Here is a 255,970-nt window from a genome sequence, read left to right as displayed (position 1 = left end):
GGACTTCAAGAGGTTTACAGGTAATAATAACAAACATTAAAGCCACAGGTAGCACTAACATCAAAATAAACAGGGCCCATCATATTTTTCCCATCTGTTTTTAGTTTTCAGGCTTTCCGCTGCTTGCCAGGAGCCTGATTTGTTTAAACGTTGGGTCATTGCACTCATAACATTGCATTACTCACGCTTGTTCTGTTTCCCGTTTTAATCGAAGGCATAAACAGTTTTTAATTCCTCCTCGTGACGCCATCCTGGAATTTGGTTGCAAGGCTCTCCCCGGGGTCCCCCTCCCCCCCACGAGCCAGCCAACACTTCCTTGACTGGGATGGTTAGTCACCGCTCCCTGCTAACCAAACCCAAGCATCCTCATGGCGAGTCCCATTTTCCATGGTGGATTTTACACCTTGAAGAAGGCATAAGTTCTGTTTGTAAGTGTGCACGCTCCATTTATGAGATGTGCGCTGGCTTAACGGATGCTTGCTATTGGAGTGCTCGTGCAGGTCCCAAGCCGTGGCCGTTTTCTCTTCTCCAAATTAGATAATTGGCAAACCTTTGGAAGCCACCTCATTGTTCCAACATCCTGCAAACTTCAGAACGGGCTGGTTGAGATTTACGACGGTGGTCTAACGTGGACATTTGGGCTTCAGGGGTCTTTAGAAAACCCCCTATTTTATTTATTTATTTATTTATTTTTTGTCAATCATGTATTTTTTAACAGATATAAGTGTAAACATAATTATAAATACATGAAAAGGATACGAATAAAATAAAACATTAGGACAGGGACGGAAGGAACGCTGGTGTGCTTATGCACACCCCTTACATACCTCTTAGGAATGGGGTGAGGACTACAGTAGACAGTCTAAGGTTAACGTTTTGGGGATTTGGGGAAGAAACCACAGAGTCAGGTAGTGCGTTCCAGGCATTGACCACTCTGTTACTGAAGTTGTATTTTCTGCAATCAAATTTGCATCGGTTTACCATGAGTTTGTATCTATTGTGTGCTCTTGTGTTGTTGAGGTTGAAGCTGAAGTAGGACATTGTAGCAGATGATTTTATGTACTACGTTTAGGTCATACCGAATGAGGCTAAGTACACCTAGTTACTGGTTACCAGTTCTTAGTCACATACTCCCCCCGCACTTACGACGACAAGAAGCTCTCATTCGGGAGTATAGTAAGATCCTGTTAAATTCCTCTCTACCCATACATGGATACATTCCTGATCTCTTAAAATGCCGATTAAAGTCAAGAAACCCACCAATCTTGACAGCGCGTAAGTTGATGGCCGATCATCAGAACACCACACAAAAGTGGATGGAGGCGTGGAATAGCTGCTCCCCCCAAGATGTCTCCGAGCATATCAGTCCTAGTAGTATACCTCCAGGATTTAGCCTACCCCGACACATATGGGTGACATATAATAGAATTAGAACAACTCATGGGGTGTGTGCTGACTCCCTGTATAAATGGGGAAAGACACCTTCAGCACAATGTGATTGTGGGGCCCCTCGACAGACTATCCAGCACATAGTGAGGGAATGCCCTAACAGAAGGTATCCAGGAGATTCTAGGGATTTCCTCTGTATAACAATGGCAGCTACTGACTGGATCTCCAAACTCGACATTAAACTTTGAAATGTTATTTCTGTTTTCCTTTTAGGTTTTCTTACTGCTTTTTTTATTGTTTATATTGTTTTTAACCTGTAAAAATGAAGTGTTTTAATACTGTGTGTGACCAACCATACGCTAAATAAATAAATAAATAAGGTCATACCGAAGATGGCAAAGTTCTAAGTTGTCTAAACCCAAAATTTCGAGTCTGGTGGCATAAGGGATTTTGTTGCGAGCAGAGGAGTGGAGGACTCTTTTTGTGAAATATCTCTGGATTTGTTCGATTGTATTAATGTCCGATATGCGGTGCGGGTTCCAGACAGATGAGCTGTATTCGAGAATTGGTCTGGCAAATGTTTTGTATGCCCTAGTTTGCAGTTCAAGATTACCGGAGAAGAAGCTACACAAGATTAGGTTAACATCTATCTATCCTTCCTTTTATATTCTGGGAGTTTTGCCGTGGATTGAAATGGAGTTTTACGCAGTCAAATCCTGTTATGAATTCTGACAGGCCCGAAGAGAAGGCATCCGTATTCCGGAGCTTTGATGTTAAAACATGTTTCAAGGAACTGATGTTTCCTCCCACCTCCCTGTTTCTCCCTCCCTCCCCGCTTTGCATTGTAAGGATAGTTTAACAAAGGGCTGTGACTTTCTGGTGGGATGACACATGACAAAGGGGTTGTGGGTTGGGATGGAGAGCAGATTGACTTGGAAAGGTTCTTGATCTTCTTAGGTGGCAGCTTATGAATAACAGAAGAACAAAGAGCTGGCTAGTTTACTCCTAAAGTCCTAAGCTGTCCATGAAAGCTCAGTTATTTCTTTTTTAACTCTCAGTACTTCTGAGCCAGAATCTTGCCCTTGGGAAAAGTTGGGAAATTCTCTTTCTCTTGTAAAAAATCCATCGCATCCATCATAACTCCATAAAGCTACCTGGAGACGCTTGGGATAATGAGATGAATGGGATGTAAATTTAGTAACTAACTAACTAACTAACTAACTAACTAACTAACTAACTAACTAACTAACTAACTAACCAACCAACCATTTGTAGGGTTCTTGGTGCTCTGCGAGCTTGGCTTTTCACTACCCAACTAGGTAACAGCTTCAGTGCTAGCTAATGCATCGTCAGTGTTATGATGTTACCAGGGGTGGGTTTTACTTACCATTATTACTGGTTCGCAACGGGAGCGTGCACACTTCTGCACATGCACAGAAGCTTCTTGGCCAATAAAGAATTCTATCTATCTATCGTCTATCTATCGTCTATCTATCTATCAATCATCTATCTATCTATCATCTATCTATCTATCTATCTATCTATCTATCTATCTATCTATCTATCTATCTATCTATCTATCTATCTCTATCATCTATCTATATCTCTATCTATCTATCTATCTATCTATCTATCTATCTATCTATCTATCTATCATCTATCTATCATCTATCAATCAATCATCTATCTATCTATCTATTTATCTATCTATCTATCATCTATCAATCAATCATCTATCTATCTATCTATCTATCATCTATCTATCTATCTATCTATCTATCTATCTATCTATCTATCAATCAATCATCTACCTATCTATCATCTATCTATCTATCTATTTATCTATCTATCTATCATCTATCTATCATCTATCAATCAATCATCTATCTATCTATCTATCTATCTATCTATCTATCTATCATCTATCTATCTATCTATCTATCTATCTCTATCATCTATCTATCTCTATCTATCTCTATCTATCTATCTATCTATCTATCTATCTATCTATCTATCATCTATCTATCATCTATCAATCAATCATCTATCAATCAATCATCTATCTATCTATCTATCTATCTATCTATCTATCAATCTATCTATCTATCATCTATCAATCAATCATCTATCTATCTATCTATCTATCTATCTATCTATCTATCTATCTATCATCTATCTATCAATCATCTATCTCTATCATCTATCTATCTATCTATCTATCTATCTATCTATCTATCTATCTATCTATCTATCTATCTATCATCATCTATCTATCTCAGTGGAGCCTCCACTCCTTCCATCTATGAAGTTTGCTGCAGCTTATGAAAATATTTATAATAAAATTTGTTAGTTGGAGATGCTCTCCGTTCTGTTGGTGGCTCTGTGCTGGGCTTCAGACTTCACTTCTGGAGAAGACATTCTGGGAGGTTTTTTTTGGAGCCGTATTGTGTCCTGAACTCTCTTCCAGTTTCCTTCTCTTCCGCCAAAGCTCTTAACAATCTGATAATCCCTGTGAATGACTTTGGATAAAAAAGATTGAGTTTTTTTTTAATGTGGTCTAATTAATTTACAGCATTCCTTGGTGAGGGACACTGGCTTAGTCAGTTTTAGGAAAGGATTAGTTGACGCTACGGTGAATAAGTTTTATATTAGTGGTTCTTAGGGACTGCGGTGGGACGTGGTGGCTCAGTGGCTAAGACACTGAGCTTGTTGATCAAAAGGTCGGCAGTTCAGCAGTTTGAATCCCTAGTGCCGCGTAATGGAGTGAGCTCCCATTATTTGCCCCAGCTTCTGCCAATTAAAAATGCAAGTAGAAAAATAAGGACCACCTTTGGTGGGAAGGTAACAGTGTTCCGTGTGCCTTTGGCGCACTTTCCCGACTCTATGGGGAGGTGCTGATCTCTGTTTCAAAGCCGAAGAGGCAGCTCTATCCGAAGACGTCTCCGTGGTCATGTGGCCGGCATGACTAAACGCCAAAGGTGCACAGAACGCCGTTCCCTTCCCACCAAAGGTGGTCCCTATTTTTCTACTTGCATTTTTTACCTGCTTTCGAACTGCTAGGTTGGCAGAAGCTGGGGCAAGTCACGGGAGCTCACCCCGTTACGCGGCACTAGGGATTCGAACCCCTGAACTGCCGACCTTTCGATCGACAAGCTCAGGGTCTTAGCCACTGAGCCACTGCATCTGTTTTTACTAGTCTAGACATATCCATTCTTTGTTATATTTTAGCTTCCAGCCTCCTAATCATCTTCGTCACTCTTCTCTGCACTCTTTCCAGAGTCTCAACATCCTTTTCTTTTTATATGGCGGTGACCAGAATTGGAGGCGGTATTCCAAGTGTAGCCTTGGATCAGGATGCTTGAGAATCTCCACAGACTTACGGTGGAGAAAAACCAACTTGGTGGTGCAGTGGACTAAGTGCTGTTAAGTAGCACTTAGCTGCCAGCTGCCTGCAATTAGTGCAAGTTCAAATCTCACCAGGCTCAAGGTTGACTCAGCCTTCCATCCTTCGAGGTAGGTAAATTGAGGACCCGGATTGTGGGGGCAATAAGCTGACTTTGTAGAAACACCGCTTATGGGGGGGGCCCCAAAAGCCCTAATAAGCAGGTATATACAAAAGAATGAAGGCTATTGCTATAAGTGCATTGTAAGCCACCCTGAGTCTTCGGAAGAGGGCGGCATATAAATTGAACTAATAAATAAATAAACTTCTTGTATCGGGACCTCCTTAAAATGGATAGGAAGCCAAGCAGCCTCAGCCAGCCGTAAAACAAACAAGCCAGAGATTTAAAGACAAAACCTCGATTGACTCTTTTGTTTCAGGACATTGCATTGTGCAACTACAGACAGTCGGTGATGGTTTAGTGCGCTGAGCTAGCAAATTGTAAATAAAGGCTGTGGGTTTTTGGTCACCTTATTATAGGCATTCTGCATTTGGAGAACGCAAGTGGCCCAGCGCTAAAGTCTTTTTTTTTTTTTGACACGATGCAATTTTTTTTTCTGCAAATGTTCGCTGTGTCAGATCGTTCTATCTTACCCTTCTACCTCTCCCCCCCCCCCCACACACAATTGAGTCTCTGGAGTCCTTTTGGAATAGCTAAAGCACATAAGGCATCAGCTAAATGATTTTTAAAAAGATGACTACGCTAATTCATGCAAACGGGGTCGTTAGCAGTTAAGAGGCTTGGCGAGATGAACATTTAAAATAGGTCCCCATTTAGCTGGAAAATACAGCGGATAATGATGACCCAATCATTCTGTCCTAACCTCGGGGTTTGTTCATAAAATTAATTGAGGGGAGGCGGGAAGAAACTCCTGAATGCTTATATATATATATATATATATATATATATATATATATATATATATATATTTTCTTACTTCTTCGTAGGGTTTATGTGTGTTTTTCTTCTAGCCAGGTTTTCCCTACGTAACCAAGGTTTTTTTGTAGCTCCAGCTCAGTAGAATCACATCTCAAAGCCCAGAACCGAGTAGATGTGAATATATATATTTCTTACTTCTTCATAGAGTTTATGTCTAGACACATGAAATACAAACACAGGTAGCCCTCCACTTATGACCACAATTGAGCCCTCCACTTATGACCACAATTTCGGTTGTTAAGTGAGACAGTTGTTAAGTGAAGTCTGCCTCCTTTTACAACCTTTCTTGTTAAGTGAATTCTCTGCCGTTGTCAAGTCCGTCACACGGTTGTTAAGTGAATCTGGCTTCCCCGTTGACTTGGCTTCTCAGAAGGTCGCAAAAGGGGATCACGTGACTCTGGGGGGGGGGTGAGGGGGAAACGGACGATGCTGCAACCATCATAAGTACGAGTCAGTTGCCGGGCATCCGAATTTTGATCACGTGACCACGGGGATGCTGCGACGGGTTGTAAGTAAGTGTGAAAAAGGTCATAAGAGCCGAAGTGGCGCAGTGGTTAGAGTGCAGTACCGCAGCTACTTCAGCTGACTGCTAGTTCAGCAGATCAGCGGATCAAATCTCACCGGCTCAAGGTTGACTCAGCCTTCCATCCTTCCGAGGTGGGTAAAATGAGGACCCAGATTGTTGTGGGGGGCAATATGCTATTTAGTATACTGTCTTTGGTGTAAGCCGCCCAGAATCCTCGGAGAGTGGGCGGCATAGAAATACGACTAATAATAAATAATAATAAGTGACGTTGTAACTTTGAACGGTCCCTAAACGAACCGTTGTAAGTCGAGGACTACCTGTAATCTTTAACACGATGCGTCAGAGGCGGTAATTACACAGGAATGGAAGAAGAAGAAGGAGGAGAAGAAGAAAAAAAAAGATCACAGCCGTTTGAAAGCGGTATTTTTTTTTTCCGTTTTTCATTTTAATACGTTGACAATTGTCCAGAAAGAAAGAACATACAACAGCTAAAACTTCCAAACACAATCGTTATTTATTTATTTTATTTTATTTTATTTTTTTAAGGCCACGTTTAAAAAAAAAAACCAAACCAACCAACAATCACCACAATGGAGGACCTTAAGGCTTCTTTTTTAAAAAAGGAGCAACTCATTGGATGCCATGGCATGAAATACTGAGTTGGAAATAAGGATTCCCATAGGGAAATCTGTTCAACCCACAGCCTCCCAAGATCTCACAAACTTTTGAAAAACAAGCTTTTCCGCTGTTCTTAATGGCAACTGACGGACCAATGGAGCACGTATCCAGCATATCCAGCATACAGAATCTCTATATATTTTTTTTTGTGGTTTTCTTTTGTGTGTGTGTGTGTGTGTGTGTGTGTTTTAAACCCATCAAAGGTGATATATATATTTATATCTATATATATATTTCCTTAATCACAAACGGAATCAAAGAACGAGCCAGTATTATTATTATTATTTTTTATAATATACAAAGGCAGCACAACCAATTGCGCCAGATATGAAAGAGCTCTGCTATCAGAGACGACTGTACAGTATCTTGCTGTTTATTTGGCAAGGTTTTTTGTTGTTTTTTTTACAAATCTAATACTTAAGAGAAGTTTTTTCTTTCTTTCTTTCTTTCCCCACCTTCTACTTTTATTGATTACCAAAATAGAGAAAAAAGAGACGGAGAGAAAGACACAGAGAGAGAGAGAGAGAGAGAGAGAGAGAGACAGAGAGAGAGAAAGAGAGAGAATTTGCATAGATTGTACATTCAACTCAAAAGAGATTTTTTTTTTTAAAAAAACCCCGTTTTCCTCCCTCGTCCGGTTTTCTGTTTTTCCTCAAACGAACGTAATTTTTTTTAAAAAATTATCAGTGAGGTAGTACCTTTGGTAGCACCCGTGAGCAAAAGAAGAAGGCAAGAAACGATTAAAAACAAAACAAAAAAAACAGAAGGGACTGAAACGAGAGTTGGTCGGCATGGGAAATCGGCCTTCCTTTCTAAGATTGTACGTCCATAGTGGAAAGAACTATTCAAACCATTTGGAGGGGGGGGAGGGGTCTACAGGTAATCCTCGACTTACGACCACAACGGAGCCCCAAATTTCGGTGGTTAAGTGAGATGTTTAAGTGAGTTTCGCCCCATTTTGTGACCTTTCTTGCCGTGGTGGTTAAGTGAATCGCCGCGGCTGTTACGCTAGCAACCCACATCACCCCCGAGACACCCTAACCGTCATAAAGAGGAGACGGATGCCAAACGTCTGAATTTTGAATCACATGACCATGGGGGAATGCCCCGACGGTCGGAACTGTGAAAAAAAACAAACGGTCGTAAGTCACATTTTTCTGTGCCGCCGTAACTTTGAATGGTCGCTAAATGAACTGTTGTAAGTCAAGGACTGCCTGTAGTTGTCACTCCCCCACCCTTCCCGCCCCCTCCCCCCGCCCAATTCACAGCAACTGTTTTGGTCGAGAACTTTAGCTGCTCAAATTGCTTCCAATGGCTGGGTTTTTTTGGAGGAAAAAAATGCTTCTGAATCCCAGGATGAAAACAATGACTTCCTATTTCACGTGTCCTGCGATAATCGGATATTTTCCACTTGGCTGAATCTCAACCCTTTTGGCTCCCCTTGCGTTTGGGAACGGCAGGAAGTGAGATCAAAAGAGCTTCTGACTCGCAATTAAATGGGTCAAACTTTGGGTTTGTTCAGCCAAAGAAACCTTAAGGGACAAATAGCATCTGCCGGTGGGACTCCTGGCTTCTTGACAGGACCTTCACAAACCATCTAGGGCAGGGGCGCCCAAACTTAGTAATTTTGAGGACCTGTGGACTTCAACTCCCAGAATTCCTCAGCCAGCATGAAGTTGGAAGCCCCCCAAGTCTTAAAAATAATCAAAATTGAATATCCCGTATCTAGGGTTACTGGGTTTACACCATCAATTCCAAAAACCATGGAAGATAGGAAAGCAGAAAGTCAGCAGGAGCAAATCTGAAGGGATAGGTTCCTTTAAAATAAAATAAAATAAAATAAAAATAAAAGCTTGTGTAAGATGCAGAGGGGAAGCAGTTGGGGTGGGCTTCTGGGGGTTTGCAGGGATTCGGGAGAACCTCTAGCTAAGATTCTGTGCAGTTCGGAGAACCCCCCCAAATCCCACTCCTAGCTGGCCCTGCCCACCCCACCCCGCCCCTCCCGGGAGTCCCCACGCAGCCCGTTTTGGATGCAGGTTAAGTGCAGGGCGCACGCTGAGGTTTGGGGAGGGTGAAAAACGGGCCTACCGGAAGTTCGGGAAGGCTGGAAATGGAGCCTTTTCCGGCCTCCGGAGGGCCTACAGAGCCTGGGGAGGCTATTTTCGCCCTCCCAGAGACTCAAGAAAAGCCTTTGGAGCCCGGGGAGGGCAAAAACATGCCCCACCGCTGTGGTGCAAGAGGCTGACTAGGCCACGCCCACCATGGCCACGCCCACCCAGCAACCAGGCAGAGAACCCCTTGCTCAAATTTTGGAAGCCCACCCCCTGAAAGCAGTTTTGACCACTTGGTGTGTCCTCTGGATATTTAGGTCTGTGACCCCCCTCCCAGTTTTGACTGGAAGGCATATTTGGAAGGCACTGACTGGAGTAGAGTAGACCCATATTGTGTAGTAGAGTTTCTTAGATTTCAGGTCTGGAAAGGAATGTAAGATCCATGCAACCTTTCTTGGCTCATAATCTCAGGAGGAACCTTGTTGCAAGGCAGATTGTAGATGGTGGAGACACGAGGTGTACCTCTTCTTCACTGATTTCTGAAGCGGATCTTTCTTCTGAAAACAGTCCCAACAGCCCTACGCCACAGAACCTCCTGCACCCTCCAGATAGGTGGACGTCAACTCTCGTTCTCTTTCACCACACATGATGCGCCTCCTAAATTTGTGCTGCATTCAACTCGTTCTCCTGAGCTATCTCTCCGCCGCCGTATCACAAACAGGGTGCCTTTATCCTGAACTGTATATTTTGCTTCCTTCGACAAATACACCTTGCAACAGACCAAAATTGAAGATGATGGCATGATGGGAGTGTTGATCTGAAACTTATTGGTCCTTTAGAATGAGAACTTTGGGTCAGAAACAAAGGCCATCTGATCACCATCGTCTGATCTTCAGCAGAGACTTAGATGTTTCTCTGTTTGGGTCAGAGGAAAGTTCTCTATGGAAGAAACAAGGCAATGTCTCCTTGGACAGGTGTCTCCAACCTTAGCAACTTTAAGACTTGTGGACTTCAACTCCCAGCTGAGGGTTGAAGTCCACAAGTCTTAAAGTTGCTAAGGTTGGAGACACCTGTCCTAGGACACGTCTTGTGACAGATGTGGATGGCTGAATGGACAGATGGAGATACCACATGAAGGCCACAGAAAGCTCTTCATGATGGAGATGCCCGTATGGAATGATACTTTTGGTTGGATGGCTTGGGATGGAAGAGTTGTCTTCTCACTTGGAGCACCTTGAGTAAAATATCTCCCGGTCTTTAGGAGTCTCCCCCGAAGGCAAGGAGCGTAACTCCTAAAAGCTCCAACTGTACAGGTCCTCCTCGACTTACAACCCCAACCGAGCCCAACATTTCTGCGGCTAGGTGAAACAGTGGTTCAACGAGATTCGCCCCGTTTTACGACCTTGCTTTGCCACTGCCGTTAAATTGATCGCGGCAGTTGTGACGTTAGTATCGCGGTTGTTAAGTGAGTCTGGCTCGTGTGAAAAACGGCTCGTAAATCACATTTTCAAGTACCGTTGAAACTTTGAACGGTCCCTAAAGAAACTGTTGTAAATCGAGGACTACCTGTACATGCTTGGAGATGATGACATTCCTACATTGGGGGACCTCCGTTCTAGTGACTATTGTCAGTAATGGGGGGTGGGGAAGAAGTCGATCAAAAGCAAAAATGGAGGGAACGGAAAGGAGAGGAAATGAGTAAAAAACCCACCTATTTTTCTTTCGTTTTAAAGGCCTTTGCTGAACAGAGACAAGCACTAGTTCGCAAGGGAAGATCCCTCCCTTACACTGCGTGTAAGCAGTGCTCTAACCATTAGTCATTGACTTAAAAGAAGAAATAAACACGTAACATCCGTTGTCTCCTTTCTAACTCCGGCTAAATATTTAATGCTCTGCCTTTACGCCTCCCAGAGCTGACGCTGCCATTTCAAAAGTCCAAAAAGCAAACTCTCGTAGTTTTAAACGGGGGAGGAAAGGGGTAGAATTCATGAGCCGGTCTTCCCAATGTCAGGTTTAAATCTGAACTCGTTTTAAAAAGGGCAACCCGGTTTTGCTGTTGTTTGTTGTTCCTGGTTATCTTCTCAGCCCTTCTCGTGGTCTTTAAATGTGAGCTGGGTTCGAAATTAGAGGAAGGGTCCCCAAAAGGAGAAAGACCGCTTTTGTTAAAAAAACCGATCGATCGGATCCCAGAGGATCCCATCAGTGGATATATAAACTGAAGATCCAGAATAACAGAGTTGGAAGGGACCTTGGGAGGTCTTCTAGTCCAACCTCAAGTAGTGTATCTCCGCACAGAAACCTTCGTCGCTCTGTTGTCCGAGGGCAATTTAGGCTAAAGTAATTCACTAAAGATCAGTTAGGATGAGGTCATTTAATCAGGAATAAAATTTGGCTTTTTTTTTTGCACCCTTGACTTAATCTCAACAGCTCCCAAAGCTAAAATACGACTCGGACGGAGCCTGCAAAGAGTTAAAAAAATAAATAAATACAAAACTGGATTCAAACGGATACTCCTTGGTTTTAGCCTGAAAAAATGGCCTTTTCCATTTTTCTCCGTCAGATGGAATGCCGTGTTAAGAGGAGAAGGCAGCTAATTTCTTTCCAGCTAACCGTTCCCCGTCTGAACTTTTTTAAAAAGCGCTTTCTCCTTTCTTTACGAGGCACCGCACAACAGATAAAAAACGTAGCATTGGCGTTTGTGTGGGTATGTGTCTGTGGGTCAAAGGGATATATGTCTCTCCAGCCTGCCACTCTGCGGAGCATATGACAGCGTGAGTTTGGCTTATGCCGTCTCATCTAGCCTTGGTTTATCAGGGTTCACACAACAGAATTAACCTGCTTCTTGAATTGAGCCCTTTCTAGCTGTCGGCAAAAGATGGAACCACAAGCTAACGAAACAGATCGGACGCCTACCTACCATCCCTAAGCCACGATTAGCCAAGTTGAAAGCCGACAAGCTTAGCACGTTATTGAATTGAATCACTTGATCTAACCTGGTTAAAAAGATGCTGAACACAGCTCTTTGAACATGACCCATCACTCATGATTACTGGGACCGAGGGTGGGGGATAGTTATAGGTTGCTTTCTGAGCCGCCCCCCCCCGCCAAAAGAAAATACTGAGATTCAGATGATAACAGTCTAGTGTCTAACTAGACACACAGAAATCCCTAGACAAAAGGATTTTTTTTGGGGGGGGGCAGGGATTTCTGGAAAACTACTTTCCAATCTGAGCTGTGGATGTGAAAAATTCAACACTCCGGATTGACTTTCTCCTTTGAGCTGGCTCCCTCGGTAGCTGTATTTGGAAGAGCAGAAGTCTCCAAACCTGGCAACTTTTAAGACGTGTGGACTTCAACTCCCAGAATTCCTCAACCCGCTAAGGAATTCTGGGAGTTGAAGTCCACACGTCTTAAAAGTCGCCAAGTTTGGAGACCCCACCCCTTTAGTCTAGAGAAGATCTTGGGTGATCATTAGCTCCTCGGGAGGACCAAACTCTGAATCTCTGTTGGCAGGAGAGGGTGAGATTAACTCTCTATAATATTGTACCGTCTGTGGATTCAATATAATCAAACTTTGCAAGTTTGGCTATCTGGAGTCATGATGTCAATGCTTTTTGTGAGATGTCAAAGGGGGAGGTTTGAATAATGAGGACCACTGGGGGGGGGCGGGAAGAGGAATTTTAGCAAATGTGGCTAAGCTGCTTTGCTTTTGGGGAAATGAAAAAAAATAATAGGGGCCGGGATACAGCATATTAGTGTTTTGAGAAATAAATTAAGTCCGATCAGAGTTGAAAATATGTTGCCCCCACCTTTAGAAACTTCAGTCGTTTCCTACAATTGGTTTCGCCTTTCCTGCCTCTTCCCTGACTTCCAAAAACCTTTGAGATGGCAAAACTGGTCAGTAAGAGAGGCTGGGATTTTCAGCCCCGGCCGTCTTGAACATGGATTCGTAGGTTTTCTTAAAGACTCCCTCCATCAGCTCACCAGCAACCTGTACCAACCCCATCCGAAGGTGATCTCGAGAGCCAAACGCTCAGGTTCCTTTTTAAAGCCAGCGAAAGGGGTACCAGGTGCTACCTCAAGCGTCCATCCGGTCTCACGGGGCCCAACTCGGACTTTGGATCGGGGCTGAGGGAACTCCAGGATGTCTGGCTGCAGGCCTGCATGACAGGACAGGAAGTTGGGCCTGTAGTACAGATGTCAACCGCTGACCACACGCTTCCCACCAAACTGTCCACCCAGCTTTCCAGCTTGGTGCCCGTCAACATGGCGTTCTTCTTCAACTGTTCCAGTTGGCCAGTGCTGACTGGAATGTTGAGCACAGGATTCAGCCCTTGGAAGCTCTGCTCCATGTAGGAGTTCTTCGGAGGTCCACCATGCAGCTTTGTGGTTTCTTCTAAAGGCAAGAGAGAAGTATTTGGGTTAAAAAAATAAAATAAAAAAAAATCTACTTCCAGAATAACAATGCTAAGGAGTCGATTTAGACTGTCATCTGCACCTTCATAACTGTCTGGTTTGGTTCTGCAACCCAACAAGACAGACACAGACTTCAGAGGATAATTAGAACTGCAGAAAAAACAATGGCTACCAACCTGCCTTCCATGGAGGACCTGTCTACTGCACGAGTCAAAAAGAGGGCTGGGAAAATATCTACAGACCCCTCGCATCCTGGACATAAACTGTTTCAACTCCTACCCTCAAAATGACTCTATAGAGCACTGCACACCAGATCAATTAGACACAAGGACAGTTTTTTCCCGAACGCCATCACTCTCCTAAACAACTAATTCCCACAACACTATCAAATAATTTACTAAGACTAGTATTCTTCTCTTCCTTCCTAGTATCTATCTCTTCCCACTTATGAGTATAACCATGTTGCTTGTATCTTTCAATTTATATTGTTTTTGTTTCCTAATATGATTTGATATCTTATTAGTAACCTTGACTATCACTAAGTGTTGTATGTTTTTATTCTCGATGAATGTATTTTAGTCTCCTTATGTACCCTGAGAGCATATGCACCAAAGACAAATTCCTTGTGTGTCCAATCACACTTGGCCAATAAAGAATTCTATTCTATTCTATTCTATTCTATTCTATTCTATTCTATTCTATTCTATTCTATTCTATTCTATTCTATTCTATTCTATTCTATTCTATTCTATTCCTGATTGATCCCTTCCCAAGTTCCTAAACCAGAAGGAACCTCTTGGCAAAGAAGTCTACCTAGAGTTCGTGAAACCAGGTTAATTCTTGGCTTCAGCTCTTGAAAAAGTGCACTGAAGCTAAGTGAGATTCTGATTTAAGACGGGGCTCTCCAAATTTGGGAACTTGAAGGCTTGTGAAGTTCAAGGGCCAGCTATGAATTCTGGGAGTTGAAATCCACAGGTCTTCAAGTTGCCAAGTTTGGAGTTACCCTGACTTAAGACCTAGAGACCATCTCTAAGAGTAGAAGGCAGCTAATTTCTTTCCAGCTATCAGTTCCCCGTCTGAACGTTTTAAAAAAGCACTTTCTCCTTTCTTTATAGGACGCCACACAATAGATCAAAACTAAGTATTGGTATGTGTGCGTGAGTGTGAAAGGGATATTTCTCTTCAGCCTACCACTCTGTGGAGCATATGACGTGTTTTTCCTGTGCGCTGCAGAATGGAGAAACTGCTTGAGTTGACTTATGCCGTCTCATCTAGCCTTGGTTTGTCTAGGTTCACACACACAACAGAATTAACCTGCTTCTTGAATCAACCCCTTTCTAGCTGTTGGCAAAAGATGGAACCACAAGCTAACGGGACAGGTCGGATGCCCAACCATCCCTAAACCACGATTACCCAAGTTGGAAACCCACAAGCTTATTGCGTTATGAAGTTTGAAGAGATACCCTGACTTAAGACCTAGAGACCAGCTGTAGAAGAACATTCAAAGAAGCTTCCACTTCTGCTTTGAAAGCCAGGCTGTCATCCAGGGAAGGTTGCAGGCGAGGAATGACATCATGACTCGTCTACAATTCATGCCACGTTGCTTTTTTGACCCTCTAACAGCAAGCTCCAATTTTCCGGAAAGTCAACATTTCTGCATCCGCTGGAACTTACAAAGTCTCGCCTTGCTCAGCCTGTGAGCTCGTCCTGTTGAGCCGTCAAACTAAAGCTTGATTAAAGTTTCAAACACGGAGCACCCCCAATTATTTCAAGGTCATCATCTATTAAATATGTGCAGGGGGGGTGGTTTCTCCTCCCCTACCATTAATGACAGCTTCTGGCCTATAATTTGTCAAACCCTTCCTTGCTTGGCTTGAGGATAACTCTTCCCAGCGTGTCTCTCTATTTTTTATTTTTTATTTTTTTAAAAAAGGGCACTTGTTCTTGCGTGCAATTTCCTGTAAATTTTAACTTTGGTATGTAAGTCGTTTGTAAGCTCGAGTGGAAGTCCCAAGCCACAAGCTGAGCTGGAGAAACGGAGGTGGACAGTTTACTTGTCGGCTGAGCTTTTCTGAGTAGCAAAATCCGCTCCATTAATTCATAAAACCGAACCCAAAAAATAAGGGATCCTGCCGAGAAAAGATCACAACGGGGTCTGCAGGGGGAGGTCGAAAAAGTCAAGAAGTGCGACACACATCAAAAGTAAGTAGAACTTCAATCCCCGCCGCCACAGCTGCCTTCCTAACCTTTTGATCACACCCTGCAGACGCAGCTGGAAGAGCAAAAAAAGAGGGTTTTAAACGTGTGATTACAGGGGGAAAAAAAAAGAGATCTACCTTTCAGGTAAGTATATTAAAGGTAAAGGTTTCTCCTTTTCAGTTGGGTTTGACTCTAGGGAGCGATGCTCATCTCCATTTCTTAGCCGAGAGAGCCAGCGTTGTCCGAAGACGCTTCTGTGGTCATGTGACCATGTGATGAGCATTTATTTATTTATTTATTTATTTGATTTGATTTGATTTGATTTGTATACTGCCCTACTCCCGAAGGACTCAGGGCGGTGAATAGCCAACAATAAAATACATACATACAAAATTTAAAAAAAAACAGAAATAAAATCGAATTAAATAGTTTGGCCCAGACAGATTAAAACCCCAGTCAATTTAAAACAGATTTAAACTTTGAGGATTAAAAAATATTAAAAATATTAAAATATTAAAATTGTTTAAAAAGAGGGAGAAAGTTAGGCCAGGCCCGCCTGGTGAAATAAAAAGGTCTTTAGAGCGCAGCGGAAGGTGCGCAGATCTGGGATCCTCCATATCTCCGGGGGGAGCTCGTTCCAGATGGCGGGTGCCCCCACAGAGAAGGCTCTCCCCCTGGGGGCCACCAGTTGACATTGTTTGGCCGACGGCACCCGGAGGAGCCCCTCTCTATGAGAGCGTACTGGCCAGTGGGAGGCTATTGGTGGTAGTAGGCGGTCCCGCAAGTACCCAGGTCCTGAGCCATGGAGCGCTTTAAAGGTGGTAACCAAAACCTTGAAGTGCACCCGGAAGACCACCGGGAGCCAGTGCAGCTCGCGCAGGAGGGGTGTTACATGGGAGCGCCATGTCGCTCCCATTACCACCCGCGTGGCCACACTCTGCGCCAGTAGGAGCCTCCGGATGCCCTAATCACTTCCTGTCTCAACTATTGCAACGCGCTCTACATGGGGTTACCTTTGAAGAGCATCCAGGAGCTCCAGTGAGTGCAAAATGCAGCGGCCCGCATCATTTTGTGCAGATCCCGGTGTGCACGTGTATCACACCTCTTCTGCAGGAGCTGTGTTGGTTGCCGATTTGCTTCTGGGTGCAATTCAAGGTGCTGATTGCCACCTTTATGGCTTGGGACCAGGTTATCTGAGGGACCATCTCTTGCCGGTCACATCTGTCTGACCCATCAGAGCAGGGAGGCAAGGAATATTGCGGGTCCCTTCCTGAGGGAGATACACCTGGTGGGACCAGAAGAAGGGCCTTCTCTCTGGTGGCTCCCTCTCTCTCTGGAACATCATCCCCCCCAGAGATAAGATTGGCACCCACTCTAATACTCTTCTGGAAGGCACTGAAGACCTGGTTCTGCCAGCGGGCCTGGGGAACCCAGAGCGGGATGGAGCCCATTAAATGGCTTGTGTGAGGTGCTGTAGCCAGGACAGGGTGGGGTGGGGGGTTATTTTATTATATATGATTCTCTCTTTTATTAGTTTTATTGTTTTTATATGAGGTTTTATATTCTGTAAGGCGCCTTGAGTCGCCATGTGCGAACAGGCGGCAATATATATATCTCATAAATAAATAAATACTATAAGCCAAGGCACATGGAACGCTGTTACTTTTCCACCAAAGTGGTACCTATTTATCTACTCGCATTTGCATGCTTTCGAACTGCTTGGTAGGCAGGAGTTGGAGCAAGGAATGGGAGCTCACCCCGTCACATGGCGCTCGGGTCTTGAACCCAGTCTGTCAGCTTTCTGACTGATAAGCTCAGAAAGAAGAGTAAAACTAATGAGTCACGTCACTCATGTCTCTATCCAACCGCTGTTCTCCAAGCATCTCAAGCCAGAGAAAAGATTTCTGTTCTGAGACGCTGGAGAACAGTGGTTGGATAGAGAAGAATTCTCATGAGTTGTCTATTCTTTCTGAAAGCTGCAACATGGAACTTTCTAGGTGTCTTGGACTTTAACTTCCATAATGCCCCACTTATGCTGGAGGATTGATTTTATTGAAATGCCAGGGTGATTCTAGGAGGGGAGCTGTGTCAGTCTATGGTTTCTGAAGATGCAGCAGATGAAACTCAAGAACCATCTGCCCAGCCTTGAACAACAGCCCAACTGTCAAGCTTGCCAAACAGCTCCAAAGCCATTCCGTTGCTGGTTTTATCCATCCCGCTTGGCTATCATGTGGTCGGTTTTGGGTTTAGTCAGGGGCAGTCGGGAACCCAGCCAGGATGCTATGTTAAACCTCGATTGGTAGGCTTAGCAACTGACTTGGACCAAAGTCATCTCGTGGGTGAACTGCTCGGGAAGCGGGCACTGTCGTTGAAACAGTGAGTCCTCAAAGGACTGTTTCTACATTCAGAGTTGGAGACGCTCAAATTGAAGGCCAACAGTGTCAAATATCCTTGCCAGAATAACAAGAGTTGGGAGGGACCTTGGAAGTCTTCTAATCCAATTCCCTGATCAAACAGAAGACCCTATACGCCAGTGGTGGGTTACCCCCAGTTCGCACCGCTTCTATAGAACCGGTAGTAAAACTGGCAGGAGACTCCGCTCACTGACCCCGCCATCATCGAAACGCCCCAAATTTCTGTTGCTAAGTGAAACATTTGTCAAGTGAATTTTTCCCCCATCTTATGACCTTTCTTGGCACAGTTGTTAACTGCAGCTGTTCAGTTAGTAAAATGGTTGTTAAATTAATCTGGCTTCCCTGTTGATTTTGCTTGCCAGAAGGTCGCAAAGGAGGATCACGTGACTTGGGGGGACGCTGCATCCGTCATAAATGCGAGTCAGTTGCCAAGCGTCTGAATTCCGATCCTTTGACCATGGAGATGCTGCAATGGTCATAAGTGTGAAAAATCACTTTTCATAAGCCACTTCGAACAGTCACTAACATTTTTTTTTTTAATTTGATTTATATGCTGCCCTTCTCCGGAGACTCTGGACGGCTTACAATGCGTTAAGCAATAGCCTTCATACTTTTGTATATTTATACAAAGTTAGCTTATTGCCCCCACAAACTGGGTCCTCATTTCACCTACCTTAGAAAGGATGGAAGGCTGAGTCGACCTTGAGCCTTGGAGAGATTCGAACCAGCAGTAAATTGCAGGCAGCTGTGTTAATAACAGGGTGCGTAGACCACTGTACTATCAAGGCTTTTCTTTTAATGACCCCGTAATCCCTTACATCAGGGTGGAGTCAGGGCAACTGAATGGAGCTGAGTGTTTACTGATCGGATGTCCTTCCTGTCGCCAATGCAGAGTTTGGAGCAGATAATTACTCATTGTGCCCAGAGAAATATCCGCCGCTACCTAGGATCGAACTCACAGCCTCCTGGTTGTGAGGTGAGAGTTCCACCTCTAGGCCACTGCACCACTCCCGAACGGTCACTAAATGAACCGTTGTAATTCGAGGACTACCTGTATCTGTAAAGCTTTGCTTCATTGTTGTGACATGACCTCTGGAGATAAATAAACTGCTGTGATCATTATCCCAAGTCCTTGATATCTCCGCTCCTAAAGAGCGGAGAAGAAAATCCTACCTTTTCAAGTTGAGACAAAGTCAACTGAACTTCTGATTTTAGTAATATCTAGATTGAGTAGCCAAGAAGCAGATTCTGACAGAGATAGAGAGCCAAGAGAAGAATTTGGGAGCATTTTTTTTTTTTAAAAAAGCATAGCAATTAAAGTATTGAAACGGGCAAGAGATGATGGATAGATGATTTTTCTTTTCTGTTGTTGTTTTGATTTGCTTTTCCGTTTCTCTCTCTTATTATTATTATTTTTTTTAGGTAGGTGACATGACTAGAAGTTAGGTAGGATAGAAAGAAAATGGGTTTTTTTTAGTAAAAGGTGACATGATTAAATGTTAGAATAAGTGATAGAAATAAGAGAAGGGGGAATGTTAGTGTACACCCTTTTATATAATAAAACAAAAATAACAATAAGAGAAAACATGGAATAATTGAACAGTGACAGATTGCAACTTATTATAATTGTGTATCCTGATTAGAAATATATAAGTTGATTGAATTTTATAATTATGATTAATTTGACTAGTTTTATTTGTATTAGGATGTATGACACTCAGGTGCCACACTATTCACACACTGATTTGATATGTTTGTAAACAATAAAAAAAAAACTTATTTTTTTTAAAAAAGCAGTGGGTAGAATATACTTATTTTGCTCCGAACGGTTTCATTCGCTTTCTGATTTTGAAAAAAACAATAATAAAAGCTTACTTACCTTGTCGGATGGCTTGCTTGTTCAAAAATGTCAGAGGGGAGACCAGGAATTTGGTTTCTGCCACAGGGACCCAATGATGCAGGATTTTAATCGTCCAGACTCCGGGCCGGAGGGGTAAATTCAGAGGTGGCTTGTAATGGGTGAATTCGGCACTGGATTCGATCAGGATATCGTAGGTGGCAGCGATGACGTTGACGGGGTCCACCCAGATCACCGTCACGGTGACATTGGGACCTTTCGCCCATTTCTGCATGCCCACCGGCTCATCCGTTGGAGAAAGAAAGCCTCCAAAATTGCGGAATATTCTCTCTTTCGCATCCCAGTCTGTTCCAACCTAAAAGAACAGGAAGTGAAGGTGTCAGAAATAACTCTGTGATTTTATCTCTACCGTTTAGGAAAAGGTTGCATATCATGCATACCCTATGAGAAAATTTCAGCATTCATTGATACCTCCAGAATGTTTTTTAAAAAATTCTGGCTGGGAAATTCTGGGAGTTGAAGTCCATCCATCTTCCTGTTCTGACCTAGGCTTCGTGAGTCATTAAAACACACGCATAGTCCCAAAAACCTCTTTTATTGCAACAGCTGTGAATTCTGTTCATTCACAGATGAGTCCCAATTAGTTATAAAGAGTCCTTCAGGATAAGGCTGATAATTACCCACTTTTATCTCCCTTGACACACTGCCAAAGACCTAATTGGCAAAGCCACACGGAGTCCAGAATCAAACAGAGCTTCAGGCTTTAAACTGAACCGAATGAACAAACGTTTCTTCCTGCAAAGGCCCACATGCCTTTGCTCCTCTTTTAAGTCTTATGGGAGGGGCCAATCATCTCCCAGCCCTACTCCCGAGTCGTCCCTTTTGTTTTAACTGTTCTTGCTTTCTGGCAGTTTTGCACAGAACAGGCTCCCCCTGTTCCTCTGCCTCGCTAAGGTCCGACTCTGGAGGCTCCGGAGGCAGCACGTACCTCCCAGATGGCCCTTTCTCTGCCTCTGACGCAGAGCCCTCATCTGAGCCTTCCCCACACTCCAGGATTGGCCCACGATCCTCCCCAGCCTCCTCACTGTCCAACTCTGCTGTCAGTTCTGCAGGCTGTTGGCAGACCACAACACTTCCAGTTGTCAAGGTTGAGAAACACTGCGCTAGTGTGTAGCATATTGGGTTGATTTGAAAATAGTGTGATGACGACGACGAGGATGTTGTCATGGAAACTGTCACAAAAATAGCCCCAGAAGAAACTTACCATGTGGGATATTTGGTGCTCTCTGAGCTTAGTTGTTTTCTTGCAGACATTTCATGACCCAACTAGGTAATCACATCAAGTGATAGAAAGGAGACAGAGAACAAACCCTCACGCCCTCCTAGTTTTGAGGGCCTGAGCTTCCTGCACCACGGGTGGGTGGGTGGGGGAGTGGAGGTGTTTTTGCCCTCCCCAGAGTCCAGAGGTTTTCCTCAAGCCTCCAGGAGGGTGAAAATGGCCTCCCCCAGGCTCCGGAGGCCAGAAACGGGCCCGTTTTCGGATTTCTGGTACTTCTGGTATGCCCATTTTTTACCATCCCCAGGCTCCAAAGGCTTTCCTCGAGCCTCCGGGAGGGTGAAAATGGCCTCCTCCGGGCTCCGGAAACCCTCCGGAAGCCGGAAACGGGCCCATTTTTGTACTTCCAGTACTTCCAGTAGGCCCATTTTTTGCCCTCCCCAGGCTCCAAAGACTTTCCTTGAGCCTCTGGGAGGGTGAAAATGGCTTCCCCCAGGATCTGGAAATCCTCCAGAGGCCGAAAACGGGCCCATTTTCGGACTTCCTGTACTTCCAGTAGGCCCGTTTTTCGCCCTCCCAGAGCCGCCGTGTGGGCCCTGCACTTACCTGGCATTCAAAACAGGCCATGTGGAGACTCCTGGGAGGGGCAGGGCGGGGTGGGCGGGGTCAACTAGTCTTTGCAACAAGCGGTTTGGCGAACCAGACTAAAATTAACATCCGGTTACCCTGAACTGGTTTGGATTAAATATCCAAACTCAACAACAATAATGGCTGCTCATTCACCAACTGGTTGTTACAAAAATTCAAGGCAACATGCATAGAAATAGCTGTTTTCCCTACAACAGCTTTGTGAGGTTGTTGGGTTGTCCTAGAGTCGCCCAGGTAGAGCCCATGGGGGACTCTGGAACCTGGGGCTCCCCATTCCATAACTTCACAGCAACATAGTACCAGTTTAAATAACACATCAATAAATGATTTATTTATAGGTAGATGACAAATTATATATAAAAAGAGCAAATTCTACCCAAATTCATTAAACGTTGACCAGAGCTAAGTATTGATCTGGTTTAATCAACATGTATTAGATGACTTCAGCTCTCCTGAATATAAAAGCAAAGTGATATTTAAATATCGAACTTTCTAATACCAACTCCAGATTAATAATGCTGTTTCTTCTGGCCTTTTGCAATTGTTCCAGGAAGAAGCCAAACACTTTTTTCTTTTAATGGCTTCAATATACAATTTCAACCCTTTAAAGCATAATTCCAGAGGGGAAAAGGACAAATTTACTAATGCAGGAACTAAAGCACAGGCTTTCAAGATGCAAGTTAAGTGAAATGTTTCATGAATGATTACGGCTGTTACGCCTTGAGTTTTTAAAAGATCACCTTCAACTTTTGGACCACTCTAATACATTGCCTTCTCTTCTTTGCAATAGATGAATAATTTCCGTGATGCTATACACCCTAACAATACCATCTGAATTAATTAGCATCAAGCATTAGATGTTTCTTCCAATGACGGAGAGAGTTGAACAGGTCTCTTTGTTTCAACTAGCAAATATTAATCAGACAGAAGAAAAAGAACAGAATTTCTTTTTAGCTGAAGAAGGGAGGCGAAATAAGATTAATTTTGCCATCTCAAAATCATGTCTGGACAAAGGTCAAGAAAGTTAAGGTAGCTGTCAGGATTACATGATTAAAGCCCTGTCCTTGCATATTATGGGCACCATCTTACATATGATGGGTACCAGTGGTGAAATCTGAACTGGTTTGCTAGCTGTGCATGCTACCGGAGAACCGGTAGTAAAAATATGCTTTTAAAAAGTTTTAAAAAAGGTTCCCAAGCTCACACGCCACAGCTGTGAGCGTCACAACCTTTTTTTAAAAAACCTTTTTAAAGCATTTTTTACTACTGGTTCCGGCGAACCGGTAGTAAAAAATGCTTAAAAAAAAAAAGTCCCGAAGATCAGCTGAGTGACGCGTGACCATCGGAATTAAAAAAAAAAATACTTTTAAAGCATTTTTTTTAACTACCTTGTTTCCCAGAAAATAAGACATCCCCTGATAATAAGCCCAATTGGGCTTTTGAGCGCATGTGTTAAAATAAGCCTCCCTCCGAAAATAAGCCCTCCCCGAAAATCATCTGTAGAGAAAAATGTGTAGAGAATGTGTAATCAAAGAATGATGAATATCTGATTAAAGCCAAAACTTGGAAATTTTTCCAAAACTTAGGTAAAGGTTCCCCTCACACATATGTGTTAGTTGTTCCCGACTCTAGGGGGTGGTGCTCATCTCCGTTTCAAAGCCGAAGAGCCAGAACTGTCCGAAGACGTCTCCGTGGTCATGTGGCCAGCATGACTCAATGCCAAAGGCGCACGGAACACTGTTCCCTTCCCACCAAAGGTGGTCCCTATTTTTCTACTTGCATTTTTATGTGCTTTCGAACTGCTAGGTTGGCAGAAGCTGGGACAGGTAACGGGAGCTCACCCCATCACGTGGCACTAGGGATTCAAACCGCTGAACTGCCGACCTTTCAATCGACAAGCTCAGCGTCTTAGCCACTGATCCACTGTGTCCCTTTTCCAAAACCTAAGGATATATATATCTATTTTCAAATCCAACAACTCTCACAATCCAAAAACGTCGCTTAGCTGGGTCTTCAAAGCAAAAGATGGCTTCCTTTTAAAGCTAGAAAACTTTCTCCTACCCAACTGTGAGCTTTCTAATTGCAGGGAGTTATTTCTGGCTACGGACGCTAATTTTATCCCAAAAACATTTGGGAAGATGATCTTTCCCCCTATAATCTGGGCAAGGTTATTTTCCTGCTCCTTTTAAGAATACTCCCTCTGATTTCAATGAGAGAAAGTGCAAACCCATCCATCCCCCAAACAAACGCAACAACTTTTGCAAAAGAGACAAAGAGGCACTTTGCAAACGGGGCAAAAAGCTTTCAGCGGCCGCCCAGCTACCACAAGTTGCAACCTACCATCTAAACGGCCAACCCAAATTGCCGTTTAGCAAACACTCAAAGGACGTCAGGTTAGTAGAACAAGGGTGTCCATCCTACTTCGCCGACCTCAAGACCACAATGCATGGGATGACATGGGCCACCCCTGCCAAGGAGAGACCAATTTAGATGGCTTCTTTTTATATATCAAAAAGATGAGATACATTCAGAGGACCAGGAACTCAGTGGCTACTAATCTTGGTACTATTTTCTGCCTCCTAATCCACGGGGCAACCTATTTTAACTACCTGTTTGTTCTCGGGAATGTTTCACATTCTTTTTAGCTGGTCATCCTGGGACACAGTTTAGGCATTGGACAGGATGATGATTTAATACAACCAAGAGAATGTACTTATTCTACCCTGGTGGTTCTCTAGTATCATTATTTTTGTTTTAAAATTAATTGCAGGGCTGAGAAGGATTTTTCTCAACTGCAGGCAGCAGCAGCAGCCTGACCTCGGTTGATCTTGGAAAAGCTAAGCAGAGACAGGGTAGGTTAGTACTTAGCTGGGAGACATCCAAGGGCCATACCTTAGTCGGAGAAACTGAGAATATATCTTGGAAGAAAACTGTAGCTAAGTATTTTCATAGCGATGCCAAGAAAACAGCACGGGTGTATTCAGGAATTGGATCCTGGATACACGCCCTTGTATCCATCGAGACTTAAGTCTGTCTTCAAGGAGACCATGAAAAGGGACTAAATCAGAAATAACAGGAATAACAGAGTTGGAAGAGACCTTGGAGGTCCCTCGCACAGTACACAGCTACTCGTCAATGTGTACTGTGTACGTTTCCCTGTTTCGAATCGATAGGAATGCAAAACCAATTTGGTTTTGATTGATTTTGTGATTGTTCGTTGCCCAGGGTCACTTGTTGGAGATGGGCAGCCATATCAATTGAATAACAAACTAAGTAGCTAGCTAACTAAATAAAATGAAGGAAGGAAGGATGGACGGACGGACGGACGGACAGACGCAGGGCTACAGGTAGACTGATGTTCCTGCTGAAGTTCTTCATGTTACAGACGTTATTGTTATACCAACACAACTGAGAAATTCCTTTATTTGGGAAGGTTCAGCTTTCGCTTTGAGATCGATATCCCCCATTGCTATGGGGCTTGTTCCTCTTCTACAAACGATTCATATCTCAAATTGACGCTCAAGGAAATATTGGGATGGTTGCTTTTCAGGAGCGCATCACTTATGGAAATACGAAGTATCTTCAAAGGTGTTCAGGCCAATCATAGATATAGATATAGAATGAGACAGACAGAAAGAAAGACTGATAGGCAGCAATGTGTAGATATAGAATAAGATAGATAGACTATCACTGAAGATAGAGATTATACTGAAGATATAGAGATAGATAGATAAATAGATAAATAAATATAGATATAGATAGATAGATACATACAGATAGATAGATAGATAGATAGATAGATAGATAGATAGATAGATAGAGATAGAGATATACATACAGATAGATGATAGATAGATGATATAAATAGATGTAGATATAGATACATACATACAGATAGATAGATGATAGATAGATAGATAAATATAGATATAGATATATACTTACAGATTGATAGATGATAGATAAATAGATAAGACAGAAATAGATATAGATACATACAGATAGATAGATGATAGATAGATGATAATTACAGGTAGATAGATAGATGATAGATAGATGGTAGATACCAGTAGATAGATAGTTGATAGATACCGTACATAGACAGACAGACAGACAGACAGACAGGCAGGCAGGCAGGCAGGCAGGCAGGCAGGCAGGCAGGCAGGCAGGCAGGCAGGCAGACAGACAGACAGACATCCTTCCTGAGCAATCTGGTCTTCTCCTCAGTCCCATCTGCAGATCCCTTGGCTCCTGATTCAGTTTTTGCAGCTTGAAAACCCCATCTTTTTCGCTCCCCCTCCTAGGCTGATGCATCATTTGGCCAAGACAAATAATGTTTTGACTACTGGTTTGTCTCTAATTGTTCATCATAAACAGGGGCTGTTCAGTTCACACGGGGGAACACTAATTGCCTGCTGCCTAGTTAATTTTCCCCTCCATGATGAATGGCAACTGTTAAACAAGGCCAGAAACCAACTTTCTCCCTTCCCCTCCCCGGTTTTCCTGATTCGGTTTAGTGCAAAAGATTCTTGGACACTTTTAAGTTCAACCAAAGCCATCTTGTTTCCGCCTTCAAGAAGTGAGCAAGGAAGCCACTGGCTTCATTTAGGCAACATGCTGCTGAAGCAGACTGGATAAAGACTTGGAAACGTGTTCAAACAGCATGTTAACGTGTTGTGTGAACCAGCCAGCTTGGTTAATTAAGATTTCAATGTCTAAATGACTGGGCGTTTGGCCATGTTGAAGGCTCCTGTCAGCCAAGGAGTGTTGGCTGGTGGGAGCCAGATGTGCTTTCTCTGCCATAGCACCTGCCCTCCTGAATAGCAATATATACTGCTTCACAGTGCTTCACAGCCCTCTCTAAGCGGTTTACAGAGTCAGTGTCAACTTGCAAAGATCCCTGGCCTGCTCGCAAGTTGCCATAGGCAAGGGGGATGGGAAAGTGGCAAAGCAGCACGGCAAAAACAAAAGTACATTCCAAGCATATCTCTCTCAAGGCTATCTCCCAGGGTTACCCACATCGGCTGGAGGGGAGTGATCTCTACAACCCATGAAATTACTCCGTTGGTGAATGTGACTGATGACACACTGGGGGGAGGGGGAAACAGGGTCAAGCCAGGGCCATAAATTATGTGGGGTCAGAGTTGGCTTCACTTGGAACGTGAAGCTCAAGGCGTACATGAAGCTCCTAATAAATAACTGGATTTCTTTTGAAGCTTGACTCGAGGCTCATGATTTAATTAGGGCATCCATCGGAACTCTGACAGACAGTATATTGCCCCCAACAATCTGGGTCCTCATTTTACCCTCCTCGGAAGGACGGAAAGCTGAGTCAACCTTGAGCCTGGTGAGATTTGAACAGCCAAATTGCAGGCAGCTGGCAGCAGAAGTAGCCTGCAGTACTGCACTCTAACCACTGCACCACCGTGGCTCATAGTTTTCCTTTCAGTGATCAAGATGATTCCCAGTACCCTGTTGGTCATTTGTAATGCCAGGAAAATTTGGTTGTATGCCCATGCTTGGGGTGCCAAGTGGATGAAGGGTTCTGTTTCTTGGCTGTATTAGATCCATTGTAATAGTTTTACTTGGTGCCATATAATTTATTTTGTACCATTTTAATTGTTTTAATAGTTGTAATTGTTTTAAATTATATTTGTGTTCTATAATGTACGCTGCCAAGGATAATTTGTTTGGGCAGCTATAGAAATCAACGCAACCCAACCCAACCCAACTCAATTAAACTCATTCCAGCCCAACCCAACCCAACCCAACCCAACCCAACCCAACCCAACTCAACCAAACCCAACTCAACCCAACTCAACTCAACCAAACTCAATCCAACCTAACTCAATCCAACCCAACCCAACTATCAATAAAATCATCCATTTCAAAACTCCATTATGCCTCCAACCCACAACTAGCACTTCAACTAGGGATTCAAAGTATCTTCACTTCCAATTATATAGATGAGCAATGTGTACCTCCAAGAACTGTAGCCTTCCAAAATCACTCGGTGGGCTTGCAATCTTGAACACCTTCTTAGGTATAACCCATGTTTCTAAGGTCTCCAGTTTACTGGCAGCCAAATTGGTCGTGTGATGTTTGATGAGGAAGCCCTGAAAATGATCAGCAAGAAAGTAGAGGTGGACTGACACTGGATGCCCCATTGGGTAGTATCTGAAAAAAAACAAACAAAGGATCGAAGAAGAAAGAATAATGATATTCATTAAAACAATAATTGAGAAGCAAAGGATCAGCTGCAGAAAGAACTTTTAGAAGCAAAATTCCTGGGTTAATCTTTGGATTTAATGCAAGATAGAGAAGCAGAGGACACAGAAGATTGTTAGAGAGATGAAGGAGCAATAGAAGACCAGATATCTGGTGAACAAGAGAAACCAAGAATATCACAGATGATCATTAAATTTCAGGGAATCTCTCTTCTCTTCCTTTCAAAAGTTATTCTCTTTCATCTATCTGCCGGAGAATTGGGAAAGGAAACAAGTCCTCCAGCTGACCATTTTCTACCCAGCTCTAGCAAAAGCTACTCCCAATAAGTAGTTATGGAAAACATATATTCCTACAAATTGGGCCACAGACTTCAAAGGAGAGAAAAGTCAATGCCGCAAAAAAAATTCTACGCTGACACAAAATGTTGGAGTAGAATATAAGGACAGCTCAATTTTTATCTCTAGCACATTGGGCCATCTTCTAGAACAGGTCTGGCCTTCAAGAGTTGGTGAGGATCATGCTTATGAAGGAAGGATGTTAGGACTTGTAGTTCACCAACATCTAGAGATCCCCAGCTTCTCAATACTGTCTAAACAGAGATGCAACCTGTAGTTGGTGTGATGATTTGGAACTGCAGATGAAAGGAAGACTTGTTTGATCTTACCGGCAACTGTTGTCACCATCCGTATGGAAGGACGTTTCTGCTTTCTTCAGGCCCAAACGGGAAAAAGAGTGGTAGAGAGTCAATGCAACATCACTAATGCTGTGGATCCCATCTGGTTCATCGTAGACATTCTCCCAGTAGGATCGAAGGCCCGGGGGTACCAGAAGGATAGTTACCATAGAGGTAATAATCCAACTGAGAGATGACTTCCTGATTGACAACCGCCTCAAACTTGCGGGCAAAGAAGGTTGGTCTTGCCGTTTGCTGTGGGGGAGGAACAGGTTTCAGAAGGAAAAATTAGATCTGAGTGCTTGAATTCAAGGCTTTGATTTCTGAATGCAAATTCTTCACTGTTGGCCAAGCTTGCCTGGGAGCTGATGGAGACTAAAATCCCAAACATCTGGAGAACATCAAGTTGCTTAATCCTAAAATGTTCTTCCATGCTAGCAAATCAAGAAAGTTCTTAAAAACACTTCAGTGTTGGTATCTTATATGGCATCCATCCATCCATCCATCCATCCATCCATCCATCCATCCATCATCTATCTATCTGTATGTATATTAGAGGTGGAGACCCTTTGAGAGCTATATGCAACAAAATTTCATTTTAATGTAGCTGATTAGTGTACATTCAAAGTGACAATAAAGTTATTCTAAGTCTGGTCTATCTATATCTTTGTCTGTCTGTCTGTCTGTCTGTCTGTCTGTCTGTCTGTCTGTCACTCTCTCTCTCTCTCATCTATCTACCTATCATTTATCTTCTATCTATCTATCTATCTATCTATCTATCTATCTATCTATCTATCTATCTATCTATCTCTTATCTTCTATCTATCTACCTATCTACCTATCTATCTGTCTGTCTATCTACCTATCATTTATCTTCTGTCTGTCTGTCTGTCTGTCTGTCTGTCTGTCTGTCTGTCTATCTATCATTTATCATCTATCTATCTATCTATCTATCTATCTATCTATCTATCTATCTATCTATCTATCCTTATCTCTCTCTCTCTATCTATCCAGCTGTCTATCTCTGTCTGTCTCTGTGTCTGTGTCTGAATCTGTACAACTATTAAAACAATTAAAATTTACCAAAGAAAATTATTGACTCTTTCTAACCCTGGATTTCAAGGAGGGAGGGAGGGAAGGCAGGTAGGAAGGAAAGAAGGCAGGCAGGCAGGCAGATCTGGCCTTTTACTTCCGGGAAGAAGGACCCATTCAGGTCACAACTCACCTGGAACCGGTGAAAATCAGATGGCTTAAAATCATTGGGGGAACAGCCACACCAATCCACAATATTCTTGTACTGACATTTGCACCCCAGCTTTCTGTTCCAGTTTGTGATACGCAGGTTATTGTCCACCATGGTGTCACAATGAGGGCTGTTTTCCAAGACGGTGTGGAAGAAAGACTGCGGGGGAAAAACGACAAGAATTTAGACAGCGAGCAGGCATGGAAATTCAATAGGGAAGCCAGATTCACGTAACAACCATGCTACTAACTTCACAACTGCCGTGGTTCATTTAACTGTGGCAAGAAAGGTCGTAAAACAGGTCGAAACTCTTAACGACTGTCTTGTTTAGCAACAGAAAGCTTGTGGTTGTATGACGAGGATTACTCATAATACCCAAAGCACCTGAAGGCCAGATGAGGAATAATGGATGGAAACTGACCAAGGAGAGATTCAACCTGGAAATAAGGAGGAATTTTCCGACAGTGAGAACAATCAACCCATGGAACAGAAGTTGCCTTCAGAAGTTGTGGGAGCTTCATCACTGGAGGCTTTCAAGAAGAGACTGGATGGCCATTTGTCAGAAATGGTATAGGGTCTCCTGCTTGGGTGGGGGGTTGGACTAGATGACCTATAAGGTCCCTTCCAACTCTGTTCATCTGGTAATTGTGCAGGGAAGATGAGTAGCGAAGGCTAGACTAAGTTTTACAAACTTGTTTGGGTTTTAAAAACATTTGACTCCTCTCCAACGTTGTTTGTCTACTCCTCCGTCCCACCAGTCCTCACCTGGGGGTCCCCAACTCAAAAGATTGAGGACTCCTCTATTAAGGCTTTCACTGACGCAATGCCTTTGACAAAGAACTGGCTCTTGGATATCTCCCTTTCAGGGAGAAACTAAAGATTAAAAGGTTGTTGAGAAACTAAAGATTAAAAGGTTCTTCCTCTTCCCCTTCCCCTTCCCCTTCCTCCTCCTCCTCCTCCTCCTCCTCCTCCTCCTCCTCCTCCTCCTCCTCCTCCTCCTCTTCTTCTTCTTCTTCTTCTTCTTCTTCTTCTTCTTCTTCTTCTTTGTACACTGAGAGCGTATGCACTGAAGACAAATTCCTTGTGTGTACAATCACACTTGGCTAATAAAGAATTCTAATTCTATTCTATTCTATTCTATTCTATTCTATTCTATTCTATTCTATTCTATTCTATTCTATTCTATTCTAATTTTTTTTATTTCTTCTTCTTCTTCTTCTTCTTCTTCTTCTTCTTCCTCCTCCTCCTCCTCCTCCTCCTCCTCCTCCTCCTCCTCCTCCTCCTCCTCTTCTTTCTTCTTCTTCCACATCTGTCATCGGACATTGGCGATCATGTTGGCGATCCTATTTTTATCAACAGCCGCTCGAAAAAGTGCTGCTGAGTTTTGTCCAAACCAGATTTTGAAGCCATCATGTTCTTCTTCTTCTGCCTGGACTTCGTTTGCCTTCAATCTTTCCGGGTGTCGCATCACATGTCCAAAATAGTCTAACTTTGGCTTTTTTGTGGTTTAAAACCAAACATATTGAACCAAACTGTGGAACCCATATACTAAATAGAAAAAAAAATCCATTCTAGTTTAGGAGAGTTATGGCAGCGTTGAACTTTGAAGTGTGACATACGCTCTGCGACCTTAATAGAGGTAGTCCTCAACGTACGACCACAACGGAGCCCAAAATTTAGGTTGCTAAGTAAGAAATTTTGAGTTCTGTCCCATTTTACGACTTTCCTTGCGGCCTTTGTCAAGTGAATCATTGCCGTTCTTGAATTAGTAACACGGTTGTTAAGTGAATCTGGCTTCCCCGATGACTTGGCTTGTCAGAAGGTCGCAAAAGGGGATCCCGTGACCCCGGGAAACTGTGACCGTCATAAATATGAGTCTTTTGCCAACTTTGATCGCGTGATCGACCATGGGGACGCTGCAATTTATTTATTTATTTTATTGGATTTCTATACTGCCCTACTCCTGAAGGACTCAGGGCAGTGAACAGCCACAGAATAAAACACATAAATACAAAAATTTAAAATAGAATAAAAACGAATTAAATAATTTGGCTGAGACAAATTTAAAATACCCAATAATTTAAAAACAAATTAAAATTTACTTTTAAAAGGGGAGAAGATTTAGGCCAGGCCAGCTTGATGAAATAAGAAAGTCTTGAGCGCAATGGTGAAAAGTGTGAAAAAACGGTTCGTAAGCCGCATGTTTCAGCACCGTCGTAACTTTGAACCGTCAGTAAATGAACTGTTCGTAAGTGGAAGACTACTTGTATTAAAAAGGAGCAAAGGAAACAGAGGATGCGGCTTTGAACGCTTGGCTCATTTTCTCTCCACTCCAAGGTTTGTTTCTGGGGATAAATTTCCCAGGGCCTTCGCTGCAGGCCAGACGTGTGCGCGAACAAATCCATTTTCAAGAAATATTATCAAAACAAACCCCCGATTAAAAAAAAAAAAAAACCAACACCCTGAACTGCAAAATAAAACAAAATCAAAACATCGACAAACAACCTGGCTGCTTTACTTGGAAGCTCTAATATGTTTATAATGATCTCATGCTGAATTATGCCACTCGCCCCCTCCCCACACTTTCCAAGGACAAGCTGTCTCCTGCAATTATTTCCAAAACGCTTACGCCATGATTTGCTGTTTGAAGGCAGACCAGAACTCTGATCTAGAAGGGAAGCTGGGTTTTTTCCTCCCCCACCGCCTTTTCCTTTTCCTTTTTTTTAAAAAACAAAAAATCAGATCACTGCAATTTCAACGTTTAGAAGTCCCAGGCAATGAGACAGCCTCCCATTGGGTGGCCTTTGTACGTTGAGGAGAAGAGGGGAAGAGGAAAAGGAGGAGGAGGAGAGGAGAAGGAAGGAGAAAGGGAAAAGAAGAGGAGGAGGAGAAGGTAGAGAGGAGGAAGAGGAAAAGGAGGAGAAGAGGAGGAAGAGGAAAAGGAGGAGAAGAGGAAGAGAAAAAGAAGAGGAAGAGAAGGAGAAGAGGAGAAAAGGAGGAGGAGGAGAGGAGGAAGAAGAGAGGAAGAACAAGAGGCAGAGGATAAGCTAGAGAAGAAGAGGAAGAGGAGAAAGAAGAGGAAAAGGAAGAGAAGAAGAAGAGGAAGAGAAAAAGAAGAGGAAGAGAAGGAGAAGAGGAGAAGAGGAGGAGGAGGAAAAGGAGGAGAAGAGGATGAGAAAAAGAAGAGGAAGAGAAGGAGAAGAGGAGAAAAGGAGGAGGAGGAGGAGAGAAGGAGAAAGAAGAGGAAGAACAAGAGGCGGAGGAGAAGCTAAAGAGGAAGAGGAAGAGGAAGAGAAAAAGGAGATGAGAAGATAAAGAAGAGGAGGAGGAGGAGGAGGAAGAAAGAAGATGAGGAAGAAGAGGAAAAGGAGGAGGAAGAAGCACATCAGCACCCACTTTTCCAAAGACAAAGAGAACCATGGATTGTCAAAACAATAAAGGAGAAGATTTGTAGCTCAGGGTTGAATGGTGGGGTCCTTGGTGTTCTCTGAGCTTGGTAGTTTCCTCACAGACCTTTCATTACCCAAACTAGGTAACATCATCAGTACTAGCTGATGATGCTACCTAGTTTGGTCATGAAAGATCTGCTAGAAAACCATCAGGCTCAGAGAGCAACAAGGACCCCACAATTCAACCTCGAGCTACAAATATTCTCTTCTACGGATTGTTAACTCTATCATGTTTACAACATGTAAATGAAAGATCGGACAGCTTCAAAGAAGACTTAAAGCCACAATATCAGAAGACATGATTCAGGGTATGGAATCTCGCTTGGCTCTTCGAAGGTATTCTTGTTGAGAAGGCTATAGGTTGACTCCAGTGGTGGTATTCAGCTGGTTCTATCCGGTTCGGGCGAATCGGTAGCGGCGGCTGAGGGAGTCTCTGCCCACCCACTCAGACATCAGAACATTCCGTTTTTGACACTCTGCGCTTGCGTGGAAAGCCCTGTGCATGCGCAGAGGTGGTGTGTACGCCAGGGATGGGTTCTAATTTTTTTACTACTGGTTCTGTGATCATGGCTTACTTTGTGGGCGTGGTTTGATAGTCATATGACAAACAATTCTTTAGGATTTAGCAGAGGTACTGGTCTACCAGGCGTTTAACTGCTTGCAGAGCCGTACCGATTTACCCATTTGTTTTTGGAGCGCACTGGTCTACCACCACACTGCCTTTTACCGCTGATCAGCTGTAGGGCGGCCCTTTGAAGCACCAGGGCAAGAGTTTAAACAGTGTTTTGCCGCTTTGCCACCACCGAGAGCATCGGAAACCCCTTTCAGGCAGGTTGGCCTCAATTGCCAATCTACCACCACCGAGCGGTTTACAAGGAGCGGATCGGTTCTAGGTGATCAGTTGGGAGGCTTCTTGGCTTCTCAATTTAAAGCTACAGTATCGGATTTTTTTTCTCTTCTTTGTCAAGTGAGCCTGATTTTTTTCCTTCTAGCCGATCAGCTGGGACTCGGGAGGCAGTGAATAGATTGGGGGCAGGGCCAGGCAGAGGTGGTATTTATCGGTTCTCCGAACTACTCAAAATTTCCACTACCGGTTCGCAAGAACCGGGGAGAACCGGTAGCAACCCACCACTGGCGTGCGCTCACATTTGCGAACCGGTAGCGAAGGTAAGTGAATAACAGCCCTGGTTGACTCACCTCAGCAGGAAGCAGAGTAAAGGAATAGAACTGTTTCATCTTGGTCACCAGGTCATCCGTTGAAAATGTGATGTATTCGACAAACTTCCTGTTCAGTAGAAACCAATCGGAACCACCATCCACAGTGATTCCTTCTGGAATTTTCCGGTCTCCGAGTCTCCACATGTGGGTGTCACATTCCAGAAACAATCGATCAAGGCCTTGTTTTCTAATAAATCTGGACAACAGAAGGAGAATAGCAAAGGATTAAGAAGACGTTCCTTTTTGAGGTGTATCTTTACCATGAAAGGAAGATGAAGAAACTTGCAAAATAAGATAAATAGGGAATAAAGCCATCAGACCAAGGCCAACCAAAAACATTTTGCTTCCTTCAAAGGATAAGATGGCGCCCTTCCCATTTTTTTTTATTTTAAAAATATCTCATCTCCAAATGGTGCCAATCTCTGAGCAGTAGAATTTTGCTCTTATCTAGAGAATTATCTCTCTGCTTGAGAGCTATTGTGAATTAATTTTGTGCTGGTTAATGTTGGGTTAAGGCTTGTAACCTTCGTTTGTTAATTTGTTGCTATACAGTTGTGTTTTTTTAATGCGTGTACATCACCTGGACTCACCTTTGTGTGAGATAGGTGGCCGTGTAAATGGTTTAAATAAAAATAAATTGAAAAGACATGAATCAAAGAGTTCAACTAATGGAAAGTCTTCTAGCCTGCAGTTTCAATTCATTTTAAAACAGGTGGCAAACGAAGAGGATATAAGCTAGGAAAGATGGTTTACCAGCAACAAAAAGAAGAACATGAATGAATAGGCTGGGCTATGAAACAAAGATTTGATCAATAGTGAGATGGGTGGGATATAAGTTTAATAAACAATTTTAAAAAGAAAGGGCTACAGATTCATCTAATGTTCTCAATTCTTAAAAGCTTTAAGAAATAGAACGACTGTGGCAAAAGAAAGCAAAGATAGTACCAACTGGAATAGGCATCTTGACTTCAATCCCAAAACAACTGAAGCACCCCTTGAACCTTCCTGGCATTGACAAAATCCCCATCGGTCAATTGCAAAAAGTAGCTTTAAAACAGCTTACATCCTGCGATGATACCTTTAATGCCATCAAACAACAACATCTGTCCCGTGTCTGACCTAGGCTTCCTGAGTCAGTAAAACACACAAGAAGTCCCAAAAACCTCTTTTATTGCAACAGCTGTGAATTCTGTTCATTCACAGATGAGTCCCAAATAGTTGTAAAGAGTCCTTCGGGATAAGGCTGATAATCACCAACCTTTATCTCCCTTGACACACTGCCAAAGACCTAATTGGCAAAGCCACACGGAGTCCAGGATCAAACAGAGCTTCAGACTTTAAACTGCACAGAATTAACAAGGTTGCTTCCTGCAAAGGCCCACATGCCTTTGCTCCTCTTTTAAGTCTTATGGGAGGGGCCAATCATGTTCAAGCCCTACTCCCAAGTCGTCCCTTTTGTTTTAACTGTTATTGCCTTCTGGCAGCTCTGCGCATGCGCGCACTGGGAACAAGCTCATCCTGTTCCTCTGCCTTGCTGAGGTCCAACTCTTGAGGCTCCGGAGGCAACACGTACCTCCCAGATGGCCCTTTCTCCGCCTCCGATGCAGAGCCCTCGCCTGAGCCTTCCCCAGCCTCCAGGACTCCTCCCCAGCCTCCTCACTGTCCGACTCAGCTGCCAGCTCCGCAGGCTGCTGGTGGACCACAACATGCCCCTCCCAGATTCCTGGGAAGGATTGGACAGATTAAAAATGACAAATCCACTCTGAACATCTGGCTGAATGCGCCAACAAACAGTAATAATAATGCAGTATCGAACAACAGCATCTGCCTTGGGTAGGATTCGATGGGTTGATGAAAATGCCAGTTCCAGTCTAAACATCTGGCTGACTGCGCGATCATCCCTAGTAATAATTGTACAGATAGTAACAGAAGCCTTGGCGCATTCTCAAAACATCTGGAGCACCCTTTGGACATCATCAGCATTGACAAAATCATCATCGGTCAATTGCAAAAGGCAGCTTTACCCAGAACAGCTTACATCCTGTGACGAGACTTTTAACACCATCAGACAATACCTGAGATAGGATCTGCCTATCTCAGATCCTTGGAGCGGACTTAATAGGTGGATCAAAATGCCAAATCCAGTCTAAACATCTGGCTGACTGAGCGACGAATCACAATAATAACTTCTGAAACTCTGCCGTCGGAACAATTAACAACCTGATTGTTACGAACAGACTTTCTTTTACAACCAAAGCAAGTTAGATAATAAAAAGAACCACACCGTGGATCTAATTAAATCCAATTCAAGGTAGGCACTTCCAAATCTGTTGGCCCATTTTGAGGAGACAAAAGTGAGTTTAAAAGAGTGAGTTGTTTTTTTTTTAAAACAATCCATCAACAAGATTCTAATTTCCCTTTCAATGACAAAGGACGGTGAAAAAGCTTTGCAATTTTAATGCAAAGGTTCTAGATACATAATCGAGTCAATTCCACGCAGAATGAAATATTTATGGCGATGGGGGTTTATAGCATTGATTTTTATTTGAGGGTGGGGTGGGGTGGGAAGGAGGGAAAAAAAGGGAACCCATTAGGGGAGACGTTACTTTGAACACATTATGTCCATGCGTTATTTGAGAGAAATAGGACATTTCTGTAGCCCAAAAGAAAGAAAGGTTCACAGATTCACCGAATGTTCTCGTTCTTAAAATTAAAAGCTTTAGCAAAGTTTTAGGGTAAGAAGTGTTTAAAAATACATGGCATTGTGGATTCACACACAATTTAGAGAAACAGTTCAGTGATGTGAAAGGAAGGATCTTCTTATCTGATGCTTGCTTTAAGAGAGCCACAAAAAGAGTGGAGCCATTTCAGAAGGTTTGCTTGGTGTCCAATCATGGTGAATGAACTTCACCCAGATAGCCAATGACTTCTGATTGCAAAAAGGGGATGCGGGGGCTCGGTGGCTAAGACGCTGAGCTTGTTGATCAGAAGATTGGCAGTTCAGAGGTTTGAATCCCTAGCGCACCATAATGGAATGAGCTCCCGTTACTTGTTCCAGCTTCTGCCAACCTAGCAGTTCGAAAGCAGGTAAAAAATGCAAGTAGAAAACTAGGGACCACCTTTGGTGGGAAGGTAACAGCGTTCCGTGCGCCTTTGGCGTTGAGTCATGCCGGCCACATGACCACAGAGACGTCTTCGGACAGCGCTGGCTCTTTGGCTTTGAAACGGAGATGAGCACCGCCCCCTAGAGTCAGGAACGACTAGCACATATGTGCGACGGGAACCTTTACCTTTACTCTGATTGCAACTTGGAAAAAAAATCTGAAAAAGAATTTTTTTAAAAAAAAAGCTGAAGAAGAAAGAGATCTGCAGTAAGCAATTCAATCTGCAGTAAGCCCTTCTAGCAAAAGGAACAAAGAAATTACTGTCTCAGCTCTGACCACCAGCAATTAAAATATTCATCTTCTGACATTCATCAATAGAATTTGTTGCAATGACGTCTAAGCGACCGCGTTGCAAAGACTGAGTGACGGCTTCCTATCCTCTTCTTCGCTCTCCTTAACAACGAACAGATGCGATGGGAGCCTTTCCTAAACAAATGACTTGACACTGTTCCTTTTAACATATGTTTGCCGAGTCACCGGATCCACCCAGCAAAATTGTGCCAGGGCTACAAAATGTGCTGTTTTACTGTGGCTTTCCGAACTCTCTGATTTTCTTAAAAAAAAAAAAAAAAAAGAAGAAAAAGACGACGACTAGACCTCAATACCCAGATTTCTGCTCCCGGCCTAGGATGAAGGAATGGAAACTTCTGCTTCAGAATGGAGCCGATTGGCTTGTTCAAAAATTAGTCATCATTACTTAGCGTGTGTTGGAAGAAATGTCCATCTGTGGGAGGAAGACACTGGAAACTGCTGTGGCCCCACCCTCTGAGCCTATCTCATCGGAGGAAGAAAGCTCCGAACATGAGGAAGAGGAGTCAGCCAGGCCTCCCTCTCCAGGCCCCTCCCCTCTGGCACTGTCTCAGGTGCCGGCCGAGGGAGAGGAGATTAGCCAGGAGCCAGGTGTCTCGGATGAGAGCGAAGGAGAGCCGTCATTCCTGGATGCACGCCAACGAAGGCGTGATAAACGGTTGCAGCAGTTAAGGAGACGTGCTAGGGATTAGAACTGAGTCACTGGACCACACCCCAGAGACTATATAAGAGAGGGTGGTGGCTGGTAAAACTCCATGACGAACAAAAACGAACTTTGGCTAGTCACTTGAACGTCTGAAGCTGCCAAAAGGGATATTGTTTTGCTGGACTATTTGCAATGCGTATGTAATTTTATGTTATCTGTTGCAGTAAAAGCTCTTGGCAGACGGTGATTATATTGCTGCCAAGTTTGAGATAACGACCTGTGTGCGTGCCAAGTACTTTCTTAACCCTCGGTTGGCTGTGTTTGTGTGTGTGTGTGGACGGGGACAGATCAGACACATGGAGGCTGCTTGGAAAGATGGACAGGACCGCATGTGTTTTGAGGTCCTGGGCAGCTGAACACATGGAGTGGAGAGTGAGGGTTATTTATACCCTCTCTTGGGCCTTGCCCTTGAGCTTCCTGTTCCTGTGGCAAGGGCATGTATTTCTATTGGTTGCTGTAGTCAGACTCCCATGTGGTCCTGTGGGGTCAGTTTGAATCAAGTTTGAAGCCTGCTGGGTGATGCAATGAAGAGGCTTGTGTTCTGAAGGGGTGTTGGGCTATTCCTCTTGTGTCTGAATGGCTTTCCTGGTTTGGATCTTGAGTGAGGGCTGATCCTACCATTCTAACCTCACAACCTGGACATAAATTGTTTCAACTTCTACCCTCAAAACGACGCTATGGGGCTCTGCACACCAGAACAACAAGACACAAGGACAGTTTTTCCCCGAATGCCAGCACTCTGCTTAACAACTAATTCCCACAACACTGTCAAATTAACTACTAAGACTATATTACTATTCTTCTTCTTATCCTTACTAGTACTATCTATCTCTTCCCACTTATGGCTATATTCATGTTACTTGTATCTTTATAACTTATATAGTTTTTATTGTTTCCTAGTATGATTTGATTGCTTATTAGTATACTATGACTATCACTAAGTGTTGTATCTTAGGATTCTTGACGAATATATTTTATTTTTTCTTTATGTACACCGAGAGCATATGCACCAAAGACAAATTCATTGTGAGTCCAATCACACTTGGCCAATAAAGTATTCTATTCTATTCTATTCTATTCTATTCTATTCTATTCTATTCTATTCTATTCTATTCCATTCCATTCCATTCCATTCCATTCCATTCCATTCCATTCCATTCCATTCCATTCCATCCCATTCCATTCTGCTTTTGTTCAAAATATCTTGCCTTGAATGGATTACCAAATCTGCATTTCTGAAAGCTGGCCTGTGCTTAGTATTTTCTTGAGGGCAGGGAACTGTGGCTCTGAGTTTCTGTCTTCCTTAAGATTTCTATTTCTCTTTTAGGGGAAATATAATATTCTGCCTTTTTAAATATTTCCTAAAATATTTCACTAAAGTATTTTAGGAAATATTTCCTAAAATATTTCACTTCTTCTACTACTACTACTATTTCACTACTTCTTCTAGGAGAGGGGTGGGTGCTAACTTTCTACCGATGGAAGCAAGTCCTCTTTAAATACAGCTTCCAAAAAACCCTACCGACTATGAAAAATAAATAAAATTCCAGAATAGCATGGAGAGATCTCTTATTTAGCTTTAATTTTCCACCTACCAACAAGTTTCCAGTGGAGAATCATTTGTAAATTTCCAGATGTAAACACAACCACCCTTCTTTTCACAGAGCAATGAATTTTAAAACAGGTTCAGGGTGTCATGCCTTTCACAACAGATGTGTCATGTGTTTATTCAGAATATTTATAACTTCTCAAGTCAACATCAGGGCCCTTGAACCATTAAAAGTTGTTTTATCCTAAATGGATGCCAAGTTTAGAGTTCTACTATTCGGATAGGGGGTATTACTGGCAAACGGCAACCTGATTCAAAACCAGCTAACCAGGTTGGAGTCATACATCTCATTGAACTATAATATGACTTTACAGTTTGCATACTAGTGTAGTTTGTAAAATTGTAATTTTGGTTTAACATTTTGGGTTGGCTCAGCCAATGAAGACTTTAGTCAATACACAATAGAATAGAGTAGAATAACAGAGTTGGAAGGGACCTTGGGAGGTCTTCTAGTCCAACCCCCTGCCTAGGCAGGAAACCCTACACCACTTCAGACCAATGATTATCCAACCTCTTCTTTAAAACTTCCAGTGTTGGAGCATTCACAGCTTCTGGAGGCAAGTTGTTCCACTGATTAATTGTTCTAACTGTCAGGAAATTTCTCCTTAGTTCCAGGTTGCTTCTCTCCTTGATGAGTTTCCACCCATTGCTTCTTGTCCTGCCTTCAGGTGCTTTGGAGAATAGCTTGACTCCCTCTTCTTTGTGGAAGCCCCTGAGATATTGGAAGAACTGCTATCAATGATTTAGCATACTAGTTATATTTAGGTTTCAGAGAATATCCAGATAACAAAACAGGTAACATAATAACACAGTTGGAAGGGAACTTGGAGGTCTTCTAGTCCAACTCCCTGCTGGAGCAGGAGACACTATACCGTTTCTGACAAGTGGTTGTCCAGTCTCTTCTTAAAGCCTCCACTGATGATGCACCCACAACTTCTGGAGGCAGGCTGTTCCACAGATTGATTGTTCTCACTGTCAGGAAATTTCTCTTTAATTCTAGGTTGCTTCTCTCTTTGATTAGTTTCCATCCATTGTTTCTTGTCCTGCTTTCTGGTGTTTTGGAAAATAGGTTGAACCTTTTTGTGGCAACTCCTCAAATATTGGAACACTGTTATCATGTCTCCCCTAGTCCTTCTTTTCAGTAGATTAGCTATACCCAAATTCACATCAAGTCCATATCAAGGCATGTTGATTTTCATGACCAACATGTTTCCCATTAACAGTGGGTGGACAGCGCTAGCCAAAATGGGTCATGATTAGATATTCAAGGATGTGGTCTAAGGCAGGGGTCTCCAACCTTGGCAACTTTAAGACTTGTGGACTTCAACTCCCAGCTTTGCTGGCTGAGGAACTCTGGGAGTTGAAGTCCACAAGTCTTAAAGTTGCCAAGGTTGGAGACTCCTGGTCTAAGGTAGAAGCTTCATCTGGCATGGAAAGACCATAGTAAAACCGTATCTTAATATATGGCTGAAGCAGAACGTTGCAATTCTAACCCAGAATTCATTCAAAGGAGTCAAATGATAAATACATTCCATTATATCTAGAAGTTGGGGGAGGGTTCAAAGATGCTGAAACCAGCTCTTCTGTGAATTTTTCGGAATCTGAGTCCCTTCCAGATGTGGGGACTTCAACTCCCAGAATTCTCCAACCAGCTGAGGACACTCAATTGGAGAATGGCTGTTGTGACAGATCCAGACACGAGCTTCTGATCTTACATAAGACTCTTTTCCTGTGTTCCAAGAAGAACAATTTAGATTTTGAAACACAATACAACCTTGAATTGTTTTCCAAAAGGACAGCCAACGCATTCTGTTCCATTTTTCTTAGCAAGATCCCTTTTTTCCTCTTTTAACAGCAACTTCAAAAAACGCATTTGTTAAATTGTGTAGACTTTCAGAGAGCCAAGAAAGGCAGGGTGCAAAGTACAAGCAATAGAGGGGTTCATTGTTTCATTAATTTCAGGAGCCCTGGTGGCGCAGCAGACTAAAGCACTGTTATTAACATCAGCTGCCTGCAATTACTACAAGTTCAAATCCCGCCAGGCTCAAGGTTGACTCAGCCTTCCATCCTTTCTAAGGTAGGTAAAATGAGGACCCAGATTGTGGGGGCAATAAGCTGACTTTGTATAAATATACAAAAGTATGAAGGCTGTTGCTTAACGCATTGTAAGCCGCCCTGAGTCTCCGGAGAAGGGCGGCATATAAATCAAATTTAAAATAATAATAATAATAATAAAAAAAAAATAGAGCAAACCAGGTGCTTTTATACCAGGGAACTCAGGGTAATACAGAACACTCTCTGTAAAGTAGATACGTTTCTAAAGGCTGAAATAAGCACGAGGCCTACCACCAAATGCATCTCAAGGAACCACCGTACTCAATTCACTAAGACACGGGTAAGCAGGGTGACATTTCCAAGGTGGGAGAAGGTGTAATGCCAACAAACACACCCTGGAGACGATGTGAATGCTGGTAGGACCACACAAGGCTAAAAATACCAGGCGACAGAGATAATTGTGTCTGATGAAAACTTGCACATTGTAAGCCGCCCTGAGTCTTCGGAGAAGGGCGGCATATAAATCAAATTAAAAAAAAAAATTCCTGCTTATATGGAATTATAAAGGTAAAGGTTCCTCTCGCACATCTATGCTAGTCGTTCCCGACTCTAGGGGGCGGTGCTCATCTCCGTTTCAAAGCCAAAGAGCCAGTGCTGTCCGTAGACGTCTCCGTGGTCATGTGGCCGGCATGACTCAACACCAAAGGCGCACGGAACGCTGTTTCCTTCCCACCAAAGGTGGTCCCTATGTTTCTCCTTGCATTTTTTACCTGCTTTCGAACTGCTAGGTTGGCAGAAGCTGGGACAAGCTGGCTTACGGGAGCTCACGGGAGCTCACCCCATTACGTGGCTCTTAGGGATTTGAACCGCCGAACTGCCGACCTTTCGATCGACAAGCTCAGCGTCTTAGCCACTGAGCCACCGCGTCCCTTATATGGGATTATACATTTTGCCTATTGGCGCAGACTTCACGTTTTAGTTAAAGAAGACGGCTTGCTTGCGTGTTGGTTTGTCTTTTTCTTCGGCACATTTTTCTTTCACATATCCATTTCCCTTTCAAAAAAAAATAAATAGCAGGACGTGACACCTCCTGATACGGGTGAATATCTGGAGTTTCACAACTCCTGGTGGGCGCTTCTGCTTATAATGGCTCTGTTTCTGTTATTGCTTGCAATGAATCTTTTTTTTTAAAAAAACAACAACCCAAGAGTTCAAACCCCTTTAGGTCAAACATTTAAAGGCAAGAAAAAGTGATTCTGAATAATACATAAATCACTGCGGAAAGGCAGGGCAGGCTTCTATCTCAGCAACATCCCCAGGTGTAATTAACTCTTTATGTATTCTGGAGAGATCTATTAAAGCCACAAACGATCATTCTGCAAGAAGTGAGGCCAAATGGCGCATTAGTGCCTCTTATCACTAAATTAATCAGCAGATTTAATTCATCCCCATCGTTGTGGTCGCAAGCAGGGATAGCTTCGGAGGCCAAACTTTTATTTGCTGTTGCGATGTGGAATCTTCTTGTTATTCTTACATCGGTGGTAGAGATTGAGGCCAGAGATCAGATCTCTGTTGAAAACCTTTCGCATTCCCTTCCTAGAAGATTGGGTAATACAACGCAACTTCTTTGTGTGTATGTGTGTGTGTGTGTGTAGTTTCCTGAAGAATAAGGATAAAATTGTGTCCGACTCTAGGGAACGGTGCTCATCCCCATTTCTTGGCCAGTATTGAACAAAGACAATTTCTGTGGACTTGTAGTCAGCATGGCTATACGCATGGAATGCTGTTACCTTCCCACTGAAGTCATCATCCTCATTTCATGACCCTATAATCTCTTACAAGGTGGAATGTGGGCAACTGAATGGAGCTGAGTGTTTACTGGCTGGATGCCCTTCCTGTCACCAGTGCGGAGGTTTTTTTCCCCCAGCAGATATATTCCCAGTGTGCCCAGAGAGAGAGAAATATCTGCCTCTACCTAAGATCGAACTCACAGCCTCCTGATAGTGAGGTGAGAGCTCCGTCTCTAGGCTATGACACCACTCTGAAGTGGTACCTATTTATCTATTCGCATTTGCATGGTGGGCAGGAACTGAACCACATAAACCTGAAGAGTAACATCACTCTTATTTTCAATTATCTCATCAAAATGCAGAAGAGAGGTGCCATTTACCTTGCGTTGTCCCTCCCGTGGGATTTCAAGAAGTTCATGTTCCGGTATCTGGACAGGAATGCGACAAGCTGGTCGTTCGTCCTGTGAAACATTTGGGGTGGGGGAAAGAATATTTTTTTTAAAAAAGACCAACATTTGCCCTCATCATCACCAATGCATCAAAAGAAATGATGGTGTGGATTTGCCTATAACAAGGAGTCCTCGGCTTACAACCGTCTGTATAGTGCAGGGGTGTTGAACACAAGGCCTGCGGGCCGCATCCGGACCGCGATGTGATCAGATCTGGGCCGCAGGGCTGTCCTGGACAGGCTGTAAGGGGACGGCTTGTGTTGCTTCGGCCCAGTTTACCCAATGCGAAGAGGGAACATGCCAGCAGTTTGGGGGAGTGGCATCAAGCTGGCCATTCCCACTCAGTTGGCCACACCCACCCAGTCAGCCACGCCTGCCCGTTCCCCCGAGGTCAACCACAGCCCGATATCAGCACTTCAAGCTGCATTTACTCTAGTGCTGACATAAGAAGGAGAAGCGAAGACATCTGGAAAGGGACGATTGACTTTTTACCTACTTATTTTCCCTGGAGATAATATTCCCTAGGAGATGGGATGGGAGGGGGGAAATTCCTTTGAGCTGGAGTAGATTAGGGGTAGAATGACTTGGAAGATGGCTAATGAGTGCAGGGGAGCGGGGAACGGAAAGGGAGGGTTTTGGGGCTGGAAGTCAGTGTTGGCTTCGATGGAGTCATAGATAGAATGCCGTGCTTAATAAATAGGAGTTTTTCTTCAAAGACTTTGTGTGAAATGCAATTTATTTGAGACAACCTCGAAATTTGACACCCTGATGCGGCCCTCAATGAAATGGAGTTTGATACCTCTGGTATAACGGCACTGGAAAAAAGTGACTTTTGGTTGTTCTTCGCAGTGACAACCGTTGTGGGATCCTCACAGTCACGTAATCAAAATTCAGGCAGTGATTCACTCAACAATTATAGGAAAATAGGTCGTCAATTGGATGTGACTCACTCAACAACCGCCTTGCTTAGCCATGGAAATCCAGGTCTCTCAATTGTGGCTGTTAAGTCGAGGACTACCTATATCCATTAGCCCAGGGGTCTCCAAACTTGGTAAGTTTGTGAATTTCAAGTCCCAGAATTCCCCAACCATGGCTGGCTGAGGAATTCTGGGAGTTGAAGTCCACAAGTCTTAAAAGTTACCAAGTTTGGAGATCCTTGCATTAGCCTAATTACAAACTGCAAATAAAGATCATCCTAGGAGACCTTCACACTCTCACGGGACTGCTAAAATCATATTGATTTTAATATTCAATCCAATCTTTAAAAAACCACATCTTTTTGTCAAATGAAGGATTCCCGTGAATGAACTGGGAGAAATTCATTCAGGATTTAGACCAACAAATTTGCATATCATTTTTTCTATTTTTTTCCTCTTCGTGCCAACATTAATTTCGTATTTCAGATACGTTAAGGTAAAGGTAAAGGTTCCCCTCACACATATGTGCTAGTCGTTCCCAACTCTAGGGGGCGGTGCTCATCTCTGTTTCAAAGCCGAAGAGCCAGTGCTGTCCGAAGACGTCTCCGTGGTCATGTGGCCGGCATGACTCAACGCCAAAGGCTCACGGAAGGCTGTTACCTTCCCACCAAATGTGGTCCCTATTTTTCTACTTGCATTTTTTACATGCTTTCAAACTGCTAGGTTGGCAGAAGCTGGGACAAGGAACGGGAGCTCACCCCATTACGCGGTGCATAGGGATTTGAACTGCTGAACTGCCAACCTTTTGATCAACAAAAGGTCGATCTTAGTGTCTTAGCCACTGAGCCACCATGTCCATTAGGACAGCTTTATTATTTTCAGACACGAAACATTATTATTTTCAGACATGATTAGCCTCTGTCTAATCGGCCCCTGGCCTTTTTTTGCAAAGTTGAGAGACCCATGTGTGAAAGACACATCATGTGTGAAAGAAACCCATGTGTGAAATTCTTCCAGTTCCTTCTGAGCACTTGGAAGACGGGAGGAGGGGAAAAAAGCAGACTTTAAGGTTGTTTTAAACTCCGCGCACAAAGCAAATTCTTGGAGCTCATTACCAGGAGCGGATTTACTGTCACATCTCTGAAATTTTATGCCGTATAAATCTGTTACCCTTTAAGATGTCAGAAGCCTCCCCCTCTCTCCCCTTCTCCACCCACTGTTTGTGCTACCTTCTTAGAATTTCAAATCAAGTTTGCCTTTGCCCTGTCTTCATCAACCTTGCAAAGGGAGAAAAAACAACAGCGAAAAAGCTATAATGTCTTTCCTGCTAAAAGGGAGCTCATGTATATGCAGAAAGATGCCTTGCCAGGAAGGAGATTGCAAAATACTAAATTGGGGCGGTGGAAAGGTTTGGAGAAGTAACCTGCTTTATATATATATATATATATATAAAATTCTTTAGACAAGAAATATTTGTAGCTCAGGGTTGAGATTCTACCGGTTCGGACCACTTCGGGCGAACCGGTAGCTCCGACGATCAGCTGGGCCTGCCCACCCGCCCCTGTGCTTTACTTACCTATATCTTCGCAGCTGATTAGCATGGCAGAGCGGATTGCCATGCCTCAGCTGTTTTAATTCCCTAGCACGGGTGTCTGCAACCTGTGGCTCCGGAGCCACATGCGGCTCTTTTGTCTCCCTGTCGTGGCTCCCTCTCCGCTGAACCCACCACTGCCTGGCCATGCCCCTCGTCCTCCTCTCCCAGTCACTCCTCGCCTGGCCTGGGAAGGTAAGGGCGACGGCGGGGGATGGAGACTTGCTCCATATTCCAGAGCGGAAGCGAAGCACCCTTGTAATTGCCATATTTCACAGGCGCTTCTTCCGGCCCTTATTGGTGCTGCGCATACCTCAGTCACTCGGGGAGATGCGCGACTTGCTCTCTGCCTCGAGACACTGGCCCAGCCCGGCTGCGGCTGATGCTCTGCATCGTAATGGGCTCCAGGAAGAGGACGGGACATCGTCTCCCCCATTGTGAAGCACGCTAAATTTAACTGTGCTGCGCAAGGCGCTGTGAGAACAACGGGCAGGCTATGGAGGTGGCAACAGCAGCGGCATTGGCCGCAGCCAGACCGAGCCAGTGTCTCGGGGCAGACAGCAAGTTGCAGTTTCCCACAGAAAACACCAACAAAACCTGAGTAAGCGTGGCTGGGAGTGTGTGTCATGTGACTAGATGGGAGTGAGTGATGTCGAGTTGGCCACGCCCACCCAGGTTTTGTGACTCCTGGTGTTTTCTTTTCTGTGGGAAACGGGTCCAAATGGCTCTTTGAGTGTTTAAGGTTGCAGACCCCTGCCCTAGCACTAACACAGAAGGTGATTTTTCGTTCAATCGTGTACACGTGCGCAAAGCGCTCGATCACCGACCCGGTTGTTAAATCGGTAGGATCCCACCACTGGTTGAACTGTGGGATCCTCGGTGCTCTCTGAGCTTGGTTGTTTTCTTGGAGATGTTTCACGACCCAACTAGGTAACATTATCAGTGCTAGAAGGGTGTCGGGTTTGCAGAGTGGAGGAAGGAAAAGGGGACGAAGGGGAGGTGAAAGAGGAGAACAGTGAAGTCCTTGGTGGTCTCTGAGCTTGGTTCCTTTTTTGCAGATGTTTCATGGCTCAATCCAAGCCAACCAAGTAACATCAACAATGCACCCATGATGTTACCTAATCAGGTAATGAAACTTCCTCAAATCCACATAAACCGAACTCAAGACTCTATTACACCTGGTTGTGGTCCACCCACAGCCTGCAGAGCTGGCAGCGAAGTTGGACAGTGAGGAGGCTGGGGAGGACCATGTGCCAGTCCTGGAGTCTGGGAAAGGCCTGGATGAGGGCTCTGCATCCAAGGCAGAGATGGGGCCAGGGCCATCTGGGAGCGATGCACGGACTCTGGAGCTTCCAGAGGCGGACAGCAGAGAGGCAGAAGAACAGGAGGAGCCTGTTCCTAGTGCCCGCATGTGCAGAGCTGCCAGAAGGCAAGAGCAGCTAAAGCAAAAAGCTAAAGCAAAAAGGACGACTCAGGAGTAAGGCCAGAAGATGATTGGTCCCTCCCAGAAGGCTTAAAAGAGCAGCAAAAGCTCTTGGGCTCTTTGTAGGAAAGCAACGTTGTTACATTTGTTTATTGTTCGTGTCTCTTGTTTCTGAACTTTGTGGGGCTTTGCCAAGAAAAGCCTTTGGCAGGGTGCCAAAGAAGACAAAGGTTTGTGATAAGGCTGAAGGACTTTTTCTGAAGGACTTGTTTTGGAATTAATTTGGACTAAGATGAGAATGAAGTAACTGTTCTAATAAAATATGTTTGTTTAGGACTGATTGTGTCTGGAAATAACTACATGGGCCTAGGTCACAACCACCTGCTCCTCTCAGTGGCAGCCCCTCAAATATTGGAAGACTGCTATCATGTCTCCCCTGGTCCTTCTCTTCTCTTCACTAGACTACCCAGGCCCGTCACTCTTGGCCTCGCACTATTGTGACTTCATGTGTCCCCTGAAGTCAGAATTTGCATGTCCATTTGGCATTTTCAGTATAGACACACACCTACACGCACAGAGAGGCTCGCAAAGCCCTTGTTTGCCGCATGGTTGGCTCGCAGTCTTTGAGAGGACGAAGAGACGTTTAAGGAATTTACTTAGCGATCTTTCCACATGAAAAGCTCTCAATGCTCAACATCCGACGGTGCATTTCAAGACCAACACGAGCCTGGCTAAGAGAATCTTTTTTTGTTTTTCCCAGGTCTGATCTTGATGGGGTTTTTTTTTTCTGCTTCAGTTTGCTCGGAGAATCCATATAACATTTAACAAGTTTACTAGAGGGGAAAAAAGCAGATAGAGATAGAGATGACAGAGATAGAGACACAGAGATGGATGGATGGGATGGGATGGATGGACAGATATCATATAGAGATGACAGAGACACAGAGATGGGTGGGTGGATGGATGGATAGATGGACAGATACCATATAGAGATGACAGAGACCCAGAGATGAATGGATGGACAGATACCATATAGAGATAGAGATGACAGAGACAGAGATGGATGGATGGATGGATGGACAGATATCATATAGAGATGACAGAGATAGAGACACAGAGATGGATGGATGGACATATAGAGATAGAGGTGAATGGATGGATGGATGGACAGATAGATACAGTACATACAGGAGACAGAGGTGGATGGATGGATGGATGGATGGATGGACAGATAGATACATATAGGAGACAGAGGTGGATGGATGGATAGATGGATGGATGGATAGATACATATAGGAGATAGAGGTGGATAGATGGATGGGTGGATGGATGGATGGACGGATGGACAGATACATATAGACATGGATGGATGGATGGATGAATGGATAACATGGATGGGTGGATGGATTTCTTACTATGAGTCAAAAGAGAAGTTAGATGGTCTTCAAAGCCCTTTCCATGGATGGATTTTTTTTTACTGAGTGGAAAGATGAGCTGGATCGCCTTCAAAGTCCCTTCCATCTTCTGGACAGAAACAGAACTCAATGATGCAACCCCCTTTCCCAGAATGAATCTAACCACCATTCATATAGTTAGTCCCTTTTAGACTCTCTCTCCCACCGTTTTTGAATTCTGGAGTTGAGCTCCATACATCTTAAAGTATGGTAAAGTAAAGCTTCCAACTCAGGAAGCTCAAACTGCCCAAGGAGATGCTGATCCAGTTCTACAGAGGGATTATTGAGTCTGTCATCTGCACCTCCATAACTGTCTGGTTTGGCTCTGCAACCCAACAAGACAGAAACAGATTTCAGAGGATAATTAGAACTGCAGAAAAAACTATTGCTACCAACCTGCCTTCCATGGAGGACCTGTATACTGCACGAGTCAAAAAGAGGGCTCTGAAAATATTTACAGACCCCTCGCATCCTGGACATAAACTGTTTCAACTCCTCCCCTCAAAACGAGGCCATAGAGCACTGCACACCAGAACAACTAGACACAAGGACAGTTTTTTCCTGAATGCCATCACTCTGCTAAACAAATAATTCCCTCAACACTGTCAAACTATTTACTAAGTCTGCACTACTATTAATCTTCTCATCATTCCCATCACCAATCTCCTTCCACTTATAACTGTATGACTGTAATCTTATTGCTTGTATCCTTACAATTTATATTGTTTCCTAATATGATTTGATTGCTTATTTATACCCTATGACCATCATTAAGTGTTGCACCTTATGATTCTTGACGAATGTCTCTTTTCTTTTTATGTACACTGAGAGCTTATACACCAAAGACAAATACCTTGTGCGTCCAATCACACTTGGCCAATAAAGAATTCTGTTCTGTTCTGTTCTGTTCTGTTCTGTTCTGTTCTGTTCTGTTCGATTCGATTTGATTCGATTCTAAAGTAGCCAAGGTTGAAATACACTGCATGCAACGAATCAGGAGATTCTGGATTTCCGAGAAGAACCCAGAAAATAAGCAGGGAAGAGACGTTCAGCCGTTCCTCAGTTCTAAACCCCTTTGCAAAGTTTACACATTCCTACCGAGAGCTCGATAAACAAGACGTCCCAGCGGAACAAATTAAACGAAATCTGTGTTTTTCTAAACTTTTCATTTCTCAGATTGAGCCAATGGCAGCAGCTTTAAAAAAAATAAAATCAAAATAAAATAAAACTGGAAGCATTTTGAGAACGACATTAAGCAACATGAAAAGAACTAACAAGAAAAAAAGAAAAAGAAAAAGAAAAGAAGAAGCTGGAAGCATAAAATCCACAGCAGAGCCGAGAGATTTCCAGGAAAAGCAGAAAGAACAAAATGTGATTAAAACTATCTTCAATCTGGACTGGAGCCAAAAAGCTGCTAGCGATACTTGATAATCAAACACTCTTTTCCTTTTCTTTTTTTTTTCTTTTTTTAAAAAATGTGCGATATGCTACACAGAATAACGCAAATCCTACTTGGCAGATTTCTTCCCTTAATTAGAACAATTGGTTTTAGCCCAATTGGGAATTGCTTTTAAGTACGGGTTTAGAACTCCTCTTGCCCCCCCCTCTCCCCCGCAAACCTAACTCCCTTCTAGCACTGTTGATGTTCCCTAGTTGGGTCACAAAAAGAGCCTTGGTGGCGCAGCAGACTAAAGTGCTGTTAAGTAGCACTTAGCTGCCAGCTGCCTGCAATTACTGCAAGTTCAAATCTCACCAGGCTCAGGGTTGACTCAGCCTTCCATCCTTTTGAGGTAGATAAATTGAGGACCCGGATTGTGGGGGCAATAAGCTGAATTTGTATAAAAAAGAACACCGCTTAGGGGGGGCCCGAAAGCCCTACTAAGCAGGTATATACAAAAGTATGAAGGCTATTGCTTAACGCATTGTAAGCCGCCCTGAGTCTCCGGAGAAGGGTGGCATATAAATCGAACTAATAAATAAATAAATAAATAAATAAAACATCTGCAGGAAAACAACCAAGCTCAGAGAGCACCTAGGACCCCTCAGTCCTCCTCCTCCTCCTCCTCCTCCTCCTCCTCCTCCTCCTCCTCCTCCTCCTCCTCCTCCTCCTCCTCCTCCTCCTCCTCCTCCTCCTCCTCCTATTTCTTCTACTGCACCATCTTCCTTTCACAGCTTTGGTTGACATCCTTCCCCCACTCCCGGCTACCCACTTATCTCTCAACATCTTATTAAATAATGTCTGTCTCTCATCTCTCTCTTTTTTTAAAAAAAAAAAATGTTTTGCAAGGCATGGCAGTCCTTTGATGTAAATTACAGCCGCACACGACACTTTCCACCACCGATCAGCCAAGACAGAGAGTGGGAGGGCAATCTCTCCGTGACGGGTTCGAGAGACAAGGAGTTATTATGGAACTTCGGTTCTCCTTCTCAACATCAGCTTGATGTTGAGAATTCCGCGGCTGAATCCAAGCACGTTTTGAGAACACTCAGATCTGGAGGAGAGGTTCCCGGCAGAAGAGGCAGGCAAAACAGCGGGTTTTTTTGGTTTTCAATCAGCTGAACTGAAGAAGGTTCTTGGATGAGAAGTGAAATGTTTTCAAAGAAAAAAAAAACCCCTGAAGAAACTCCAGTTGTCTTTTGGGGTCTGGGGGAAGCACCTTTGGGACAACCATGACCTGGGAGATTGAGAATCTCTACAGAGGTGTAATGACATATTTACAAAAATGAACTGTGTAGCAGGAGATTAGGAGAACTCTTCCAATCTAGGAGACTCATCTACCATAGGTTTAAAAAGTAAAGGTAAAGGTTCCCCTTGCACATATGTGCTAGTTGTTCCCCACTCTAGGACGCGGTGCTCATCTCCTTTTCAAAGCCGGAGAGCCAGCGATGTCCGAAGACGTCTCCGTGGTCATGTGGCCGGCATGATTCAACGCCAAAGGCGCACGGAAACGCTGTTCCCTTCCCACCAAAGGTGGTCCCTATTTTTCTACTTGCATTTTTTTACCTGCTTTCGAACTGCTAGGTTGGCAGAAACTGGGACAAGGAACGTGGCATTAGGGATTCGAACCGCTGAACTGCCGACTTTTTGATTGACAAGCTCAGCGTCTTAGCTAATGAGCCACCGTGTCCCTTAATAGTTTAGTCGGTGCCAATTCTGGCATCTTTGCAAAAAAATGGTTGAAACAGGGTTCTTCTGTAGGACCTTTGGAAGTAGAATAACTCAATGGTTGGGTTGGCCCTCCTGACTTTGGCTTAAGTCTTCCTGATTTAATACAGGTAGTCCTCAAGTCACGATCACAATTGATAGGGCTCGCAACTTGGGTATCCTCCTGGATGCTCGGCTATCCCTAGAAGATCATCTAACGGCCGTGACCTGGGGGGCCTTCGCACAGGTTCGCCTGGTGCGCCAGTTGCGCCCTTTCCTGGACCGAGATGACCTTCGCACAGTCACTCATGCCCTGGTTACTTCCCACTTGGATTACTGCAATTCCCTCTACATGGGCCTGCCCCTGAGATGCACCCGGAGACTCCAGCTGATCCAGAATGCAGCTGCACGGGTTGTTATGGAAGCCCCTCGTTACTCCCATATAACACCCCTCCTGCGTGAGCTGCACTGGTTACCAGTGGTTCTCCGGGTCCGCTTCAAGGTGCTAGTCCTCACCTATAAGGCCCTTCATGACTTAGGTCCGGGATATTTGCATGACCTTCTCCTGCCTGCCTCTCACCGTCCTGTTCGCTCACATAGGGCCGCTCTCCTCAGGGTTCTGACGGCGAGCCAATGTCCCCTTGCTGTGCCCAGGGGTAGGGCGTTCTCTGTGGGCGCTCCCACCCTCTGGAATGAATTACTTACTGAGCTCCGGACGGCTCCTGATCTCCGCTCCTTCCGTCGGGACTTGAAGACTTGGCTTTTCAAACAAATAGGCTGAGACTGATTCCGGGCTTTATTATTTACTACTAATTAATTATTTGGATTAAATTATGATTTTATTGCACTTGTTTCTTAACTTGTGTTCGCCGCCCTGAGTCCTTCGGGAGAATGGCGGCATATAAATACGTGTAATAAATAAATAATAAATAAATAAATTGAGCCCAAAATCTTATGTTCCTAAGTGAAACGTTTGTTAAGTGAGTTTTACGACTTTCCTTGCCACAGTTTGTTAAGTGTGAATCGTTGTGTTTGTTAAGTGAGTAATGGGGTTGTTAAGTGAATCTGGCTTCCCCGTTGACTTGGCTTGTCGCAAAAGGGGATCGCAGGACCCTAGGACCGTCATAACTATGAACCAGTTGCCAAGCGGCTGAATTTTGACCGTGGGGGATGATGCAATGGCTGTCAGTGTGAAAAACGGTCGTTAAGGCGCTTTTTTTCAGTGCTGTTGTAACTTTGAACGGTCACTAAATGAACTGTCGTAAGTGGAGGACTACCTGTGTTTTTGATTCTTGCTTCGGACGGTGTTGCTTTTAATAGTGTGCTGTTTTCAATGGGTGTTTCATGAAAATAAATTACCAGGAGCTATATGTTGCTGGTGATAGTTCCATGAAATAATTAAAAAAATCGGCTTTATTATATTCTTGATTCCCCCCCCCCCTTATTTTGGGTTGGATAGCTTTGTTTTCCTTGTGTTTTGTTTCTTGTATGCCGACAAGATACAATTATTTAGAATTAAAAAGAAAAACAAGGCCCAGCATCAATATTGATGACATCAACTAACTCATTTGCACAATCCATTCAATCACTACTGACAGAACCCGTAGAAGATTCAGGATAAGAGGCCGTTTGTCTCGGCATACCTGTTGCTAGGAGACCAGAGAGGTTGCTAGGGAACCGTTGCTGAGGTTATCAAAGGATGGGCATCCTAAACTCCAGGTTGCTTGTGGCCCTTGAGAGTCCCATTTTTTTGCAACTGAATCCCCATCGGGGCAAGTTAATGGTAGAGCTAGCCAACATTTTGAGGCAGATGAACGTATGAAAACTCCAATTTAACTTCTAAAGATATTTTATATCATTAAATAGTGCCGATGTCCCAAACTTCTTTCAAATCCTTTTTGGGTTTTGGCCACCCTGGTCCCCTGAGGTCAAACACAACCCTGATGCGGTCCTCAATGACATCGAGTTTGATACCCCTGTTCTATAGGTATGGGGAGTGTAACTCAGTAGCATGTGAAGGACCAGAGATCGCCTACTACCCTGTTTCCCCGAAAATAAGACATCCCCTGATAATAAGCCCAATCAGGCTTTTGAGTGCATGTGCTAAAATAAGCCCCCCCTGAAAATAAGGGTCCCCCCCCAAAAATAAGCCCTCCCCGAAAGTATTTAAATGCATGTGCAGCCATTCCCCGCCATTTCCTCTGGTTAGGGTTAGGGTGACAGAGCTGGAAATCAGATAAGACGGCAAGAGGAGCCTCATCTTGCTCCACATGCCCCAAATTATTAAGACCTCCCCAAAAATAAGGCCAAGCACTTATTTCGGGGTGCAAAAAAATATAAGACAGGGTCTTATTTTCGGGGAAACATGGTAGGGAAATCAGAGAACTGCCCCGTGTCCTAGTTTTCCTATCCCAACAGGCAGCCTCATTCCTCCTTGCATCCTTGTTAGGTGGAGATGCTGAAGTTCAGCCAGCACTGGTCCCACGGACCTGAAGATGTCTCCATTTTTCTGCTTCTAAGGAAGCATTTCTCAGCGCCATCAGCTGAACACCTCCCTCTCTTCCTTCTTGTCTCCCCTCCTCCTTGTTTCGAGGGCATGGAAGAGCCGAAAGGATGAAAGCAACTTCGTTGACCTACATCTTAAGGACACTGTTGGGTCCTGTTTAAATTTCCTCCGGAACAAACAAGACGAATGGTCTTCCCGGCCAGCAGATTTACTGTGCCAAACAGAGAGCAGCCTGTTCTCTGGAGCATAACTAATACGTAGATGCATCTTATGATGGTCCTAAGCGACACCCATGACTTGCCTATTATGGGGCATGACCTTTCCTCGAAGATATACCATCCACAAGCTGGCCATCAGAGTCTATTAAGACCAAATGGAGGATGTCCAAGGTCTTCCTGTCCACCCCTCGGTAGTCTACGAACTGTTTTATGTCTCTGCTAGCTAATATGCTCTTGATGATCGTTAGATTGTGTTCTCTACACACCGCATTAAATAAGACGGTTTGTTCACCTAGCCCAAATGGTGGGGACAATCTGAGGGCATGCAGCTCCAGTTGGAAAGGGATACAAATAAGAAGCAAAATAGGTGACTTACCGTACTTTTTGGAGTATAAAACACACTTCCCCCTCCCCAAAAGAGGGTGGAAATGTTGGCGCACACTGGATAGCTCAACAGACTAAAAGCCTGTTATTAACATTCAGCTGTCTGCAATTATTGCATGTTCGAATCTCCCCAGGCTCAAGGTTGACTCAGCCTTCCATCCTTTCTAAGGTAGGTGAAATGAGGACCCAGTTTGTGGGGGCAATAAGCTGACTTTGTATAAAATATACAAAAGTATGAAGGCTATTGCTTAATGCATTGTAAGCCGCCCTGAGTCTCCGGAGAAGGGCGGCATATAAATCTATTTTTTTTTAAAAAAATACAGCCATTTTTGGCCTTCTGAAACCCTGCCCCGCGCATCCCGTTTTTGCCAAAAATGGGCCTGTTTTCTGCAAAAAACAGGATGCGCAGAGGGTTTGGGAGGCCTGCAGAGTGCTCCTGGGGGCTGGGGAGGGCAAAAAACGGACGTGCAAAGGCCAAAAACTATTTTTTTTCCTTGTTTTCCTCTTAGAAATCTTGGTGCATCTTATACTCCAGTGCGTCTTAAAGTCCGAAAAATACGGTAAGTCTCTGCCAAGTTTAAGATACCTAGTAGGCTCCCTCAATCTGAGAGCTTTCCTAATTGTTATTGTTTGAACCTGGTTTCCATGCCATTCTCACCAAAACCCATCTTGAGAGGCTTACGTTTCTTCATTCAAGTTACTACCGTGTTTCCTCCAAAATAAGACTGGGTCTTATATTAATTTTTGCTCCAAAAAACGCATTAGGGTTTATTTTCCAGTTAGGTCTTACTTTTGGGAAAATACGGTACTAAATGCGTCCATCTGGCTGATGATCTGAACTGGGGCTTATTTTTGGGGTAGGGCTTATATTACGAGCATCCTGAAAAATCATACTAGGGCTTATTTTCTGGTTGAGTCTTATTTTAGGGGAAACAGGGTATGTTAAACTGCATTTAAATTTACATTCTCAGTCAAGGATAAGGCAACCTCCTTATACGTTGATCATTCAATACTAAATCATCAGCTGGTGCGACATCTGTCCAAACTGTACAACATTCACCTATTTCCAATGTAGTCCAGAAAAGCCAAGCCTTAATTGATTTCTAACAGCAAAGTTGGGCCAGACTTTCTCTCCAATGAAAGGAGGGTGTACACCAAGGGTGAAATGCTCCTGGTTCGATCCGGTAGCAATGACGGCGGGTGGTTCGGAGAACCGGTAGCAAAAATTCCTGTCCCCCCCAGCCCATGTCCAGCTGAGCCGCGCGATCATCAGAGGCTTTTTTTTTTAAAAGCATTTTTTTCTACAACCTCTTCGGCCGAAAAAATGCTTTTAAAAGTAAAAAAAAAAAAAAAGCCTCTGATGATTGCGCGGCTTAGCTGGGATCGTCAGAGGCTTTTAAAAGTAAAAAAAAAAAAAAGAAAAGTTGGCCACGCCCACCCAGTCACATTACCCCCCCCCAAGCCACGCCCACAGAAACGGTAGTAACAAATTTTACATTTTACCACTGCCATAGTGTTGCACCAAATGGTTGCTTTGCTTATTTTGGATGTTCTCCAAAGGACCTGTTGCACAGAGCTTGAAGATCCAATTTCCTCTTCCTCTGCACACCCTAGCCCTTCACGGGTCGTCCTTGACTTACAACCATTTTTTTAGTGACCGGGTTTCACACATAAGACCGTTGTAGCATCCCCACAGCCACTTGATCAAAATTGGAGAGCTTGGCAGCCAACTTGTATTTATAACAGTTGTTTTTTTTTAATTTGATTTATATGCCGCCCTTCTCCGGAGACTCAGGGCGGCTTACAATGCGCTAAGCAATAGCCTTCATACTTTTGTATATTTTATACAAAGTCAGCTTATTGCCCCCACAAACTGGGTCCTCAATTTACCTACCTTAGAAAGGATGGAAGGCTGAGTCGACCTTGAGCCTTGGCGAGATTCGAACCTGCAGTAATTGCAGGCAGCTGGTCTTAATAACAGGGTGCTTTAGACCACTGTACTACCAAGGCTCTTGTGGTGTATTAAGGTCTTGCGATCACCACTTACAGTATAACCTTCCTGGCTGGCTTCTGACAAAGCAAGGCCAATGGGGGAAGCCGGATTCACTTAATGACCAGGTGATTCATTTAACAACTGCAGCAATTCGCTTAACAACGGTGGCAAAAAGGAGCAAAACTCCCTGAACGGCTTCCCTTGCTGAACAACAGAAATTTGGGGCTCAGTGGAAGTCGTAAGCCAAGGACAACCTGTATAGCTAAAAATCTGTAGAGATTCTCAGTCATCCAAGTCATGGTTGTCCCAAACCATGACTTGGATGACTGAGAATCTCTACAGACTTTTAAGTATACAATTTGGGATGAACACCCTTGGAATGGTGTGGAATTAGGAATGGATTTCTGGAGGAAAAAATTGCAGATTACAGTAACCAGGAGCACTAACTCAGTTGAGCCTGAGGACGCACACAAACCTCCAAGTGCTTCAACGACCCTCTAAAAAGGATGCAAATTGCAATGCTTCCTACATGGGGCTCCCCTTGAGGAGCACCCGGAGGCTTCAACTGGCGCAGAGTGCGGCCGCGCGGGTGGTAATGGGAGTGACATGGCGTTCCCATGTAACACCTCTCCTGTGCGAGCTGCACTGGCTCCCGGTGGTCTTCCGGGTGCGCTTCAAGGTTCTGGTTACCACCTTTAAAGCGCTCCATGGCTTAGGACCTGGGTACTTGCGGGACCACCTACTACCACCAAGAGCCTCCCACTGGCCGGTACGCTCCCATAGAGAGGGGCTCCTCCGGGTGCCGTTGGCCAAACAATGTCGACTGGCGGCCCCCAGGGGGAGAGCCTTCTCTGTGGGGGCACCTACGATCTGGAACGAGCTCCCCCCAGAGATACGGAGGATCCCGGATCTGCGCACCTTCCGCCGCGCTTTAAAGACCTTATTATTTCACCAGGCGGGCCTGGCCTAATTTTCTCCCTCTTTCATAAAAGATTTTTAATTTTTAAATATCTTTTAGTATTTTATACATTCAATTTTAAGATTGGTTTTAAATAGTTCGGGGTTTTAAATTTGTCGGAGCCAAAATTATTTAATTTGATTTTATTCTACTTTTCAATTTTGTATGGATGTGTTTTATTGTTTGGCTGTGCACCGCCCTGAGTCCTTCGGGAGTCGGGCGGTATAGAAACCGAATAAAATAAATAAATAAATAAATAAATAAATAAATAAATAAATAAATAAATAACCAGCTGTCTGCAAGGAATATCAACCCTTCCATTCCCCACCATCCTGTCAGAGCTGAAGAAGCTTCTTGGATGAGAAGCGAAACGTCTTCGAAAGAAAAAAACCCAGAAAATCCAGTTGCCTCCTGAAAAAAAAAAAAAGCACCTGTATTGTTTGCAATCGGTCTTGTTACCTGATAGGATAATCCGCAGCACTGAGGTTAATGAAGAAATCCCACGGCCAGTCCTTCATCTCCAAGAGATCCTGCATGCTCTGGAGGTAGGTGGACAGAAGACTGGCTCCGCCCCAGATGGTAGCCATGCGCCAGGAGGTGACTCTCACATTCGGATACTGGCTTGCGAACTGGAGCACTTGCCGGTGTAAATAGTTGGAACGCTGGAAGGGGACAAAAAAAACCAACCACAAACGTTCAGTGAGAGGCAGTGACATCTACACGCACGTAGCCCTGGCAGGGGTGGGGCAGCTTCTAGATCAGGGTGGCCCACAGCTTTCTTGCTTCAATTTTTATTTTATTCGAAAGATTAGAAAGAGCCTCGGTGGCGCAGTGGTTAGAATTCAGTACTGCAGGCTACTTCTGCTGCCTGCAATTTAGCAGTTCAAATCTCACCCGGTTCAAGGTTGGACTCAGCCTTCCATCCTTCCACAGTGGGTAAAATGAGGACCCAAATTGTTGGGGGCAATAGGTTGACTCTGAAAACTGCTTAGAGAGGGCTGTAAAGCACTGTAAAGCGGTATATAAATCTAAGTGCTATTGCTGTTTTCCTTCCTTCCTTCCTTCCTTCCTTCCTTCCTTCCTTCCTTCCTTCCTTCCTTCCTCTCTTATTCCCTTTCTCATTCTCTTTCCTGGTGGCGCAGTGGTTAGAGTGCAGTACTGCAGGCTATTTTTGCTGCCTGCCGGCTGCCTGTAATTTGGCAGTTCGAATCTCACCCAGTTCAAGGTTGGACTCAGCCTTCCATCCTTCCACGGTGGGTAAAATGAGGACTCAAATTGTTGGGGGCAATAGGTTGACTCTGAAAACTGCTTAGAGAGGGCTGTAAAGCACTGTAAAGCGGTATATAAATCTAAGTGCTATTGCTGTTGCCCTTCCTTCCTTCCTTCCTTCCTTCCTTCCTTCCTTCCTTCCTTCCTTCCTTCCTTCCTTCCTTCCTCTCTTATTCCCTTTCTCATTCTCTTTCCTGGTGGCGCAGTGGTTAGAGTGCAGTACTGCAGGCTCCTTCTGCTGACTGCCGGCTGCCTGCAATTTAGCAGTTCGAATCTCACCCTGTTCAAGGTTGGACTCAGCCTTCCATCCTTCCGAGGTGGGTAAAAATGAGGACCCAAATTGTTGGGGGAAAATAGGCTGACTCTGTAAACCACTTAGAGAGGGCTGTAAAAGCTCTGTGAAGCGGTATATAAGTCTAAGTGCTCCTGCTCTTGCTATTAAAACCCAAAAGGAAAAATAAAAGTTAACAGAGACAAAACTAGACCAGAACATTTTACAAAAATGTGAATTAATAAGGACAAAAAACAAAAACACACACATACTGATTGAACACTGACAAATCTATTGTAACCATCATACAGGTAGTCCTCGATTTACAACAGTTCGTTTCGAGACCGTTCGAAGCTACGACAGTGCTGAAAAAAGGGACGTATGAACAAATGTCTTGCTTAATAACGTCAATTTTGGGCTCAGTTGTGGTCATAAGTTGAGGACTACCTATAGCTGTCCCCCTCCACCTCCTGCAAAGCAGGTCCAGAGTTGGTCCTCAGCTTTCTGAACTGGAGATGGGACAATGAGACAGCCAGAATAAAAAAAAGCTGAGTCGTGAAAGAGAATCAGAGCTTAAGCCACTCTCTGTCCCTAGATATCTTGGGAGCGTAGACAGGGGTGGGCTGCTGGGGGTTTGGGAAAATCTCTAGCTAAGATTCTGTGCAGTTCGGAGACCCCCCCCAAATCCCACTCCTGGCTGGCCCCGCTCACCCCACCCACCCCTCCCAGGAGTCCCCACATCAGTGGTGGGTTGCCCCCGGTTCGGACCGGTTCGTACGAACCGGTAGTAAAACCGGCAGGAGGCCCCTCCCACCGCCCCAGATGTCGTCATCGGCGATCTGCACGATCCCGTTGCGAACCGGTGCTAGGTTACCTACCTTGTCAACGTGGATGTAATAAAAATGATCCTGATGATAGATAGCCTTGAACATGCGCATCAGCTGGCGAGAAGCTCTGCCATGGACGACCAAGACAAATGCGATCCTGACTGGGTCAGCTGGCATGTATTCTATAGAGTCCTCATCCCACTGGAGATTGTTATTGGCTTTCCCTGTTTGGAAAGAAAACATCATCAGGGCACACAGCATATCTTAAGGGAGGAGCGTAATCTACGTTTCGGCAGTTGGATAAGAGATGGAAGTTGGCGACAGGAGTTAGAACTTCTAAAACTACAAGGTAAATGTGAAGGTTCCCCTTGCACATATGTGCTAGTTGTTCCCGGCTCTAGGGGATGGTGCTCATCTCCCTTTCAAAGCCGAAGAGCCAGCGCTGTCCGAAGACGTCTCTGTGGTCATGTGGCTGGCATGACTCAACGCCAAAGGCTCACGGAACGCTGTTCCCTTCCCACCAAAGGTGGTCCCTATTTTTCTACCTGCATTTTTTACCTGCTTTCGAACTACTAGGTTGGCAGAAGCTGGGACAAGTAACGGGAGCTCACCCCGTTACGTGGCCCTAGGGATTCGAACCGCTGAACTGCCGACCTTTCAAACGACAAGCTCAGCGTCTTAGGCCCTGAGCCACCGCATCCCTTTAAAAAAAAAACTACAAGAGAAAGATTAATTTTATTATAAGGGTTGATTACTGTAACTTATTAATTTTGATTAATTCTGATTAGTGTTAACAATTAATATGCATTAATATTATGAGGGAAAAACGCTGTTATTATGATATTACTATTATTATCAGATATCATAGTATATTAGATATTATTAGATGTAATATTATTATTAGAGAACACTATTATTATTACTATGGTGAATATTACTCAAAAGAATTGTAAGCAGACTGTCTATATGGATTTTTGAGCATGTTGCTCTTTCTATTTATATTAATTTAAAAAAAAAAGGGGGGGAAGAGGTAGAAGTTGGTAGAAGAAGTGAGGTGCACCTAAAGCCCACATTTGGAGAACCCAACTCCCAGATTTTTTTTTTTACCCAATATGACTAAGAATGGGAAGTCTCAATTGATGGAAGATGCTAGAGAACCAATTCCAATTTAATTATCTTCCACTTATATCAGGTGTGGTGAGCTTGGTGGGTTTTCTTGCAGACGACAGTTTATTACCAAACTAGGTAACACCATCAGTGCTAGAAGGGAATGGGATGTGAGGAGTGGAAAGGAGGAGGAGGAGGAAGCAGCAGGACGACAACTATGGGGTCCTTGGTGCTCGCTGAGGTTGACTGTTTTCTTGCAGACAGTTTATTACCTAGCTGGGTAACCTCATCAATGCTAGAAGGGAGTGGAATTTATGGAGAGGAGTGTCAGCGTCCCAGCACTGACATATATAAGGAGAGGAGAAGCTTGAACTTTTGCCTACTTAATTCCTTTGAAGATTCTGTCTCCTCGGAGATGGGAGGAGGGAGACAGTCCTGTGATCTGACGGAAAAGGGATGAGGAAAGTGGCTTGGAAGATAGCCAATGAGATGCAGAGAATTGGGGATCGGAAAGGGAGGGATTGGGGGGCAAAGGTCAGTACTGACCGCGAAGGAGCCAGGGACAGATCACTATGCTCAATAAAGAGAAAATTTCCTCAAAGATCGGCAGTTTGGAAATTTATTTATTTTGAGATAGCATCGAAACCTGACAAGGAGGAGGAGAAGGAGGAGGAGAAGGAGGAGGAGAAGGAGGAGGAGGAAGAGGAAGAGGAGCAGTGGAGGGTTGCTCGCGGTTCAGTCCGGTTCTTGCGAACCGGTGGTAATGGCGGTGGGAGGCTCCGCGCACCCACCCCGATGTCATCACTGATGATCTGTGCATGCGCGCACACTCCCGTTACGAACTGGCAATAAAGTTAAGTGAAACCCACCCCTGAGGAGGAGGACAATGATGATGACTGTGGAGTCTCTGGTGCTCTCTTGAGTTTGGTGGGTTTTCTTGCAGACGTTTCATTAACCAAGTAGGTAACATCATCAGTGCCAGTAGGACGTGGGGTTTGCTGACAATGTTATCTAGTTGGGTAGTGAAACATCTGCAAGAAAACCCACCAAACTCAAGAGAGCACCAAAGACTCCACAGTTCAGTCCTGATCTACAAACATTCTCTTCTACAGATATATGGAGTCTCAACTCCCAGAGGTCATGCTGACCAAGAATTCTGAAAAGTAACTCTAGGACCCTGGAATGGGAAAGACCAAGCTCAATTGACCTTCTCAGGGGAAAAAAAAATATTTAGCTTAGAAGGACTGTACAAGATTTATCTGCAGAGGTTTCTTGACCTTGGATGCTTAAGAAAAATTAAATTGCGTAGAAGTGGAAGAATGGAGCAGAATGAACACGGGAAACCTAAAGTCCGGTGAAATTCTGCAGAGGCGAAAGACAGTTCTAGAAACAGAAAATAGAAAAAGGAAACGGGGCTGGGTCGAAATGCTAGCTTTCTGAGAAGGTAAATTATAAAATATTTTATATTAATGTCTACCACATACATACATATATACATACATACATACATACATACATACATACATACATACATACATATTCTTGCAATTTAGTCCTGTTGAAATCATGGAGTTATAATTTTTTTTAAAGCAAACACTGACCTCAGCCTTTTCTAACAAATAATTTATGACTCTGTATCTTTATAATTTAAGATTATACATGGAAAATTCCTTTCCCTCGAGTAACTCCTGCAGTTTCAGCAATGGCATATGGTGAAGGGGAAAAATATGTAATGAAAATGCCAGAGAATCTTAACTTCTGAAAGAGAAATACCGTATATATATTTACTGTAATGAATATTAAGTCCTATCATGGACAGCCATTCCAATTCTTCCATAAAAATTCATATCCCTGATTATCCCAATGCTGTTTTATTTTAATTTTTTTAAAGAAACCCAACGATACAATGACCTAAACGGATTTTTTTTCTTCCTAGCATTAAGCAATTCTTTGCTGATTTACTGTAAATAAATCAAGATCCTCGTCTCAAATCTACCTATCCACTGACCAACAGGATGTAAAGCTTTATGTCGAATGTTGACTCATGAGCCGATTAACTATGCGTTGATGATGGGAAGAAGTTAAAAATAGGAGGAACAAAATCAAAGAAATTGCTGCTTCTCTCTCATAAATTATTCTTTTGGCTTTACATTTTTCCCCCTAATGCTTTTATACCAAACTCCCTAGAGGTTTACTCATACAGAGAGAATAAAAATGAAGGCTAATTTTTTCCCTCCTGCTCTTGTATAACATGTTCTGCTATCAATCCCAGCGGAGCTGTGATTTCAAATGATGGGCAAAATAATTGTCATTTTGTGTTTTTCTGACACAGAAGCAATACTTGTGCTCTATTTTCAGCTGTGCATATTTCTATCCCATATTCTCTTTAGATTTTCAAACACGATCCTGAAACCAAATTCCAACATTTGGACAGTGGTGAAATCCAATTATTTTTTACTACCGGTTCTGTGGGCGTGGGTTGGTGGGCGTGGTGTGACTTGGTGGGCGTGGTAGGGGAAGGATACTGCAAAATCTCCATTCCCTCCCCACTCCAGGGGAAGGATATTGCAAAATCTCCATTCCCTCCCCACTCTAGGGGAAGGATACTGCAAAATCCCCATTCCCACCCCACTCGGGGGCCAGCCAGAGGTGGTATTTGCCAGTTTTCCAAACTACTTAAAATTTCCGCTACCGGTTCTCCAGAACCTGTCAGAACCTGCTGGATTTCACCCTTTGGGCTACCGGAGAAGTTTTAGGAAAGGGCTTCCCATGGACAAATGAAAGTCCTATTATTTAATTATAGGCGGTCCTCGACCTACGACCACAATTGAGCCCCAAATTTCTGTTGCAAAGTCAGACATGTGTTACCTGAGCGTTGCCGCAGTCATGTAAGTGAATCACTGCAGTTCTTAAGTTAGTTAACCCCCTTGTTATGCGAATCTGGCTTTCCTATTGGCTTGTCAGAAGGATGCAAAAGGGAATCACGTGACCCCGGGACTCTGCAACCGTCATAAATACATGCCAGTTGCCAAGCCTCTGAATTTGGATCACGTGACTATAGGGATGCTGCAATGGTCATGTGAAAAATGGTTGTAAGTCCCTTTTTTTCAGTGCCATTGTAACTTTGACTGGTCACTAAATGAGCTGTCGTACGTCAAGAACTACCTGTATAAGCAGACCCATGTAAAAGGATGAGAAGATATTCAAGTAACTTTGAACGAAACAGAAAGCATGAAAATTATTGGGTAATTTCTGTTTGGCTAATGACTCGTTTTTTCCCCTAAAACTGAAGCACATTACGGACTTGAAGCAATCCATCACTGTTTACAGTTCCAATATTAGCTTATTATTCTTAGCAATCTGTTCCAAGGGAAACACTGGGGGGAAAAAATGACAGAATATAATATTTTCACATTAAAACAGGAAGGGGAGAAAATAGCTGCATATCATTCTGTCTGATTAAATAACTCTGAAGCACTCATAAGAGGCGAAAGGGGAATTACAGTATATATGCAATACAGATTTGTTTATCTTAAGTAGCAGCCTCCATACAACATCAATATTCCATAAGATGCTGTGAAGCTTGAGAATTCCAACTCCACCGTGTATTTCATCATCGAAAATACCAAACAAGTTGAAAACATTATATCTATCTATATCTATATCTATCTATATCTATCTATATCTATCTATCTATCTATCTATCTATCTATCTATCTATCTATCTATCTATCTATCTATCTATCTTTAAAAAAGATTCTGAAATCCAAGGACTTTTGTTGTACCATGCTCTACTGCGTGCTAATTATTTATTTATTTATTTATTTATTTAATTTATTTTGTCAGATTTATATGCCGCCCTTCTCCCGTAGGACTCAGGGCGGCTCACAACAATAAAACAACCCGACAATAAATAAAAATTAAATAATATTAAAAGCCAATTAAAATCCCCAATCCCCAAGTTAAAATCCACGGCAGATCAGGGAAGTTGCTGAAAGACCCATGTCTTTAGGTCTGCGCGGAAGGTGAGGAGGTCACCTTCACACACAAATCACACAAAACCCACTAAATTATACACATTAAGATTTGTTCTGGGTGCAAGATTTCACCAAGACGTTTGACAACCAAAAACATTAGAGGAAATTTTGAGTAGTTTGGAGAACCGGCAAATACCACCTCTGGCTGGCCCCAGAGTAGGGTGGGAATGGAGGTTTCGCAGTATCCTTCCCCCAGGAGTGGGGAGGGAATGTGGATTTTGCAGTATCCTTCCCCTGCCACGCCCACCAAGCCACACCATACCTACCAAGCCATGCCCACAGAATCGGGAGTAAACAAATTTGGATTTCACCACTGCCCTGGATGACTGAGAATCTCCCAGAGACTGAATTGTCACTGAAATAAGTCAGCAAAAAAGCTTTGATAAGATAATGGGAAGAGATTTAATCAGCCTTAAAATATCCCAGCGTTATCAATGGCTGCAATTAGTTTACATCCACTAGCTCACCAATTCCCTACTCAAAACTTCTTCTTTTCATCTTCCTGATCTTCACCAATGCCCAGATCAATTCTGTCTTTATTCCCATCCAACATCGTAAGATTTCAGCGGACGGCAGCTGTCATGACCGGGATGGACTCCACATGTACAAAATAAAATGCATTTGCAAGCAAGAGGCAAGGACAGATCTTTTCAAAATGCTCGTTGGGTTAATTTAAGCTTGATGCAATTGACCGAAATAAATCAATCTACTTGAATGCAACAAGGGCTATCGATGTGACCTCTGTATTCCTACCCCCCTCCAAACAGGATGGAGAACTAACAATATAATCGCACAAGGTTGGTGAAAATCAGCAGGGAAAATGATGGATTTAAGTAGGGTTTAATTTATTAGCACGTAGAAGCCTGAGAAGGCAGCCTGAATGTCTTTAAGACTTGCCCCAGCCTGCAAATTTACAGATGTGCCACGATTAAGTCTGTTCCAACTCTGCATTGCAATTTTTCCTTCCTCGATGAAAGGTTTCTTTTCTTTTCTTTTTTTTTGAAAAAGTTTTATTTTAGATTAAAAATAAAATAAAAAAAAGAAAAAAAGAAAACACAATAACATAAAAATATCATCCTTACAAACGATTATAGACAGCATCTCAATCGGTTAAAATCATTTCGTGCTTACAATTCTCCAAATCTCCTCATATAACAGTTATTCTTTACTTAAACTAAAAATACATATTTAAACATTTCATATATGCTATCTCATCTCCATACTTTTTTATCAAACCATTGATAAAATATCTCCCATATCAAATAGTATTGTTTATCTTCCTGTTCTCTTATTTCAAATGTCAATCTACTCATTTCAGCACAGTCCAACATTTTCATAATAATTTCTTCATCGGTAATTATCTTCTTCCTTTCCAGCAAAAACTGGAAAGAGGTTTCTGTTCTTCTACCAATCCTCAGGGTGTTAAGAATGGCAAAGGAAGGAAAAGCAATCATCCCTGGAATCTTCAGGAAGATCACACGAGAACCGACTATTTAATGCGCAAAATGCACAGGTACAGTATAGGTGGTACCTTGCTCAATAGTAGTAACTGTGAGAGGGATTTTGGAGTCCTAGTGGACAACCATTTAAATATGAGCCAGCCATGCCCAGCAGCTGCCAAAATAGCCAACACAGTTCTAGGCTGCATCAACAAAGGGATAGAATCAAGATCATGTGAAGTGTTAAGACCACTTTATAATGCCTTGGTAAGGCCACATTTGGAATCCTGCATTCAATTTTGGTCGCTAAGATGTAAAAAAGATGTGGAGACTCTAGAAAAAGTGCAGAGAAGAGCAACAAAGAGGATTAGGGGACTGGAGGCTAAAATATATGAAGAACCGTTGCAGGAGCGGGGTATGTCTAGTTTAACGAAAAGAAGGACTAGGGGAGACATGATAGCATCTTCCAATATCTCAGGGGCTCCCACAAAGAAGAGGGAGTCAAGCTATTCTCCAAAGCCCCTGAGGGTAGGACTAGAAGCAATGGGTGGAAACTAATCAAGGAGAGGAGCAACTTAGAACTAAGGAGAAAATTCCTGTCAGTGAGAACAATTAATCAGTGGAACAACTTGCCTCCAGAAGTTGTAAATGCTCCAACACTGGAGGTTTTTAAGAAGAGGTTGGACAACCATTTGTCTGAAGTGGTGTAGGGTTTCCTGCCTAAGCAGGGGGTTGGACTAGAAGACCTCCAAGGTCCCTTCCAACTCTGTGATTCTATTCTATTCTATAACAAAGGCGGACATTCATATGCAACTGTAGTACAAACAAGTCATTAACTGCCATGCATCATCCTTGAGGAAATAGCCAACTTTTTCTCATCTTCTGAAAATAATATTTTGAGTCAGTTTTTTTTTCATCCATGCCCAACCGAGCCAGCTAACCAAAAGCTCTTGAGATCTCTCCATCCTCAAAGGACACAGACGATGCTCAGAACCTCTTAATCAGCCACGTAGTTTAAAAACAGGGTAGAAGGATCCTGGGAATGAGCATCTTTTGTGTCTCTATGTGGAAACGACCTTGAGGAACCAGGGGAAGAGATGCTGCCTAAGAAATATTCAGATAAGAGAGAGAGGAGCCCTCAGTGGCTTAAAGGATCAGAGGAAGAAATGTTAGGGTGGGCTTGCCCCAATTGACTGGGTGATTAAAAGTGGCGGAGAAACAGTGCAACGTTACAATGAAGTAGCTAGTTCATCTGATGTTAGGCAGAAAAGATCAGGTCTAGGGGTGGACTGCTGGGGGTTCGCAGGGGTTCGAGAGAACCTCGAGCTAAGATTCTGTGCAGTTCGGAGAATGCGCAAATCCGACTCCTGACTGGCCCCACCCACCCCACCCCGTCCCTCCCTGGAATACTCACGTGGCCCGTTTTCAATGCAGGGCACACGGAGGTTCAGGGAGGGTGAAAAACAGGCCTACTGGAAGTTTGGGAAGGGTGGAAACGGGCCCATTTCCAGCCTCCAGAGGGCCTCCAGAGCTTGGGAAGGCCGTTTTTTGCCCTCCCGGAGACTCAAGAAAAGCCTCCAGAGCTCGGGGAGGGCAAAAATGCCTATCCCGTCGTGGTGGAGAAGGCCGACTAGGCCACGCCCACCATGGCCACGCCCACCCAACAACCAGGCAGAGAACCCCTTGCTAAAATTTTTGAAGCCCACCCCTGATCAGGTCCACACCTGAGGATCCAATTACCTGGCTTTTTACTCAAATTACCTGATCTGGTTGGGTTTTTTAGTTAACTGTGGGATTTTAAATTGGACTTTTAATGCTATTTAGTGATATTGTTTTTATTGTTATTTTATACTTGTGAGCCGCCCCGAGTCCTTTGTGAGAAGGGCGGCATATAAATTTTAATAAAATAAATAAAATTAATTAATTAATTAAACAGATTTATTCAGGAATTTTCTCAACTAATGGTTAACACCTGCTAGGAATTAGAGAAGGGTCCACGGGATTCAAGGGAAGTTGGAGATTGCTTATGGCTATGTAGAGATTTTAGGCTGATGCCTCTTTTAACTCTGACTCCATCTTCTGCCATTTCTTCCCCTCCATCTAGTCATCTTACCTGTCTGCTTTACCTGGGAGAGTTGACATCATCTTTGAAAGTCTGAAGGTTGCAAACTTCCTGATACCACTTTTAAGTGCCTGATCAATCAGGGCAGGTCTTTAGTTTCTTTCTCTGACCGTTAAGCCACTGGGGGCTCCTCCTTCTCTTAACTGGTTGTTTCCTAGGCAACATCTCTTCCCCTTGTCCCTCAAGGTCATTCTCACATACCATTACATCCTCTTCTAGGAGTTGGAGAGAGGCTGTGCAGAAGAAACTGATCATTATGCTCTTCTAGATTCCACATTGCTCAAGGAGAAGTAAGCTACCATGAGGATAGCTTTGCTCCTACTTCAAATGAAGGTATTTCAAATCATGGAACGAACAGAGTTCGTATGGCACGTTCTCTCGATTTTAATTGTATGTTGGACTGGAATATCTAAAGACTGTTAAAAATCTACAGTACTTTTCGGAGTATAAGACACACACACACACACCCCTTAAAAGAGGATGAAAAATTTGGGTGCCTCTTATACACTGAATGTAGCCCCGCCATCCGCTGGCCCTCATTCGCCCGCTGTTTTTGGCCTCCGTGCGTTGTGTTTTCGGCCTCCGCACGCTATTTTAGACCTGTTCCAGGCTGCAGGGATTGCCACAGCACATCGTCACCTCCATGCATTGAGTTTTTGGCCTCCACATGTCACATTTCTGGCCTCCGAATGCTCCATTTTAGGCTGCAGGGATCACCACAGCACATTGCTGCCGATCTCCACCTCCACGCATTGCGTTTTCAGCCTCCACGCATCACATTTTCGGCCTCCGCACGCCCCATTTTTGGCCTCCATGCTTCGCATTTTCAGGTGGTTCCAGACTGTGGGGAGTGGTGGCGGTGGCAGATGCCAAAAACAGAGCATTCAGAGGCCAAAAACGCAAGACACAGAGGCCAAAAACACGAGGCATGGAAGTGGCAATAGTCTGTGGCAATCTCTGCAGCCTGGAACAGCTGATTGGGGGTATTCCGGGAGGCCAATCCACCCGTCAATCAGCTGCTCGTGCTGAATCAGGCTGCGATAATGTGCTGAAGCTGACTAGTCTGTTTGCTATTTGCTGCAAGGACTCTAGCCAGATGAATACCGATGGATGCTGGTAGGCAGAGGCAGAATATTTTTTTTTCTTGTTTTCCTCCCCAAAAACTAATGTGCGTCTTATACTCCGGAGCATCTTATACTCCAAAAAATATGGTATTTGGGACCCATCATGATAAAATTGTGATAGGCTGGTGTTGCTTTTAATTTACTTACAACACCCACTGCCATGCCTTTTTTATTTCTTTTCCTCCCTTTTACGGAGGCTCAGTTTTGGAAAATTACATTTTCGCACAACCTGCAAGCGACAAATGCCGAAACCACAGATCTGGCTGGTGTGATGGAATGTTGCCTGGATTCCCAAGAGGGAGGGGTTGCACATTCCAGAGGAGCAAAAGGCAACACTGTTCAGAGAGTTTGCGTGAGAGAAAGAGGATGAAGAGGGCTCCTCCTTAATAGTTCCTAGACTCTGTTCTTTATGGGGATGTTAGCCTGCTTTAGTTTGGCAAGATTCTGTCTAAAGGTGAGGAACAATGAAGAAATCTACTTGGAAACTTCGCAATGCGTCTTTCTTGGTTTTGGGAGCCTGACACTCCCAAAATCCACCATTCCTTATTCTCTGTATCGGTCTCTTACTGTTATCCTTGGGAGAGATGGGCAGTCTTGAGATATGAAAAAAGAGCCTTGCTAGTACAGTGGTCTAAGGCACCCTGTTATTAAGCTGGTTATTAAGACCAAATGCCTGCAATTACTGCAGGTTCGAATCTCGCCAAGGCTCAAGGTTGACTCAGCCTTCCATCCTTTCTAAGGTAGGTAAATTGAGGACCCAGTTTGTGGGGGCAATAAGCTGACTTTGTATAAATATACAAAAGAATGAAGGCTATTGCTTAGCGCATTGTAAGCCGCCCTGAGTCTCCGGAGAAGGGCGGCATATAAATCAAATTAAAAAAAAATAATTATATATATATGTGTTCGCCACCGAGCTGAGCCAGTAACCCAGTCTCTATTTCTGCTTTATTTGCAAAACGCCACAGCTACACCTGGCACATCAGTTATCCTAATAAACGGTTCTGCGGACAAGAGAAGAATGCAGCTCCGTGGAACATTTATTTTGACCGTGCCAATAAGTGAAATTAAAAACAAAGAGAGAAACATTACAAATCGTTAGAGTTTCATCGAACAAAGCTGTGGATCCAGGCTGTGTGGTTTTTTTCTTTTTTTTTTTTAAAAAAAAACTTTTGGGGCATGGGCAGTTGTCAGTATTTTGAATGACCCTCATTCTTGCTATTAGCATAATTGATTTCAACGGTACAAAGAATTACCGAGAAACCAGCTTGCCACTGTCTACCCAGTCACTCACTTTCAATCCTAGCTGTCAATCTCCCCGGCAGCATCTTCTGAAGCAAACGAATATTTTAATTTTTTTTTTTTGGCTGGATTCAGAGATAATGCTTTTTTGGCAATTTACGACTGGATACATTTGTCATATATTCTTCCTCTCTCCACTCCACTTATATGCCTGATTATTATTCCACTTCCTAACTGAATCCGAGCTTTCTCCCGAGTTGTGTTAGAGTCCCAGGAGTCGGCAACCTTAAACACTCCAAGAGCCACAAAGGTCCTAACCGGAACCCCCCGTTCAATTCTGGAGCCAACCGGAAGTCCAGTTCCCCTAACATAGAGTCTCCTCCTAGCGCGGCGTCCTTTTTCCTCTACCTGTCCTAACCAAAAGCCCTATCAATTGTGGAGCTGACTAGCAACAGGGAGCTGCAGCAGAGGGATGAAAGAGCCACATGCGGTCCAGAGTCACAGGTTATTAACCTCTGTGTTAGACACACATATCTGATCCTGGCTTTAAAATCAAAGGCAAAGCTTCCATTCCAAGATGCTCACATTCCGATTTTGGCCGAGGGCCTAGGAAACCTGCAGATATTTCCAAATCTTCTGTTTTAATGTAGCCAAAGGGGAAAACTATGATCGATGTGCTCGGGAGGATAACTAGATTCCTTACATTTCATTTTAATTCCATTTATCTGTCCAGGGAAATAAAAAGCTCGATTCCCTTGGCACGTCGGACTACTTTCTGGAGAAGCTTGTTGGAAAGAAGAAGGAAGTAACTTATTCTCCAAAGCACCAGAAGTAATGGATGGAAGCTTGTTAAAGAGAGATCCAACTTAGAAGTAAGGAGAAACTCCTTCTCCTCCCCTCACTTCTGCAAACCTAACTCTCTTCTAGCACTGATGATGTTATCTAGTTTGGTAATGAAACGTCTGCAGGAAAACAACCAAGCACAGAGAGCACCAAAGATCCAATTTGAACTGAGCCAGCTGTTTTCCCAACTCTTTCTCATAATGGCTGCTTAGCTCCAGCAATTGCTTCCTGTTGGGGCTCTAAAGAGCCCGGGCGGGCAGGTGAGGAGTAGCGAGTAGAGGCTGGCAAGGTGCCCCTCGACGTGAGTGACATTGAGTTAGCCATGCCCACCTAGTCACATGACCACCTTGCCACGCCCACCCAGCCAGTCATTAGTCAGATCATATTAGTGATCCGCGGGATTTAAAATTATGAATTTAGTGAGGTCTGAAAGGTTGGCAACCCCGTTCTAGAGGGTCTTCTTACAATGAATATGCAATCTGATCAAACCGCCAGTCCTGTGTATAAATTACAGTAAGGAGTGAAATGTTGCCTAACCACATCTGGACGAATACGAGGCGTATCTGTCCTCCCCAGGACCCTCGCGACAAGCTCTCAATTTCTGGCCTGCAGGGTTTCCTATTTGAAATTCTAGAGTCACTCGCAATTACTGGAACCGTTCTCATGTTTTACAAATCAATGCCTAATAACTAGGAGATTGGTACCCGCCAGAAACAAAAAAACAAAACAAAAAATAAAATAAGCCTGCATCTCGCTGACGACAAAAAACTATTTTGCCAGACCAATAATCTTAATAGCAAACTCACGTTTTGACATTTCTAATTACCAAAATGCCATCGTTCCTCAGAGACAAAAAAGGGGGAATAAAAAAAAAACAACAACCCCCAATTATTTCTGTGCTTTGCTGGAGCATTCAAGCTCGGCGTGGTTCTCCCCATTGGCTCGTAGGCATCAACGGATAGCAGTCAGAAGTCGTCGGATGTTCCTTAAGGCAGAACGAGAACTGATTCCCCATTAAGACGACACCTGTCTCTACCACTTAACAGTTAATTATTTCGGCGCAACTGATCTGCTCAGGATGCATCGGAATGAGAACAAAAGATACGGCTGCATGCAAGTATTCGGCCTACAGGTAGTTGTTCTAACCCAGCTCCCCAAACATGACAAGCTCTCCATAGTTGAAGCAATGATTCCTTTATTAGAAATGCCAGCAGCCCTGGCAAAAAGTTTCTCTCTCACCTCAGGCTAACAAGTCCGCCGGCTGGAAGATGAATAGTTTTTTTTTTTAATTTGATTTATATGCCGCCCTTCTCCGGAGACTCAGGGCGGCTTACAACGCGCTAAGCAATAGCCTTCATACTTTTGTATATTTATACAAAGTCAGCTTATTGCCCCCACAACTGGGTCCTCAATTTACCTACCTTAGAAAGGATGGAAGGCTGAGTCAACCTTGAGCCTGGCGAGATTCGAACCTGCAGTAATTGCAGGCAGCTGGTCTTAATAACAGGGTGCCTTAGACCACTGTACTACAAAGGCTCTGGTTGTCTGCTACATCTATTCATCTCTGCCCCCTGCCTTTTATCCCCAGAGCTAGGGTGGGACTTTGCTAGCAGTGGTGGCTCTTCCATCCCGAGGATCGGCCCATAGATTTCCACTGCTCTCCTCTCCTCTCAGCACGTCAGGCACTGGATGCAGCTATTCCTCATCAGCCATCTCCAGACCTGGGGGCTGTTGACTCTCCATCTGAGGGTTGATGGAGGGCCCAGTCTCCGCCTTTGTCTCCCTCTCTCTCTGACAGCTCCATCCCTTCTTCCCCCTCGGAGCTCTCAGGTTGCCTTGAAGCTGGCCCTGACTCTCACACCTCCTCCTCCTCCTCTGATTTGGCTGCTGGAGGGGCCGGTGGCTGACAGGCTACAACAGTACTCTTATGACAGCAATTGGGACCAGAATTTCTGTCACAAAGCAAAGCGTTTGTTTAAGTAAGCTCCACCTAATTTTATGACCTTCTTTCCCACGTTAAGCAAATAAATGGAGTTATTAAGCAAATCGTGGTGGTTAAGCAAATTGTTAAGGGACTGACACAGAGAAGAGGGTATGTGTGTGTGTGTGTGTGTGTGTGTCAATCTATTCTCCAAAGAACCAGAAGGCAGAACAAGAAGCAGTGGATGGAAACTGATCCAAGGAGAGATGAAATCTAGAACTAAGGAGAAATTTCCTCCGAGTCAGAACAATTAATCAGTGGAAGAAGTTATGGTTGCTTCAACACTGGAGGCTTTTAAGAAGAGACTGGGCAGCCTGTTATTAACATTCAGCTGCCTGCAATTACTGCAAGTTGGAATCTCCCCAGGCTCAAGGTTGACTCAGCCTTCCATCCTTTCTAAGGTAGGTAAATTGAGGACCCAGTTTGTGGGGGCAATAAGCTGACTCTGTATAAATATACAAAAGAATGAAGGCTATTGCTTAACGCATTGTAAGCCGCCCTGGGTCTCCGGAGAAGGGCGGCATATAAATCAAATTAAAAAAAAAAATAGCATAGGGTTTCCTGCTTGAGTAGGGGGTTGGACTAGAAGATCTCCCAGATCCCTTCCAACTATGTTATTCTGCTATTCTCAGTCACCCTTTTGTTGTAGTTTCCAGAGGTCACTTGGTTTGTCCTTCTAAATTTTGGAGGCACTACCATACACTGCTATACTATTCCAGACAAATGGATGCCCAATCTCTTCTTAAAAACCTCCACTATTGGAGCGCCCACAGCTTCTGGGGACAAGCCGTTCCACTGATGAATTGTTCTAACTGTCTCCTTAGTCCTGGATTGCTTCTCTCCTTGATGAACACAAGTTCTAATCAAGTTGTCTTCATTTGCTGAACGAACAACAAACCCGTTGAGAACTTGTGTTCATACCTACTGGGTTAAGTCTAGTGGTGACTTTCCAGACCAGGCGTCGGCAACCTTAAACACTCAAAGAGCTACAAAGGTCCTAACCAGAAGCCCCCATTCAGTTCTGGAGCCAACCGGAAGTCCGGTTCCCCCACCATAGAGTCTCCTCCTAGCACAGCGTCCTTTTTCCTCTGCCAACCGGAAGTCCGGTTCCCCCCACCATAGACTCTCCTCCTAGCATGGCATCCTTTTTCCTCTGCTGCCTGGAAGTCCGGTTCCCCCACCATAGAGTCTCCTCCTAGCACAGCGTCCTTTTTCCTCTGCCAACCGGAAGTCCGGTTCCCCCCACCATAGACTCTTCTCCTAGCACAGCGTCCTTTTTCCTCTGCCAACCGGAAGTCCGGTTCCCCCCACCATAGACTCTCCTCCTAGCGTGGCATCCTTTTTCCTCTACCTGTCCTAACCTAAGCCCTATCAATTGTGGAGCCGACCAGCAACAGGAAATCGCAGCAGAGGGATGAAAGAGCCACATGTGGCTCCAGAGCCACAGGTTGCTGACCCCTGTTCCATCTATTTTAATATTTCTACTGCAAGGAACAGAATTTTTTCCATTTTCTGGAGCAGAATTATGTCCCGTAAGATATGACCATCTAAAGAATGAAAGTGAGAACTCCTATACAGAAAGCTGAAAGCTCTACTAGTAGGCTACAATCTGGGTCAGAGTCTCATTTTGATGATCTTTCTCCAGCATCACAATCATGCTTTGTTCCTTCTCTAGGCAGAAAAAAGGACATCGTGACAACCTCTGAAGAATGGAGGCTTAGATAGGCCACTTCTACTCTGCTTCCCTCTTCTTCTTTTCATCTCCTCTAATCTATTTTGGGTTCTTATATCCTTCCAATTGAGAGCAACCACAAAGTGTTAATCATAGCTTATAAAACACCCAGAAACAAATAAAATTAACAGAGAAAGCAACAATATTGATGCAGCAGGGTAACAAACCTTGGTCGACAATAAGTTAAAAAAAAGAGAGAAGGCAAATTTATTAAGGCAAATGCTACAACTTAAGAGACAGAGGAATAATCAATGGCGATTCCATCTCTCATTTTGGCTTTGTTTCAAGAGAAGTAATAGCCTGAGCCATCAATAATTAGGTTTTTTCCTTCGTTTTATCTTTCCCTACCCTGATGTCCTTCAGCTAGGAGGGGAACTTCCGTTCTCAGAAATCCTGCAGGACTTTTGTCAAAAGTTTTTGAAGATTCAAATCCACATATTTGCAAGATCGCGATACAGGTGGGCCTTCACTTATAAAAGTTCATTTAGTGACCATTTGAAATTACAATGGCACCAGAGGTGGGTTTCACATATTGTAGCAATTGGTCCATCCAGCACCGGAAATGTGGGCATGTGTGTACGCACACTCGTTTCACATGCCATTCACACGTGTGCAACGTCAAACAACACGGCAATTCGCTCGTGTGTGCCATCCGTGCATGTGTGCAGTATCAAAAACACAGCGATATAGGACGGGATTGAGCCTGGGTCGCCACTACCGATTCATCTGAACCGGTCCAAACCAGCTGAATACCATTTCTGAAAGGCACTGAAAAAAAAAAAGACTTATGGCCATTTTCCACACTTATAACCATTGCAACTTCCCCAGGGTCAGGTGATCAAAATTCAGATGCTTGGAAATCGACTCCTATTTATGACGGTTGCAGTGTCCTGGGTCATGTGATCTTTTTTTTTTTTTTGGCGACCTTCTGACAAGCCTAGTCAGTGGAAAAGCTTAACAACCGTGTTACTCACTTAACAACTGTGTTCTGGTCTGCCAGCAGCCTGCGGAGCTGGCAACGGAGTCGGACAGCAAGGAGGCTGAGGAAGAACATGGGCCAGTCCTGGAGGCTGGGGAAGGCCCGGATGAGGGCTCTGCGTCGGAGGCAGAGATGGGGCCAGGGCCATTGGGGAGTGATGTGCGGACTCCGGAGCTTCCAGAGGCAGACAGTAGAGAGGAAGAGAAACAGGAGGAGCCTGTTCCTAGTGCACGTATGAGAAGAGCTGCCAGAAGGCAAAAGCAGCTAAAGCAAAAAGGACGACTCAAGAGTAGGGCCAAGAGATGATTGGCCCCTCCCAAAAGGCTTAAAAGACCAGCAACGGCTCTTGGGCTCTTTGCCGGAAAACAACGGTTGAGAGATTTGCTTCCTGTTTGGATGTATTTCTTTCTTGTCAGTGTCTTCTGTTCCTGAACTGTTGCCAAGAAAAGCCTTTGGCAGTTTGCCTAATTATCCCAAGGTCAGAGATAAACTAAAGACTGGTGTTTTGAGGACTTTGCTTTCATTTCATTTAGAATACGCTGAGAATGAGTTAATTCTCAGCTGTTTTAATAAAATCTGTTTGTTTTTTGGAACTGTTTTGCATTTAATATCAACTATGTGGGCCTGGGTCACAACAAACTGCCTTCATTCACTTAACGACTGTAGCAAGAAAGGGGCAGTATTCATTTCACAACTGCCTCGCTTAGCAAAATTTTGGGCTCCATTGTGGTTGTAAGTCGAGGACTTAACTGTATTAGGGCAAGTTCCTTTAAGGCAAGGAGACACTAACAGAATAGTATTTAGGAGGACTTGCAGGGAGTGGTGTCAACACAGCTCTTGAAAATCAAAGATGTTGTAGGTCAAGTTAGATTATTAGTCCGAGATCCTTATTAATGGTATTATCTGCCTGCAGCTTTTATGGGCTCTAAGAGTGTTTTTCAGGCCTCGGTGGAAATGGTGACAATTAGGATCAAAAGCACTATTAGAAAGATGGCGAGAAGTTGGAGGAGGCTTTTATATGTTCAAAAATGGAAAGGTTTGGCGCTAACCACCATGGAGAAACGGCTATGAAGATGACGGAACTTGCAGAGATGTCTAAACCGATTCCTTTGATGAGAGAAAAGACAACATCTACATTTATGGCTGAGTAGAAACCCGCTATAGTGTTTCTCATGAAACTGGGAAAAAAAGAAAAAAGAAAAGAACTTTAGATCTGTGGTTTTGATAATGAAACAAGACTAGATCCGTGATGGCGAAACTGTGGCTGCTGGGGGTTCGCAGGGGTTCGGGAGAACCTCTAGCTAAGATTCTGTGCAGTTCGGAGAACCCCCAAATGCCACTCCTGGATGGGCCCCTCACCCCTCCCCTCTCCTCCCAGGAGTCCCCACGTGGCCCGTTTTGGATGAGGTGAGTGCTGGGTGCATGTGCGGAGGCTCAGGGAGGGTGAAAAACAGGCCTAGCAGAAGTTCGGGAAGGCCGGAAACAGCCCTTCCAGAGGGCCTCCGGAGCCTAGGGAGGCCGTTTTCACCCTCCCGGAGGCTCAAGAAAAGCCTCTGGAGCCTGGGGAGGGCAAAAACACCCCCCCCACCATGGTGCAGCAGGCTGACTAGGCCACACCCACCATGGCCACGCCCACCCAGCAACTGGGCAGAGAACCCCTTGCTAAATTTTTTAAAAATTTTTATTGAAAATTATTAAAAAAAATACAAAAGAAAAAAATATAGCAATATAGATAGGATTGCAGAGAGTACCCCAATAAAAATAGAGTTTAGAACATCAGCTTTCACCTGATAATAGCACAAACCTCCATTAATGCAAAATCATCAAAATAGAAGGCATGTCCAGAAGAAAGAATTCCCAACTACCATACAATATTCCTATAAATATTTACCCACAATCATATTGAGATTATTATTTTACATTCTTCTTAAGATTTCTTTCTTGCAGCCAAGCATACCACCGGTCCCAACTCATATACAGCCCAGATTCTTGTCTATCTCTCAAGAGACCGGTAAGTTTGTCTGCCTCTGCACAGTCCATGATCTTTGCGATTAACCTAGCCTCCGATGGTATATTTTTGGATTTCCATTCTTGAGCGAACGAGATCCTGGCTGCAATAATGATGTGGAGAGCAAGATACCAATTAAATTTATTTAAATTATCTGGTTTCATGCCTAATAAAAACGTTTCTGGGTTCAATTTTATCCTACACCCTATGATTTTAAAAATCCAAAAGGGCCTGGTGGCTCAGCAGACTGATAGCATTGTGATTAACACCATCTGTCTGCAATTACTGTAAGTTCGAATCTCAGCAGGCTCAAAGATGACTCAGCCTTCCATCCTTTCTAAGGCAGGTAAAATGAGGACTCAGTTTGTAGGGGGAAATAAGATGACTTTGTATAAATATACAAAAGTATGAAGGCTATTGCTTAACGCATTGTAAGCCGCCCTGAGTCTCCGGAAAAGGGCGGCATATAAATCATTTTTTTTTAAAAAAAAAAAATTCTATCCCAATATTCTCCTGCTCGGGGACAGCTCCACCAAATATGAAAATAAGTTCCCATAGCTGCCCTTGCTAAAATTTTTGAAGCCCACCCCTGCATGGTAAGCCTATGCAAGTTGTCCTCCCCTCTCAAAAGAACTCGCAATGCCTCTAACGTCAGAACGGGGAGGGGAGCTAAGAAGAGAAGAAACAGGATCCATTTACTTTTGGCATATTACCTGTCAGAGGAAGAAATGAAATATAATTTACGGTGTGGCATTTCCAGCAGCAAATACATTCAAGCGTAAGCAATTAACGCTGGCTGGTTTTTTTGGCAGGCTTGAGAAGATTACTCAGAGGGTGTGAGGATGTGTCCTGAGTTACAATAACACATGATTCTTTCTTCCCTCCCCCCCATCCTGCCACGTTCGACTTGCATGCTGTCTCCAACCCCCCGCCCCCCATCCCCTGCCCTCAAGCAAAAGGTTTAGGATGACAAAAATATCTGATGGGTGAGAGGGCCACTTTGATGTCTCTTGAGTGACTTTTTGGTGTGCAAAACACAAGGCTAATTGTGCCAATTTACTGATAGAAGAGAATATTGGTAGCTCAGGGTTGAACAATGGGTCCTTGCTGTTCTCTGAGCTTGGTGGTATTCTGTCAGACATTTCATGACCAAACTAGGTAACATTATCAGTGCTAGAAGGAGTGGGGTTTGCAGAGAGGAAGAGGAGGAGGAAAAGGAGGAAGAAGAGGAGGAGGAGGAGGAGAACTATGGGATGCTTGGTGTTCTCTGAGTTGTTGGTATTCTGGCAGACATTTCTAGGTAACATTATCAGTGCTAGAAGGAGTGGGGTTTGGAGAGAGGAGGGGGAGGAGGAGGAAGAGGAGGAGGACTATGGGATCTTTGGTATTCTCTGACTTGGTGGTATTCTTGCAGGCATTTCATGACTGAACTACGTAACATCATCAGTGCTAGAAGGAGTGGGGTTTGCAGAGAGGAAGAGGAGGAGGGGGAGGAGGAGGAAGAGGAGGAGGAGGAGGGCAACTATGGGATCCTTGGTGTTCTCTGACTTGGTGGTATTCTTGCAGGCATTTCATGACCGAACTAGGTAACATTATCAAGGGAGTAGGGTTTGCAGGAGTAGTAGAAGGGAGTAGGGTTTGCAGGGAGTAGTAGTAGAAGGGGGTAGGGAGTAGTAGAAGGGAGTAGGGTTTACAGGGAGGAGGAGGAGGAGTTGGAAGAGTAGGAGGAGTTCTATGAGATCCTTGGTGCTCTCTGAGTTTGGTGGGTTTGTTTTCCAATCGAGGAACAAACAAACAAACAGTAAACAGCAACCTAATCAAGGGACCACCAAGAACATACTCAACAACCCCAACAGGGCAAACTCACTTAGAGAGCAAGCCCCATTCCCTTCTAGCACTTGATGATGTTACTTAGTTGGGTAATGAAACGTCTACAAGAAAACCACCAAGCTCAGAGAGCACCAAGGACCCCCACTGTGAAAATTTCACATAGGTGCTAAATTACACCCATTTTTTGGCATATTTGACTTTCCTCCTATCTGTGAGCTAATCCTGTTTAGGGAGAAAATCCAAGGCGCAAAGCAACTTTTGCTAATTGTTGGGCTATATGGACAAATATTTCCAGTAGATTACAATAGGATTAAACGACACCATTGTTTACCCTACGCTTCCCTTCTCGCAAACGAGCCCTCCAAGGAATTGCACTTGCTGTATTTCTGCATTGTATAAAATTCAGAGAAACCCTGATTACAAAAGGCCCACAGATAAACGGACCCAATGCCTTTTGTCCATGTTTATAACTAACCCAGTGAAAAGTACCTAGGAAAGCGACAAGAGAATGGAGTAAGAACAAAATTTAGGAAGGCAACAATGTTCCATGCTGAGTCTAAGAAGTGGATGGAAAGACATTGATTTTTCTTGCACGAAGCGCAGCATTGTCGTTCTAACAGCTACCAAAACGGGTAAGAATAAATTCGTTTTGTCTGGCTGGATAGTGATGGCCTGTTGCTGGAATTGTGGTCTCAACCAAAGGCTTCGTAGAATAATAACGGAATAGAATCACAGCGTTGGAAGGGACCTTGGGAGGTCTTCTAATCCAACCCTCTGGTCATGAAGGAAACTCTACACCCTTCCCAACAAATGGTTGTCCAACCTCTTCTTAAAAACCACCAGTGTTGGAGCGTCCACAACTTCTGGAGGCAAGTTGTTCCACTGATTAATTGTTCTAACTCTCAGGAAATTTCTCCTTATTTCTAGGTTGCTTCTCTCCTTGATTAGTTTCCATCCATTGTTTCTTGACTTGCCTTCTGGTGCTTTGGACAATAGGTTGTCTCCCTCTTCTCTGTGGCAGCCCCTTAAGTCTTAGAAGACTGTTATCATGTCACCCCTAGTCCAGTGGTGGGTTGCTACCGGTTCGCCCCGGATCGGGCGAAGCGGTAGTGGTGGCGGTGGGAGGCTCTGCCCACCTGCCCGGATGCTTCTGTGCATGCGCAGAAGTGTTGCGTACACGAGTGAACCGGTACCAAACTAAATTGAAACCCACTACTGCCCTGGTCCTTTTTATTACACTAGACCAGTGGTGGGTTCCTCCCGGTTCAGTCCGGTTCGGCTGAGCCGGTAGCGGTGACGATATGATGTCACCGAACCGGTTCTCCCCCCCGCCCTCCCCCCCCACCCCCCACGTTATTCTTACCTTTTATTTGGTCCCACCCCCAATCTATTGCTACCTCCTGAGTCCCAGCTGATGGCTAGAGGGAAAAAAACTGTTTAAACTCTTGCCGCGGGGCTTCAAAGGGCCGTCCTACAGCTGATCAGTGTTAAAAGCAAACAAATGAGTTGGGTTGTAAGTGCGAGGACTGGTTGTAAGTGTGAGGACCTTCCAGAAATGACTCTGACCAGCTAGCCACGCATGACCTCCAAGCCACACCCACAAAATAAGCCACGCCCACAGAACTGGTAGTAAAAAATTTTAGAACCCACCCCTGCACTAGACAGACCCAATTCTTGCAACCGTTCTTCATATATTTTATCTCCAGCTTTAATCATCTTTGCTGCTCTTCTCTGCACTCTTTCCAGAGTCTCAATATCCTTTTTTATATCAAGGTGATCAAAACCGGATGTTAAGATTCCAAAAGTGGTTTTACCAAGGCATTATGGACCGGCCCTACCCTCCACCAGCTGCCCACTTTTCTGAAAATCTGGAGGGAGATGCTAGTTTCCTTAAAGCGACACAAGAAACTACAAGTAGACCTTGATAGACAACCATAAGAAAGCTGGCCTATTGTAGTTACATGCCGTGACTGTTGTAAATTGGGTGGCTCATATGACTGACCCAATGTCAGGGTTCCAAGTAACACCCCCAACGAAAGAAGACTCCGAGGCTTGAAGTTCCTTAAAGTTCCATTTTGTTAGAGATGTCATATTGGCACCTCTGGGGAAACCCAAATCTGAAAGCTCCCAGGTTTTCCCCACCCAAAGAAAAGTCCAAATCCCTGCCCAGCACCCACATATCCATCGCATGGTCCAATCAAAACGCCATCCCATCTGGAGATGCCTCCCAGTAACACCCCTCCAGATGCAGGGCAAGATGTCCTTGACTCTCTGAGAAAGGAATGTTATTATGGCTACATATCAACCATGCTCCATACAATCCCCCCTCCCAATTTCTCACAGTAGTAAATGGGGCAGGCCTGAAGGCCCAATGCAAAAGATGGCTTCCAGGCCTGACACCCAATTTCATGACTTTTGCAAAAGTCATTAAGGGAATGCGGTGGTCATAGAATGAATGGCACAGGTGTTGAGCAAACCTGTTGTGGCCTGTTGGCCGCTGGCCCCTCCATCAACTGAATCAAATGAGGAGGCGGCATGGGAGTCAGGGTCAGCATCAAAGCAACCTGAGAGCTCCAAGAGAGAGAGACAGAGGTGGCGCCTGGGCTGTCCGTCAGCCCTCAGAGGAGTCAACAGCCCGCAAGTCTGGAGGTGGCTGATGAGGAAGAGGAGGAACAGCTGGGTCAAGTGCCTGATGCGTGAATGTGCAGAAGGCAGAGGAGAGGAGAGCAGTGGAAATCTATGGGCTGATCCTCGAGATGGAAAAGCCACTGCTGCTAGCGAAGCCCTACCCTAGCTCTGGGGATAAAAGGCAGGGGACGGAGATGAATAGATGTGGCAGACAACTATTCATCTCCCCTGCTGGACGGACTTGTTCGCCTGTGGTGAGAGAGGCTGCTGGTGCTCCTAATAAAGGAATCATTGCTTCAACTACGGAGGGTTTGTCGTATTTGGGGAGCTGGGCCAGAATAAAACCCTACAGTGAATTTTTGCCGAAAACTGGACATAACTTCCAGGGTTTGGGCAACATTGTCATAAAACCTCATCATGTGACCATGTAAATGCATCCATGTTGCCGAGTGCCCAAAGCGTGGTCACATGACCATATTGTGGGGACAACCAACGGAACCAGTTCAAAATTCTCTTTTCATAGGGAAGTTGCGTCTTCCTATGATTGCTAAATGTCTGACCTTAAGTTGAGGACTACCTGTATTTAATGTGAAGTCATTATTTGCAGAGGTGGCACCCTTGCCTCTCCCCTCCCAGGAGTCCCCATGTGGCCCGTTTTGGATGCAGGTAAGAGCAGGATGTGCACAGAGGCTCCGGGAGGGCAAAAAATGGGTCTGCTGGAAGTTCGGGAAACTCCAGAGGACCTCCAGAGCCTGGGAAAGCTGTTTCATCCTCCCGGAGGCTCGAGTAAAGCCTACAGAGCCCGGGGAGGGCAAAAACAATCCTCCCATCATGGTGCAGGAGGCCAACTAGGCCCCGCCCACCATGGCCACGCCCACCCAGCAACCGAGCAGAGAACCCCTTGCTAAAATTTTTGAGGCCCACCCCTGATTATTTGTCTCTTTAATCCAGAGATGAACCTTAAAACTACCCATCAATAATAATGGAACTTTAAGCCGTGATGAGAAGTTTTAGCTGTCATTTCAATTCCTTACAAGGCTTCAGAATCGTGGAATTTCACGAGGCCCCATCTGGCTTGGAAATCCTCAGGATGCCGTCCCAACAGATGGGGAGAACCTGTGATTGAAGGACGCCTGCTCTAACCTGTGTATTACGATTGCTAGATCTTGCTACGCCATAAGGCAGGCAGCGCCTGAAAAGACCACGCCGTGAACTCTGTCGAAGCTGCTGATATTCATATGCAAATGTATTCCGATTTCATTAACACACTCAACGCAGACTTGGGATTTCTTCAACCAGATGGCAAATCCTTTTAAGGAAACCTTTCAAGGAAGTTCTCGCGTTGATTTACAAGGCCTGTAGATCCATCAGGACCAAGGGGTTGCATTTCAGGTCTGTGCAACCATCTGTCTTCTAGAATGTGTCAGTCCTTTGAGGAAGTCCAGACAGGAAACCAAAACTTGGAGCGCTAACGCTAAATTTATTGCAAGGTTACCAGTTACAGGCTTTTGCAAGTCGAGAAAGCCCCTTCCCCCACTTCCTCACGTTTACTTTCTAGGGAATTAGGGAGGGTCCCTTTCTGAGATTCTCTTTCTATTCTCATTCTTTCTGAAATATCTCCTGTTTGACTATTGCCTTAGCTGCAGCTCTTCCTCCTTCTCCCAAGGTTATTCTCACAATCCGTTAGGGTAAAGATGGACAATTTTGGTCCTCCAGATCTTTTAGATTTACAATTACAATTTGTACAATTACAATTTGCAACACAATGCTTGGCAGGGATCAAGCTGACCCAGGCTCCCTTAAAAAGCAGAAAGCAGGAATTGGTCCCGGCAAAACCTCTTTTATTTACACGACTGTAAATAAAATAGAGCCTTGGTAGTACAGGGGTTTAAGGCACCCTGTTATTAAGCTGGTTATTAAGACCAGCTGCCTGCAATTACTGCAGGGTTCGAATCTCGCCAAGGCTCAAGGTTGACTCAGCCTTCCATCCTTTCTAAGGTAGGTGAAATGAGGACCCAGTTTGTGGGGGCAATAAGCTGACTTTGTATAAATATACAAAAGGATGAAGGCTATTGCTTAACGCATTGTAAGCCGCCCTGAGTCTTCGGAGAAGGGCGGCATATAAATCAAATTAAAAAAAAAAATTACTTTCATTCACAGTCAGCAAGAGTTGTCCAAACAGTTTTTCAAAGGAATATTTATCAACACAAACCTTATCTCGTTTGGCAAGCTGCCACGTAACTTGTTGCCAAACGCAGAGTGGGAGGGCTTATTTTCGGGGGGGGGAGGGCTTATTTTATTGCATGTTGGGCTTATTATCAGGGGATGTCTTATTTTCGGGGTAACAGGGTAACAGGAACAAAACTGACACATCACTCCAAAGCTAGGCCAGAATCTGTCTTCCTATTTGCCAACGGTTTCCTGTGACTATGAAGTTCTATTTCACCAAACCTCCGCATCCCCAAATTTATCATCGCTTACGAACGGGAGAAGAAAGAAGAACTCCAACTAGAATATTGAGCCTTGGTGGCGCAGCAGACTAAAGCACTGTTAAGTAACACCAGCTGCCTGCAATTACTGCAAGTTCAAATCTCACCAGGCTCAAGGTTGACTCAGCCTTCCATCCTTCCGAGGTAGGTAAAATGAGGACCTGGATTGTGGGGGCAATAAGCTGATTTTGTATAAAAAAAGAACATCGCTTACGGGGGCCGAAAGCCCTACTAAGCAGGTATATACAAAAGTATGAAGGCTATTGCTTAACGCATTGTAAGCTGCCCTGAGTCTCCGGAGAAGGGTGGCATATAAATCGAACCAATAAATAAATAAACAATAAATAAATAGAATGGGAAGCTTTCATCCTTTTTTCTTCTTTTAACGCTCAGTACGAAAAGAGTTAACTTTGCTTCAGATTAGAAAATCATTTAAAAAAAAAAAAAACCCTACACGTATTTAGCCTTGCCATAATTACATTGCCCTGGTCTGCGTTCCCAAAGGAACATATGGACTTTTTACAGCTGGAAAAGCTTTGTGCTACTGTGAACTCCGCGCACATTCCTTTTAATTACATATGTGCCTGCTGAGGACATATGATGAAGTCTGGCAAACTAATTTGCTACCAGCATGAGACCAGGAATAAATACTAAATATTACACCCCAGTTGGTTTTTTTCCTCTACGCTATCCATTATCCCAAGAGACGGGACTAAATGAAAATTGCCCCAGCCGTTTAAATACGCCAAGGGAAAGGAAAAGCAACAGTAACGGGAACAAGGCAGAAAATGATTTTAAAAAAAATAAAAATGAAGGTCTCCAATTCTACTTTGATTTTTTCTTTCTTCTACCGTTCGTAAGCGATGAGAAATTTAGGAATGGAGGTTTGGTGAGATGGAACTTTAGAGCTGCAGAAAATCATTGGCAAATAGGAAGACAGATTCTGGCGTACCTTGAGTCTACTTGAAAGACCCTGATTCTTCAAAGTCAAGATTAGCCGAGGTCCTAACATGGAATTAAATGGGAAAGTTTTAATCCCTGTCAATTCAAAGTCCCTCAAGTTCTTCTTTTTATTTTTTTTGGTCCCTTCGAGTCAGTCTTGAGGCTGCCTGGACAGCTCCCTGCAGTTTGTTTGACAAGATTTGAAAGTAGATAGAATAACAGAGTTGGAAGGGACCTTGGAGGTCTTCTAGTCCAACCCCCTGCCTAGGCAGGAAACCCTACACCACTTCAGACAAATGGTTATCCAACATCTTCTTAAAAACTTCCAGTGTTGGAGCATTTACAACTTCTGGAGGCAAGTTGTTCCACTGATGAATTGTTCTGTTAGGAAATTTCTCCTTAGTTCTAAGTTGCTTCTCTCCTTGATGAGTTTCCACCCATTGCTTCTTGTCCTGCCCTCAAGTGCTTTAGAGAATAGCTTGACTCCCTCTTCTTTGTGGCAGCCCCTGAGATATTGGAAGACTGCTATCATGTCTCCCCTGGTCCTTCCTTTCATTAAACTAGACAAAGTGGTTTGCCATTACTTCCTTTCTAGTTTAGTTTAGTTTACTTTATTGTCAGCGCACCTCGTACAACGAAATTAAATGCCATCTTCAATGTACATTATACATAAAAAATAAAACACAAGCACACCTCCTTTATATTCTACACAATTGAATTGAAAACCCCTGATATTGCATTAATATTGCACTAAACAGTAGAATCCAATATAGTTACTGCTCTGGGATAGAAGCTGTTTTTCAGCCTATTTGTCCTTGTTTTGATTGTCCTGTACCGGCTGCCAGAGGGTAACAGTTCAAAAAAAAAAAAAAAAAAAAAGGAGGTGCCCAGGATGAGATGGATCTTTAAGAATGTTTTGAACTTTCTTAAGGCAGCGGGAGCCATAAAGCTCTTCCAAGGAGGGGAGAGGGCAACCCATGATCCTCTGGGCAATGACGTTGACCCTCTGGAGCGCTGTCCTACCTGCCACTGTGCAATTGGCAAACCATACACAGACGCAGTAAGTTAAAATACTCTCTATCAGTGGTGAAGTGTAAAATTTGTTACTACCAGTTCTGTGGGCATGGCTTGGTGGGAAGGGGGTAATGTGATAGGGTGGGCGTGGCCAACTTTAAAAAAAAAACTTTTAAAAGCACAACAACCGAAGAGGTTGTAGAAAAAATGCTTTTAAAAGCCTCTGACGATCCCAGCTGAGCCACGCGATCATCAGAGGCTTTTTTTTTAACTTTTAAAAGCATTTTTCGGCCAAAGAGGTTGTAGAAAAAAATGTTTTTAAAAGTAAAAAAAAAAGCCTCTGATGATCGCGTGACTCAGCTGGGCATGAGGGGAGGGGCATGCAGGGATTTTTGCTACCGGTTCTCCGAACCACCCGCTGCCATTGCTACCGGATCAGGCGATCTGGTCCGAACTGGGAGCATTTCACCCCTGCTCTCTATGGTGCAGCGGTAGAAGGTCACCAGCAATTTTTCATCCATTTTCTTGAGAAGTCTCAGGTAGTATAATCTCTGCTGGGCCCTTTTGACCAGTGCTGCAATGTGAATGCCCCAGGTCAGGTCCTATTTTAGGATAACACCCAGAAACTTAAAACTAGCCACTTGTCCACTTGGTCTCAATTGATAACCAAGGGCTGGATGTCTGATCTATTCCTTCTATAGTCCACTATAAGCTCTTTGGCAGTGGTGAAATCCTCTGTGGATTGCCACCAGTTCATTGCCTGTGCATGCACGGTGCACGCCAAACGCACGTTTCACATGGAAAAAGGAGGGTTAAGAAGGTAAGTAGAACAGCGAGGGGGAGGAACAGCTGTGCCACGTGATTTAGATTTGCTAGAAAGCAGCATTTCCTGCTTTCTAGCTAATATAAATTGCGTGGCACAGCTGATCGTCAGAAATACCGGTTTGCCCAAACAGGTAGCTTTTATCACTACCGGTTCGCCTGAACTGGTGCGAACCAGTAGCATACGGTTTAGCCTCCAGTCCCTTTATCATCTTAATTACTCTTCTTTACATTCTTTCTGGGACCTTGGCATCTTTTTTGTATCGTGGAGACCAGAATTGGATTTGATCGCCACCCTTCTTCCTCCTTCAACAAGCATAACAATGTCAGGATGTAGTAACTCCTCTAAGCAACTCTAACTGCAATGATTTTTGTTCAAGGCACAAACCTAAGGTAGAAATAGCAATGGCACTTAAGACTTATATCCTGCTATCCCTCTCTAAGTGGTTTACAGAGTCAGTCTCTTGCCCCCAACAATCTGGGTCCTCATTTTACCGACCTCAGAAGGATGGAAGGCTGAGTCAACCTTGTGCCAGTCAGGATCGAACTACTGGCAGTCGGCAGAGTTAGTCTGCAATGCTGCATTCTGACCACTGTGCCACCTCCGGCCATGTGAGCACAGTATGGAAGGCTGAGTCAACCTTGAGCCGGTGAGAATCGAACTGCTGGCAGTCGGCAGAGTTAGTCTGCAATGCTGCATTCTGACCACTGTGCCACCTCCGGCCATATGAGCCCAGTATGGAAGACTGAGTCAACCTTGAGCCGGTGAGAATCTAACTGCTGGCAGTCGGCAGAGTTAGCCTGCAATACTGCATTCTAAGCACTGCGCCACCATGGCTCTTTATAGACATGCTGTTAGAGACCCTTCTCCCTTTTCTCCTCCAGCTTACCTTCCAGCGGGCAGAAACGAGTCACCTGCTCGGGCATGAGCTTCCCTTGCTTGTGTTGACAGTACGTCTTGGCAATTTCTTGACGACACTGCTTGGATTTGGCCCTGGATAAAGCCGAGAGGGCTTCCTTGCCTGAAATGTCACATTTTGGCAGTTGATCGTATCCAAGCTCAGGAGAGCCATTCCCATTCCGTTTCATATGAGGCTGTCCGAGGGACCTTGGGGTGTCCTTCAAAGAGTTGCCATTGTTGTTGGGTTTAGGGGCAGAATTGTCCAACGGCAGCCGCTCACTGAAATTTTTCCCAAGGACGGAGTTCTCCTTGGCTTTCTCTTCCTGTTCTAGCTTTCTCCGTAGGCGTTCCTTCTGTGCACTGATGGGTTTTTTCACCAGTTCTGGGTGATGCTTCTGCTTCTGGGACCGGGGAGCAAAATTGCTATTGTCAATGTTTTCAAAGTCCTTGGGGACAGAGTTCTCATTGTTGCTGTCTGTTCGTGTCTTCTCCTTTGGCCGGTGGGAAAAATAGCCATCCTATAAGTAGGGGAAAAAGAAAGATTAGGACATGTTGCTACACCAACTGTACAGGCATATAAGAATAAAGGTAAAAGGATCCTTGGTGCTCTCAGAACTTGGTTGTTTACATGTAGATGTTTCATCACCCAACTAGTCAATATCATCAGTGCTAGAGGCAAGAGGGGTTTGGGGATTGGAGGAAATGGAAAAGGGAAGGAAGAGGAAGAGGGATCTACACATGATCTACCATCTAGTGATCCCTGATTCAGAGCCTCACTGCTTGCCACAGCTACGCTACATTAGTTCCAAATTGGCTTATCTCCCCTGGAGAAAGCAGAATGAGGACATTCTATAGAACTAACACTTGTTTAAAGCTCGCATTCATTTCTCGTTTAGCTACAGTTCTTTCTGGGTAGCATCTGCTTATCACCCTGCTATCATTTGCTTTCTCTAAACTATAATGGCGTCTTGAAAAGCAGATGCTGCCGCTACAGTTCACTGGACTAACTAGAACCATTCCATTAAAAAAAAAAAACCAAAAAAACAACCCTTATGAAACTCTCCAACAAAACAGAAAGAAGAACCGAAAAGGGTGAACTTTTATAAAATCCAAATTCAACACAAGTTATCGTCGTTCCGCCAATGTAGCTGCTTGATTTGCACGAGTCGGTTTCTTCTGACATTGGCAGGAGACAAAACCATCTTATGTCGGGGGGAACTGGTGATCGGAGGGTATTCCAAGGCTTCCAGGATTGAGGTTAAAGGTAAAGGTAAAGGTTCCCCTTGCACATATGTGCTAGTTGTTCCCTGCTCTAGGGGGCGGTGCTCATCTCTGTTTCAAAGCCGAAGAGCCAGCGCTGTCCGAAGACGTCTCTGTGGTCATGTGGCCAGCATGACTCAATGCCAAAGGTGCACAGAACGCTGTTACCTTCCCACCAAAGGTGGTCCCTATTTTTCTACTTGCATTTTTTACCTGCTTTCGAACTGCTAGGTTGACAGAAGCTGGGACAAGGAACGGGAGCTCACCCCATTACGCGGCACTAGGGATTCGAACTGCTGAACTGCCGACCTTTCAATCGACAAGCTCAGCATCTTAGCCACTGAGCCAGTGTGTCCCTTGGATTTATTTATTTATTTATTTATTTATTATATTTCTATACCGCCTTTCTCCCGTAGGACTCAAGGCGGTGTACAGTCAAGAAAAATATAGACACATAAACATCATAAAATTGCTAATTAAAATTGTTACTTAGTTTGGTCAATTAAATAAAACCCAGAATTAGATAACATTTAAAAAATCATTTGCATGTTTGTATGTTTAGCCCTGCCTGTTGGAACATCAGGGTCTTGAGGGCACGGCGGAAAGCACGGAGATCAGGGATATTCCGTATCTCCGGGGGCAGTTCATTCCAAAGGGTTGGAGCCCCCACAGAGAAGGCCCTCCCCCTGGGAGTCGCCAGTCGACATAATTTGACTGACGGTACCCTGAGTAGTCCCTCCCTGTGAGAACGAACTGGTCGGTGGGAGGCTATTGGTGGCAAAAGACGGTCTCGTAGGTACCCAGGTCCTAAGCCATGGAGCGCTTTAAAGGTGATAACTAACACCTTGAATCGCACCCGGAAGACCACCGGGAGCCAGTGCAGCTCGCGTAGGAGAGGTGTTACATGGGCGTAATGAGCTGCGCCCATAATCACCCGCGCGGCTACGTTCTGGACCAGTTGGAGCCTCCGGGTGCTTTTCAAGGGGAGCCCCATGTAGAGAGCATTACAGTAGTCCATACGGGAGGTAACTAGGGCATGAGTGACCGCGCGCAAGGCGTCCCGATCCAGAAAGGGACGCAACTGGTGGATCAGGCGAACCTGATAAAAGGCACCCCTGGCCACGGCCGTCAAATGATCTTCTAAAGATAACCGTGAATCCAGGAAGACACCCAAGTTGCGGGCCCTCTCTGTGGGGAGCAAGATCTCATCCCCTATTGTCAGTGATGGTACCAGCTGACTATACCGGGACGCCGGAAGCCACAGCCACTCGGTCTTGGAGGGGTTGAGTCTGAGCTTGTTTCTCCCCATCCAGATCCGCACGGCCTCCAGGCAACGGGACATCACAGCAAGGGCATCATTGGGGTGGTCTGGGGTGGAGATGTATAGCTGTGTGTCATCAGCATACTGATGAACACTCACCCCAAAACCACGGATGATCTCACCTAGCGGTTTTACATAAATGTTGAACAGAAGGGGTGAGAGGACTGACCCTTGCGGCACCCCACAAATAAGGTGCCTCGAGGTCGACCTCTGCCCCCCTGCCAACACAAACTGCGAACGGTCAGAGAGGAAGGAGGAGAACCACCGAAGAACAGTGCCCCCTATTCCTAACCCCTCCAGCCGGTGCAGTAAGATACCATGGTCGATGGTATCAAAAGCCGCTGAGAGATCTAATAGGACCAGGATAGAGGAGCAACCTCTGTCCCGAGCCCTCCAGAGATCATCCACCAATGCGACCAATGCCGTTTCTGTGCTGTATCGTGACCTGAAGCCCGACTGGAACGGATCCAGATAGACAACTTCATCCAGGTATCGGGGTAGTTGTCGCGCCACCACATTCTCAACAACCTTCGCAACAAAGCGAAGATTGGAGACTGGACGATAATTTGATAATATAGCCGGGTCCAGGGAAGGCTTCTTGAGGAGGGGCTTCACAACCGCCTCTTTCAAGGTGGCGGGAAAGACACCCTCACTCAGGGAAGCATTTATAATCCCCTGGAGCCAGCCTCGTGTAACCTCCCGGGAGGCCAGTACCAACCAGGAGGGACACGGGTCCAATAAACATGTGGCAGCGTTAAGCTTGCCCAGAATCATGTCCACGTCCTCAGAAGCCACAGAGTCAAACTCTTCCCAGATAACGCTCTCAAGACCTGCCCCCGTCTCCCCCCCTGGATCTACCCAATCGGAGTCCAGGCCTTCCCGAATCTGAGCGACTTTATCATGCAGGAATTGTACAAAATCCTCAGCTCGACCCTTTAAGGGATCTTCCCGTACCCCCACCTGAAGTAGGGAGCGGGTCACCCTAAACAGCGCAGCTGGGCGGTTCTCTGCAGATGCAATAAGAGCGGAGAAGTAGCTAGACTTCGCCGCTCTTATCGCCACTAGGTAGATCTTAATATAAGATCTCACCTGTGTTCGGTCAGATTCAGATCGGCTTGTCCTCCAATCACTCTCCAGGCGTCTTTTCCGACGCTTCATCTCTCTCAGCTCCTCGGAAAACCAAGGAGCTAGACGAGATCGGCATCGGGTCAGAGGCCACAAAGGCACGACGCGGTCCAAGGCCCCAGTAGCCACCCTGTCCCAGGCGACCACCAGGTCCTCAGTCGAGTCGTGAGCCAGAGTCTCGGGAAATGGCCCAAGCTCCATCAGGAACCTTTCGGGGTCCATCAGGCGCCTGGGACGGAACCATTTGGTTGGTTCCGTCTCCCTGCGGTGGGTGGAAGTGACTTGAAAGTCCATGTGAAGGAGAGAATGATCAGACCATGACAAGGGCTTGATGTCTATATCCCCTATTCTTAGATCATTCAGCCACTGATCAGAGATAAAAATCAAGTCCAGAGTGTGATTCCCCAAGTGGGTGGGGCCTTGAACTACCTGGGTCAGGCCCATGGCCGTCATGGAAGCCATGAACTCCCGAGCCGTCTCCGACATCTCACCAGCAGATGGCAGGTTAAAATCCCCCATAACAATAAGTCTGGGGGTTTCCACCGCCACCCCGGCTATAATGTCGAGCAGCTCAGGCAGGACCGCTGTTACGTGGCAGGGAGCCAGGTACGCAATCAGTAGGCCCATCTGAATCCCCTGACCCCACTTCACAAGGAGGGACTCACATCCGGCTATCTGAGGAACAGTGGCCTCCCTCGGGCAAAGACTTTCTCTAAAGATTGCTGCCACTCCCCCACCCCTTCCCTGAGCCCTTGGCTGATGGAATGCACGGAAACCTGGCGGGCACATTTCCACAAGGGGAACTCCTCCCTCCTGGCCTAACCAGGTCTCCGTAATCCCTGCCAGGTCAGCACCCCCCTCTGAAATAAGATCATGAATGAGGGGGGCTTTATTTACCACTGACCTGGCATTACATAACATCAGCCGTAGACCCAGGGTCTGAGACTCTGAACAACCCGGGAAACGAGCAGTGCTTTGGGGGTCGGAGTGGGCAATCACTCGTAAACATCGAGTGCGCACTCCCGAAACATAATATGGCCCCCTGCAGCCATCATATCTGCCCCTCCCACTTACTATACTAATGCCCATTGCTTCATCCCCCTGCATCCTTGTCAGATTTCTGTCCCCATCCTCCCCACCATGATTATTGAGGTTACAGTCCTTATTTTTAACCAAGATTACTATCTGATTGTGATATATCTCCACCCTTCATCTGAACCTTTCTTGAAAGACCATTCTCCACCAAAAACACACAACCCATGGACACACTTGCTTCAAAAGAACATGAGATAAGAGTTGTGATTGAAAAAGATTCAGAGGTTTGCTTTCCATCCACAATATGCATTGTGCTTCACAGAGTAAGAGTTTGCAATCCAGTATCTACAAACATGAAACGGTCCATATACGTGTCCCGAAGGTGCTTTTTTCAAGAGGCAACTGGACTTTCTTGTTTTTTCTTTGAAGACATTTTGCTTCTCATCCAAGAAGCTTCTTCAGCTCTGACTGGATGGTGGGTTTCTTCGATGAGAAGCGAAACATCTTGGAAGCTTCTTGGATGAGAAGCGAAACATGTCTTCAAAGAAAAACCAGAAAGTCCAGTTGCTTCTTGAAAAAGCACCTTTGGGACAACCATGACCTGGATGACTGAGAATCTCTATAGACGCCCATACATATCTATCATGAGAATCCTAAATGAGCTGAGATTTCGAGTGGCTGCAGCAAAATCTCATGAGTGACAGGATTTGAGGATGGTTTTATTGATATTTTGCAACACTCTTATCATTTCACTTTAGCAGTAAAAGGAAACCAGGTCACCAAAGAACGCGGTGGCTGGACACCATCAAAGCTGACCCCAGCCAGAGCTTAGAAAAACTCAAAGTAGTAGTCCAAGATTGGACGATATGGAGACATCTGGCCCATAGAGTTGGACATGACTGAATGGACCACTTCTACTTCTACTTCTACTTCTACTTCTACTTCTACTTCTACTTCTACTTCTACTTCTACTTCTTAAAAAGTTTTTTATTTTTATTTCTCATAAACATACTTAAATGTACAGTCTTTTATCCATTGTTAATCATACATGTTATCTTTTGACTTTCGTATTAGTTCATTCTTCATCCTAAAAAAAAATAGAGTATATTCGGGGTTACTTTTCTACCATTCCCTCTCCCTTATTTTACAACAATCTTTCCTCTCCTTCTTCCCTTCCCTTCCTTCTTCTATCCCTTCCTTCTTCTATCCTTCCTACTTTCTTCTTTCCTCCTCTCCTTCCCCTCCTCTCCTTCCCCTTCCCCCACTCCTCCCCTCTTCCTCCCCTTCTTCCTCCCCTTCTTCTTCTTCTTCTTCTTCTTCTTCTTCTTCTTCTTCTTCTTCTTCTTCTTCTTCTTCCTTCTTCCTTCTTCTTCCTCCTCCTCCTCCTCCTCTTCTTTCCTTCTTCACCACCAGATTACAGCCATTGACTGATTGACCAGTTAGTGCCCAAGCCATCTTGCAAGAAGTAAAACAGGAGAACCAGAGAGTTCAAAATATTTAGACCAAAGGGGGTCTGATTTAGTTCTTTGAAAGTGAGGAACCCTAAAGCCCATCTATGTCCATAACCAGGGTCAGGAATGAACATCATCTGGGCTCCATCTCTGCTGGCAAAGCCCAAACCTGTAGCCAAGCCAAGATCTTCTCCTGCCCCCTTGCCTCGAGTCACTTGAATCAAAGATTATTCTACTCTTCATGCATGATTGCCGGTTAGTCACAGAAACAATATTTCTCCTGCAAACATATGAGCAAAATCCTGGAAAATCTACCAAAAAATGTAAAAGCCAAGCATAACAGTTCTTGAGAATCAAATCCCCAAAGGTTCATAAATACAATCCATTTATACTCTTAATCTACGACGAGTAGAAACCGCTGCTTTTACGAGATTTCTCCAGCAGATCACAGGCAGTCCTCGACGTACGACCACAATTGAGCCCCAAAATTTTTTGTTGCTAAGTGAGACAGTTGTTGAGTGAGTTTTGCTCCCTCTCACAACCTTCCTTGCCACAATCGCTAAGTGAATCCACTGCAGTTGTTAAGTTACTAACACGATTATAAAGCGAATCTGGCTTCCCCGTTGACTTTGCTTGCTAGAAGGTCGCAAAAGGGGATCACATGACCCCCGGGATGCTACGACCATCATAAATAGGAGTCAGTTGCCAATCGTCTGAATTTTGATCATGTGACCACAGGGAGTCTGCAATGCAGAGGTGGGTTTCAGCAGGTTCTGACCGGTTCTGGAGAACCGGTAGCAGAAATTTTGAGTAGTTCGGAGAACCGGTAAATACCACCTCTGACTGGCCCCGCCCTATCTATTCTCTGCCTCCCGAGTCCCAGCTGATTGGGAGGAAATGGGGATTTTGCAGTAACCTTCCCCTGGAGTGGGGAGGGAATGGAAATTTTACAGTATCCTCCTCCTGCCACGCCCACCAAGCCACACCCACCAAGCCACACCCACAGAACCGGTAGTAAAAAAATTTGAAACCCACAATGCAATGGTCGTGTGAAAAATAGTCATAAGTCACTTTTTTCAGTATCGTTGAAACTTTGAATGGTCACTAAACGAATGGTTGAAAATCAACCATTCAATCAACCAATGGAACAGCTCAATCAACCAATGAACAACTCAATCAACCAATGAACAACTCAATCAACCAATGGAACAACTCAATCAACTAATGGAACAGCTCAATCAACCAATGGAACAGCTCAATCAACCAATGGAACAGCTCAATCAACCATTGAACAGCTCAATCAACCAATGGAACAGCTCAATCAACTAATGGAACAGCTCAATCAACCAATGGAACAACTCAATCAATCAATGAACAACTCAATCAACCAATGGAACAGCTCAATCAACTAATGAACAACACAATCAACCAATGGAACAGCTCAATCAATCAATGGAACAGCTCAATCAACCAATGAACAACTCAATCAACCAATGGAACAGCTCAATCAATCAATGGAACAGCTCAATCAACCAATGAACAACTCAATCAAGCAATGGAACAGCTCAATCAACCAATGGAACAGAAGTTGCCATCAGAAGTTGTGGGAGCTTCCTCACTGGAAGCTTTCAAGAAGAGACTGGACTGCCATCTGTCAGAAATGGTGTAGGGTCTCCTGCTTGGCTAGGGGGTTGGGCTAGATGACCTACAAGGCTCCTTCCAACTCTTGTTATTCTATTATTCAAACAAGCCATCCTTCTCAGCTTGTGGGCAACATTTAAAGCAAACCGCAAAAGGGGGTTTGTGGTTAATTTAATCATCCCTGCTAGCAAGGGACGAAAAGATAATTTGTAAGCAGCCCAGAGTTAAGACGGATGGCGAATAAATTTGATAAATAGATAAATAAATAAATAAATAAAAAATAAAGGTACATAGTTCTTTCAAACGTTTTCTTTCTTTCTTTCAATTTGTTGGTTTTTGCCTAGGCTTTTCCATTTTCTCATCCTCCATACGATGAGCCACTGCCTTGCATTTCCAGAAAGCTGGGGCCTGACACATTAAAATGTTTATTTGCAACAGATTTAGAGATAAACAAAACAGGATGGCTTGGAGCAGCAAACCCCAGCTTTTTTTTATTATTATTTATTTTTTGGAGCTTGGGAGGCTGATGGCTTCCAAGTTCTCAAAAAGCCGTTCTGCATCAGAGAGAAACGAGCTTCGCCTTCTCCAGTTCAACCACGGCCAATAGAATAGCAGAATGAACTCTGATCATCGTGAACTTCTTTGAAAACCTCCCCATTTTGGCAGGAGAGGACGAGAGCCAAGCCAAAGGGAGCAGATGGGAGAAGACGACAGATGCTTATGAAATTGGCTTTATCCATATGCTTCCCCTCGTTTAACTCTTTATTATTTATTTATTCCTCTCCTTCCTTCCTTCCTTCCTTCCTTCCTTCCTTTCTTTCTTTCTTTCTTTCTTCCTTTTCCTTTCTTTCTTTCTTTCTTTCTTTCTTTCTTTCTTTCTTTCTTTCTTTCTTTCTTTCTTTCTTTCTTTCTTTCTTTCTTCCTTCCTTCCTTCCTTCCTTTCTTTCTTTCTTTTCTTTCTTTATTTCTTTCTTTTCCTTCCTTCCTTCTTTTCTTCCTTCCTTCCTTCCTTCCTTCCTTCCTTCCTTCCTTCCTTTCTTCCTCTTTCTTTCTTTCTTTCTTTCTTTCTTTCTTTCTTTCTTTCTTTCTTTCTTTCTTTTCTTCCTCCTTCCTTTCCTTTCCTTTCCTTTCCTTTCCTTTCCTTTCCTTTCCTTTCCTTTCCTTTCTTTTTGTTTCTTTTCTTTTTTTTCTTTTTTTTCTTTTCTTTTCTTTTCTTTTCTTTTCTTTTCTTTTCTTTTCTTTTCTTTTCTTTCTTTTTCTTTCTCTTTAAACACGGAAAGTCAAATGGCATTTTCATAACTAATCCGAAAATGCAGAGTTTGTAGACACACTCCGAAACCCTAGTTCCCAAAAACGAATCGCGATGGAATGGTAGGTTTCGACTTACGACTGCAATGGAGCCCGATGTATCTGTTGCTAAGCAAGACAGCGGTTAAGTGAGCTTTGTACCACTTTAGAATAGAATAGAATTCTTTATTGGTCAAGTGTGATTGGATGCACAAGGAATTTGTCTTTGGTGTGTATGCTCTCAGTGTACATAAGGAGAATAAAATACGTTCATCAAGAATATAAAGATACAACACTTAGTGATAGTCAAGGTTACTAATAAGCTATCAAATCGTACTAGGAAACAAGTAAAAACAATATACATTGAAAGATACAAGCAACATGGTTATAGTTATAAGTGGGAAGAGATAGTTACTAGGAAGGAAGAGAAGAAGAATAGTAATACAATCTTAGTAAATTATTTGACAGTGTTGTGGGAATTATTTGTTAAGCAGAGTGATGGCATTCGGGAAAAAACTGTCCTTGTGTCTAGTTGTTCTGGTGTGCAGTGCTCTTTAGCGTCGTTTTGAGGGTAGGAGTTGAAACAATTTATGTTCAGGATGTGAGGGGTCTGTAAATATTTTCACAGCCTTCTTTTTGACTTGTGCAGTATACAGGTCCTCCATGGAAGGCAGGTTGGTAGCCATTGTTTTTTCTGCAGTTCTACTTATCCTGTCTGTCTTGTTGGGTTGCAGAACCAAACTAGACAGTTATGGAGGTGCAGATGACAGACTCAATAATTCCTCTGTAGAACTGGATCAGCAGCTCTACCTTGCTTGTCACAGCGAATCACTGCGGTTGATCAGTTAGTAACTGAACAAGTTACTGGGTTCTGCCCCGGTTTACGACTTTTTTTGCCGCAGTTGCTAAGTGAATCACCGTGGTTGTTAAATTAATAACATGGTTGTTAAGTGAATCTGGCTTCCCCATTGACTTTGCTTGTCAGAAGGTCACCAAAGTTGCTAAGTGAGAAATTTGCTAAGTGCGTTTTGTCCCATTTTACGACTTTTCTTGCCACATTTGTTAAGTGAATCACTGCAATTCTTTAAATTAGTAGCACTGTTGTTAAGTGAATCTGGTTTCCCCATTGACTTTGGTCGCAAAAAGGGGATCACATGATCCCCCAGGACACTGCAACCATCATAAATATGTGTCAGTTGCCAAGTCTCCGAATTTTGATCACGTGACCATGGGGATGCTGTAACGGTCGTAAGTGTGAAAAACGGTCATAAGTCACTTTTTTTCAGTGCTGTTATAACTTTGAATGATCACTAAACAAGAATTGAGGACCACCTGTAGCACAGACTCTCAGGAGGGAGGGGCTGCATTCCAGAGAAGCAAGAGAAAACTCAGAGTTCAGAGAGTTTGTGTGAGAGCAAGAGGATGAAGACAGTTCCTCCTCAATGGTTCCCAATTAAACTAACATTCACTTCGGCAAGATTCTGTCTAAGGGTGAAGAATAATAAAGAAAACCTGGAAGAATCACAACGCATCTGTCTTGGTTTTTGGAGCTGACTTTTAGCTTAATCCAGGGGTCGGCAACCTTAAACACTCAAAGAGCCACAAAGGTCCTAACCAGAAGCGCCCCATTCAATTCTGGAGCCGACCGGAAGTCCAGTTCCCCCACCATAGAGTCTCCTCCTAGAGTGGCATCCTTTTTCCTCTACCTGAACTAACTGAAAGCCCTATCAATTGTGGAGCCGACTAGCGACAGGGAGCCGCAGCGGAGGGATGAAAGAGCCACATGCGGCTCCCGAGCCGCAGGTTGCTGACTCCTGGCTTAACCTATGGCTTGAATGCAAGAATAAAAATCTATTAAGTGAAACTAGAAGGGAAAAAGCCCTTTCAATTTTTCAGCAAGACTTGTTGGAACATATTTAAATCTGGCAGTTATTCACATAATAACTTTCAATATCCTTGCACCCCCCCCTTTTTTTTCCCCTGCAAGTTCTCCAGGTGTAAATTCAATAACATTGAAGGTAATAAACGGAACTAATTCAGTAATATATCCAAGCAGCACCTTTCTGAAACAGCTTCTCTTCCCCCCCCTTCCTAAACCACTTTTTAACAAATTAAAATATGTCATGTGTTCTGTGCATTCACAGGCAAGGGGGATGCAATAAATATCAGTTCCTTCCCTCCTTTGCCTTTTCTTCAAGAAGGACATAAAAAAAAATAATTAAATGCTAAAAAATGCACCTGCTTGAAAACATCTAATCAGATGAATTATAATCCTCTTTAGACTTTGTGGAATTCCTTTTTACTTCAAACGCAACACCTTAATTGCTCTGTTTGCAACTGTATTTCCACCTTCGTAACCTGCAAAGATTTACGCTGTTTTTTTTCCCCCAAATTTCATTAAAAACCATCTTACTAATTTGGGGAGGAAAAAAGACGTTCTCCTTTTAAATGAAGAAATCCGTTGATGTGTATCCAGATCTGTTTATTGACTTGGCAAGGAAGGAAGTTAAGAGTCTCAATTTCTGTTGCCAATTTTCTGATTTCTTTCTTGGAAATGTCTTTGCATTTTTTTTTCTTTCTTTCTCACCCCATGTCTGCTTTCTTAACCCTTTCTGCCAACCATTTATTCTCTTTGACTACATTTGCTTTCAAAGCTTTTTCAAAACCAAGCATTTCTTTCTAAAAAATTAAGCTGTGGGGTCTTTGGTGCTCTGGCTATTTTTTTGCAGATATAATAGCTAAGTAGCACTGATGATATTACCTAGCTGGATCATGAAAATGTTTGCAAAAAAAAGCAACCAAGCTCAGAGAGCCACAAGAACCTCACAGTTCGATCCTGAACTACAGGAAGTCCTCGATTTATGACCACAATTGAGCCCAACATTTCTGTTGCTAAGGAAGACAGTTGTTAAGTGTGTTTTGCCCCATTTTACGACCTTTCTTGCCACGACTGTTGAGTGAATCACTGCCGTTGTTTGGTTGTTAAGTGAATCTGGCTTCTCCGTTAACTTTGCTTGTCAGAAGGTTGCAACAGGGGACTGCAACTGTGTTGTGGCCCATCAGCGGCCTGTGTGGATTGTAGCTGATTCTGACAGCGAGGAGGCTGGTGTGGTGCTGCGCCAGCAGCCTGTGCAGCTGGCACTCGAGTCGGACAATGAGGAGGCTGGAGAAGATGTGGTGCCAGAGGCGGGGATTCAGCCAGGGCCTTCAGAACCTCCAGAAGCTCCTTCAAATGAAGAGGACGAAGAGGAGGAGCCTCTTCTCGATGCACGGGCGCGCAGAGCTGCCAAAAGGCAGGAGTGGCTCCTCAGGAGGAGGTCTCCTTGAGAGTAAGGCTTGGGGCTAATTGGCCACTCCCTTAGCCTATTTAAGGAGGAACACCGACTGAAGCAATTTGTAGGGAACAACTTTAGTTCACTCTCCTTCGCGTCTGGATTCTCTGCAAATTGCTTCTGGGCTTTCTGCCAACCTTAGTAAGATTATGATTTTTTTATCTTTGGTTTCTTGTAGGCTGTTAAGAAAGTTTATTAACAGCCTTTGTTTTGAAAAAGACTGAGTTATTTTAGTAAATTAAGTTTTGGACAAATTTTGTGTCTGTTGTGTTCTTTGGGGTCCGTAGCGGGAGCAGAACAGCCCCCCTGCGCATGCAGTATTGGCGCATCCATAACTTCTGAATCATTCCACTAATTAATTGTTCTAACTGTCAAGAAATTCCTCTTTAGTTCAGATCCCTATTTCCATCCATTGTTTCCATCCATTGCTTCTCATCTTGCCTTTTGGTGCTCTGGAAAATAGTTTGACCCCCCTAGTCTTTGTAGGAGCCCCTCGAATATTGGAACACTGATATCATGTCACCCCTAGTCCTTCTTTTCATTTTCAATCGCTGACCCATTAGTGGATCTACTTTCATACCGTCCAGCTGTTTCTTTTTTAAAAAACATATTCCAAAAAGCTATACCCATTTATCAAAAAAAAACCCAAGCCCCATAAAGTGGTTTTTAGTTTATTCCAAAGAAGCAGATATAAAGGTATAGGGCTGCAGATTAATTGTACGATCCATCTATTCACTATCTTAATTCTAATAAACTTACTGCAGCTTATTTATTGCCTGTGTTCATTAACTCGGTTTCAATACAAATCCATATAGCTTTCTTTAATTAATTTCATTCCAAATTCGATTTTAATTCCGTTGGCTAATAGCTTCTGTAAGACTACCCAACATGCTTCAACATCCTGCGGTAGCCGGCCAGTGCGAATTCCAATAAATTGAGTAAATCTAGTTCATTAAATCCAGGCAGTTCGTTATATCTAATTCAACATGGATCGATCGAGTTCCATTTGGTACATTTCATTCCAAGTTTTAAATTAGTTCAGTTTGTTAGCGCCTCCTAATAAATCTTATCTTCCATGTTTATCTCTTCAAAGTTCAGCCCCTAAACTTTTTCCAACTTTGCCATTTGAAATATTTCAGCTAATGAGATTCTAGGCATTCCTCTATCTTTAGATTCCCCTCCCCCCAGTTGATATTAACCTAATACATTGACAAGTTCATATTTTCTTCCTTGAAAATATCATGCAGTTGGATCCATTCTTTTTTTTTTTTAACTTTATGGGCTGGATCTAGCTCACTCTTGAATTTGGTTATTCCTTTGCTGGTTTCTGTCCACATGTCAAATTAGTTCTCTTCTGTATATGATTAGACTGGTGAAGAGATGAACAGAATAGCAACTGGATAGATAGAGGAGATAGGTAGGTAGGTAGGTAGGTAGGTAGGTAGGTAGATACATAGATGGATGGATGGATGGATGGATGGATGGATGATAGGGAGAGAGAGAGAGAAAGAGAGAGGGAGGGAGGGAGAGAGAGAGAATGATAGATCCTATAGGATTTAAAAATACATAAAATTCCAGTAGGACTGAAAAATATATAAAAATATATATATTTATATTATCTATCATCCATCCATCATCCATCATCCATCATCCATCCATCCATCCGTCCGTCCATCTATCCATCCATCTCCAGAGGATCAGCTCTTTTTGGATCATGCCAGATGTTAGCATTAATCCTATGGATGGATCATTTTTAAATGAGAAACCTTGGCGACCCTCATATTACCACATGTGGTGGATATGTGTAGAAGCAAAAAAAATATTGGGCAAAAATTCGTATGTGGTTGGAGAAGCTGACACAACAACATATGGATCGCAAACCTGAATTATTCTTGTTGGGGATTTTACCAGAAACTTATAGTAAAGAAAATGTATATTTGATTATTCATGTAATCACTGCAGCTAGAATTATATTTGCACAAAATTGGGAAAGTGAAGAGATCCCTACGGATGAAAATGTGATTAAGAAAATATTAGAATGTGCGGAAATGAATAGATTAACACTTGCAATTAAAGGAAAAGAAGAATTGGACTATTATAGTATATGTGAGTTATTTTATCAATGGTTAGAGAATAAATATTAATAAATATAAAGATATAACAAGAGCCTTGATGGTACAGTGGTTAATGAACCCTGTTATTAACACAGCTGCCTGCAATTTCTGCTGGTTCGAATCTCTCCAAGGCTCAAGGTTGACTCAGCCTTCCATCCTTTCTAAGGTAGGTGAAATGAGGACCCAGTTTGTGGGGGCAATAAGCTGACTTTGTATAAAAAATATACAAAAGAATGAAGGCTATTGCTTAACGCATTGTAAGCCGCCCTGAGTCTCCGGAGAAGGGCGGCATATAAATCAAATTTAAAAAAAAATTTAAAAAAAAAAAATGAAAACTAGAAATAAAAGCAGAGGAGTGAAATATTGAAAATGTATTACAAAGTCAAATAAGCTAAGAAGAGAAATGTTACAATAGTAGATATATTATGTATTAGTATTAATCCAGGAATGGATAAATAATGAGCATGGTTGATTTTTAATGGTTAAATCAATGTTAATGGTTATTGCACAAAACATTTGTACCCAGACTGCACACTGTTTAATGAAAGAGGAAATGTTTGTATTAAAAGAAAATTATATATATATATATGTGTCTTTGGTTATTCGGGTTTTCTCCCCATAAAATTGGAAGTGTCTAACCCGAGCACAACCAAGCCCCCACCCAAACAGAACATACCCCCATCCAATCAGAGCACAGCCAACCCCCCCATCCAATCAGAGCACAGCCAAGCCCCCAACCAATCAGAACACACCTCCACCCAATCAGAACACAGCCAAGCTCCCACCCAATCAGTTCACACCCCCACTGGCAGTTAAAAGGAAGAAACAGCTGCGATCACACATTGCTCCTAGAAGCACGAAGCCGAGAACACCAGCCTGAAGATGACGAATGAGACTTTGTCGAAACATTGCCAAGACATCTCCAATTTTACGCGGGAGAAAACCCGAATAACCAAAGACCTACATATATATATATATATATATATATATATATATATATATATATATATATTTAATTTAATTTAATTTAATTTAATTTAATTTAATTTAATTTCGAATTTATATACCGCCCTTCTCCCTGAGGACTCAGGGCGGTGTACAGCCAAGATAAAAAACATAGAATACAAATATTAAAACATTTAAAAGTATATATAAAATTTGGCCCAAAAAATTAAAAATCGCAGACTAATTAAAAGAATTTAAAAATTTTAAAAATTTCTTCTTAAGCCAACCCGGCTTGCTGAAAAAGATAGGTTTTCAGGGAACGACGGAAGGCATTGAGGTCCTGGATTCTTCTTATCTCCGGGGGCAACTGATTCCAGAGGGTGGGAGCCCCCACAGAGAAAGCCCTCCCCCTGGGGGTCACCAGCCTACATTGTTTGGCTGATGGCACCCTGAGGAGGCCCTCTCTGTGGGAGCGCACGGATCGATGGGAGGTCATCGGTAGCAGCAGGCGGTCTCGGAGATAGCTAGGCCCTATGCCATGGAGCGCTTTAAAGGTGATAACCAACACCTTGAAGCGCACCCGGAAGACCACCGGGAGCCAGTGCAGCTCGCGCAGGAGTGGTGTTACATGGGAGCGCCATGTTGCTCCCATCACTACCCGCGCTGCTGCATTCTGGACCAGCTGGAGCCTCCGGGTGCTCTTCAAGGGGAGCCCCATGTAGAGAGCGTTACAGTAGTCAAGGCGAGAGGTGACGAGGGCGTGAGTGACTGTGCACAGGGAATCCCGATCAAGAAAGGGCCGCAACTGGCGAATCAGGCGAACCTGATAAAAGGTCCCCCTGGTAACAGCCGTCAGATGTTCCTCCAAAGACAGCTGTCTATCCAGGAGGACTCCCAGATTGCGAGCCCTTTCAGTGGGGGCCAAAGACTCTATGAATGAGAAACCTTGGCGACCCTTTCTGAAAAGCCGTTCCCTGAAACACAACCTCTTCCTGATGATTTTTTTTCTCCTCCTCCTAAATTACATTTTCTCAAGGCAGAAGAGAGAGAGAGGGTGGTTTAGTCCAGGCGGTTCTAAATATCCCTTAAAATGCTTTGAGATGCCTTCTCTAAATATCCATTTTTTTTCTAACTCTGCAACGGTGCTTGTAGTCTTCTCTCTCTCTCTCTCTCTCTCTCTCTCTCTCTCTCTCTCTCTCTCTCTCCTCTCTTCCAATCAGAACTGTCAGGCCATAATTTATCTTTTATCTTAACGGAGAGCAGGGTTCTTCCTGTGTTGGACTGCCAAAATTACCTCTATTATAACATTATTTGTACCGATATCTTCTCTCTGCCCCCTGTGTCTCTTTTCATTAAGAAGCTTTCCAGCATGTGCCATGTTGGCTCTGGTTTTAGAAGCAGCTGGGCTAAAAATATGAGTGTGACAGGCCTCAAGGAGAGCTTAATGTGAAAGCTAAATTTGCTGCTGAACAGGCGCTCCGATTGGAGACACCAGCTCCGAGATTTATTAAACCGAAGCTTGGCAAGATCCGTGCGCTTGTTTTACTGTCTTTCAAACACCGCAGCATCCACCCAACCTATTTAGAAATAGCACTTAGACCAGGGGTGAAATTCAGCAGGTTCTGACAGGTTCTGGAGAACCGGTAGTGGAGATTTTGAGTAGTTTTGGAAAACCGGCTAATACCACCTCTGGTTGGCCCCAGGAGTGGGGAGGGAATGGAGATTTTGCAGTATCCTTTCTCTGGAGTGGGGAAAGAATGGAGATTTTGCAGTAACCTTCCCCTGCCATGTCCACCAAGCCATGCCCACCAAGCCACACCAAGCCATGCCCACAGAACCAGTAGAAGAAAAATTTGAATTCCACCACGGACTTAAGACTTATATACTGCTTCACAGTGCTTTGCAGCCCTCTCTAAGCAGTTTACAGAGTCAGCCTCTTGTCCCTCAACAATCTGGGTCCTCATTTTATCCACCTCAGAAGGCTGGAAGGCTGAGTCAACCTTGAGCCAGTCAGGATTGAACTGCTGGCAGTCGGCAGAGTTAGCCTGCAATACTGCATTCTAACCACTGTGCACCATGGATGGATGGAAGGAAGGAAGGAAGGAAGGAAGGAAGGAAGGAAGGAATAGCAATAACACTTAGACTTATATACCACTCCATTGTTAGTGCTTTACAGCCCTCTCTAAGCGGTTTACAGAGTCAGCATATTGCCCCCAACAATCTGGCTCCTCCCTTTACCCACCTCGGAAGGATGGAAGGCTGAGTCAATCTTGAGCCTGGTGAGATTTGAACTGCCAAATTGCAGGCAGCCGGCAGTCAGCAGAAGTAGCCTGCAGTACTGCACTCTAACCACTGCGCCACCGCGGCTCATGATTCCCCACCCCCGGAGCCCCCTCAGAGGTGGGACCGGAAGTTGGCAAACAGGCCATTTTGGGCCTCCGGAAGGTTTCCAGGGGGGTGGGGGAGGCCGGTTTCGCCCTCCCCAGACTCCTAGAAAGGCTCTGGAGGCTGGGGAGAGCAAAAAACGGGCTTTCCTATCCCACTGGAAGTTGGCAAATGGGCTGTTTCCGGCCTCCGGAGGCCCTCCAGGGGGGTGGGGAAGGCCGTTTTTTACCCTCCCCAGACTCCTAGAAAGACTCTGGAGGCTGGAGAGAGCAAAAAATGGGCCTTTCCCATCACCCCAAGGTCCTCCGGAGGCAGGAAACAGCCTGTTTCCCTACTTCTGGTGGGCCCAGAAGGCCCGAAAATCAGCTGGCCGGCGTGTACATGTGCGCCGGAGCGGAGCTCGCATGCCCACCAATATGGCTACATGTGCCATCTGTGGCACCTGTGCCATATGTTTGCCATCACGGCCTTATACACCAGACATCACCAGACAAATGGTTGTCCAGTTTATTTTTGAGATGTTGCAGCCATGTTCAGCAGGAAGGAGAAAATTTGGACCAGTCCACCATAGAAAGCCTGAGTATTATTTGAGCGCAGCATGTTATCTGACCAAAAGGATTGTGGTGCTATTTTTAAAGACCAAGTTTAGGTCTTAAAAGGCTGTGTGAACCCATCTACAACTTAGCCTGATGTGTGAACTATCACCAACAATTCTCCAGGTTTTAACAGGCTGTGTGGACCCATCTACAGCTTAGCGTGATATGTGAACCACTAGCAACAGTTCTCCAGGTTTTTAACAGCTATGTTGACCCAACTAGAGTTTAGGGTAGTGTGTGAACCATTATCAACAATACTCCAGGTTTTTCACAGGCTGTGTGAACCCATCTACAGCTTAGCATGAAGGCAGTACCAATAATTCTTTCATGTTTCCAGCTTTTGCTCCAAGGGGCAAGGCATTGAGCCAACAACTTTCTGTAGGCAACGCAGATGTTCTTCTGTTGAGCTACATCGCTCCTTTTCTTGACCCTTTGGTAATTGGATTTGATATTCCCAAGATGCAAATTTCACACTAAGCTAAACAGGACAGTAATCAATTGCCCACAGCCTGTTTTTAATAATTATACTGGGTAATTATAGACTACTGATGATTACTGCTACGTATGAAGTAATCAAATCACTCAATGTTTTAATGTCAAAAGCTTCTATTTGGGCATTTTTCTGCTCCATCGCTTCTGCTTTAGGAGAAGAATTATGGACTTGGGGGAAAAAAAATAACAAAGAACTTCAGGATAAATGCACGGGGAACAAAACCTCTAAAGATACTGAACTGGGACCAATTATACTCGGATTTTCTGCTCTGTGAAAGAGCTGTCTCTTTTCATGACAAAGAAAGGCAAAATATAGTACCCACCGGGACAGTAAAACCAGACTAAATTAAAATATATTAATGGACTGGATTCCATTGTCCCAACATTGCTGCTTTTAGTTTATGTACTCTGCATTCAGGAGAGAGATACGGCTGCTTTTAAAGGAACACACGAGACACAGACTAGAAAGGGGTTTCCATTCCACCATTAATGGTGGACCAAAATCTACAGGTAGTCCTTGATTTACTGACCATTCAAAGTTGGAACGGTACTCAAAGAAGTGACTTATGACTGTTTTTCACACTTATGACCATCACAGCATCCCCATGGTCATGTGATCAAAATTCAGATGCTTGGCAACTGGGTCCTATTGTCCACAAGTCTTGACATTGCCAAGCTTGGACATCTCTGATGTAAAGCTACTATATTTTAGCAAGTTAGGATTCATGCTGCCCGGGGAATTTTGGGAGTCGAGGTCCACAGGTCTTAAGGTTGGACACCACTGGTTTAACAGATTAACAGAGTTGGAAGGGACCTTGTAGGTTCATCTAGTCCCAAGCAGGAGACCCTTCACCATTTCTGACAGATGGCAGTCCAGTCTCTTCTTGAATGATAAAGCTCCCACAACTTCCGAAGGCAACGTCTTTTCCATGGGTTGATGGCTCTCACTGTCAGAAAATTCCTCCTTATTTCTAGGTTGAATCTCTCCTTGATCAGTTTCCATCCATTACTCCTTGTCTGACCTTCAGGTGCCTTGGAAAATAACTTGACCCCTTCCTCTCTGTGGCAGCCCCTCAAATCCTGGAACACTATCACCATGTCTTCCCTGGTCCTTCTCTTCCCTAGATTTAAGTTTAGGGGCCAACACAACATTTGTTCACCAGGTCAAAGGAGCTCTTGTTGGACAACCACCAGACAACTGTGTGCAGGGGTGGGCTCCTGGGGATTTGGCAGGGTTCGGGCAATCCTCTAGCCAAGGGTTGCTGGGGTTCGGTGAACCTCCAAATGCCACCCCTGGCTGGCCATGCCCCTCCCGCCCCTCCCAAGAGTCTCCACGCAGCCTGTTCATCATTCCAGGTAAGTGAATTTCGAGCCTCCAGAGAGCCTCCGGACCCCGGGGGAAGCAGTTTTCGCCCTCCTGGAGGCTCAAGAAAAGCCTCTGGAGCCTGGGGAGGGTGAAAAACAACCCCCCCTGCAGTGGTGCAGGAGGCTGACTAGGCCACGCCCACCATGGCCACACTCACCCAGTAACGGGGCAGCGAACTCGTTGCTAAAGGATCTGAAGCCAATGGTGGGTTTGAAAATTTTTTACTACCGGTTCTGTGGGTGTGGCTTGGTGGGCGTGGCATGGCTTGGTGGGCGTGGCATGGGAAGGATACTGTAAAATCTCCATTCCCTCCCCACTCCAAGGGAAGGATACTGCAAAATCCCCATTTCCTCATTAGATGGGGACAGGGCCGGTCAGAATTTTTACTACCGGTTCTCCGAACTACTCAAAATGTCTGCTATCGGTTCTCCAGAACTAGTCAGAACCTGCTGAAACCCACCTCTGATCTGAAGCCCACCCCTGACTGTGTGTCAGACTACATCTCTACATCAGCCCTTGCAAAAAGATTTCTCTGGATGCCAGTCCAGTATACAAGGTGGCCCCCCAAAAAAACAATTTATGAAATATTACACTTCAGCTTTCAGGGCCCTGCATGTGGTTCCTCTCGAAGGAAGACAGAGCGCAGTTTTGTGATCAACAGGATGTTGTGACTTCTCTTCTTCTACTCCCTTCCTGGCTTCGAAACCTCTCTCTCTCTCTCAAAAAAAATGAGCTCACTGCCAAAACTTGGTGCACAAACCGAGCATTGTTGGAAAAAAAAAAAAAAGAAAAAAGAAAGAAAGAAAGAAACCCTTCTCTCTTTTTTTTGAAGAAATAAACCTTCCTCCCGCTGAAGTTATCTCAAAAGGCCTCGGGCAAAAAAAAACCCCGACAGACAAATGATTCTTTTTGACGGGCCCGTTCAACGTCCCCCTGAAGATCGTTTGCTAAAGTCAAATATCGGAATGCATTGGGGAGTTATTTTTTTTTATTTTTTATTTTGCAAAAGGTGGTTTGTTTGGGCACGATTGTGCAAAATCTCTGCCGGGCAAGAAACAGCGATGCGCAAACACACACTTACACGCTCACACATCACCGCTAAGGAGGAGTCCATGCTAAGCAGACACGGTTAGGAGAGAAGTCTTCGCGATAAATTGGAATGAAACGAGCTTACAAAATTCAGCAGCCTTTCATTGCGTTCCCCCCCATTTTTTTTAACCATTTCCCCTCCTGTGCTATTGATGCTCATACTTTAGACTTTACTTTATTGTCACTGCACCTCGTACAACGAAATTAAATGCCACCTTCAGGGTACGTTATACATAAAGAAACTATAAAAATAAAACACAAACGCACCTCCTTCCCATTCCATGCAATTGAATTGAAAACCCCTGATATTGCATTAATATTGCGCTACACGGTAGAATTCAATATAGTTACTGATCTGGGATAGAAGCTGTTTTTCAGCCTATTCGCCCTCATCGCTTGCCTGTCAAAAAAAAAAAAAAAAAGGAAGGCCACAAATTTGGATTGCGGGACCTCCACCTTTGTAAGTGCGAGTGGGTTGCCCGGGTGCCTAAATTGCATTCACATGAACATGGTGTGTAGAGGGGTGGGGTTCAAAAATTTTAGCAAGGGGTGCTCTGCCTGGTTGCTGGGTGGGCATGGCCATGGTGGGTGTGGCCTAGTCGGCCTCCTGCACCATGGGGTGTGGGGGTGGGCGTTTTTGCCCTCCCGGGGCTCCGGAGGTTTTCCTTGAGCCTCTAGGAGGACAAAAACGGCCTCCCCAGGCTCCGGAGGCCCTCTGGAGGCTGGAAACAGGCCTGTTTCTGGCCTTCCCGAACTTCCGGTAGGCCCGTTTTTCGCCCTCCCTGAGCCTCCGTGCACATCCTGCACTTACATGCATCCAAAACAGGCCATGTGGGGACTCCCGGGAGGGGTGGGGTGGGGTGGGTGGGGCCAGCCAGGAGTAGGATTTGGGGGTTCACCGAACTGCACAGAATCTTAGCTGGAGGTTCTCCCGAACCCCTACGAACCCCCAGCAGCCCGCCCTTGGGTGTGTGTCTGTGATTTGAAACTCATAACTTTGACGATGGGTTGCAAAGTCCTTTTTGTCTGAGGCCGGCGTAACTTTGAGCCACTGTTAAGCAAATAAATCCCCTGCACTGCAGAGATTTTGCTATTCCAGTCCAGTTTCTGATAGCGGCAATTGTGTAGCCATCTTCCCTATAGGACGGGTGCCCCTTCTCAAGCTCTCCCATCCGCACCCCGCAATTCCTCAAGCCAAACTAGCCAGGATCTAATTGATTGTATAGGATGCCCCTCAGGAGGCCGTGCTAAGAGGGCAGGTCTTTTCTTGAGGCGGTATTTAATGCCACCGCTAATCATGGAGATTACGCCGAAACAATTACAGCCGCTAATTAAAGAACAATGCCAGTTTTTGGCATCTTTTTGCAAACAGCCCAATTGGGAATTTCTTAACGGCAAGCAAAGCAAGGATAATTAAAAAGAAAGCTCCAATTTCCCCCCCTCCTTTACACACCGGTTGCTGGATCGGGCTGATTAAACGGCGAAATGCTCGGACCAAAATAAAGAAGAGATGTGTGTGAAACAAACACTTTGGGGGGGGGCGTGTGGGGTTTTAATCCAAACGCTCTTAAAGAGACTTTTGAAGGGATTCAGAAATGAGGCAACCCAATGGTGAAATCTAAAATTTGTTACTACTGGTTCTGTGGGCGTGGCTTGGTGGTGGTGGGGGGTAATGTGACTGGGTGGGCGTGGCCAATTTTTTTTAAAAAAACTTTTAAAACCATTTTTTCTACAACCTCTTCGGTGAAGAGGTTGTAAAAAAATGCTTTCAAAAGGCTCTGACGATCCCAGCTGAGTTGCCTGATTGTCAGAGGCTTTTTTTTTCTTTTAAATGCCTCTGACGATCAGGCAAGTCAGCTGGGATCATCAGAGGCATTTAAAAGAAAAAAAAAGCCTCTGATGATCGCACGGCTCAGCTGGGCATGCGGGGGGGGAGGCCGGGATTTTTGCTACCGCTTCTCCGAACCATCCGCCTACATCACTACCGGATTGGGTGATCCGGTCTGAACCGGGAGCATTTCACCCCTGCGACAACCAGAGAAAAGTGGAAGGTTGCAGAAGGAGAGAAAGAAGGGACTGAAACCAGACTCACTTCTCATCTTTTTTACATGGTGTGGAGACTCTAGAAAGAGTGCAGAGAAGAGCAACGAAGAGGATTAGGGGGCTGGAGGGTAAAACATATAAACGACAGTTGCTGGAACTCAGCCATTAGTTGCTACAACACATCGATCTTTCTTCATCTGACCCAACAAGAGTTCATCTTATCTTCCTTCCCATGCTGGGCTCTGCATTATGGGTCTCCGGGTCCCACCCTATGATGAATTTAGGAATCCTCCCCACACAAGGGAATCCTTTAAATCTGGATTTCCTAGCAGCCTCTCCTCCAAAGGGCAGCCCGTTAGAATTCCAGAGAAGAAGCTTCTACGTGTATCCTACTCTGACCTTTGAAGGATCTGCTCGGCCGGCTTGTATTTTTCCAAGGATAAAAACCACAGCTGACAGCATGTGAGGATTTGTGTGCCAGCGTGAGCGCATAGACACACGCAGGCTCGCGCACGGTCCGCTGCACTCGCAGGAACAATATCAGAGGTCATCATCGCGCTGCTCGGAGGCAAACAGGGGCAAAAGAATTCCCCGATGTACAGCTGCGCGGTGCTTCGGTTAAGATGATGGGGCCTTACAGTGGCCTTTGAAACTTGCACTTTTGGCAGGTCGAATAGGATAGATCAGCTGATGGCTAACCTTTTTCTCATCGTATGCTGAAAGCATGTGCGGATACACATGACAATGTGCATGTGCCGGCACCCATAATGCAATGCGGGGAGGCCTACGCATGTGCGCATGACCCCTCCACGTTCCCCATGACACCCACACATCCCCCACCCTCCCGTGCATGTGTGCGCGACCCCCTCCCCTTGTTTTGGGCCTAGTAGGCCTCCCTGCAGCCTCCTGGACCCCAAAACAGCCCAGGGAGGTGCCTCTCCCCTGCTCCCACACATGCGTGCGCGACCCCCCCCACCCCTCGTTTTGGGCCTAGTAAGCCTCCCTGCAGCCTCCTGGACCCAAAAACAGCCCGGGGGGGCGCCTCTCCCCTGCTCCCACACATGTGTGCGCGACCCCACACCCCACGTTTTGGGCCTAGTAGGCCAGGTGTGGGTTCTAAATTTTTTTACTATCGGTTCTGTGAGCGTGGCTTATTTTGTGGCGTGGCTTATTTTGTGGGCGTGGCTTGATGGTCATGTGACAATTATTTAGGATTTAGCAGAGGTACTGGTCTACCAGACTGTACCGATCTACCCATTTATTTTTGCAGGCACTGAGCTACTCATGTTTTTTTGCAGGCACCGGTCTACGCATTTGTTTTCTTTTAAAACTGATCAGCTGTTGGGCGGCCCTTTGAAGCCCCGCCGCAAGAGTTTAAACAGTTTTTTTTTCCCTCTAGCTGATCAGCTGGGACTCAGGAGGCAGCAATAGATTGGGGGTGGGGCCAAATAAAAGGTAAGAATAACGTGGGGGGGGGAGTGCGTTATTCTTATTCCCGTCTATTGATCCATTTTGTGACTGCATAAGAAAACCGTGTCCATATATATTGAGCTGGTCCCCCGCATCCCCCGCCATCTGTACTTTTATATTTATCCCCCTGTCAAAGGACCACATTAAGGGACATTTTCCAAAACCTATTTTCCAGTAAATCTACAACAGCTTTCAACCGATTATTAGTAAAGCTTATAATACACTCAAACTGAACATCGCTTTCCTAGAGGTGCAATTTAAGTGTAAAGCAGAGATTGCTAGTATCACAGGGCCCAAATGTACAAATATTTTGCTTTCTTAAAAAGACACAAGGCATTAAAAAAAAAAAAAAACCACCAGCTTCCCTGCTATTTTTAGCTTTGCTTGAAGTATCTGCTTAAGCACACACTGATTTATAGAACTGACTGTTGGATTTGCAGCCTGACTCATCTTCGAAAACTCAAGGCTTGTGATGGTACTTACGATGAATAAATAATTGTGCATCGTGAAAGAAATAAATGGAAAAGCTATTTTGTTAAAAAAAAAAAAACAGAACCGTCATTGTTTACAAATTCTTTTCCCAGATACATGCCTTCTCCTTTCTAATGTCTATTCAGGATTAATTGCATTTGGCTGGAAGTTAAAGACAAGTTCCTCATTCCCTTTGCTTCCTGCTCCCACCCCCCACCCCCAATTAAGAGAACGGTTCCTGAAATTTATTTCCAAAGTACTAAATTTAGGCAAACACTCAAATGTACACCTGGCTGGCTTTGTATTCTGCTACAGCTGGTATTGGGGGTATTGTAAAAGCAGTGGTAAAACTTGCAGGCAGGGTTAAAAGAGGGAGCAGCCTAGAATCTCTGCATAGCTGCAAGCAAGGGAAGTCCAACTCCCCTTGAATTACTTATCTAACTCCTAGTACATGCTAACTATTAGATGAGGCTCAACGTAATTCAAGGAGGGTTGGATTTAGTCTGCTTGTGGCTACGTAAGGATTGTAGGCTGATTCCTCTTTTAACTCCACCCCCATGTTCTGCCACTCCTTCCCCTACGAATATAGCTATATTACTAATGACAGCCAAGACCAACCCCCCCATCTCAATTCTCACCAGCAAGTAAGACAGTTATGGAGATTCTCAATCATTCAGGTCATGGTTGTCCCAAAGGTGCTTTTCTAAAAGGCAACTGGGCCTTTCTTGGACCTCAAGAAAGTCCAGTTGCCTTTTGGGACAGCAAGTAAGACCTGCTACAGTCCAAGTTGGACGACTTCCAGATGGCTAAAGATCAGCCCTCCCAGAAAGCTCAACTGTGGCCATGCTGCCAGCAGAATTCTGGGAGTTGAAGTTCACCCATGAAGGAGGCCTGCTGCTTTAAAGGAGGACCATAGAGTGAAAGGGACGTGGTGGCACAGTGGCTAAGACGCCGAGTTTGTCGATTGAAAGATCAGCAGTTCAGCGGTTCGAATCCCTACTGCTGCGTAACGGGGTGAGCTCCCGTTCCTTGTCCCAGCTTCTGCCAACTTAGCAGTTCGAAAGCACGTAAAAAAATGCAAGTAGAAAAATAGGTGGGAAGGTAATAGCGTTCCGTGCGCCTTTGGCGTTGAGTCATGCCAGCTACATGACCACGGAGACGTCTTCGGACAGCCCTGGCTCTTCGGCTTTGAAACGGAGATGAGCAACGCCCCTTAGAGTCGGGAACGACTAGCACATATGTGTGAGGGCAGAGGTGGATTTCAGCAGGTCTTGACCAGTTCTGGAGAACCGGTAGTGGAAATTTTGAGTAGTTGGGAGAACCAGTAGTAAAAATGCTGACTGGCTCTGCCTCCATCTATTCTCTGCCTCCCAAGTCCCAGCTGATCGGGAGGAAATGGGGATTTTACAGTATCCTTCCCCTGGATTGGAGAGGGAATGGAGATTTTACAATATCCTTCCCCTGGAGTGGGGTGGGAATGGAGATTTTGCAGTATCCTTCCCCTGGATTGGAGAGGGAATGGAGATTTTACAGTACCCTTCCCCTGGAGTGGGGAGGGAATGGAGATTTTACAGTATCCTTCCCCTCCCGCGCCCACCAAGCCACGCCCACCAAGCCATGCCACATCCACAAAGCCACGCACACAGAACCGGTAGTAAAAAAATTTGAAACCCACCAGTGTGTGAGGGGAACCATTACCTATAGTGAAAGACAGTGTGTTTCCACACACACACACATACACACACTTTGCCCACTTCATCACAAAACAAGCCCAAACATCTCATTCTCCATCCAGGAAAATGCAAACCAAATCCTCTACGTCCTCTTTTGAAGATACGTTTCAAATGCACTTCTCGTTCGTCCAACTGAAAAGAGAACGGGAAAGAAAATGGAAAGGCAGATATTTTTGGAAGTGGCTCTAGACTAGACCATCCCCCCTTTCCAGTCTGGAAAATCCCGAGTTTGGTTGCTCATGTAGACTGTTTGCTTTGGCCTTGGCAGGCCAACTCTGAGTCACCCATCTTGGCTGGGTGTTGCTTTCCCAAGTGCTCCCCACCCCCACCCCCGAGGTCACCATCCAAACTGGATTTCATCCATTCGGTCATTTTGCCTTCTGACTTGCAAGTCAAAAGAAGCGAACGTTCGTCGCTTTAATCTCATCCTGACAATTTTCAAAAGGTCAAAACTGTGAAGAAGACTCCCTTTGATTGGGAGAAATGTATTCAGAAAAGCGGTGGAGGTGGGGGGGAGCAAAAATCTATTCTGGTCATTACTTTGATGCCGATTTCTTTTTTTTTTAAAAAAGTGACAACTTCTATTCCCTCCAACTGTCAAAATCACACCTTCCCGGGTTTTTTTTTTTTTTTTTCAACGCCGTGTGGAAAATTCCGCTTTGAAAAGATTGCTTGCAAGACTGATCTGGATCAAATTTAACTGATTGCTTGCTGCTTATTTCTGGGATCAAGGCAGGGGTGAAATGTTCCCGGTTCGGACCGGATCGCCCGATCCGGCAAGGGAGGCGGGTGGAGAACCGGTAGCAAAAATCCCTGCCCCGCCCACCCCCCCCATGCCCAGCTGACCCACACAATCATCAGAGGCTTTTTTTAAAAAAAATTAATAGCATTTTTTCTACAACCTCTTCGGCTGAAAAAATGCTTTTAAAAGTAAAAAAAAGAAGCCTCTGATGATCGCGCGGCTCAGCTGGGATCTTCAAATGCTTTTAAAAGCCTCTGATGATCCAAGCTGAGTTGCCTGATCGGCAGAGGCTTTTTTTTGTTTTAAATGCCTCTGACAATCCCAGCTGAGTTGCCTGATCGTCAGAGGCTTTTAAAGAAAAAAAAGCCTCTGACGATCAGGCAACTCAGCTGGGATGGTCAGAGCCTTTTGAAAGCATTTTTTTACAACCTCTTTCCTGAAGAGGTTGTAGAAAAAATGTTTTTAAAAGTAAAAAAGAAAAAAAAATTGGCCACGCCCACCCGGTCACATTACGCCCCCAGCAAGCCACGCCCACAGAACCGGTAGTAACAAATTTTTGATTTGGATTAAGGATATTAGCTCCCCCGCACTCCCATCACTACAGAAGTCTGAGGTTTGAAGCAGAACCTCCCATGGTAGGGTTGGAGATGTGTCTATAGAAATTCACAGCTTCATTAGATAGATGGTACAAATGTAAATAAAAAATAAAACCAAAAGTACACATATAAACTGGGTAAAACCGGGCTTAACAGCAGCGACTGTGAGAGGGATCTTGGAGTCTTAGCGGACAACCAGCTAAATAGGAGCTAACAGTGTGCGGCGGCAGCCAAAAAAGTCAACACAATCCTAAACTGCATTAATAGAGGGATACAATCAAGATCACGGGAGGTACTAATACCACTCTATAAAGCCTTAGTAAGACCACACCTAGAATACTGCATCCAGTTTTAGTCACCACACTATAAAAAAGATGTTGAGACTCTAGAAAAAGTGCAGAGAAGTGGAGACTAAAACATATCAAACATTGCTGGAATTGGGTATGTCTAGTGAAGAGAAGGATCAGGGAAGACATGATAGCAGTCTTCCAATATTTGAGGGGCTGCCACAGAGAGGAGGGGGTCAAGCTATTTTCCGAAGCACCCGAAGGCCAAACAAGGAATAATGGATGGAAGGGAAGGGAGGGAGGGAGGGAAAGGGATGAGGAAGGGAAGAGAAGGAAGGGGAAGGAAACAAAAGGAGAAAGGAAAGGAGAAAAGAAAGGAGAGAGGAGAGGAAAGGAAAGGAAGGAATAAAGGGGAAAGGGAAGAGAAGAGAAGGAAAGGGAAGGGAGGAGGGGAAGGGAAGAGAGGAAGGGGAAAGGAAGGGAAGGGAAGGGAAGGGAAAGGAGAAAAGAAAGGAAAGAAGAAAGGAAAGGAAAGGAAAGGAGAAAGGAAAGGAAAGAAGAAAGGAAAGGAAAGGAAAGGAGAAAGGAAAGGAAAGGAAGAAGGAAAGGGAAGGGAAGGGAAGGAAGAAGAGATGAAGGAAAGGAAAGGAAAGGAAAAGGGATGAAGGGAAGGGAAGGAAATAAAAGGAAGAAGAGATGAAAGGAAAGGAAAGAAAGAAGGGAAGGAAAGGAAAGGAAGAAGAGATGAAGGAAAGGAAAGGAAAAAGAGATGAAGGGAAGGAAATAAAAGGAAGAAGAGATGAAAGGAAAGGAAAGGAAAGGAAAGAAGAAAGGGAAGGAAAGGAAGAAGAGATGAGGAAAGGAAAGGAAGGAAGGAAGGGAAAGGAAAGGAAAGGATTAAGACCATGTCATATAAATTACACATTTGGGACTACTTTGCTACAGTCACCAAGGAGCTGGTCTCCAGTTTCACCTTTGATGACCTTCCCTAACTGCCATTCCGCTATCATTCGAAATACCTTCCATTTGGGCTTCGATGATGCTAGTTGTAATCTTTGGGAGTATTTTTTTTTTCTCCTGTCCAAACATCCGTCAATAGCAATCCCTCGCTGCGTTCCAAATTGTGTTTCCCTTCTATTCCTTGCTTTACTTAAAGAGTAATCCCCTCCCACCTTTAATTTCTGACAAAGTAAAACCAGCCACCGTGGCTTCTGGGAAAGGAAACATGATTCTCAGTCATTAATTTTCCTGTTTTCCAATCAAGAATGTCTTAATTCAGCTTGTGCCCGAATCAATTATACCTGCAGTATACTGAATAATCGGAACAGCCCATGTATTTATGGCTTTAATTATGTTCCCTGCATTTAATTTGGTGTTCAAATTTTTTTTCAGATTCATTTTATATAACGAGATCAAGTTCTTTTTAACTTGCTCAAGGGGGAACCGGGCGTTTCCTTTAATCCTAAATATTTATGTCCTCCTTCTAATGTTCTAAAGCACGGCCATTTTTTTCACACTTACGACTGTCACAGCTTCCCCGTGGTCACACGGTCAAGATTCAGATGTTTGGCAATATATTTATGATGATTGGATATCCTCCAACCATCCTCCAACCATCCTCCAACTTCAGGAGTGGGCTTCAAAAATTTTAGCAAGGGGTTCTCTGCCCGGTTGCTGGGTGGGCATGGCCATAGTGGGCGTGGCCTAGTTGGCCTCCTGCACCACGGCAAGGCGGGGGGCATTTTTGCCCTCCCCGGGCTCTGGAGGCTTTCCTCAAGCCTCTAGGATGATGAAAACGGCCTCCCCAGGCTCCGGAGGCCCTCTGGAGGCTGGAAACAGGCCTGTTTCTGGTCTTCCCGAACTTCCGGTAGGCCCATTTTTCGCCCTCCCCCGAGCCTCCCCATGTGCCCTGCACTTATCTGCATCCAAAATGGGCCATGTTGGGACTCCGGGGAGGGGAGGGGCAGGGTGGGCGGGGCCAGCCAGGAGTGGGATTTGGGGATTCTCCAAACTGCACAGAATCTTAGCTAGAGGTTCTCCCGAATCCCCAACAGCCCATCCCTGGGTCATGTGATCATCTTTTGCAACCTTCTGACAAGCAAAGCCACTGGGGAAACCAGATTCACTTAACAATGATGTCAAGAAAAGTGAAACTCCGGCTGTGTCCATGACATGGCTTCAGTTTCCCTTTGCTTTTCCTGACCTGCGAAAGTTGTAAACGCAAAGATTGTTCATCAAGTGGCTTTTCCATCACCGCCGTCACTCCGCCAAACAGTCGCCAAAGGAGGCAGTCACTACACGAGGACTGCCCGTAATTCGAAACGAAAGAATTCCACAGGAATGAGAGGAGAAAATTGAGAAATTTGCAGCAAAAGCGTTGGTTTGTTTATCAGAAGCCAACATCCTTGGAGAATTTGGCTTCCAGCATCAAAGAACGCCCCCATTCTTAGACTAATTACAAGCTAAAACCTTGCTGTTATGAATTACCGTACTTTTCAATGAACCATTTTAATAGGTCTTCATGACTCAGCCTCTTGAAAGTTGTTGATTATTACTTAATTATAGACGCCTGCATGCTTTGTTCTACATATGGAGTTAGTAGCAGCCGAGCGTTAGCAGGAAATTTTTTTTTCTTTGCCATTGAATTTTGCCATTCCTTTTGCATTTCCCTATAAACTGACTTCAGCCCAGTGATGAAATCCAGCAGGTTCTGACAGGTTCTGGAGAACCGGTAGCGGAAATTTTGAGTAGTTCGGAGAATCGGCAAATACCACCTCTGGCTGGTCCCAGAGTGGGGTGGGAATGGGGATTTTGCAGTATCCTTCCCCTGGAGTGAGGTGGGAACGGAGATTTTGCAGTACCCTTCCCCTGGAGTGAGGTGGGAATGGAGATTTTGCAGTATCCTTCCCTTGCCATGCCCATGCAGCCCTCAATGAAATCGAGTTTGACATCCCTGCCTTAGAAGAAGAAGAAGAAAAAAAAAACCCAATATTGTAGGACGTCTAACTTCCATCCATGGTGTGGATGGGACCTTCATTTTCGACATCCTGAAGTCTTCACCAAAACATCCTGTCATCTGAACCATATTTTTCACCCTTTTGTATGAAATGAAAAATCCAACACTCACCTGAGCTTCAAAGCTTTTATCAGGGTTCAGAGGTTGATCCTGTAAAAAGAACATCAAAAGTTGATTAGTTTCATAAAGCCTGACTGGTCAACAGAGACTGAACTACAGTTAATGAATACACACAGATATTAGGATTGCCAGGTCTGCTTCCAAAAAATAGCGGACAAGCGGGGGTGGATGGGTGGGTTAAGTAGTAAAAAAATAAAAATAAAAATTTACAATTAAATTATATATTTTCTTACAAACATTTTAACACGTATTAAAATAATCACTTCAAAACTTTACTTAAAATTCAAAACATCAAATATATTATAATAATATGTAAAATATTAAATTACATTTTACTTTGCGGTCGTGTGTATTTTTTATTTGACCGCGCAGCTTTGATCAATTCTTTTGTGTTTAAGGAATAATTCTTTCATTTCAGTACAACGTTGAGAAATATTAAAAAAATATACAAAGTTCACTTCGAACTGATGGTACAAGCAGTCGGTTATGTTCGTCAGTCCACAAATTTCCCATGACACTGAAAATTCGTTCAATGTTTGCATTTGATACCGGAATTGATGCACAATATTGGAACAGTTTCAGTAAACTCGGAGCTGGCTCTTTCTTAAAAAAGTACGTCCACTTATCAAGGGATGAATCGCCCTGCAGATGAACATAACCTTCTTCTCCTATCCTTATTCTCTTAGACTGTACAGCTTTAGATTACGTACCATTTCATCATAAAGCTTTTGAATAAAAAAAAAATGTCCACTATTTTGTGAAAAAAAAATAGTGAACATAATGTGAAAAAAACGGACTGCCCGCTCAAATAGTGGACACCTGGCAAGGGTAGCTCCGACACCTGCGAAGACCAGCGGCATGCCGGAAACCAGCTGGTGACGGCACCCATGCCCACAGAGAGGGCTCTGCATGTGACCTCTGGCCCACATGCCATAGGTTCGCCATCACAAGGATAAGCATTCAATTGGAAGGAGATTTCGGAGAAAGAACTCCAGTGACGTTTTTTGGGTATTCCTAAATCAATCTGAATAGCGTTTTGGCCTCCTAGCAGAGATTTTTTTTTTTTAAATGTTGCAAGGTCCCATAAAATGCTAAATGAATTCATGCAGCCCTCATAAATCAAACCAACCATTTAACTGGGGGTCAGGGAGAAGCAAGACTCAAAATATACAACTGAGTTTCATTTGTAAGCAGGAGACCTTAAACTCTGCAGGACCGTAACTGCTCCAACTGAATCCTAGCTTGAGTTTTGATAACATTCCCACTTTGACTGTTAGGCTTTTCAAAAACCACACTACCCCTTTCCTTCCTCCCCCCCGCTCTTCCGTTCTGCCCCACGGCTCCTGCAATATAGCTAAAAACTAGCATTTTTTTTTTTAAAAAAAATTGTTTGTGAAAATAAGCGTACTTCTTCCTGGCTATTCCCAGTTCACTGTCCAAGCAATTCACTTTTCAATTATCTGAAACGTTTGGGGGCTATTTTTAAAGGCCACCCCTAGATGGAACACGCTGCAATCATTCGAGCTGCCAGTTATCAGAAGGGGAATAATTGTTTCAAAACAGTTTGCCGAGAAAAGAGGAGAGTTTTCTCTACCAGGCCAAGACAAAGGATTCTTGAACCCCCTCGGACTCCTTACGCAGAACAAAATAGAACATCGGAGGATTCTTAAGCGACAAGGAATTGCTTCTTAAGAGCCACCAACACTGAAAAAGTTTACCCATTCTGAAAAGTGAATTGGGGCATTCTACTTCCCAGGATGTACTGTGTTTTCCCGAAAATAAGACCCTGTCTTGTATTTTTTTGAACCCCGAAATAAGCGCTTGGCCTTATTTTTGGGGAGGTCTTATTATTTTGGGGTGCATGGAGGAAACCAGAGGAAGTGGCAGGGACCGCCTATGCATGTGTTTAAATATTTCCGGGGAGGGCTTATTTTAAGGGGAGGGCTTATTTTAATGCATGTGCTCAAAAGCCCGATTGGGCTTATTATCAGGGGATGTCTTATTTTAGGGGAAACAGGGTGTGGCTGTGAAAGTTGGACCATAAGAAAGGCTGAGCGCCAAAGAATTGAGGCCTTTGAACTCTGGTGCTGGAGAAGACTCCTGCGAGTCCCTTGGACTTCAAGGTGATCAAACCGGTCGGTCCTAAAGGAGGTCAACCCTGACTGCTCTAGAAGGCCAGATCCTGAAAAGGAAACTCAAATATTTTGGCCACCTAATGAGGAGGAAGGACTCCCTGGAGTAGAGCCTAATGCTGGGAAAGACTGAGGTTAAAAGAAGAAAGGGACGGCAGAGAATGAAGTGGCTGGATGGAGTCACTGAAGCAGTTGGCGTGAACTTAAATGGACTCTAGAGGATGGTGGAGGACAGGAAGGCCTGGAGGAACATTGTCCATGGGGTCACGATGGGTCAGACACAACTTCGCAACTAATAACAACAATAAAGGAAGGCTGAGCGCCAAAGAATTGAGGCCTTTGAACTCTGATGCTGGAGAAGACTCCTGAGAGTCCCTTGGACTGCAAGGCTATCCAATCAGTCAGTCCTAGAGGAGATCAACCCTGACTGCTCTTTAGAAGGCCAGATCCTGAAGAGGAAACTCAGATACTTTGGCCACCTAATGAGAAGGAAGGACTCACTGGAGAAGAGCCTAATGCTGAGAAAGATTGAGGGCAAAAGAAGAACGGGACGGCAGAGAACGAGGTGGCTGGATGGAGTCACTGAAGCAGTTGGCGTGAGCTTCAATGGACTCCAGAGGATGGTAGAGGACAGGAAGGCTGGAGGAACGTTGTCCATGGGGTCGCGATGGGTCAGACACGACTTCACAACTAGTTGTTGACTACCTGTAGTATCGTTCTTTCCTTGATCCCAATTCTGCCAAATAGATCACACAAAGGTACACAACAATTTATAAAAGCCAACAAATATTGACCGAAGGAAAAACTGGCCCATCAACCACACACCCTGTTCGTATCCGTTCCATTGGAGCACTAAGCACAATTTGCTTTAATTCTGCATCACGCCTACACAGGTACACATACTAATATACAAGTAGATACAGGGAGTCCTTGACTTACGACGGTTCGTTTAGTGACCGTTCAAAGTTTCAACGACACTGAAAAAAGTGACTTGGGACCGTTTTTTCACATTTACGACCAGTGCAGCATCCCTAGGGTCACGTGGTCAAAATTCAGACGTTTGGCAACCGGTTCACATTTTGTTGTGGCCCGTCAGCGGCCTGTGCAGTTAGTAGCTGATTCTGACAGCGAGGAGGCTGGTGTGGTGCTGCGCCAGCAGCCTGTGCAGCTGCCACTCGAGTCAGACAATGAGGAGGATGGAGAAGATGTGGTGCCAGAGGCAGGGATTCAGCCGGGCCTTCAGAACCTCCAGAAGCTCCCTTAAGTGAAGAGGACGAAGAGGAAGAGCCTCTTCTCAATGCACGGGCACGCAGAGCTGCCAAAAGGCAGGAGTGGCTCCTCAGGAGGAGGTCTCCTTGAGAGTAAAGCTTTGGGCTAATTGGCCACTCCCTTAGCCTATTTAAGGAAGGACGACAACTGAGGCAATTTGCAGGGAACAACTTCGTTCATTCTCCTTTGCATCTTGATCTTAGTTCTCTTATCAGTTTCCTGCAAATTGCTTCTGGGCTTTCTGCCAACCATAGTAAGATTACTATTATTTATTCTTTGGATTCTTGTAGGCTGTTAAGAAAGTTAATTAACAGCCTTTGTTTGAAAAAGACTGATTTAATTTAGTAAACTAAGGTTTGTACAGACTTTGTGTGTGCTGCATTCTTTGGGGTCCGTAGCTGAGGCAGAACACATTTATGACGGTTGCAGTGTCCCCAGGGGTGGGGGGGTGGGGTCACGTGATCTGCTTTTGCAAACCTTCTGACCTTCACAACCATGTGACTAACTGAACAGTTGCAGTGATTCACTTAGCAACAGTGGCAAGCCAAGTCATAAAATGGGGCAAAAGTCACTCAACAAAAGGCAAGACTAGAAGACCTCCAAGGTCCCTTCCAACTCTATTATTCTATGTTTGTTAGGAAATGGCTATTGTCTAACTAGTTGGTCAGGCAATATATAAACTATCAATACATGTTTGCCAAAAGATATTATATTGCTTTAAGACTGTATTGCATCATCCTGTATCCTGATTGGCTAAGCTCTGTAGCCAATGTACTTAAGGGGAAGCCTGAATCATGGCTTGTGGACACTACACCATTTTATCTGCTTATTTGCTGTTACTCTCTACCTGTTCTCTCTGTATGAACACTGTTTGATCATTGCTACTTGTTGCTTTCTACTATTTATTGAATGTTTTAATACTAAACGTGTTCCTGTTTGAAACTCAAGAAGAACTGTTTTATTATGTAATGACAACAACTGGTAAGAAGACTTTGTACTTGGAATATCCCTGAATTGATATTTTAACTATCGCCTTATCTGTGTATGACTTGGATTGTTATTGGACTTTGCTTTACTTTTTTCTAAAAAGTAAAAGACTACCACAACTCAGTGTGTCAGTATATTAACTGTGGTTATTCACTCTCAGCTGCTTTCATGTGCATACTCAAGGGGTACTCTGCTCAATAACCCATAACATCGGTTATGAGCCAAGAATATCCTTAAAAATGTTCTACCTTCTCTATATCCATAAGAAGCTACCTTATGCAGCCTGGATCATTTTCCCTCTTCTTTTATGCCCGAGCTGGGATTTGGATGAAAAAAATGCATTTATTTTAATTCTGTATTAAAATCTTAAAAAAGCCATTGAAAAAGAGCTGACACTGAATATTGAACATGGCTTTTGGCAGCAAACTCGCCCTGCTAGAAGAGAAATAATTTAATCATTTGCTAGACCAGGTATCACCGCTACATTAGAAAGATCAACTTCGTTAGGAACTATTCACTGTTAATTTGAAGCTGGGCACTTGGAGCCAAGAAAATGATTTGTACAATCTGTTGCAACGCTCCACTGCGGAAGCTTCCCAAGCTGGTGAAAAGAAGAGGATGCAAAACCGAACAATTCAAAACCCAAGTGGTTCTCGGCTTAACACCCACACTTGTGACAGGAAACTTTGTGGTTAAGCGAGGTGCTTGTTAAGTGACTCGAAACCCATTTTGTAACCTTTATCAGTGGTGGGATTCAAATAATTTAACAACTGGGTCTCCGCCCTAATGATGGGCTGGGTGGGCGTGGCCATGGTGGGGGTGTGACAGGAAGCACTTGGTCTCTTGCACCCCCCTGGGAGGAAAAATGGGCCATGGGGGTGGACATGCTGCCCTCCCACACCCCATTTTGGGCCTAGTAGGCCTCCCTGCAGCCTCCTGAGAATGAAAACGGTCCACAGGGGAGTGCGCCACACCCCCTCCCCCCGTGCCCCACTTTGGGCCTAGTAGGCCTCCCTGAGGCCTCCTGGGAGCAAAAACGGGCCTGGGAGCGAAAGTGGAAGGGGCAGGGAGGCGGTGGAGCCAGCCAGTAATTTAACTACCGGTTCGCCTGAACTGTCTCGAACTGGCTGAATCCCACCACAGACCCACAGGGTCGGGTGGGGTGGAGGAAGAGGAGGATAGAAGAAGGAGAAGGGGGAGGAGTAAGAAGAGGAGATGAGGAGGAGGAGGAAAAGGAGAAGGAGAAGGAGGGGGCGGTGAAGGAAGAGGAGGAGGAGGAGGAGGAGAAGGAAGAGTAAGTTCATATGAAAGACATTTCCCTACACAATTTTTTCTATCCTCCTTCTCCTTCTCCTTTTCCTTCTCCTCTTCCTCCTCTTCTTCTTCCCCTTTTCTTTCCCCTCCTTCTCTTCTTCTCCTTCTCCTCCTCTCCTCCTCCTCCTCCTTCTTCTTCCCCCTCCTTTTCTCCTCCTCCTCCTCCTCCTCCTCCTCCTCCTCCTCCTCCTCCTCCTCCTCCTCCTCCTCCTCCTCCTCCTCCTCCTCCTCCTCCTCCTCCTCCTCTTCTTCTTCTTCTTCTTCTTCTTCTTCTTCTTCTTCTTCTTCTTCTTCTTCTTCTTCTTCTTCTTCTTCTTCTTCTTCTTCTTCTTCTTCTTCTTGCCCCTCCTTTTCTTCCCTTCTCCTCCACGTCTCCTTCTCCACCTCCAGAGCCCTTCCCCTCAATGAAAGGCAGATGGCCAACCCTTGGCAGGAGCATTGCCCTCTCTTCCATACAAAACCCGCTCTATTTAAAAAAATCACTGGCATGCCCACCGCAGCTCCCAGGTCCATTAAAGCCTCCTGTTTGCCAGTCGACAAAAGCTAAGAATATAATTCCACCACTTCTTTAAAAAGCAAATCAGGTCCCTCTCGCTCTCTCTCTGCCCACCCTCAACGAAGCCTCCCACAAACACTGAGAATAGCTCCTTGTTTCCTACTTCCTCAGACGTCCTCCTGTCGTCTTGCGGCAGAGGAAAACTCACAAAAGCCTGGCCTTGCCAGCTAGCACCCGTATGCAACTTCCTGTCCAACATGCTCCATGCTCCTAGGCTGAGAAATCGACCTTGTTGAAAAGCTCCTGAGCTTTCAGATTTGCTCCCTTAAAACAGGACGGGGATTCAGCCGAGCCTCAGCATCTTGGATTACCATTTAGCCCTGCCTTGGAAATAAAAAGAGGTTTTTATCCCTGCCAGGAGTAACAAGGTTGAAATGAAAAGAGGGAGGGGAGAAAAAAAAAAGAGAGGAGGTTTTGGAATACAGTTTACTGTGGCAGAGAACAAATGCTTGACCCATACAATGGGGGCCTTTCAGGAATTGGCAGCCAGGCTTAGTGGGGAGGGCCATTTGGGGTTTAAAAGGCACCTCCGCTACATTGATGGCAACCCTGATTTCCAAAAATTTCCCAGACTATGAAATGAGTTCCAACCAGGGGTGTAAATCCAGCAGGTTCTGACAGGTTCTGGAGAACCGGTAACGGAAATTTTGAGTAGTTCAGAGAACTGGCAAATACCACCTTTGGCTGGCCCCAGAGTGGGGTGGGAATGGGGATTTTGCAATATCCTTCCCCCACAGTGGAGTGGGAATGGGGATTTTGCAGTATCCTTCCCCTGGAGTGGGGTGGGAATGGAGATTTTGCAGTATCCTTCCCCTGCCATGCCCAGCAAGCCCACACCACGCCCACCAAGCCACGCCCACAGAACCAGTAGTAAAAAAAAATTGAATTCCATCACTGGTTCCAATCCTATTTCGCAATTCCAAATCACGTTTTGCTAAAGTTTTTTCTTTTAAAACAAACTAAAAAAAAAAAAAGCAATCAATCCTAAAAAAAATCTGCCAAGGTCTTGACACAGCATTTTAATCAGGTTAACAAAAACGATGTATAAATTTTCAAGCTTTCGAGTTACTTTTCATCAGGCAAGACGGTGAAAAATTCAGCAATCTCTTCCCTGGCCCTGGAGGTGTAGTGGCGGGGGAGTGGAGGTTTGCGTGTGGTTTTTTTTTCCTTGCACGTTTTAAAATTTACTTTGACTTATCTTCCCTGTTACAAAATTCTTGGAAATGCGAGAACTTGTAAAACCGTCCTTGCCAAGGACAGAGATTGCACTGATTTCAATATTAGACGTGAAAACTCTTCTGTGCAAATTTGGTTATTGCACCACTTGGCCTATAAAAATGTATCAGCAGAGACCACTTGTTGCATTATTTAAGAGAGAAAAACCTCCTTTAAAATCCTATAACAATTCTATCAGCCCATCTCGCTATCTGCGAAACACCAGATTAACAATCGGAATCTCAAACAACAAGGAATTTCAAATAACAATCGCTATCTTGAAAAAAAGTTGAATGGCTCCGTTGTTTAGCCAGTGTAACTTATTTACCTAGGATACTGATCAAGAGAAAGAAAGAAAGAAAGAAAGAAAGAAAGAAAGAAAGAAAGAAAGAAAGAAAAGAAAGAAAGAAAGAAAGAAAGACGGAGGGAGGGAGGGAGGAGGGACAGAAAGAAGGAAGGATGGAAGGAAGGAAGGAAGGAAGGAAGGAAGGGAGGAAGAAGGGAGGGAGGGAGAGGGAGGGCAGAAGGCACAGAAAGAAAAAAAGAAGGAAGGAAACGAAGGAAGGAGGGAAGGAGGGAGGGAGGGAGGGAGGAAGGGAGGAAGGAAGAAGGGAGGAAGGGCAGAAAGAAGGGAGGGACAGAAAGAAAAAAGAAGGGAGGAGGAAGGGACGGAAAGAAAAAAGGAAGGAAGGAAGGAAGGACAGAAAGAAGGAAGGAAGGGCGAGGGAGGGTTAGGGTTAGGGTTAGGTGTCATGTTAGGTGTGACCGCAGCCCGCTTTCCAAGTTCCGGATCTTCCCACTTGTCACTAAATGAGGACTACCACTAACGTCAAAAAGCTTCCCCGTGTTAAAAAAAAAAAAGGCAACGGAAGTGATGAAAGACAATACAGAAACACAGAAGTCCCAACAGGCTGAAATAACCTGGAATAAGAATTCGCACCCGTTCCTAAGCTAAGTCGAGACGTCGATTTATTTGCGCTGGGCTTATGTGGTTGTGCAACCCCAACATTGTGGATTGTTCCAAGAAAACAACAGGCCTAAGAAAGCAAACAACAGTCATTGTGGCGCAAGAAGGATTTCCTCTTTTTTGCTACCTTCTTCTGGCAAACATCTCTGTTTTATTTGGTTGTACAGACAACGGAACTTACAGGACAAAGCTAGCTTTTGTTTCTAATTCCCCACAGGAGGTGACAGAAGTCCTGTTTTATTTTTAGTTTTTCCACCTTCGGCCCTCCCCCTCCTTCACAGCTGGATTCTGCTCTCATTTCAACTTCTAGCCTGCATCCCAGCCCAGCTGCCAGCAGCTTCTTGTTCTAGAAATGGCTGATGTTCGTTAGGGTTGGCAAAGTAGAAAAGTTGAGGCTGTGATTTTATTTTTCCTGTGCTGAAAAACGCAGAAAACAATGCGGGTTTTCTTTCTTTCTTTCTTTCTTTCTTTCTTTCTTTCTTTCTTTCTTTCTTTCTTTCTTTCTTTCTTTCTTTCTTTCTTTCTTTCTCTCTGTACCCACACCTTTCTTCCCTCTTTCTCATTTTTCTATCGCCTTTTTTTTATTTGCATTTTGTGTTGTGATCGTTTAAATAACATTCTTCATTTAAACAAACAAACAAACAAACAAACAAACAAACAAACAAACCCATCAGACAGGCTTTCCTAGACTGTGAAATCAGGATGAATGTTTCAGTGCAGAAAATTATTTGGACAGGCTGGAGCCCTGAAGGGGGAAGCTTCACCAAAAAAATTGCTTTGAAGCAAAGCTCCAAACCAGGAGGTGTTTGGTGCCCTCCCTCCCTCCCTCCCTTCCTTCCTCCCTCCCTCCCTCCCTCCCTCCCTCCATCTCCTTCCTTCCTTCCTCTCCCTCCCTCTTTCCTTCCTTCTTTCCTCCCTCCCTCTTGCCTCCTTCCATCCTCCCTCCTTCCTTTCTCCCTCCCACTCTCCATCCTCTCTCCTTCCTTCCTTCCTTCCTTCCTTCCTTCCTTCCTTCCTTCCTTCCTTCCTCCCTCCCTCCCTCCCTCTCCTTCCTTCCTCTCCCTCCCTCTTTCCTTCCTTCTTTCCTCCCTCCCTCTTGCCTCCTTCCATCCTCTCTCCTTCCTTTCTCCCTCCCACTCTCCGTCCTCTCTTCTTCCTTCCTTCCTTTCCTTCCTTCCTTCCTTCCTTCCTTCCTTCCTTCCTTCCTTCCTTCCTTCCTTCCTTCCTCCCTCCCTCTCCTTCCTTCCTCTCCCTCCCTCTTTCCTTCCTTCTTTCCTCCCTCCCTCTTGCCTCCTTCCATCCTCTCTCCTTCCTTCCTCCCTCCCACTCTCCATCCTCTCTCCTTCCTTCCTTCCTTCCTTCCTTCCTTCCTTCCTTCCTTCCTTCCTTCCTTCCTTCCTTCCTTCCTTTCTTCTTTCCTTCCTCCCTCCCTCCTTTTCTTCTCTTCCTGTGAACTGGGTACATCAGTATGACTTTCCCATGTGGATTTCAATACTTCTGCACATGTGCAGAGGTCTGTTTCCCCACCAGTTTGACATGATCGGTCGAATCAAAATGAGCTGACTTTGTGTTTTTGTCGAATTGCAGAACTTGGGAGCATATTCACTAGAAGAAAGCTAGTGCTGGATGGGTCCTTTCTATGTCAATTGTACAGCCAGTTTGGTGAAATTGTGAAGGCATCAGGCCAGAAACCAGGTGACTGTGAGTTTTAGTCCTGCCCTGGGCACAAAAAGCCAACTGGATGACATTGGGCCAGTCCCTCTCTCTCAGCCCTACGAAGGAGGCAATGGCCAACCACTTCTGGAAAAACCTTGCCAAGAAAACTGCAGGGACTTTTCCAGGCAGCCTCTGAGAATCAGACACAATTAAATGAAAAAACAAAAACAAAAGAAGTTTTACACAAAACTGTTTCTCAACCTGTTTCTTCTACAGAGGAATTATTGAGTCTGTCATCTGCACCTCTATAACTGTCTGGTTTGGTTCTGCAACCCAACAAGACTTCAGTGGCTACCAACCTGCCTTCCATTGAGTATCTGTATACTGCACGAGTCAAAAAGAGGGCTGTGAAAATATCTACAGACCCCTCGCATCCTGGACATAAACTGTTTCAACTTCTACCCTCAAAACGACGCTATAGAGCACTGCACACCAGAACAACTAAACACAAGGACAGTTTTTTCCCGAACGCCATCACTCCGCTAAACAAATAATTCCCTCAACACTATCAAACTATTCACTAAGCCTGCATTACTATTACTATTAATCTTCTCATCGTTCGACAACCATTTGTCTGAAGTGGTGTAGGGTTTCCTGCCTAGGCAGGGGGTTGGACTAGAAGACCTCCAAGGTCCCTTCCAACTCTGTTATTCTATTCTATTCTATTCCTATCACCCATCTCCTCCCACTTATGACTGCATGACTGTAACTTTGTTGCTTGTATCCTTACGATTTATATTGATTGTTTCCTAGTATGATTCGATTGCTTATTTGTACCCTATGACCATCATTAAGTGTTGTACCTTATGATTCTTGACGAATGTATCTTGTCTTTTTATGTACACTGAGAGCATATGCGCCAAAGACAAATTCCTTGTGTGTCCAATCACACTTGGCCAATAAAGAATTCTAATCTTATCTAATAAACAGCAACCATATCTCATTTGTCCAGATACAATACATAATTATAAGCACCTCGTTCCTAAATTGTATATAACTTAGCAAGTGTGACCAAAAAAAGTGCTTCTTTTCAATGTTGAAGGACTCTTAGTAAAGAAAAGGGATAAGGCAGGGGTGAAATCCAGCAGGTTCTGACAGGTTCTGGAGAACTGGTAGTGGAAATTATGAGTAGTTCAGAGAACCTGTAGCAAAAATGTTGAGTATTTCGGAAAACCAGAAAATACCATCTCTGGCTGGCCCCAGAGTGGAGTGGGAATGGAGATTTTGCAATATCCTTTCCCCAGGAGTGGGGTGGGAATGGGGATTTGGCAGTATCCTTCCCCTGGAGTGGGGTGGGAATGGAGATTTGGCAGTATCCTTCCCCTGCCACACCCACCAAGCCATACCACACGCACTAAGCCACACCCACAGAACCAGTAGTAAAAAAATTTGGATTTCACCACTGGGCTAAGAGTCTTGAAACAATCCTTCTTATGGCTATTGGCTGACACTGCATTGAAATTAATTTTTTTTAATATTTTTTTTTTACAGTTAAAGCCTTTTTTTTTTGTTTTGTTTTATTCTCCATTAAAAAAAAAAACCCACCATCCAGGAAGTTCTGCTATGCAAAAATCTGCCTTTTAAAAACTCTGAATTCCCGCAGAAAGGTATCTGGAGCGCGCCTCGCCTTTTCTTAGCTAATTATCCTGCCAGTAAAGTAATAACTTGTTTATAGATATGTCAATTCAGCTTTTCTTCCCGCTGAACTCCTCGAGAATGTAAAATATCATTCTCGCAAGCAAGCGCCAGGCATTTTAATCAATGCTGCCCAATCCTACCTCAGGGGAGAATTATTTTTAAGCCCATTAGCATGATATATTCTCTCGATGGTTTAAATGGTTTTTTTTCCACCCACGTTAAAAAAAGAAAAGAAAAGGCAAGAAAATGGCGTGACTTTAGAAAGAAGATGCGGTGGGTGGAAAAAAACCAATATAGGTGGAAGAATTAATAACGATAATAATTTATTAAAGTTGCATGCCGCCAGACTCTCAATTAACTCTGGGCTAGAATAAACATTGAAATGGAAAATATAATCAAACTGAGCCAAGGAAATGGTCATTCACGCCACAGGAAAGCCTCGTCCAATCAACAACGGGGAGATCAAAGATGCCCCGCCTCCCATAGGAACTCCTCCCACTCGGGAGGCTTCTGCTAACTGTGTGTCCAAACAAAAACAAATTTTTTATCTGCATTGGTCACTATGGGAGATCTGGCTACAAGTAGTCCTCAATTTACGACCGACCTTTGTTTAATGACTACTCAAAGTTATGATTGTGCTGAAGTGACTTATGACCGGTCTTCAGCTTTACTACTATGGCAGTGTCTCCATGGTAGTTCTCAATTTATGACCACAACTGAGCCCCAAATTTCCATGGGTAAGCCATTATTAAGAGAATCATGATTCTGACAAGCAAAGTGAATGGGGAAGCCAGATTCACTTAACAACCGGGTTAACAGCTGCAGTAATTCACCGAATGATTGTGGCGAGTAAGGTCGTAAAATGGGGCAAAACTCACTTATAAGCTGTCTCGCTTCGTAACAGAAATTTTGGACTCATTTATGGCCGTAAGTTGAGGATGACCTGTACAGCTAATGATTCTCTTTCCTCTTCTGCATCTCTTTATCCCTGCAACAGCTGTCCTTGGCTGTCCTCCTTTCTCTATTGAAGATCCTAGATCTGTTATGGCCCGTCAGCGGCCGGTGCGGATTGTAGCTGATTCCGACAGCGAGGAGGCTGGTGTGGTGCTGCGCCAGCAGCCTGTGCAGCTGGCACTTGAGTCAGACAATGAGGAGGCTGGAGAAGATGTGGTGCCAGAGGCAGGGATTCAGCCAGGGCCTTCAGAACCTCCAGAAGCTTCCATAAGTGAAGAGGATGAAGAGGAGGAGCTGGGTGTGCAGAGCTGCCAAAAGGCAGGAGTGGCTCCTCAGGAGGAGGTCTCCTCAAGAGTAAGGCTTGGGGCTAATTGGCCACTCCCTTAGCCTATTTAAGGACGGACGACGACTGAGACAATTTGCAGGGAACAACTTCGTTCACTCTCCTTCGCGTCCTGATCTTAGTTCTCTTATCAGTGTCCTGCAAATTGCTTCTGGGCCTTTTGCCAATCCTTGTAAGATTACGATTATTTATTCTTTGGATTCTTGTAGGCTGTTAAGAAAGTTAATTAACAGCCTTTGTTTGAAAAAGACTGATTTAATTTAGTAAACTAAGGTTTGTACAGACTTTGTGTGTGCTGCGTTCTTTGGGGTCCGTAGCTGGGGCAGAACAAGATCAGGGGCGTCAAACACAAGGCCCATGGGCTGGATCCGACCACATCAGGGCCCATTCTGGAAAATGTAAGGGGCCGGCCTGTGTCACTTCGGCCAGGACTGCCCAATGTGAAGAGGAAACATCGGGGCAACATGGCTTCGGCCATGTCTACCCAATGAGAAGAGGAAACATGCCAGCAGTTTGGGGAGTGGTCTTCAAGCTGACCATGCCCACTCAGTCATCCATGTCCAGTGAGTGGCGTCAAGATGGCCACGCCCACCCAGTTGGCCACACCCACCCAGTTGGCCACACACCCCAGCCCCCCAAGGTCAACCACAGCCCTAATGCGGCCCTCAATGAAATTGAATTTGACACCGGTGTCCTAGATTAGGAGTCTCCAACCTTGGCAACTTTCAAGATTTGTGGACTTCAACTCCCAGAGTTCCTCTCCCAGGAATTCTAGGACTTGAAGTCCACAAGTCTTAAAAGTTGCCAAGGTTGGAGACCCCTGTCCTAGATGGTCTCTCCTGAGATCTACAGAAATCATTCTTCCCTCTTGGACTACAGGCCCTGCGGGTTGGAGCCCGACAACTAAACCAGTTGGGATTTTGCTCAGCTCTGGCTCAAATGCAATGTGTGACTCCAGCGATTGTGGTTTGTAAATTACAGTCAATGGCTTAGTGTGTGACCGTAAGCCTCAGCCAGTTCTGGCCCGTTGAGCCAACGTGGCTTGGCTTGATAAGGGATCCAAGGCAGGCATTCTGAATACGAAAAAATCTCTTCGTCTCAACCTGGTCCCCTTTTCCAAATTCTTCGGTATCTTTACTCGATTGTAAGTCCTTTAAACTGTAGGGCATTTATTTCCAGTTAGAAAAGTACTGTAAACCCCTGTCTGCTCTCAAAGCACAAAAAAACTCCAATTCATATTGTGTAGCAGTGATAATTCTGCAACGAAATGGGTTTAAATCAGAGAGTAAGGGACGACTCTCACCCTGGTCATCACTTCTTTACCCTCCTACCATCGGGAAGGAGATATAGAAGCGTAGCCAGCTACACAAACAGGCTGAAGAACAGTTTTTATCCGTGGGCTGTCAGATTTCCTGAATGCGAAATAACATCATAAATAAAATAGAATAGAATAGAATAGAATAGAATAGAATAGAATAGAATAGAATAGAATAGAATAGGAGTTAGAGTGTAGTGTAGTGTAGTGTAGTGTAGTGTAGTGTAGTGTAGTGTAGTGTAGTGTAGGGTAGGGTAGGGTAGGGTAGAGTAGGATAGGATAGGATAGGATAGGAGTTAGAGTTTTGGGTAGGGTAGGGTAGGGTAGGGTAGGGAGAGTAGGATAGGATAGGATAGGATATAGAATAGAATAGGAGTTAGAGGGTAGGGTAGGGTAGGGTAGGGTAGGGTAGGGTAGGGTAGGGTAGGGTAGGGTAGAGTAGAATAGAATAGAATAGAATAGAATAGAATAGAATAGAATAGAATAGAATAGAATAGAATAGAATAGAATAGAATTCTTTATTGGCCAAGTGTGATTGGACACATAAGGAATTTGTCTTGGTGCATATACTCTCAGTGTATATAAAAGAAACGTCCATCAAGGATCATAAGGTACAACACTTAATGATAGTCATAGGGTGCAAATCAGGAAACAGTATCATTATAAATCGTAAGGATACAAGCAACTATGTAGTATGATAGACTGCAGGGCCGGCGCAACGTGTAACATGTTCACACAGCTGCAATAGGAATGGGGGTTCTGTTAATAGGATTTATTGTGTTAGGGATTTTCTGTCTTCACTGTGAGTTGTGTTGTGTTTGGGGGGGGGCATTCACTGAGGGAGCTCAACCAAACTCATTGTACATATATTGTGCACTGAGAATAAAGATTTGAATTGAATTTTTGAATTAAGGGGAAGAATCCGACAGGGGAAATGTAGGGATTATTATTTTATTTTATTTTTTTAGTTCCCGATTTTATTTTGAACATTTGCAGAATGTTGGGTTATCTAAAGTCATGTGCTCTGGGCTATTTTGGGGACGAGTGTATGAAGACACATTCAGGTTGAGTCAAACTTTGCTGCAGTGAGATATCGGTAGTTCTTCTCGACATACAACCCCAATACAGAAGCTCCAAATTTCTGTTGCTAAGGAAGACCGTTGTTGAGTTTTGCCTGATTTTACGAACTTTTTTTTTTTGCCACATTGGTTATTGACTCACCGCAATTGTTAAGCGAATCATGCAGCTGTTAAACCAAATCTGGCTTGCCCCGCTGACTTTGCTTGTCGGAAGCTGCTTGGGAAGGTCCCCAAATGGTGATGACGTGACCCTGGGACACTGCAACCATCATAAATATGAGTCGGTTGCCAAGCGACCGGATGTGGATCACCTGACCATGGGGAGGCTGCAAGAGTCTGTGAAAAACAGTCATAATAGTCCTTTTTTTCAGTCCCGTTCGAATGGTCACTAAGCGGACAATTGTATGTCGGGGTTCTGCCCCAGCTACGGACCCCAAAGAACGCAGCACACACAAAGTCTGTACAAACCTTAGTTTACTAAATTAAATCACTCTTTTTCAAACAAAGGCTGTTAATTAACTTTATTAACAGCCTACAAGAATCCAAAGAATAAATAATCTTAATCTTACTATGGTTGGCAGAAAGCCCAGAAGCAATTTGCAGAGAATCAAGATCAAGGCACGAAGGAGAGTGAACGGTTGTTCCCTGCAAATTGCTTCAGTCAGCGTTCCTCCTTAAATAGGCTGAGAGAGTGGCCAATTAGCCCCAAGCCTTACTCTCGAGGAGACCTCCTCCTGAGGAGCCACTCCTGCCTTTTGGCAGCTCTGCGTGCCCGTGCATTGAGAAGAGGTTCCTCCTCTTCTTCCTCTTCACCCATGGAAGCTTCTGGAGGTTCTGAAGGCCCTGGCTGAATCTCCGCCTCTGGCACCACATCTTCTCCAGCCTCCTCACTGTCCGACTCGAGTGCCAGCTGCACAGGCTGCTGGCGCAACACCACACCAGCCTCCTCACTGTCCGAATCAGCTACCAGCCGCACAGGCCGCGTACGGGCCACAACAGTCGAGGACTACCCGAAGCAAGGCAAGAGTAAAGCCGAAAGCAAAAACGTTTATGTCCATCTGGAATAAACTCCTCCGTTGTGACACCAGGTGTTCAAATGGCTGTTTTTGCAGTGTGCGTTTGTGTATGTACATACACACACACACACACACACACACGGGGAGGGGAGAATGAGGGGGAATTGTAGCATTCTTCCTCTCTCTGGCACATTTTTGCTTCGGTTTCATTTCTTGCACTTCTCTTTTCTCTGGGCCAGACACCCCCCCCCCCCAAAATTGTTCTCTTTTTGAGTTTTCAGCAAGCTCTTTTGTAAATCGGGAAGAGAGAACGGTATTGAGAAATGACGAAAGAACCAAAAGCTACTATATTTGCTGTGGGGAAATTCTCAAAGAAGGGGCACTTTCTGGGAAGATCCAGCCAAAGGGATCGGGTGACGTAGAGGAACCGGCTTGCAAAATCTGATGATTCTCTAAGCTCCTTATTTCTCCAACTTGGCAATTTTAAAACCTTTGGACTTTCATTCCCCCAAAATCCCCCCCTGTCTGGAATAAGATTCTGGGTGAATCTGAGATGTTCTTTGAGGGCGAGATTCATGGCTCCGTCCTGCACAATCCATGTCTTGTTAAAACAGGAAAGGAAGACCAGAACTGACGCAGGAAATTCTGAATGAACTACTGTCCCAGCACCCGCCAGGCGAAACCTTCTCAAACTGGACAGACAGCACAGGTTTTGCAATTTTTATGAAAGGTATATCTATTAAGGCAGCAGCCAGTCAACATTTTCTTCTGTGGTCTCCAAGAGACAAGAGTCCGATTCTTCTCCATTGGAAAATTAACTTGTGGTGCCTAAAAGCAAGATGTTGGCTCAAGAGGAAAAAACCCAAATTAGCTGGCCTAATCAATTGGGGCGGGGGGGAAGACCGAACCAGAGAAGGCCAAAAAAAAAAAAAAAAAAAAAAAGAGCCTTGGTAGTACAGTGGTCTAAGGCACCCTGTTATTAAGCTGGTTATTAAGACCAGATGCCTGCAATTACTGCAGGTTCGAATCTCGCCAAGGCTCAAGGTTGACTCAGCCTTCCATCCTTTCTAAGGTAGGTAAATTGAGGACCCAGTTGTGGGGGCAATAAGCTGACTTTGTATAAATATACAAAAGAATGAAGGCTATTGCTTAACGCATTGTAAGCCGCCCTGAGTCTCTGGAGAAGGGCGGCATATAAATCAATTTTTTTTTTTAAAAAAAACTCTTTCCAGTCCATCACTTAGATCAGGAGTGTCCAACCTTGGTAACTTTAAGCCTTGTGGACTTCAACTCCCAGAATTTCCAACTATGGAAATTAGAAGTCCATAGATCTTAAAAGTTGCGAAGTTTGGACGCCTCTGATTTAGATGATGGTAGAATAAGACAGATGATGGAGAAAATAACCCAAAGTAATTGGTCGCTCAAACTGAGATCACCAGGTGTCCTTTTTCCAGGCTTGGTTTCACACCGCTTAGCAAAGATGCTAAACAATTTAAAAAGGAGGTGTCAGAATTAAATTCCAATGATTTTAAAAATGGTACTTTGTAGAAGAAATCTATGCAGAGTAAATAAAAATGACCCTGATGGAGATATACTGACTGGCTGGGGAATTCTGGGAGTTGAAGTAGGTCTTAAAAGTTGCCAAGGTGAGACATCCCTGGTCTATATTATTCAGAATTGTCTACACCAGGGGTCTCCCACCTTGGCAACTTTAAGACTTGTGGACTTCAATTCCCAGAATTCCTCAGTCAGCTGGCTGAGGAACTCTGGGAGTTGAAGTCCACAAGTCTTAAAGTTGCCAAGGTGGGAGACCCCTGGTCTACACAGGCTGGAGAGGCAGTTTCCACATGAAGCGTTCCACACCGAAATGAAAAATGGACAACCTTGTTTTCTGCCATTTGGGGAAAAGAATCACCCAATTTACTGTATACTCTAAAGTAAGATTAGTAAAACTTTAAATAACAACTCAATTCATTCCTCAAATCTCCCAAAAGTTAAGTCTTGGTGGAAACCACCAAGAGATTGTCCCAACCATGGACCAAGTCATATCATGACCAGTTTAATTCTGGTTGTGTGTGTGTTCCATGATCCTAATCAAATCCATGATTTTTAAACCGTAGATTGTGCTTGCGTAACACACCTAACAAGAGTTAGGTGAAGAGCTAATGGCTGCATTCTCAATAGAATTTATCTTGATTTGTCTGTTCATGGCTTACTGTATTGGGTGTATTCTGTATTTTTGGTTAATTTGGGTTCAGCGATTGATGCAAACCCAGAAATGGGTTATATCAGCTATGAAGTTCTAGCATGGCCGTAAATATGTCATCACATGGTATGAATCCAACCAGTTTTGAATTTTTTCATAAATCAACATCGGGCATTTGAACAAACCATCATAAAGCACAGTTCAGCATGAGGTAAACCAATCGGTAATTCCAGCCAGTTTCACACCACTGCTTGGAAGTTTAGAAGGCATAAGAGTGTTTCAAGTTTAGTACCTCAGCTTGTTTCAATAAACCATCATAACCCACAGCTCAACATGACGTAAACTAGTCAGTAAATCCAGCCATTTTCACGCTACTATGGAAGATTAGAAGGCAAGAGGGTGTTTTCAAGTGTTGTCAGCTTGTTTCAATAAACTAACGTAAAATATAGCTCAGCGTGAGGTAAGCCAGTCAGTTTCACACCACTACTTGAAGATTAGAAGGCCTAAGAGTGTTTCAAGTGTTGTTCCAATAAACCATCATAAAGTACAGCTCAGCACGATAAAAAAACAGTCGGTAACTCAAGTCAGTTTCGCACCACTATTGAAGATTAGAAGACAGAAAATGTGTTTCAAGTGTTGTATCTCAGCTTGTTTCAATAAACCACCATAAAACACAGCTCTGTGTGATGTCAAGCAGTCAGGAAGACCAATTTCAGACCACGGCTGAACATTAGAAGGCAGAAATGTATTTCAAGTGTTGAATCCCAGCTGCCCTTCACAGTTGAGTAGCGTTTCCAACCTGACTGCCCTCCAGATCTGTAGACTTCAACTTCCAGAATTCTCTCCCATGGCCGTGCTGACTGGAGAATTCTGGGAGTTGAAGTTCACTCACGATTTAATCCAGGTTGGGAAAACCCTGCTTGAGTAATTTAGCTCAATAAAGACTGACCCTTGCTCAGTTTTATCAGGGAAATTCACCGACACCCGACTGTAACCGTGAAATGATGAATCTTTCCTTTCACATCTCCTCACCAGCTTCCCTGCCGTCACCTTTGAAGTCCATGAATATGCGCTCAGCATGATGCACGCTAATGGAGTCAGGCAGATGACAGCTATGTTTATATTGGTTTTTAAACTCTATCTCTGGAGGGCAAAGACTGTGTCGTGTGTTTACAAAAGGATGATAAATGCACACTTCCAAGATGGTTAACGCATAAATAACTCACACCTCAGCTCGGGTGCCGTTAAGTGCACCGACACTACTAACATTTGATGGGTGTCTGGGACAACCGAGTGAGGAGGGAGGGTTGGGTTTCAACCAAGAAATGTGGTTTCTTTAACCACCGTTCGTGGAATTGACAAGAGTTTGTTGAATTAACCACAGGTTATGGAGCTAGCCATCATTTACTGAGCAAACCACTGTTTATTGAATTAACCACAGTGTATTGAATTAACCAGAATGTATCGAATTAACCACCGTTCATTGAATTAGTGGAGGCAATGTCCATGTGAAGTTTTCCACACCCAAGTGAAAATGGATAAGCCTGTTTTCTGCACTTTGGGGGAAAGAATCTCACAAGTTAGTGTAAACCCTAAGGTCGGAATAATAAAGCTTTAAGCAACAGCAACAAACAGCTGAATTAGTATTAAACCAAAAGCGTTTAATAAATAAATGAAATAACAGGATAGACTAAACCATAATGGCTGAATTCACATTGTACATTGCAATAATAATAATAATAATAATAATAATAATAATAATAATAATAATAATAATATTACATTATGGCTTAGTGAAAACCTGGCTAGATTTTCACAGACATTGACTCAGCTAAAACTAAGCCAAAATAAGCTTGGATCATTTGTAGTTCCCACCCTTATGAGATCCCGTCAAGGATCAGCCACGGTTAGCTGTATTAGCATTACATATAAAAGCTTAATAAATAAATTAATATGTTCAGCATTTCTCAATCTTGGCTGTTTGAAGATGGGTGGACTTCAGCTCTTAGAATTCCCCAGCCAGCATCCTGGTTGGGAAATTCTGGGAATAAAGTCCACCCATCTTAAAGTTGCCAAATTTGAAAACCAGGACTACGTAAACCTTTTAAAGAAGTATAACACAATTGGAAGGGGCTTCAGAGGTCTTCTAGTCCAACCCCCTGCACAAGCAGGAAACTTTATACCCGTGACGGCGAACCTATGGCACACGTTACACAGGTGGCACGTGGAGCCATATCTGTGGGCACACGAGCATTGCCCTAGCTCAGCTCTAGCTGATTTTTGGGCCTTCCGGAAGTCAGGAAATGGGCTGTTTCTGGCCTCCAGAGGGCCTCCGAGGGGGGGTAAGGTCGTTTTCACCCTCCCCAGGCTCCTACAAAGCCTCTGGAACCTGGGGAGGGCGAAAAATGGGCCTACTTGGCAGGGGTGGGTTCTAAATTTTTTTTATTACTGGTTCTGTGGGCGTGGCTTATTTTGTGGTGGTGGCTTGGTGTGGTGGGTAATGTGACTGGGTGGGCGTGGGCAACTTTTTTTTTTTTTTACTTTTGAAAGCATTTTTTTCTACAATCTTAAAAGGTTGCAGAAAAAAATGCTTTTAGAAGCCTCTGACAATCAGGCAACTCAGCTGGGATCGCTAGAGGCTTTTAAAGGCTTTTTTTTCCCCTCGGCTGAAGCGGTTGTAGAAAAAATGCTTCTAAAAGTAAAAAAAAAAAGGCTCTAATGAGGTGGGCGGGGTAAACAAGTGGTGACCGGGCCACGAACTGGTTCAGGGGCGTGGCCAGCCAATGTTATTACCGGTTCTCTGAACTACTACACATTTTTACTACCGGTTCTTGAGAACCGGTGCGAACTGGTAGCAACCCACCACTGCTACCTGGCCTACCGTGCCATCACGTGCCAAAAGCAGGGGCAGCGGGGGGAGGTCGCACGGGAATGCACGGGGGGGGGAGGTCACGCATTGAATTATGGGTGTGGGTATGCGCGCACAAGACCCCTCCGCGCTCCCCCCTCTTTTGGCACATGACGGCAAAAAGATTAGCCAACACTGCCCTATATCATTTCAGAGAAACGATTGTCCAATTTCTACCGTTCCATGATGCTCCAACCTAGATTGCAGAAGAATACTAAATAACGGTGGGAATATCTGAACCCAACCTCCACATCTCCCATGGGACGGCTGATTGGGTTGCACGACGAGGTCATTTACCAAAGACCTTGGCTTTCTCCTAGAGAGGCCTGCATGAGGACTAGCAGGCTGAGCCAAAGAATCGATGAAAGAGGCAGCTCTTGAGTTAGCCTTAGGCTGATACCCTGCAAGAACAACTCTGAGCCAGACGCAACAGAAGAAAGCTTTTAAGAGAAGGCCAGGATGCCGATCCTTCGCCTAGGAAAGGGCAGGCCTCAAAAGAACAAAGGCCGTAACGAGAGATAAAAAAAGCCAGTTTAATTCTCCCGCAATCCCCTCTTCCTTCATATCTACCGCCTCTTTGAATCCCCAAGCAGCATTCTTTAAATAGCAGCTGCGGGATGTCAGCATTGAAAAGAATCCCTCCTTGCCTCTGCTTGCAAGTTTTCCGGATGCAAGGCGTGGACCGCAAAGCGGCAGAGAATCATTTCAACGTTATTGTTATTCAGGTGGTTTTTGAAAAGAAACCAGCAAAAACCACAGAGGACCCAGCCGGCTTGTCGGAGGTTACGAAATCTTGCTGGCTGCATTTCAGCACCTAAACCAGGGATGGGTTGCTACCGGTTCGTCCCGGATCAGGCAAACTGGTAGCGGCGGCAGTGAGAGTCTCCGCCCACCTGCTCGGATGCCACCCAGGAGCAAACCGGTAGCGACGGGAGTTTAATCCCACTACTGGCCCAAATCTCAAGGAACTGGGTAGGAACAGGGTGATTGTCTTGTCCAAGATTTTTAAGAAGAGACTGGGCAGTCTCAAATTGTACAGGTAGTCCTCGATTTACGACAGTTCATTTAGGGACCATTTCAAAGTTACGACAACACTAGGAGGAAAAAAGTGACGTACGACCTTTCCCCCCCCCACTTATGACCATTGCAGCATGGCCACATGATCAAAATTAGAATGGTTGGCAACCGACTCACGTTTATGACGATTGCAGGGTCGTGTGTGTGTGTGCGTGTGTGTGTGTGTGTGTGTGTGTGAGAGAGAGAGAGAGACGTGATCCACTTTTTGCGAGCTTCTAAGAAGCAAAGTCAACGGGGAAGCCAGATTCATTTAACCCCTCTAGTTAGTAATCTATCAACTGCGGCGATTCACTTAACAACGATGGCCAGGAAAAGTTGTAAAATGGGTCCAAACGTACTTCACATGTGTCTCACTTAACGACAGAAATTTCGGGCTCAATTGTGGTCGTAACCCTAACCCTAACCCTAACAACCATGTTAATTTAACTATGGCGATGATTTGCTGAAGAAGACACGGCGAGAAAAGTTGTTAACATGGGGCAAAACTCCCTTAACAAATGTCTCACTAGGCCACATACGGTAAATTTGGGGCTCAATTGGGGTCCTAAATCAAGGACTACCTATGTTGGGTTAGACTAGAAGATCTCCAAGGTTCCTTCCAGCTCTTTTTTCCGATTGAGATTTAAGCCCCCTGAGCTCTCCGGTTGCAGAAAGTTCGAGTTGAGGGGCCCTGGAGTTGAGCCCAGCCTAGGGGCTTTCAGGCTTTTGACAGCTCCCCCTCCTCCTTGCAACCCCGTGGCCAATGCGATGGACGGGCCCCTTTTAATCCCCTTCCCCGCCAGCGGCATCTTCCCTGGGAATTCCATCCGGCCTCAGCAGGTCCCCTCTTGTGCCCAGCTGTGATGGATGGCGGGCAAGGCTGCCTCCTGACCCCGATCGAGCGCCGTGTTCGGCGCTCGGGGCCGTAATTCATGAGGACCGGCCTTGGCTGCCTTTCGTCGTCCAACAATGGTTGGCAGGCAAGCTCATTCAGGGCCCATTATGAGCGCTTCCACTTTTCTTTGCCTTCCCCAAAGTGAGGTGGCCGTGGATGGAATATTAAGGAGACTGCTGGGCTCGCACACAATGAAGTGGCCTCTCTGCCAAGGGTTTATGCAGGAGCCCCTCACTCCCACCCCCCAGGCTGGCAAGCCAGCATTGATAGGCCTGGGGGAGAGGGTGCTGCTGATTTTTTGACAAAAAAGGAGGGAGGGAGGGAAGGAAGGAAGGAAGGAAGGAAGGAAGGAAGGAAGGAAGGAAGGAAGGAAGGAAGGAATTTAGTTATATGTATTCAAGGAAGGAGGAAGGAAGAAATTTAGTTATATATATTCAAGGAAGGAAGGAATTTAGCTAGAAAGAAGGGAGGGAGGGAGGAAGCAAGCAAGCAAGCAAGCAATTTTGTTATATGTATTCAAGGAAGGAAGGAATTTAGCTATAAAGAAGGAAGGAAGGAAGGAAGGAAGAAAGAGAAAGCAATTTTGTTATATGTATTCAAGGAAGGAAGGTATTTAGCTAGAAGGGAAGGAGGGAGGGAGGAATTTAGCTGTAAAGAAGGAAGGAAGGAAGGAATTTAGCTAGAAGGGAGGGAGGGAGGAATTTAGCTATAAAGAAAGAAGGAAGGAAGGAATTTAGCAGGAAGGAAGGAAAGAAGGAAATTAATTATATGTATATGGAAGGAAGGAAGGAAGGAAGGAAGGAAGGAAGGAAGGAAGGAAGGAAGGAAGGAAGGAAGGAAGGAATTTAGCTAGAAGGAGGGAGGGAGGGAGGAATTTAGCTATAAAGAAAGAAGGAAGGAAGGAATTTAGCAGGAAGGAAGGAAAGAAGGAAATTAATTATATGTATATGGAAGGAAGGAAGGAAGGAAGGAGGGAGGGAGGGAGGGAGGGATCTAGCTATATGTATTCAAGAACCAAGAAAAGAAATATTACTCTCTTATTTTTTCTCCCTTTTTCAAAGTTTCAATAAAAAGCTCTGTATAAAACAACTGGATGCGAATATGAAAGCCACCTCGAAGTTCCTTGACAATTTAAAAGTCTGAAGGACACAGGAGTAAGTGTGTAGTAGGGGGTTGTGTGTACGGAGGGGGACGTAAGGACAAAGGACTCAGGGCGCTCAAAAGCTTCTAAAAATCCCCATCCCTTCTCAGAAAGACCTAATTTACTCCTCCTTTACAAGTTACCGTTGTGCCTATCAAGCAGCCAGGGCCGGCTGGATATTTTTCTAAAAGGGGAAAAAAAATCCTTTGAAATTCTATCATCTTCTAAGCTGGTTGAAGATTTAAGGTACTAATTCAAGATAAAGCAGAGCACGTACCATGTACAGGATGTTTGGCAGTATCTTCCTTTTAAAAAAAAAAAGCTGCTTCTTTTGTGAGTTTCTTTTTTTAAAAAAAAAACACACAAAGCCTACACACACCCAAAGGGTTGCACAAGCCTTGAATACACACACACACACACACACACACACACACACACACACACACAAACTCCAATTATGCCCTCTTTCATCTCTCATTCAGAAATTTTCATATGACCACAGAGGGATTGTCAAGGAAACAATACTTAAGACAAAAAAGTCAATGCCACTGATTCAAATTCCCCCACGAACACTTAAGCCACCATTAAGAACACAGCACTTCCTCTGTAATGTTGGGGGGCTGGAGGGGGGGGGGGGACAGGTGTCCAGCCCCTACAGCAGAGGGAAGCAAGATCTGCATGGAATTTCCCTAAAATACAGAATATTCCCTAAAATACAGAATATTCCCTGAAATACAGAATACAGCGAAGAGGTTGTAAAAAAAATGCTTTCAAAAGGCTCTGACGATCCCAGCTGAGTTGCCTGATCGGCAGAGGCTTTTTTAAAACGCCTCTGCCGATCAGGCAACTCAGCTGGGATCGTCAGAGGCATTTAAAAGGGTTTTTTTTCTTTTAAATGCCTCTGACGATCCAAGCTGAGTTTTTTTAAAAAGCCTCTGCCGATCAGGCAACTCAGCTGGGATCGTCAGAGGCATTTAAAAGAAAAAAACCCTATTTTTTTTAAATGGCGGGGGAGGGGGTTTTTGCCCACCCTAGGCTCCGGAGGCTTTCCTCGAGCCTCTGAGAGGGCAAAAACGGCCTCCCCAGGCTCCGGAGGCCCTCTGGAGGCCGGAAACTTCCAGTTGGAAGTTCCAGTTGGCCCGTTTTTTGCCCTCCCCGAGCCTCCGTGTGCATCCTGCACTTACCTGCATCCAAAATGGGCCGCGTGGGGACCCCCTAAGAGGGGCAGGGTGGGGCGGAGTGGGCGGGGCCAGCCAGGAGTGGGATTTGGGGGTTCTCCGAACTGCACAGAATCTTAGCTAGAGGTTCTCCCGAATCCCTGAGAACCCCCAGCAGCCCCACCCCTGGTTTTTATTGCCGGGAAATTTTCTCGTTCGTTCTGATAAATCCCTTCATTGGGTTCATTCAAAGCTATGAGTTGTCTGAGTTTCTTTTTCCCAAAATGCGAAACTGAAGAGCCAGCAGTTCTTTTCCCAGACAACTGATCCTGAATCATCAACATCGTCAGGTTCTGCATTTATTTTATTTATTTTTTCATTCTCAAAGAGGGTTTTTTTTTTTTTTTGCACCAAGAGAAAATAGAAGAGGAGATGCAACAGAGTTACCCTCCGTGGCCATTTCTTGGGAGTAGCAACCTGCTTAACTTCATAGCTGCGGTATGTACATGTGGTCCTTGGCGTACGACCACGACTGCGAGTGGAAAAACTTCTCATTATAAGTGGTGTGTTCATTAAGTGAGGCGTCTCAGGAACAGCATCTGACTATACGACTTTTTCCGTTGTGGTCGTTCACTGAGTCATTGCAGTCATTAAGTGAGGCATCACAACTTGGGACCGTCCCTGCCGGCTCTCCCATCGACTTCCCCACATATCAAACTAGCATTAAACAAGCATAGGTTTTTCTCCTGGTCCCACCCACTTCTTTCTCTTTGCCCCTCCCCTTCTTTCTCCTGGCCCTGCCCAGTTTTCTTTTCACCCCACCCACTTCCTTCTCTTCATCCCACCCACTTTTTTCTCTTTGCCCCGCCCCTTCTTTCTCCTGGCCCTGCCCACTTTTCTCTTCACCCTACCCACTTCTTTCTCTTCACCCCACCCACTTCTTTTTCTTTCTCCTGGCCCCACCCATTTTTTCTCTTCACCCCGCCCTCTTTCTCCTGGCTCCACCCATTTCTTTCTCTTCACCCCGCCCACTTCTTTCTCCTGGCCCCGCCCACTTCTTTCTCCTGGCCCCACCCACTTTTTTTTTGAAGTCGATCCCCAACAAGAGTGAGCGCTCCAGGTTATGCATTTTCGGTTGCAAAAAAATAAGACTGTTCCTATATTCTTCCCATCTTCCGAAATGAAGCTCACTCTTTTCTTCTCGAGTTGGTGATTCTTAAGCATTTTAAGTCATTTTAGAAATCCGTGTCACTGCTTCTATGCTTCTGCGTGCATATAAAAGCCAAGTCTGCCGTTTAATCTTTTACAATCTGGCCCAGAGGCAGATAAGACACAACCATCTGGTTCCCAACTTCTAAATCTCCAACTTTTACACCCAAAATCATTAACATTTGCTTAGTTCACTAAGACAAAAGCTGCCATGGGCATCAACCTTTCTTGCCACTAATTAACTCATGGTTTGGCAATCTTTCCAGGAGGCTTATTCAATTCGCAAAAAGAAAAAGAAAAAACAAAACAGAATACGGCATCCTTTTAATTATTCTACTAAAGATACATGTCAAACTGGGAAAAGGAATCCGGATTTTGTTTCTCCCATCAGCAAGGTTTCCTAAATTCCTTTTTTTAAAAAAATAATAATAATAATTTTTTTTTTGGTCATATCCCAGGTTGACTTAAATCATGGGTGTCAAACTCGAATTCATTGAGGGTTGTGTTTGAACTTGGGATGCTGGGGTGGGGGTGGCCAGGGTGGGCGTGGCCTCGTGTCAGGGGCGCATGTGGTGGCCCGAGAATTCTGCCAGTGAAAATGGGCTCCCAAGCTCCGTTTTCAGCTGCGACAGCCTCCTGCAACCCTCAGCCAGCGAAAACGGAGCTCGGGAGGGCTGCCGGCAGTCCTCGCGAGCTCCGTTTTTGCTGGCAGAGGCACCACGGGCTGGTTCTTCGCTGTTTTCAGGGTAGTCCCACAGGCCCAATTTAAGCACCCCCGGGCCTTGAGTTTGACACCCCTGACTCAGGGGTGAAATCCAGCAGGTTCTGACAGGTTCTGGAGAACCTGTAGCGGAAATTTTGAGCAGTTCGGAGAACCGGCAAATACCACCTTTGGCTGGCCCCAGAGTGGGGCTGGGAATGGAGATTTTACAATATCCTTCCCCCAGGAGTGGGGTGGGAATGGGGACTTTGCAGTAACCTTCCCCTGCCACGCCCACCAAGCCACGCCCACCAAGCCACACCCACAGAACCGGTAGTAAAAAAAATTTAGATTTCACCACTGCTCTGACTTAAATCAAGATGGGTCAACTTTGGGTTAATCCCCAGAGAAATTTCCACACCAACCACGGTTTGATGGGGCTTTGTGCATCTACAAAAAGCAAATTTGAGCAGAGTTAATGCCATGCTGTCAGGCAGGCAGGTGCCTCATCAACTTTAAAAAAATGCTCTTTTCCTTAAGGCAATCACAGGAGCAGCGTTTGCCAAAATAATTTAAAGCAGCTGCAGGGTGGAGACAGTAAAAAAAAAAAAAAAAAAAAAAAACTCAGAATCCTGAGTCGACCAACAAAATCAAAATGCTGAACCATGCAATAAATACATATATATCCCGTTTCCCTGAAAATAAGACCCTGTCTTATATTTTTTTGAACCCTGAAATAAGCGCTTGGCCATATTGCCATGCGCTCAAAAGCCCAATTGGGCTTATGATCAGGGGATGTCTTATTTTATTTATTTATTTATTTATTAGATTTTTATACCGCCCCCTCTCCCGAAGGACTCGGGGCGGTGAACAGCCAAAATTAAAAAACATACAATATAAACATTAAAATACGTTTAAAACAGAATTAAATCCAAAATGGCTCCCCAATTTAAAACGCCTTACTCATGACCCTATAAATAAGACGAATTTAAAATTTTAAAATTTTGGGGGAAAGAGGGTATATATATCCCAGAATTTGCTCAGCTTCAAAATTTGGAGGTGTCTTGATGATCTGCTCAACCTTAAGAATGTAAGACATGTCCTGGTGGATTGGATTCCTGATAGACTGATCCAGCAGTCCAGTAGACCAGCAATGGCCACTCAACTGCACAAGGAAGCCTGCTAGCCTTCCAGCAGATGACCTCCAGAGATAATCTTATCACTCCATGGGCGAAATTCAGTAGGTTCTGGAGAACCGGTAGCAGAAATTTCGAGTAGTTCGGGAACCGGCAAATACCACCTCTGGCTGGCCCCAGAGTGGGGTGGGAATGGAGATTTTGCAATATCCTTCCCCCGGGAGTGGGGAGGGAATGGGGACTTTGCAGTATCCTTCTGCTGCCACGCCCACCAAGTCACACCACGCCCACCAAGCCACGCCCCCAGAACCGGTAGTAAAAAAAATGGAATTCCACCACTGCATCACTCTCAAGACTAAGAGTGTTGAATGCCATAACTTTCACGAATTGGTCCGGCCCTTTTTTGGAAGCTAAGCAAGCTGGTAGCCAACACCACATCTTGGGGGGGGGGGGACGACAGAAAGTTGCTTTTTTTCAAGAGGCAACTAGACTTTCTGGTTTTCCCTTGAAGACATTTCGCTTCTCCTCCAAGAAGCTCCGACTGGATGGTGGGAAATGGAAGGAGCTTCAGTCAGAGCTGAAGAAGCTTTTTGGAGGAGAAGCAAAACGCCGTCAAGGAAAAACCAGAAAGTCCAGTTGTGGGAAAAAAGCACTTTTAGGACAACCCATGACTTGGTCCTGGAGGACTGAGAATCTCCATAGACATCTGGGGAGGGGGAACAAACAGAAGGACAGCCATGGACGTCATCTGACATCAGAAGTGGAAGTTGAATAAAATGAAAGTGCTCAATATGAATCTTCTATGAAGCCAATTGTTTGGAAAATGAAGTACAGAGCTTGTAGAAGTAGCTATTGGGTCAGGTCTCTTAATTAAGTTTCCATCCATTATTCTTTGTCTGGCCTTCAGGTGCTTTGGAAAATAGCTTGACCCCCTCCTCTCTGTGGCAGCCCCTCAAATATTGGAAGACTGCTATCCTGTCTCCCCTGGTCCTTCTCTTCACTAGACTAACTGTCAGCATTCTGATGCTGCCATAAAAAGACGAGGCTTGACTTTTCACCTACTTATTTTCTCTGTAGATAATATCCCCTAGGAGATGGGATGGGAGGGGGGAACATTCCTGTGGGGTGAGGTCAGAAGCTGGGGAGACTGTCTTGGAAGATGGCCAATGAGAAGATGAGAATTGGGGAACGGAAAGGGAAGGGTTTGCGGGTCAGAGGGTTAAGTATCGGCTACGATGAAGTCGGGGCCAGATCTGTCGTACTCAGTAAATGGAATATTTCAGCAAAGATTAATTGTTTGGGAGTGCAATTTATTTGAGAGGACATCGAAACCTGACACTAACCATGCCCAGTTCTTGCAACCGTTCTTCGTATGTTTTAGTCTCCAGTCCCCTAATCATCCTTGTTGCTCTTCTCTGCACTTTTTCTGGAATCTCAACATCTTTTTTATAGTGTGGGGACCAAAACTGGATTCAGTATTCTAAGTGTGGTCTTACTAAGGCTTTATAGAATGGTATCAGGGGTGGGCTGCTGGGGGTTTGCAGGAGTTCGCGAGAACCTCTAGCTAAGATACTCTGCAGTTTGTAGAACCCCCAAATCCCACTCCTGGCTGGCCTACCCCACCCCACCCCTCCCAGGAGTCCCCATGCGGCCCGTTTTGGATGCAGGTAAGTGCAGGGTGCGTGTGGAGGCTCGGGGAGGGCGAAAAACAGGCCTATCGGAAGTTCGGGAAGGCCCTCCAGAGGGCCTCCGGAGCCTGGGGAGGCTGTTTTTGCCCTCCCAGAAGCTCGAGGACAGCCTCTGGAGCTCAGGGAGGGCAAAAACACCTCCCCTTGCTATGGTGCAGGAGGCTGACTAGGCCACGCCCACCCTGGCCACGCCCACCCAGCAACAAAGTCGAGAACCCCTTTTTAAAATTTTTGAAGCCCACCCCTGAGTGGTATTTTTTTTTTTTAATTTGATTTATATGCCGCCCTTCTCCGGAGACTCAGGGCGGCTTACAGTGCGTTAAGCAATAGCCTTCATACTTTTGTATATTTATACAAAGTCAGCTTATTGCCCCCACAAACTGGGTCCTCATTTCACCTACCTTAGAAAGGATGGAAGGCTGACTCAACCTTGAGCCTGGCGAGATTCGAACCTGCAGTAATTGCAGGCAGCTGTGTTAATAACAGGGTGCTTTAGACCACTGTACTACCAAGGCTCTTCCCAAGGTATTATCCCAAACAGCCACATATCACCCTTGGAAATTTCAACCAAATTCTTTTCTCCCTTTTAATGAAATGGGAAAAGCAAACTTCTACAGGTCAAAGGTTAGGGTTAGGGGTTAGGGTTATTGAAGACCAATAAGGAAAATGCAGGAGAATTTTTTTTTTTTTTTGTCCAGACTTGTGTTCCTAGGGGGGAAAAATAAATAAATAAAGCTGCCGATTATCTTTCTGCACCCTGAGTGTTGAAGAAGAGAAGATCAAAGGATAATGGATGGAAAACAAAGTAGACAGCTCTTCCCTTCTTCTAAAGGAAGAGCCTGGAACTAAATTGCCAAAGAAAGGTTTCCGCTAAACATTAGGAGAATCCATAAAGCAGGTACAACGGTTGTCCCATTCTCCTTCACTGGCGATGCCAGTCAGAGCTAGGTGACTCCGACGTCCGGCAGAAAATCTCTCCTCCAAGTGACGATTCTACATTCAAGCTTCCAATTAACGAGGCACTCGATAAACATAATTGAGAGGAGTGGTGGGCAATTTGTGACCCGCCGATGATCTGATACTTCCAGGCACACCAAGATCACTCTGCCAACATTTATCAGCGATTGGGTTTCTCCAAAAGAAAAGGCAGAAGTTGAAGTAGGAAGCTAAAACCATTCCTATTTCTTCCTTGGAAGACAACTCCGCCCTACCAAAATTAACCACTTTGCCAGAAAACTCTAGGTCGCTTGCAAGAAGTGGTATTCATGGGCTTTCCCTACCGGTTTGCAAATGTGAGCGTGTACACGCGTGTTTTGCTCACATGCACCACCATCGTGCACACACGTGGCCTTCCGAACATGCACTTTGCTCATGGGTGTGGCGTGCACACATGCACGCAGCTTCAAAATGTGCCTAAATAGGACAGCATATTGCCATAGTGATTTCTGCTACCGGTTTGGGCGAACCGATCTGAACTGGCTTGAATACTACCTATAGTCCCTTGGAATCGGAGGGCTTTTAAGGGAGGAACACACACTCTTGATTTCTTCCTGCACATCGTATTTGGCCTTCCAGCTGCTTGAAGAATCAAGTGATGGCCCTCTGACCCTGAGATGGCCAATCTCTTAATTAATAGATTAAGAGCCTGTTGGCGTAGCAGACTAATAGCCTGTTATTAACATTCAGCTGCCTGCAATTACTGCAAGTTCGAATCTCCCCAGGCTCAAGGTTGACTCAGCCTTCCATCCTTTCTAAGGTAGGTAAATTGAGGATCCAGTTTGTGGGGGCAATAAGCTGACTTTGTATAAATATACAAAAGGATGAAGGCTATTGCTTAACGCATTGTAAGCCACCCTGAGTCTCCGGAGAAGGGCGGCATATAAATCAAATTAAAAAAAAACAAAAAACTCTCATGTCTGTCTGAATGTTTGTAACCTTCACTTGGGCAAAACGATGCATGGTAGGGCAACCATTTTTGAACCAGCATAACTCAAATAGACCAACTTAAAGAGTACGGGGAATCCTCGACTTACAACCATTTGAAGTCACTGGAAAAAAAAGTGACTTATGACTTATGATCTTGACTCCCAAGACAATATTTTTCTTGGGCTGCGTTAAAAGAAGAAAAGCAATTCAGCAGCCCCACGCTCTGTTTTGCTTGTAGCCTTCCGAAAAGAAAGAAAACCACAAGTATGCATAAGGTACGCTGACAGCTCGCAGCACCTGCAAACCGCAATTAAGCCTCAGTGCAATCCATCACACTGCAAAATTTCAATGCTAATTACCCTCCCCGCGAACATCTTTAGAACAGCGATGTGTTGGACTCCATAAAAACAATGCGATTTCAAAAGGCGTTTAACGGTGTCAGCAGGAATAACAGATTCTATATGAAATATGCTCAGGTGCCTATAAATAACATCATAACTTCCCGAAAATCGGCATCTCTTTAACCCTGTTCATTTGGTGTAGAACTCTAAACGGTGACTTGGATAGAATAGATAGAATAACGAGAGCTGGGAGGCACCTGGTAGGTCATCTAGTCCAACCCCCCTGCCCAATTTTTATTGGAAAGTTCAAATAAGCAACGGTTGGTGCAAATCATGGTTTGTCTTGATCTTGAGGAACTGGACTGATAAGCTATAAGTAAGGCTGGTTTGGTTAACCCTAGCTGTTTTACAAATGTGGCCAGCTGTGATTTAGTCAATAAATCATGATTTATTCAATAAACCATGGTTAAGCAAACATTGATAGATGGGCATTTTCAAATACAGGTCATCCTTGACTTACAACCACAACGGAGCCCCACATTTCAGTGGCTTAAGTGAGACATTTATTGCGTCGGTTTTGCCCTGTTTTACGACCTTTCTTGTCACTGTCGTTAAGCAAATCCATGCAGTTGTTAAGCAAGTAACAAAGTTGTTAAGTGAACCCGGCTTCTCCGAGTGATTTTGCTTCTCAGGAGGTCGCAAAAGGAGATCACCTGACCCCCTTTCCCCCCCCCCCGGGAACACTGCAACCGTCATAAATAGGAATCAGTTGCTAAGCATCTGAATTTTGATCTCGTGACCACGGGGACACTGCAACGGTCGTAAGGGTGAAAGACAGCCATAAGTCACTTTTTTCAGTGAGTTCAAATGGTTGTAAGTCGAGGATTCCCCGTTGTAACTTGAAACGGTCACTAAATGAACCGTTGCAAGTCGAGGACTAACTGGGTTTGCAAGGCCGAAAGAAACCCCCCACGCCCCCCAAATGGTTCAGACAGCAAATACCAGCAAAGGTTTTCAACTGTTGTGGACCGAAAAGGCATGTAGAAACCCTCGGCAAATCAGACGGTAAAAATTCCACTTAATGACTGTTCATTAATGAGAGAGGAATACCAAGGGAAAAAAGTCATTAAGCGCATCTGGCAAAATTTGACGGAGAATCTGATTCCTCCTTAATGAGGAAATTGTTCTTCAATCAATTATACGAATCCAGCACAAATCGTCCCTTTTGGTTTCTAGCGAACTCAAGACTGTAATTTGCTCAAGATTATTTATTGCATCGCTTTAGCACACCCAAATGACCACAATCCTAAAAAGGGGGCCTTACGACCGGGTCCTCGCGCTTTTGACCATCACAGCATCCCAGTGGTGGGATTCAAATTTTTTTACTACTGGTTCTGTGGGCGTGGTTGGTAGGTGTGGCATGGCTTGGTGGGCGTGGTTTGGTGGGCATGGCAGGGGAAGGATACTGTAAAATCCCCATTTCCTCCCCACCCCATTCCAGAGGAAGGATACTGTAAAATCTCCATTCCCTCCCTACTCTAGGGGATGGATACTGCAAAATCCCCATTCCCTCCCTTCTCTAGGGGATGGATACTGCAAAATCCCCATTCCTTCCCTACTCTAGGGGAAAGATACTGCAAAATCCCCATTTCCTCCCGATCAGCTGGGACTCGGAAGGCAGAGAATAGATGGGGGCGGGGCCAGTCAGAGGCGGTATTTACCAGTTCTCTGAACTACTCAAAATTTCCACTACCGGTTCTCCAGAACTGGTCAGAACCTGCTGAATACCACCTCTGAAGGAATCATAATTTCTGATGGATCAGAGATTTGTTTGCAACTTGATCATCTGTCCAGAAAGCTCCAGAGCTCGGGTAGATTATAAATCAGTCAAACCATTAATAGCAATAATACTTAGACTTATATACCGCTTCACAGTGCTTTACAGCCCGTTCTAAGCAGTTTACAGAGTCAGCCTATTTTCCCCCAACAATCTGGCTTCTCATTTTACCCACCTTGGAAGGATGGAAGGCTGAGTCGACCTTGAGCTGGTGAGAATCGAACTGCTGGCAGTCGGCAGATTTAGCATGCAATATTGCATTCTAATCACTATGCTACCATGGGAGGAAGGAAGGAAGGGAAGGGAAGGGAAGGGAAGGGAGGAAGGAAGGAAGGAAGGAAGGAAGGAAGGAAGGAAGGAAGGAAGGAAGGAAGGAAGGAAGGAAAGAAGGAAGGAGAAAAGGAAAAGCAATAGCCCTTAGACTTATATGCCGCTTCACAGTGCTTTCCAGCCCTCTCTAAGCGGTTTTACAGAGTCAGCCTCTTGCCCCCAACCATCTGGGTCCTCATTTTACCCACCTTGGAAGGATGGAAGGCTGAGTCAACCTTGAGCCAGTCAGGATCGAACTGCTGGCAGTCGGTAGAATTAGTTTGCAATACTGCATTCTAACCACTGCGCACCATGGAAGGAAGGAAAGAAGGAAAGAAGGAAGGAAGGAAGGAAGGAAGGAAGGAAGGAAGGAAGGAAAAGAAAAGAAAAGAGCAAGAGCAAGAGCACTTATATACTGCTTCATAGTGCTTTTACAGCCCTCTCTAAGCGGTTTACAGAGTCAGCCTCTTGCCCCCAACAATCTGGGTCCTCATTTTACCCACCTCGGAAGGATGGAAGGCTGAGTCCAATCTTGAGCCCGGTTAGATTCAGTCAGCCGGCAGTCAGCAGAAGGAGCCTGCAGTACTGCACTCTAACCACTGCGTCACCGCGGCTCAAACTAAACATAAATAGTTAGCCGGATTGGACTGGCGGGAAAAAAAATGACTTGGAGAAGAAAGCAACATATTTGTCTCCTTAACAAATTGTCGGAGGAGGCCAGCCGGGAGTTGCTCTCGATAAAGGATTTGAAATCGGCAAATGATTTCCAAGGAAGTTTAAACAGTGTCGGGGACATTACAAAGCTGCCACGCCAGCTGCTGTCGACGGGACACCACCCGGGAAAACCTAACCAAGAGGAAACAATCCAGATGTTTCCAGATGTTTGTGCAATTCCCTGGAAATACCGCGAGGAAATAAACTGCGCTGGTTAATTTTCTAAGAGAGTGGCTTCTCAGAGGGAGAGCTATGAACTCTGCCAAGGAGAAAAGACGCCCCTAAGAAATACAGGCAGTCCTCGACTTACGACCACAACGGAGCCCCAGATTTCCGCTCTTAAGTGAGACAATGGTGAAGCGAGTTTGGCCCTGTTTGACAACTTTTCTTGCCTGAGTTATTAAGTGAATCATCGCAGTTCGGTGAGTAAACATGGTTGTTAAGTGAGTCGGGTTTCCCTGCAGACTTTGCTTGTCAGAAGGTCGCAAAAGGGAATCATGTGACCCCGGGACGCTGGAACCGTCATAAATATGAGTCAGTTGCCAAGCGTCTGAAATTTGATCACGTGACCATGGGGGGGAATGCTGCAATGGCCGTAACTGTGAGAAACGGTCATAACCAGGGGTGGGCTTCAAAAATTTTAGCAAAGGGTTCTCTGCCCGGGTGCTGGGTGGGTGTGGCCATGGTGGGCTTGGCCTAGTTGGCCTCCTGCACCATTGGGGTGGAGGTGGGGTGTTTTTCCCCTCCCTGGGCTCCGGAGACTTTTTTTGAACCTCCGGGAGGGCGAAAATGGCCTCCCCAGGCTCCAGAGGCCCTCTGGAGGCCGGAAACAAGCCCATTTCCAGCCTTTCTGAACTTCCAATAGGCCCATTTTTCCTCCTCCCCGAGCCTCCGTGCACGTCCTGCACTTACCTCCATTCAAAACGGGCTGCGTGGGGGCTCCTGGGAGAGGCGGGGCAGGGTGGGCAGGGCCAGCCAGAAGTGGGATTTGGGGGTTCTCCAAACTGCACAGAATCTTAGCTAGAGGTTCTCCCGAACCCCCAGCAGCCCACTCCTGGTCATAAGCCAGAGATAAGGAGAATCCAAGACCTTAGTGCCTTCCGCCGTGCCCTTAAAACCCACTTTTTCCAGCAAGTCGGGCTGGCTTAAGAAGAAATTTTTTAAATGTTTTAATTGGTTTGTATTTTTAATTTTGGGCCAAATTTATATATATATATTAATTGTTTTTAATATTTGTATTTCATGTTTTTAATTCTGGCTGTACACCGCCCTGAGTCCTCAGGGAGAAGGGCGGTATATAAATTTAAAATAAAATAAATAAAAATAAATAAAATAAGTCACTTTTTTCAGTGCCGTTGTGACTTCCAACGGGTCACTCAATGAAGTATTGTTAAGTCGAGGGCTACCTGTATGTGTTATTTCTGTCAAAACAGCCACGTCCCTAGTCATATTTACTTAGATATCACATTGGCTCCAACAGGCTCAACCATTCATGGATGCTTTGGGCAATTTTCTATGTAAAACGGGTAGTTTTTGTGTGTGTGTGTTTTTTTAAAGTGTTCTTTTTTAAAATGAAGGAGATCTTTTTTCCTTTGGATGCCCCAAATATGTTGACAGAAGATGACTGTAATTTTTTTTTTTTTTTTTAAAGTCAACTTCTGGTTCCTTGCACCAGAAAGTGACAAATTTCAACAGAAACCACACAGGACGAGGGAAATGGGGGTGGGGAAGCAGAAATGAAGTCACATGGTGGTGCCACGTCGGATATTGCTCATACTAAACTAATAGGGAACGGCTTGGTCTTCTGATGCTACATCTGAGGAAACGCAACCAACTGGGTTAGAAAGCCAAAGTACTTTCTCTTGTACGCGTCCGTGCTTCTCCAGAAGACAGAATAGAATAGAATAGAATAGAATAGAATAGAATAGAGTAGAGTAGAGTAGAGTAGAGTAGAGTAGAGTAGAGTAGAGTAGAATACAATAGAATACAGTAGAGTAGAGTAGAGTAGAGTAGAGTAGAGTAGAATAGAGTAGAGTAGAGTAGAATAGGAGTAGAGTAGAGTAGAGTAGAGTAGAGTAGAGTAGAGTAGAGTAGAGTAGAGTAGAGTAGAGTAGAGTAGAATAGGAGTAGAGTAGAGTAGGGTAGAGTAGAATACAATAGAATAGAATAGAGTAGAGTAGAGTAGAGTAGAGTAGAATACAATAGAATACAATAGAATACAATAGAATAGAGTAGAGTAGAGTAGAATAGAATAGAATAGAATAGAATAGAATAGAATAGAATAGAATAGAATAGAATAGAATAGAATAGAATAGAATAGAATAGAATAGAATAACAGAGTTTGATGTTGAGAGGAAGACAATGAAAAAGGGCTGGTCCAAAAGATTCCAGGTAGTTCCTGACTTACGGCCACAACTGAACCCAAAATTTCTGTTGCTAAGCGAGACATTTGTTAAGTGAGTTCGGTCCTCTTTTACAATATTTCTTGCCTCAGTTGTTGAGTGAATCAGTGCAGTTGATAAGTTTAGTAACCCGGTTGTTAAGTGAATCTGGGTTCCCTCTTGACTTTGCTTGTCCGAAGGTCGCAAAAGGATGGGGTGGGGTCACATGAGCTCGGGATGCTGCAATCGTCATAAATACGAACCGGCTGCCAAGCACCTGAATTTTGATCACATGATCACAGGGACGCTGCAAAGGTCGTAAATGTGAAAAATGGTCATAAGTCACTTTTTTTCAGTGCCGGTCACTAAATGAACTGTTGTAAATCGAGGACTACCTGTATTGGAATATTCTTGGATGAATTACAGGTTATTGGTGGCGCAGTGGTTAGAGTGCAGTACTGCAGGCTCCTTCTGCTGACTGCCGGCTGCCTGCAATTTGGCAGTTCGAGTCTCACCAGGCTCAAAGTTGACTCAGCCTTCCATCCTTCCGAGGTGGGTAAAATGAGGACCCAAATTGTTGGGGGTGCAAGAGGCTGACTCTCTAAACCGCTTAGAGAGGGCTGTAAAAGCTCTGTGAAGCGGTATGTAAATCTAAGTGCTCTTGCTATTAGGAGCCCTGGTGGCGCAGTGGTTAGAATGCAGTATTGCAGGCTAACTCTGCCCACTGCCAGCAGTTTGATCCTGATAGGCTCAAAGGTTGACTCAGCCTTCTATCCTTCCGAGGTGGGTAAAATGAGGACCCCAGATTGTTGGGGGCAAGAGGCTGACTCTGTAAACCGTTTAGAGATCTTTAAAAGCACTTGTTCTGTCCCTGTCTCACACACGCACACAAACAGACAGCCGGGGGTTAAATAAACTGGCAGACAACCAATTCTTCCGATAAGAAGCTTGGCAGCAACCGAGTAGCTGCTTGCCAAGAACTTTACTCAATAAACAAAATACACACAGTCAAGAATTGTCCAGTTCGTAAAATAAATCCAAGGCCGATAATGTTGTTTCCAAAGATGCAATGTGACTCGATAGTAGTTAGTTTTGTCCATCACAGAGTCTGAATGGCCACCTCACCCCCTTTTATACCCTGTGGGGTGTGGTCCAGTGACTCAGCTTAATCTCTGGCACGCCTTTTCTTCTGTTGCACGCGCTTATCTCTGCGACGCTGCCGAGGATCCAGCCAAGACTCATTTCCCTCATCGCTGTCCACCTGTGGCTGGGTGGACGTGCTTGGCTCTGGCCCTATCTCTTGCCCTTCGGCGGACACCGAAGGCATTGCCAGAGAGGAGGGTCCCGGAGAGGGAGGCCTTGCCAACTCCTCTTCTTCACTCTCAGAGTCCTCTCCTGCCCATGACACAGGCTCAGGTAACGGAGCCACAACAGCGCTATGCTTTTTAGCATAGTGTAAAGCACTATATAAGTGCTACTGCTATTGGAAACAGGTTAGGGAGGCAGAGATGTTCTCCACTCTGGTGATTCAATTGTTATCGCCACAGCAGACTTGAACCCCCCCAAAATCCCTCCTGCTCATGTTATCCTCAGCAATAAAACCCTAGTCTTGGAGCCAAGAGAGGAGAGATATATAGAAATTACACATACAGGATTTACAGAACTGTTCAGGCACGATCACATCGGGAGTGCACCAAAAAAATCCCTGCTCACCCAGATCAGCCACATACTCACACAAAGGGCAACCACTCGGCATCTAAGTACTTTTAGCCAAGAGGAAGAAGGGATCTGATCTCTCTATCTGAGCAGCTTAAGACTAACCAGCTGGCAGCTGTGATCATTAAAGCCATTATGTTTTTAATCTGAATATGTGACTGTATTTTTTGGGCGGGGGACCAAAAGAAATCACAGCATGCTTAGATACCTGTCATACTAGCTGGGGGTCAGGAGGCCACCCGGTGTCACAGATGATATATAAAACGCTTCCATGATACGCTGCCACACTGCTCAACTCCGGCGAGGCGAGCCGCCAAGACCTGAGCAAATTGAAACCTGGCAAGGTATTATTATTATTCTCGTGGTGTCCACGGCCAACAGCTTTGTTTACTTCATTTACACAAGAACATTGTGAGAATGGAAAAAGAAAAAAAGAAAGAGAGAAAGGAAGGAAGGAAGAGCCAACTGCTCTCAGGAGGCAGCTCGCAGAAATAAAATTACAAGATGGTTGACCGGCCTTGATAGAACAGCGGGAAGAAGAAGAAGAAGAAGTCCTTCAGCCCAGGAGAAGCCATCAAGCAGGTCACTCAATGACCTCAAGAAGGGATGAAAGGTCACCACCAGAGGTGGGTTTCAGCAGGTTCTGACCAGTTCTGCAGAACCGGTAGCAGAAATTTTGAGTAGTTTGGAGAACTGGTAAATACCACCTCTGGCTGGCCCCAGAGTGGGGAGGGAATGGGGATTTTGCAGTATCCTTTCCCCAGGAGTGGGGAGGGAATGGAGATTTTACAGTATCCTTCTCCAGTATCCACGCCCACCAAGCCACACCACGTCCTCAAGCCATGCCCACAGAACCGGTAGTAAAAAAATTTGGATTTCACTACTGGTTGTACCTTATGCTTTTTGATGAATGTATCTTGTCTTTTAATGTACACTCAGAGTGTATGCGCCAAAGACAAATTCCTTGTGTGTCCAATCACACTTGGCCAATAAAGACTTTCTCTTCTCTTCTCTTCTCTTCTCTTCTCTTCTCTTCTCTTCTCTTCTCTTCTCTTCTCTTCTCTTCTCTTCTATTCTATTCTATTCTATTCTATTCTATTCTATTCTATTCTATTTTCTCTTCTACTCTACTCTACTCTACTCTACTCTACTCTACTCTACTCTACTCTACTCTATTCTATTCTATTTCCAGAAGCTCTGAAGCTGCCAGAACCAGTAAAGTTGGATACTGGGAAAACTGGGGTTTAACCACATCCTAGAAGACAATGGCTTCTCCAACTAGGATGGACCATGTCACACAACCCACCCTTCACAAGACCTTCAATTTGAAGTTAAAACAGAGGTCCATTCTTGGCTTTTATTTAGTAGGGGGAAGGGAGGCTTAACTAAAACAAGTCACCATTGATGAGAAAGGAACTGGTCCGAGTTGACATTTCAATGATTATTTACAACTTTAAGACGCAAGCTTAGCTTTAAATTAAATTGACTCTACAATGTCAATCCTCCCTTTCCCTATGAGCGTCTCTCTTTAAGAACAAGCATCCCATTCAGCAGAATATTTCACAGACATAATGGGCTATCGTTGCAGTAGTAATGTGACTGTGGCATTATTGTGTATTAAGTGCAGCTTGCCCATTCTGGACCAAGCCTCTTTATTGAATTTCTCCTTATAATTTCGCCCTGCAAACCTATCATCACTCCAGCCACGTAAAAAAAAAAAAAAAAAAAGCAGGACAACGGAACGTTTCGACGATTGAAACTTCAGAAGATTCCCTCCATCGAGTCTAATAATAGAGAGGAAGCTTGGGAAATATTCCACGTTAAAGCTTTTCCCCCCAAAACAAATGCAAACACACTGCTTAGACCAGGTGTCTCCAAACTTGGCAACTTTAAGACTTGTGGACTTCAATTCCCAGAATTCCGGCTGGGGAATTCTGGGAATTGAGGTCCACAAGTCTTAAAGTTGCCAAGTTTGGAGACCCCTGGCTTAGACATTCAAGCATTTCAGTTTAGGATCTGACACTCGTTGCTGCAAAAATAATAAGGTTTTTCTTGTTCACAGGAGAAAGGAAATCCATTGGCAGAAGAATGATGACTAGGGGTAAGAAAAGAAGAGAGAGAGAGAGAGCCAGGGGTCGGAGTTAAGAGAGTAATGAGCCTGGAATCCTTACAGTGTCACAAGTATCCAAGCCCAGCTTCTGTTGGCCCTTATCTATCACCAATTTACTATTGACCGTTAGTTGACTAGGTAGTCTTCGATTTATGACAATTGAGCCCAGAATGTCCGTTGTTAAGCAAGACAGTTATTAGGTGAGCTTTGCCCCATCTTACCTTTGCCTCATTTTAACAACTTTCTTGCCTCAGTTGTTAAGCGAATCAATGCAGCTATTATATTAATAACAACATGGCTGTTAAGTGAATCTGGCTTCCCCATCGACTTGGCTTCTCAGAAGGTCGCAAAAGGGGATCCCATCACATGACCTCGGGACACAACAACGGTCATAAATATGAACCAGTCACCAAGCGTCTGAATTTTGATCCCAGGATCATGGGGCTGTTGCAAAGGTGTTGTAAGTGCGAAACATGATCCTATGGTGCTTTTCTCAGTGCTGTTGTAATGTTGGAAGGACCACTGAATGAACTGTTGTAAATTGAGGACTACCTGTAATTGATACAGATCCTTGTCATTCTGAAGACCATCAGGTTCAGGAGCCATTCGTATTTGATATTTCAGGAATATCAGAGCAGAGACATCACCCTGCCAACAAAAGTGCGTATAGTCAAGGCGATGGTTTTCCCAGTTGCAATGTATGGCTGTGAAAGTTGGACCATAAGGAAGGCTGAGCGCCAAAGAATGGAGGCCTTTGAACTCTGGTGCTGGAGAAGACTCCTGCGAGTCCCTTGGACTGCAAGGCGATCAAACCGATCAGTCCTAGAGGAGATCAACCCTGACTGCTCTTTAGAAGGCCAGATCCTGAAGAGGAAACTCAAATACTTTGGCCACCTAATGAGAAGGAAGGACTCACTGGAGAAGAGCCTAATGCTGGGAATGATGGAGGGCAAAAGAAGAAGGGAACGACAGGAAATGAGGTGGCTGGATGGAGTCACTGAAGCAGTCGGTGTGAGCTTAAATGGACTCCAGAGGTTGGTAGAGGACAGGAAGGCCTGGAGGAACGTTGTCCGTGGGGTCACGATGGGTCGGACGTGACTTCGCAACTAACAACAACAACAATTTCAGGAATGGAACAAACTATCTTCAGATCTGAGCACTGTAGAAGCTAGGATGGACAGGAAGGGGGTGACTCCTAGGAAATCAGATCCCAAGGCTTAGATCCCACCACAGAGGAGATCCCATTCCATTCAATTTGAAGAAGAGGTGCATGGAACAAACTTTTTTAAATGCCAGAATTTCCAACTTCCAAGATACGGGTAGAAACTATCATTTAAAATAAAAGGTGTACAGCAGAGATTCCTTGATTGTAGCCACGGTTTTTTTTCCCCTGCTAATTTTCTGGAATAGGCAATTAGCTTTACACCTCCTTGGGACATGAACATACCCAATAATTATTGCATCTTCTTCCCCATATGTACTTCCTCTTAGTAATTTCCTTCCTCTGCATACTCAATGCTGCTTTAACTTAGGTTTTTTTTCCCCTGGTATTCACACCTGGACACTGGAAAGAGACCGAAATTCTCCCCACGTTGGTTTTCAGCGTGCTATTAATATTGTGATTTAGATGGCAACACTTCCAGAGTGAGGATCACAGAGAGAGAATATTACCAATTAATAATAGCAATTATTATCCCAAAGCTGTTATTGGCCCTTAGCAAAACACAATGCCTAACAACGTTTGCACTGATCCGAGAAGAAAATTGTGTGCTTGCTACAAAATAAGAACAAACTGAAAAACATTCATTACTAGTTGGATGTTATTACAGCAACAGTAATTATGCTTTGAAAGTCTTCAGCTGGTGAGGGAGGGAGGGAGGAAGGGAGGGAGGGAGGGAGAGAGGAAGGAAGGAAGGAAGGAAGGAAGGAAGGAAGGAAGGAAGGAAGGAAGGAAGGAAGGTAGGTAGGTGGGAGGGGAAGGAGGGAGGGAAGAAAGGAAGGAGGGTGGGAGGGAGGGAAGGAAGGAAGGGAGGGAGGGAGGGAAGGAAGGGAGGGAGGAGGGAGGGGGAAGGAAGGAAGGAAGGTGGGAGGAGAGGGAGGGAGAGAAGAAGGAAGGAGGGAGGGAGGGAGGGAGGAAGGAAGGAAGGAAGGAAGGTAGGTGGGAGGGGAAGGAGGGAGGGAAGAAAGGAAGGAGGGTGGGAGGGAGGGAGGGAGGGAAGGAAGGAAGGGAGGGAGGGAGGAGGAAGGAAGGAAGGAAGGTGGGAGGGGAGGGAGGGAGAGAAGAAGGAAGGAGGGAGGGAGGGAGGGAGGGAGAGAAGGTAGGAAGGAAGGAGGGAGGGAGGGAGGGAGGCGGGAGGGATGGAAGGAAGGAAGGAAGGTGGGAGTGAGAGAAGGAAGGAAGGAAGGAGGGAGAAAAGAGATAAAGAAAAGAGAGAGAGAAAGGGAGGTGGGGATGGAGGTATAATAAAGGAGAATATTCATAGTTCAGGATTGAAATGAGGAGTCCTTGGTGCTCTCTGAGCTTGCAGACATTTCATTACCAAGCTAGGTAACATCATCAATGCCAATGGGAGGAGGATATGGGGAGGAGGAGGAGGAGGAGGAGGAGGAGGAGAAGAAGAAGAAAAAGAAGGAGAAGGAGGAGGAGGAGGAGGAGGAGGAGGAGAAGAAGAAGAAAAAGAAAAAGAAAAAGGAGAAGGAGAAGGAGAAGGAGAAGGAGAAGAAGAAGAAGAAGAAGAAGAAGAAGAAGAAGAAGAAGAAGAAGAAGAAGAAGAAGGAGGAGGAGGAGGAGGAGGAGGAGGAGGAGGAGGAGGAGGAGGAGGAGGAGGAGAAGAAGAAGAAAAAGAAGGAGAAGGAGGAGGAGGAGGAGGAGGAGGAGGAGGAGGAGGAGGAGAAGAAGAAGAAAAAGAAAAAGGAGAAGGAGAAGGAGAAGGAGAAGGAGAAGGAGAAGGAGAAGAAGAAGAAGAAGAAGAAGAAGAAGAAGAAGAAGAAGAAGAAGAAGAAGAAGAAGAAGAAGAAGAATCTCTGAGTTTTATTGTTTTCTTGCAGATGTTTCATTATCCAAACTCAAGGTGGCAAACAGAACTAATCCTCCTCTGGAGATCATTTTTTTTCCAAAGCGAAAGAAAATAAATACCTCGATGGGGAAAGAAACCAACATTTATTGAGTGAGTCGGCAGAGAAAATAATTGAGAAAATTCATCTGCATCCTCTTCTAAATGAAAGTACGGAGGAAAAAAAAAACCTGTGTGTGTGCGCGTTGTGCATACGTGTGTGTGTGTGTGTGCGTGTGGGGAGGGAAGTGTGTGACTCTCAGATTCACAACCTATTCTAAGCCTTTCTACTACCACAGCGAACCGAACCTTGGCTGTCGATTTTTTTTTTTTTTTAAAAATCACACGTCTGTTAGCATGTTTCGACTTTGTAGCGCTCATTTTCACTTCTACTCCGCAACTAAGCTAGTGGGAATTAAGAGTACATTGATTGCTGTCCGGGTACATACTTAATTCACACACTCTTTCCTTTTGGAATAAGACGTGTGAGGCACAAGAAAGGAGTAAACATTGCAGGTAGTCCTCGACTTAAGACCACAATATTGAGCCTAACATTTCTGTGGCTAAGTGAGACGTCCGTTGAGTGAATTTTGCCCCATTTTGCAACGATCCTTGCCACGGTGGTTAAGAAGTGAATCTGGCCACTGCGGCTGTTAAGTCAGTAATTGTTGTGGCCCGCCAGCAGCCTGTGCGGATTGTGGCTGATCCCGACGACGAGGAAGCTGGTGTGGTGTCATGCCAGCAGCCTGTGCAACCGGCACTCGAGTCGGACAGCGAGGAGGCTGAAGAGGATGTGGTGCCAGAGGCAGAGACTCAGCCAGGGCCTTCAGAACCTCCAGAGGCTCCTTCAAGTGGAGAGAGTGAAGTGGAGGAGCCTCTCCTCAATGCTCGAGCACGCAGGGCTGCCAAAAGGCAGGAGTGGCTACTCAGGAGGAGGAGGTCTCCTTGAGAGTAAGGTTTGAGGATAATTGGCCACTCCCTTAGTCTATTTAAGTCACACGCAGTTAGTAATTTCTTGCTGGAAACAACGTGTAATTATTACAAAGCATTTTTGAAGAGTGAGTGTCTTATCGTATCTTGTTTTCTGGGCTGGTTGCCAACCTTTGCCGGACTTTGTTTATTCTCGGTACATTATAACTTTGATAAGGACCGTTGGTGTGTGTCACAATCCTTGGGAATCCGGAGCTGGGGCAGAACAGTAACCTGGTTGTGAAGTGAATCTGGCTTTCCCGTTGACTTGGTTTTGTCAGAAGTCATCAAAAGGGGATCACGTGACCCGGGGTACTGCAACAGTCATAAGTACATGCCAGTTGCCAAGCGTTTGAATTTTGATCACGGGATCCTGGGGTTGCTGCAACGGTCGTAAGTGTGAAAAACAGTCAGAAGTCACTTTTTCAGTGCTGTCGCAATTTCAAATGATCACTAAACAAACTGTTATAAGTTGAGGACTGCCTATACACTAATTAATTGCTAAAAACTAAAGCTAGGAAAAAGAGAAAAAGAATCAAGTTGTTCTCAAAGGCACACATTCTACCACTCCATATATTTATATTCTTAGAAACTTCTTTTTTTTTTCCATTTGGATCCCAGATTTCTTTTTCTTCCATTCATTCAATCAATCACGCCTAATTCTCAGAGTCTGCCTGCAGTTTTCTTGGCAAGATTTGTTTTAGAAGCAGTTTGCCATTGCCTCCTTTATAGGGCTGAGAGAGAGGGACTGGCCCAAGGTGTCTCAGCTGGCATTATGCCTAGGTGGGATTAAAACTCACCTGTCTCCTGGTGATTGGCCCAAATTCACCCAGCTGACTTTAGTGCCTAGGCTGGGTCTAGAACTCACCATCTCCTGGTGATTGGCCCAAAGTCACCCAGCCGGCTTTCATGCCTAAGGCAAGACTAGAACTCCCAGTCTCCTGGTGATTTACCCAAAGTCACCCAGCTGGCTTTAATGCATAAGCTAGCACTAGAACTCACCATCTCCTGGTGATCGGGCCAAAGTCGCCCAGCTGGCTCTAATGCATAAGCTGGCACTAGAACTCACCATCTCCTGGTGATCGGGCCAAAGTCACCCAGCTGGCTTTAATGCATAAACTGGCACTAGAACTCACCATCTCCTGGTGATCGGGCCAAAGTCACCCAACTGGCTTTCATGCCTAAGGCAGAACTAGAACTCACCGCTTCCTGGTGATTGACCCAAAGTCACCCAGTCAGCTTTCATGCTTAAGGTGGGACTAGAACTCACGATCTCCTGGTTTCTAAGCCGGTATATTTCGGTCTGTTTGGATCTATTTGTCTGAAGGCAATGCAATTAGCCTTACCATAGGAACAGGATTCATTTGAAAAACGAGGGAGACACACAAAGCATTTTACTGATCGGTGGAATCAAAGGGAACCCGATTGCAAAAAGAACAATTAGGAAGTGCCAGCATAAGACAAAGCATATAATGCCCCCCAGCTCCGTTCAAATCGTGTTTCCCTCCCTCCCAGTTACTATGCCAGCTTCCATCCCATCCCATCAAGGTAAATTTAGCCATACTTTCCACCTCCAGCATTCACCTTATTCTCCCTGTCCTCCTCCTTCAGCGATCACGGGAATTTATTACATTTGTAAAAAAAAAATAAAAAAAAAATACTATGATTACAGGGGCCCTGAGAAATTTAATGGCAGGGGAGAAAAGTCTTTTGAAGATAAAACTACCAGTGTAATCTCTCAGTTCCCCGAACGGAGGTGACATGTATACAAATTCCCGCTCCTTCGGCAGAAACTTCCTGGCAGGATCTTGATGAACAAATGCCCAGTTCATTAAATTGGGGGATTTTTTTTTTATTTTAAAAAGAGGAAAGAAAAAAAACCCCATGGTTTCACAGCAATCAAGAGGCTGCCTTTTAAACACTTCCCCATCTCATTACAGTGGAGCCAAGAATCTTGTTTGCTCTGAATCCTCAAATGAATTTATAAACGTAGAATGATTTCGGTTTCACACAACATCCCCTTGTCTCCAAATTGTGCCTGCCCCAAGAAGGTTGGGGGCTAACAAGCTGCAGAGGATATATATGAGAATCAGACAAATGCACGGAGATGCTCAGCTTCCAGTAACAATATGCTGGCTGTGGGATTGAGCGGTTTTTTTTATGATGCATGTGGTTCCAGAATTCCTGGTTGTGTGGAATATAAGGCTGAATTAGCAATAGCAATCGCCTTTAGACTTACATACCGCTTCACAGTGCTTCACAGCCCTTTCTAATTGGTTTATAGAGTCAGCCTCTTGCCCCCAACAATCTGGGTCCTCATTTTACCGACCCAGGAAGGATGGAAGGCTGAGTCACGGGCAATAGCGATAGACTTAGACTTATATAAAGGTAAAGGTTCCCCTCGCACATATGTGCTAGTCGTTCCCGACTCTAGGGGGCGGTGCTCATCTCCGTTTCAAAGCCCAAGAGCCAGCGCTGTCCGAAGACGTCTCCATGGTCATGTGGCCGGCATGACTCAATGCCAAAGGTGCACAGAACGCTGTTCCCTTCCCACCAAAGGTGGTCCCTATTTTTCTACTTGCATTTTTTACCTGCTTTCAAACTGCTAGGTTGGCAGAAGCTGGGACAAGTAACGGGAGCTCACTCCGTTACGTGGCACTAGGGATTTGAACCACTTAACTGCCAACTTTTCGATCGACAGGCTCAGCGTCTTAGCCACTGAGCCACTGCATCCCTTATTAGATTTATATACTGCTTCACAGTGCTTCCCAGCCCTCTCTAAGCGGTTTACAGAGTCAGCCTATGGCCCCCAACAATTTGGCTCCTCATTTTACCAAACTTGGAAGGATGGAAGGGTATCTTTGGGCCAATCACCAGGAGATTCTCAGTTCTAGTTCCGCCTTAGGCATGAACATCAACTGGATGACTTTAGGCCAATCGCCAGGAGACACTCAGTTCTAGTCCCGCCTTAGGCATGAAAGCCAACTGGATGACTTTGGGCCAATCACCGGAAGGCTCTCAGTTCTAGTCCCGCCTTAGTCATGAAAGCCAACTGGATGACTTTGGGCCAATCGCCAGGAGACTCTCAGTTCCAGTCCCGCCTTAGTCATGAAAGCCAACCGAATGACTTTGGGCCAATCACCAGGAGACTCTCAGTTCTAGTCCCGCCTTAGGCATGAACATCAACTGGATGACTTTGGGCCAATCACCAGGAGACTCTCAGTTCTAGTCCCGCCTTAGGCATGAAAGCCAACTGAATCACTTTGGGCCAATCACCAGGAGACTCTCAGTTCTAGTCCTGCCTTAGTCATGAAAGCCAACTGAATCACTTTGGGCCAATCACCAGGAGACTCTCAGTTCTAGTCCCACCTTAGGCATGAAAGCCAACCGGATGACTTTGAGCCAATCGCCAGGAGACTCTCAGTTCTAGTCCCGCTTTAGGCATGAAAGCCAACTAGGATACTTTAGGCCAGTTCCCTTCTCTCAGCCCAAACCACCTCACAAGATTGTTGTTCTGCAGAAAATAGAAGGAGGAAGGCGCGTTATAGATGCATATGCTACCTCGACTCATTAATACGCATAATAAAGGTGGGGATCAAATAAATTAAATAAAAATTGCACCACTAGGCTAATCTCCCCTGCATCGAAAGCTGCTTCCCTATCAGATCCAGCTGAATTAAAACCCTAAGCACAAGGGCTGCTCCCCCAACCCCGACAGTTGTCAATCCCCCCCACTCCCACCCACCGCTGATATGCAAAGCCTTTATGCAAACACCCAACAGGACCGGAAATATATATATATATATAAATCGCAAGTGATGAGTGGGAAAAAATCTGGATGTCTCCGCCACAAATAACATCCCAAAATAATGAAGTCTCCAAAGAGGGCTTCTAATAATAGAGAGAGAGCTCTATTATAAAGCGTTTCCTTCCATCATCGCTTCTTAACTAGGCTCTCCGCAACTGGACTCCAGGGATCCCTAGGCTGCCTTCGGGGAGCCATCGCCTAACAAACCTCGAAGGAAACTGCAGCCTCGCCGAGCACAACTCTATCACACTATCTCACACAGGCACTCCAAGAGACAATTTCCCCAGGCTCCCCCAAGCTGTGCTGGGCTGCCTATTTCTAGAACAAGGAGTAGAGAGAGGGCAGGATAAATACAGATCTTCGTCATCCTGGAAGGCCATCAGGGTCAGGAGCCATTCGCATGTGGGATGTTTCAGGAATGGAAGGAACTACCTTCAGATCTGAAGGTAATGTTCCAGGATTGCTGAAGCGGAGGTGGAAGAAAAGGAAGCGACTCCGAGGAAATCCAGTCCCATGGCTTAGGTCCCACCAGGGCTGGGCTACCGGGCAGGGGTGGGTTCTACTTACCTTTACTACCGGTTCACAATGGGAGCGCGTGCTTGTGCTCACTTTGCTCACACGCACACTTCTGCACATGGCGCAGATCATCAATTATGACATCCGGGTGGGTGGGAAGGTGCTTCGTAGAATAATTTGACCCCTTCTTCTTTGTGGTAGCCCCTCAAATACCAGAATACTGCTTTCATGTCACCCCTAATTCTTCTTTTCTTTAGACTAGCTAGCCAAAGCCAAACCTGTAGCCATTTCTTCATATGGTTTAGTCCCAAGGCCTTTAGGACCTTCCAAGCAAGGTGGCCAAACCTTCTACAGCAGGGATGTCCAACCTTGGCAACTTAAAGAACCGTAGACTTCAACTCTGCTGGCTGGGGAATTCTAGGAGTTGATGTCCACAAGCAGGGGTGGGCTGCTGGGGGTTCGCAGGGGTTCGTGAGAACCTCTAGCTAAGATTCTTTGCAGTTTGGAGAACCCCCAAATCTCACTCCTGGCTGGCCCCGCTCACCCCTCCCCTCCCCTCCCAGGAGTCTCCACGCGGCCCGTTTTGGATGCAGTTAAGTGCAGGGTGTGTGCGGAAGCTCAGGGAGGGCGAAAAACAGGGCTACCAGAAATTTCAGAAGGCTGGAAACGGGCCTCCAGAGCCTGGGGAGGCCATTTTTGCCCTCCCTGAAGTTCGAGGAAAGCCTCCGGAGCCTGGGAAGGGCAACCACCCCCACCCCCGCGGTGCAGGAGGCTGACTAGGCTACGCTCACCCAGCAACCAGGCAGAGAACCCCTTACTAAAATTTTTGAAGCCCATCCCTGGGTCCCACCACAACAGGAGAGCCTGTTCCATACAATTTAACCCCAGATGGAGAGGGGCATGGAGCAAACCTTTTAAAATGCCAGAGCCACCCACAGGTAGCATCATTGAGCACAACCCTATCACACGATCACGCAGAGACGCACAATTTCCCCCAGCTTCTCCAAAAAAGCTGTGCTTTTGCCTGCCCATTTCTAGCACAAAGAGCAGAGGGCAGAAATGTAAGACGATGACTAACAGCAGCTCAGAAAACCAGGATGCTCTTATGGATGACAGAAAAACAAGAGCTGGGAGGGACCTTGGAGGTCTTCTAGTCCAGCCCCCTCCTGCTCAAGCAGGGTGTCAGCATTCTGATGCTGCCATAAAAAGGGGGAGACGAGGCTTGACTTTTCACCTACTTATTTTCTCTGTAGATAATATCCCCTAGGAGATGGGATGGGAGGGGGACATTCCTGTGGGTTGAGGTCAGAAGCTGGGGGGACTGACTTGGAAGATGGCCAATGAGAAGATGAGAATTGGGGAACGGAAAGGGAAGGGTTTGGGGGTCAGAGGGTTAGTATCGGCTACGATGAAGTCAGGGCCAGATCTGTCGTACTCAATAAATGGAATATTTCAGCAAAGATTAATTGTTTGGGAGTGCAATTTATTTGAGATGACATCGAAACCTGACACAGGGAAGCCTAGACCATTTCAGACAAATGGTTGTCCAATCAATTCTTACATGCGATTCTGTTCTCATCACAAGCTGAGCCAGGGTGGGTGTAATCGTTAAAGTCTTGGACTGGGACTAGGGAGGTCTGGGTTCTATTGATGCTCAGCCTCAGAAGCTCATTGGCTGACTTTGGGTCGGTCCTTCCCTCTCTCAACCCAAGAGCCAATCAGGTGCAGCAAGGAAGGGACTGGAGTAGAAGTGGGGAGACCTCCATTCTAGTCCTCTCTTAGCCCTTAAAGCTCCCCAGAGGCAGAAAACTTTGGGCCAATCCCTTCCTTTCGGTTCAAACTACCTTGCAGGGTTGTTGTTTTGGGGGGGGAATAGAAGGAGGAGCTAAATTTGTTGCCATGGACTTCTGAATGAAAGGCAAGAGAACAAATCAGTCAGTTATCCAACCACCAAAAAAACAAACAAACACCTCAGGATCAGTGGTAGAGGACTGAAACCGAGAAGGCAATGGGGTTCTTGAAAGATAACGACAATTTAAGACAATGGAGAGGTTGGCCTGTGGTCTAGCAATGGAGTTGGGGTGCCTCCTGAGGTCATCAAGACCAACCCCTGCTCAGTGCTGGAATCCAGATTAAAACATCTCCTAAATGGCTATTTAACGTCCAGTTTCTTTACTGTACATCGTAGTCACGATTCTGTACGTTGAGAAGATTCTGATCTTCTCAATCGTCTTGTAACCCTCAAAGCGGAAGGATCTTCCAGAAGAAGGATGACTTCCTGTAGTTTCTTTATGGCCATTCCTCTATCTCAGTATTTCTCCAAACGTGGCCACTTTAAGACCCCGTGGACTTCAACTCCCAGAATTCCCCAGCCAGCTGGCTGAGGAATTCTGGGAGTTGAAGTCCACGGGGTCTTAAAGTGGCCACGTTTTTATTTTTTTTATATTTTATTTTATTTTATTTTTTAATTTGATTTTTATGCCGCCCTTCTCCGGAGACTCAGGGCGGCTTACAATGCGTTAAGCAATAGCCTTCATACTTTTGTATATTTATATAAACTCAGCTTATTGCCCCCACAAACTGGGTCCTCAATTTACCTACCTTAGAAAGGATGGAAGGCTGAGTCAGCCTTGAGCCTGGCAAGAGTCGAACTTACTAATTGCAGACAGCTGGAGTTAAATTACAATGCATTAGTCTGCTGAGCTATCCAGGCTCTATCCAGGTTTTGAGAAATATCACTCTATCTGCCATTCCAACTGGGCCAGACCGCAGTTCCCATCATCCCCAACTCCCAGAAAGCCCCACTGCCGCTCCCATCCACTGCCAGAAAGCCATTAGACAGAGCAATTAGAGCCCAAGGGAACCATCAAAGACAAGCTGTACGTTTCCTCTTAAATAACTTCTAAGAGAGAGGAAAGGGAAAAAAAATGGGAAAGCCACTTTAATGCTTCCCACCGTCATCGCCTCTCTTCCTTGTTCCTTTTCAGCTGGCCTAATGCATGCCCATTCTGCAACGGACGGTCGATAGCAAGGTTTCCATCGCTGGGTTGGTTGCCAGGAAAAACAATTGTGGAAAACAGGTAGTAGGTCGGCTGGCTTTTTCGGAGATCAAAAATGAGCCTTGCCAGATTACTCAGCAGTCTGAATGGCAGACCAGGTTCCTAAAACACGAGAAAGCCGTTAAGAGCAATTACGATTAACAGACGCTGTTTCCGTACAGAATGGGTAAAGTCTTTTTTTTTTTCTTCTTTTTTTAACCTGAACACACACACACACACACAAAGCAAATTAAAAATATGTTCCAGACGAGCTTGGGACTCTATAGCAATAGTCACCAACTGCTGGTCCGTGGACCACTGATGGTCCTTGAGAAAATTTTGGTGGTCCGCAGACAATTATTTGCATTTTTTAATATTGCACTAAATCAGGGGTCCTCAAACTACGGCCCCTGGGACAGATACGTGCAATGAACGCTTGTGTTGCTGCAGAGAGTCTCCCCCTTCGGGGTCTTTTTGTGGGGGTCGGAGGGGGGCAGAAATTCTGACTTGGGGTCTGCTTCAGCCTCCTGGTGAGGGGCTTTGGGCTAAGGTTAGAGGGAAGCACCGCTGGTGGCAAAGAGCCGGAGAGCCTTGTTCCAGTGGGACTGCATCATGGCCTGGAACTGGCTGACCATCTCAGCCCGCTGAGCCTCCAGGTGCCGGTCCCTGGCCTTGCACTCCCGCAGGTCTTCCCTTTGCTTGGAAAGCCTATGCTCCTAGTCCTCAGTGAGGTGCTTCTGCTGAGCCTCTTTCTCAGCCAGATCCAATTTGAACTTGAGCTGTTTTGCCAACTCTTTCTCATGGTGGCTGCTTAGCTCCAACCACTGCTTCCTGTTGGGGCTCTAAGAAGCCCGGGCGGGGAGATGAGGAGTGGCTGGGAGGAGAGGGGCGAGTAGAGGCTGGTGAGGCGCCCCTCGATGTGAGTGACATGAGTTGGCCACACCCACCCAATCACGTGACCACCTAGCCACACCCACCCACCCAGCCGGTCATTAGGCAGATCATATTAGTGGTCCGCGGGATTTGAATTTATGAATTTAACCTCCTCACTGTCTGAATCTGCTGCCAGATCCGCTGACTGCTGGCGGGCCACAACAGGGATAGACCTATTCTCCAAAACCACCACAGGGCGGGACAAGAAACAACAGGTGGAAGTTTGTCAAAGAGAGATGCAACCTAGGAGGAGACAGTTTCTGACCATGAGAACAATTACTCAATGGAATAGCTCGCCTGCTGGGGTGGTGGATGCTCCATCACTGAAGGTCTTCAGAAATAGACCGGACAACCATTTGCCTGGGATTGTACAAAGTCTCCTGCCGTGAGCAGAAGGGGGTTGGACTAGAAGACCTCTGAGGTTCCTTCAAGCCCTATGATTCTATGAGGATTCCGGGAACTAGTTTGCAATACGGCAAGGCTAGGGATGGGAATGAGATCCGATCATGGGACCACCGCAAAAATGCGCCTCTGTTATTTATCATAAATATGGTTTTGTTTCCGGCGTCTTTAACTCCCTCTTCCAGACAAGCTGGAAATGCTTTCTTGACAAGGCAGCCCAAGCTTGCAGCCATCATACGCTATCTCGGAAAATTTAGAACAGTTTCTGCGATTACAGGAAACCGAAGTCAACTGGAAAGGATTAAGTGCTTCCTATCTTTCTTTAAAAAAAAAAAATACGATAATGAGAGCAAGACAGATGGGGTTCCTGAGAAATGATTTTGGGAATGGTGGGGGGGGGAGGAAAGAGGTTTTCAGCGTGTTTTCTAAAAGCAGGACTATCTGCAACCAAAAATTTTTTGGGCTCAATTGTGGTTATAAGTCAAGGACTATCTCTGCCTTCCTCTGCATGGCAGCCTTGTCCTAGTAAACTCCTTCTCCTTTCTGGCAATGTTCCTCTCCGTTAGAGCCACCCAAATAATCCAGACGATATAAGGTTTTCTGCTGGAGCAGTGGGTTGGACTAGATGGCCTCCAAGGTGCCTTCTAACCCTGCTATTTTATGATTCTGTAAGGGACATGGATTCCAGCAAGAGAAACGTTCCCAGCATTGTCTTCCATGAGCAATAGAAGAGAAGACAGCTTATGGTCAACTTCTGCATTCAAGTCACTGGATGAACCGTCTGGATGAGCCAATCTTCAGCTCGGCCTGCTCAGCTCAACCTGAGAAGCTAGATTTCTCTTTCAGGTGAGCCAAAAGCCTTCACCGAAGGCTGAGGAAGCTTTGTACAGTGTGCAGTTCAGAAGCATCCGATGCGATGACCTCACTAAGTCTAGGACAGTGTAACCCAAACTGGGAATCTTGAAGATGCGTGGACTTCAGCTCCCAGAATTCTCCAGCCAGCATGCTGGCTGGGGAATTCTGGGAGCTGAAGTCCACACGTTGAAGATTGTTCCACGCATTGAATTCTGGGAACTGAAGTCCACGCTTTGCCCAGATCGGGAAACTCTGTTCTAGGTGCCCAAAGGAATTGGTCTATCGTGCCATTCCTTTCTCCAGAAAAGGAGAATCACAAGAGGTTCAATGTGGGGGGGGGGGAACATACTGGCTGAGGAATTCTGGGAGTTGAAGTCCACACATCTTCAAGCTGCACTGGTCTAGGATCTGGCGTAGAAATTCACAAAAGGATCCAGATGAAATCCACTGGAAGCTTTTAAGAAGATGTTGGATAAGAACTTGTCTGAAGTGGTGTAGGGTTTCCTGCCTAAGCAGAGGGTTGGACTAGAAGACCTCGAAGATCCCTTCTACCTCTGTTATTCTATTCTATTCTATTCTATTCTATTCTATTCTATTCTATTCTATTCTATTCTATTCTATTCTATTCTATTCTATTCTATTCTATTCTCTTCTATTCTATTCTATTCTATTCTATTCTATTCCACACCTGCTTTCCACCTCCTCAAACCTACCCCGCAGGCAGACAAATTTTAAGAAGGTCCTCAGACGTCAATCCTGACAACAAAACGATGTAAAAGGGAGTCATTAACACTCTACGTCGAACGCCCACATTTCCGCAACATGGTGCCAAAACTAGACGTAAACCAACATCAAGCTCAATTCTCAATGCTCCCCGACGTCTGACCAACAAACAACCCGTCGCCAAATTCTCTAGTTTGCCTCCAGATTTAAACCAGGATCTATTCCAGGGGAAAAAAAAAAAAACATCCACTTTTTTTTTTGCTATATTTCGGTCCTTGGCATTGCAATGGCATCGAGACAAATTTAGGGCGGCCAAATAATAATCACGGATGCATGGAAGTGCCACCAAAGTACTTGGTGAAGTAGCTGGCATCTCTCTCGCGCTCTCTCTACAGAGGGGAGGAAATGCAAGTTGCATTTCCAGAAAGCAGAGTAGCCCTTGAGTTAAGAAGAGCAGCGTTCAAGCCAAACCGACATGTAGCAGACAAATCAGCTAGCCTACAACCAAGAGGTTATAGCCTGGGTTAGGTCCGGAGTAGGGTGCCAATCCAGAACACTAGTTTAGCTCGGGAAATAAACGTTCTTACGGAGATAAGAACCATCCCGAGTTACAAGTATTTTTGCCTGATTTGCAGAGGAGAAAGTGAAAGAACACAGATCATTTTTCTTTCCTTGCCTTAGTAAGATCCCAGCGAGCTCCGGACTTAACTACTGGGAGCAGTTTCGTCCTCTTCCTTTTTCTCCCCCCCCCACCCGCTAGTAGGCTGGTTTGCTAACATTTTAAGAAAGCCTGAGCAGCAAGTAGGTAGGTAAGGAGGCAGAGCTCATCCAGCCACCCCCCACCCGCCGACCCCCAGCCCCCCCCCAAAAAAATAAGCGCTTCGCTACCAACTAAGCATCTCTCAGGAATCTCCGGCTTTGCATTGTCGCCTCCTTGGACCAGCCCAGACCCCCCCCCCAAAGGGGCTTTAGGGGAGATTTTTGGAAGTCTACGTCTGGGGGACGAAGCTCTCTCTAAGCGGTCGAGCCATCCCCCTCCCACCCTCGGTTCTGCACCGTCCAACGCAGCGGGCCCAAGGTGGGGGGTGAGGATGGGGGAGAGAGAGAGAGAGAGAGCCAAGGTCGCCAAGCCGGAGCCCGCCCCCCCTTCCCCTTTCCCCCCATCACTATCCTGACTAGGTGGCTCAGTGGCTAAGACCCTGAGCTTGTCGATCAGCAAGGTCGCTTCGAATCCCCAGGACAGGTCTACCTGCGCGAGCCAAGTGGGGGGGGGGGCTGGACTAGATGACCTCCAAGGTCCCCTTCCAACTCTTGTTACTGTTACTTTATCCTGCCAGAGAAGCCCACCGTCCTTCGCCAAGGTTGACGCCGGGCGTCCGCATCCTCACCCTGCCGGCTCTGGCGAAGGGGGAAGGGGGCAATCCAGGAAACCCACCCATCCCCACCACATCCCTGGAAAGAGTCTCTCCCCCCCCCCCTTCACTCTTCTCGACCACCCCGGCTTTCCACTGGCGCTCTCTCCCCTTTTTTTGGCGGAGGGGTTTTGTTTGCCCGTCTGCATCTCGGCCAGGGCTGCCGCCACTCACCATCATCACCTTGCCGCGGAAAGCGCCGGCAGCTCGGCGGGGTTGCGGCGCCCGGGGACCGTCGCGGCTCTCCAGGTCGCGCTTCTCTCGCCGGCGGCTGCTGCTGCTGCTGGTGTGGCCGCTCCGGCTGGGGCTGGGGCTGCTGCCGGCCAGGGCGCCTCTCCGCGGAGGCGGTTGCTGCTGCTGCTGTTGCTGGTGGTGGTGCTGCCGCTGGTGCTGCTGGTGCTCGTCAGCCGCATCCAAGCTGCTGAAATTCCAAACCAGCAGCGTTTGCACCAGCAGGACGGTGAGCGCCAGCAGCAGCGCCGAGTGAGAGCGCCGAGCCAGCCGGCGGCCGCACGGAGAGGCCACCCCGGCTGCCGCCGCCGCTGCTGCCGTCGTTCCCATCGCTCAGCGCTGCTTTCTCTCCTTTCGCTTCCTCGCCCGGCCGCTGCCTGCCAGCCAGTCAGCCAGCCAACCAAGCCAGCCAAGCCAAGCCAGCCAGCCAGCCGCCGCCGCCCGGAGTTTTGCAGGCGGCGGGCGAGACGTCAGCAGGAGGCGGAGAAGAAGAAGAAGAAGAAGAGGAGGAGGAGGAGGAGAGGCGAACGCAGGCCCGGCGCTGGGGCAGCCCCCTCCTCGCCAGCCGTTGGAGGGGTGGGCCAGCAAGAGGAGGAGGAGGAGGAGGAGGAGGAGCCGCCGCAGCTGCTCCCGAACTAGCCCAGCTATTCGTTCAGTCTCTCTCTGTGTGTGTGTGTGTGTGTGAGTGTGGACGCGCGTGGGTATGTTCACACGTGACGGGATTCTGTCTCTACGCCACTGAGATGGAGCTGGCAGGAGCTCGGGGTACCCGCGTGTTACCCAAGCCGCAGCTGCTCCCGAAGTCTAGTTATGCGCTCGGTCGGAGGTGTGTGTGTGTGTGTGTGAACGTGCGTGGGTATGTTCACACGTGACGGGATTCTGTCTCTACGCCACTGAGATGGAGCTGGCAGGCTTGGGGTACCCGCGTGTTAACCAAGCCGCAGCTGCTCCCGAAGTCTAGCTATACGCTCGGTCGGAAGGGTGTGTGTATGTGTGTGTGAACGTGCGTGGGTATGTTCACACGTGACGGGATTCTGTCTCTATGCCACTGAGATGGAGCTGGCAGGCTTGGGGTACCCGCGTGTTAACCACGCCACAGCTGGTCCCGCAACCTCGCTGGTGGCATCTCTCTCTCCCTCTCTCTCCCTCCCCCCCCTCTCTCTCTGCGCCCTTGTGTGTTCACACGTGACGGGGACTGCCCTAACCCACACGGATGGCGGGGAGAGGTTTGGGGTCCCCGCGGGCTGGCCACGCCGCGGCTACAGCTGCTCCCAAAGCACCGATGGTGGAAGGACTGTGTGTGTTTGTGTGTCTCGACGCGCGTGTGTATGTTCACACATGACGGGGACTCTGCCTCTAACCCATCCGGATGGCGAGCAGAGGTTTGGGATAACCCGGGCGCTGTCCACGCCGCAGCTGCTCCCGGAAGCCTCGCTGGTGGCACGCCTATTGTCGACGCGCGCGCGCGTGTGTGTGGGTTCACACGTGAACGGGTTCCGGTGTCTCTAACCCACACGGATGGCGGGCAGCGGCTTGGGTGGGTGCCCTTAAAGACGCTTTGGCTGCAACGGAGGGAGGAAGAAGCGCGCCTGGCAACGAGCATGGAGTCCTGCATCAAAATGCGACCGTGTGAACATGGACCAGCTACCTCTGAGCTTCCCAGCCGCCTGGCGGAGTTTGGGCTCCTCTAAACGGGCATTGGATGTCAGTTCCAGAAATAGAGGATCATCACCGCTGGTTCAGTACTGCCAACTGCTGGTGGGGAAGAGCCTTAGAAGCGGGCAATGTATTTTTAATATTTTTTGTAAGCTTATAAATACGTATAGGGCTTGGACTCTGGGCTTGGTGGCCTTGACTGACCTGAAAAGCTAAGTAGGGTTAGACAGATGGATAAGGCACCACCAGGAAATCCAGCAGTGTAGAGTGGAATTTTTTTTTTTTTTAAATTTGATTTATATGCCGCCCTTCTCCGGAGACTCAGGGCGGCTTACAATGCGCTAAGCAATAGCCTTCATCCTTTTTGTATATATTTATACAAAGTCAGCTTATTGCCCCCACAAACTGGGTCCTCAATTTACCTACCTTAGAAAGGATGGAAGGCTGAGTCAAACCTTGAACCTTGGCGAGATTCGAACCTGCAGTAATTGCAGGCAGCTGGTCTTAATAACAGGGTGCTTTAGACCGCTGTACTACCAAGGCTCTTGGTAGTCTGGAAGAAGACAGTTGCTCCCCATTTTCAAGATCGCGGCCAAGAAGAAGGAGAGATTCAACCTAGAAATAAAGAGACATTTTCTGACAGTGAGAACCATCAACCCATGGAACAGAAGTTGCCTTCAGATGTTGTGGGGAGGCTTCATCACTGGAGGCTTTCAAGAAGAGACCAGACTCTGCCATCTGTCAGAAATGGTGTAGGGTCTTCCTGCTTGGGCGGGGGGGGGGGGTGGACTAGATGACCTACAAGGTCCCTTCCAACTCTAGAGTTATTCTACTCTATTCTGAAATTAATCAAAATCCACTCCAGCTCTGAACTTGAATCTTGGCCTATGCAATTATGGGCTAATGTCAAGGAGATTGTTTTAATAAAGGGAAAATGTAGGATACAGGGTGTATTTTAATAAAAACGTTACAGTTTACCTTAAAAAAAAAAAAGTATCAGACTCTTGTAATGAGAAGCTTTTTTTAAAACAAGGACAATCAAATGGGAGCCATAAATAGGAATCAAGAAGAACAAAGACTTGAGAAAGAATGCTCAACCACTTTCTTTCTTTTTTTTTTCTTTTTCTTTTTTCTTTTGATGATATGGGTAAAACACATATAAATGTTTATTTGGGTAGATCATATTACCCTGGAGGCTTTCTGTCTCCAGGATAAAATGATCGATGGGTAATTTGAGGGTTTAAGAGTCAGGATCTCCACCTCTGCGGGATGGTTTAATTGCTCTTCCTCTACGTGCCAAATAAAGTCGCCATGCTGGCTCCCATGGCTTCTGGGAGATGAAGTCCAAACATCTTCAAATTAACAAGGTTGAGAAACACTGCGTTAGTTGATCCTTCAGCTCCCTTCTAGGACCACAATTCTATGATTCTATGATGTGTCTGTCTGTCTGTCTGTCAATCCATCCATCCATCCCTGCCTTTCTGTCTGTTTGTCTGTCGATCTATCTATTGCATCTATTGTATCTATTCTCTCTCTCTCCCTCCCTCCCTCCCTCCCTCTCTCTCTCTCTCTATCATCTACTGCATCTATCTGTCTATCATCTATCTATCTATTGTATCTATCTATTGCATCTATTGTATCTATCATTTATCTATCTATCCATCTATCATCTATCTATTGCACCTATTGTATCTATCTATCATCTATCTATTGCATCTATCTGTCTATCTATCTATCTATCTATCTATCTATTGCATCTATCTATCTATCTATCTATCTATCTATCTATCTATCTATCTATCAATCAATCAATCATCTATCTATTGTATCTATCGCATCTATTGTATCTATATCATCTATCTATCTATTGCATCTATTGTATCTCTTGCATCTATTGTATCATCTATCATCTATTGCATCTATCTATAATCAATCATCTATCTATCTATTGTATCTATCTATCGCATCTATTGTATCTATCATCTATCTATCTATCTATCTATCTATCTATCTATCTATCTATCTATTGCATCTATTGTATCTGTCTGTCTGTCTGTCTGTCCATCCATTCATCCATCCATCCATCTATCTGCTCTATCTAATCTTATTTGTCTGTTTGCTTGGACTATCCTCTATCTCTCCCTCCCCCCCTCCCTCCCATCTCTCTCTCTCTCCCTCTCCCTCCCTCCCTCCCTCTCTCTCTCTCTCTCTCTCTCATCTTCTCTGTTTGTCTACCTGTTTCCCCTTCCACCCATCCAGCGATCTATCTAGTTATCTATCTATCCATCTCTCCTTCCCTCCCTCCCTTTCATAATCCTAGCATTTAAGCTCTTCCCATGAGATCAGTTGATGCTATGATAAATCCAGGGCATATGGCAATTTAATGATTGACCCAAGATAAAAACTCTATAAAGGACAAGCGTTTGTAGTATACCAGTCCTGCCTTTCCGGATGTCATCAAGACTAACAGCCTGGATTTACACATCATACTAAGCCATGTTGCGGTTTGTTTGGTTTGGGCTCAACAACATCTAGCCAATGGTGATTTATTGAATAAACTATATTTAAGCACACCCTGGCATTGGCCCGTGCCTGAAAAAAAAGAAAAAGAAAGAAAGACCTGACCACAGAAAAATTTAATTTTAAAAAGGAATATCTACAATGGGCAAATATTTACATCTGGAGATTCTTGTTACTCCCACCCCCTCTTTCTCAGTCCTAGGAACTACACTTACCTAGTTTGAAATCAGCTACACAAGGAAAGTAACAACATGTTACTTTGGGGACTGCAGCCAAGAAATTAAAAGACGCTTGCTCCTGGGGAGGAAAGCTATGCTAAATCTAGATAGCTTACTAAAAAGCAGAGACCTCACCCTGCCAACAAAAGTGCGTATAGTCAAGGCGATGGTTTTCCCAGTTGCAATGGATGGCTGTGAAAGTTGGACCACAAGGAAGGCTAAGCGCCAAAGAATGGAGGCCCTTGAACTCTGGTGCTGGAGAAGACTCCTGCGAGTCCCTTGGACTGCAAGGCGATCCAACCGGTCGGTCCTAGAGGAGATCAACCCTGACTGCTCTTTAGAAGGCCAGATCCTGAGGATGAAACTCAAATCCTTTGGCCACCTAATGAGAAGGAAGGACTCCCTGGAGAAGAACCTAATGCTGGGAAAGATTGAGGGCAAAAGAAGAAGGGGACGGCAGAGAATGAGGTGGCTGGATGGAGTCACTGAAGCAGTCGGTGTGAGCTTCAATGGACTCCAGAGGATGGTAGAGGACAGGAAGGCCTGGAGGAAAGTTGTCCATGGGGTTGCAATAGGTTGGACATGACTTCGCAACTAACAACAACAACAACGTGTAAAAAGAAGGTTATGAGAGCCCAGCAGATACCACAAAATTCAGGCACTAGGCAACTGACTCCTATTTATGACAGTTGGAGCATCCCAGGGTCACACGATTCCTCTTTTGCGACCTTCTGACAAGCAAAGTCCACAGGGAAGCCATATTCACTTAACAACCATGTTCCGAACCGAACAACTGCAGTGATTCACTTAAGGACTGTGGTGAGATAAGTCATAAAAATGGGCCAAAATGGTCATCGGTGTGAAAAATGATCATAAGTCACTTTTTTCAGGGCTGTTGTTAACTTCGAATGGTCACTAAGTGAACTGTTGTAAGCCCAGGACTACCTGTAGGGATAGGCATCTTGAGGTCAATCCCAAAACATCTGGAGCACCACTTGAGCACAAAAGAAGGAGTAGGAATGGGAAAGAGAGAGGGAAAGAGGGGGGGGAGAGAGACAGGGGGGAGAGACAGAGTGGGAGAGGGAGAGAGTGGGAGGGAGAAGGAGAGAAAGGGAAAGAGGGAGGGAGAGGAGGAGAGAGACAGAGGGAGGGAGAGACCAAGGGAGGGAGAAAGGGGGGGAAAGGGAGAGGGAGGGAGAGAGAGAGACAGAGGGGGGAGAGACGGAGTGGGAAGGAGAGAGTGGGAGGCAGAGATAGGGAAAGAGGAAAGGAGAGGGGGAGAGAGACAGGGAGAGAGAGGGAATGGGAGAGGGAGAGGGAGAGAGAGACAGGAAGGGAGTGGGAGTGGGAGAAGGAGAAAGGGAGGGAAAGACAGGGAGGGAAATAGGGAAAGAGGAAGGGAGAGGGGGAAAGAGAGACAGAGGGAGATGGAGAAGGAGAAAGGGAGGGAGAGAGAGAGGGAAAGAGGAAGGGAGAGGGGGAGAGAGACGGAAGGAGGGAGGGGGGAGGGAGGGAGGGAGAGAGGAGCAAGCAAGAGATCTGTCCCTGGCTGTGTTTCCATGAGCGGATGAGAGGCTGAAATTCAAGGAGGCAGGAAAAGGACCTTTAGATTGGTGGGCGCAGAAATGCCTGACATTTATTGTGTGAATGTCGCCTGTGTGTGTGTTTTAAGCAAATTTTTGTTTGACTTTAAGGAGAAGCGTTATTTGGTTCAGTAAATAGCCTGTTTGCTTTAGGTGGGAGTGTTTTGTAACATCCATGGCTTTCTTCAAATAATTTGCTTTATTGATATCACCAGGTTTAGCGAGACTCAGGAGTGGAGAAAATGGAATCGTTTTATGAACCCCAAGCAACCACACCAGGCCATGTTTGCTTATTTATTTAGCCCCCCCTCCTTAAATATTCTTTCCTCCCCCTCCTTTCCTTTTTTCCTTTCCCTTCCAGATTTCTTCCTTTTCTCCATGCATTTTATCTTCTTTTCTTTCTCAAAGCTGGAAATGAGCAAATGTCCTTTCGTGTTTTTCTAGATGAGGGTGCATTTTTGCACTTTTTCATATATGTATGTATGTATGTATGTATGTACGTATGTATGTATGTATTTTCCTCTCAGCCTGGTTTTTTCCTACGTAAATCAAGATCTTTATACAGTCATAGCTCAGTGAAATCCCACTCACTAGTTTCTAGGCTTTTTCAGACATCAAACCAGTATTTTGCTGTCTATTGGGAGACTAAAGGGAGACTAAGATAGATCTATTTCGGACTAATTAGTCCTCATCAGTTAGCCACACCCTCATCTCATGTCTCCTCCCCATAAAGGTCACTGAGCTATGGCTGTATAAAGATCTTGATTTACGTAGGAAAAAACCCAGCTGAGAGAAAAATACACATAATGGCCTACGAAAAGACAAGAATGAATATATACATACATACATACATACATACATACATACATACATACATACATACATAAATACATACATACATACATATATACATACATACATACATATATATGACTATATAAAGGAATAAATATTATTCCTATATAAAAGGGGACGCGGTGGCTCAGTGGCTAAGACGCTGAGCTTGTCGATCGAAAGGTTGGCAGTTCAGCAGTTCGAATCCCGAGTGCCGCATAACGAGGTGAGTTCCCGTTCCTTGTCCCAGCTTCTGCCAACCTCGCAGTTCAAAAGCACGTGAAAAATGCAAGTAGAAAAATTGGGGCCACTTTTGGTGGGAAGGTTCCGTGCGCCTTTGGTGTCGAGTCATGCCGGCCACGTGACCACGGAGATGTCTTCGGACAGCGCTGGCTCTTCGGCTTTAAATGGAGATGAGCACCGCCCCCTAGAGTCGGGAACGACTAGCACACATGTGCGAGGGGAACCTTTACCTTTACCTTCATATTCCTATATAAGGCACTTTCTCTCCTTTTCTTTTCTTACAGCCGACGCTTTCAGACCAACAGTGTATTCATTGCCTGTTGCAGCCTCTATTGTTTTCAAACGTTTTCAAACCCTTTCGGTTTGCGGGAAACCAAGACATTATGATATGTTGGCTGCCTGTTTATTGTGCGGATGAAGGGGGTCTTTTATCTCAATCAAGTAAAATGGGGAGAAAAAAGAAAAAGGAAAAAAGAAAAACCCCCAACAAGCGGGCTACAACTCGGGGACGGAAATAAATTCAATTTAGCCTCGTGTAATTGCTTATTTGATTCCAGATATGACATGCTGTTAGGACGTCAATTGACATTCTGTCCTTTTCGGTTTCGCAAAGCTTAACTCGAACACGCTGCCCTCTAGGTACAGCCTGAAATGGAACGCGACTTGATCTTCCGTTCGCAGAAAATTAGCCCGTTAAATGTGTTTGAAAAATGACTATCCAAAACATGACATTCCCCCCCCCCAATCAGCTGGTGCTGAGGCTGCATGCTAAAAGAACTAAGAGAGGAGAGGTGGCTTTCTTTTAAATGCTCTGGGTAGACATCAGATGCAGATTACAGATTAACAGAGTTGGAAGGGACCTTGTAGGTCATCTAGTCCAACCCCTCCAACCCCGCTGCAAGCAGACCCTACAGTCAAACGTGGCACTTCAGCATTTTCCTCCACTGGTAATCCAAATGTCTGGATTTACCAGGTTTAAAACTGAGTCAAGCTTAGTCCAGACCGGTGTTTCTCAACATTGGCAACTTGAGGATGTGGGGACTTCAACTTTCAGAATTTCCCAGAAGCTGCCCACTCCTCCTTCTCCTTCTCCTTCTCCTTCTCCTTCTCCTTCTCCTTCTCCTTCTCCTTCTCCTTCTCCTTCTCCTCCTTCTCCTTCTCCTCCTCCTCCTTCTCTTCTCTTCTCCTTCTCCTCCTTCTCCTTCTCCTTTTAATCTGCTTTCAAGAGGAAACGAACCATGGCCAGTCTGATAAGCCCATTCCAAACAAGATGAGATTGTTGGCTTGAAATTAATTTGGATAATCGTAAGATTCCTAATGGCAACCTTGACTCTCCGCTGAAGAGTCGGTCTTAAGAAGAATATTCACCTTTTCAGAATCTCCTGCGATGTAATAGTCACCATTTCATTTTGCATGGACTACTGGCATATAAATTGCACTGGCCTTGAGGATCAAGATAAATAAACCAGTTTCTGGTTTTAGGTCTGTATTTTCCAAACCAGGAGAATGAATTTTGGGATTCTTGGATGTGGAAAGGATCCCAGAAGTTTTTTTTTTTTTTTAAACACCCTGAGGTCTGAATTCACACAATTCATTGAGCCATCGTCATGTGGTTTCATGTGGTTTTTATTTATAAGCTATCATGGATAGTTTCAATTCAGGGGTGAAATCCAGCAGGTTCTGACAGGTTCTGGAGAACCGGTAGCGGAAATTTTGAGTAGTTCGGAGAACCAGCAAATGCCACCTCTGGCTGGCCCCAGAGTGGGGTGGGAATGGGGGATTTTGCAGTATCCTTCCCCCAGGAGTGGGGTGGGAATGGGGGATTTTGCAATATCCTTCCCCCAGGAGTGGGGAGGGAATGGGGATTTTGCAGTATCCTTCCCCTGGACTGAGGTGGGAATGGAGATTTTGCAATATCCTTCCCGCAGGAGTGGGGAGGGAATGGGGGATTTTGCAGTATCTTTCCCCTGCCATGCCCACCAAGCCACACCACACCCACCAAGCGACGCCCACAGAACCGGTAGTAAAAAAAATTGGATTTCACCACTGCCTAGCACCACCTGTACCCCCCTGGGAGCAAAAACAGTTCATGGGGGGGGGGGACGCACCGCTCCCATCCCCTGTTTTGGGCCTAGTAGGCCTCCCTGCAGCCTCCTGGGAGTGAAAATGGGACATGGGAGGGCGCGCCATCCCCCCCCACCCCCCCACCCCATCCTGGGCCTAAGAGGCCTCCCTGCACTTACCTGAGAGCCAAAATGGCACACATGGGGATTCCTGGAAGGAGCGGGAAGGGACGGGGCCAGCCAGCAATTTAACTACCAATTCGCCCAAACCAGCTGAATCCCAGCATTGGAGCTAAGAGTTAAGACGTAAGTAAATAAACAAGCACTTTTGCTGGTCAACGACCCCAATGAAGTTCTCTGAAGCGGCTTTGACCTGGGTAACTGTGAGCTTTTCTTTTCCTTTAAGCTTAAATAAAGCGAAGGAATGGCTATGAGCGCGTAAAAGTGACGGGAGCTCAAAATAGACCCATTTGCCAAACGATGACAGCCCTAAATATAACTCAAGAGAGAAGATTGAAAAGCAGATTTGGAGCAGGAGAGCTTCTGCCGAGCTTGTTTCCCCAGGGTTCCTCAGAGATCTTTGATTTTTTTTTTCAGAGAAGTAGGTGGGGGGCGACTGCCATTAAGAGAGCTCGTTTTTGTTAAGCTCATCCTTCCTTTGCAGGTTAATCAGCATCTTCTTTTGAGAACAGGTTCCATTCGGCGATACGATGACCTGCTTTCTCCATCTATGGAGGTTGTCCTCGGCATCTGGCATTCTGTTCGTCGCCACATCCAGCCAGATGTTCTCCTGAATGCCTGGCTTTGATTGACTCTGTGCAGCCGTGGTGGCTGGTGGGCAGCTCTTCTACGGAAGAGAATATAAATAGCTCCTTCAACCTAGAAATAAGGAGAAAATTTCTGAGAGGGAGAGCAATCAACCAATGGAACAGAAGCTGCCTTCAGAAGTTGTAGGGGCTTCCTCACTGGAAGCTTTCAAGAAGAGACTGGACTGCCATCTGTCAGAAATGGTGTAGGGTCTCCTGCTTGGGGGGGAGGTTGGACTAGATGACCTACAAGGTCCTTTCCAACTCTGGTATTCTATATTCAATGGAACAGAAGTTGCCTCTGGAAGTTGTGGAAGCTTCAATCACTGGAAGTTTTCAAGAAAATAGTGTCAGAAATGGTGTAGGGTGTCAGGTTTCGAGGTTGTCTCAAATAAATTGCATTTCAAACAAAGTCTTTGAAGAAAACTCCCATTTATTTAGCATGACATTCTAACTCCGACTGCATCGCAGCCAACACTGACTTCCAGACCCAAAACCCTCCCTTTCCGTTCCCCACTCCCCTGCACTCATTGGCCATCTTCCAAGTCACTCTACTCCTAATCTACTGCTCCAGCTCAAAGGAATTTCCCCCCTCCCATCCCATCTCCTAGGGGATATTATCTCCAGGGAAAATAAGTAGGTGAAAAGTCAAACGTCCCTTTCCAGACACCTCCGCTTCTCCTTCTTATGTCAGCACTAGAGTAAATGCAGCTTGAAGTGCTGACATCGGGTGTCTTCTGCTTGGGTGGTGGTGGTGGGTTGGACTAGATGACCTACAAGATGCCTTCCAACTCTGTTATTCTGTTAAATTCTTGTTCTTCACTCAGCAAATAGACAAACTGAGGGTCGCGCTTCCCAATTATTGTTGGCCATGGAAGTCTGCCTCCATGCAATACACTACACCTCGGCAACTTTAAGACCTGTGGACTTCAACTACCAGAATTCCCCAGCCAGCCACATGCCCAACCCCTTGCTCAAGAAAGTAGACCTTCTACCATCCTTATCAAAGGACTGTCCAATCTCTTCTTGAAAACCTCCATCGATGGAGCACCCATGACTTCTGGAGGCAAGTTGTTCCACTGATTAATTGTTCTGACTGTCATGAAATTTCTCCTTAGTTCTAAGTTGCTTCTCTCCTTGATTAGTTTCCACCCATTGCTTCTTGTCCTGCCCTCAGATGCTTTGGAGAATAGGTCAACCCCCTCTTCTTTGTGGCAGCCCCTGAGATATTGGAAGACTGCTATCATGTCACCCTAGCTCTTCTTTTTCATTCTCACACAATTTCCAGTTGGGTTCTTCCTCCTGATTTCCCATTTCACTCTGGCCTCCTTTTTGCTCTTATCTTGTTAGCCTCCTCCTCATATCTATCCTTCCGGTCTGAAGTGCTTCTTACCCCTAAATACCAGCTGCTCCCCCATATTTAACGAATGATCCCTAGCACCAGGGGTGAAATCCAGCAGGTTCTGACAGGTTCTGGAGAATCGGTAGCGGAAATTTTGAGTAGTTTGGAGAACTGGCAAATACCACCTCTGGCTGGCCCCAGAGTGCGGTGGGAATGGGGGATTTTGCAGTATCCTTCCCCCAGCAGTGGGGAGAGAATGGGATTTTGCAGTATCCTTTCCTGGAGTGAGTGGGAATGGAGATTTTGCAATATCCTTCCCCCAGGAGTGGGGAGAGAATGGGGATTTTGCAGTATCCTTCCCCTGGAGAGGGGTGGGAATGGAGATTTTGCAATATCCTTCCCCTGGAGTGGGGAGGGAATGGGGATTTTGCAGCATCCTTCCCCTGCCACGCCCACCAAGCCACACCACGCCCACCAAGCGACCCCCACAGAACCGGTAGTAAAGAAATTTGGATTTCACCACTGCCTAGCACCTCCACCCCCCACCCCAATAATCTTCACCCAGTTTGCGTAGAAAAGTGTTAAGTTCTGTACGAGAAGAGAAAGGAAGGAAAACGCTCACCAGCCCTATTGTTTATCCATTCTCTCCATGCCAGACATAACTTGCTAAGCCTCTAGCTTGGGCTACTATCTTCATCCTTTCCCCCTGCACGTGGGCGGATGTGTCTGTGTGCATAGCCGAATGCTTCATCTTGTCATTTGTTGCAAAGAAGGTCCTGGTGTAAGAGTTTTACTAGGGTGAGATAATGAGGAAAACGCTGTCAAGGGATATATTTCTCTAGGGATCAGTCTTGGCAGCTTATCTTGGCAGCCTGACACGCAAGACAAGTGTTGAATACTTTGCTTGACACCGGATAAAGATATGAAGCAGAGAGAAAGCGTGTGTCCAACCATCCTTTATGGAGGGAAAAATCTATATGTCCTTCTTTCCTTCCTTCCTTCCTTCCTTCCTTCCTTCCTTCCTTCCTTCCTTCCTTCCTTCCTTCCTTCCTTCCCTCCCTCCCTCCCTCCCTCCTTCCCTCCCTCCCTCTCTCCCTTTCTTTCCCCCTTTCCCCTTCCTTCCTTTCCCCCTTCCTTCCTTCTTTCCTTCCCTCCCTTTCCCCCTTCCTTCCTTCCTTTCCCCCTTCCTTCCTTCCTTCCCTCCCTTTCCCCCTTCCTTCCTTCCTTTCCCCCTTCCTTCCTTCCCTCCCTCTCTCCCTCCCTTCCTTCCTCCCTCCTTCTCCCCCTTTTCTCTCCCTTCCTTCCTATTCTCCCTTGCTCCCTACCTTTCTTTCCCCTCCCTATTTCTCCCCCTTTCCGCTTCCTTCTTTCCTTCCTTACCCCTTCCCCTCCCTCCCTGCCTTTTGTTCAGTTTATCATGCATCCCCTTTCCAGTTCTCCCCCCCTTCCTTCCCCAACAACATCCCTGTGAGATGGGCTGCATTGGGCAGAGAGAAACCCAAAGTCCTCCACAGAGCTTTCTTAGCCGAGAGGGATTGGAGAGCTAGAAGCTGAGTCTCTCTCCAGAGTTTGAATCCCCAGAATCTCTCTCTCTCTCTTTCCCTCTCTCTCCTTCCCTCCCTCTCCCTCCCTCTTCTTCCACTCCCTCTCCCTCTCTCTCCAGAGAGAGAAGTTCCCAGAGGATGGGAAGCACAAATCCCAAAACTCAGAAGACTAAACTGTTGGTCTCGGACCCAGATTGGATTCTGCAACATTATCTTGGGACCCAAGAGTTTAATTTGGTCCCGGCAGCCATTTTGCAAAGACATGAGCCCCTCAGGAGGATCGTTTGATGCAAAGGCTAGCAATACGTTCACCAAACTGTCCACGCAGCCCAAGGTTTGTCTATTTCTTTCTTTCCTAACGTATAGGACAACGAATGACAGCATATGAAATTTAACTAGGTTATCATTCTGTACACCAGACCCCATTAATCATGATGTTGCCACCCGCAGTTCAACCTTCGTATTGGATCTCCCTGCCTTTCCCACTTGATTGAGACTTCAATTCCTCCATGGACTCGATTCAGATTCTTTGAAAAATTAAATTCCTGGATGCTTGTATTGGATCTGACCAGCAAATGATCTCTTGCTAAAGCTTCCTCGATATGTGAGACAGCGCCGGTGAGCAAACGATCAATCACTTTCTACTGGCGTGACAAGTGATGTAGGCTCTGAAGGACCAGAGACGAGGGGTCCATTGTGCAAGGAGCGGATTTCTTCATTGCTCCATCCATAAGATCGTACCAGTCTCATCCATCAAAACAGAAGGTTTCACTCAGTAGCTTCTTGATAAAGGTATGAAATGTTCACCTTTATGAGATGGGACAGGGAAGAAGGAGAAAGAAGAAGGAATAACAGAATAACAAAGTTGGAAGGGACTCTTCTAGTCCTATCCTTGCCCAAACAGCAGATTCTATACCCGTGATGGCGAACCTATGGCACGCATGCAACAGGTGGCACATGGAGCCATATTGATGGGCACACGAGCTTTGCCCTAGCTCAGCTCCAGTGCACATGTGCACGCAGGCCAATTGATTTTCAGACCTTCTGGGCCCACCTGAAGTTGGCAAATGGGCCGTTTCCAGCCTCTGGAGAGCATCCTGGGGAAGGCTGTTTTTGCCCTCCCCAGGCTCCTAGAAAACCTCTGGAGCCTGGGGAGGGCAAAAAGCAGGCCTACTGGGCCATCACATGGGGGAGGGGAGCACGGGGGAGTGTCAAACATGCATGCGTGGGGCGCATTGAATTGTGGGTGTGGGCTCACACGACCCCCGCACGACCCCCGCTTTTGGTATGCGGCAACAAAAAGGTTAGCCATCACTGCTCTATACCTTTCCGGACAAATCGGCTTCCGGTCTCTTCCTGAAAACTTCCACTGGTGGAGCACCTACAACTTCTGGAGACAAGATGTTCCACTGGTTAATTGTTCTAAATGTCACGAAATTTCTCCTTAGTTCTAGATTGGTTTTCTCCTTGATTAGTTTCCATCTATTGCTTCTTGTCCTGCCTTCAGATGCTTTGGAGAATAGATTGTCCCCCTCTTCTTTGTGGCAGTCCCTCAAATCAAATCAAATCAAATCAAATCAAATCAAATCAAATCAAATCAAATCAAATCAAATCAAATCAAGAGAATTGATCTGGAAAGTTCACCTGAACCTGAAATGGAGTTCACCAATGCTTCCTACTCACCCTTTTGCTAATTGCGATTTGATGAATAAATCATAATTCTTTCCACTTATTTATTATACTGTGTCATGGAGTTTGGTTATGGCTTAATAGTTGCGCTCCGACAAACTATCCAACTTTACTGTAGTGTTACTGTCAGCACTTCAACCTGCATTTGCTCTAGTGCTGACATAAGAAGGAGAAGAGGGGGCAGCTGGCAAGAGGACGCTTGACTTCTCACCTACTTATTTTCCCTGAAGATAATATCCCCTAGGAGATGAGATGGGAGGGGGGACATTCCTGGGAGCTGAAATAGTAGATATGGGGAGAGTGATTTGGAAGAGGGCCAATGAGACGCAGAGAATTGGGGAGTGGAAAGGGAAGATTTGGGGTCAGGAAGTCAGTGTTGGCTACGCCACAATCGGGGACAGATTGTCATGCTTAATAAAATGAAAGATTTCATCAAAGACTATTTGTTTGGAAATGCAATTTATTTTATTTGAGACGACATCGAAACCTGACAGTTACACTTTGTAGAAACCCAGACCTATGATTTACGTTTCAGTGCCTCATGTAAATGAAGCTAATATACTTAATGAACTAATCCAGGATTAGGTTAAGCAGAGGTAATCATATTGTGTAAATCCTGCAACGTTTTGGTGAATTTAACCGCGGCCATTTGCAAACAATGGTTTATTGGCGCTGCGTTGAGTAATGCCAGCATGGTTTATGCAACAATATATGTTAAAACACATTATGGCTTAGCAGAATGGAAGAACTGAAGTAGCATGGGGTGATAGTTTGGTCTGTATGGTGCATTGTACTGGGCAATTTCAGAAAGCTAGTTTATATTCATGAAATACTCATTTTATATTCTGTCTTATATTCACAAGACAAAAAAAAACATATCAAGTTTTTTTGCTTATGATATTTTCATATCTGGCTTTTCCCATAAGATAATTTTTAAGGGGGAGAGAAAAAAAAACCCTAACTACAGATAAGGGAAGCTGTATCCACCTCTTTTGGAAGAAACTTCATAACCATTTCTTGTGGCGCAGAATAGAGCAGCGTGAATTCTTCCTCATGCATGAAATTATTTTATTTTGACACTGTCGCTGAAATGGAAGTGACACGAAGTGCTTTGGGTTGAAAATACTGACATTTAGATTCTGACAAGAATAATACGATCCTCTCTTTGAGCAAAAGGACTGAGATAGAAGTCGGAAACAGCCCTTCTTCTTTTCTTCACCCAATGAACAACGCATGTCATGGGACGTGAGAATGACCTTGGGAGACAGGAGCAACATCGCAGCCTAGATCCACGATGGTGAACCTATAGCACGCGTGATGGAAGTGGCACGCAGAGCCATCTCTCCAGGCACGCCTGCTGCTTTTCCGGGTTCCAGTGTGCTGGCCAGCTGGGCTTCACGCACAGGCAGGGGTGAAATGCTCCCGGATTGGATCGGACCACCCGATCCGGTAGCAATTTTTCCCTGTGGTTCGGTGATCTGGTAGTGATTGCCTCCCCCTATTAGTGCAGGTCACATTGTCCAATTGAATGTCATGGTGTTGTTATGAGAAAAAGTCTTTGGGTTTGGCAAACACCTGCTGAAGTGTCCTTGGCTCTCATGGATCATCTTCTTGATGTCTGGAGCCTGAATTCCAGCTCCCCCTTCCCTCCCCCGTGGTTCTTTGGCAAGCTGAGAAGCCGTAATAGTTGCAACAGCATAAGCACGCTTCAAATTTGACAGCAACCTTACTTACACTAAAGACAGAACCAGTATTCCTGGTTATGCTTCTTGTCTGGACTACCTCATAAGGTTGGCAACCCGTCTGCTTGCTTTTGAACTTGCTTTCATTCAGAAACAGTCCCATTCAGAGGTGGTATTCAGCCGGTTCTGACTGGTTCTGGCGAACCGGTAGCAAAAATTTTGAGTATCCTTCCCCCAGGATTGGGGAGGGAATGGAGATTTTGCAGTAACCTTCTCCTGGAATGGGGTGGGAACGGAGATTTTGCAGTATCCTTCCCCCAGGATTGGGGAGGGAATGGGGATTTTGCAGTATCCTTCCCCCAGGATTGGGGAGGGTATCGAGATTTTGCAGTATCCTTCCCCAGGAGTGGGGAATGAATGGAGATTTTGCAGTATCCTTCCCCTGGAGTGGGGTGGGAATGGGGACTTTGTAGTATCCTTCCCTCAGGAGTGGGGAGGGAATGGTGATATTGCAGTATCCTTCCCCCAGGAGTGGGGAGGGAATGGTGATATTGCAGTATCCTTCCCCTGCCACGCCCACCAAGCCACGCCCACAGAACCGGTAGTAAAAATAATTTGAGTCCCACCACTGGATTCCCATTGTCTCTAAATGGTTATCGATAACCCAGAATGCGTATTTTTAACGTCTGCTTCCCTCTTTGTCAAACCTGCTGTGGTCTTCTTGGAGAAAATGGCACCTCTGGAGTCGTAGGACTTAAAAGCTATAGAGGGAAGCCAGAGAGAACTTGGAACAACCCTTAAGGCAGAGCTTTGACTAACAAGGGCTGGAAAATCCCGACACGAGATCCAAACGAGAACCAGATGTTAATAATTCCAGGCAAATGCCAGATGAGAAAATTCACTGGATGTGGCTGGAGCAGATGACAGAAATGTTACCATCTGCTTGCGTTTTCCACACTTCTAGAAAAGAGCCACAGAAATCCTGTTTTTGGAAGAATTCCTTCAGGAGTGAAGGTATCATGTTTGGGACTAATGTTTTATTTAGAAGAAAAGAAAAAAAAAGATGAATAAAGTAGGATCAAGGCAGGGGGGAACACGAATCTGTATGGCACAGGAAAAGAGGATTGGCAAATATTACTCTTTTGAGAGTCCTGAAATGAAAAAAAAAAGGCCAGTAGAAGACTAGGGCAAGCATTTAGCAATAGCAAGAGCTATTATATATAGACTTATATACTGCTTATATACTGCTTCATAGTGCTTTACAGCACTCTCCATCTAAGCAGTTTAGAGAGTCAGCATATTGCCCCCAATAATCTGAGGTCCTCATTTTACCTCATTTTACCAGGAGCCTTGGTAGTACAGTGGTTTAAAGCACCCTGTTATTAACACAGCTGCCTGCAATTACTGCAGGTTCGAATCTTACCAGGCTCAAGGTTGACTCAGCCTTCCATCCTTTCTAAAGTAGGTTAAATGAGGACCCAGTTTGCGGGGGCAATAAGCTGACTTTGTATAAATATACAAAAGTATGAAGGCTATTGCTTAACGCATTGTAAGCCGCCCTGAGTCTCCGGAGAAGGGCGGCATATTAATCAAATTTAAAAAAAAAAAAAAACCTCAGAAGGATGGAAGGCTGAGTCAACCTTGGGCCGATCAGGATCGAACTGCTGGCAGTTGGCAGAGTTAGCCTGCAATACTGCCTTCTAACCACTGCGCCACCACGGCTCTTTTATTCACACTTTGAAGTTAAGAACAAAACCTCAGCCCGATTTACACAATAAGATTGATAAACCATCTTCTTCTTTTTTTATTGTACAGCAATCTTTCTTCTCAAACCTAGCCTCTCCCTCTTCTCCTTCCAACTTTCTTTCCCCACCTTCTTCTTCTCTTCTCTACTCCCCCTTCCCTTCTCCTTCTCCTCCTCTCTTCCTCCCTGTCTTGCCTTCTCTCCTACTCTACTTTCCCTTCCCTTCCTCCCTCCCTCCTCTTCCATTCCTCTCTCTCCTTCCCCCTCCCTTCCAATTCCTTCATCTCTCTCTATTGCTGTATTCATTTTCAATTTAGTTTGAAAACGAAACTCTATGACTAAGTGTGTTGGGTCAACCCAACCAATTCTGGTTCATTCAGTAAATTAAAATTATTCAAATCATGTCTTATAGTGAGATGTTGGAGTCCTCTCAATGGAAGTTGGAGAAATAGCCCTAACTCGGATAATTTTAAGGGAAGAAGAACATGTATGAAGGATGAACTTATCAATAGCCAATTCCCATGAAGATTCTATATACCTCTTCCTAAGTTGTGAAAAATATGAAGAAGAAGTGATGTTGGGTTCTTCTAAAGTGACATCTGATTGGTAACTGTGGACATAGGAAACCTCATTCCTTAGAATGATCAAGGGACCAAAAAAGAGAATTTAACTAGGTTAATGATGATGGAGTGCAAGGCGATCCAACCGATCAGTCCTAGAGGAGATCAACCCTGACTGCTCTTTAGAAGGCCAGATACTGAAGAGGAAACTCAAATACTTTGGCCACCTAATGAGAAGGAAGGACTCAATGGAGAAGAGCCTAATGCTGGGAACGATTGACGGCAAAAGAAGAAAGGGACGACAGAGAACGAGGTGGCTGGATGGAGTCACTGAAGCAGTTGGCATGAGCTTCAATGGACTCCAGAGGATGGTAGAGGACAGGAAGGCCTGGAGGAATGTTGTCCACGGGGCCGCGATGGGATGGACACGACTTTGCAACTAACAACAACAACAACAACAAATGATGGTAGAAAGAATCACAGTTTAGCAAAGATCCATCTCAGGAAAACTGGATGCCCAAAGATGCTGATAGTGTCCCTGGATATTCCAGTTTTTGGACCCCAAACAGTAGAAGTCAAATTCTAAGATACTTCTTAAGGGTTCTAGGTATTTAGAACCAATATATTTTTATGAACCAGGTTAGAGCTAGGCTCTAGAACATCCAGGAAGGATGAAGGAACCTAGAAAATATCAAATCAAGCTGCCCAGATTAAGAATTAAACTTGGATGTTGGAGCTTTATATAGAGAGAGGTGGATGAAGGTTGGCCTTTATGAGAAGTCAACTGACCCATTGCTCAGGTAGGCAGGTGCTGCCACCCAGAGGATGCCTGTGGAAAGAACACAGGATTAGAGTCTCGCTGGAACCTTTCTCGTATATGTCATTTTGTTCCATTGAGGGTCAAAACGAAACAACACAAAGGACAAGATTTCAACAAAAGGTTCAAGAATGGACCCAAAGGTGCTATTTTTTTGTGTGTGCATTTAGTGTGCACTGTGCACGTACATGCAGCACGCATTTGGCACGCACAGCGCATGCCTGGCAGTGGTGGGTTTCAAATTTTTTTACTACCGGTTCTATGGAGGTGGCTTGGTGGGCGTGGCATGGCTTGGTGGGCATGGCAGGGGAAGGATACTGTAAAATCTCCATTCCCACCCCACTCTAGGGGAAGGACACTGTAAAATCTCCATTCCGTCCCCAATCCAGGGGAAGGATACTGCAAAATCCCCATTCCCTCCCTACTCCAGGGGAAGGATATTGCAAAATCTCCATTCCCACCCCACTCCAGGGGAAGGATATTGCAAAATCCCCATTCCCTCCCCACTCCAGGGGAAGGATATTGCAAAATCCCCATTCCCACCCAACTTCAGGGGGAAGGATACTGCAAAATCCCCATTTCCTCCCGATCAGCTGGGACTTGGGAGGCAGGGACTAGATGGGAGCGGGGCCAGTCAGAATTTTTACTTCTCCGAACTACTCAAAATTTCCGCTACCGGTTCTCCAGAACTGGTCAGAACCTGCTGAAACCCACCTCTGATGCGTCGGCAGCGAACCGGTGGCAATCCGCGGAGGATTTCACCCCTGCTCTGATCCAAATGGTGGTCGTAAGTTGAGGATTACCCGTATAGCTTTCCCCACACTATCAATCCAGCATTACTCTCTTGTAGTAGAACACCGGCTATGCAGGAAATAAGGTATTGGGGGAAAGGATTTAAAGCACAATTGCTCAGGTTTACCACATCCAACAAGGATGCTCTGATGGGGTAACCATGCTTTTGAAATCCCTGTTTACTGCCAATTCTTTGAACATCGTGGGAAATTGACAGTTTTCATCCACAGTGGCCAACATAAAAATAAGGGCTTCCTAGCTTTTTTTCTTTGTACCTGTAATAAGTTTCAGCAGAGCTGATAGGCATGCAAACAGCAGCTCCTGTTATCAGAGGCTTTTCCACCTTGATTCTAAGAGTCAAGGAACAGAGGATTAGAAGTTTAAAAGCTAATACTTTATCGGTGTGTTTTTTTTAAAAAAATAAAAATCAATAATATAAAAAAAAACCCCTCAAGCTTCTCTCTTTACTTTCCATTCTTGGGTTTTCAAATTACTTCAGGTAAATCTAAGACACAAATACGATTTAAGAGCCCAGGTGACCTCTGAGGAGGAGATAACCAAGTGTGAATTATTTTTCAAGTCTTACAGCTAAGAAGCCTTAAGGGAGACAGGTGCCTCTTGGAATTTTTATGCCGTAAGTATTTTTGGAGCACGGGGGCACCCGTATTTTAGTCTCTGTGTGTAAAGAAGCCCAAACTGTTTGAGTAGGGAGGGTAGAGGTGAACACACTGCAGAAGATCCTATCAGGAGAAACTTCATGTAGTTGAATCAAAAGTCAAGCTAAAGGATGCAGTACAAGGCAGAGAGACGTGTACAGATCTGTTGATTGGAGAAACAAAACAACCGTTTCACAAACCATGGCACAACAAATAAGGGGAACAAACCCATCCGGACAAAATTCAGCGGTCCACCCTTCTTTGAAAGATAAAGGTCACTCTTTTGAAGACAGCAAAGTCCACATTCTGGACAGAGAGGACTGCTGGTTTGAAAGAGGGGTTAAAGAGGCCATCTACATTAAGATTGAACAACCCTCTCTCAATAGAGGGGGAGGGATACAACATCACCTATCTCCTGTTTACAACACAGTCCTTTCAGCAGTTCCAAGAAGGTTCCACACCCGTCTGCATATTCAGGTGACCCTGAAAGCACAAATAAATCTCCAGGTGTCCTCAATGGCTCTCAGAAAGAGTAATAATGACCAGATGACCCCAAGGAATATAAATCCTTCTGTCCCCCGCCATTCAGTCAGAACTGAAAACGGTCCTTGAATGAGAAGTGAAATGTCTTCAAGGAAAATCAAAGTCCTGTCGCCTTTTGAAAAAGCAACCATTGAAACAATCATGACCTGGGTGACTGAGAATCTCCACAGACATTTAAGCTATATGAAGGATACAGAGCAAAGGGGAGATATTTGTTTCAAAACAAGAGCACCAAGTGAAAAATTACTGTATTTTTTTAAACTATAAGATGCACTGCAGTATAAGATGCACCAAGATTTCAAAGAGGTAAACAAGAAAAAAAAAAGTGTTTGCCCTCCCCACTCTGCAGGCCTCCCAAACCTTCTGCGCATCCCGTTTTTGCAAAAAATGGGCCTGTTTTTCCCAAAAATGGGGTGCTCAGAGGATTTGGGAGGCCTGCAGAGTGCTCCTGGGAGCTGGGGAGGGCAAAAATGCAACACATGGGGGGGGGGTTGGGAGGCCAAAAATGGGGCTGTTTTCACAAAAACGGGGCCATTTTTAGCAAAAAACGGTGTGTACAGAGGGTTTGTGAGGCCTGCAGAGTGCTCTTGGGGCCTGGGGAGGGCAAAAACACACCAGTTTTTGTGAAAAATGGGCTCGTTTTTGGCCTCTCAAATCCCCCATGCATTGTATTTTTGCCCTCCCCAGGCCCCAGGAGCACTCTGCAGGCCTCCCAAATCCTCTGCACATCCTGTTTTTGCGAAAAACGGGCCTCTTTTTGGAAAAATGGGATTCGTGGGGCAGGGTTTCTGGAGGCCAGAAATGGCTGTATTTGGTGTATAAGATGCACCAACATTTCCACCCTCTTTTAGAGGGGGTGTGGAAGTGTGTCTTATACTCCAAAAAGTACAGTAACCAGAATTGGGTCTTGGGCATATTTCTTTTGTTTATTACACTTATAATTTGTCTTGAGGGTTTTGAGGTGACTTACAAGTTTTTCTCTCCTTAACAACTCTGTATGGAAGTTTGATGTATGGATAAGCTCCGGTTGACTCAGGAAGCTTCGGGACTTCAGATAACCGACTTCAGGAAATATTTTAGACAGCCAGGTGTACATTTCTTCCATTGTTGGGAAAAAGAAATCACCCCTTTTCTGCTTCACAGGAGAGTCATTACCAGGAAATTTAGAAAGCCTCCACCCTACTTTGGCAGGGAATAAACTGGTACTAAATGGGAAGTAGTACTTCAGTTGCTGGAATTCTTGCAACCCCATCTCATAAATCTTGTTAAAGAAGACTGTTGCATCAGGGAGAATAATTTACTTTCTGTTTAGATCCAAGAATCTGACATCAGGGAGAATAATTTACATCCAAGAATCTGGCAACTGGGGACTGAGTAAGGGATGTGTCACCTGAGTCCTATCTTGATATTCTAACCTGGGACAGGACTAGCGAGAAGGTCTATCACCACGAATCATGCTAAAATGATTTAGGCGTCAGAAAAACCATCCCTGAGGATTGCTCCAGATGGTTGGGCTAAACTGCTCTCCATCTGTCCTGGCCCTTGTTAGCTAATTCGGTCGAAACTGAAAATTCCCCAGAATGTTTAGGGATAATATTACAGAAACGATTGCCATGGGTCCTTCTATTTTACAGTCCGAGTAAAAGCCATTTGTTAGGGTGGGACCCGTTTGAGTTTCTTCATGATGACTTTGCTATGAACTGAGTTGCTGGCTGGTCTTTTTGCAAACAGCTGAGGAATTTGCAAGCGGCTGATGTCTTCCCAACCATTTCTTTGATCTGTCCCAGTCTGTAAACAAACCGGGTCCTTCAGCTGGCAGAAGAGGAACAAGGACATAAATGGTTGTGGACATTCAGACAAATGGTTATCCAACATCTTCTTAAAAACTTCCAGTGTTGGAGCATTTACAACTTCTGGAGGCAAGTTGTTCCACTGATTCATTGTTCTAACTGTCAGGAAATTTCTCCTTAGTTCTCAGTTGGTTCTCTCCTTGATGAGTTTCCACCCATTGCTTCTTGTCCTGCCCTCAGGTGCTTTGGAGAATAGCTTGAGTCATTCTTCTTTGTGGCAGCCCCTGAGATATTGGAAGACTGCTATCATGTCTCCCCTAGTCCTAATTTTGAGTAGTTTGGAGAACTGGTAGCGGAAACTTTGAGCAGTTCGGAGAACCGGTAGCGGAAACTTTGAGCAGTTCGGAGAACCGGCAAATAGCATCTCTGGCTGGTCCTAGAGCGGGATGGGAATGGGGATTTTGCAGTATCCTTCCCCTGCCATGCCCACCAAGCCACGCCCACCAAGCCACACCATGCCTACCAAGCCACGCCAACAGTAGTAAAACTGGTAGTAAAATATTTGGATTTCACCACTGGGCAAAACTCATTTATCAACTGTCTCATTTAGCAACAGAAATTGTGGGCTCCATTCTCAAGGACTACCTGTATTTAAAACCCCTCCCTTATATAGTTTTTTTTATTCTTACGGCAATATCTGCGTCAAGATAGCATGATAGCAAAGGATATTTTCTTGTAAGAAGAACAAAGGGCTGTTTTTTTGACAGACATCCTCTCTAAATATACAAATATAGAGCGACGTCGACTCGTCTCTTTTTAAAATTCTACCTGCGGTAGACAGTCCTCAACCAATTTAATGCCTTGAAAGATATTTTTCCAATTAAAATATGGGAGTTTTGCCTCTTCCATTCCAATTTCCCTACCTTGGGATTTGAAATCCGCTCTTTTTAAACTTGGTGCTAAGCTAAATATCTGAATAATAATAACAGAAAGAGGAAAATTGTTGCTTCTGCTAATAGCGAGAACTTTGGAAATCAAGGTTAGAAAAAAACGGATCTAACTAAAATAAAGCCTGTTTAGAATAGGCAGGCTTTGATTTAAAGCAGAGTTTTTTTTAAAAAAAGATAATTTTTGGCAATCTGGGGATTTTGGGGATAGAAGAATTAATATGCTCTTTTCGGTCTGGTGAAATCAAATCGTAATTTATCTTTGAAGATCTGGAAAATATTCAGGAAGGAAAATGTGGTCACTGCTCTAACCAGAATGCTATTTTTTCTGCCTCCTCCTTATGTGGGAACTAAAACATTAGATGACACAATTGAGCAAAATGGAATTGCACAAGGCGAGGCTATAGAAAAAAAATAGCTTGTCACTTTTTTTTTTTTTAAAAAGCAAATTGTTGGAGTATTAAGCATTTAAAATATTTTTACTGCCAAGAGCTGTTGTTTTGACAAAATTCAGAGGTTACTGAATAATCATCTACGTGGCTCTGTCCTATCATATTTAAGGCTAAATCAATATCTAGCAATCTAAAAAAAAAATGATCCCCTCCAAATTCTTGGGAGAGTTGGAAACCTACTAGCCATGTTTCCATGTCTTTTAATGGTTCACTGAGGAGTTTAATGTGTCGTGAGAATACAATGTTGATCCATCATGAAGTCAACAAGTCCCAAGCAGCATAATTTACCAAAAGAGATCCAACCTTGCATAAGGATTAAATTTGTTTCAACCAATAGTAAATCATGTTGTGGGAACACCTAATCCCAGTCAATCAAATCCTAGTTTCCTACTTCATCCTCCAAGAAATAGAGTTGGAGAGAAAGAATGGCCAAGCCATGAAGCCTCTCTATTATACAACAATGGTGGCTGAGGACCCATCCCTGTTACTGATAGGCTGACAGTGCCCAGGTCATGCCTACTACAGTAGGTCTGGCCAATGGGGAAAGGACTATTGATGTCATGAACCTCTACTAAAAATTGGTAAGGTTTTCAATTCCTTGGATGGAAGGAGAAGGCCATAGTTCTATCTTAGAACTTTGTCTGATGTATTAGCTTTGGAAGTGTTTGTTTTTCTATTCTTTGAGAAGATCATTCAATATGTAATGATTTCCTTCCTTCCTTCCTTCCTTCCTTCCTTCCTTCCTTCCTTCCTTCCTTCCTTCCTTCCTTCCTTCCCTCCCTCCCTCCCTCCCTCCCTCCCTCCCTCCTTCCTTCTTTCCTCCCTTGCTCCCTCACTCCCTCGCTCCCTCCTTTCCTTCCTCCCTCCCTCCCTTCCTTCCTCCCTTCCTCCCTTCCTTCCTTCTTTCCTCCCTCCCCCTCCTTTCCTTCCTTCTTTCCTCCCTCCCTCCCTCCCTCCTTCCTTCCCTCCTTCCTTCTTTTCTTCTTTCCTTCCTTCCTTCCCTCTTTCCTTCCTTCTTTCTTTTGATCCTTCTTTCCTTCCTCCCTCCTTTCCTTCCTCCCTCCCTCCCTCTTTTGTCTCTCACACAAACCTCTACACCTGTGATCTGAACAATCCTAAATAAGATATGGATTAGGAAAAAGAGAAAACTATACCTCAGAGCTGAAGAAAACATACCATCACACATAAAGGTCCTCTGAGATCCTTTAAAAACAACCCAGTGTTTTCAAACTGGTCCATTTTAAGATGTAAATTCTGGCTGGAGAATTCCGGGAGTTGCAGCCACCCACACATCTTAAAGTTGACCTAACTTGAAAAAAAAAAAAGCCCACTGATTTAATCCATCCTTTTTGATGCAGGATAAAACTATAGCATCCTCCGTATCTGGACTAAACTCAAACGTTATCTGTCAATAACATTCTCTTCCCTGGGAAGATTAATAGACTAGTTTTTGAGCTGGCAGGGCTGTGAGAAATTTCCTCCCAACTCTCTTCTGTAATTCATTTTTTGAGGCTATTGATTTACCCTGCAAGATGAGCCCAACGCAAGGAGTGAAGTGAACATGAAAAAAACAAATGAACCCTCCAATTTTCAAGCCCTCCTCAATTTGTCTGAATTCCAGTTTGCCAATCGGGCCTGCGATGTTCCTCATTTCCTCCCTTTCCCCGAGTCTGCTGCCATCCCAAGACTCATGGATCTTTTCTGGCCAAAATAACACAGGAGGACACGTCTAATTACGGTCCTTTACCTGCTCTCCAAGCCACAAGCCATGCGCTCGAAAGGTTTCAAAGCTTGACGGAATGGGATGCCTCAGCACATCCTCTGTTTGCCAGGGAACACACGGCAACGAGATGAGTCATCCCGGCTGGGCCTTTTCTATTCAGGACTCGCCATACTTTTTTTTCATAGTATTTTGTGTATGTGTGTGTGTGTGTGTGTGTGTGTGTGTGTGTGTGTGTGTGGCATTTTGCAGATGGAGAATTTGTGAGAAAGAAAAACCGGTTAGCCAGGAGAAGGGCACCCATGGCCTTTGGGCTTACGTTGCGGTCTCCTGGAGCTTTGAAGGAAAAACAGGAGAACTAAAGATTGCGCTGGAGGAAGCCCTGCGTAGAGGGCTTGCGTTAGTGGTGAAATTTCTCAGTAGAATGTCTTCTTTCTTCAGAAAACCACTTTGCAGATTTTTTTCCCCTCCTTCCGGAATGATGACAATCCTTGGTTAGGACTTGAACTGTTACAGTAAGTTTTTATCGGTCCCAGCTTGTGAATTGAATATGATTCCTTCTTCCTTCTTCCTTCTTCCTTCTTCCTTCTTCCTTCTTCCTTCTTCCTTCTTCCTTCTTCCTTCTTCCTTCCTCCTCCTCCTCCTCCTTCTCTTCCTTCTTCCTTCTACTTCCTTCCTCCTCCTCTTCCTCTTCTTCCTTCTTCTTCCTTCTTCCTTCTTCCTCCTTCCTCCTTCCTCCTTCCTCCTTCCTCCTTCCTCTTTCCTCCTCCTCTTCTTCCTTCTTCCTTCTTCTTCCTTCCTCCTCTTTTTTCTTCCTCCTTCCTCCTTCCTCCTTCTTCCTTCTTCTTCCTTCCTTCTTCCTTCTTCTTCCTTCCTTCTTCCTTCCTCCTCTTCTTGTTCCTCCCCCTCCTCCTCTTCCTCCTCCTCTCCTTCCTCTCCTTCTTCCCCTTCTCCCGTCTCCCTTCTCCCATTTTTTTCACATTAGGACCATAAAGCTTCAGCCAGCCGATGCTTCATCGTCCTGGCTGCCTTTTATCGTTATCATTTCATTTATGTATAGACTTTTTTTTACTTGTGTTCTTTGAAAGAAACACATCTTTAAAAAAAAAAAGACACAGGTAAGACTGCAGCCATGCAGTTGCAGCTCCCATCTTAACCTTTTGGGTTGCTTCTCCCCACGGAGGGACCAGGTAGATGCTCAAGAATTAAGCAAGATGACAAGAAATGGGCTGATGGGCTCAAAACCAAGGCGATCATTTCGTTAAGTGCTTCTTTCGGAAGGAGTTAATTATAACATTTTGAACAGATGGTATGGCACACCTGTGCGCATTCTGTAAATACCTTGGAAAAAGAAATTGGGTTGCGCAAAAGGATGCTGGGAGGCTGTTTATATCAAACATACGCAAGACTCTGTTAATATAGTTGGGAATTCTAGTCCCCTAAATAGCAATGCAAGTTCTACGATAATGTGCAAGAATATCTTCCTTATTGTCAAAACGAAATGGCATACAAGGGACAAAGACTTCCAGATAGTCCCTGACTTATGTACCATTTGTTTATTAGCCATTTGAAGTTATAAGTGATTTACAACTACGGTAGTCCTTGCGTTTAAAAGAGTTTAAAAGAAGTTGTGAAGGGTCCAACACTGAAAGTTTTTAAGAAAAGATTGGACAACCATTTGTCTGAAGTGGTGTAGGGTTTCCTGCCTAAGCGGGGGGTTGGACTAGAAGACCTCCAAGGTCCCTTCCAACTCTGTTATCCTATCCCATCCCATCCTATCCTATTATCAATAGTCATTTATCAATAGTCACCATACTATACAGAGGTAGGTTTCAGCAGGTTCTGACCAATTCTGGAGAACCTGTTTTGGAAATTTTGAGTAGTTTGGAGAACCGGTAAATACCATCTCTGACTGGCCCCGCCCCCATCTATTCTCTGCCTCCCGAATCCCAGCTGATCGGGAGGAAATGGGGATTTTGCAGTAACTTTCCCCTGGAGTGGGGAGGGAATGGAGATTTTACAGTATCCTTCCCCTGCCACGCCCACCAAGCCACGCCCACCAAGCCATGCCATGCCCACTAAGCCACACCCACAGAACCGGTAGTAAAATTTTTTGAAATCCACCACTGATACAATATTATATCAGTGTAGTCACCGTACAAGATTATATTATCTTTTTTTTTATTTAAAAAGTTTTACAAATACATTTTCTCCCCAGTTTCCCCCCCCAAACCCTCCCTAACCCTCCTCTCCCCCCAAGACTTCCTCAAAATAAAATCAAAATCAAAATCACATTTTATGAAACTTAAACCTCCCCACCCCCTGTGTATTGTTTATATCCTCATAAAATTCAGTTAGTCTATCCCTGCATAATACATTCAGCTAAAAGCTATCTGATATTTCTTGGTTTGATATTTATTCTGCACATAATCTATCCACTTCTTCCACTCCCAAACATAAGTCTCTTGGGTCCGATCTTTTAGATACGCTGAGATCTTCGCCATCTCTGCAAAACTGGCCATCTTCAAAGTCCATTCTTCAATAGTAGGTATAGCATCATTTTTCCAATATTGGAAATATAATAATTTAATTTAATAATACTATATTATATTATACTACTATAATATAATCGGTACAAAAATATCACAGAATCTCTACCACTCTTAAAAAAAAAATACTGCATTCTTTGATTAGTAGAAAATACTATCTTTTTCCTTCCTCCACCCCAAACACAAATATCACACATTTCCTTTGGTTGACTGCTTCGTTTATAAATTTCTCTTTGATTTAATTATTGATACGATTTTTTAATCTGCTTTTGTTCTAGCTGGCCTTATTTATTTATTATTCATTGCCGCTATGACAATTTATCCTTGTAACTGTTGTAACTTTGGGAAATAACGGCTTGCTTTAATTGATTTATATTTACTCTGGACGGTTTAACCCTTAATGGATATTTTAATGGATGGTTTCCTAAACTGTCGAGAGTCAAAACTGCTTCAGCAACATACAAGTAGGATATAGTCAATTGTTTGCATCTAGAGGTCTCTTTTTACTGATATGCCTCCCTTGTTTCCAGGACAATTAAGGGATTTCTCCACCTTTAAATCACATTTCTAGAAAGAAACATTTGCTGTTGGTAGGCCATTCTTCCTTAGGAGATAATTATGCACGGGAAACACAAAACTGTCTCCTTTTTTTATATATATATATTCCAGAGGACAAAACCATGAATTAATAATCTGTTTTGCGTAATACGCCATTCTGTTGCAAGATGATATTCCAGTCATAGCACAATGCACAATCTTCTCATTTATATTTTAGCTCGCTTTAATTATGCTATTTTCCATTAGAATGCCTAGCCTGTTTCGGAACACACCTTAAACTTAAATTGGATGAAACTATTATTTAAAAAAAAAGAAAAGAAAACCACATGGGCCAACCGATAGTAATGAGTGGAAGGTTATCAAAGAGAGAAGCACCCTAGAACGAAGGAGAAATTTCCTGACAGTTTTCTCGGTTTTCTCCGAAATAAGAAGAAGGGATGGAGAGAGATGGACCTGGGGTTCCTTGGAGAATCCCCTCCAGACAGGGGTGTCCAACCTTGGTAATTTTAAAGGCTTGTGGACAGGGGTGGGCTTCTGCCTGGTTGCTGGGTGGGAGTGGCCATGATGGGCGTGGCCTAGTCATCCTCCTGCACCATGGCGGGGGATGGGGCGTTATCGCCTTCCCCAGGCTCTGGAGGTTTTCCTCGAGCCTCTGGGAGAGTGAAAACTGCCTCCCCCAGGCTCTGAAGGCCCTCTGGAGTCCGGAAATGGGTATGTTTTTGGACTTCCAAAACTTCCGGGAGGCCTGATTTTTCCCCCTCCCTGAGTTTCGCGTGGGCCTTGCACTTACCTCGCATACAAAACGGGCTGCGTGGAGACTCCTGGGAGGGGAGGGGCAGGGCGGGGTGGGCAGAGCCAGCCAGGGGTGGGATTTGGAGGTTCTCCAAACCGGCCATAACATTAGCTACGGGTTCTCCTGAATCCGGGCGAACCCATAGCATCTGTCCGAAATGTGGCTTCCTCATTGACTTTGCTTGTCTGAAGTTCACTAAAGGAGATCACATGATCCTGGGACATTACAACAGTCATAAATTCATGCCAGTTGCCAAGGATCTGAATTTTGATCACGTGACTACGGGGATGCTGCAACGGTCATGTGAAAAACAGTCATCGGTCCCTTTTTTTTCCAGTGCCGCCGTAATTTCCAACGGCCACGAAACGAAGGGTTGTAAGTCGAGGATTACCTGTATTACCAGGGCCCTGTAAACACACAGGCAGTCCTCGACTTAAAAGAGTTCGTTTAGTGACGAAGTTCACTAAGGTGAACTTTAGTGATAACAGCACTGCAACAAGTGACTTATGACAAGTCAACAAGTGGTGCAGGAGGCCGACTAGGCCACGCCCACCCTGGCCACGCCCACCCAACAACCGGGCAGAGAACCCCTTGCTAAAAATTTTTGAAGCCCACCCCTGACCAGAAACCGGAAGACCAGGTGGCTGGTGCACATGTGCAAGTCGTAAACTGGAAGATAATCTTCCTGGCATGCGCATGTGCGCCGGGCACCTGCTCTTCTGATTTCCAGCATGCCTGCAGGTGCATGTGGGTGCTCCCGTTTTGGCACTTGGTGCCGAAAAGGTCCGCCAACACTTTGGCATAGACAAAGCCGAGAGAAAGAGAGAAAGAGCCTTGGTAGTACAGTGGTCTAAGGCACCCTGTTATTAAGCTGGTTATTAAGACCAGCTGCCTACAATTACTGCAGGTTCGAATCTCACCAGGCTCAAGGTTGACTCAGCCTTCCATCCTTTCTAAAGTGGGTAAATTGAGGACCCAGATTATGGGGGCAATAAGCTGACTTTGTATAAATATACAAAAAAAGTATGAAGGCTATTGCTTAGCGCATTGTAAGCCGCCCTGAGTCTCCGGAGAAGGGCGGCATATAAATCAAATTAAAAAAAAAAAAAAAGAGAGAGAGAGAAAAGCAACTTTAATAGAACTCCTCCACCAGACAATGGACGTTCAGCTCAGTGGCTTTGTTTGCCGTATTATGTGTTGACACTTTCTGCTTCGTCAGCTTTCAAAGAAATTGTGTGCGAGCTGCTCTTTTTGTCAGCTTGATTTCTCTTAATAACCGTTAGCAATTTCTACTTTTCAAAAGGTGCCGGAAACATTCATTCATCTTCAGGCTATCTTCGTAAAAAGCGGGTGCAAAGCAATACTGCCGGCCTTGATTTTAGACAGCAATGGAATATTCACCAGATTTACTCGACTTCCCAGCGGAGCAGATGTCCAACACAAGATTGGATCTTTCCAGAAAAAAAAAGAGAGTAGTAGTTTACTATTGGTATTTGTTATGTTTAAAAGCAGTGCACTTCGGGCCCACATTAACCGGGAGCATTTATGGACGTTTGCAGAGTCACGTGACAGCATTTTATGATGGTTTTCTTCAAGCTGGTACAACCATTCATTTAGTGACTATTCAAAGTTCGTTTAGTGACTGTAAGGCACTGAAAAAAGTGACTTATGACTAGGGGTGAAATCCAGCAGGTTCTAACAGGTTCTAGAGAACTGGTAGCGGAAATTTTGAGCAGTTCGGAGAACCGGCAAATACCACCTCTGGCTGGCCCCAGAGTGGGTGGGAATGGAGATTTTGCAGTATCCTTCTCCTGGAGTGGGGAGGGAATGGAGATTTTGCAATATCCTTCCCCTGGAGTGGGGAGGGAATGGGGATTTTGCAATATCCTTCCCCCAGAAGTGGGTAGGGAATGGGGATTTTCCAATATCCTTCCGCCAGGAGGGGAGAGAATGGAGATTTTGCAGTATCCTTCCCCTGCCGTGCCCACCAAGCCACGCCCACAGAACCAGTAGGAAAATTTTTTTGGATTTCATCCCTGCTTATGACCATTTTTCACACTTACGACCATTGCAACATCCCCAGGGTCCTGTGCTCAAAATTCAAACACTTGGCAACTGACTCCTGATTATGACAATTGCAATGTCCTGGGGTCATGTGATCCCCTTTTGCAAACTTCTGACAAGCAAAGTCCAGATTCCCTTAACGACCAGGTTACGAACAACTGCGAAAGAAATAAACATCTTAAAAACTGTCTCACCAAAAAAAAAAAAAAAAAAAAAATCAAGCAGGTTCTACTTCCAGCTTCGATCCAGCTTCACAATATAAATCGAAACAGACTGCAGGTAGTCCTTGACTTACGACCACAGTTGAGCCCGAACTTCCTGCTGCTAAGCGAGACAGTGGTTAATTGACTTTTGCCCCAATGTACAACTTTTCCTGCCACTGGGATTAAGGGAACCCCTGCAGTTGTTCAGTTAGTGACATGTTCCTGTTTGAAACTCAAGAAGAACTGTTTTATTATGTAATGACAACAACTGGTAAGAAGACTTTGTATTTGGAATATCCCTGAATTGATATTTCAACTACCGCCTTATCTATGTATGACTTGGATTGTTATTGGACTTTGCTTTACTTTTTTCTAAAAGTAAAAGACTACCACAACTCAGTGTGTCAGTATATTAACTGTGGTTATTCATTCTCAGCCGCTTTCCTATGCATACTCAAGGGGTGCTCTGCTCAATAACCCATTACATCGGTTATGAGCCAAGAATATCCTTAACAGTTGTTAAGCAAATCTGGATTCCCCTTGAATTTTGCTGGTCAGAAGGTCGACAAAGGGGATCACGTGACCAGGGATGGGCTGCTGGGGGGTGGTTCGCAAGGGTTCGGGAGAACCTCTAGCTAAGATTCTGTGCAGTTAGGAGAACTCCCAAATCCCACTCCTGGCTGGCCCCGCCCACCCCATCCCTCTCCTCCCAGGAGTCCCCATGTGGCCCGTTTCGGATGCAGGTAAGTGCAGGGTGCGCGTGGAGGCTCGGGGAGGACAAAAAACAGGCCTACCGGAAGTTCGGGAAGGCCGGAAACGGAGGGCCTCCGGAGCCTGGGGAGGCCATTTTCACCTTCCTGGAGTCTCAAGGAAAGTTTCCGGAGTCTGGGGAGGGCAAAAATGCCCCCCCTCCCCCATGGTGCAGGAGGCTGACCACCAACCAACTGGGCAGAGCACCCCTTGCTAAAATTTTTGGACCCACATGACCCTGCGACCATCATGAATCCACGCCAATTGCCAAGCCTTCGAATTTGGATCACAATGGTCATAAGAGTGAAAAACGGTCGTAAATCTCTTTTTTCAGCGCCATTGTAGCTTAGAAACGGTCATTAAATGAAGCATCGCAGGTCGAAGATTACCTTGTCTTCTTCTTCCTTCGTCTTTGAGCCCTCCCTTGCAAAAATGAAGGCCTCACCGCCTGCCCAAGACCGCACAACGATTCTTCAAGGTTTCCGCGAGAAGACCAAATGGCATCAATGAGCAAATAAGATGAATGAGAGACCCTGTTTGCTCATCGATGCCAGTTGGCCTTCTCACAAAAACCTTGATGAATCATTGTGCAGTCTTGCTCTCATTGCTTTCCCCTCCTTCCCAGCTGCCACACGGTGGAATATTGTCTGGGTTTTTAATTTTTTTTTTAAACGCCGTTATTTGGGTTTTCTCTCGCTCCACCACCCACCAGGCCTGCTGTGAATCTGCGGAATTGTTAAGAATGAGAGAAGTGTGACTTGAGATGAGAATAAAAGTAGGAGCCGGCTTCCTTGCCCGCCCACTTTTCCCTTCCTGTCTTCTGAAGAACGGAAAAAGGACTCCATCAAAAACTTCCCCCTTTGCCGGAAGGCAGCATTAAATATCTTAAATATCAAGGAGCCTTGATAGTACAGTGGTCTAATGCACCCTGTTATTAACCAGCTGCCTACAATTACTGCAGGTTCGAATCTCACCAAGGCTCAAGGTTGACTCAGCCTTCCATCCTTTCTAAGGTAGGTAAATTGAGGACCCAGTTTGTGGGGGCAATAAGCTGACTTTGTATAAATATACAAAAGGATGAAGGCTATTGCTTAGCGCATTGTAAGCCGCCCTGAGTCTCCGGAGAAGGGCGGCATATAAATCAAATTAAAAAAAATATATATTAAATAAGTAGCCCCCGACTTACCATTATTTGCTGAGCAGCCATTTAAAGTTACAATGGCATTGAAAAAAAAAAAAACCACTTAAGATTGATCTTCATACTTAGAAGCACCCCAATCAAAGGATTAAAATTTGAGAGATAAAAAAGATGTTGAGACTCTAGAAAGAGTGCAGAGAAGAGCAACTAAGATGATTAGGGGGCTGGGGGGCTAAAACATACGAAGAACGGTTGCAGGAACTGGGCATGGCTAGTCTAGTGAAGAGAAGGACTAGGGCTGACTTGATTTTGTTGTTGTTGTTAGTTGTGAAGTCCGACTCATCGCGACCCCATGGACAACATTCCTCCAGGCCTTCCTGTCCTCTATCATCCTCTGGAGTCCATTTAAACTCACCCCGACTGCTTCGGTGACTCCATCCAGCCACCTCGTTCTCTGTTGTCCCCTTCTTCTTTTGCCCTCAATCTTTCCCAGCATTAGGCTCTTCTCCAGTGAGTCCTTCCTTCTCATTAGGTGGCCAAAGTATTTGAGTTTCATCTTCAGGATCTGGCCTTCTAAAGAGCAGTCAGGGTTGATCTCCTCTAGGACTGACCGGTTGGATCACCTTGCAGTCCAAGAGACTCGCAGGAGTCTTCTCCAGCACCAGAATTCAAAGACCTCCATTCTTTGGCGCTCAGCCTTTTTTATGGTCCAACTTTCACAGCCATCCATTGCAACTGGGAAAACCATAGCCTTGACTATATGCATGGAAAGGATGTCACAAAGAAGAGGGAGTCAAGTTCTTCTCCAAAGCACCTGAAGGCAAGACAAGAAGCAACAGATGGAAACTAATAAAGGAGAGAAGCAACCTAGAACTAAGGAGAAATTTCCTGACAGTTAGAACAATTAATCAGTGGAACAGCTAGCCTCCAGAAGTTGTGAATGCTCCAACATTGGAGGTTTTTAAGAAGAGATTGGACAGCCATTTGTCGGAAATGGTGTAGGGTTTCCTGCCTAAGCAGGAGGTTGGACTAGAAGACCTCCAAGGTCCCTGCCAACTATTATTCTGTTATTCCTGACTAGCCACAGTCAACTCTGTTTCAGATTCTAATCACATCTCGGTCATCACCAAGATGAAATGTTCACTGTGATGCAGAAGGCTATATCGATTTCTGACCCAGCTTATCCCCTCTTCTCGTTTTCCATGCTTGTAATGATGTCATTTCTCCATTCTGTCCTCCAGCAACTCCTTTGGGTGTGGCTCTTGATTCAGATCTCTCATGCTTGGATGGTATTAATTCCTTGGTTAAGTCTTGTCATCTTCCACCTGGCATTAATCGCTCAGTCCAATGTTTGTTTGGTAAGAAGATATCTGTAACTACTGGACTGATTTAAATGGCAAAGGCTTGGACTTTGTTTAAAGACTATGAGACTGTTTTTCTACTATAAAGTAAGCTTTTGATAAACCAGTTTGCATAACTCTTATTCATTGCTCTCAGCAATGTTTCCTTGTGCATTTATTCTGCTGGTTGGTAACACAACAACAATATCCTTAACACTTCCCCTTCTCTTCCAAGAAGGAATCTTGGTGAACTTACAAGAACAAAGGCACAGATTGGATACAGTAGAAAAGGCAGAGCTATCTTATCGGCAATATATAGAACAACAAGAAGAAGCAAAAGGGAAAGAAGAAGAAGGGGCAAGCTGCCAGGAAGAGAAAAGAGAACAACTAACGGAGACAACCAAGGAACAAGAGGAAAGAGCCTCGTTGGCTTTCTTGATTCTCGCAGAATAAAGTTTATGCTGATTATTGGCATATCTTAATAGGATCTCTCATTCACTTTGCCTCTCCCCTTTGAGGTCACAGATCTTTCTCATATTATGGCATCTAAATTCCTTGACCAAACTCTTGTTTATACAGATTCCTTCTACAATAAACTACCCAAAGCTTTCCGGATTAAAGACTCATTGCATCCGCACCATGTATTTAGCTGTCTTTATCAAGTTAAAGCATGTTTGGGATTCACGCAGTTGGCTGAATCATGAGCTGCTGGAAAGGGTTAGGCTTTCGTGACATCCCCTCCCTTAAAAGCATGAAATAACCCAACTTAACGTAGAACAAACTTTGCCAGGTGTGCAAACACAAATGCCTTCCTCTGATCTGCTGTAGAACATTGTATAAACTCTAATCAGATATCTAAATTACTAGAGTATACAGGTAGTCCTCGACTTACGACCACAACAGAGCCCAACGTCTCTGTCATTAAGTGAGACAGTTGAGTGAATCTTGTCCCGTTTTAGGACCTTTCTTGCCATGTTTGATAAGTGAGTCACTGCAATTGTTACGTTAGTGGACAATCTGGCTTCCCCATTGATGTTGCTCATCAGAAGGTCGCAAAAGGGGATCACATGACCCTGGGATACGGTGACTGTCATAAGTATGAGTCGGCTGCCAAACGTCGGAATTTTGATCACATGACCATGGGGATGCTGCAACGGTCGTAAGCAGTGGTGGGCTGCTGCTGGTTGTAACAACTGGTTCGCCCAGAACCGGAAATGTGAGTGCGCGCTCACTCACTCTAACTTCACTCACGTGTCCACCTTCCGTGTATGCACATGGCATCGAAGAACCAGCGATTATATAGGTTGTGATAGTGCCAGGGTGGGTGGGTAGGTCAAGCCGCTGGTTGGAACTACCGGTTCACTTGAAGTGGTCTGAACCAGTAGCAGCCCATCACTGGTCGTAAGTGTGAAAAATGGTCATAAGCAGTGGTGGGATTCAGCCAGTTTGCACCTGTTCGGGAGAACCGGTTGTTAACCTTCTTAGCAGTTCGGAGAACCATTTGTTGGAAGAAATCTTATTTTGTTTTTTTTCCACTTTACGGGGCTAATCCTGTAAGGAATTACAACATTCTGGTGTTGTTTCTAGCCTAATCTTTATTGCCCTGCTTACAGAAACTGCCTCTCTGGTTAACCCTTATTACATTGTAACAGCTAAGGCGAAGCGCACATCGATGTGAGTGACATTGAATTGGCCATGCCCACATGGTCACATGACCACCAAGCCACGCCTATCCAGATGATCATTAGGGCAGAGAACCGGTTGTTAAATTATTTGAATCCCACCACTGGTCATAAGTAATTGTTTTTAGTGCTGTTGCAACTACAAATTACGAAGTAATTTGTACTATTTTATGGCTGTCGCACACGCTGAGGTGACACGACAAAGGTCCAAGAAAGAAATAGGGAGGTGAGGAGCCCAAGGCAAAACTTGACACTGGTTTCCTTAAGGTTCATTGAAGCTCATTCTTGGCAGTCCAAGAGGGTTGCTCACCACAGATTTTATAAATTTATTAAAATATAAAGGTGACCCCTATTGACCCTGAGCACACAGATAAACCTCCAAGTGCTTCAACAACCAGAGGTGGTTGTTTCATCAGGTTCTGACCAGTTCCGGAGAACCGGTAGCAGAAATTTTGCGTAGTTCGGAAAACCGGTAAGTAGTTCGGAAAACCTCTGACTGACCCCACCCCCATCTATTCTCTGCCTCCTGAGTCCCAGCTGATTGGGAGGAAATGGGGATTTTGCAGCATCTTTTCCCCTGGAATAGGGAGAGAATGGGGATTTTGCAGTATCCTTCCCCTGCCATGCCCACCAAGCCATGCCCACTAAGCCACACCACACCCACCAAGCCATGCCCACAGAACACAGAATACTCAAATTTTCCACCACCGGTTGTCCAAACTACTCAAAATTTCCGCTACCGGTTCTCCAGAACCTGTCAGAACCTGCTGGATTTCACCCCTGAACGGAGTGCATTGTGTCTGAATTCAGCTTTGCTCTTGGTCCTCTTCTGATCTATTTGTCCTCACACATGTGAGTTATCATTCTTTATTCCTACACCACATATGTAATCAACAGGAGTTTTGGCAATGGGAATCAGTGAAGACCACTTATGCTGCCAATGTAAATTTTTTAAAAAATGAATTAGCCCTTTAAGCTGTTTCTTAATTAGCTGATTAATCACCTTAATTAGGAGAAAAAGGACTGGGGCTTTTTTTTGGGTATCGCTTAATTGCCATTGTTTATCTAAATGAAGTAAAGTGCACAGAAGAGGAAAAAACATTTTTCCGGTCACGATTTTTTGGATTTAAGGACGTTCAGCTTGGGATTTGCACGTATGGGATACTGGCGGTGGCTTAGATTAATGTCACATTTTCTTTTATTCCATTCTTCTCTCTCTCTCTCTCTCTCTCTCTCTCTCTCTCTCTCTCTCTCTCTCTCTCTCTCTCTCTCTCTCTCATCTCTCTCTCTCTCTCTCTCTCTCTCTCTATATATATATATATATATATATATATATGTATATATATAAAAAATAAATATAGAAGCTGCGTTGAGGAAATGCCGTTCAATTTTGGAAGCTGTCAGGGTAGGAAAAATTGCAAAATTTCCCCAAGGTGAGCCTGAAACTTAGGAATTCAATTCAAATGCTGGTTATTGAAAGTGCATCTCAATATATTGTGCTGCTAGTCCCAATTGGCGTTGCTAAGCGAAAAACCTCCTGCATTGCAAATAAAGAAGCAAACTCCTCAAGGTTTCTGGCTTCTTGCCATTTCTTTTTTAAAAATTATGATTATTGTAATTCTGTCTTTTTTTATTATTATTATTATTAAAATAAAATTTTACCCAAGGTTTAAAAACTATGCAGACATAAAAGGAAAGTTAGGAGAAAGAAGAAATAGTACAAAAGAAGAAAAGGGGGGGGGAAGAAAGAACACAGAAGAAAAAGAGAGAAAAAGTCATTTTCCATTTCTGATTTCCTCCCCCCCCTAAAGTTTTCACCTTCCTTCTCTGCTATGCATTTGCTGCAAAGGGAGCTGACCAAGGTGCTGAATTTTTTCAAGCAGGCTTGCGATAGAACGGAATGGCGGTATTTTATTTTTATTTTTATTTTTATTTATTTATTTGATCTCCAGTAAGTATCTGCCTCCTCCTCCTCACTTTCCCTCTAACGTAAGTAGCTCTGCTTTTCAAAGAGGAAGGGTGCCTCGCCCCATTGATTGAACACATAATGAAAGTGCATAGCACCGAGCACTGAAATGCATCAATGCCGGCATTGTAAGTATTGTAAACATTACAAGAAAGAACGAACCGTTTACCCAGGTTGCCTGAATGGAAATTAGAAGAATACATTCATGCCAGTGATGGAATTCAATTTTTTTTTTTACTACCGGTTCTGTGGGTTTGACTTGGTGGGCGTGGCATGGCTTGGTGGGCGTGGCTGGGGAAGGATACTGCAAAATCCCCATTCCCTCCCCATTCCAGGGGAAGGATGCTGCAAAATCTCCATTCCCTCCCCACTCCAGGGGAAGGATACTGCAAAATCTCCATTCCCTCCCCACTCCAGGGGAAGGATACGGCAAAATCCCCATTCCCTCCCCACTCCTGGGGAAAGGATACTGCAAAATCTCCATTCCCTCCCCACTCTAGGGGAAGGATACTGTAAAATCCCCATTCCCACCCCACTCCAGGGGAAGGATACTGCAAAATCCCCATTCCGTCCCCACTCCAGGGGAAGGATGCTGCAAAATCTCCATTCCCTCCCCACTCCAGATGAAGGATACCTCAAAATCTCCATTCCCACCCCACTCCAGGGGAAGGATACTGCAAAATCTCCATTCCCTCCCCACTCCTGGGGGAAGGATACTGTAAAATCTCCATTCCCTCCCCACTCCAGGGGAAGGATACTGTAAAATCCCCATTCCCACCCCACTCCAGGGGAAGGATACTGCAAAATCCCCATTCCCTCCCCATTCCAGGAGGAAGGATACTGCAAAATCCCCATTCCCTCCCCACTGTGGGGCCAGCCAGAGGTGGCATTTGCCGGTTCTCCAAAAACTACTCAAAATTTCCACTACCGGTTCTCCAGAACCTGTCACAACCTGCTGGATTTCACCCATGAGGGTGTCTTAGAGGGAAATGAGAAAGAAAGAGAGGGAATCTCCAAGAATCCCACAGCTGCTGTTCTCCCATGTTGTGCCCTGTGTTTATGAAGTAAAAAAGAAAAAAAAATTAGCTCCATCACTGAAAGATTTTAAGAAGAGATTAGACAGCTATTTGTCTGAAATGGTATAGGGCAGTGATGGCTAACCTTTTTGCTGTCATGTGCCAAAAGCGGGGGGAGCACGAGGCGGGGGGGTCATGTGCATGCATGCCCACATCCATAATTCAATGTGCCCACTCCCCACATATGTGTATGACCCCCCAAGCTCCCCCTGCTTTAGGCAGGCGATGGCCCGGTGGGCCCGGTAGGCCTATTTTTCGCCCTCCCCAAGCTCCAGAGGCTTTCTTGGAGCCTGGGGAGGGCAAAAAACAGGCCTTCCGGTTCCACAGGAAGTTGGCAAACAGGCCATTTCTGGCCTCCAGAGGGCCTCCAGGGTGGGGAAGGCTGTTTTAGCCCTCCCCAGGCTCCTAGAAAGGCTCTGGAGCCTGGGAAGAGCAAATAATGGGCCTTCACCACCACCACCCCCGGAGGTCAGAAACAGCATGTTTCCTGACTTCCAGTGGGCCCAGAAGGCCCGAAAACCAGTTGGCCGGTGTGCGCGTGCATGCTGGAGCTGAGCTAGGGCAACGCTCGCGTGCCCACTGATATGGCTCCACGTGCCACCTGTGGCACGCGTGCCATAGGTTCGCCATTACGGGTATAGGGTTTCCTGCCTGAGCAGGAGGTTGGACTAGAAGACCTCCAATGTCTCTTCCAACTGGTCTTATTTTATTTTATTTATTTATTTTATTATTCACATTTCTGTGCCGCCCACTCTCCGAGGACTCTAGGCGGCTTACACCAAAGACAGTATACTAAATAGCATATTGCCCCCCCCCCCGACAATCTGGGTCCTCATTTTACCCACCTCAGAAGGATGGAAGGCTGAGTCAACCTTGAGCCGTTGAGATTTGATCCGCTGATCTGCTGAACTAGCAGTCAGCTGAAGTAGCTGTGGTACTGCACTCTAACCACTGCGCCACCTCGGCTCATTCTGTTAAAGATCAGCAAAAACGAACAAAGCAGGAGGGATCTATAAAACAACCGTTCTCGTTATTTATGTATTGGATTTCTCTCAACTCCCCCCACCCCCAATCTCAGCAAACAACTCTGGGAGGCTCACAATCTAAAGCAGACATTACAATTAAAATTCTAAAAACATTTGAAAACAATAAAAAGCATTAAAACAGTAAAAAAACATCAAAACGTCTAATTCAAGTATGTACAAAGCCAGGGAGTCAATAGCATGTCAATAATGACCACAATTTCCTTTTGGAGGATCAATAACTGGCAGCCACACCAGCCCTCAATATTGTGGGTTGATTGCATGTCAGATCCAAAAGGATTGTCCCCACCAAAAGAAGCATTATTTTTTTAAAAAATTTGATTTATATGCCGCCCTTCTCCGGAGACTCAGGGCGGCTTACAACGCGTTAAGCAATAGCCTTCATACTTTTGTATATTTTTATACCAAGTCAGCTTACTGCCCCCACAATCTGGGTCCTCATTTCACCTACCGTAGAAAGGATGGAAGGCTGAGTCAACCTTGAGCCTTGGCGAGATTCGAACCTGCAGTAATTGCAGGCAGCTGGTCTTAATAACAGGGTGCCTTAGACCACTGTACTACCAAGGCTCCTATTTCACAGCTAAGATCGTGTATAGAATTCTTTATTGACCAAGTGTGATTGGACACATAAGACACATTTATTGTGTGTCCAATCACACTTGGCCAATTAAGAATTTTCTTCTATTCTATTCTACATCAGGAATATGTAGAAGGAGGAGCCTTGGTGGTGCAGCGGACTAAAGTGCTGTTAAGTGCTAGCACTTAGCTGCCAGCTGCCTGCAATTAGTGCAAGTTTGAATCTCACCAGGCTCAAGCCTTCCATCCTTTTGAGGTAGGTAAATTGAGGACCTGGATTGTGGGGGCAATAAGCCAACTTTGTATAGAACAACACCACTTAGTGGGGGCCGAAAGCCCTAATAAGCAGGTATATACAAAAAAGTATGCAGGCTATTGCTATAATGCATTGTAAGCTGCCCTGAATCTATGGAGAAGGGCGGCATATAAATTGGACCAATAAATAAATAAATAAATAAATAAATAAATAAATAAATAAATAAATAAATAAATAAATCACATTGAACTAAGCTACTTTCTCAATTCTTGCCAGACAGTGTGTCCGTCTGATTAGATTAAACATGGATCTGGTTGTCTCCCCCTTTTTATTTTTTAAAGAACATTAATATTTTAAAAACAGGTGGAGGAGGCAGGAAAAAGAGAAAAAGCTTTTTTTTAAAAAACCTTCCAAAATCCAAAGTGGGGGTGGGTGAGGGTGAAAATCCAATCTCGGATCAATGCTGAGCTCACTTTCCATTTATGAACTGGTTCTTTACTATTGCAATATAAAGGTTAATCAATATTCTTTTTGTGTAGCTGGGATTTAATGATATGTTTAAAAGGTGAGCGGAGTGACTTTCTTGGGATGTAATGTATGGTTTTTTTGTTTGCCATCCATAAAGTATACAGAAATGTATCCAGTTCACATTTGTTTTTCATTCTAAACATATTTTAGTCTGTTTTTACTCTGGACTATGTTTTTTTTTTTTTTTTTAAAAAAGAGAGCCATTACACTACCGTGTAATCGGGGGTGAAATTCAGCAGGTTCTGGAGAACTGGTAGTGGAAATTTTGAGTAGTTTGGAGAACCGGCAAATACCGCCTCTGGCTGGCTCCAGAGTGGGGTGGGAATGAAGATTTTGCAATATCCTTCCCCTGGAGTGGGGTGGGAATGGGGATTTTGCAGTATCCTTCTCCTGGACTGTAGAATAGAATAGAATAGAATAGAATAGAATAGAGTAGAGTAGAGTAGAGTAGAGTAGAGTAGAGTAGAGTAGAGTAGAGTAGAGTAGAGTAGAGTAGAGTAGGGAGTAGGGAGTAGGGAGTAGGGAGTAGGAGAAGGGTAGGGTAGGGTAGAATAAAGAATAGAGTAGAGTAGAGTAGCGTAGCGTAGCGTAGCGTAGCGTAGCGTAGCGTAGCATAGCATAGCATAGCATAGAATAGAATAGAATAGAATAGAATAGAATAGAATAGAATAGAATAGAATTTTTTTTATTGGCCAAGTGTGATTGGACACACAAGGAATTTGTCTTTGGTGTATTTGCTCTCAGTGTACATAAAAAGAAAAGATACATTCGTCAAGAATGATAAGGTACAACACTTAATGATAGCCATAGGGTACAAATAAGCAATCAGAAAACAATCAAATCAATATAAATCATAAAGATACAAGCAACAAAGTTACAGTCATACGTGGGAGGAGATGGGTGATAGGAACAAAAAATTGCCAAAGTTAGACACCCTTGCTGTAAACCTATGAGGTGGGCACTATTTCCTCCCATGTTCTATTTTGTATGTGTGCCTGTGTGTGTGTGTGTGTGTGTGTGTGTGTGTTTTGTTATAGTCTTCCTTATGGGAATAGATTTATTGGGCCCATTAATCCGCTTACAGTCTTTAGCACAGAGAAGAGATGCCACGGGATTTTAATGGCTCATATATTTTGTGAATTACACGATCATTATATCCATTCTGGCACCAGAAAAGAGAAGTCCCTGTTTTTCATCAAGCCCAATATTTAAAGACAGGAAACGCCACACTCTCTCTAGTCTTATGTAAGTAAACTCTATTCTATTTTTTTTTTGTTTTTTTGTTTTTGTTTAACGAACACAAATAGTCGCCAGAAAACATTTAACAAGCACGTTAACTGTTCTTGCTTATTAGAGGCGTGCAAAGTTTTAAGGCAGACCTGGGCATTTCACAGCCTTCGGGCCACATCTGGCTCTTTGGCTGTGCCTGTCTGGTCTGCATGAGTTCAATCGGAAATTAGAAGTCAAATATCAATAAGTGTACGCCTCGAAAGCAACGCAACTGCATTGCTTTTATTTTGAATGTGACTATCTTTTTTAAAAAATTACATATGTGCATGCCTTCACAGTCCTGTTGGTATGGCCAGGGGCGGGCTGCTGGGGGTTTGCACGGGTTCGGGAGAACCTCTAGCTAAGATTTTGTGCAGTTCAGAGAACCCCCAAATCCCACTCCTGACTGGCCCCACCCTGCCCACCCCACCCCTCCCAGGAGTCCCCACGCGGCCCATTTTGGATGCAGGTAAGTGTAGGGCACGTATGGAGGCTCGGGGAGGTCGAAAAAAACTACCAGAAGTTCGGAGAGTTTGGACTCCAGAGGGCCTCCAGAGCCTGAGGAGGCTGTTTTCGCCCTCCCGGAGGCTCGAGAAAATCCTCCGGAACCCGGGGAGGGCAAAAATCCTGCCCTTCCCGGGGATTCACAAAAATCCTTGTGAACTGTTTGGACCAGTTCACAAGAACTGGTAGTAAAACCGGCGGGAGGCTCCGCCCACTGCCCCGGATGTCGTCATAGGCAATCTGCGCAAGCGCAGAAGCTTCTGTAAATGTGCAGATGCTCAGCTGATCCTGCGCACATGATCCTGTTGCGAACCACTAGTAAAGGTAAGTAGAACTGACCCCTGAGGTAGAAGCAAACTTTCTGCCAACTACACGAGAAAGTAACTTGAGAATCCTGTCCGGTAACCCTGTAGGTAACCAAGGGAACGAAACTCACAGGTCTGTTTTTTCTGGGATGTCAAAGGATGTCTTGAGTGGAGGAAACATGTGCAGGCCTTAAGGTGGCCAGCGTACACATTTGCATACACATCTTTCATACATTATCTCTAAGCATCTTAAATTATCAGCAGAGGGCAGTGGCAGGTATCTATGCCAGATCTATATAGATGCTTGGCTTGCTTTTTAGTGAAAATCTTTATGTCTTCCCCAGCTCTTTTAAAAAAGGATGAACCCTGGAAATCGAAGAGAGGGGTGCACACTTAATCTTTCTAAATGAAATTCAAATGCTAGGCGAGATTATAATCTTTAGTGGCGGTGCCGCTCATTTAGGATAAAACCACATAATTATCACAGCTTTTGTTGTTGTTAGTTGCGAAGTCGTGTCCGACTCATCGCGACCCCATGGACAACGTTCCTCCAGGCCTTCCTGTCCTCTACCATCCTCTGGAGTCCATTTAAGCTCACGCCGACTGTTTCAGTGACTCCATCCAGCCACCTCGTTCTCTGCCGTCCCCTTCTTCTTTTGCCCTCCTTCGTTCCCAGCATTAGGCTCTTCTCCAGTGAGTCCTTCCTTCCTTCTCATTAGGTGGCCAAAGTATTTGAGTTTCCTCTTCAGGATCTGGCCTTCTAAAGAGCACTCAGGGTTGATCTCCTCTAGGACTGACCGGTTTGATGGCCTTGCAGTCCAAGGGACTCACAGGAGTCTTCTCCAGCACCAGAGTTCAAAGGCCTCAATTCTTTGGCGCTCAGCCTTTCTTAGGGTCCAACTTTCACAGCCATCCATTGCAACTGGGAAAACCATCGCCTTGACTATACACACTTTTATTGGCAGGGTGATGTCTCTGCTTTTTTGTATGTTATCTAGATTTGCCATAGCTTTCCTCCCCAGGAGCAAGCCTCTTTTAATTTCTTGGCTGCAGTCCCCATCTACGGTGATCTTGGAGCCCAGGAAAATAAAATCTGTCACTACCTCCCTTTCTTCCCCATCTATTTGCCAGGAATTGAGAGAGACGGATGCCACAATCTTAGTTTTATCACAGCTATTGCAGGATTATTAAAAAAAAAATACAATACAGGTAGTCCTCAATTTACGACCATAATGGCACAAATAAAAGGATATAAATAGGCAAAACATAGCCATAAGCACACAGAATGAGTACATATAAATGGGGACAGGAGGACAGGGATGGTAGGCACGCTGGTGCGCTTATGCACGCCCCCTTAGAGACCTCTTAAGAAACATGAAAGGTCCACGGAGACAGTTTAAGGTAAAAGGTCTGGGGATTAGCGAGACTAACAACAGGATCAGGTAGAGTGTTCCAGACATTTACTACTCTATTCCAGAAGTCATATTTCCTATAATCAAGATCAGAGAGAATTACATTGAGTTTGAATCTATTGGTAGCCCTTGTGTTATTACGGTTGAAATTAAAGTCCTCATTTACAGGTAGGATGTTTTGGTAAATAATCTTATGAACTAAGTCTAGGTTGGAACGTAGACGGCATAATTCGAGGCTATCCAGACCTAAAATTTCAAGCCTAGTGGGATAGGGAATTTTATTTCGAGCAGAAGATTTGAGGACTCTTCTAATAAAATATAATGAAATGTTTGGAAACCTGAACTCTCCACCCAAGATTCTTCGCCGTTTTATAATTACCATTTTTAGATGAGAGGCGGAATTGAGTCATATTAAAAAACTTGCACACAAATCCCAAAATTTACAACTCGTACACATTAACCTCTTTCTTGTTAAAACCCATTCAGGCTTCAAGAACCCCCCAGAAGCAAAATAAAAATGCTGAGAGCGTTTTCCCCCCATCCTCACCTCTTAAATAACCAGAAATATTATATTATTCTGGATCGCCTTTAGCTAGGATTAGCTAAATCAGTTTGACCAGCTCGAGATTACTGTATTCCTCTGCTTCTCCATCTGATTAAATCCATTTATATCATTTCTTTTTAGCCCTTCTTACGAAGGAGATCAATTTCCATTTTAATTAAAACAATGCCTCCTCTTTTATTTTGGCTCCGTCAAACAACTCGCGTTGAATTTCTGAATGGTATTAGCTTCGGGACTGAATACTTTTTTATTTTTATTTTTTAGTTTAACCTGCTTAAAAGAAACCGGGTTTCTCCAACCTCATGTTACAATTACTGGCCTAGAATCTGAGATGTGACTTGCACCCAGGGGTAAATCCGGCAAGTTCTGACAGGTTCTGGAGAACCGGTAGCGGAAATTTTGGGTAGTTCGGAGAACCGGTAAATACCACCTCTGGCTGAGTAGGGTGGGAATGGAGATTTTGCAATATCCTTCCCCCAAGAGTGGGGAGGGAATGGGGATTTTGCAGTATCCTTCCCCTGCCACGCCCACCAAGCCACACCACACCCACCAAGCCACGCCCACAGAACTGATAGTAAAAAAAATTGGATTTCACCACTTTTTGCACTACAAGCTGGAGAGTATCCTGCAGAAACAGCGAGCAAACAAGAAGAAATGTCACAGACAGTCGCTTTGAACTGTGAAATGAGTTGCGAACAAATCTGATAATAATAATAATAATAATAATAATAATAATAATAATAATAATAATAATAATAATAATAATAAAAATAAAAATCTACCAATAGTAATAGGCGCCTTGGGTGCAATCCCAAAGCAACTGGAGCACAACATTTGAATACCATCGGCATTGACAAATTCAGCACCATCAGTCAATTGCAAAAGGCAGCTTGGCTCAGAAGAGTTTACATCCTGCAATGATACCTCTGGCACCATAAAACAACAACATTTGTCTACTCCAGGTCCTCACACTTATGACCGTCTCCACGGTCACATGATCAAAATTCAGGCGCTTGGAAATCGGCATGTGTTTATGAGGGTTGTAGCATCCTGGGGTCATACGATCCCCATTTGCAATCTTGCTTAAGAGCTGTGGTGGCGCAGTGGTTAGAATGCAGTACTGCAGGGTACTTCTGCTGACTGCCAGCTGCCCGCAGTTTGGCAGTTCGAGTCTGACCAGGCTCACTCAATCTTTCATCCTTCTGAGGTGGGTAAAATGAGAACCCAGATTGTTGGAGGTGATAGGCTGACTCTGTAAACCATTTAAAGAGGGCTGTAAAACACTATGAGGCAATATATAAGTCTAAGTGCTCTTTTCCTTCCTTCCTTCCTTCCTTCCTTCCTTCCTTCCTTCCTTCCTTCCTTCCTTCCTTCCTTCCTTCCTCCCTCCCTCCCTCCCTCCCTCCCTCCCTCCCTCCCTTCCTTCCATGATGCGCAGTGGTTAGAATGCAGTATTGCAGGCTAATGCTGCTGACTGCCAGGAGTTCGATCCTGACCAGCTCAAGGTTGACTCAGCCTTCCATCTTTCCAAGGTCGGTAAAACGAGGACCCAGATTGTTGGGGGCAAGAGGCTGACATTGTAAACCGCTTCGAGAGGGCTGTATAGCACTGTGAAGCTGTATATAAGTCTAAGTGCTATTGCTAGCCAGCTTCTGATAAACAATCTCAGTGAGGACATTCAATTAACGACTGTTAATTAAATGTCCTGTTAAGAACTGCAGTGATTCACTTAACAACCATGCCCAAAAGATCATAAAATCAAAACTCATTCAACAACCTCCTCATTTAGCCCCAGAAATCCCAATTGTTGCCGTAAGTCGAGAACTACCTGTATACATCAGTTGTATCTGAATGTTCTTTTTGGACTCGGTGGAGTTTGAGCCTGAAGGGGCCGGATTTGGTCCAGCAGGCAATTCTTTAATATTCCCATCCAGTTTGTGCCTCGGAGTGCAACACAAAGTACTTTTAGAGAGCATCGCATCTGAGCAACACAACAAAAGAAAAAACGGCCATTCAGACCCCAGGCGCCATCAGTAAAGGTCAGGAATACAAAATCACCCCAGGTGAACATTGGCGTCCAAGGAGACGTTGCATAGACACAAAAGGGAATACCCACATCTGAAAAATGGATAAAAATTGATCGACTAGCATTCAAATCTCCAGGAAGGAGAGAGAGGGGAAAAAAAAAACCTCGTTGGAAAGGTCTCAGACAGCTAAGATCAGAGGATGTCAACAAAGTACAGGCAGTCCTTGACTTATTCAGGCAGTTCATTGAGTGACGTTCGAAGTTACAGCTGTGCTGAAAAAAAAGTGACTTAGGAACGTTTTTCACCCTTACGACCGTGGCAGCATCTCCAGAGTTGGAAGGGAACTTGGAGATCTTCTAGTCCAACCCCCTGTTCAGGCAGGATACCAGGGGTGGAATCCAGCAGGTTCTGACAGGTTCTGGAGAACCGGTAGCGGAAATTTTGAATAGTTCGGAGAACCGGCAAATACCACCTCTGGCTGGCCTCAGAATGGGGTGGGAATGGGGATTTTGCAATATCCTTCCCCCAGGAGTGGAGAGGGAATGGAGATTTTGCAGTATCCTTCCCCTGCCACACCCTCCAAGCCATGCCCACAGAACCGGTAGCAAAAATTTTTGGCTTTCACTACTGCAGGATACCCTACTCAGGTAGTCCTTGACTTCAGTGGTGGGATTCAAAATTTTTTAATACCGGTTCCTTGGGTGTGGCTTGGTGGATGTGGCAGGGGAACGATTCTGTAAAATCTCCATTCCCTCCCCAGTCCAGGGGAATATTACTGCAAAATCCCCATTTCCTCCCGATCAGCTGGGACTCGGGAGGCAGAGAATAGATGGGGGCAGGGCCAGTCAGAGGTGGTATTTACCGGTTCTCCGACCTACTCAAAATTTCCACTACCGGTGGGATGCGGTGGCTCAGTGGCTAAGATGCCACTGAAAGGTCGGCAGTTCAGCAGTTCGAATCCCTAGTGCTGCGTAACGGGGTGAGCTCCCGTTAGTTGCCCCAGCTTCTGCCAACCTAGCAGTTCGAAAGCACGTAAAAAATGCAAGTAGAAAAAGAGGGACCACCTTTGGTGGGAAGGGAACAGCGTTCCGTGCGCCTTTGGCGTTGAGTCATGCCGGCCACATGACCACGGAGACGTCTTCGGACAGTGCTGGCTCTTCGGCTTTGAAACGGAGATGAGCACCGCCCCCTAGAGTCGGGAATGGCTAGCACAGATGTGCAAGGGGAACCTTTAGGACTTGGAAAAGCATTGAGTTTGGGAAAATCTTGGTTTTTCCCCCTTGCTTCTTTTGTTTGAGGTAGCCAGATGGCAACATTATAAATTGAATAATCGGGGAAGGGGAGAAAAAAAGAAGAGAGAGAGAGAGGGAGGGAGGGAGGGAGGGAGAGAGAGAGAGAGAGAGAGAGAGAAGGAGGCAGGAAGAAAGGATGCAGCCTATAAATCAGGTGAAGGAAATTTATTATGCGTCTAAACACTATAATCTATCTTCCTATAATTGCTTCCATAGCAACACCATCAACGGGTTAGCCGACCTGATTCGGGGACATTTGGTGGGAACTGAAAACAAGATGATTGGCATTTCAGGGAAGTGACCCATGTCAGTACAAACAGAAAAACAGGCCGTTCCGGGTTTTTTTTTTTTGGGGGGGTAGCTAACAACCCTTAATTTCAAATCATGTTTCGACACCTAATGTTGCCTCCTTCCCTTTAACCCTTCGTCTGCTAGCATCCGAAAATAGATTTAGGCACACAAAAATGTCTCAAACATTATCTAGCCTCTGGCCTCGTTTTTAACCATCCAAGTAGGCTGAACCCGAAGTTGAGACCTTCAGATAACTTCTCTAGATCAAGGGGAGATGTCCAGGTTAATAGAGGAACATTGCCAATCAGGATTTTGTTTTAGCAACAGCTGATCTGTTGACCAGGTCAACAGGTTTGACAAGCGAAGTTCCTATCGCGTTTCTGCATGGATTCTTATTTCAGTTATGATCCTGAATATTGTTTTCTCCTGAGGAGTATGACTCACATGTACCTGAGATGCTGCATGCCTCCTATTGAGCATCACAACATGTTTGCTGGGGTCCGTGGGGCTCCCTGAGCTTGTTTTCTGGCAGATGTTTCACTACCTAGCAAGGTAACGTCATCACTGCTCAAAGGGAATGGGGTTTCCTCCAGGGCTAGGATTGGAAAATGTTAGCAACTGGTTCTCTGCTGGATGGGCGTGGCCATGGGGGCGTGCACCACAACAGGGGGGGCGTTTTCACCCTCTCCAGGCTCCGGAGGCTTTCCTTGAGTCTCTGGGAGGGCGAAAATGGCCTCCCCCAGGCACCTGAGGCCCTCCAGAGGCCGGAAATGGGCCCATTTCCAGACTTCCGGTCCTTCTGGTAGGCCCATTTTTCACCTTCCCAGAGCCTCCGCGTGAGCCCTTACCTGTCCTCCAAAACGGGCCGCGTGGAGACTCCTGGGAGGGGACGGGCAGGGTGGACGGGATCATCAGTCCTTGCAACTACCGGTTTGGCAAACCAGAATGTAAAATTAACATCTGGTTCTCCCGAACCGGCTGAATCCCTCCCCTGGTTTCCTCTCTTTTTATATACTATCGGTTTACCCTGTCAGCATTGCTGGGATGTTTTTGGTGGTTCCTCGAATCGGTTGTTGTTTACTATTAGCTTGCTTGTTTGTATTCTGTGGTTCTTTGATTGGGGTATGGTTTCCTTGTTGATGGTTGGTTTAATATTGATCTTGGTGTATCTGCTGTTGTTGCTTTGTTGATTGCCGATGGGGAGATGTTTTGGGCTTTTGGATTGTCTTTTTTGAACGGTATGTAAATGTTGTTTATCTCTATGTGCTTGTTGATGGCTGATCCTGAGCCATGAGCACATTTGTTCTTGAGAGTATGGAGATACCACAATGAGTTTGGAGTGAGAGGATGTATCAAACACATATGCCAGTAGTTCCCTATCTTCCCGGTACACCCAACCAGATCTACCACCATCAGCCATTTGAAAGTCTTCTGCTCCACGAACCAACTCTAGCTCTTTATCCACAGATAGTCCACATATCTGGAGTCATCTCCCAAAATACTTGTTCGCCCTTCTCAAAAGCCTAGCTGACCTCAGGGTCTGCTTTTCCTTCCCAATACTCTACAACAGGGGTGTCCCTCTTTGGCCAATCAGAAGAAGGGAATGTTGTGCCACGCTCCCTTTCTAACCCTGATGATTTTACCTAGTTGGGTGACGAGAAGTCTGCAAGAAAACAACCAAGCTCCGAGAGCGCAAAGGAAACTCCAACAAACATGTAAAAAGTTTCTTTGCCTTACAATATAATTTTTTAAGTACACACGCACGCAGCTTTTTTCCCCTCTATTGTTGTAAATCTGACAGTAATTCTGTTTCTAATGGAAACGGCAAGATTAATAGAGGCTCAGGTAAACTCAGCAGGGGAATGACATTTTCATTAGTGATTTACGGGGTGTGAAATTTCAACCATGGTGGACTATTTAAGAACAGCGTGCTTCATGCCTTTCTCCATAAATATCTTCCTTCTTAATTAATCACAAGGCAGAGGTTGGGCTGAACATCTGTGGATCAAAACTGTGTTGGTAATCACAGAAACATTTCGGCAGCACTGACTTTGGAAGGGTTTCAAAGGCCACAAAACACGAGGAGTTAAAGCTGGCTCAGTCTGAACTCAGAGGGATCCTGGAGTGGAGCTCGCCAAGAATATCAACAGTATGTTCTCCAAGCCACATTAATTATGATTGGGCTTACCAGTTGGTCTACATACGGAAGATAGCAGTGGCCAAAATTGTGGAAACCTTTTGGGAAAAGTGTATTTTTGAGGTTTGATGGCTAATAACACCACTATTTTTTTTGGGGGGGGGGTTTCAAGATAATCCTATTCCACTGCTGGAATGGCCAGGGAATAGCCGAGACCTTAACCCAATTGAAAATCTATGGAGCCGACTAAAGAAACTTGCTACTCAGAAGCGACCCGGCAATAAAACCCAGTTAATAGAAGCAATCACTAAATCTTGGTTTCACAGGATAACAGCTGCAGAACTCAAAGACTTGGTTCACTCCCTGGGAAGACTGTTGTAAGGCTGTAATTCATGCTAAAGGTTACCCAACGAAGTATTCACTGACATGATGATAATTTTTGTATATCTCGTTTTTTCTACGTGTTTCACTTTTCCTCTTTATCCTGTAACTGCTATTCCAATAGCAAATCCTTCCTAAAAGTTATTGCGTTACATTCTTGATTAAATTGTCTTTCCATTGATATATAATTTCATGGTACTACTCCAAAAAAAAAAAAAAAAGTAAAAAGTGGTGTTATTAACTAGTTTTAGAAAATACACTTTCCTCAAAAGGTTTCCGCAATTTTGGCCACTACTTTATTTTGGTTAAGGAAGAGCGGTCCTCACTTTGCAACCACAACGTTAGTTAGCCCAACATTTCTGCTGCTAAGCGAGACGATTGTTAAGTGAAATTTCCCCCCGTTTTACGACCTTTCTTTCCACAGTTGTTAAGTAAATCGCTGGAGAACTACGGGAGACACGATAGCAGCAGGGGTGGGGCTGCTGGGGGTTCGCAGGGGTTCGCGAGAACCTCTAGCTAAGATTCTGTGCAGTTTGGAGAACCCCCAAATCCCACCCCTGGCTGGGCCTGCCCGCCCCTCCCCTCCTCTCCCCTCCCAGGAGTCCCCACCCGGCCCGTTTTCGGTGCAGGTAAGTGCAGGGCACGTGCGGAGGCTCAGGGAGGGTGAAAAACAGGCCTACTGGAAATTTGGAAAGGCCAGAAATGGACTCATTTCCAGAGGGCCTCCGGAGCCTGGGGAAGCCGTTTTTGTCCTCCCGGAGGCTCAAGAAAAGCCTCTGGAGCCTGGGGAGGGCACAAACGCGCCCCCCCCGCCATGGTGCAGGAGGCTGACTAGGCCACGCCCACCATGGCCACGCCCACCCAGCAACCGGGCAGAGAATCCCTTGCTAAAATTTTTGAAGCCCACCCCTGGATAGCAATATTCCAGTATTTGAGATATTCTCTTTCTTAGAATTCCAGTATTCTATTTTTTAGAATAGAAATCAAGATGTTGAGGTCATCCTGATTCCAGTGAAGATCCACAAGGCAACGTTCAGGGTTATTCCCCCTGTGGTTTTGGTGACTTGCATTGATTTTAGAATTGATTGCATTCTCCGAGTCAGTTTGAAGGCGGGGAGAAGCATTCATTTTTTTTCTCCCCCTTTGTCATCCTGTCAAGCTGCTATTTACAAGGCAGGATTCTCGGAACAAATGCTAAGAGCGGAGTGAACGATGACCTTGCCATTGTAACCAATTATTTTCTACTCTCTGAAATCCAAAACGGAAGTTTGCATTTCATACATTTATTATGAAACATTGCAAGGAAGAGAAAGGAAGCTTGGAATTCAAGAAGACCAAATGTGTCCCACTGGATCTACTGCAAGTTTATTAAGTCCTGATTAGGTAGACCGTCTGAAGATTCCAGGTAAGTTGTAAAAACATTTTCCTACTTTCCCTGCGTAGAATCCAGTCAGGCAAGGACAAATCTGCGTGAATCAAGAGGTAATTAATATTATGGTGTTGGAAGAAACATCCTTCTAGGTTCTGCTCCAAGTGGGGAAAAAGACACTGGAGACATGGAGACTGCTTGGAAAGATGGTTTAATGGTGGACAGGATCACATGGCTTGAGTTCCTGAACAGAAAAGGGGGCAGATACAACGAGTTTTTCAGGTTTTATGCTCTCTCTGGCTTTGAACTTCCTGGGGCCCAGAAAGAGTACTCTGATTGGTTGTCAGACTCCCAGGGGGTGGGGGTCTTGCTGTCTGATGGTCACATGTGCTTCCCAGGTCACATGTGGTAAGTTTTCTGCTGCTATTGTGTAGAGGGCTAATCCTATCTTTGTTGGATCTTTGGCAATTCCTACTATGGCTCTGCCTGAAGGAGGTAGATCTTTGTTTTTGTTTTTGTTTTAAATTTGATTTATATGCCGCCCTTCTCCGGAGACTCAGGGCGGCTTACAATGCGTTAAGCAATAGCCTTCATACTTTTGTATATTTATACAAAGTCAGCTTATTGCCCCCACAAACTGGGTCCTCAATTTACCTACCTTAGAAAGGAAGGAAGGCTGAGTCAACCTTGAGCCTTGGTGAGATTCGAACCTGCAGTAATTGCAGGCAGCTGGCAGCTAAGTGCTATTTAACAGCGCTTTAGTCCACTGCTCCACCAAGGCTCCAAAGCTCCACCAAAGTTGCCAAGGTTGGCCACCCTTGATCTATAGCAGTGTTTCCCAAACTTGACCCTTTGAAGATGTATGGACTTCAACTCCCAGAATTCCTCAACCAGGCATACTGGCTGGGGAATTCTGGGAGTTGAAGTCCATGTATCTTAAAATAGCCAAGTTTGGGAAACACTGATCTATAGAATGAGTTGGCAACATGTGACATATGACATGTTCCTCCCCATTTCTATTTTTCTAACTCTTGGAGAACACACTGATCATGTTTGCTAGAAAATAGCCAGTTTTAGGGAGGTGTGTAGGGTGTGGTCAAATGTTGCCCTACCCAACGAAGGATTGCCAGCTCCAACCAACACATGATGACTGCTTGTGTCATCTACAACTGAAGACAGAAGTTGGTTTATGGTTTGCCAAGCACTCTCATCTGCCAGCAGCTCTGAGACTTAAGTTTGCTGATTGGCTTTGTCCAAACTGCGTTAGGCTAAGAATATTGCACAAGATGTTGGTACTCTCAACCAGAATTTCTCAAGGATGTACCTGGGAATGCCAAATCATTGGCTGTCGGGTGCAAAGAATCAGGACTATGCATTAAGTCGCAGTTCACAAGAATCTAGTCAACTGACAGTCAGCATTAAATTGGCACCAGATAAGGGTCAACGGAATTCAAGAGGGGAAGACCAGTTGTGGCAACGTAATGACTCTAAGCTTATGACTTGTTTCACTCCGCCCTCCAACTCTGCCTATCCTTCTCCTGCATTAGCATTCTTATGAAACTTGGTGTTGTGGTTGCCAGCAGCCTGCGGAGCTGGCAGGAGAGTTGGACAGTGAGGAGGCTGGGGAGGAACATGGGCCAGTCCTGGAGTCTGGGGAAGGCTCGAACGAGGGCTCTGCATCGGAGGCAGAGAAAAGGGCCATCTGGGAATATTTACTTTCTGCCATTAGAGTGGTATCATCTCAGTGATGAAATCTAAATTTTTTTACTACCAATTCTGTGGGCATGGCTTGGAGGTTGTGATGTGGCTTGGTGGGCGTGGCAGGGGCAGGATACTGCAAAATCTCCATTCCCACCCCACTCCAGGGGGAAGGATACTGCAAAATCCCCATTCCCTTCCCAGTCCTGGGGGAAGGAGATTGCAAAATCTCCATTTCCACCCCACTCTGGGGCCAGCCAGAGGTGGTATTTGCCGGTTCTCCAAACTACTTAAATTTTCCGCTATCGGTTCTCCAGAATGTCCTGGATTTCACCCCTGTATCATCTGCATAGCTGAAGTTGTTGATATTTCTCCTGGCAATCTTAATTCCAACTTTCGATTCATCTAGCCCCACCTTTCTCATCTGTATCTCCACCCATGAGCTTTGATTTGAAGATTCTTTTTTTTTCTTTTTTTGTTATACCAAGAAAATTTTGTAGCTTGGAATAGTAATATATCCCCTCTGCCTCCCCTCCCCCAAAACCAATTATATGTCTTTCTTTGGGTTGGTTCTATGAAGATTAATGGAGGAAAGATACAATTGATCAAAAAATGCAATTAAACTCTCAACGTGTAGGCAGGTTTACATGGCTGAATGCTATCTATCAAACACCTTGGTCTTAAATATATATGACAATTTTGGCCAAAACCGGTGTAGTGCCAGAATTAATGAGACAGGTTCCTGGATTCAATCAGGCAATGAACACACCGAAGACAAGGTGCAGTTGAGATAATTTATAGCTAACAGGGCTGATTATATAAAGCACTAAGACGTTCTAAAAAGATGGCTAAAGAAACAGAAAAGGAGGAGGGGAAGCCTGTTGGCAGGGACCCCAAAGAAAAATGGACAGAACCCCAAACGACATCCCATGGCAGAGGTGGGTTTCAGCAGGTTCTGACCAGTTCCGGAGAACTGGTAGCGGAAATTTTGAGTAGTTCAGAGAACCGGTAAATATCACCTCTGACCGGCCCCACCCCCATCTATTCTCTGCCTCCCGAGTCCCAGCTGATTGGGAGGAAATGGGGATTTTGCAGTATCCTTCCCCTGCCACGCCCACCAAGCCACACCCACAGAACCAGTAGTAAAAAGTTTTGGAATCCACCACTGTCCCACGTATCATGATACCATCATATATTTGCATTTTGATGTCCTTCCACGTATGACTTCCTTTCCCTTCCATGGATTGCTAAAGATCCAGTGTGGATTTTCTCCGGCTATCTTCTTGTTCATATGAGACCTCTCATACGGTGTTGTATGAGAAGCCTCATACAATGTTTGTATGAGGCATCGCATGAAAAGCATATTCATATTCATCTCATACAAAGCATATTCTCCAAAGCACCTGAAGGCAGGACAAGAAGCAATGGGTGGAAACTAATCAAGGAGACAAACAACCTAGAACTAAGGAGAAATTTCCTGACAGTCAGAACAATTAATCAGTGGAACAACTTGCCTCCAGAAGTTGTGAATGCTCCAACACTGGAAGTTTTTAAGAAGAGGTTGGATAACCATTTGTCTGAAGTGGTGTAGGGTTTCCTGCCTAAGCTGGGGGTTGGACTAGAAGACCTCCAAGGTCCCTTCCAACTCTGTTATTCTATTCTATTCATCTCCACCCTCTGTGACCAGTGCCAAACATGACAACTTACAGCAAAACGCAAACAAAAGTTAGTGACTGTGGAAAGGAGATGTTTGAAGAAAGCTGCTGGACTGACCAGAAGAGATAAAAACAGAAAGGAGACCATAAGAGAAAGGATTGGCACAGAACTCATTTTAAATTAATCACACACAAAAATAGCAAATAAAGTGGTTTGCTCACCTGGAGAGGATGTTGCGGGATTCCATAATGTGCGAGGGGTACACAAAAAGAGGAGAAGTTCAAAGAACAAAAGGTAGACCCAGAAGAAGATGGAGAGACAACATCAAAGACATGACACAACCACATAAAATAACGATGGTTGAGACTGCCAGAGGAGCAAGACTTTGTATTCCTCTCAGCACCTAAAATAGTAAGAGAGGAAGAGGAGGAGGAGGAGGAGGAGGAGGAGGAGGAGGAGGAGGAGGAGAAGAAGAAGAAGAAGAAGAAGAAGAAGAAGAAGAAGAAGAAGAAGAAGAAGAAGAAGAAGAAGAGGAGGAGGAGGAGGAGGAGGAGGAGGAGGAGGAGGAGGAGGAGGAGGAGGAGGAGGAGGAGGAGGAGGAGGAGGAGGAGGAGGAGGAGGAGGAGGAGGAGGAAGGGGAAGAAGAAGAAGAAGAGGAGGAGGAGGAGGAGGAGAAGGAGGAGGAGGAGGAGAAAGGGGAAGAAGAAGAAGGGGAAGAAGGAGAAGGAGGAGAAGAAGGAGGAGGAGGAGGAGGAGCAGGAGGAGAAGAAGAAGAACTCAAACACTCAAAATTTCTCAATCCAGTAGATATGAAACCATTTTTAATGCCCTCTCCTCCCATCTCTTGAAGACTTTTACAGTCAAACATTTGTGTTGATTGATTGATGTCATTTGTATGCCACCTGCTTATATTGACTTTAAATCTATACAACTTTCCAAAAAATGTATCTCAAAATCTTCATCTCAAAACTTTCATCTGGTTCTACTTAATGAACTCTGGCTACTTCTGATTATTCCCTACTCTAAAAATTTCTCCAAAAGGGGAAAAAAAAAAACCCATTTTCTGACCTTCCTAATCTCAGAAGACAAACTATTTTAAAGGAAAGAGGATACTATTGAGATGATCTTCCCCTGCCTTAACATCTTGGAGAAGAATTCATAGTTTGCAGCTAAATATGTATGGGACAGTCATCAGGTAGATAATAAGATTGTCAGGGTTCCAAGTCATAGACCCATAGCAAGCAAAACTCTGAGACAGGTGGATTCCTCAAAGAATAGCTTTATTGGAAAGTGTTGTGGTCCGCCAGCAGCATGCAGAGCTGGCAGTGAGGAGGCTGGGGAGGAACATGGGCCAGTCCTGGAGTCTGGGAAGGCTCGGACAAGGACTCTGCTTCGGAGGCAGAGAAAGGGCCCTCTTGGTGCCTCCTCCGGAGCCTCCAGAGTCGGACGTCAGCGAGGCAGAGGAACAGGGGGAGCCTGTTCCCAGTGCGCACATGCGCAGAGCTGCCAGAAGGCAAGAACAGTTAAAACAAAAGGGACGACTCGGGAGTAGGGCTTGGAGATGATTGGCCCCTCCCATAAGGCTTAAAAGAGGAGCAAAGGCACGTGGGCCTTTGCAGGAAGCAACGTCGTTAATTCTGTGCAGTTTAAAGTCTGAAGCTCTGTTTGATTCTGGGCTCCGTGTGGCTTTGCCAATGAGGTCTTTCGCAGCGTGTCAAAGAAGATAAAGGTGGGTGATTATCAGCCTTATCCCGAAGGACTCTTTACAACTATTGGGGACTCATCTGTGAATGAACAGAATTCACAGCTGTTAAAATAAAACAGGTTTTTGGGACTACTCGTGTGGTCTAGGTCAGAACAAAAATATCATATTGGCACACATCTGGTGAAAACCGGCTGAGCCAGCTCTTATGAATGAGGAATTTCTTCCCGCGTCTCTGAGCTTTAATTGGGATATTACAGTAGACGCCAATGGAACCCATGGCATAGAGACAATAGCCAAGATGAATTAAAGCAGGACTGGAAAAAAATAAGAATAGTAGCGGTAATACTGTGTCAAAATAAACACCAGCGTTTCCAAAGAAATGCGCATTGCAAGCAAGATTTCCAAGGGCCATAGGATCTTCCGTACAGCTGCTGCAAGTATATTGTGAATAATGAGCTGAGATGTATATGAACATCTGTTGGCATCAGAAACCAAACCGGGGGATAGTTGTTAAACCTATTCAGTGAGACCAGCGCGGGAAATAGATAAGGCTCTCTTTCATGCCTGCTGATCTTCCATTTTTGCAACTTCGCAACTAACAAGAACAAAAATTTCCTCTATGCAATCATGTCCGACTTTAGGGGCCGATGCTCATCGCTGTTTCTGAAGGAGCCAGCATTGTCAGAAGATTATTTCCAGGGTCAATCATGCTGCAGCACAGAGCATGCGACGAAACACAGAACGCTATTACCTTCCCGTCAAAGTGATACCTATGTCAGGTTTCGATGTCGTCTCAAATAAAATAAATTGCATTTCCAAACAGATAGTCTTTGAAGAAATCTTTCATTTTATTAAGCACAACAACCTGTCCCCGATCGTGGCGTAGCCAACTCTGACTTCCTGACCCCAAACCTTCCCTTTCCGTTCCCCAATTCTCTGCGTCTCATTGGCCCTCTTCCAAATCACTCTCCCCATATCTACTACTTAAGCTCCCAGGAATGTCCCCCCCTCCCATCTCATCTCCTAGGGGATATTATCTTCAGGGAAAATAAGTAGGTGAGAAGTCAAGCATCCTCTTGCCAGCTGCCCCCTCTTCTCCTTCTTATGTCAGCACTAGAGTAAATCCAGGTTGAAGTGCTGACAACTTATTTATCTACTCGCACCATCATGCTCTTGAACTGCTAGGTGGGCATGATATGGTTATTACATCTACTATAATTAATAGGTTCCCTGAAATCCAAGCATAGGTATATCTTTCCAACCACCATGACATCAAAATGACTGTTTAGGTATCAACAGACAAAGAATGCACTTAAACAAGACCTGACACATCCTTGTAAGTCATAATATTTGCTTGTGTTTGTCAAGATGCGTGTGTCATCCTTTAACACCCGTGTTCCTATTCAGGATGATTGTGTAGCCTTCGTCTCGATGCCTTTTTGATCCAATCTTTGCAAACTATTCCTGTGTTAGGGAATAATAAAAATACTTAATTACAGATTCCAAGCAATACGTAGTTAACTATTACTTACTGGCTTTTAATTGGATGTTTCTTTTTTTAAAAAAACCCATTAAAGGCTAGCTGAAAACTAGCAATTACAGGTCATTATGTAATAAGTTAATTTTTTTTAAAAAGAATAAATAACAGTTTGCTTTATAATAAAAGCGAAGGGACCTATTAAGTGGCTTTAATTCCAGACGTGAAATTCTTTTTAAATGCTTCTCTTGGTGCTAGATGCCATTTTGAGTTAGAATTTCTACTTTTTTCCCCCCCCAACCAGATCTATCCATTTCTTTGCCAAAGCATCTTGTGAGCATGTTGGCTTGGGTTGAGTATGCCATGTAAACTCCACACAGTGAACAGAATTCCTCTTCCTGAAGTGATTGAAACGGTTGATTATCCTCTATGCTCAATATTCACAACCTTTTCCCTTCAAAGCTTTGGGTGTAGTTTCTAGAAATCATTGTTATCATTGTCAGCCATTCAGTCCTGTCCGACCCGCGGTCACTCTATGGATCATCACTCTCCATGCCTCTCTGTCTCGTACTGCTTCCTTCAAATCTGCCTTGGTCATCCCAGTATTATCCTTTATAGCAGGGGTGTCAAACCAGGGGTGAAATCCAACAGGTTCTGACAGGTTCTGGAGAACCGGTAGCGGAAATTTTGAGCAGTTCAGAGAACCGGCAAATACCACCTCTGGCTGGCCCTAGAGTGGGATGGGAATGGGGATTTTGCAGTATCCTTCCCCTGGATTGGGAGGGAATGGAGATTTTGCAATATCCTTCCCCTAGGAGTGGGGAGGGAATGGGTATTTTGTAGTATCCTTCCCCTGGAGTGGGGAAGGAATGGGTATTTTGCAGTATCCTTCCCCTGCCACGCTTGTTTTTATGGCTTGTTTTCAGGCCAAAGTGTTCAGCTTTCCCGTGAGCAAAATCGCTCACAAGATTTCTAATCTGTGCAATTAGAAGGAACGGAAGCTCTGGTGAGGAGTTTCAATGGGCTCCTTATCTTAGATATCCTTACGCACCAGGTCATGACTGCAAATGAAGAATTGTGGCTTTTTTTTTTCGTTGGCAATTATCCATCATTCCATCGCTGTGCTGAAATCAGGTTCCCCCCCCCTTTATCTCAGCCCAGTTTCCAAACTATTTAAAGAAATATTTGTTGATTAATCACACAAGTTTTTTTTTTTTTGGCTGTCAGCCAGGAACAGATAGGCTTGACGGAGAGGACAACCAACAATAGCAGTCTCGAGGCAATCTTCAAATCCTTCTTCCTTGTTGGTTAAAAGGATTTTGGGAGATGTTGGAAAAAAATGCAAAGGAACAAAGTAGATGGCAGCTCCCTCGTGGGAAATCTCAGAATCGGCTTTCACCCGTTTGTGCCAATAATATGATATATCCAAATAAGCTGTTCTTTGAGGAACTCGAGTGCCTCAGAGTTTGTTTTCTATGGGTGCAGTACTTTGAACCAGGGGTGAAATCCAACAGGTTCTGACAGGTTCTGGAGAACCGGTAGCGGAAATTTTGAGTGGTTCGGAGAACCAGCAAATACTACCTCTCCCTGGTCCCAGAGTGGGGTGGGAATGGAGATTTTGCAGTATCTGCCAAGCCCACCAAGCCAAGCCCACAGAACTGGTAGTAAAAAATTTGGATTTCACCACTGTTTGGAACGCTGACACCCTGTTTATCATCGTGTTGAGGGCATACTCCATAAAAGTTCAACCCTGTAACCTAAATTTAATGAATTTGTGACACAGTCAAAGAATGGAGGCCTTTGAACTCTGGTGCTGGAGAAGACTCCTGCGAGTCCCTTGGACTGCAAGGCGATCAAACTGATCAGTCCTAGAGGAGATCAACCCTGACTGCTCTTTAGAAGGCCAGATCCTGAAAGAGGAAACTCAAATGCTTTGGCCACCTAATGAGAAGGAAGGACTCCCTGGAGAAGAGCCTAATGCTGGGAACGATTGAAGGTTGTCCTCCTTCTACTCAGGAGTCTTCTTCCCCCAACAGAAAAGTTCAAAGGCATCATACTTTTCCCATCCTGCTTCTTTCAACAGCCCAACTTTCACTTCCATGGAGTGTCACAAGGAGGCAAAAATATGGCATACCCTGGATTTGCATGATTCTGATCTTGGGAGGCATAGATTTTTGTAGCTATATTGTAATTAAAGGAAAGCTATGGCAAAGTTAGACAGCATACTAAAAAGCAGAGACACCACCCTGCCAAGAAAAGTGCGTATAGTCAAGGCTATGGTTTTCCCAGTTGCAATGGATGGCTGTGAAAGTTGGACCACAAGGAAGGCTGAGCGCCAAAGAATTGAGGCCCTTGAACTCTGGTACTGGAGAAGACTCCTGCAAGTCCCTTGGACTGCAAGGCGATCCAACCGGTCAGTCCTAGAGGAGATCAACCCTGACTGCTCTTTAGAAGGCCAGATCCTGAAGAGGAAACTCAAATCCTTTGGCCACCTAATGAGAAGGAAGGATTCACTGGAGAAGAGCCTAATGCTGGGAATGATTGAGGCAAAAGAAGAAGGGGACGGCAGAGAACGAGGTGGCTGGACGGAGTCACTGAAGCAGTTGGCGTGAGTTTAAATGGACTCCAGAGGATGGTAGAGGACAGGAAGGCCTGGAGGAACGTTGTCCATGGGGTCGCGATAGATCGGACACGACTTCACAACTAACAACAATAACAAATCTGGGAATTTCTCCTCAACCACTTTGAAGAGAAAGTGGCCCTGAAATTTGCAACATGTAATCTCACTCTGAACATGGTACCTCCAGATGTTTGGACTTCAATTCCCAGAATCCCCTAGCCTTCACACCCATTGTTGAGAAGACTGGGGATTGAGGTCTTCGCATCCAGAAAGCAGTTTACCTTAAACAAAGCTGTATACACACACACACACACACACACACACACATTAAATGTCTATGCCAGCAAAAAACAACAACAACAACAAAACCACATACCCACACAAACAGACAAAGAATAGTATATCAGAGCTGGCCGTGATACAAGATATAGTTGGAAAAAAACATGACTGATGGTTTCTAAGCAACCGATGCTGTCCTTCCTTTTTTCTTTTTGCTAGAGAAATAACAGACTGTTGTGCATAATGAGATAAGAATTCACATTGTGTTGGCTTTAGAGAGGTAGCTTTTGTATTCCCAGGCCGGTGTCCAAATACTGTTCCAGCCGTCCTCAAGGATGTAGGTGTACCCAAGAGATATTTAAGTCTGTTGTACGGAATGCCAGATACTCATGTGTCTTATCACAAAAATGCCTTTGGAAACCTAGCAAACGGGCAGATTTCCCAAACTGAATTTACAACCAAATCCTCCTGGATAAAAATCGTTTAGTTCAGGATGGGGTTGAAATCCAGCAGGTTCTGACAGGTTCTGGAGAACCGGTTGCAGAAATTTCGAGCAGTTTGGAGAACCGGCAAATGCCACCTCTGGCTGGCCCCAGAATGGGGTGGGAATGGAGATTTTGCAGTAACCTTCCCCCAGGAGTGGGGAGGGAATGGGGATTTTGCAGTATTCCTCCCCTGCCACACCCACCAAGCCACACCACACCACGCCCACCAAGCCACGCTTACATAACCGGTAGTAAAAAAAAAATTGGATTTCACCACTGGTTCAGGATGCAATCCTTTGGCTCTGCTTCGAAGCTCCAAAGATCATAGGGCAGTGATGGCTAACCTTTTCTGGACCGCGTGCCCAAAGCACATGCCCAAACCCCCAAAATGCAATGTGTGTGCAGCTCCTCACATGCTCCCTGCATGCGCCCTGCCCCCCGTGCATGAACACACAGCATCCCAGCATGCACCCCACCTCCAGATGTGCGCGCACCCCTGCACACACCCTGTCCCTCCCGTGCATGCACAGCAGAGACTTGAAGATCAGCTGGCTGGCAGGAGGTGCTCGCGCATGCACAGCAGAGCTGAACTGGGGCGACACCTTGCGTGCCGACAGAGAGGGTGATGCATGCCACCTCTCGCACGTGTGCCATAGGTTCACCATCACGGTCATAGGGAGCCCTACGTTTCCATGCCTCGTTCAAGTCCCAATTTTGTTTGCGGTGTTTAATTTTTAAGGAGACGTGATGGCTCGATGGTTAAAGATGCTGAGCTTGTCAGCTGGAAAGAGTGAGACCCGAGTGCCTCATGCCGGGGTGAGTTCCCGTTCCTCACTCCAGCTCCTGCCCATCCAGCAGTTCGAAAACATGCAAGTAGATAAATAGATACCAATTTGGTGGAAAGCTAAGAGACTTCCGTGCACCTCAACATATGGCCATGCTGGCAACATGACTATGGAAAATGTCTTCAGACAACAGTAGCTCCCTTGGCTAAGAAACAGATAAGCACCGTGCACCAGAGTCAGACACAACTGGACAGGGCAACCTTGACCTTTATTTATTTATTTATTTTTAGGTGGGGAGAAGAAGGCTCCTTTAGGAGCATATTCTGGAAATATGGTCCGTAAGAAACCAGGAAGATCAACGGACATTTGAAGACCATCTGACATCATCGCCTCTTCTACATCCAACTTCCTCTTTCCCGATGGGCAGAATTATCTGAATTCTAAACACATCCAGTTTTTGTAGTGCTGATGCACCCCCATCATTCCTGATTCAGCACAGAAAAAGATGATGGGGGGGGGAAAGGAAAGTTGGAAAAAATCCATAAAAAGGGAGAGGGGGGAGGGGAGAAGGGAGAAGGAAGAAGGAAGGAAGGAAGGAGGGAGGGAGGGAGGGAGGGAAGGAAGGAGGGAGAGAAGAAAGAAAGGAAGGAAGGAAAGAAAGAAAGAAAGAAAGAAAGAAGGAAGGAAGGAAGGAAGGAAGGGGGAGGGGGGAGGGAAGGAAGGAAGGAAGGAAGGAAGGAAGGAAGGAAGGAAGGAAGGGGAGAGGGAGGCAAGCAGTGGTGGTTGCCCCCGGTTCAGATCGGTTTGCAAGAACCAGTAGTAAAACCGGTGGGAGGCTCTGCCCACTGACCCAGACGTCATCATAGGAGATCTGCACATGTGGAGAAGAGCGCGCGTGAGAGGCGAACCAGTAGTAAAGTAGTAGTAGTAGTAGTAGTAGTAGTACCAGTAGTAGTAAACCAGGTAAGTAGAACCCACCCCTGGAGGGAAGGAAGAAAGAAAGGGAGGGAGGGAGGGAGGGAGGGAAGGAAGGAAGGAAGGAAGGAAGGAAGGAAGGAAGGAAGGAAGGAGGGAGGGAGGGAGGGAGGGAGGGAAGGGAAGGGAAGGGAAGGGAAGGGAAGGGAAGGGAAGGGAAGGGAAGGGAAGGGAGGAAGGAAGGAGCCCTCTTTGGTAGAAGGGGAAGAACTGAGAAAAAGAACCACTCCACAAATTTTCAACTGGGGAGGGCCATCTTCTGAAGCATCCGCTCTTAACAAGATTATGCACTCAAGATACCATCACGAGGATCCTGATTTGCCGGCGGCCTGCTGTTCTGCTTTGATGGACAGACTTTGTTCTTACTGCCTTCAGTTTTTTCTCTTTTTCCGCTCATGTGTGACCGCCCTACAGCACTCTCACCCCACAAATCACTTTCTCCAAGGTTTCTCATCCAGAGCCTTTGCCCCAAGAAAGAAAAGTGTCAGTTTCTTTCTCCTTAATTGACCAAAGCCAATAATGAGCTTGCTGTTTCATAGGGATTTTCAGAGCTTCCCTCCCTCCCTCAATCTCTCTCTCTCGGTCTCTCTTTTTCTGCTGTTTGGAAGCAGTGTTGCCCATCTCTGCAAATCACTGTTATTTTGTCATTTGTGTCTAGACGAAGCTAAAAGGAAGCGAGGATGGGGAAATAGGATGATTAGATCATAGGATGACAATGTGGTGACACTGTAAAGATCTGATGGATTTGGGGGGAGCTTAAAGGACAGAACGAGAAGATCAAGTGCCAGCTGATGCCACGGTTGCTAATAAAACTGACTGAGGGGGGGCGTGGGGGTGGGTGGTTAGAAACGCAAACCAGGATCAAACATACATTAGTGGGTGACTTTCCAAGAAAGCATGGCTAGGTAAAAGAAGGCAGTTGGAGGCAGCAGGGAGACATCAGAGAAAGAAGTCTCCTTCTCCTTCTTCCTCTCTTCCCTCTCCCTCTCCTCTCCCTCTCCTTCTACTTTTTCCTTTCTTCCCTCTCCCACTCCCTCTCCCCCCTCCACCTTCTCCTTCTGCCTCTCCTCCCCCTCTCTCCTCCTCCATCTCATCTCCCTCTACTTCAAAAAACATTTTGGTTCCTGGGCAGCATTTTTTCTGACCACGGAGTCACGCGTTTTCTTCCCCACGCACCAAAAAGGCTTGATTTTTAAAAAGTGGAAGCAACACCATTTTTAGACATGGAATTTCATCCCGAAACTCATCCTGGTGTCCGTTTTTGCATTTGGCTTCAAAAAAACAATTGGCTTCAAAAAACATTTTCGTTCCTGGGCAGCCTTTTTCCTGACGGCGGAGTCACGCGTTTTCTTCCCCCGGCACCAAAAAGGCTCGATTTTTAAAAAGTGGAAGCAACACCATTTTTAGACATGGAATTTCATCCCGAAACTCATCCTGGTGTCCGTTTTTGCATTTGGCTTCAAAAAAAAAAATTTAGCTTCAAAAAACATTTTGGTTCCTGGGCAGCATTTTTTCTGACCGTGGAGTCACGCGTTTTCTTCCCCAGGCACCAAAAAGGCTCGATTTTTAAAAACTGGAAGCAACACCATTTTTAGACATGGAATTTCATCCCGAAACTCATCCTGGTGTCCGTTTTTGCATTTGGCTTCAAAAAAAAAATTAGCTTCAAAAAACATTTTGGTTCCTGGGCAGCATTTTTTCTGACCGCGGAGTCACTCGTTTTCTTCCCCAGGCACCAAAAAGGCTCGATTTTTAAAAAGTGGAAGCAACACCATTTTTAGACATGGAATTTCATCCCGAAACTCATCCTGGTGTCCGTTTTGGCATTTGGCTTCAAAAAAAGAAATTTAGCTTCAAAAAACATTTCGGTTCCTGGGCAGCATTTTTTCTGACCGCAGAGTCACACCTTTTCTTCCCCAGGCACCAAAAAGGCTCAATTTTTAAAAACTGGAAGCAACACCATTTTTAGACATGGAATTTCATCCCGAAATTCATCCTGGTGTTCGTTTTTGCATTTGGCTTCAAAAAAAAAAATTTAGCTTCAAAAAACATTTTGGTTCCTGGGCAGCATTTTTTCTGACTGCGGAGTCACGCGTTTTCTTCCCCAGGCACCAAAAAGGCTCGATTTTTAAAAAGTGGAAGCAACACCATTTTTAGACATGGAATTTCATCCCGAAACTCATCCTGGTGTCCGTTTTTGCATTTGGATTCAAAAAAAAAATTTAGCTTCAAAAAACATTTTGGTTGCTGGGCAGCATTTTTTTCTGACCGCGGAGTCACGCGTTTTCTTCCCCAGGCACCAAAAAGGCTCGATTTTTAAAAAGTGGAAGCAACACCATTTTTAGACATGGAATTTCATCCTGAAACTCATCCTGGTGTCCGTTTTTGCATTTGGCTTCAAAAAAAGAAATTTAGCTTCAAAAAACATTTTGGTTCCTGGGCAGCATTTTTTCTGACCGCAGAGTCACACCTTTTCTTCCCCAGGCACCAAAAAGGCTCGATTTTTAAAAAGTGGAAGCAACACCATTTTTAGACATGGAATTTCATCCCGAAACTCATCCTGGTGTCCGTTTTTGCATTTGGCTTCAAAAAAAAAAAATTTAGCTTCAAAAAACATTTTGGTTCCTGGGCAGCATTTTTTCTCACCGCGGAGTCACGCGTTTTCTTCCCCAGGCACCAAAAAGGCTCGATTTTTAAAAAGTGGAAGCAACACCATTTTTAGACATGGAATTTCATCCCGAAACTCATCCTGGTGTCCGTTTTTGCATTTGGCTTCAAAAAAAAAAAAATTTAGCTTCAAAAAAAAAATTGGCTCCTGGGCAGCATTTTTTCTGACCGCGGAGTCACGCGTTTTCATCCCCAGGCACCAAAAAGGCTCGATTTTTAAAAACTGGAAGCAACACCATTTTTAGACATGGAATTTCATCCTGAAACTCATCCTGGTGTCCGTTTTTGCATTTGGCTTCAAAAAAAATATTTAGCTTCAAAAAACATTTTGGTTCCTGGGCAGCATTTTTTCTCACCGCGGAGTCACGCGTTTTCTTCCCCAGGCACCAAAAAGGCTCGATTTTTAAAAAGTGGAAGCAACACCATTTTTAGACATGGAATTTCATCCCGAAACTCATCCTGGTGTCCGTTTTTGCATTTGGCTTCAAAAAAAAAAAAATTTAGCTTCAAAAAAAAAATTGGCTCCTGGGCAGCATTTTTTCTGACCGCGGAGTCACGCGTTTTCATCCCCAGGCACCAAAAAGGCTCGATTTTTAAAAACTGGAAGCAACACCATTTTTAGACATGGAATTTCATCCTGAAACTCATCCTGGTGTCCGTTTTTGCATTTGGCTTCAAAAAAAATATTTAGCTTCAAAAAACATTTTGGTTCCTGGGCAGCATTTTTTCTCACCGCGGAGTCACGCGTTTTCTTCCCCAGGCACCAAAAAGGCTCGATTTTTAAAAAGTGGAAGCAACACCATTTTTAGACATGGAATTTCATCCCGAAACTCATCCTGGTGTCCGTTTTTGCATTTGGCTTGAAAAAAAAAATTTAGCTTCAAAAAACATTTTGGTTCCTGGGCAGCATTTTTTCTGACCGCGGAGTCACGCGTTTTCTTCCCCAGGCACCAAAAAGGCTCGATTTTTAAAAAGTGGAAGCAAAACCATTTTTAGACATGGAATTTCATCCCGAAACTCATCCTGGTGTCCATTTTTGCATTTGGCTTCAAAAAAAAAATTTAGCTTCAAAAAACATTTTGGTTCCTGGGCAGCATTTTTATTGACCGCGGAGTCACGCGTTTTCCTCCCCAGGCACCAAAAAGGCTCGATTTTTAAAAAGTGGAAGCAACACCATTTTTAGACATGGAATTTCATCCCGAAACTCATCCTGGTGTCCGTTTTTGCATTTGGCTTCAAAAAAAAAATTAGCTTCAAAAAACATTTTGGTTCCTGGGCAGCATTTTTTCTGACCGCGGAGTCACGCGTTTTCTTCCCCAGGCACCAAAAAGGCTCGATTTTTAAAAAGTGGAAGCAACACCATTTTTAGACATGGACTTTCATCCCGAAACTCATCCTGGTGTCCGTTTTTGCATTTGGCTTCAAAAAAAAAAATTAGCTTCAAAAAACATTTTGGTTCCTGGGCAGCATTTTTTCTGACCGCGGAGTCACGCGTTTTCTTCCCCAGGCACCAAAAAGGCTCGATTTTTAAAAAGTGGAAGCAACACCATTTTTAGACATGGAATTTCATCCCGAAACTCATCCTGGTGTCCGTTTTGGCATTTGGCTTCAAAAAAAGAAATTTAGCTTCAAAAAACATTTTGGTTCCTGGGCAGCATTTTTTCTGACCGCAGAGTCACACCTTTTCTTCCCCAGGCACCAAAAAGGCTCGATTTTTAAAAAGTGGAAGCAACACCATTTTTAGACATGGAATTTCATCCCGAAACTCATCCTGGTGTCCATTTTTGCATTTGGCTTCAAAAAAAAAATTTAGCTTCAAAAAACATTTTGGTTCCTGGGCAGCATTTTTATTGAACGCGGAGTCACGCGTTTTCCTCCCCAGGCACCAAAAAGGCTCGATTTTTAAAAAGTGGAAGCAACACCATTTTTAGACATGGAATTTCATCCCGAAACTCATCCTGGTGTCCGTTTTTGCATTTGGCTTCAAAAAAAAAATTTAGCTTCAAAAAACATTTTGGTTCCTGGGCAGCATTTTTATTGACCGCGGAGTCACGCGTTTTCCTCCCCAGGCACCAAAAAGGCTCGATTTTTAAAAAGTGGAAGCAACACCATTTTTAGACATGGAATTTCATCCCGAAACTCATCCTGGTGTCCGTTTTTGCATTTGGCTTCAAAAAAAAAATTAGCTTCAAAAAACATTTTGGTTCCTGGGCAGCATTTTTTCTGACCGCGGAGTCACGCGTTTTCTTCCCCAGGCACCAAAAAGGCTCGATTTTTAAAAAGTGGAAGCAACACCATTTTTAGACATGGAATTTCATCCCGAAACTCATCCTGGTGTCCGTTTTTGCATTTGGCTTCAAAAAAAAAAATTAGCTTCAAAAAACATTTTGGTTCCTGGGCAGCATTTTTTCTGACCGCGGAGTCACGCGTTTTCTTCCCCAGGCACCAAAAAGGCTCGATTTTTAAAAAGTGGAAGCAACACCATTTTTAGACATGGAATTTCATCCCGAAACTCATCCTGGTGTCCGTTTTGGCATTTGGCTTCAAAAAAAGAAATTTAGCTTCAAAAAACATTTTGGTTCCTGGGCAGCATTTTTTCTGACCGCAGAGTCACACCTTTTCTTCCCCAGGCACCAAAAAGGCTCGATTTTTAAAAAGTGGAAGCAACACCATTTTTAGACATGGAATTTCATCCCGAAACTCATCCTGGTGTCCGTTTTTGCATTTGGCTTCAAAAAAAAAATTTAGCTTCAAAAAACATTTTGGTTCCTGGGCAGCATTTTTATTGACCGCGGAGTCACGCGTTTTCCTCCCCAGGCACCAAAAAGGCTCGATTTTTAAAAAGTGGAAGCAACACCATTTTTAGACATGGAATTTCATCCCGAAACTCATCCTGGTGTCCGTTTTTGCATTTGGCTTCAAAAAAAAAATTAGCTTCAAAAAACATTTTGGTTCCTGGGCAGCATTTTTTCTGACCGCGGAGTCACGCGTTTTCTTCCCCAGGCACCAAAAAGGCTCGATTTTTAAAAAGTGGAAGCAACACCATTTTTAGACATGGAATTTCATCCCGAAACTCATCCTGGTGTCCGTTTTTGCATTTGGCTTCAAAAAAAAAAATTAGCTTCAAAAAACATTTTGGTTCCTGGGCAGCATTTTTTCTGACCGCGGAGTCACGCGTTTTCTTCCCCAGGCACCAAAAAGGCTCGATTTTTAAAAAGTGGAAGCAACACCATTTTTAGACATGGAATTTCATCCCGAAACTCATCCTGGTGTCCGTTTTGGCATTTGGCTTCAAAAAAAGAAATTTAGCTTCAAAAAACATTTTGGTTCCTGGGCAGCATTTTTTCTGACCGCAGAGTCACACCTTTTCTTCCCCAGGCACCAAAAAGGCTCGATTTTTAAAAAGTGGAAGCAACACCATTTTTAGACATGGAATTTCATCCCGAAACTCATCCTGGTGTCCGTTTTTGCATTTGGCTTCAAAAAAAAAAATTTAGCTTCAAAAAACATTTTGGTTCCTGGGCAGCATTTTTTCTCACCGCGGAGTCACGCGTTTTCTTCCCCAGGCACCAAAAAGGCTCGATTTTTAAAAAGTGGAAGCAACACCATTTTTAGACATGGAATTTCATCCCGAAACTCATCCTGGTGTCCGTTTTTGCATTTGGCTTCAAAAAAAAAAAATTTAGCTTCAAAAAAAAAATTGGTTCCTGGGCAGCATTTTTTCTGACCGCGGAGTCACGCGTTTTCTTCCCCAGGCACCAAAAAGGCTCGATTTTTAAAAAGTGGAAGCAACACCATTTTTAGACATGGACTTTCATCCCGAAACTCATCCTGGTGTCCGTTTTTGCATTTGGCTTGAAAAAAAAAATTAGCTTCAAAAAACATTTTGGTTCCTGGGCAGCATTTTTTTTGACCGCGGAGTCACGCGTTTTCATCCCCAGGCACCAAAAAGGCTCGATTTTTAAAAACTGGAAGCAGCACCATTTTTAGACATGGAATTTCATCCTGAAACTCATCCTGGTGTCCGTTTTTGCATTTGGCTTCAAAAAAAATATTTAGCTTCAAAAAACATTTTGGTTCCTGGGCAGCATTTTTTCTGACCGCGGAGTCACGCGTTTTCCTCCCCAGGCACCAAAAAGGCTCGATTTTTAAAAAGTGGAAGCAACACCATTTTTAGACATGGAATTTCATCCCGAAACTCATCCTGGTGTCCGTTTTTGCATTTGGCTTCAAAAAAAAAAATTAGCTTCAAAAAACATTTTGGTTCCTGGGCAGCATTTTTTCTGACCGCGGAGTCACGCGTTTTCTTCCCCAGGCACCAAGAAGGCTCGATTTTTAAAAAGTGGAAGCAACACCATTTTTAGACATGGAATTTCATCCCGAAACTCATCCTGGTGTCCATTTTTGCATTTGGCTTCAAAAAAAAAATTTAGCTTCAAAAAACATTTTGGTTCCTGGGCAGCATTTTTATTGACCGCGGAGTCACGCGTTTTCTTCCCCAGGCACCAAAAAGGCTCGATTTTTAAAAAGTGGAAGCAACACCATTTTTAGACATGGAATTTCATCCCGAAACTCATCCTGGTGTCCGTTTTTGCATTTGGCTTCAAAAAAAAAATTAGCTTCAAAAAACATTTTGGTTCCTGGGCAGCATTTTTTCTGACCGCGGAGTCACGCGTTTTCTTCCCCAGGCACCAAAAAGCCTCGATTTTTAAAAAGTGGAAGCAACACCATTTTTAGACATGGAATTTCATCCCAAAACTCATCCTGGTGTCCGTTTTGGCATTTGGCTTCAACAAAAAATTAGCTTCAAAAAACATTTTGGTTCCTGGGCAGCATTTTTTCTGACCGCGGAGTCACGCGTTTTCTTCCCCAGGCACCAAAAAGGCTCGATTTTTAAAAAGTGGAAGCAACACCATTTTTAGACATGGAATTTCATCCCGAAACTCATCCTGGTGTCCGTTTTGGCATTTGGCTTCAAAAAAAGAAATTTAGCTTCAAAAAACATTTTGGTTCCTGGGCAGCATTTTTTCTGACCGCAGAGTCACACCTTTTCTTCCCCAGGCACCAAAAAGCCTCGATTTTTAAAAAGTGGAAGCAACACCATTTTTAGACATGGAATTTCATCCCGAAACTCATCCTGGTGTCCGTTTTTGCATTTGGCTTCAAAAAAAAAAATTTAGCTTCAAAAAACATTTTGGTTCCTGGGCAGCATTTTTTCTCACCGCGGAGTCACGCGTTTTCTTCCCCAGGCACCAAAAAGGCTCGATTTTTAAAAACTGGAAGCAGCACCATTTTTAGACATGGAATTTCATCCTGAAACTCATCCTGGTGTCCGTTTTTGCATTTGGCTTCAAAAAAAATATTTAGCTTCAAAAAACATTTTGGTTCCTGGGCAGCATTTTTTCTGACCGCGGAGTCACGCATTTTATTCCCCAGGCAAGAAAAAGGCTCGATTTTTAAAAACTGGAAGCAACACCATTTTTAGACATGGAATTTCATCCCGAAACTCATCCTGGTGTCCGTTTTTGCATTTGGCTTGAAAAAAAAAATTTAGCTTCAAAAAACATTTTGGTTCCTGGGCAGCATTTTTTCTGACCGCGGAGTCACGCGTTTTCTTCCCCAGGCACCAAAAAGGCTCGATTTTTAAAAAGTGGAAGCAACACCATTTTTAGACATGGAATTTCATCCCGAAACTCATCCTGGTGTCCATTTTTGCATTTGGCTTCAAAAAAAAAATTTAGCTTCAAAAAACATTTTGGTTCCTGGGCAGCATTTTTATTGACCGCGGAGTCACGCGTTTTCCTCCCCAGGCACCAAAAAGGCTCGATTTTTAAAAAGTGGAAGCAACACCATTTTTAGACATGGAATTTCATCCCGAAACTCATCCTGGTGTCCGTTTTTGCATTTGGCTTCAAAAAAAAAATTAGCTTCAAAAAACATTTTGGTTCCTGGGCAGCATTTTTTCTGACCGCGGAGTCACGCGTTTTCTTCCCCAGGCACCAAAAAGGCTCGATTTTTAAAAAGTGGAAGCAACACCATTTTTAGACATGGAATTTCATCCCAAAACTCATCCTGGTGTCCGTTTTGGCATTTGGCTTCAAAAAAAGAAATTTAGCTTCAAAAAACATTTTGGTTCCTGGGCAGCATTTTTTCTGACCGCAGAGTCACACCTTTTCTTCCCCAGGCACCAAAAAGGCTCGATTTTTAAAAAGTGGAAGCAACACCATTTTTAGACATGGAATTTCATCCCGAAACTCATCCTGGTGTCCGTTTTTGCATTTGGCTTAAAAAAAAAATTTAGCTTCAAAAAACATTTTGGTTCCTGGGCAGCATTTTTTCTCACCGCGGAGTCACGCGTTTTCTTCCCCAGGCACCAAAAAGGCTCGATTTTTAAAAAGTGAAAGCAACACCATTTTTAGACATGGAATTTCATCCCGAAACTCATCCTGGTGTCCGTTTTTGCATTTGGCTTCAAAAAAAAAAAATTTAGCTTCAAAAAAAAAATTGGTTCCTGGGCAGCATTTTTTCTGACCGCGGAGTCACGTGTTTTCTCCCCAGGCACCAAAAAGGCTCGATTTTTAAAAAGTGGAAGCAACACCATTTTAGACATGGACTTTCATCCCGAAACTCATCCTGGTGT

The 255,970-nt window shown here is 44.8% G+C and overlaps 1 protein-coding gene across 1 annotated transcript; it reads right to left on the bottom strand.

Annotated features, from left to right (window-relative positions):
• Positions 1-12,814: 12,814 nt before the first annotated feature.
• On the bottom strand, positions 12,815-181,041 carry XYLT1 (xylosyltransferase 1). The gene is given in 13 exon segments (XM_070955338.1): positions 12,815-13,422; positions 19,935-20,268; positions 27,819-28,014; positions 28,730-28,884; positions 28,886-28,993; positions 29,964-30,140; positions 34,628-34,844; positions 44,662-44,742; positions 59,779-59,981; positions 61,738-61,910; positions 90,913-91,441; positions 122,832-122,870; positions 180,655-181,041. Coding segments are annotated over 13 exon segments (2,922 nt in total). The 3' UTR covers positions 12,815-13,099.
• Between the last annotated feature and the right edge of the window lie 74,929 nt (positions 181,042-255,970).

This window comes from Pituophis catenifer, unplaced genomic scaffold (genome assembly GCF_029215685.1).
Source record: "Pituophis catenifer annectens isolate HBS135680 unplaced genomic scaffold, rPitCat1.0.hap2 SCAF_16, whole genome shotgun sequence".
Taxonomy (NCBI): domain Eukaryota; kingdom Metazoa; phylum Chordata; class Lepidosauria; order Squamata; family Colubridae; genus Pituophis; species Pituophis catenifer.
This window is presented reverse-complemented; position numbering and strand designations above follow the sequence as displayed.